The following is a 288,358-nucleotide window of genomic DNA, read 5'->3' as shown; positions in this document are numbered from 1 at the left end:
TAAGCCTCTAAAAGTAGGTAGAATGAAACTTGCAGTTCTTTCCCTGCAGCCAGTATTCTAAGTACAAAAACGTATAGAAAGACACGTTTTGTATAATGGGGGAACCATGCAAAGACATAGCAAGACCAAGCTCTGAGTGCACAGACTTATTGCAAAGGTCAAGTTGTCTTCTTTAAGGACAGGTGGAAAATGGATACTGGTCACCTCAAAAAGTAGATTAACACAGGCTTGTCTAGGTACTCCAACAGGATCTTAGTAAGGGGGTTAAAAAAAATTGTTAGCTGACATATTTATGTCAGAAATTTGTTATATCTGCCATATGAAAGCTTATTCTGACACCTAAATATCCTATCTTTGCTTATGCTGAGAGGTGGAAGCTGATGTCTCTAACTCCCTTCCAACTTTTTTTTTTTACGTGGATGCTTCCTATCATCCTTTGTGCAGAGAGGTTATTGCTGGCTTTATCTAAAATAAACTTCAGGGCAGGCTTACGTTTAGCAACATGGAATGCTAATTTGCTAAGGCTGTGGAGAATGAGCTGTTCTTTTGATATCCTAGATCCCAGTTATTCCACTGGCTCTTATTACATGTAATTTCATCTCAAGTTTTCTATGTGGCTCCTTAGCAGCATGTAAAAACTGTTTGTGTACTTCAGTCCTAGCAGAGATTCTCAGTGTGGAATTCAGAGTTACACTCTGCCTGTCCATTTCCACTTCACCTGACGTTAATAGAAGCATCTTTTTAATATGGCTCAGAACTAAGGATGAACCACCTGGTTCTTGATGCAACTGAGGAAAAGAGCAATTAATCTCCAAGGCCAAAGCAAAGAGTCTGTTCCAGGGTAAGTTACTGATTTGCTCCAGGACCTTTGCTATGACAGTTTATTACTACCAAATTTCTGAGGATCTGTTAATTGGAATTACAAAATTTCTCCTAGTTTGGTTTTTTTTTTTCCAAGTTCTAGTTTTTATAGGCAGAAAATTCAAATCAGTCACATTGTTTCCTCCTGTTCCCAATTGAGCGATAACGATGAGAGCTGAAATAGTTGTTTGTGGGACTGTGACTGAAATTTCAGAACAGTACTGTTTCAAATGTCAGACTTCTTAAATGTTGAAGTAAAGATTTCAAACTTCTTCAACTATGGTACAAAAAGCCCATAATTTTGGAATTGGATATTCTTTGCATTGAAACTGATGTTGTATGACAAAAGTTTCCTGAGGCTTACAGTTTCTAGCACTGGTCTGGATTTAAAACAAACTGTAAATCCCTAATCTCTCCTTGCTAAGACAATTTTTATTTTTTTTAGGTTTACAGAAAGACTGACTGTGTGAGCAACATGAATCCTGTTTGCAGGCTGCAGTTTTCATTGCTGCAATAGGGTAATTTTCTAGTTTATGAAAAAAAGCAGTTTTAGTCCAGTATAGTGGCATATGATCTACTAGCTTTCTCTCTTCCATAAATCAGAAAATTTCTTGCAATCCAAACATTTTCAGTGCTGGAAATTTTTAATGCTTTAAAATATTGAATTGTTTATATTAGGTATTAATTTATTTAGAATATATTTAATTGATTTTTATTCTTCTAGAGGTCTTCTATCTAGTGTTTACAGGCATATTTTGCTAATATGGTTTTATTTAATTGATCTTTTGAGGTATTACGATAAGGATTTTAGTAGCTGTGAATTCTTAAAAACCCTTTTTGGTTGTCAAACAAACGAGAGACCAAATGTTTAAACAGGAGAAGGATGAAGTAATTCCACATTCTTGAGAACGCATATACTGAAAAAAATGCTGAAATTGAAAATATCGAAAGTATCATTGTAACAGTCTTAACACACCAAAAAGTGACTGCAATTTATGGTCTAATCTTGAATGAAATATGATGTCAATAAAAAGGAAATGTCAAATAGTAACAGAAGGAGAGACAAATGTTAAAATCAGGGAAAGAAACTTCTGACAAAAACAGCTGCCATGCAAATTTCTGTTGCCCTAAAGCAGAATGGACTTGTGATAAGAGTGTCAACTTTCAGTGGTACCACCCAAACTGGAACAGATCCTGACAAACTTGCTAGAGATTAGAACTGTCCATAGACTGATTTACTCAAGATAGCAAGGACAATTCGGGAAGACCTGCCAAATTTCAAAGCTGAGCAATCCGTTCACGCCCTGCCTGGAGTGACAAACGGAGCTGTAATTAAGCACCCGGCAATGCTTTCCTCGGATTCCAAAAGGCAGGATTCCAGCTCACCCGAAGGTTTTTAACTTCTCCTTAGTCTACCAAGAACACATCCTACTTTGGCATGAGACCTGAAAAATGACAGGTGTGCTTGCAGGTTCTCTTTTCTTCAGCACGGCCAGATTTTCTGTCTAGAAATCTTTACCTTTTCAAGGCATAGACAGCTTTATTCTGGATGGATATGGATATGTTACTGAGCACAAGGGGCTACAATTCCTCTGGGGGTTCACATGTGCTATCAGAACACAAAAAATACAAATGTGCTTTCTAAGCTTCTTCATGAAGGAATTTTATTTTATTTTATTGATCCCAACAGGTACAACAAACAGTTCTGGATAAAATTACTGGCTTGATCACAACACTGTTTAATTTGCAGAAGTCAAAGTACATCTGACCAGCCTGAGCAACTGAGGCAGCTGCTCACAGAACCACACTGCTGCTGACACCAGGGTCCACTGAAAAAACAGAGAAGGTCTTTTTGCAATGAATGAGTTAAAGAAACTGAACTATCAATTATGTAAGACCATATTATCGCTAACATTTCAAACCACCTGAGGATTTGCACCTCTTTATTTTCATCACAGATGGACCACACACTATCCTGTACAGGTAATTGTTGATGACAGTGTTATGTGGAAAATGACCCCTCATTATCAGTTGTGGGTGCCAAGACCTCATAACTCCTTGCAGGCAGGCAATAAGTAAAATCCTTGTTGGGCTGATTCTATTAGAATAATTTGATTTTAGAGGACACCCCTGCCCCGAGATAAAACAAGGCAAAAAGCTCCCAGAAGTCTACAAGAATTATGAATTAAGATAAGAATGTCCACGGCACTTCATATTTCTAACAGTTAAATATTTAAAGGAGCTGTTATCAAGCTCAAGAAAAGCAAAAACTTGACATGCCAATTTAAGATCTGGAATCTTTAATAATTTGTTTCAAATTTTCTGTAAGATTTGTGAATATCCAAACCTAAGTAATTAATTAGGTTGTTTTTCTGGGATGATAAGAGATTCACAGATTTCAGAGGAGATTCAGAAGCAATTAAAAACATTATTTTTGCATACCTAGGTTAAAAAGAGCATTCTAGTCTTGGAAGTCTTGAATGTAAAATTCCTTTTTTACTCTTAATATCAGAGCAACCAGTATTGTTTGGAACTGAGTTTTGGCAAGAATTTTAACTCATGAAAGCACCTGAATAACAAGCAGCATGTGGTTTTACTCTCTCTTCTGGGATCAGCCTGAAAGAAACTTTTTACCTTCATCTTAACAGCTGATTATTCATTGCCCCTCTCTCTATGGCAGTTACCCATAGCAGCCTCTTGCCTGGGATGGAAATCCCTAAAATCCTAGGAACTTGAAATGAATTAATCCAAATGTCTTCAAGTAATTTGCATGTTGGATTAAAAAGTTGCAATTTGTTTGCTATTCAAATGTAGTTTCTTACCAGAAAATATTTTTGCTTTGAAAATCAAGAGTTTTTTCCCTGATATATTCAAGTAGCCAGTTTTAAGTATTTATATTACAAGACAGGGTTATTTTGCAAATAAATTTAAAAATAGGTTATAAACCCACAGTGAATCTGAGTTATAGAAACATTTTCATAGCAAACTACATATTTTGTATTTTATTTACATTTGTTATTCTAGTCTTCCTAGTAATTTGAGTGTGTTTTTCAGGATCCTGCCTGCAGATTGCAAGAATCAGTAACAAGCTGCACTGTTAACTCAGATCCTGGACACACATCCTTCAATAAGGCGAATATGTTCACAGAAACTCATTGAAGTGAGTATTTTGTTTGTTTTTAGCTTGTTTAGTCTGATAAGAGGCCAGTGTGAAGCAAGCCCTTCAAAGAACTTTGGTGATTCATGTATACTATCTTCTTGGGTTATTTTTTTTTCTGTCCTCATACATTTCTTATTTTCTTCCTATTTAAATTTCTAAAATAATTAAGTGTATACATTTGTCAATACAATATGTTGGAGTTTATTTTTAGTGTAGAATTTGGTTTCTTACTTTAAGTTTTACGAAAAGAAATATCAGAAGTAGAGATTGTTCACTCCTCAATTTGCTTTAGCATCTTCGTATTTTCATTTTTTGAAATAAATTTATTTTGTTGGTCAAAAGACCATTCAAATATAAAATTAAAATTTCTAATTAATGTTATAGATCCTTTGGTGCCAAGTTTTTAATTTTCAAACAGTTGAATATCACAATATAGTTGATGCACTCCCATGTTATCAAATAAATGCTCAAGGTACAGCTTATAATGTTGAAAAATAGAAAAATAAATTGACCTTGATGAAGTGTGTCTTCTTTTGTCTGTTCCCAGGAAAGTTTATTTCAGGTATTTCTACTGCTGAAATGATTAGAGTTAACAGCTTTTTCCCTCCATTTTATTTTACAGGGTCTCTTCATCTTCCTGATATATGGGGTGTACAACACAGAGGTAAGTCTGCTTGGAGTATCTCAAGGCTGACAGAGTGAATGAGAGAAATGACAGGTTTCTTATCTTGATAACTGAGGGACAAAGTTGGCTTTCCATATGAGTGTCCTACTGCCCTTCATGCTTGGACTGGCTTATATGCATCCCAGCTTACCATTAAACACAGACACCCTGAATAAAGGGACAGACTCATTTCTCATAGGCATTGACTAATATTTTACTGCTGCTTTAAGTTTTTTGAATTCCTGGTCTGTCTTTTAACACTTAGCTAAACCTGACAGTCCTAAACTGTTGTAATCTGAAGCACATTTTGAAATTAACTATTACTTTACATGCTATGGAAAGGAAACTGTATTTAAATTACAGAAGGAACAAGTTTTACTTACTCAACAAAATTTTAAAGTACAGAAATGGCATCAAATTCCACTTTTTTGCATCAATCAGATATGTTTAAGATCTGACCGAACCTTTGCACCGGTTAGGGTTATGAAAAGTACTTCCTATTTATAGGCTCATCTCTCATAAAGGAAAATATTTTTGACAGATAAAGCATAAAAATTATAAGGAACTTATCCACCTTGTTCCCTTACTTCCATTATGTTAATGATAAAAACTAGTGTTAATATGTCTAATTCCAAGTTTTTAAGCCAAGGTACCGCTGATGTTTGCATTTTAAAACCTTACAGAAATATAAAAAGCTTTCAAAGTAAATACTCGGGAATTAAGCAGAATTCTAGTTATATTTTATTACCCTCCAAGGAGGGCATGGATTATTAGAAAAATAGTGGAAAAGGTCTCCTGATTAACTGAAATAAGGTGCTATTTCAAAATAACAATTTTATCTCATTTCTAGTATACGGATGAATTATTTCCGCACATGCAGCTCAACCAATGAGCATCATTAGTATGGGTTTCGCTGCAGCAGTGGGCCAAAGAATCCTGTCCTTGGCCCCGGGGAGCTGAGCTGCCGGTGAGGTGTCCCAGCCCGCCGGGGGCGAGGGTTGCACTTAATGCTCCCAGTACTCCCAGTTTGCAGCTGGAAAAGGGTGAGATCCGGGGACCTGCTCCCCAGTGTGTACGTGGGAGGGAGCGTGGGAGCAGCGTGTGTAAAATGTGGCCGACTGATACATCCGACTCGAATATCGGTAGTGTTTCAGGTGTGGGAGTGGAGTGGTTCCATTATCTCCGTGGCGTTACGTGCAACTCATGTCGCCGGTTTGCGATCAAACAGCAACATCCTCGAGCCTTTGTTAAAAACGCTCAGCTGCGGCCCCTCTGCATCTGCCGCTTCTTCACACGGGTCACGAGCGCTGCAGAGCCCGCAGCTGCTGCCCGCGTTCGGAGCTCCGCGCAGCCTGGGACTGGCCCTGCCGCGCGTCGCGGGGCAGCACCTGCGCTCTGATCCCGGGCTGCGCCCGTCCCGCCGCGGGCGGGCGGCGGTGCCCGGTCCCGTTATCCGGGCTATGCCGGCGGCGGAGGCCGTGCCCGTCTCTGCCCGCAGGGATCCCGCGGCTCCCGGAGCGCGCCCCGGCGGTGCCGCCCGGCCTGGCCCGTCCCAGCCCGGCCCGGCCGCCAGCGGCCAGCGCCCACCCCGCGCCCCCCGCGCCGCGCCTGCGCGCCCGCGGCCCGTGCGGCCGAGACTCCCAGCGTGCCGCGCGGCGCGCATGTGCGGCGGGGCGGGCGCTGCTAATTCCATTGTGGAGCGGACGCGGCGATATTTGTAACTGGCGGCGGCGGCGGGAGCCGTAAGTGCAGCCGGGCCGGGGCCGCCGCGGGCGCGGGGCGGGAGGCGGCGATGCGCCCGGGCGGCGGCTGCCGGGCCGCCGAGGGAGCCGCCCGCTGAGCCGGCGCGGTCCGGCGGGCGGGCGGCGGGTCCCGCAGCCCCTCTGGGCCGCGCCTCCTCTCCGGCCCGCCTTCCCGGGGGATGAAACTCGGCAGCGGCTTCCTCGGCGGCGGCGGCGGCGGCAAGAGGGCGGCGGCCATGGAGCCAACGTTCCCCCCCGGCATGGTGATGTTCAACCACCGCCTGCCCCCGGTCACCAGCTTCGCCCGGGCGGCCGCGCCCCCCGCGGCGGCCCAGCACCCCCCGCAGTGCGTGTTACCTCCGGCCGCCGCCGCCGCTTCCTCCACGGCGGCGGGCGAGCCCCCGGCGCCTCCGCCCCCGCAGGACATGACTTTCAAGAAGGAGCCGGCAGGGGCTTTCCCCTCCGCGCCCTCCTCGCAGAGGAGCCCCTGGGGCTTTCTGCAGTCCCTGGTGAGCATCAAGCAAGAGAAACCCAGCGAGCAGGAGGAGGAGGAGCAGCAGCAGCCGCAGCACCATCACCACTATGGGGGGCTTTTCGGGGGAGCGGCGGAGGAGAGACCCCCCGGCCTGGGCAGCAGCGAAGGAACCGGCCAGAGCGTGATCCAGGACCTCAGCCTTCTTCACCACCTGCACCAGCATCCCCACCGAGACCTGCTGCTGACTGGCAGAGGCGAGGGCGCTCCAGGGAGCGCGGGTGAGCCAAAGCACGACGCCCAGGTCAAGAAGGCAAAGAGGCCAAAGCCAGAAACTCAGGGAATCAAAGCCAAGCGGAAGCCAAGTGCTTCATCCAAACCCCCCCTGGTGGGAGATGGGGAAGGTGCTGTCGCGTCCCCCAGCCAGAAACCTCACGTCTGCGAACACTGCAGTGCTGCCTTCAGGAGCTCCTATCACTTGCGCAGGCACGTGCTCATCCACACCGGGGAGAGGCCTTTCCAGTGCAGCCAGTGCAGCATGGGCTTCATCCAGAAGTACTTGCTGCAGAGACATGAGAAGATCCACAGTAGGGAGAAGCCTTTTGGGTGTGACCAGTGTAGTATGAAGTTCATCCAGAAGTACCACATGGAAAGACACAAGAGGACGCATAGTGGAGAAAAGCCATACAAATGTGACACTTGTCAGCAGTATTTTTCAAGGACTGATAGACTGTTAAAGCACAGAAGAACATGTGGTGAAGCCATAGGTAAAGCAGGGGCTGGAATGGAGCCTGGATCTTCGAATAGCATGGGTAGCTTGGCTGCATTGTCTCAGGGAAATACAAGTTCCTCAAGGAGAAAAAGTAAAACAAAAAATACATCCACTGAAAACAAAGGAAACAAGTGTAGCAGCAAAATAGCTGAATCTCAAGTTACAAGTAATGTGGCCATACCAAGTTATGCAGTTGATATTCCTATTGTGTCTTCCAGTGGTGGTCTAATTGGCACAGGCGTAGAAGAACTTCAGAAAAAGGTGCCAAAATTGGTCTTGAAAAAAACGAGCAGAAAACAGGCAGACAAAAATTACATAAATTTTGTATCACCACTGCCAGATATTTTGGGACAAAAACCACTGTCTGGGAAACAGAGTGGCTCTCTAGGCCTAGTAGCCAATACCGGTGTAGAAACTATTGGCCTTCTCCAAAGTACAGGTGGTAAACCGGGTCAAATAAGTAGCAATTACGATGATGCCATGCAGTTTTCAAAGAAAAGAAGATACTTACAAACTGCAAGCAGTAACAGTGCCTTTTCACTTAATGTCGGACACATGACTTCCCAGCAGTCCGTCATCCAGTCTCCAGGTGTTAGCGTTATGGATAACGAAGCTCCTTTATCTCTTATTGATTCAGCATCTTTAAATAATGAAATAAAGTCTTGCCATGACAAGTCTGGTATTCCAGATGAAGTCTTACAGAGCCTTTTGGACCAGTACTCTCACAAATCAGAAGGCCAGAAAGAAGATCCTTTCAGTATAACTGAACAGCGTGTGGACTTGCACACCTCAGGAGAACATTCAGACATGGTTCAGGAAGAAAACTTGAGCCCTAACTCTCAAACAGTTTCAAATGATAAGGCAAGCATGTTGCAAGAATATTCAAAATACCTCCAACAAGCCTTTGAAAGAACAACCAACAGCACTGGTTTTGCTTTTGGACCCAGTTTCCAGTTTGTTAGCTTGTCTTCAACTCTCCATAACCACTCTTTGTTTCCAGACAAACAGATATACACTACATCTCCACTTGAGTGTGGCTTCAGCCAATCCGTTACCTCAGTATTGCCAACTGCATTGCCAAAACCTCCATTTGGGATGTTGCTTGGCTCTCAGCCAGGCTTTTATTTGTCTGCTTTGGAGGCTTCGCATCAACAGTTGACACCTTCTCAAGAGCTGGATGATCTCATCGATCCACAGAAAAACTTAGAGACTTCATCGAACTACCAGTCAACATCTCAGAAACTGACTGGCCAGAAGGAACAGAAAAACTTAGAATCCTCAACGAGCTTTCAGATCCCATCTCAGGAGTTAACCAGCCAGATAGATCCTCAGAAGGACATAGAGCCTAGAGCGACCTACCAGATCGAGAACTTTGCACAAGCGTTTGGTTCTCAGTTCAAGTCGGGCAGCAGGGTGCCAATGACTTTTATCACTAACTCTAATGGAGAAGTGGACCATAGAGTAAGGACTTCAGTGTCAGATTTCTCAGGGTATACAAATATGATGTCTGATGTAAGTGAGCCATGTAGTACACGAGTAAAAACCCCAACTAGCCAGAGTTACAGGTAAGGTCCTGACTGTGACCAGGCTGTGGGGTCTTCTTAATGTAATTTGTTTTACTTTGACAACACTGCCATTGGAATGTTTCTACACGGTTCTTTTAAGAATAATGTAACATGCCCTTTCAATGCAACTTTTCATATTTAGTTTATTTTGTTAGTGTGATTTTTTTAGCTCTGTTTATTATGGTTTTTAATCAAAAATCAATAGTTTTAAAATAGTGTTTTTGTTCAAGTGACAATGTTTAGCAATCAAATTTACATTATGTAGATTGTCAGGGAGTAGCGCAAGAATTTAAAATGCAAAAAATTAACTTTGTTCCTAGGACTAAAGTTTATTCTAATTGCTTTACTCTCAGGAAAGTGTAATGAAGCATGGGAATTCTATGCACTGCTAGTGTATTGGAACTTCCAATTTACAGATGACGACAAATATATCTCAGCTTTTCGAGGAAGGGATCTCTGACATTTCAAATTGCTGTCTCTTATGTCAGCTGATCTGAAAGAATTTTGCTACCTAAATCTTGTTGTTTTTAAAGTACTCCTGTTCTTCCAGGTGACGCTCGTTCCAGGCAGGTGGAGCAAATATTCTCGGGTCTGTACGATGAGCCGTGCACGGTAGCTTTAATCTGAACAGTAATGTCCCCAGAACTTGTGTGTAAGACTGTAATTCCGTAAAGAGATTCTGTTGACACAAACTGTGAGAGCAAAACCTGTGCAGCTGGTTCATGCCATTAAAACCCCAGCTTGAAAGTACAGTCCTAATCCAGATAGGGTTTTGGGATACGTTATTTGTTACACATGGTTCAAAAGAGTCCATCACCTCTCTTGTCCTTTTAGTGTAAAGGGTTCACTCTATTTTATTGTGTTCCTGGTTCCTCTGGACTTGATCTTGGTCATCTACCTGCCCTTCCCCCCTCCGCCCTCCCCCCCCCATTCCCTGTCCCCTTTTCTTTCCCTTTTCCCCTACTCATTCTCTCACCCCAATATAACAGTTAGCATTTAAACAGATTTACATTCCACAAAGTGCATATCTTATGATGTGCTTTCTGATGTCTTATGGCATCAGGTGATGAACAATGAATACCCACCTGTTTTAGAACTCTGTCGAGGTTTCCATGTACAATAAGAAATAATCTACTCCCAATTGTACATAGTAAGGCCCCTATCCTGCATCAGGATCAGCTACCACGAACCCCTGTGCCCAGCAGTGTCCCAGTGGTGTCACTGGAGCTCTTTAGAGAGAGAGGGGCTTGCAGCAGTTCATCATGGCAGGCTTTTAGGGCCCAAGGCTGCAATTCCATCAAAGGATTCTGGTGATGGCATCAACTACAAAAGTAGAACTTGAGTGGCTTGTTAATATCAACAGAACTTTTCTTTGGAATTATTGCCTTACTTTATGTATATTTTGTGGTACATTATTTATTATATGTGAATCCTGATGAATGCCTGTGGAGCCATGGAAACCTGCTAGAAATACTGGTGGCCATTCAAAGCTGCTGAAACGCAGTGGCACTGCTCTAAACCACTTTTTGCAAATGTATTTTTTGATTAGTTTTTTAATGTAATTTTGGTGATGTTAATGATGATGGTTTTTTATGTACTCTTGGTGATGTTTCAGTCTTACGTACTTTTCTGTTGTCAGGAAGGTACCAGTGGTTGTTTGCAGTCTTATTGTGTAATCAGCCTATTACAGGCTTCCATGTATAATAAAGTTATTAACATTGTGCAAGTGTAAAACACTTCTGTTATGAAAGTGGTGTATTATTAAAGGAATTGTTACAAAAATCCTGGGTAATTTCTCCTGTTGTCCCTCACCACTATGAATAGAAACCTGAGCCCACTCGTGATCTCTTTTGCTAGTAAACTTTTTTTTTGCCCTCACTAATCTAGAATTTGTTCTCCTAGAATCTGTGTAACTCCATTAACTTTTTATTTATACTTGATTCTGTATTTCATGGTAATTCAGTTTAAATAAGCAAACGACAACTGTTCTCTAAACACAGAACCTAGCCTGTTATCAGGGATGGAATAGTCCGTAACCACTGTGTTGGCTTTTTTAGTACCTTTTCTTTTGTTTTACAGAGGTTATAATTTACATTCTTTATATTGTGTGTAGTAGAAGTTGCATATGTATTGTTCTGGCTGTTTGCTTTAACTTAATAAAACCCATTATTCACAAAATCATGAAGGTATCACTTCTATTATCCAGTCATGCTTTTGAGAACCTATTAAGGAAACATTAGGAGATTAAATTTTGAGAAGGAATAATATAATTTACTGGAATGCTTTCAGTTTGTTTTCTTTGGTTTCCTTTTGAGTCAAATAGTCTAAATGTGCTATTTTAGAAACCAGGGGGCAAAACTTATCAAATTTCCGTAAGTTAAAATGTTTATACAGCCTCATCTTTTCAAATCTGTGGTTTTAGTTAAAAATATCTAAATTGCATATTGTTAACTTCAAAGACTTTTCATAATTGTTGGAAGTTCAGAATGACAAATATATAATACAGGAATTTAATTCAAGGTAAAGATTGTAGAAAATCCTCTATCTGCTTTTTGGGGGTTTTATTTGGTTGTAATTTCCCCCTCACCCTCCTGTTAACTCCTGCATTATAAGGGAAGTCCTGTATAAATAGTACTACAGCAAAATACTTTAGAAGCATTTTAGGTAATCTGAAGACAGGTTGTGGATTTACTTAGTTTGTATTTTTCTTCAACTTTGCATGTGAATTTGAATCAAGGCAATGGCATGGGTGAGAAAAATCCTTGGCGTGTTGAAAAACAAGCACAAAAACCTTACCAAAAGTAAATATGCTCAGTGTCCAATATTCAGAGCATTGCTAGGAATCATTTAAAAGTATGATGGGAAAATCTGGTGGAATTGTATATGTTCTTTGCTCAGCATTCAAGCATGTTTCTGAATAGAGCAGAACTAAATTTTTTCTACTGTAATACGGAGTTCAAACTTTATTTTAATGAAGGCAGGGGTATGTTCAAATTGCATGGAAATCAGGCTGTGGCTTTACCTGGTACGTATTAGAAAACTACACAGTAAGTAGTAGTTAACCCATATGAACTAAAGCTTTAATTGGGGATATGTCAGTGAGAGAAGGAAAAGGGAAAGCAAAATGGCTCCGGAATTATTTTCCACTTTATTTCAAGGTTTAGTTTGTTACTGTTTTTAAAGGAATTATGGGAGGGGAATGATAACCTGGTTCCTACCACTAACAGGAATGTAAAGAAGGATGGATAGAGATTATGATAGAAAATTGTGCAGAAACTTACACTTCCTCTTAGAGTTGCTCACGTAACATTATTGCCCTGGAACCAAGTGCATTATGGTGCCTTGAGCTGTGATTGCAGCTCTGTGTCCCAAGCCACTGAAAGTGCACGTCTGACCTGCATATGATCTGGAAGTGCTACTAAAATTTGTTGTCGTTCCTGAATTACTTCCATTGGACAGAGACTTGTGGGAGAAATGTTAGAGTAAGAAACTGAAATGAAAGGAGAATGAAAAAAAAGTGAAACCAGAATGGTGTTAAGGGTATTTGCAATTTCAGGTTTATGGACTACTGATGAAGAAAAGCAGCTTGATGCCTCGTGGAGACCTTGAGAAGCTACTGGAAGAATTCAATGTATTCTCTTAGCAGTTTTTTGTTGTTTGAATTGCTTGGCCTCCCTGTCACCCCCAGTGTTACATGCTTGATAACAGTGTATTTGTCTGAGTGACGCTTCTGCTGGTTTTTTTCCCCCACCAACTAGAAATCAGTCTTTTTCATGTGAAGCTGCTGTTGTGGCTGTGGAAATGTTTGTAACACCCAAGAAGATACATGTGAGAATGTGTAAGTTAGCTGCTCCATGCTCTAGTGGTTGAAGGGAATCAGGTCACTTTAAAATCAAAGATCCTGTTTACAGCCCCTGCTGACTACTAGCTTTAAACATTTGAGCTGTAATTTTCCAGTCTCTGTCTGTCTCATGCTCTGTGCACTGTCTTTCTCTGGGAAACTTCTGCAAAAATTGCTCACGTATTTCCTAAAATTAGATGAAGGAAGAAAACTTTCTTGTTCCACTGGTGTTTTCATCATGCTTCTTCAAATCAGAATCATCCTCCCCCAGCTAGGACTTTTGATTATGTTGAATCACTGTTTTTGAAATCTGATAATTAAGTTTTTGAATAATGCTTTTATGTTCAGAGATTTGAAAGTTTGGTAGCTGTATCTCCAGAGATGATCCCTCCAGGACAATGCATCAGGCCCTTTCAATCATTTGGTATGTTAGTCCACGTGGCAGTCTTTTTTCTAATGTGTTGCATATTCTCAGACTGGAATCTTTTCTTGCTGCTTATATAAACTGCAGAGTCTTCGCTTTTAATATTCTTCTCAAGGGATTTTTGTGCAATGTTTTTGTTTGTACAAACACCTAGGAAAGTAAGGTTTACTACTGTGCACATCATTTGAACCACAGGATGTATACCCTGCTTACCAAATGAACAACTCTCATACATGCTGTTATCTATGTTGTTTGAAACTTATTTCTTGAGCAGCCTCATCCTGCAGAGTCCTGCTTCATGCTCTGAGTGTCATCCTGCTTGATGTGGATGCAAACAGCAAGGCAGTGTTGCTTGGAAGAAATTCTCTCTCATCATGTCATCAAGAAATTCATCATTCAAGATGGGGTGAATTGAGGAATCAACAGATGTAGTTCTGGCATTTTTTTAACTTACAATGCTTCATAATCTTTAATGTAAATTTTTGTATATATTGTACTGCTTTGTTTTCATACTGATTCTTTTCAATATTTTGATTTTATTAATTGGATAATGGATTTGGTAATCTTAAACCCAAGGTTCTCCTAAGTAATGGGATGATGCCACACTAGAAAGCTGTCTGTGTACTTGGTGACCTGGCCTGAAATTTGATAAAATATTGTATAGCCAGACTCAAAATGAAGAAAGAATCAAGAACTAATTTAAGAATGTATTTTTTTTATTATTTTAATATACTCTGTCTTACCTGAAATGTATTTTAAATAGTCTCTTATTTAGTGCTACAGTTAGCAAAACATTCTGTGAGCTAATGAGGCATGTAGTGGTCATTATGCAGGATCTGCAACAAGCATCAGATATTCTGTAGTAGCTCATATGCCACCTTTGATGCTAAAACCTGCTTTATGTAAAACTAGGTTATTACCATTCAGAATATTCCTGTGTCTTGTTCAGAAGGAACCTTTACTTTGTGCTGTTGGCAAAAGATTTCATTTTGATTTTTATCTCAAAGGCCAAAAGGCTGGTTGTTTTTTCATCCCAGATTTCTCCTTCCAGTGTGTATTTCTGTGTGTGCACATACTCTGTTCCCACTGGATAGGTCAGAATCTTGGCTGGGACATGACGTATGTGGGTGCTGGCATATGGCCAGAAATTACATTGAAGATGGTGAGGATGGGTCAGGCTGCTTAAAGATTCTGAATACTTTTTTTTTCTGGAAGGGGGACAATACCTCCCAGATGGGAATGTTTTCAGATGGTATTATATTCTGAAATGAGTGGGAATAAAACTGGGCTGAGACCTGTGTAGAGTAGAATTTACAAAGAAATCCATGTGCAATTCGATGAGTGACAAGGTTTAGAATCACTTTAATTTGCTTTCCAGTAATGAGGAAATATACAGATGTGTAATAAAACATCTCGCATGTTTTGCTGAGTTGCTTTAAATTCTAGTGGGTAAAATATGTCACTGGATCTTCTTACCTCTTAAACAAAATGATCTTTAGAATGAAAAATACATTCTCTTAGAAGCTGCTCGGTAATACTGAAAAATGAGACTAATAAGGATTAACTTCTTCAGCTGCAGAGGGCATTCATGTTGTGTTAGCTATCTGCTTGGAATTCGGTCAGGGTGGTGGTAACACATTTACTTGTAGAAGCTCCTGGCCCCATGCTGTCTCCAGGGGCAGAAGGCACTCCCAGAGTCTTGGCAGAGAGGACGTGGCCTGCCTTGTGCAGCTGGGCTCAGGCCAGTGGCTGGGAAGTGGGAGAGACAGTGCAGTGAGCTCTGCTTCTTACAGCACTGAGGGGCTTTTGAAGGCCTGCTATTTCCAAGTATTGCTTCACCTTGTGAAACAAATGCAGAGATTTGTGCCAAAAGTCTACTAGCTCAGATTTGGCCAGAGGGTTGAATAACCCCAGGGGTTATTCAGCAGTAATCAATGGAGATGTGACATTTAAAACTATTTAACCTGTTTAGCTTAAGAATTTGTGAAGGGTAGGTCAAATTATATGATGTTCATGTAATTGGTCCATCAAACCTTATAATTAAACATTTACACTTGGTAATCTTAGTGTAGAGTTAAGTCTGTATGAAATGTGTAGGTGATTTAAAAATTCACTTCCCAAGCTTTCTTAATTAAAACTTCTTTCCAGTCATTTAATAGTAATTTAATATTAGTCTGGGGACATTGGAGTTAAGCTAATTACTCATATTGTGTTCTTGGAACTTGGATTTTTTGAGAGATGGCAATTTTTGTGCAGAAATACTAAATTTGATTATTTATTTTGGAGTTGAGAGACACTTTAGAGTAAAAGTATTTTCATATTTTGTTTTATGTGGTTGTGGAAATTGTACTTCACACATGTTATCTTAAGAGTGGATGGCAAAGGGAATAAGACTGCTGAAATAATTAGTTTTTATAATTTTTAACACCATATTCTGATGCTTACACGTTTTGTTCTTCTCACAATGAAGCTAAATTAAAATCTCTGAGAAAGAGGTCCCTCTAATATAGCATAATGAAGTCTTTAAATGGGTACAGTTGTAGGTCATCATGAATAGGAATGCAGTGACCTTTGTCTTGACAGTGAAGCTGACACAAGCTTCTCAGAGCTGTTCTTTTTTTTATTATTTCTCCGCCAGAAAGGACACAAATAAAACAGAGGATCCCCCTTCTTCCATCAGTGAACAAAATCAAAAGACTAGAAAATGTGTTGTAATTTGTCAGTTTGCAAAATCTAGAAATAACACTGACTTCTTTCTCAATATAGACACTGCTGCAGGAACAATTTGTGGCAAGGAGTTGGGAAAAGAAGGAAAGTCTACTTGACTGGCCGTATGGTTGGTAAAGGGCCTTCTGGTTTCTTAAGGTACTTTCTAATAGCCTGTTTTGATTGTGGGATACAGAGCAGCAAGGCATTCAAAATTATTACTTGTACTACTTACAGTTTTGTATCTAGAAAAATCACAAATCTTCCTGTCATTCATTTTACACCCACTTTTGTGGTACATTGCAGGCTTGCAATGCACTGTGTTGGAATCTAGCAGGGCTTGAATTTCTTGGTGGCCCATGTAAAAAAGCAAAGCATTTTGCAGAAAGGACACAAATGTGGTTGTTCCCTAACGGGGAGACACCGTTGCTCTATCCAACTTCAGCAGAGGCTTGTGAATTGCAGTGCTCAGCAATTTTCTTTAACCACAGAGAACCATCTGTCATTCTTAAATAATGGCACTACTTGCTACTTTAGGACTTTTCTCAAGGCTTCAGCAGTGTTGATCTGAATTGTGCTGCCTCTTGTAGAGGAGAGGCCTGTGTAGCAGAGCAAACTCTAAAGTGTGCAGTCAAGGTAATGAATGGGGATTTGTTCCTTTTGTAAGAAGTTATATCTATAGAACTGCTTCTCTATGATCAGATAATGATTTTATTTATTTTTAGCCAAGGACTAAAATGACATGTTTTTTTGAAGACAAGCTTGTTTACTCAATGATGATGAATGATATTCCCGTAAGGCCACAGCCTGGGTGAGTACCTGGAACAGGTATATTGGGAATGTCCCTCTCTGAGAATATGCTTCATCAAAAGGAAAAAAAGAAAGTAAATAAAAGTTTAGAGTATGCACATGTAATTTCAGAGTTGTGTAAACTAAAAGAGTGGAACAGCAGTTAACATATAATACCATAAGTTTTTAAAACCTATTTCAGGAAAACAATACACTGATGCCATATAAATGGATCTAGTGGACAGTGAGAAGTGACTTTAAATATGACATAAAAATAAAAAGGAATGTGGGACACTATGTTAATAGTTGGCTAGAAATATTTAACTTGTTGTTTTCTGTAAATGAGAATACTTACTCCTAAAGCTTACATAATAAGCTGGAACGTGACCAATTTGATACCAGAACAGCAATGTGCTGTTGTGGCAAAAAAGGAGTTCATCCACAGGGATGATTAAGCACCTGGATTCTCTTTGGTAATAGGAGGGGGCTGAGAGAGCTGGGAGTGTTTAGCCTGGAGAAAACCAGGCTCAGCAGGATCTCATCATTGCCTACCAATACCTAAGGAGAAAGAATGGAGATGAGGAAGCCAGACTCTTGGCAGTTGTACCCCCTGGCAGGACAAGAGGTAATGGACACAAAACACATGGACTTCCACAAGAAAACACTTTTACTGGGAGGGTTGTCAAACAGAGGAGTAAGTTGCCAGAAATGTCATGGAATGTCCACCTGAGGAGATATTTGAAGCCCAACTGCATGTGATTCAGGACAGCCTGCTCTACCTCACCTGGCTTGAGCAGGAGATTTGGGCAAAATGATCTCAAGAGGTCGTTTCCAACATCAATAATTATGTGATTCTCTATAGTTTTGTTTGATTGGTGGTCTGTGCCAAATAGGAACCACAGGTTCCATGCTGAAGGGACAGTGTGTGTCTCTAGGAAGTAGTACAATGGTGTGTCTGAAAGTGCGTTGTTTAATGGAACAAATGGGCTTGGGAATTCAGGATGTTGCTGGGACTCCTGGTAAGAGGTTCAGTGTTTCAGATGTCTAGCTTGGATACTTGAGTCTGCATTAACTTGCAAGCCTTTTCCATGACAAGTCTTCCCTAGACTTTTGTTAAAGATTAAGAAGAAAAGATGGTGAAAGCATTGTGAAATAAAATTTTTGCTGTTTATATTAAATACAATATAAAAGATATAATAGAAAATATACAATAGATAATTTTTTTTGTTCATTTGTTACTTTGTTTTACTAACTTTCCTCCTTTCATTTCTTGTTAGCTGTAGAAGGTTACAAAAAGGAAACATCTAACTGACACTGATTTACCTGATTTGGGAGATGGTATTTGCTTTTTCCCTCTTCTCCCCAAAGTTAGCTGAAATGGCCTGACTTGAAGCTGCTCTTGTTCAGAGCTCATGCAGAGCAAAGCAGGGAGAATGCAGCTTCTGGTTTTGGTTCAGACTTTGACTTGAAATCTTTCTTCTGGAGAAAGGCAGGCACAGAGCATTATCTTATCAGTCTGTTGATAAGTTGTAACAGCATTAGGCTCTTTCAGGCATTGCTGTCAGCTGTTGTTCTGGTCACGGGCTTGGTTGTTGCAAAAGATTGTCTTGACAGGGTGAGACAGCTTTTTTTCCCCTCCTTTTTAAACAGAAAGCAAAAAATGATTAAAAAGGATGGGGATTAAAATGTATGTAGTGAATGGATGACAGCAGGAACATAAGTTTTATATTCCAGATGTTTTTTGAAGCTTAATCAAAGCTGGATATTATGGCGATGTAATTTGGGTCGTCCTGGGTGGGTCTAGTCTGGCTGTTCCTCAGGATCAGGGCAGCAATGCTAAATGGTGCTGCAGTGAATCCTGAGCTTCCATGTGCTGATGGTTGTCAGTTATAATGAGAAGTTTCATAATTTTCACACATCTGCTGTAGATCTAGTTTTAAGTAATGGCTTTTAACAGAGGTCAGAATTTTTTTTACATACTTGCAGTAGGCCTTTCTTTGCTCTACACTTCTTTTGTTTGTTAGACTTGATTTCATCACAGACCTTGGGTTTTATCAGAGGGTGTTGTTTGGACTAACTCAATATTTCCATCCTCAACTTTTCTGGCTTCTATAAACAGTAAGTCTTCGTTGGTTTATGCTTACAGATATGTGTTTTCATGCTTTTAAAACCCTCTTTGTGCATACTCAGTGTACACTTGGGTGTATTTGTCAAATATGCATAATGTAAATGCAGTAAAAACTTCAGTGAAAATCCCTGATTCTCTGAGATGCTGCAAAAGAAAGATGTTATATTTTTTAAAGGGTAGGTACTGGACTAGTGTTCCTCTAAAGTGTTAGAGGATATTATCGTTTTTGACATGGAAAGCCATATTTTTGCTGAATGCTGTGATTATTGATTTTTATGAAACTTCTTGCTCTAATAATGTGGGAAGATAGCCCTTTATTCATGTGGGTCATTACTGTCCTTAGAGGGATTTTCAGAAAATACTTAACTAGCCTCAGGACAGATTTATGGCTTCACGTAATCTTGATTTTCTTCTACAGTTTTTCTGTATATATTTTTCCTTTTTGTGTTTTGTTTTTCTAAGATAGCAGTGAGTAAACAGCCAAAATGCCCCATGGTGGACTTTCTGTTGGTGATCATCCTCTGGTTCAGTGAGTGGATGAAGCCCTTGGATGAGAAGCACCACTGACATTGGAGCTAGAGAGCAGCTGATGATAGTAACTGGTTTCACCCTCCATGGAACAGGACCAGGGGAGAACACACCTTTTGAGTTGTTTTCATGGGCACATGCTGATATCTCAGTAAGGGTGTGTTTGGTAATATTGCTCTTCTGGGTGGACTAGGAAGCAGTAACTCAAGAGGATGGACTCTCATTATCTTGGCCTTGACCCTTGTACCTTCTACCTTGTTCCAGTCCTACTTCTCTTCCTGCACTTAACTCAGTAAGCAAACAGCAGTTGTCTCATTCAGATCTCCCTGTTCTACAAGTCTTTGCCTCTCTCTTAGCTCCTGCTTTGCTATTTCCATCATCCTGTGTGTACCCTCCTTCAGTCCTAATCTTATTTCTGCTCCTGCATTCCTTGCCTGACCAGTTTCTGCATCCTGCTACGTGTTCTGTTCTTCCCTCCTGTTCCAGGTTCTCCAGACTCCTTGTCCTTATGTGTTATTTCCCTTTGTCTGTGCCTAGATTTTATTTCTTTGCATGAGATGCAGAGGATTGATATTTACTTGCCATGTGAATGTCTTGCTGCTCTTGGGATAAAGAGCTGTTGTAACTGGCCTTTACATGAATAGTTTGGTTTTACCCCTCTTGGCAGGCAGGAGGCACGTATTCTAGCAGGAAGAATAGGGCCACCTACAGTTTTTCAGAAATTTATATCATGTGGATGAATTTAGGTAGATTTTCTTGAAAATACATAGCAGTGTACCCCTGTGACACAATGGATACATTCCTATTGAAACTCAGTCATCTTTGGGAGTACCAGAGATTGCATTTTTAAAAATTTTTTAAAAAATTATTTATTTATTGATAATTAAGACAATGTATTTTTTGTTAGCATTCTTCTTGCAATTGAGCGGGGCTTTCTGAATAACTAGTGTATATATTTATTTTCATGTACATGTGTGCACAGAAAGCATCTGCCAGTGTCAAATGTGGTTAATGAAAATGTGATCAGCTTTGCAATCACAAGCTACTGACAACAAGATCTTGAAAGGTTTTGGAGTAAAGTTTTAGAAGGCAAACTATATACTGTTAATTAGAGTAGATCAGTTGAAATAATATTAAAGGCAATGGAGATGGACAGAACTTTTTACAGCTCCCACTGAAGCATCAGGAATTGCATTGCCTTGGGCAAGTAATGTTACCAGATAGAATAGGTAGTTTATCTCTGGCTGCAGGTTCCATATTCCTAGAGAGGAGCTGGTCCTGCAAATTACCCAGTTGTAATGCAATACATTACTCCTTTTGAAGGCTATTTAATTGAATGAACTGCAGTATAAACAAGTTGTATGGTTACATATATGAAAGCTCCAGAAGGATGTGACTTACTCATTCTGTTGCCCTTCCAAACCCCTTTTTTTAAATTTTCAGTGGAGAATTTTAGAAGGATATTTCATTGTAGTAAACATTTAATTTTTCTAAACATCTCTGTGTAAATTAATACCAAATCTTCCATCATTTAAAAAAATAATTGGAGCTTTATTGAGTATATTTAGGAAAGATGCCTTCTTCTTCCAGTAATACCTGCAGCCAGAAATTAGTTTTGGTTTACATGTTAAATTGGTAGTGTTGCTTAAAAGAACCACTCTCCAACTGCAGGGAATACTGAGCAGTAGTTTTGGGAAGTGTAATTGTAACTGCCCAGATAATGAATTAAATGCTTGTACAGTCTTTTCTCACTGAATAAAGAAGATGACATCAATTGCACTTAAAATGTACTTTTTAAACCATTTAAATAAAACTTTCACAGTTATTCTGAGTTGAATCAAATTAGCTTAAGTTGAGGAGTTATCTATTTTGAGCTAAATGGGAATCGCCTTCACATATTGCAGACTGACCACAAGAAAGATGTTACGGTTTTATTTTAAAAGTTTGTCATAAGCTAAAGCAGCACATCACATACAATTGAATGTACACTTTCCAGTCTGTCATAAGCACTGTCTTACTGACTAGTGCAGAGTGTAAGGGTATTGCAAGTAAACTTGGTAGCAAATGGTATTTTTGATTCCACCTTTTTTGTGATGAAAGGAGTAACAGTGTGAGGGATTTAGGCTTTTGCACAGTTAGTGGTCTTGTGTTCTGGGGCTGCATTTTGAATGCTCTAAGGTGGCATTGTTACTGAAAGAAGTCAGTTTGCCTTCTGCAGTCCTTGGCTGCTTGCTCTCTCCAGCAAAAAAAACGCAAAACCCAAAAATAAACCCCCAAAAACCACACACACACACAAGGGCAGCTTATTTTTCGTGTAGATAATACATTTCATCCAATTTTTTGCAGCTCACAAAAATACTTACCCTTGTGCAAGTGTGCAGGGGGCACTGAATAGGACAGAGTTGGTGTTTTTCTGTGACAAACTTGATTTAAATTGATCATCAACATGTTTTTCCATTAGTTTAATTGCTGATTGTTCCTGTTCTTTTGTTATACTCTATCTAGAACTTCAGGTCAGGAGGTCAAGTCTGCTGGCATATTTTCCTGTGCCTTCAGAACGGCGTTGCCTCTGGCCCATGTATTCATCTCCCTGCATGTCATGCTGTTAGTGCTTTCTCTGATGTACTCACTTTAAAAGCACTATTTATGGGTTTAGATACTCCCTCCAAAACATAAACATGAATAATTTAATTTATATATGATATCACTGTAAGTGATATAAACACATGTAATTGTGTACAGTATGCTAGGAAAGAATTATTTCAGTTATAATGCCTGCTATTTCTAACTGATTACACTGTCTTTGCTAAATTCATATAAAAGGGAAGAAACAACAGAGAGCTGCTTTTGCAGTTGACCTTTTGAAAGTTGAGTTTGCTGCTTGATGTATGCACAGATTTTTCACTTCTGACAAGAGGAAATCCTGTGTCGTCCTCATTTATAATGTATAGACCTCTCTTTCCATATTTATATTATTTAAGAATAGTGTGAGTTCTCAGAAATGCTGCCATTCAAGTGCAGAATGATGGTACCCAGCCTTCTGTGTGTACAGTTTGGAATATGGCGAGGATTCTGCTGGCTTAATTACTGTGCTGCTGCTTTTCTGATTAATGACTGAAACCTTGACTTATTGGACGATCAAAGACCATCTGAATTTCATTGTTTCTGAGGACATGCACAGCTTTGACAGGTCAAGAGAAGAAGAAAATCAACTGACTTTTGGCTAAAATTCATTAATTCCTCAATTGCTTCTTTGAATGAATCCAGTCTTCTTGCTCAGAGAATGTCTCTAAGTGTGAGAAACAGGAACTTCCTAATTCTTCAATCATTGAGTTTTATTTAGACACTACACTGGTAAAAGTTATAGAGTCAAAATGTATTGTGGAGCTGGATTCTCCACATATCAGCAGCTTTCTGAATTTCAGCAGAAGCATTTATGTCCGTAGTTAGGACAACTACTTAGCAGTTTAATTGATTTCTTGAAAAAGGGGGATTTCTGAAGGTAATCAGGTCTCTGAAAAATGCATTGATTAAAAATAAATCAATCTCTCAGCTGCATAATTTTATAATCTGGTTGGACTTGTATCTCTAGAAGACTGGTTGTTCTGTGGGGTCTGATGCTGGAAATTAGTTGAATGCATAAGCATTATTGGGTGTCCATTGCTGGAAAGCCTTCTATGGTTTTTGACTTTTAAAAGTGCCTGTACGTTTTTTAGCTCTTAAAGTATAACAAATGCATAAACAGTATCACTGCATCCCAAATCAAACTTACCTGGCTGTATTCTTGCCTCAAAATCAGATTTTGTTTACAATACTATATCAATAAGCTTTTTGAAGTTTTCAGTTTGATTTTTTTTTATCATCTTACGCTAATATAGCACTGCAATATTTAGGATTACAAATACAGCTTTATTTAAAACAAACAACTTTCAGTGAAATTGCATTACCTTTCTACTACTAAACACAGATTTATATGTGAGGACTAGAACACTGGAGGTCTCTGAGTCCAATGTTATAAATGTGAATGTTTCCAGTAGCTAATATTTATGCTTTTTCTTATTTTCTGAAAGGTAATATTACTTGTAAGATACTCATAGTGAAGAGTTGAATATCCTTTTCTTTGTATGAAAGTGTAACAGTCTTCCTCTGACTGATTGTGCAGTCATGACATAGCTGAGGTGAAGATGCAACTTCAAACATTGCAAGATAAATCATTTCCACATTCTTGCTTAAGTGGCTATTTTAGTGTAGAGAAGCACATTTTCTGTTGAGTGCTAATGCCACTGTCTCCTTGACCCAAGGTCTTAACTATTCTGAGCAAAGTAGATTTGGTACTTAGTGTAAGGAAGAGTTTGCAAGTAAAACAGTTGTGCCATGTAGAAATTTTGAAATTTCTGCACCTTGTGGGATTGTCCATTGATAAAAGTATTGATTGAATGAAGTATGCTTTATACAAGGTATTAATAGACATATTCTTCTTTCTTATTTATAGAAACTGGAGTGGGTGGCTGGGATCACAGCTATGTATACGCTTGTGTAAGGGACATCCAAGAAGGGTGTATGTTTCTCAAGTTATTATTTTGGCCAGCTGCTCTGCCCTTGGTTTTAGCAATGAGATCTATTAGCATGAGGCATTTGGCTAAAAGGGGAGGAAGTAGGAGTGTTTAATGTTGCTTAATGGAAACAAGGCTCTAGTTTTATCTTAATTTTGCTGTTTGAGGGCAGTCTGGCAATTAACTTACGAGAAACAAAGCCACCGAACTATTTTTGTAGTCTTAGCAGATAAATCTCTGGAATTTTGTTAACTAACAATGCTGGTTAAGCTTCAGTAGCTTTATTGCCAGTTGGAATATAATGGAGTTAACTACAGACAGCTACACTTAACATGAGCTAAGGCTATGGCCATTTCTGCTTTCAATGTGCTGCCTTTGAGATGTGTTGCTGCTTTTAGTCTGAGTTGCCAGTACTGTGCCATGATGTTCCCAAACCCCTTGGGCAGTGAAGAGCCACTTCTGCCCCTTGATTGTCCCAGCTTGTGGTGTCAAATTTTTCCACAAATACAGAGAGGCCTTGAATATCTGAAAGGCTTTCTAAGTTTCAAAGAGGAAGAACATTTGCAGGAACAGGGAGAAAGTATATGCAATTATTCTGCTATTCTTTTGACTGCTTGTTTTTAGTGGCTGCATAAGACAATTCTAAAATTGAGTGTTTATGTGGGAGTAAAAAGAAGGATGCTCTTGCCTTGGTGCTACCTGGTGATTCTCCAATTGTTTTTCTAACACTGAATTGTCCAGCTGTATTTGCCAGCGTAGAAAGAGCATGGGACAAGGTCTCTGTCTGCTTCATGCTGTTCCTGCCTTTTGCAAGAGTAGTCTTGCATCTCTCAAAGAGATGAGCTATTGTTTGGAAAAGCCTTTTCCTATTTTTATTGTTTCCTCATCTCAAAAAATAGACTGTAAAAGATAGATGGCATTTACCTTTAAATGAATTTTATTGGGTTTAATTCAAGCAGCAACTTCAGTGACTGTTTATCAAATACCGTCACACTTCTTCCTTTTTAAAGGAAATGGAAAAAATGTCTGACACAAAGGCATCTGAAATGAAACACTCAATAATCACAATATACCAAGATCTTACCTACTGGAAATGCTGTGCGTGAGTGCTGAAAATAAAACTCAGACTCATTTAGTCCTGAGCATTTAAAAGTAAATTGTTTGAAACTGAAGAGAATGGATGGAAAATGAGTTTTCCTGGGGAATAAACTTAGGTATTTCAATTTGTGCTTCTTACAATAGATATTTTAGCAGTATGCATAATAAATGTAAAGTTGTTATTTAGTAATGTGAACAATAATGTCAGCAATAATAAGGATGGGTAATGACAGTCCAGCACCATTTTCTGGCTGAGGATACCAAGGGAAAAACTGTTATGACTCCACAGTTGGTAAAGTATTGTATATATATTTTCTCATTCTCACTTCGTTCAAGCTGCCTGTTAATCAACTATTACTATGCTCTTTTATGTCAGTGCATTATAGGGTGGACTAGCAAAGCTACTCATGAAAGATTCAGCTGCATTAAAAGAATTTGCTTAAAAAAGAAATTCCTTACTGGCTTTACAGGACTGCCCAAAGGAGTCAAGCATTTATGGATATAGCAAGTAGCTATATGGTGGAGTATAAGGAACCATAAATTGTAAGTATTGAATATTGAATCCTAAATAGAAGCTGAAAAGTAAAAGCAAGTGTGGTGTATGTTTTGTGTAATAAACATCTTTAAGGATGCAAAGTAGCCATAGAAAAGTCACTCAAGACCTTGCTTCCCTTTCTACTCATCTTCAGCTTCAGGTACACACAAAATTAGATTTTACTGAGTGAGAAAACTCAACACTATTTTTTCCCTTTGGAAACGTATTTAATGACACTTGCCTAGCTGCTTCATATTTCTAGTCTTTCTTTTCCCTCCTTGAAATGGAAAGATTTACACAGCATCTGCAGTTGTATGAAACATGAAAAAACGATTAGGTAATTGTTGGGCACAGTATGCTGAACATATAAAGCTTCATGTGACAGCATAAGGTATTAGCTGCAATTGAAGATAAATGTATATTCACATACTCTGCATACTAATTGGTGAAGTTCTGGTTGAGCTAGTGTCTACCATTTCCTTCCAACCTGAAAATGTTTTCTTTATGGTGGGACTGCAGTGCTGGTTTGCACTTAATTTGATTTTCTATTTTTATTTTTATATTCCTTGATTCTAATTTGAATACATGTAGATAAAACACAGGACATATTTCCATGTTAGCTGGAAGTGCTTTTAGAAGTATCAGATCTTTTTACGGTTCTTTCAATTAAACAGTGAAATACGAGTGAGAATGGGTTGCACTGCAGGATGAGTTTACGGTTCTCAGGTAGCTGCAGGTCAGTTGCACGAAACCTATCTTTGACAAGTCCTTCTGTGCAGGGAAAATGTAATAAAGGAATAACTGATATTTCACAGTGTTTCTGAATATACAAAGTATATTTAGTGTTAATTTACATATCCAAAGTTACAGGCCTTTCATCATAAAGATTTTTCTTTTAAAATTGATATTTCCTTTCACCATTGTTCTGAAAAGGAAGGGGAAAAACAAGTCTTTGAAGTAAGTACCTATAGTTGAAACTAGCGTGGACTGAATTCAATGTAACACAGAAGCAACATCATCTCAAACTGGGAGAGGAGAATACTTAGCTCATTAAGTACTTGGCGGCAGTCAAAATATTTAGTTTGACATTTTTCTTACTATGGCTCTCAAGGCTTTGATCTCCTTGCAGAGAAGACTGAGATTTGCAAGGGGCAAATTAGAGCCTAAATATTTAGTAAACTGTATGGCTTTTTACTTAGAACAATAAAAATATGGAGCATTTATTAACTGGACATTAGCATTAATTATTAATGTGAATAAGAGCATGATTAGAGGTTATTATTTGTCATCTTTTGCATCTAGAAGAACCCCTTAAAAATTGTTTCCATGTTTGTCTTAAACACTACCCTTCTTTTTCCCCATCAGATTTATTGCAGTAGTATGAAATTTGTAGGTTTTCAAATGTGGAATATGGATTTCCTCAGCCTTTTTCTGCCTAGTTTCTTGCCTTCTTGCTTTCTGCTTCCCTCCAGGTACCTTTTTCTTACCCTGAACCATTGTCTGTTAATTGTTCTTGTCTTTGTTTCTCTTCTGGTCCAACTATAACTGTGACCTTTAACACACAAAGAAGGACATTTTCTTCTTTTCCACTATTATAGGCTTATGTACAGGACTGTGATAGTCTTTGCAGAGAAACTACCTCTTCTGTTGTTGGCTTCAACCAACTAGAAGCTCTGTTTTTAAATTCTTATTTAACACTTCTGTGCATGTAACTTTTTTCTCAAAATAGTGCACCTCCCATGTGAAGAAAATGCTTGCTTGCAGGATGCTGCCACTGTTGTTTCTCTTTCACTGTGTTGTAGGGATTTTATACCCTTTAACTTTCTCACTGTGGGAAATGACTTTGCAGTGCATGGTGGAAGGAAGCACTGAGGAGCAGGGTAGCTCTGGCTTTAAAGCCAAGTCAGCTGTGTTGTAGAAGCTAAAAGCAAAAAACAACAGTGAGCTGAAAATAAATTGTCTGGGAGAAATATTTTATCTGTGGTATTTCTGCAACATCACTGAATGACTGAAATAGATGTTTGATAGATGTGTCATGAAAGCAGCCCAACTGCTTTCCTCTTTAGAGAAAGTTCAAATTTTTTTTAATAGACAAAAAACCAAATTAGATGACTTCTGCATGGCTCTAAACACAGATGGGAAAAAATTTCTCATGTTTAAGTGATTCACTAAAAAAATGTATGCTGGTTGACTTCTTGCCCCTAATTGCATCAGTATTTGAAATTTTCTTTTGCATTGCTGCCTGTAGCTTTAATTTACATTAATTTACATAGCCTAATATTTTTAGGATCTGTCTCCTTGGAATGGCTAACCTCTGCTGTGTTGTAGAGGAACATACTCCGTGGAGATATTCAGTAGAAGAATTTTTTTTTGGTTGCCTCAAAATTAATTTTTTATGTGTGTCCTCCTCCTTTTGTGAAGTTAAGGTCAGTTTTATTAAAAATAATTGCGTGATTCATATCTGTGACTCACTGTTTTGCCCAGCCCATGAAACAGAAATAGCAAGGCCTCCACAGGAGTCTGCGTTGGGTTAACATCATCAGTGTGTTAAATAGGAAAAGCTTTAGTATGCAAATATAAACAAGGGCCTTGGAAAATCCTAAGCAGAGGAAAATGGGCTGTTTGTCCGTTTTGTAGTGTTTACTTGCTTTTCCCATTGTGACAACAGATTTTATTTCCTAAAGCTTGTTCAAGCCGCAGTGTCACTGCGTTCAACCCGAAGGGCTCCAGTAACGCCCTTGAGCGCGGGCGAGGGGCCGTGGCGTGAGGCCCGCTCTCATCGCGGGGTACAGGGCCCTTCCCTGGCTGTGAAGCCTTTCTGTCCCTGCGTGTCCCTGCCAGGCAGGGCCGGCTGCGGGCAGGGCCGGCTGCGGGCAGGGGCTCAGCCCAGGGGGTGCCCCCGCCGCCCTCAGAGCCCCCGGCCCGGCCTGGCCCCTGCGCTGCGGGCCGGTCACTCTGCGGGCCGCGCTCCCGCAGCCGAGCTATCGGCGGCCAGCAAGGCGCTGGGAATGCTGTAAATGTTGCAGGATTGTGCTGGCCCTGCCGAACAGCTGCATTGATAGCAGGGCCCTTGTACTGCGAGTGAAGTGCTGAGGGATGAAGACAAGCTGAAGAGTTCAGTATTCCTATTTCTCTTCCTCTTTGCTGACTTTGGGGCTCTGAATACCATATTTCCATTGTGTCTTCTTTCCAAGGATTTTTTTGAGCGAGCATAAAGCCTGGCTCATTCCTTGAAAGTAATCAAATTTAGCCTTCTGCAATTTGAATGAACGTCTTAAGGCAGATTTACAAAAATAGTCAACAGATGTGTGTTCCTGGCCATCAAATGGGAAATCAGTTATGGTTAAGATGTTTGTTGGTTTATTTTTTTTCCTTTTTCTGGTTTGTTGTATGGTTTTTTTTCAGTATGTAAAATAGGATATTGTCCGAGATTGACCTGGAGGGAATTGAAAGTTTCCATGAAGTTATCTTTCAGTATTCTTTTAAGGGAATAATTTTTATTCCTAAAATTCACGTTAGGCAATTCCGCATACTGCACTTTCCTGCCAAGAAACATGATTTCTCAATCGCGCTTGTACCATCTGCTTTTGATTCACATATTCATTGTAATTGAATCCTGCGTTATCGGAGTGACTGTACTTGTTCCCAATCGCTAACAAGGTACATAGCTTGCTGACATCTGCATATGGATGGGTTTGAAACTTGTTGTGTCCTGTAATCATTCCACCTCAAAGAAAAGGCTTGGTGAGGAATGAGCCCTCAGGAGCTACAGACTTGATGGCATTCATGGAGGGGTTGTCAAAATTCCTTTAATAGTTTATTATTCAGTGGAGTCATAGCCCATGGTTTCAGGGTATTGTCTTAAACTGAGTTTTGCAAGTTTTGCTCAAATTTAGAGCATACTGTTATCAAGTCAAGGATTTTTGGAGGGTTTTTTTGTTTTGTTTTGTTTGTTCCATTTTGATCTGACCACTTCAATCATTTCCATCAGCTAGACAGTGCTGTGAGCTATTTGTAGGTTAAGCTGATCATTGTATCCCAACAACAACAGAGTTATTTCCCATATCATGATGATTCTGGATGTTATTCTTTCACTCCAGGGCTTACAGTTCAAGGGGAGAATTTTATTGCAGAAATGATAGCTTCCAGGTATTGCTTTAGAATTGAGTTTGTGGTGACTCAGATGTATTTAAATAATTCAATTTAATTATATGTTTTGTAGAAATGATTACTTAGTTGTAATTTCAACCCTGTTTTTCTTCCTCCTTAACTGAAAGGAATTTTACAGATAATGTTTGATTTTTTAAATTAATAATTATATAATGGTTAGGGTTTGAAGAGACCTTAAACATCATCTACTTCCAACCCTCAATTACTTGTTGAGAATATTCGAAATTTTTGCTCAGGTGACTGGGGAGAAGCTGAACTACTCTAAATGTTACTGTGTTCTGCCCTAGGTAAGGGAGAAGGAAATGTGCTCAGGATCATGCAGAAGTTGTAAAATGAACTGGAATGTTTGAAGAAGTGCAACGGACCTTGTAAATTATTTTCTTGGTACCACTATATGTAAAGGTGAAGGAAAATTAAGAAGAGGAAGCTCATTTAGCAGGGTGCATCTAAGTGTGCTTTCCGCCCTGCTGAGTGAAATACCCTGATAAGCCCAAATTGTCCTTGACGTCCCTCTGCTACTGAGGCTAGGAAACTGTAGCAAGGGAGGTGTGATGTTGCTGCTCATTAATTTTCCAACAAATGAGCTGTTGCAGATAGGTAGGAAGTAACCCAGGATTTGTTTTTGTGTTTATTTTTTTAATCTTTAATAATGGCATTTGAACTTGTTTCTAGTAGTTACAGATGTAACTCACAAATGGTTCAAAAATTATTTTTCTTTTCTTTCTCTGAGAAATATGATCTTCAAGCAAGGAACTTTCCTGTACTTTTTCTTTCATTTTTGGTTTTTCTTCCTTTGAAGATTTGGGCCAGCTATCCATTATTTTGTCCTTCTAAACAATTTACAGTGGTGGTGTAGCTGTGTAATACATGTAAGCTGTGTGCCACAGGTTAAGAACAATTTTATTCTTGTATTAATTAGTTTATAATTTCTACTTATTTCTGTAGAATTTAATTTACAGTAGCTTAAAGTAAATGTATTATCATTTGAAAATAATGCATCCTGCAAAGGTGTTTAATATTGAATATGTATTGCCATGCCTGAAAACTGTTGGAATCCTTTGGGTCAAAACTGCCATTGGTTGCAACAGGAAGGTTTGGGGTTTTTTCAAATCTGGTGGAATTTGGAAGTTTCATTCAGCTTTACTGACTGTTGTAGTGTTAATTTAAAAGGTGTAAATAATAGCACTGAAAGGATTCATTTTAAAAGACCATAAGTTAAATCATATTATTTACTATGAAGTTTTATTACTAGTTGTTTAATCTTGGACAGATGGAAAAAGTGGTGATTGAGTAAGCTGTTTGTCTAGTTTGTTTGATTACTGATTTAGGGAGCTGTCTTCCTTTTGCTGATTGTAGTACTTAACACACATTATGTATTCTACTAGTGTTCTGGAAAGCAAAACTGGAAACAGAGGGTATTGGATCCTTGCAGCTTCTGAGCAGATGATTCTCTAAGTAAACCTGTGGTTAAAACAATTTGAACCAAGCACTGTTTCACTTTTACAGCCAGAAGAATGGTGGCTGTTGTCATGAGCATCACTGAAGAAGAGGTATAATATATGTATGTTTGGGTCCAAAGATTCTAGAGCAGAAAATAGAAGTGGCCTAGAAGCATTTTGTGTGAAGCCTAGTTGGAGTACTGAAACACATTCTTTGTGCTTAATGAGTGTTGACAAAATTTTCTTTTTTAACATTAAACATTGTTTAGAGTAGTATTCAAGAATCATCCTTAACAGTGGTTTTTCTCCCTTTTGGATAGTCAGATGTGAGGTTCACAAAACAGCTGCAAACATGTTATCTTGCATGCCTATTATTACAGCATGTTATTGCTGTGGATATTTATGATTCACACACACAAAGATCAGGGTCTCAGGGTTTTTTTTCTCATCCTTTCCTTTTGCTGTAATATATTTTTAATTAGTTAAGTGTAAATGCAGAGATGATCTGGCAGCCTGTCACAGAGCCATTGCACCTCGCCTTTCCTCCTGGAAGGCTGGCCTCCAAAAGCTTGGTGTCATGTTGTGTGCCTCAGAAAGTCTCTCCATTCTGAACAAGTTGTATTGGCACTTTCTTTTTCAAAAGTGTATATGCTCCTGCATTAAGTTACACTGGCTCTGAAGTTTGGTATTTTGTTAGATTAAGGTTTATTTCTTTCCTTCTTAGTGTCACTGGCAGTTGTGTTTTATGAGACATCGATAAATCAGCTCCCTGTTGTGTTCCCATGCTGCTTCAGGTATGGTTTTGCATTTGTATCAAACTAGTGAGTAGTGAATCTTAGTATGAGCAAGAGTTTATCTGCTTCAGTAAATTGGAGTACTGGTCTCTTCCTGCATGTTCTTCTTAAAATACTCATTTGCTTAATGACTGAAGACAAATGCATTAAAGATACTGTGACCTATGTCTGTAATCATTACATAGAGATGTGATGATGAAGAAAGAATCGGGAAAATTAGGTACTGCTTTAAGAACTTTTTTTTTTTTTGATACTGACACCAGCTTAATTCACTAGTCTAACAGATCTCCTCTGGCTTTTCTTGTCCACAGACTTTGAAAAAGATGATGGCTGTTTTTCATTATTAAATACTATCTTTCCCATGATTAGCAGTGTAGTGGTGACTAGAGGAAAACTGACTGAAGCACAGATTATGTTGTTATGCAGTAATTACTTAAGCCATGCAGTGGTCTTTTTCTATTCCTGTCAGCGATGTAACAGGTTCAGTTAATAGATCCAGTCCCATGTTTGAAAGTGCCTTGCTTAGTACAGACTCTCATGGTGCCTGCCCAGCCTGACTTTGGGGAGACTTGGTTCAGGACTGTTTTCCTTGCCTGTGAATGATGCAGCCCAGTGTATTTTTAGTGCTGCAATGTATTTATGTTCTGAGATTAGCAGCAGCCTCTCCTGGACTGGGCAGTCACACATGGGCAAAGCTAAACCAACTGGGAATGCCTCCACAGAAGATGGTGCTGGTGACTCTTGCTGCTGATATTCTAGAGAGACTCTTAAGGAGTTTTATGTTATCCATCTGATATCTTAATAACATAAAATCATTTAGGTGCAAAACATACGAAAAGTTGTGAGTGCAAGAAACAGTCCCAAAGTACCTTAATCCTTCTATCGATAGCACCACTATTGGGTTACACGGTTTTAATCCCAGAGGAGTTGTTGTCTGACATTAAACTGTCCAAATAGTATTTATATCTGCTGCTGCCCTGCAAGATCACTTAACCCTGCAGAGCAGTTTAAAAGTAGTTAATGACAGACCCAGCATGACTTGCCCCTTATGAATGATCACATAAGTTCGACCTGTGCTGTCATGGTTTATGGAGGAAGGCAGTTTGTCCATAGCCTGCTTCAGCCACAGCAGGTAATTTGAAATGAAATGAGACAGTTTCTACAAGCAGATTGATTTGGGAATCTTGCCTGTTCTTCCCTTTGACCCTTGACAAGTTGACACTACAAAGATTGTGACTTTAAAAAATGATTGGGTGCAAATACATTTAGGTAGATGATTTACTATGTGTTAAAGCAAGGACAGTGCATTTAGAATGGAGCTGTGAGGGAAGGTAATTGTAAACTTTAACAACTCGTGTTTTATGTTTCTGTATCTTATTAATTATCTGAGTAGGTGAATCTTCTGATAACAGGAGACCAAGTACTGTATCTAATAAGCTGTGTATGAGTCCACAGCCTCTGCATACCAGTAGTCAGTATTTTAGTTATGCAGAAATAAATGTATGTGATTTAGAAATGCAACTGGAATGCTTTTTTTGAGCTGCAAGGGTTAAGTCTGAAGATGAACATCTGGATATATAGGTTTCCTAATCCAAAGATGTCTTCATTTTGTTATTCTTCTGTAAATGCAGTCATGCAAATACAAATATTGAAATACCAAGATCCAACATATGATAGATAACTGGCAAATATTGAAATAATGAAAGGATGCCAGAGAGAGAGAAAATAAAAATTATGTGTCTATAAATATTCTGTTTTTGCAAAGCATACACCCTCTTAGTTAAAAAGAATTATGTGGACTTTATAAGACACTAAATGGAGATTTTGAGTGCCTTTTTCTGATTTATGTAATTGGATTTTTCCCAAACTATTATGTGATTAATTACATAATTTGAAAATAAATAGCTAAAATATATTGCTTCTGCCGAATTATCCCACAATGATCCAGGATAGTATGTAAAACACAAGTACAAATATTGCTGAAGTATGTATCATATAAATTTCATTATAATTTAAAATTGAATGTTTAATTAAATAGCAGTCCTAGAAAGCATAAACTAATCTTTGATAAGCCACCTAGCATTAAATGTGCTATGAGTGTGTAGTTATAAATGCATAATACAAAGTAAATGTTTGCAGAGACAAAGTTCATCTCTCTGCAGGTCTTTCTTCTACTGTCTGTTCAAAATGCTTTGTATGAAGCATTGTTTTGAAGACGCTTATAAAAAAATTCTTATTGGTCTGGGTTGAAATTGTTTAATACCTTTTTGACTGTGTCTTTACTGAACAATATTAGAAGTATTTTGCTGAACTGTTTCTTTATGTTGTCCATTGGGTTTAATAGACGTGCCATTTAATAAGCTCTCTACCTGTAAGGATAGACTATTTGACCTTTGTGACCTGCCAGTGGTAGACATAGTATAAGATTGCTTTGTGAAATAAAGCTGTCGGTAACATCAACAAAATAAAAAATGATCGTATTCCAATACTCTCTGCTCAGTACTATGACAGCACTGAAATATGGAATAAAATTGAAAGTAGATTAGTTTTGGGTCCTAAGTCATGTTTTGACAAGATATAAGAGAGGAGAACATATCTTTGAACTTTTAGTTTTAAAGTTTTTTAATGAAAATATTTATCATTTTGTAAGGTTCCTTCTTTCTTTATCACAGCAGGGCTGTATAACCTTAAAACAATCCATTCTCTTATTGTGAGGGATATAAATACTGTACTATCTTTTATATTAAACATCATAAAGGATACATGCACAGTATGAAATTGCTTGACACTTGCAAGTAAAGGACTGTCATGTTAATAAAAAGCTTATTGAAGAGGTTGAAAAATCAGTCATTAATAAGCCACATATTTTTAAACTATGTAAAGCATGTAAATACTCCAGACAAGAAGGCAGGTTTTGCCATATTTTCTTCTCTCTTTTTGAAATACTTAAGGTCTAAAGGAATAGTGTAAATGAAAATTATCAGATTGCCTCTTCTGTACTTATTGTAAACTTTGTATGATTAGAAAAGAAATTAGTACTTTTAGTTGCAGTTATTAATCAAATCAAATGACGAGCTTGCGGGGGGCAATGAGGATGTGACTGTGAATGCTAGAATTTAGGCAACTTGCTTTCAATCTTTTCTGAAGAAGAAAAAAACAAACCAAATGAAGAAACTTTTAAAGAGGGAGTGGGAAAATCCCATCACCAAAATCCACTTTGTACTATAGCTACGTAGTGTGGGAAATGGAAGGGAAGATATATTAAACAGTGAACATAGTCTCTCTGTCTTCGTTTCTGTGCATAGAAATAGAAAAAAAATTAATTTAAACTTCTTAATCTAGGGTTAGCATCATTAGCTCTATCTCATTGTTCATTTTTTTGATACTTTTTTTTTTTTGAAAATGCCTTATGGTTTGGGTATTTGCATTTGTCTCTTCTATTCTTCTAAGTGCTTAATTGTTAGTCTAATACAAATGAAAGTTTCTTATTTTTATTTTTTTTAAAAATACTTTTAAGCTAATGAAGTGGGCTTTTTTGTTTTTTTTTTCCATGGCTAACATTTATTTTTGAAGCCATAGGAATAAAATACCTTTCCTGAATGAAGTCACAGGATTTCTGCAAAGAAACTACTCTCAGCAAATTTGGGTATTCTCTAGGAAAGACAAGATTTTTTTAATGCTAACTCATAAACAAAAATATTAACATAAAATCATGTAGAAAATTCATACAGAATTTCTGTCTTAGCCGGTGCCTCTAAGAGGGCTGCAATGATGTGCTTTTAGCAGAGGTTTATCTTCCTTGGAGCATGATATAACTCCGAAGTTTAGTAAAATAATGTAAACCCATCACAAAGGAATGTTGTCCATCCTCAAACTGTGCCTCAAGTTGTTTGAAATGAAGAGGAGAAAAGCTTGCAGGAAAATCTACCTACTCTGCATTGGACTGTACTAAAGGACAAATGCATTTTACTGTGTTATGACTTTGTGGTATTGCCCTTTCAGATGGTGTGAAAGCAACATAATTGGATTATCCTCCGGCTGCTTAGATGGTTGAGGTGCTCTTTTGCTGAGATCTTTGGTGGAAACTGTTCTTTCTCTCTTTGAGTGAGGCTGATCCCCATTAGTGTTGGTTTCTGTGACTGTAAGTTGTATCCCCTGTAGCAGCATCTTTGCCTTTGCTGTTTTGAGGTCTCAGCGCTTCAGGATCATTTTAATGCCAATGGCCAGCATGGTCCTAGAAAGCAGGGCAGGGGTGGAGAGCATGGAGTATCGGTCACTGGCAAACACCGAGGAGGAGTTTCCTGTGCCCCTTTTTCAGTGGTGAAAAGCTCCTGGAGAGAGTGAACTCCTCATGGCACAGTGAGGTTCTGTTTCCTTGTGTGCCTGGCTGGGGTAGGCAGTAGGATATGGCTATGTTGTGGATTGATTTAGGCCAAAGGAAAACGCTCTCCTGCTTCCCCTGATTTTGCATCAATAGTGTTTCTTGTGGCAGGAGTACTTCTTTTTTCCTTTCAGACTTATATGCATATTTTTAAATGTAGGTTATAATGCTGTTTTTCCTGCTTTCTGGTGCTTCTGCAGAAGCCTGTTGTGTTGGAAGTGGGCTGTAAGTCAGTGAACAGCAGTGATGAAGCACGTGGTTTTGTCTGTAGCTATTCATTTGCTGTTTCACTTCACCATGTGTCTTCTTTATCCTACCCTAATCATTCCTTGCCCAAATTACAGTGATAGAGTTGCACAGAAAATGGGCAAGAGAAAGTGGTGTCTAGCTGCCCATGATTTGCCAGCAGTTCTTTTGGATTTGCACTCCTTGTCTATCTATGCCAGACAGTTTTTTAGTCATTATGTTGCTAACTCCATGAGACGAACCATGTGGAATTACAAATAGACTAATCCTAAATGGCTTTTTATGAATCAGTATTTGTCAGTGCTGAGAACTGTTGTTACAAAGATATCAAAAATCTGAGTTTAAAGTAACAAATTTCTAGAAACCTTTACCCCAATGGATTAAATGGAGACTGAGAACATTGAAACAATAGAGCAGGTTTTCTTACCTTTAAACAGGAAATTTGAAGTTTTATGCCTATTTGACATGGTACGTGTTTCTTAAAACCTCTGACTTGTTTAAAAGCTGCTTAACCATGTATCTTTTAATTTAATTGCTTTGCATCAAAATTCATAAAGATTTAAGCAGAAGCTCCAGATTCTCCATAATTGACCTGAATAATTGGCTTAAAAATGAAGGTGTAAAAAGTAACATCTAAAAGGAGATATTAAACCAAAGGTAGAGGTGAGGATTGGGAAGTAGTAAGAAAGGAGGAATGGGGTAGCACAAGAGACAATGGTGTACCATGCACTGTCTCACAGATCTAGGTCACTCACAGTGCTGCATCTTACATGGACCGTTCTGGGTGATTTTGAAATAAGTGTCAGTATAGTCCAGACAGACTTGTGGAAAACAGCTGTCTGTCACTGTTTTGCTTGGTCCTGGAAGAGAGCCTGAGACTGAATGAAGTATGGGTAGATGCAAATTTTTGAGAATGGACCTGTGAACACTGTATTACAGGGAAGCTGTCAATTAGCCCATTATATCCTTTCTGAAAAGAAACCTTGCCTTTTCAGAATGCTAAGTTGCCTGCAAATCAACACTTGAAAAAGAAGTTATTCCACAGATCATGTAGTGGGCTCTGACACGGATTACTTGGCTCAAGAGTGTTTTGACTAGCATCGTGCAAAATCTTTTCTTGTAAGTTCAAAGTTGCTGCACACTGGCACTAGAAATTTAGCTTAGATTTGCTCTTTTGAACAGACAGGCAGAAGAGTGCAGATTAGAAGTGGTGAACACAGTATAAAATACGTATAAATGCATAGTGTAAAATATATATAAATTACCAGTAATTTCTTTGGACATTCTCCCAATTTTACTATAAAGTACAGTCTTTTAGCAATTGATCGGCCTTTCTTTTCTTTCCCTTCCCACCCCATCAATGATTATTCTTATTGTTTTTTACAAAAGGCATAGTAGATTAATTTACTACTAATTGCTCGTTCTCGAACTTATAACCTTTGTTCAAAATTCCTCAAAAGATTTAAATTGCACAAATAGGACTAACTCGGGACTAAACAAAGGACTTTTGTAAATTTTTTTTTTTATTCCATGATATCCACAGTCGCTGAGGTCCCAAGACATCGTGCCGGGAGCGGTCCCTGCCGGTGTCGCGCTCAGGATCAGGATTTCAAGGCTCGTGGCGTAGGCGCCCGATGGTTTTGCTCCCGCACCGCTCCGAGCGGCCAAGAGGTGGCAGCACCACCTGCGCTGTCCGTGCGCGGGCTCGCGGTGCGGGGCACAAACGGGGGGAAGCCTGTTAAAATGGAGGCTGCGTTTTGTTAACATAGAACTACTTTGTTAGCGTAAAAAATCTATTATGGGAGCTGTGCTTTGCTGCCTGCTCCGCGCTAATGGAGACACAGAAAGTCATGCTAATAATTTGTCGCATGTGGGCTCTATGCATGATATTTCAGTGACTGAGCAAATGTCTGATTGTGTAAACCCAAATATTCTCTTCCCCAGGGCAGGGAGTGGCAGTTGATAACACAAGTCTCAATCAGCTGCGTGAGGCCCCACACACTCTGCGTCTGTGAGCTGCTGCTCCTGTTAGCCAGGGCTGCAGCAGAATCCACACAATCCCTTGCTGGCCGTCTGCTGTTCACTGAAGGTTTTGATTAATAACTTCCAAGGGATGAAAACTGAAAGAATTTGCAATGGTGGTTTGTCTTCAGTTATTCTCATAATTATTTTTATGAGTAGGACGTGCTAAAGAAATGCTCTGCATTTTGACCAGGCCAGATTGCTTTGGAGAGCAACCTTTTTAGCAGCTATTACTGCTGCATGTCACTTTTATGATCCCAGTGAAATAATCTGAAATACAGGTTATTTGTGTTGTACTGAGGTTTTCTTCTTTTTGAAGATATATGTTGTTTGTTTTTTTGTTTGCCATATTGAGTTAAAGTCAATGGTACTGCTTAAAGGCTGCACGTTTTTTCCTTCTTTCTGCCTCTGCCAAGTGCTTTTCCATTCGCTGTTTCTTGACATTGCCTGGTGTTTTTGGAGGAAGAGGACCTGATGTTATTCCCTTCAAAGGCTTCACCAACTGGTTTTCGCCTTTCCATTGGTAACCTGTGATAGGTGAACTGCACCTCATTTTGTGTGTAATTCCATTCTCTCAGGCTCCAGAGTTTGTTTCAGAGTTAAGCTTGCAAATAGAAAGCACATGCTTGAGCTGGTGGAGGTGTGTTAGCAGCCTGTATTGCTCTTTCTTTGTGTTCCTAATATGAACAAATGTTGAAGGGGCTTATAAAATGCCTCCTATTTTCTCCGACACAAGAAAATGGTAATAGACTTGGGTATTGAGAATCACAGGAAGCTCCTTAGCAATGGGAGCCATGCTGCTTTCCCCTGTGGATGAATGAGCTGTTCTCCACTGCAGTTTGAGTCCCAATCGACTTGGGAAGAGAGACGGGAGACCGTAATGATGAATGAAGCTGAGTATCCCAGATGACAGTGTTGTTCACTTATAAACTACTCTAAGTTATTTACTGATTTCCCCCCACCCCCCCCAAGGTTACATTGCTGTACATAACACAGGTCAGATCTGTACAAGAAATACTCTAGTCTAAGGTGTTTCTGGTAGTTCTTTTTTTTTTGCCCTTTCATCTCCTCACACTCTTCTTTCCTCCTCTTCTCCCCTCCTCCTTCTGTTGGAGGAAGAGTTTTGATGATGACAAACCCCATCTATCTGACCAGCACTGGATCTGCCTGTACAGCTCTGTGTTCCTGCAGTGCACTGTGTAGCAATTGTGTGTCAGCTCTAAAACAAAGTTTATGATGTTTTTGAAGACTCTGTTAGTTTCTGCCAATGTTAACCTAGAAACAGCAACAGCAATTCACTACTCTGCGAAGTTAGTTTATGGATCTGGTGGTGCTTGCCAACAGGACTGTAACCCAGAAATGGTGGCATACTGCAGAGTGGAAATCAAAAAGGAGTGAGTCAGATATTCAAGTGATTAAAGAGATGGGCTATTGCATGGCTTTGTCACTGCCACTATGGTCAAGCTTCCCGTGGAACTGCTGTTTCGTGCCACCAGTTAGCAGCCAGGGGAGCTGAGTAAGATACAAATGCAGCAGGAATAATAGTGGTTTCCTTGCCACATCTATTTACCTGGGACTCGTATCTCCCTAATTCTGAAAGGGACTTTTGTTGGATGAATTAAAAAAACAGGCCAAAATACCAATATTATGAAGCCTTGTGATGTATGCCAGCAAGGTTTTTTTCTTGTTTGTATTTTGAATTTTTTTTTTTTTTTTGAGTAATGCTGACTCTGTGTGTTACTTCTGCATTATCCCAGCTGCTGAAAAAACCCCTGAGGAACATGTTGTAATCCTCTCCCTGAATATGTTATTTTTCTTTCTTCCTCATATGGCAACCCCATAATATGTGGGCACTATCAATCATGCATAGGCTTATCTACAGTCCTTTGTGTAGGTAGGGAATACTATAGAATGGCACCTAAAGTACAGGGTCTTTGGGGACTTCTGTGGCATCATATAGGATGGTTGGCCCTGGAGTTTCTGACTGCAAGACCCATGTTCCATAAACCATCTTACTTCTCTAATATATAATAGAGGTAGAGGACTAAAACAAAACCAAAAGAAAGAAACCCCAGATGTGCATCTTGAGTGCTGCAAAAAAGCTCTGGACATTTGCAATTTGAATAAATAACACACAAACAAGATAACGTGCACAGCAGTCTGTGCATGTAACAAAGAGCTGTTCTTCGCGTGAACATGTTTTTATATGGAACTGTAACAGCCTTCAGATATTCCTTTGTGATATTTTGGTATAGTGCTTTCATAAGAAGAAAAGACTTGACCAGTGTGCCATTAATTGTCTGTATTCAGAAGAAATGCAGGTAAGTGTTGCTAGACTTGTTCCAGCTATTTCCGTGCAGGGCAGTTGGATGCAGCATTCTCCCTTGTCTTTTTCTATCTATGGAAGTTGTAAACACCTTTTTTGTAGTTTCTGACACAAAATTCTGTGTTTCATATATATACATTTTTTTTTAAAAATTAACACTGTGTCATGGTAGCATTAGTTCAGCTTCAGATATTTTGTTGCTCAGATTTCTTCTGGATTATCAGGCAAACATTCTCCCATGGGCATTGTGCTGCTGCAGGTGGCATATCCTTGACTTGTTTTGGGGTGTGTGGTAAAATGTTTATCAGCCATTCATTTGTTCTTACCTGTAGTTCAGAGGTTTTAGAGGGAAGGTGGGATGAGTGGGGGCTGTTTTGCACTGCTAGCTTTCTGTAGGTGCCATAGGGTACTGGCTGACCTTCTTTAGGAATCAGTAGAGATGGTGTTTCTTGGATGATTGTTGCTGGTAGCAGGTCACAGTAAGCAATGACCTCATTCCGTCATTGAGACCACTGCTATGTGCTGTGCTGAGAGAGAGCCAATGTCCACTTCAGTGCCTCAAATGTCACGTGGCTGATTTTTTGCCATTTAATTATCACTGTGGATCAAATTCTGTTGTCCTCAGTTAAATAAAACTCCTTTAGTGGATGTTTTTCTTTCCTTAATTTAGCTAGGTAAGATTCTGCTCCAAAACTCTTCCTTGCGCATTTCTCTTGTTGAACTTAGAATTTATGTTACTCATGTTTCTTGGTTCTTCTAGGCTTGGGTCTGAGGTAAATGAAATTAGCAAAATGTAGTATGGAATACTTTAAGGGACTTGTAGAATCCTATTTTGCTGTTTATTTAATAGGTGAAGGTGCAGTGAAAACTTAATCTGCAGAAGGAAATAATAGTCCTTGAGGTGAAAGCAGTGCTCTAAGATTTTGGACATGTTTCATACTTGGTTTTAACTGCAGATGACTTCTATAAGCCAAAAGTCCTTCTGGGCCTCAGCACCTGCAGAATGGGGATGGCAAGGACAGTATCTTCCAAAATGTAGCTAAGGGCAAAAGTAGGAAGAGTGTCACTACTGAAACATATTTACCTAGTGTCATTATTGAAATGTATTTACTTCTCTGCATAAAGTCTGCTTCACCACGTTGTTAAAGAACAGCTTTTTTGCAGTACAGCTGAAGTAAGCGGCTGCTGAGTATCCTGATTCCCTTCATACCTGAGACCTGCTAGTCCCTGCATCAGGGACAGGGAGTAAAGTGTTGTGGGTTTTGAGGGACAAGCTATGTCAGTGCAGCTGTAATTCCTGCTTTTCCTTCCTTTTTCAGGATAGCCCCGTCGTGGGGGTATTTGGTGAGGTTGGAGATGTGGTACTGATTTGTGCCAAGATTCAGTGTGGTGCTGACAATGCTGTATTGCTGTAATTCTTGCGTTGCAAGTTTCCAGGAGAGTAGCAAAGGCTTGTATCTTTGGTGAAGAGGAATCACTGAAGAAACTGTCCTTTCATGTGTGGTAATGAAACTCTTTCCCAGAGGACTATGCCATTTCTCAAATCCTTAATTATGTGACGCTGATAGGGAAGTGATGATTTGGTTAAATTACAGACTGTCTTAACTCTTTCTGAGGGGCTTCATGTCCAGTTTTAGGATTCTTTTGGAAAACAAGTATATGTCTTTGTCAGCTGGTCTGTCCTGCAGGGTTCACACAAACTGCTGCTCTCCTCATGTCCCCAAAACAAGGCTGAGGTCTTCTCTGCAGAGACACTTTGCCTCTCCTTGCTGATGCTCTGGACACATTGACAGCTGCCTTGGAATAGGGCAGAGCCACAAGCCCTTCCTTCAAAACCTCTGTTTCTCTGCTGAGCAATAATTTATTTTATATATATTAAATATTTATAATAAAATGGAACATCTATAATAATATGTATGTAATACCATTGAAATTAAATTTATAAATATACAAGGTCTGTTCTTCATCCTGGACTGAGCGAATGTAATATTGAGGTGGCCCTTTGTATTTCTTCCAAAAATACAACAAAAATAATTATGGAGTTGGCTCAGAAATAAGACTATGTTATTTTTAAGCTATAAAATAGTATTCAGATTCTTTGGACTCTTTGTCAGGGTTTAGAACCTGCATGGTAGACTTAGATTTTTTTTCTATCATGTACTTTATTTTTCAAATTGGAATCTTCTGTAGTCTTTTCTCTCCATGAGCTTGATGTTAAAGTGAAACATGAAATATTCTGCAGCTTGCAGTAATGCTCTGTAGTCTGCTGTAGAAAGCAAGCACCCTATGCGATGCTAAATAAGAATTAGCTGATATTTTTGATGTCTTCTATCTGAATTGTTTACAGGCTCACTCTGGGTCCCAGCCCGCACAAACTTGAACCCACAACCCTATTTATCCTGTAGAAAATTGAATACAAAATAGCCTTTAATTCATGCTTGCTTTTTCCTGGCACAAGGAAATTGTAAGGATTTAAAGCTGGCATAACATTTGACTTAGTAGAAAAAAACTGGGCCAGTGGATACCTGTACAAACACTTTATTAGAAGTATTTTATTTGAAGTAAACTTCTGTATTTGTATGTGAAATAAGATTTTTGGTGGGATGGTTTTTCAAATTTCCTATGACATGGTGTAATGTCATTGGAAATCCTGTAATGTTTATATATTGAATGAATGTGTTGAATGGCTCAAGAAGTAACATATCTTGTTCTGCAGAATATTCATATTAAGTTTGTTACCAGTGTGGTAAAGCTCTCATACCTATAAAAATACTTAAGGTAATGCTTGAAATTGTAGGTGAAGGATGGAATTATATTCTGTAGGATTATAAATGCCATGAAAAGATGTTACAGAAAAATATGCAACTATTTAATGTCTGTTTAATATAGAAGGGGAGAAGCTTTTGAGACAAAGATCTCAAGGCAGCTGCCTTGCTTTTCTGAGTGAGAAGAAAGGAAGCCCCTGGAGGCAGGAATGGGTATGGATTTTGGGGATTTGGGTTTGGGTTTCCTGCTGTTGACCATGTCATTTATTTTGTATGTTTTATTAGAGCAAGCTTTGAAGTTTTTGGTGAGGCCAGAACTTTGGTTAGTAGTGATAGCTTTGAAGTGATGGGGATAAACAGGCCTCTCCTTGAACACAAGTGATGTGACTAGCTTCAGTGGAAGGAAAAAACCCCTTATTTTTGCAATAAAGCATTAACGGCACACATAAATGCCATTAGCTTTGGATTTGGGATACTGATATTCACAGGGCAAAAAAAAACTGATTTGACACCTTAGTGGCCATGTTTGAAAGGTCCTCTCTTTTATCTACCTACATCTGAAAAGATTTTGCCAGGATAATACCCTTTGGCTAGCAGTGATGTCAGTAAGTATTTGCCATTGTAACAGGAGAGTGTGCTCAATATTTAGTTTGCCTCCTTTTGGTTCATCTTTGCTGTGGTCATGCTGGCTGGCCACAGTATTGTACCCTCCTTTTGTTCCCTGACCTGCGTGCAGATGCAGAAGTGACTCTTTGAGACAGAGGACAGAGCAGTACAGCCAGTGCCTCTTTCCAGGAGACCAGCTTCTCAGTCTGGAAATGTCCTTCCTCCTTTGTTCAGTGTACTTCTGAGTGTGCTGGCTGACAAGCAGAAGAGCCATGAGGGCTGTGTGTCTTCCTCTGAATCAAGTCTCAGAAGTGCTTAAGAGGTAATGGTTTGCCAGCACCTGAAATCCCTTGTGTGTTTTGGGGAAGAGCAGGGGATAGGTTACCAGCATAAGTTCTTTTTTTTTCCCCTCTTTCTTGTAGTCTAACTAATCTATCCCTTTCTCAGTGCTGCCAGGAGGAATTGCCTTGACCAGACGAGTGCTGTGTGTCCCTGTTGCAGTAAGTGGCTATAAGGGAGTCGATGGGGTAGGAGTGCCTGTTTACTTTCATCCGATTGTAGAGCTGTGCCACCTTTAAGTCCTGTTGAGGCAGTGCAGACTCCTCCTCTGGTCCATAGCCCCCATAATGCTGTCCAGGAATTCCAAGTGCAAAGGCTTTAATAGCTTTGCAGTAATGTGAGGTACAAATGCAGTGTCTGTTGCATTGCAGAATCCCTGACAGCAATACCCGGGCTGGGAATTGTAATTGAGGTCCTGTAGTGGTAGCAAGTTTCTGGATCGTGTCATGCAGGGGTAATAGACTGATTCTGCAGCCCAAAGGGAGCAAACTTTGGAGGAAGGGGTTCCAGATGGCTGAACATGGTTCATTTGGCTCAGTTTGTTGGAATTGCAGTGAGCAAATGACTGAACTCTAATAAAGCTTTGTGGATACCAGAACAAAGGAGTTGAGGAGAGTGTAAGGTATGACAAGACAATTGAGCCAGGCTACTTAGCTGCTTATAGACCCCAAGAGAATTGCTTATTTTGCTGTGTCTGAAGGTATATCACTTACAAATTTATCAGGTGCTTATGCTTTAAATAAGAAAGTTCAAATATTTTATAGATTTTATCTATGTATATAAAATATACAATTATATAGCATATCTATTTATATATAATTTTTTATATATATTCTTTTTCTGGTGGGGAGCTATTTTAAAGTTTGCAGTTGCAATAGTCTCTATATATGTTTCAGATTTCAGATAATGACTTCATCCCTCAGGTTGAGTGACTGATCTTCATTTTCTCTTTGAAAATGGAGATCAGCTAGGCAATTTAAAATGTGTTACTTTCTTGCAGGTCCTGATTCTTCAATCCTTGTGTGGAACAGTATTTACCTGAATGAATAGTACCATTGTACTAATTTGCAGAAATAATTGCTCTTTGGTTTAGTAAGGGTGACAAAGTTGAGCTTTAATTTGCAACAGCTAAGACATGTGCTAGTGATTTTCTCTTTGCTGCATATAAACAAAGAGTCAGCACAGAAGTATATAGTTTACAGCTTTTCCATGTTGGTATTTTCTGTTTGCTTCTGTGGTATTAAAGGAAAAATCTTAAGACAGCGTTTTTTCATTGTACGAGAATGTTTGTCTAGACTTGTTAAAACAGGAATATATTTCTTGCTTCCTCCTCCTTTAAAGAAGCAAAACATCGATGTCTGAAAAGTTCTGACACTTAAAACTGCTTCTCATCTTGGGAAAAAGAAATGGGAAGAACCAAGTACAGATGTAAAACAAAAAATGTTGATAGAAGCTTAGAAAGAAATAGTGAAGTCAAGGCTTTTCATGGTGATTTTGCAATAACTATACTTGAGCATACACGCCGTGATGTAATCCTACTGCTTTATCATGCCTCTCAGCTGTAGCTGTTCAATGTATTCAGGTCAGTGCAAAACCAGTCACTTCTTCCTCTCCATCTTTCCTGACAATATCAGGTAACAGTATAAAGAAAAAAACCCCCTCCAAACAACACTCCCCCTCCCCCCAAAAAACCCAAACCACAAAGCAAACAAAAATTAATTATTTCACAAGAGTTTCACTTTCCTCTGCCAGCTTACACAATTTTTTCCATTGCCTCTAAGAAGAAGCTTCTGCCTCTGAAGTAATGAGATAGGAGAATGTAGGGGCTTATTTACCTTGGGTAAAACCAGAATAAATTCAAGGAACAGGGTCACCAAGGCTGCAAGAATTCCTATTAACATTTGAATAAATGACAAAGAAAATGAAGTGTCAAACCTTTTAGTCTCATGATGAGTGATGGAGGCTTTTCTTTTTTAGTAGACCAGAAATCCTTATTCTCAATTCCTGGTTTTGTATTTTTGTTGATGAAAGAGTAGGCACTAGTGAGAGAACAACACATTGAACTTTGGGGTTCTTGCTGTTGGGTGCTCAGGACAGAGACACCTAATGATATGTAACTAAAGATGTTGAGTTCTACTTAAAACCACCTGGTCTTTTTTAGTTTTGTTTGGGTTTTTTTTGTTTGTGTGGTTTTTTGTGGGGTTTTTTTTTGAGAAAGGGAGGGAATTTCTGTCATTTTTCTTCTAGTGAAATGCGGTTCTGAGTGAAAATGCTTTGTTTCAGTGGCGCAGTCCCTTTCTAGTCTGGGTCAGTGAAAGCCACCCATGAAAGAAAGGACCCGACGTTTGGAAATCCTCTGCTGTCACAACAAAAAGGTCCTTTCCCCCACAAATTCTGCATACTTATTTTGTAGAGTAAGTCAACCTCAAATAGTTTTTCCGTTGTGAAAGAAAAAATGTAAAATACAAAAGTAACAATCAATGCCCCTTGTTCTATTGTAACATCTGTTAAATATCACCCCTAAGTTTATTTTTTTAAGGAGATGTGTAAAGTAGTGTTACAGCAAGGTATATGTAGGCCTGTTTCTGAAAAATGTTTTATTCGACATTGTGCTTGCCATATCAGCTGTCCTTTATCACTGAGTTTCCTCCAGTCTCTTCCTGTAACTTAGCAACCTGGACAACAACCTCTTTTGATTAGTATTATTTTAATTTTATATAATTTCTTTTTTTTTTTCCTCAAGTTAGATAATTTTGCAAGTGTTAGAGCATTTGGAGAGATTGGAATACAATGCTGTACTTGTGACATCATTGTAATCTGGTCACCTATGTGAAAATGCAGTGCTGCTGAGAGGTGTTAGGTCCCCTGAGACCACAGCAGTTGAGATACTGACAGTTCCCCTGTGTGCCTTGCTCTTCAAATACAGGCAAATGTGACAATGCTCATGTTGGACTTGCATCCCCCATACCAGTCTTGAGGTTACCTGTTGTTAGGATTGGGGAAAAAGGTGCCATTTAGAGCTTGTGCTTTGGGCTCCTCAAGGACAGAGCTTTCTCCCTGGACGCTCTGGGAGCACCCCTGAAGAAAGAAGCATGGAGCAGCTCACAGCATTCTGGATGCCCTGCTAGTAACCATTTGGGTTCCTGCTTGCTTGAGAGAAGGAACCTGATGAACTCTTGCCTGAAGGGACCAGGCAATTTTAGGTGTTTTCCGGTCATTCCAACCACATTATCTAAATATCTCTTAATTCTGCATGCATGTGCAATGCTCTGGCACAATGCATCTCAAGACAGACTGGAGAGAGTGTTCACTTGGGTTGTCTTTTCCAACTGCGGAGAAAACATGGTTTTAATTCTTAGCTCAGGCAAGTTAATATTTCACAACCTTTAAACAGAACTCTTTAAGAGGCATGCATAAAGCTGTATTATTTTAGTGGGCTTTAATATGGGAGGAACTTCAGCAACAGTTCTATTACATGTAATATAACATCACCTTCAGATTGTCCCTTAAGAGGCTTTCAGCTGTACTGCACTGACTTGGTCGTGGGCAGCCTTTTGCCTATGAGAATTCAGGAAAAATGCATGGGGAACACAGAGGGATGGTGAACACTAGGGCTGCAAAAATGAAGCACAGTCCTCTAGCTATGAAAGTATTAAATAAATCTCTGTGGTATTTCTTGTAAGTGGACTTTCTTGTGTATTAAACTGGTTTGTAGGAATAGAGGTATGTTTTCTGCTTCATGTTTGCTCCCTTCCTTCTGCTGAGACAGTAGTGCACCTGCTGTGATGGGAACATTTGTTCAGCTGAACTGAAACCATCAATTCATTTTTGCAGAGGTCACCCAAAATCCATCAGGTGGTAATGACACTCAGTCACTACTGATGTGGGCTGGATGCGAGCCAGTGATCTAGAGGGGAAAGGCAGTCTAACCCATTACCAATCCCCTGGAGCCATTGAGTCCCCCACTTTTTGCTCATCTTTCTGCTTCTACAGTTCTCATAGGTTAATCTTTCTTTTTCTATGTCTAATGTGATAATCTTTCTTCTCTTACATATCTGCTTTTGACTTTCATGACAGTAGGGCTGACAAACATCCTCAACTTATTTCCTTCTGATGCAGAAGATATTAGTCAGTAGTGCAATGGTCAACAGGGGTTATTAAAAAAAGAAAGAAAAAAAACAACAACAAAAAAAACAACAACAACAACAAAAAAACCAAAAACAAAACAAAACAAAAAAAAAAGGGCCAGAGAGAGAAGGGAAAAAAGCCACTAGACAAAGGGAAATCTTTATGTTAGACTTTCACAGTAGGAATAACTACTCAGTGTTTTAAAATTTGTATCTTTGGTAGAGTGTCCTGTAATTCAGGGCAAAATAGGGAAGGAGGGATAGCCACCTCAGCCACTAGAGATGATTATACTGGGAATTTGTGCTTTTAAGGCTCTATAGTGTCCTTAGCAGTGATGTGGAGATGTCTGGAGTCATTTGAGTGTTGAGAACAGTCCCACTGCCCTAGATAGCAGCAGTGGTTTCATCATCTCAGCCTGCTGGGAGTCAGGTACAGTGCTGTGGGTGGGTGGCTGTGCTGCTTCTGATGTTTGGGTTGGTTTGAAAACCTGTGTGTCTATGGGCCAAATGATGAGAATCCAGACGTGGATTCAAAATGGGAACATTGATGAATACTGATGAATATTTGCTGGGACCATGTTTATTTTGAGGGAATAAAACCCATGAATTCTTCCTGATTCTTTTAAATTGTTCCTTCTTACTGCTATACTGTATAAATGCATCCAAATGAGTATTTCTAATAAAAAATTCAAAATTAGCTATAAACTAGTAAGTTGCGTAAGTACATGTTTATTCTGGAACAGGACTTGCAGACATTCTGAGAATACTGCTGGAGTGTACCTAGTTAGGGAGAGAAAATATCCTGTGACAAATTAATAATTTATTAATAATAGTTGCTGTGAATACTTTGGGAGGAGGATATGTGCTGAGGTGATTTTCCCTAACAAACCAGAGTCTATTTTTATGCACTTTTGTCAACCTAAAAAAAGCTTTGTTAGTCGAATTAAGTCTTGTTGCATCACCTCAGATTAAAATGGATCTTTTGCCCTTTATTGTGCGATATTCTGATGAACTGGGAGTTATAATAGGAACATCTCCTCTTGTATCCTGTGCTGTTTTCCTCCCCTCCTCCCCTTCCAAACTGAAGAAACCGGGGCCTACTCTTTCCATTTAGCAGAAATTGTTTTAAATTAGCCTGGAGGTGTGGTTACTCCTGTAATCCAGTGCTTGTAAACATATGATCCTGCCAATAGAACTGCACGGGGTATTTTAAGCTGATACAAAGTGGACCTATGCCAAGAATTTTTTTGTACGAATAATTAAGTCTATTTTTCAATGTCATGCTTTGCTCTATCCTTCAGTTATAAAATAATCCTGAAAATAATCTTGAACCTTCTGTGAGGAAGTAAATTGAAAGTGTTGAAAATTATACTACAGCAAACACAGCAAGCCTCCTTTCCCTGTGTAAGAAGCCTGTTATTGGAAATTTCCTTTAATTTACATATATGAAATCTGAAATTACTGTAAATGAATTGGTGCAAAGCTAATATTGCCACCACTTCCCTTTTGCATTTTATTACACCTTGTATCTTTTCAGGAACAGTTTGCACTTATCAGTGGAGTTTTAAATACTGCCTGAGCGAATAAACAATTCATTTCAGTAAACAATCCCCAGAAATAGATTTTTACCGCAAGTAGTTTGTTTTTAATAACACATGCTGCCTCTTGGAGTTAGATTTCTAAAGGAACTGTAAAATGAATTTCTATCACAGCATCTGACTTCCCTTCTTTGTCAAACTTCTCACAGATGTGTTGGATTCCCTGTAGTTACAGGTCAGCTTCTGTTATTAAAAACGAAATCAAAACAAACCAAAAGAAAAAAAACCAAAAAACAATGGAGTGGGGAGATAGAAAAGGAGTGTACATATACCATATATCAGTCATCTATCCTGAGTATTCAGATGCAAAATTGAAAATGTTGGGTCCAAAGCAATTTTTTTCAAGTAAAAAATGATGACTTCTAGATCTAACACCAATTTCAAATTCTTGAGTGTGGTATGAAGGTTGCACTTAGGAAGTCAGCATTGTGATTCTTTATGGTCCCTTTTTTAGTCAGAGAGTTTTCACTGTCATTTTGAGGTTGTCAGCATTTTTCAAGAATGAATCTAATTTCTGAGGAACTGATTTTGAATCTCTTTTAAAGTAGTGTAAACACAGCAAGATTTGCCTGTGCAAAGCACTGTGGAAGCAGTGACCATACATTCAAATCAGGTTCTGCAGCAGAAAACTCCCCTACAACTTGTACTTTTTACATATGGTGTTTGGAAACACCTTGGTCTGTCATCAATTTTCAGGAAGAAAATTCAGCTGTGAGATTTTTGTGCACCAGAGAAAAAAAATCAATCCCTTGTGGATTCATAGTGCTTGTATATGGGGATTAGGCTAATGCAGATTCACAGGCAAAAATCAATATAGATTTCAGAAATCCCTTCTGCTAACGATGGAACTGATCATGCAGTTCACAGGCTTAATTATGTATCTTCTTTATGAGACAACAGTAATATCTCTTCACATGGGCATACAAGTTGAATTTAACCTTCACCCTATACAAATTTTTTTTTTACTGGAATAGTACAAGTAAAGTGCTAAATATTATTTTCTTGGTCAAAGAGTAATAAAAATGATAGGCCATTATATAATTTGTTCAAAATAACCATACTGTAAGGAATAGATTAACTTCTTTCATCTGTCCACCAAAACATCAAATAGAAAGAGTATTTCCAAAGCAATATTGTCTACAGAAGTTGCAGCATTAGGCAGAGGTTTATGGTAATTAGTGTAGCTATCAAGCAGATTTTATGCTTTTATGGAGTAATATTGCCGAGGCCTTGTAATCTGCGGGTAACAACATTTCTCAAGAATGTTGCTTTTAAAAGCATGCATGTTTCATGTGAAATCTCCCAGCTTGTTCTGAAAGTTATTGAAGAGCTGAAACACAGTGAAACCACTAGTAGTTTTTTTTGCCTAGGGGTTGCAGAATGGTGCTCCAGGGATGGAGTTGTGTGAAGGCACAGAGGATGCAGGGGTGGTTCACACCCCAGTAAAATTTACATTCACCATAAGCATATTGGTGATTGTAACAGGAGGGGCAGTCCTGGGGATTTGTTGCACTGCCTGCCACGCTTCATTTTGAGACATTATAGCCCTGTTGGTGTTAGGCAGATTGCTTTCCCCAAAAAGGGTTTTCCTTCTCTCAGTTTTTCAGAGAGTCATCTATCCTGAGTTTCACTGTGTACACTGTTGCATATCAAATAACATATTAAGCCAGATTTTCTGCCTTCTGACCCCTTTGATCTGTGCCACTTCTCTCTGTCATCCACCCACCACAGTTACAATTACTTCAGCTGGTTCTGCAGTGGTATGGGGTTCTGCATTAAGGTGAAACTCTTCCTGTGGTTTTGAACAAGGAGGATATATTTGAAATCACTGCCTCTTGTGATGCTTACAGAATAAGCTGAGAGTTTTTGTTACCACCTTCTTTGCTTTGATGCACATGGAAAGGATAGAAATAATTTTATTTGGTGCTCCCTGAGGTACAAGTAAGGTTCCCAACAAGCATACCTAAAAGAAAAAATATTTGCCATCTATTAATGACATTTTTGTCACCTTTTAAATTAAAAAAAGTGAAAACAAACACTTGGGATGTGTTGCTGAGTTTGAGATGCATCCATTCTTTGTTGCTTCTAGAATAATGCAGCATATGGTGGTTATTGCTGGCTAAAAGAAGAGGCCCAATTTTAATTCCGACAGTAATCATCTGCTTTTTTTGTGACTTACAAAGGCTGATGAGAAATGGATTTAGAATATGGGATTTGAATTTTATTACCTTGATATTCTCTTAAAAGGGAGCTTTAAATTGTCGCTTCTTTATAGATGTGGGTGTGCTGGAGCTGTAATATTAAGGGCAGCTGGGCACAGCTGGTGTTGGTTAGGATCATCTTGAGGAGACTCCACCGTGTGACTGCAGAACAGAGAGAAATGTATTTTTTTAGGTGTTTAGAGTAGTTGAAATTAATCAATTAGGCCTGAAATTGTAATTTTGAGATGTAATGTATTTATAACATAGAATGTCTGAAAGATATTTTAGTTCATGATTAAGAACTGAAATGAGGAGGGAGACCCTGGAGGTGGTGATAATTAAGCTCAGATGGAAGAAAACTGTCTAGATGGGAGAAATAGAGACCTCTACAACCTTTTCAAAACTGTAGTTTGAGTTTGCCTTGCATCCTGCCAGGAAGTGACTGAAGACTAAGTGTTCAGAGGGAGATTTTGCTGTTTTGTAAGATTTTGTTATTTCCAGTGTTATGCTGAAGTAATAGAGGAGGGGATTGACAAGGAGAATAAAATTCATGGATGGGAACTTCCATGCTCTTTCAAGAATGCTTGGTGTTTTCCAAAAGAATTAAATCTCTTGACCTCATGAATGCTTTCAGATACTTTTCGTATTTCCTTCCTATACATTTCAAACATAAACAAGCCTCTTCTGTACTTGACTTTGCTTCTCCTCTTGGTAATTTTTGCATGGTGAATAGTAAGATTCTCTCTTCACCACCATCACATTTTTCTTGAATAAAATCAATAACAGGTTCCTCAAGGCAAAATCTCCTTGTTCTTTTGAGTTTTTTTTTCTTTTCTCTTTTTTTTTTTTTTTGAATACAAGCAGTATTCTCTCTCTTTTTAAACTTTCATCCTTGGGCTTCCAGGTTTCAGTCAATGTTTTTTTATTGTTCTTCGCACATTTTCCTTAATTTTCACTGTTGCTTGTTCCTGTTCAGTCTTCTCTGCAATAATTCTTCCAAATTCTCATCCTTTCTTCCTGTGTTTCCTCTGTGACTGCCTTCCGCATTTGTTGCTTTGAACTGTATTTTTGTGTTGATGACATCTAAATTTTCTTTGAAATCTTTTTGTGTTTCTCTTGCCTTTTCTTTCCTTGTTCTGGTTACCTCCAGCTCAGTCCCAGTCACTTTTGACTTCCCCAGCTGTGTTTCCATTCTCTGGACATGCTCCAGCCCCTCTATGTCTTTCTTGTCATGAGGGGCCCACATCAGGATTTGAGGCATGGACTCACCAGTGCTGAGAACAGAGGGACAATTACTGTCCTGGTCCTGTTGGCCACACTATTGCTGATACAGGCCAGGATGCCCTTGGCCTTCTTGGCCACCTGGACCATGTCCAGTAGCTCTCATCCCAAGCCATCTACAGTCATGGCCTTGCCTCCAATCCCTTATCTGCTCTAGTAACAGCTCACTTGCTTCAGCTTCTCATGGAGTACAGGGGAGAGAAGAAAGTGAAAACTGCAGCACTTTCCCTGTTTGGCTTCCTTGCATATGGTGAAATATGGAAAGTAGGAGCTTGTGCTCTAAAAAATGTAAAGGGGAAGCAAATCTGTTCTTCCCACAGCCTTGTTGAAAAAAAGAAAGGAAAAGGGGGTGGGAAGAAAGGCAGGGAGACAGCAACAAGTACTTGAGAAGCTCTGCCCAGAGGAGCTTGGTGAGGAGAAGGGTGTGATGGCACCTATCTGCCCAAAGAGGCATTGAGTGCTGCTGTAGCCGGACTTCCACTTCTTCCCAGTCTTGCCTGTATCACTAATGCTGATGGTGTGAGCAATAGCTGTGTGTATTGGAATCAAGCACCACCTCTTGCTTGACAGTCACACCAAGCACAATGTTTTTGGCTGTAGCCTAATGAGAGAAGTGTCTGACTAGAGAAGGTAGTGTGGATCAGAGCCAAGCCCTCTACTATTGGGCAGCTGTTGAGGCAGAGAGATCAGTTCATATTGCTGAGCATGTAGAGTATAACAGGAGCTAAAGCATCCATCTATACAGTCATCTTATAGATAGTTTACAATTAAAAGTTAATTTACTGTTGAAGTCCTGTAAAATGATGCATGCAAAATGCTGATGTATAGATTTGCATTGTGGGATGACAGGCAACACACAAAGTGAGTCACAGCCATCTCATGCTGCCTCTCCCATGCCCATTTTATGTAGCAGTCATGAACGTGGATTAAAAGGAAGCAGTAAAAAATTGAGTAGTAGTTAAAACAGTGTTGAAGGAATTGTTAAACTTGCTTAAGTCTATCTCACTAATATATTTTCTATATATATAGAGAATATATATATAGTATAGTTAAAAATATATATAGTACAGTTAATATATAACTATATATGTTCTATATCCTTCGGGTTTATCTGTTCCCATCTAGTTTATACAATATTTCTATTGCAGTCATAAATAATTTCAGATACTACTTTAGCTGTTTCTAAGCTCAGAGTCAAAGTGGATTTGGCACACAGTGCCTCCGGAAACCTGCTACATACTCTGCAGTATACATTTCTCTTTATATTTACTCAAATAGAAGTGAATATAGTGTTTTCTTCTCAAATTTTTGGTCTGACTCCTGTGACTCTGACTCCAGTAAGTAATGCCAGTAGCATGGGTAGATGGATCTGACAGGGCTGAAAACTAACAGCATGTCAGACGCTTTTCTCCAATGAAGGCTATAGATCAGAGCTAGGAATCTGCTGGAGCTGGAGAGGGTGACAGGGGAATAACATCCCTTTCTCTTCCATCGACAGGGGTAATAACTCCTGGCTCCCTAGGGACAGATTGTAAAAGCCAATAGCCAGAAGCTGTGAAGCAGGGAGGGTAGAAGAATTGAAAATTAAAGAGGGAGTGAAAATTTTGTGTAAGGCTTTAGTGAGATGTTGGAATAAACCATCAAGTGTCATTCTTTTAATTGCCATATTGTTGACAGAGTTTTTGCAATGTTGCATTTTATTAGTTTATAAAGTTAAAATAGACGTAAAATGATTAAGATATACCATTCATGCTTTTATGTGTAGCTAGGCATTGTGTATTCTATGCCGTTATTATTGAAAATATGTGGAAAAAATGTTTTGCAAATATTGCTTTAAAATGAAATAAAAAAGTTCTGTTAATATTACATACATAGACATATTTTGAGCATGGTGATGCTGTACACTGTATAAAAATCTGATCATTAATTTAAATGACTGTGTGATTTATAGGTGCTATCTCCATGTATAAAATTCCATGTTGTTGAATCTTTCATAGTTCACTAGCATTTAAACTTTGGCTGCCTTTGTGTCCAGGAGGAGTGTTCCAGTCCTGATGGATTTTACTAATGTTATGATACCTGCATTATATTGTGAGTCTTTAATTAATTTCTTTGTGGAGCAGTAGCTTTTAACAGGTTGATTACAAACACTTAAAGAAGCAGAACCATAATAAAAAGGCACAGCTCCTGCACTTTAAAGAAATAGAAGTGCTTTAAAGTGGTATTTTTTATATGAGTTGTTCTTGCTTAGTTTTTAAAGTGTGACTGGTGTTTAGTTAAATCTTTTACAGACTCAGTTCACTGAAGGTGACAGAAGTACTCACTTGAGCTCAATGAAAAGTAGACATGACAGTAAATTTTTCAGTCAGAGACAGGAGATCTTGTTATAGGAGTCAGTATGGGGGTCAGGGCAGAGCCTGTTGATGATTGAGGAAAAGAGAAGTAAATTCATTCTGCTTCATGCACTTTGTCAAGTGCCAGTAGCTTACCATTGAGAACTAGTCACCCGTTCTAGTCTTACGGCCCTAGAGGTCACTCATTTGATATAAATCATAGCACTGCATAGGCTCAGCAACCTATTGCCATTTCAGATGAAATAAAAAGAGAGGAATGCTTCATTCTGAATTAAAATGGCTGTGAATATCCCACCACATGTTGCTGTTTAATGCAATATGTGGTTAGATATTGATCTCCAAAATCAAGTCATTAAAATGTGCAGTTTTTGTTTATTGGAATGAAGCAATTAAATGGTTCAGTTATGCCAGACCTTACCTTTTCTGATGAAAACTATTGATTTCTTGCCACAGCTTTATAAGCGACAATGTTTTTGATTACTCTTGACAAACCTCCTTGGAGTGTTAATTAAAATTGTACCAGATGAGCAGGTGTGGGAGATCATTAGATCGCCCGGATCACACACTGTACTTCATATTCTGCAGCCTTGCATAATGAATAGGGCACAAGAGGGGAAAAACAATATCTTCATCAGCAGAATTAGCATCTTCTCTCTCTTTTCTTTTTTAACTAGGTGACATTACATTTTACAGTACATCCATTTATCATTTATTGAACAACTTCTTCTGAATCTGATTAAATTAAATTTCTTTTGAAATATTACATTGGTACAAAAATGCAAAAAATTAAACACTCAAGTAGTTTTTGTGTGAATGCTCATAAACTTTCAATACCCACTGCATTCTTTCAAAAACAAACCGGAAACTTTGACATTTTCTGAGATAAGACATTTTAATAATGTCTGCATTTTTCTTTTGCTTAACTACATGATTGTATAAAATAGCATGAGAACTATTGATTATATTGTTTTCAAAGAGCAAATTATTTCATGATTTATTAATTTACCATAGATTTCTTGTCTGATATAATAGTAATTGTTTGATAATTTTTTTAAACCTTAATATTGTGCTAAGAAAATAAGTGTGTTGTAGTTGTGCTGTACAGTACAAGGATGGCCTTTGCTACTGATTATGAAGCCTGTGCAGGGCTGTTCTTTTGACTAGGCAATGTAAGGGAAAAAAATAGGAGCAAAAAGAACTCAGAAAAGGATGTAATATAATTAAGGATGGGATATTCATTTGGAACAACAGAGGGAAATGGGCAGAATATGTGATCATAAACTTCTTGGCCTATAAATAAATAGTTTCCATTAACATCACAGGTGAGTCCCAGTCATCAGCTAACTGGAAATTTATGTGGTATGCTTGTAGCTCAGGCCAAGTCTTACTGAACTGTCAGTTTGGGACTTAGAGGCTTTAAGCTGAAAAAAAAAAGGGGGATATTAAAGAAAAGAAATACTTCGAATAATACTTGGAAAAAGGCAGTGCTTGAGCACGAGCAGTGTTTGGGATAGGTGTTCTCTGGAAGGGAGCCAGGTAGACATCATATGCCCTTTGACTAAATTGCCTTCTCTGTGCCTATCTTTCTGGAAATGAGATAAAACTTACTGTTTGCAGTTGCAGTTCTTAGTACTGCAGCAGTTATTTAATGTTAATAAAATTATTTGAAGTCTTAGCATAACTGTAAATTCAAATCACAAACGAGATTGGCATTTCTTAATGATTAATTAGCTGTCCATTATGCTTTAGAAAATCTGTCCAAAATGGGAATAATACTGATAACAGGCAATCCTGTGTTAACTGTTCCTATTGCAGAATTATAAAAGCTGGCACATTGCAACAATGGAAGAGAAGGTTCAGAAGTCACCTACACATTGGAAATGTGGGTGTATTGTTGCCTTCTAGCAGAAATCCAGCTGGATGAGTTGAGTTGTCCCATTGATTTAGGTGAGCAATATGAATGAGCTGGATATTACTAACTCCAGCCATAGTGACTCCTTTGCAGTAGTAGAGGTCTATATTTGAATGTTGTAATTCGATCATGTTTTTGAGCTTCAGTGCAGAATGTGTTGCTCACTTATATTTTTGACCTGATTCTCTAAGTCGTGGGTATTTTTGAAGTTATGTAAAGCATTCTTTAAATAATGAATTTACTATGATGACTTCATTCACAGCCATTTTTTCTTTTAGTTACATTTGAAAAGGATGACATTAATTCAAGTGCATATAATTTGCAGGACAATTTTCTGTAGATTTCAAATATAATTTGGAAGTTCTCTCAGTAATCTTTTTAGAAGAAGGTATTTCTATTCCTATTACTGATTTCTTTTGGATTAGACTGAAAGAAAAGGATGTTATTTCCAGAGTGACAGAAATTGCCATGCACATAGTGTTTGCTTGGTAGCTTCAGAGTGGCTAAAACAAGATTCATCCTTGCAGGATGGTTTAACATGGATACCTCTAACAGCCAGTGTTACTTGGTACTCTTTGGAATAGCCTTCAGGAGGCTGTTAAAGCAGAATGGAAACTAGTATGTGCTCTCAGCCCCTGTCAAAGCTGAGGTATATTGTGGAAACCTTGGAGTGTTGCTGCCTCTGTGCTACCTTTTTGGTGGATAAATAGGATGCTGCAGCAGCTTGTAAGAGTCAAACATATAAGAACTAAACTTTGCAGGAAAAAGCCAGTGGCAAAAAAGATGACATAATGAAACAGTAAAATTGAAAGAGAAAGAAGATCACATCCTATGAGCATTTAGGGTGGGTTTTTTCCCCATGTTTTTCAATATGTTTGTGCCTGTTGATTTGAGATTTAAAAAGTAAATAATATTTTAACTGGTGTTCCAAACGTATCACGTGATTTAGTAAATAGTAATACTTCCACAGGTGGAAAACCAGTTCTGCACTATATGATCAGCACCCTAAGAAAAGGCTGAGTGCAACAATTTCAGTTTTTTTACCCCAAATTTGAAAATACTTTTTTTTAATGTGAGTACATCCAAATAAGCTTTCAGAATTTTGCCTTTTTTGCTCTCCAAAAGTATTAGTTGTATAAAACTGAACTGAAGGGGTATTTATGTAAAGATACAGAAGAGTAGTAATAATAATAAATAAATAATAATAATTTCTGCTTTACGTAGTTCCTTTACTTTCAGGAGTTAAAGCATTTCACCATCACAATTTCATTACAATCAGTGATTAAATGTGAAATGGGCAGAGTACTTGAAATACAGTTTTGATTGCCAACTATCCAAAATGTAGGCAGCATATAATGTACTGTATTATTGGATAGGCATGGGAAAATCTCCATGCTTCTAACTGTTGATTTCCTATCTTTTCTTCAGAACAATTACATCAGTGCATTTATAAGTATTTTTTTTCTTTTGTGGCATTCCCATGGCTGTTAGCCACATTACATGTAAAACGAGTGAAACCTGGAATCTCTCAGGATTAGTGGTTCTCTTTCTTCTTTGCTCCATATTGAAAATCGTTCCTGTCAGCTGGTGTTCTCCAAGCTGCCTGGAAGAACTTTGGCATAGTTTTCCTAACCTTTCAAACAGTAAAAGCAAAACCCAGCTTTGATTAAAAAAAAAAAAAAAAAGGCAAAAAAAAGCCAGAGGCCTTTGGCCCCGAGCCATTAAGGATGCAGGCGACTGCTCTGAGGTCTGACGGTGTATTCCACAAAACCCTGCAAAGTTCTCCTCGGGGTCCCTGGAGTGGCTGAGGCACTTTGCTTGTACTTAACATATATCAACTGTCACCCGACGGCAGTCGGTGCTGCACTGAACACAATGGAACATCCAGATGGTCTAAACAAAGCCAGCAAATGTTCACTGCTATTAAAAGCTGTTTACATCAACTTCCAGTATTTCATGTGCTGAAGTTTATATTGTGTCACTACTGGGGTGCTTAGCTCCATCCTCAGTTCGGATCAGGGATTTCTAAACTATTGTTGCTTATATGTTAAAATAACATTCTGAATATGCCTCAAATACATGCCACTGAACTTTTTTTTTTCTTTTAAATAGGAAATTGGTCATTGTATGCAAATCGCATGTTTTCAAATACTGTAATTGATTGTCCCATCTAATTTCCCCTTGCTTTTCCCCCAGTAGCCTCTTTCCAGCACCTCCCCCCAGCACATGCATGTCCCACTCCATGCTGCTCCTCTCGGGTACACAGCTGGTGTGATGCTGGGCTGGGCTGTGTCACTGCCTCAGTACACGGTGCCCCCACTGCTCACTGGCCAACTGATGGAGGTGTTGGTGCATGCTGTGGTTTGCTTTCGTCCCTGAGATACTCTGAGACATCTCCTGCTGTCCTGTTAGTGATGAACACATGTAGGTGACAAATGGACATCTTACACCTCCTTCCTCTGACCCTTGTTCTTGGTGTCTGCTTTACTGGAAGTCCACATCCCTGCCTTCTACTTGCAGAAATAAATTAATTGGTGGGACACAAGCTTAGCTCAGTCTATTGTTTTTCATGAGGCTGCAATAAAATTCTTAGGAAGACTGTTAATGAGGAAATAATTTCAAAACAGTGCTGTATTTTGCAAGTGTAATTTCTGGTTAACTGTATACCATTCTTGAAAAAATGACCAAAAAGTGATTAAAGCACTAAAAATATCCTTTAACTGCAGTGATTTAAAGGATTGAGAGATATAGTATTCTTTCAAATATATGAGTGAAAGATCACATGCAAGCTGTTACCCATCTGTGGAGTATTTGTTTGCAAAATAAAAAACAACTGTTTTTTCAATTAATTTTAAAATGAAACTTTAACTAGCTTTCCCTCCTCCCCCCAAGTACCAGATTGAGGCATTAGAAGAGATCAAATTCAATCCCTAGCCTTTCCAGGTAAGAACTTTTTCTTTGGTTTGCACCCTGTACATCTAACTATTACTGGTCACCATGGTAAAATAATAAAATAGGAAAAAAAAGAAACCTGGAAAACATTTTTAGACCACAAGAATCTAATATTGGCATTGACTGTCTCTTTATAATACCAGTTGTGTTTATCCCAGCATATATCACTCATCTGCATGTTAGTTTTAGCTCTAACTTTCACAAAATGGACAAAAATGTGCTTATTTCTTATGAGAGAGAAATCTCATGACACTTGATAGTTTTTAAATAGAGCTCTGCAGCACCATAACAGGGCTACTGCAAACATGTTCTGAAGGTCTATATGGAGTATGCTAGCAATATTCTTTCTAAGATATTTATATTGTGGAGAAGATTCTTGAAGATGTAAATGTATGAATGAACAATTGAAACTGTCTGAATCTTGCTTGGTGTTTTTAAAATCTTACAAAACAGAGGTACTTCTAATAAAATGTAGTGTTTTACAGAACTATTTTCCTTTCTGACAACAGCATATGACCATAGTGTAAGTAAAAAATACTAAATTTTACTAGTTGTTTTCACTATTAGTTGCAAAGGAGATATGGCAAACAGTGCATTTTCCTGGTGTGTTCTAGCTGATACAAGACCAATTCCTGTTCTCAGCAGCTTTGAACATGAGGTTTCCGGATTCAAATTTGATTTGCAAAACTTTTTCAAGTCAGTTCCATTTCATTCTGAGCTTTATTAAATATTTAACGTTAGGCTATGTATTTGAAAATCTTGTTCGTAGAATTTCCCCCTATATTCCCCAAAGTGTTGCAGAGAACCAGAACAAACTTCCCTGTTTTTCATGTTCTTCTCATTATTTTTTTGTTGCATAGCTAGATCTCCTTTCCATAATCTGTTGTACAAAGACCAAATCCTTGGCTTGGCTAACATCCTTAGGAATAAATTTACTGCTGTTCCTGAATTTCCTTCGAGTTCCGCAACGCTCATGTTGTTTTCGGAGATGAAGGGACTCCTTTACAGACACCATTATCTGGAATGACATGGAAGGGGCCTGATACATGTCTCTTCTATGAAAGGTCTGTAATTCACCTCATTGCCCTGAGTATTTTTGGTTATTTTCCTGTCCTGGTAGGTAAACAGCACTGCTCTGCATGGAGATCAGCTACTGGCATTATGGTGAGCTTTGTGTGGAGGACACATGCTCTGGAAACATCAGGGTAAAGGTTTTGCATAATGAGGTTGCACAATGTTCAATTCTTATGGGTCAGTGCATCAGAAATGTGAAATACATAGAAGAAGTAGTGTTAAACCCTGGTGGTACTGAAGGCATAGCATTTGAGATTTCTTTTCTGGAAAGTGAGGCTAGTTCCTATGTTATGTTGGAACATGACAATAAAAGAACCGAATATTGTTCTGCATTACAAAATGATTAATCTCTGATGTTTCCATCCCAGGGAGCTTATTGCCAAAACTGTAGGAAGTGGATGCATAAGGAAATGTTTTACAATAAAGATGACATCATTAATCTTCAGTATTTCTCTAAGCAAAACCTTTCTTGACCATGCAGAATGATAGAGAAAGAAATATTTTACTAAAATAAAGGAACCCCGAGAGGTATCAGGACAGAACACTCCTACAAAGCCATGGTTTTCATGTTTGACAGGGGTCAAGCTTTGTGCCCGGTGTTGTAGATGAGCCTTTTGGAGCCAGATTGTCAATCCAAGCGCAAGCTGCTCTGTTTCCTGTTTATGCCTGTGCAGAGTTACACATCCTGACTCGCTTGCCTTCAGCTGCAGGTTTTTCCGCACTCCCTAGGAGATTTCTTCCTTAAAATGGTTTGTTATTTATCATTTAAGTAAGCCATTGGAATTTTGTTAATTCCTGTTTTATTTAACACATGCAAAATGGTGTCATTAGCCAAAGGAAGATAATGTTAAGGTAGTAAGAGTTACTGATACTACTAATTAAATGACCTTTGCAAAACAAAATCTGATGAGTCTATGCCTGAATGTAGAGAACTGATGCCAAGTTTACTGCTTCACAGAGGCCTGGCCTATTGTATATCTGACCTGAGGTTATCAGCAATTGAAACCTGGTCTAGTAATTTAAAAATAAGCTTTTTGTATATTACACATTTCCATTTTTCCATCTGTCATAAGATTAATTAAACATGTTTCAGCATAAAGGGATATTCTTAGAAGAGCAGCTTGCTTGGTATGTTTATAAGGGTCCTCCATCGACAGAGATTGTAAGAATTTTTTATTGTTCAGCAGTATAGTTCCTAAGTAGCCATCTTTTTTTTTTTTTTTTTTTTTAATTCCCCCATCCAATAAAATGGACTGAAAACCAAAGATATCTGACAGTTCTTGGTGCTTTGTCCTTTCTTTCTAAATTGTAGCACAATGAGAAATAATTCTGATTATTGCCAGGTTAGGGCTATCAGTTGTTCTGCATTGGCTAAGTCATACTTTTCTTTAAAGTTTTACTAAATTTAATGGCCTTTCTTAATAGGTACCAAAGAGCTTTTGTTAACGGCCTGTATGCCTGGCTTAAAAGCTAAAGAAGGGTAGTTACTGAGGAAGGAGATTGCTAATTAGGCCTTACTTCCAAGCAAATTTGGATGCTATTTGATAAAATGACTGACAATGAACTACATATTCCTCCCTTCACCTCTTTTGTTGCTTTACTCTAATTAGAAATTAGATCTTTAACACATGCTACACTGATTGATATAAAAAGACCATATTGAAGTTGGGAGGGATTTTATTACTTTAACAGTGGACTTTCCCATAAAATAATTGATCTATGGCATGAGCAGAGTGAGTGTGTAATAAAAAGTCATAGTACATTGAACCAGAATAATTGCAAGGAAAAAGAGAGCATTTTGCAGCTTTTCTGGAAATCTGACAGAATTAGGAGGAGCCATATTTTCGCTGTACTCAGTAGGAGCAGAACTGTACATGATCTTCAGCTGGAGTCAGTTGGCCTAGTTTCAAAGTTAATGGTCCTTTTGGCCTTTACACTAGCAAGTAATATAACCTGTGAGATACTGATGAAGACTGGCAAAAATAGCAGCTGTAATGAAAATGAAGAATTTCTTCCTTTGATCACTTATTCCTAGTTTGTGAATAACTCCATTAAACTTAGTAGGACTACCTCTGTTTATTAATATGGTTTCTATTGGTATGGTATCTAAGTACTTCCCAAGAATTAATGGGTTTTAATTTAGTGATACCACTATGAGGCACAAAAGTCTCATTGTTCCCATTTTAGGAGACTGAAACTGAGCAACTTTATGCATTGATTTGTATAACTTAGTGTAAGCCTCTTTGAGACATCTTAATTCCTTGGTTTTCCCACTCCCATCTCTGAGGTGGGCTCAGCCACTCCTCCTAGAAACTTAAGCACCAAAGATTCACACTTGAAATCTTTGTTCTGAACTTTGTGCCCATTCAAAACTCCCCCTCTCCCCACAAAAAGAAAACCCAAGGCAAACAAAAAACCCCATACAAACCATCCCAATCCACAAGCCAGATTTGGAAAAGTCATTACACAAAAAAATCTTTCATATACACAACTGAATGAATTCCTTTTCTCCCAAAGGTCGATTATATTTAATGATAGAGTGGAGCTGAGGTTTAGAAATTTGGTTTTAATAGATGTTAAACTAATCATTAAATGCAATCAGGTTTGTATCCTATGTTGTTGAAGTCAAAAGGGTAGTCAGAGGCTCTTTGCAGACATTCCCTGTTGTCTTGATAAATTTTCTTAAATAACAGCTGATGAGAATATTTATATATTGAATAATGTCAGTATTGTTTGGCTTTTTCTATTTTTATCATCATTTATTGTTTGCTTCTTACATTTTAGATGTACCTGATACATATTGCAGAAAATAGCATTTTAAATGTTTTTCCTCAATTGTCTACCTACCTGTAAGATCATGAAAATACCCTGCAGCATCCAAGTTAACTTTAGAAGGGTTAAGCAGCAATTCCCATGGTGACCATGTTCACATTGTGAGATGCATCAACACACGTGTTTTGTCTATCAATCCAAAAGAATATCCCATTTAGGGCTTTTCCCCATAGTAATCAAGGCTGAAGACAGCAAAACAGCATTCCCTTCAGAGGATGCAGCAACAACATGAACTCAACCTTTGTTAAAGACTAAGCTCTGCTACCAGTTCCTTTTTGCAGTGTATTGTAGTGTGGCTTCAGTTTCCTACAGTGAAGGCAGCCAAGCCAAAAAGTACAAGATGGCAGAATAATGTAACAAAAATGTGCTGCTCTGCATAAAGCTCCTGAGTTTCAGACTTGCTGCTGGTCAAAGCTGGCCTATTGACCCCTGTCCACTCTAGCTGAGTAAACCTGCAGGTCTTTGCTAAGGTATGTTTGCAGCAGGAAAGGTCTTGGGCTCTAATTAAATGCAGAAGGCATGCAAATAGGCTTTCCAGATGTTTTAGTTAATCTAATTAATATAAATCTGAGCCTAATGCCTTCCTTTATTTTGGAGGTGAAAGAAGTGTTGTGAAATACTTGAATCTTTGAAAATGGTATTAAAACATGGTATTTGTTTTTCTCCTTTGTTTTGCACTATTTTTTTTTCCTTTTGCTTATGAAAAAATTCATTTTGCCTCCAAGAAGCATTTTGGCTCCCTTTTTTCTGGAAAAAGGAATTGGCTGACATAAAAGCAAGGAGCCTGTGGATTTGGCAAGAGGATAAACACAAAGATTTCTCTTCAATTTGCAGCAGAATATTGCATTATGAGAAACATGAATAGTAATCTCACTTTCATGCACCTTGGGATGGCTTGCTGGAGACCACTCAATTTTACTTCAAAAACCAACCAAATAAAACCAAGGCAAACAAAAAACAAGGTATGTTCACAGCTTTGTTTTAAAATATCATAGGCGTATTTTTACTAAGGACACAGTTTTGACAGCCTTTTCTTTGTAGAATTCGCATCTACTCTGATCATTTGATAAAGGCTAATTTTTCCAGGTTGCTTTGCTTTTGTTTAGTTTATTTTTTCTGTTCAGAATTCTTAACCTTTTCATACTTTCAGTGTATTTTTAAATTATTGCAAAAATTCCCCTTCCTTCTCCTGTGGCTAAGCAGGAAGCCAGCAGGATACCAATACTGCTTACTCACGGAAATTAAAAACAAAACAATAGGTAAGAAAAATAAAGAAATAGAACAAACAAGAGACACTATCTTTAAAGCTTAATGTGTTGTGCACTGGTTGTTCAATATACTGGAGCTTAAAGTATTGAAACTTTCACAGGAGAGTTTCTGCAGAATTTGGCTCTAAGTTATTTCACTGTCTGCAACTGAAACGTGGAGTTGAACTACTAGTCTGTCTGTGTACCCAAAATCCAGGGAAAAAAGGCAGTAAGTCAGCAATGGTAGCCTTGCAGCCCAGAGTCCAAGTTTAAGGGGTGATATTTTTTGGAGAGACATTCTGTTTATTAGTTTATTTTTGTCATACCCCTGCAGATGCCGGTGTTTATGGGGCTCCCCAGGCAGGCATAGGTGATGGCAGGCTGTCTGGACATGTGTGTTCATCTACCCTCAATGTGTGACGTGTCTCACTCTTGGCAAGTCTTTCCTGAGGTGCTTGGACTCCTTTTCCCGAGCAGAATTGCAGTGTGTGCCAGGAGAGCACTGTTCTTTGACTGAACCAGCCCAAACAAAGGCACAAACATGTCCCCTTAACCTGCTTGTGCTGGTTAAGATTGCCTCAGGGAGAAAGAAGAGGGGGAAGTATGCTGCCATCTTCTTTTCCCTTTCTTTCAATGATGTGGTGATATGACCAAGTTGACTATTTCCCCTTGAATCAAAATATACCTCATTAGGGAGGCTATTTGAAACATCTTCTAATGTAATTACTTAATTTCATTTATGTAACTTGTATCTCATCTCTCCTTCAAAAACATTGATTCCAAATTCTCAGTCTCCTGTTTTTCTCCAAAGTTGCCTATCTTTTATTCTCTTAAATTTTCATTTGTAATTTCATATAATTGGAGACTTGTATCCAATTCAACACCTTCTCTCTAGACTTTGGATAAATAGACTTCTCCATTTGCCACTGACATGTGTGTGAAGAACAGCTCATAACATGATTGAAATCCATTGATTTTTCATAAATTAATATGCTGATACAGGTCAAAAGCATTGCAAAATTTGTTATAAATTCCTGTGGTAATCTGAACAAGACAGTGGGGAGAGCTGGCACCAGAGGAATTTAAATACATGTTGAATTACATGAAGGATAACAAGGACTTGAAACTTTTTGGTTCATCATTTTTAATATTGTGCTTCAGATTATGGGATTTATAACATTGCATGGCTCTCCTTGTTTATGTTTTGTATTTGTTTGCAGGTGATTTGCTCATAACTGCTTTAGTAGGAAACAGATCTCAGAAAAATACTTTAATTGCCTCCCAAAAAAAGGAAAACTCAAATTTACATGTGAGCCCACTTTTCACTGTAATAGTTGACTAGCATTGCATGGATCCATTCAAATAAGGTGAGGTTCCAGTTGTGCTACAATTTTTAATCAAGTCTGGGCAGAACTGTCTGATAAGTCCCCTGAGCTGGTTGCAGTATGAGTTAGGTCATGTTTGAAAATTGCCTGGACAAAATGCAGAGCCAGTGGTACATCAGTTATAGAGGTCTTTTGGGCTTACAGTACAGAAAACACCCATGCAGAAAACCTCAGTAGCTTCTCCAGGAGCTTGGAGATTGCCCGAAGGCCCCATCCCCTTCTCTGTGCTGGTCGGGACCTGTGACCGCAGTGGGGGAAGCCTTGTGTGGCCCATGGCTGCTGCTGAGCTAGTGGCCACAGGCCAGAGTTGTGATCTGACCACTGGCCACATCAGTCTGGTGTGTCATTCCTCAGGACATGAATCTTTCATGAGCAGCAAACCCTTTTTATGGCTTAACTTTGTTCCTTGATTGTGCAGACTGCAGAGGAACAGGATGTTTATTGTATGTACAGTGACCGTTCCCACTGAAGAGGGGCTGCCTTTAGAATGGCACAGCTCCTTTGGGTGAAAGTACCTCCCATACCTTGGAACAGTGGTGTAGGTGTGGGTCCTGAGGACCTCTAGTGTGTGCTGTGTTCCTCCCAAATGCACTAAGAATAGAATTTATTGCAAGTTAAGGCACCACGTTTAATGTAATCCTCAGGTTAGCATGATCAGATGAAGTCTCACAGGATATGGTAAAATTCTTCTCATCATCATCTTCTTATCATCTAGCTGATGTTTTTGTGTCATATGTACCATACAGATGGATTCATGAAAAGGTGTTCAATTTCAAAATCAAATTCACAAAATATAGTTTGTTGAGAACATTAGTAAGCTTAGGCCACAGGTTTTGTGACACGGTGCAAGTATCCTTTTAAGATAAACAAGAATGCCAACTTCCATATAGATCTAACACACTGAAAAATGAGCCATGTGCTCCCTTGCTAGCTGGGCAGTATAAGTGGGGAGAATGCAGTGTGTGAATCCAAAACCCTCTGGAAAGCATTTTTTATAGCTCCAATAAAGTCCTCTAGCTAGTTCAGTGTTTGCTATTGACACCAAAGACACCTGAATATTCCTTAATGTACTGAAATGTCCCAGAGGGTCACTAGTAAGAATTGTGCATTTTCTGGTATGGCACACAGTTTTTAAAGGTTCCTCTCTATTATCATCTTCATTGCTGTCCTACAGATGAAAAACCAGGCAATTTCCTCTTTGCTTTATGCGCTGCCTCAGTGCAATGGCCGTGTTCCAGTGTGATGCACTCAAAGTGTCAAGTATGAACCCGAAACTGGGGGGAGGATTCTGCAGGAGCTATAAATTCCCTCTTTTCCAGAGGTGATTTCTGCACTCACCCTTGGTGTGCAGAACTTATTTCTGCGCTTGGGTTAATGTTTAGGTTTTCTTTATAGGTCATCTTTTATTCTAAAAACTAAATAGAAATTCTTCTGTTCATCTATTAAATTTGTGGGTTCTGTGTACTGTACAATATGTTTAAGGGAGGGGAGATATTCTTTTGTGAATTATGGTTCTTCAAGTGAATTGGTTTTTTTCTCTATAACCTTTCCTGTCAGTGCCTTCAGAAAGGCAGTCCAGCAATCACTTAGGTGTTTATATTTTATAGTTAGTATCTTATAATTAAAATCTGTTTTCGTATAATTTTAATTTATCCAGTGTGTATGTCAGGCTCTAGATCTCTGCACAGTGTCTGTTGCTCGTAAGACACAGTAATTTGTTAGTAGCTCAGCATCTGATCTGTTCCACATTTCCTTCACACAAATGTGTCTTGAGTATGTTGCCATTAGTATTTATTCTGATAGAAAGTATTTATATCAAGATTGGGACCTGTAGATGGTTAACAGGTTTCAAAAGTCAGTGGAGAAGTGATGTTTTAGCCAAGGTGGCTCACCAAGGGAAAAAGATCATCTGAGCTGGGGATGGACCCAGGAAAGGGGTGTGGAGGACAGGACTTGTTTGCCCACTGATGGGTTGATGGCACAGGCAACTGCAGCCACCTGCCTTTGCTCCAGCTCTGCTCTCCGGTGTAGCTGGAAGGGTGGGGTCCTGTAGACCACCTAGTCTTGTGATTTATGCTGAATGCTGGACAAGGTAGGATATAGAAGCAGTTTATTTTCCATTTCTGTTCTGCAATGCCCAAATTACTCTGAAATTTTCCTGAAAGTCACTCAAGCCGGATAAGTTTTGTGTGTTGTGTGTTGTCCTCCTGCCTTAGCAGTAGAGGGCATTTCCCCAGGTGAAATATTTTTTGGGACTTACTGGGAAAAGAGACTGCATAGATGTGAAACTGTTTGTTTGTTTGTTTGTTTCTGTTATATGGCATTTGATTTTAGACATGAAAAAAGTTATTTTTATGAGGCTTTTTCTACTCTTTGAAAATTAAGCACCTTTTTACTGTTTTCTTGGTTACATTTTCTTATGAATCTCTTACTCTGCTAATGTGTGTTATTTTTTTCCTTCTCTGCAAAGACTTGTGACTTTTCAAATGCATGTGAGTAGCATTTACCCCCCTCCCTTCAGTAATGTTATGACTACTTGTGTTTTATGCTTCTGAGGGATTCAGCGCTGTGGGAAAACACAGTGTATGAATGCTATGTAGAAAAGAAATCAAAGAATATTAATGCATTCAAATGAAGGGAAATGAAAATTGAATCCAGACTCTCATTTGCCTGTAAATTATTAGAGTACAAGTATAATTTAATAGAAAGTAACTTAACTGTAGATTAGTAATGCTATACTTTATCCTGTGTGTGAATAGTAAGAAATGTGGTGTGCAGGGAAAACAGTGTTACTTACAGTTTGCATTAGACCATTGGAAGACTGTAATGTAGGGAATCTTAGTGATAAATCCAGAAAAAACAAGTTGGCATTCATAAAATTAGTTTATTTATGTATAAATGGTACCAGAGCTACAGTTAACTCCAAACATTCAGGAAACTGTAAACATGGATTTTTGTCAGAGGCCTCTGAATTATCTTCTTGTCTCCTTTTTGTCTTCTCTGCCCTCCCTGCCATGTTCTGATTGTTTTCCACCTCCCTCCTTGGCAGTTCCTGCTCCCCTTGCATTGTCTCAGGTCTGCTCAGCTGCCCATGAAGGTGGGTGCTAATACCAGCACGTGGCGCTGACTTCCACAAGGCTGGCTGAAGGTGGAGGCATTCTGGGAGCTACTAAGTTGAGGACTGCCAACACCAGCAATGTTGGGCTCTTGCCATTCTCCCAGCACCTTTTTGGCCACATGTAACCTCCGCTGCCCAAAGCAGGGACAAAGGACACCCAGAGAGGCTGCAAGAGATCCCAGCATATGAGCACACACCACACAGGCTGTGGGAATAACCAGGGAGAGCTGTCAAGGAGCAAGGACTCATGTGCCCAAAGCAGCCACCTCTCACAGCAGGAGCTACAGGAGGATGGAGAGCCTGGAGTTTATGGAAAGCAGTAGGTGTGTAGGAATAGGCCATGACTTCTCTAGGGGGAGAAATGTGCTGCCTTGGACATGCCATGGTGTTGAGCAGATGGGGAGAAGGTCCCTGAGGATGGGCTTTGCCTCAGCCATGGGGATGCTCATGGGAACTTCAGCCAAGTGCTTTAAAATTAAATGTATGCTTGTTTCCTGTATGGGAAGAGCTGTGCCCTTAGGAAATGGGCAGTGCTTTGAATGTAGAGGGCTGGTGTCTAAGCTAACTTTTCTGGTGCCAGAAAAGGAGGAGCATGTGGCTGAGGAAAGGGAACGCAGCTGAATGATTTGTATATCTTAGTATTGTTTTCGGTAATAATTGTCTTTGAAGTACTTTAAGTGAAATCAATGAAAAATGTAAGAACAAATAATAGGAGGAAAGATTTACATTTTGGCCATAAACATTTTTGGACTAAGCTTTTAAGCTTTCACCTTAGTATATTAGGCTCTGTAGTCCCAAAGAACAGCTAAGTAGCTGAGCTATCATTAATTTTTATTTCCCTTTTACCATGTAATTGTCAGGGTTTTTCAGGGTTTGGGGCAGTGGTCTGTGAAGTGATGGGTGCCTTTCCTCATGCAACCCCTGTGCAGAATTCCCTTCTACCACCAGGCTTTGAGCCTGGGTGACAGGTGCTCTTGGTTCTGCTCTGCTCTGCTCTCCTGTGACAGTCTCGATGTCTTGCAAGGTCTGTTAGGAGACAGGGAGAAAAACTTTGTTTGTCCCTCAAAACAGAGGCAAGTAAATATCAAAATACCTGAAAGCTTGTAAGAATTTCTCTGAAAGAGGGAGGTTCAGATACACCATTCAGTGTTACTGATGTTTCTAAGAGCCTATCCACCTATCCACACTCTGGGTTCTGCTTTTGTTTATGCTAGAGGAGTGACAGCAACAGAGTCATGTGGGCTGAAGTTTTCCTTTGTGGATGTTGCTCGGGCACAGTTTTTCTGGAAGGTTTTTGAGGAAGGCACTTCCTTCTCTCTTTTCTTCAGTTTATTTTATTTGTGAGGACTTTATTTCTTTTCTCTCTTGTTTTTTTTTTTTACCTTTTCCGCTTGCTTCTCAGATTATAATTCTGTGTTCTCCTTTCTGTCTTTATTTTGCTGCAGGTAATTTGTTTTAAATTTTTGTACTTTCTCTTCTGTTATGTTCCAGTGTGTAGGCTGGTTTTGACCTTTGAACTTTTGCCAAATCTCCCTTCCCAAAACATGCATGCCTTCATAACCTGCCTTAGTTTGTAGATATATAGACTCATTGATCAGACGGGTTTTGGTGTGGTTTTGGCAATCGTGTAAATAAAGAGCAAGAGCAGACCTACATATTCTATGTGAACAGTGAAATGCAACTCGATTATATCAGAGAAATTAAAGAGTGATTTATCTGCACCAACACTGCCTGTATTTCCTGGTGATTGGTGTTACTGTCTGCACTGACTAAAGCCTCATAATCTCATGGAAATAGATGATACAGATGATCAGCTAAATTTTTTTTAAAGGATTTCAAAAGGGGTGGAAGTCCTCTCTTTTTAAGAGGTTTTCTCCCCTGTCTTTCTGTAAATATTCTCTATTAGCATTTTAACACATGGGTCACTAGTATGGTCTATGTTCTATGTCATGAAATGAGTAACTAAAAAGATTAAATTTTCATTCTGTTAAGTTTCTCCATAGGTTGCCAGCAGAGGAGAGAGATTGGTGGGTAGTGCTAGGAGCATAAGTGACATGATGAGTGCACACCTCACCGTTTTGGTGGACTTTTGAATATATCACTGCAATTGGGAGCACGGATTTAAATTAGTGAGGTCTTTTAAAATTTTTTCCACCTCTTTTCTGGCAATACTTTTTTGAGTAAGGTTGTCTGTAAGAAACCTTTCATTTTACAGAGCCTTTGCTGATGGCTTTAAGGAGGAGCTGGTTGTTTACATCATTTGGCTGTGACTGCAGAGGAATGGTACCCCAGCACTGTGTGGGGGGGCTCAGGACAGAATGCAGGTGTGACCAGCACTCCCCTCCTCCCCAGCTATGTGTATCCTGGCACAATGATCCACACTGTGGATTAGGATGTATTAGGTAGTGGACTGTGAAATAGATTCTTAGCTATATCAATATTTATCAGTTATGACATTCTGTCCCTAGCGCACGCTTATTTCTGATAAGTTAAAAAGAAAGGAAGAAACACCTCCCCCCCCACCAAAACAAGGAAAAACCACACCCAAACTCATACAAGTAAGTTGAAAACCCCACAAAACTTCTGTTGAGGCTTTCTGGCTGTTGCTATGTTTTTGGAGTAATCCATTGTCCAGGATACAGCACTGCTGTGATGTATTAGATGAATATATCATAAGAGTGACATAGCTTTGATGATGTATTAATGGAATACATCGTTAAGGTGCCATAGCTCTTCTGATGCATTACTCCAAACATGACCAACTGGTTGTGTTAGCATGCAAGCATGTGTGTGTATGAAGTAGTGTTTCTCTACCTAAAAGTTCATGTGCAAGAAAAGTTAGGAAGACTTGATAGTCAGGGGCTTCTGAAGAGAGGGGTTGAGCTGGGTGGGACCAAAACTGAGGCTGGAGCTGTGTGCGTGCAAAATCTCTATCTGAATGTACAGAAAACACAGGGAAGGAAGAAGAAACTGTCTTTACTGAAGCAATGACAAATTTTCACTCCCTTGAGTACAGTGATATGTGCTGTATTACATGAAAAAGTTCAGCATTTTTCAAGAATGTCTTGACAAGTTTTTTCAGGGTATTTTTTTCAATTCGTTATCATATTTTCTGTGAAAATTTGGTTGAATAGGTTTTATGCAGACATAAAAACTCTTCAGTCTTAGCTGTTATTCATCAGTTTTTTGTTGTAGATGTCAGCTATTTCTGGTTTCAGAAAAGAAAGCAGGGTAAGTTCTGGTAAGCAGTCTTTTAACAAAGTTTGTTTTACCACATTTCCAGACATAGCCACTTTTGGACAAGCTTTGGAGAAGCTTTCTGATGCAAACTGATAAATCCCCCTCACCCTGAACATGATATCAGACTTGAAGGAAAGGTAATTATAAAGCACATTAAATACTGATGATGATACTCACCTCCTTGTTTCCTAACAAAAAGACTTTATGTGTTGTGTGTGTTTGTACTTACAAACTTTCTATCTCTTTCCTTCTTTAAATGCCTTGTATTGTCATGTTGTGGATGTTATTGACTGCATGTATGTCCTTGAATAGACTCTATTTATTGCCTGGTTTTGTTGAAAATCCAGCTCGCAATTGCTCCGGCCTTACAATGATACATATTTATTAAATTTCAATATTGCTGTTTAATCTAATTAATCTCTTGGGGATTTTTTTGCCATTCATAGAGCTGGGTGCAAGATTTGCCCATTATTGATTTTTTTTTTCCCTCTGCCATGTTTAGAAAGAGAAGGATGCAGAGGCAGATGTATAGAAAGGGAAGAGTGGGAACATTTCCAGGGACTGAAAATCAACCTTTCCAGTATAAATTGCTCTTTTATTCTTTATGATGAGAGACATAAAATATCCAGTGAAAAAGTTTCACTTCTCAGGTTTCACTCCCCACAGTATTTGCATAACTGCCCACTTTTTACACCACAGTATCTTGAACCACTAGATGGCATTGGCATTGTTAGTGTGAGTGGGGAGGAGATGGAGCAAACATCCTCCCTTTAATGGCCCCCATCTTCCTTCCTGCCATTCGAGAAGCCCAATCAGACAAGAAAATCCTCAAGTTCCCAGAGTTAGGACCATACCAAGTGCTGCATTTTCAGGTAATCTTCATGGATTGCTGCACAGTCAGTGCAGAAATGACCCAACCTACACAGCAGATTCCTGCTACTGGGTGGTTTTGAACTGACTGTGCGAAGCTGAGACTGCACCTGCAGCAACCCCAGACATAACCTGTGGAAGACACTGTCATGGACTTGCCAGCTACTGTGTGATGATGCATACACAGTGATTAGCAGACTGTATTTTGTCTTGGGTGGGGTCTTGTTTTGTTTGTTTTGGGTTTTTTTGTATTCTGATAATCTCTGCGATAATTACTGCAATGGTTAATGTCTTCTGATCCTGTCACCACTCTTGCCTATAAGTACAGGAAATGATTGTGTTAGTGAGTATTCTAGGCATCTCTCATTAGAAGCAGCAGTTAACTAAGGATGTTAAAAATGATCTGCATATATAGATTTGTATCTTTTTCAGGCCAGCAAAGCACTGTTTTGCAGCATAAAAGCTGTTAATAGAAAGTCGTGTTGCTGTCCTTTAACAGTGCTGATATGATGTTGGCTTTGTGTTACATTTTGTTATAGGCTTATTTATGAAAGCCTAGATGGATAGCTTGAAGAAAATCTTGGGAAATGGGTTGTGAGAAGTAATTTCTCTTTGTTGTTTCTGCTTCAAAGCTTGGTGTGAACTGATCCCAAGTGACTAACTCTGGGATTAGATGGCATCCCTGCGTGATATGGGAACTTGGCATCCCTCAGTGATGCTCAAGACCACCTTTAAAGGTCTATTCTGGCCCAAACCATTCTATGATGATAGAAGTTTAATTCTGTCAACTGAACCTGACTCTTTAGGGATGGCTGTGTAGAAAAGGGCTGTGAAAGCCATTTGTGCTTGGCAATATAACAGGACCCACAGTTCTCTTCTTTCAGAAATGTGCTGTTTAAAATACCCTGGGTAAGTTCCATCTCTTAAATTTGCATTATTTGTGGAATTTATATATCATAAGTATTAAAGGAATTGTTTGAAAAGCAATGCTTCGTTCCTACAATATAGCAGTGTATTTTATACAGGTTGCTGTAATCTCTGATTGGGGAGTCATGTATAACCTAGTATTAGAGGCAATTATTTTAATGACAGCTTAGTGACATGTTACCAGACTTGGAGCAGATGGGTAAATGTATTCCCAGAAAGCTTTTTTGTTCTGTGATCATTATCTAGTTTTTGCTGACTAAAATTAAGACAGGAGGTGGCAAAATAATGAAAATAGTAGAGCCTGAAAAACAGAGGCAAGAAAGCCACGGAACTGTTTCATAAGGGTAGTAGTAGAGAGAAGTATGAAAGCAGTGCTGTCTCTTCCCTGCCATTCCTTTATTAAGCATAAAGCCTTTTCAGCATGTTGCAATAGTAGCTAGGGACTCAGCCCCAGGTCAGGGCTTTGTCATGTTAGTGATTAACATACAGCTTCTTGTGCAATGGATGAAATTAAGGTTTTGGGTTTTTATTAATTAGGGTTGGGAGTTTTTTAACTATCATAGATATAAGTGATATTATTAGAGAGCAGTACCTTTCAGATGCAGACATGCTGTATTTCAACCTGTCTGAAGTTGAAACCAAAATACCCACTGCTAAGGCAAGGTAATAGAAAAACTCACTCATTCTTAACATACTTCCTATGTGTTGCATCAGCCAGAGCTGGAGTGTGAACACACTGTTCTCAGCACTTGAAATACACAGTTTGGAAGGGCTGTAATAGCTGTGCTCTGTGGCTTTACCTTTTAGTAAGTCCTATGCCACCAGTCACATGGTCCTATGGTCCATCCAGTCCTTACAGGTGTGTTTGAAATGCTAAGTGACCCTCTGGAACAGAGGTTCCTATCTGAGGAAGCTGTGAACGTGAAGCACGTAGGGACCCTCCCCAGGAGTTCTGTAGTTTGAGCCCTTGGCAGAGTCAAAGAAGAGGGGAGACTTATTCTTACCCATTGCTGTTACTAGGATGTCCAAAGTAGAATTTTTTTAGGGATATGTTTCCAGATTTGTCTCCTTTCTTCAGGGAAACTTGGAATTTGTGTTCCAGGACCCTGTCTCCTCTTCTACAGATGGATTTAGTTACTACATTGTTGACACATTTGCTTCAATATTGTAAAATAATCCATTACTTTTCACTCTGGTTTCACAGGCTTAATGCTTCTAAAATGTTTACTGTGTGGTAACTTCCTCCCAGCTGGGCACAGTCCTGCTCTGCTTGCTGTCCTGACCAGCTCTGGCAAGGGACAGTCAGGCAGTCTCCTGAATGGACATTTCAAAGCAGAGGAGGGGGGGCAGGGAGAAGAGTCAGATGGCCTCTGGGACTGCTGCCTTGGAGATGTACCTGTAGTAATGAAGCACAAACTTCTAGGAACTTTTAGAGGATATTGTCTTGCTTTTGGAAATGGAACATTTCAATGCATTTGTCTAGCTGCACTGCAAGGTTGCGATGGATTTTGAGAGTGAATTCTTAACAATCAGTGAAACTCTTAGAACTTTTATCATAGTAGTATGATGTGGGGTCCCAGGAAGTGTTGTAGCATAATTTATTGATGTCAGTGCTGGTTGTGCATGCGAGTATGATCTTCCTGAAAATGTCTTGACTTATTGTGTGCATTACTAGAAACTGCCATGTGTATCTTTTTGAAAAGAGAGGCTGGTTTTGGAAATCAAAATAGATTTTCTATCTACTAGCTTCACAAGAAGTTTCTTGTAACTATAACCACTGACCCAATGAGCCAAGTCCCCCCATCAACTGTTTCACTTAATGATGTCTTTTATTACAGTTCAGCAGCCCAGTTGAGTGAGTAGCTGCATGATGAGCAGCTCAGCAGTAAAACTTTTTGCACATCAGGTGCTGCGAACATGTTCTCCCATGGCTTGCGTAGGCATTTTTTAGTGTGGATTAGAAGAAATTACACAGTGGCAAAACAAATCAGGAGAATCAGTAGCCATCAACCTACAAGTAATGGTCAAAAATCAGGGTGGTTGAGAGAGGTTTTACAGTGTGTTGATACCACCAAGGATGTCTCTGCAGCCAGAACTTCAACAACAAATACAGAATGAGACCCATTCCTAACCCAATTTTTTTTTGTTTTTACTTTTTTTTTTTAACAACCCCATGCAATCCTCCCTCCTAGCTCTTTCTTGGAGAAAAGTGCACTCGTGTGGATTAGCTTGTGGAATTTACAGTTTGCAGTGTGTCAGGGAGCAGAAACCAAATAAACTCTGTTACGTGAATGGGCTCTGGAAATAAACTTCTGTATAAAAAAGTGAATTCACTGCCCTGAGTCATTCTCAGCTTCTTTGTTTGCTCTAATTGGTTTGCTCTAATTAATTACATTGTTTGCACTTCTGTGGTGGTTTTGCATGGCTTCTCATAAAGCCTTGCCTTTTATCTTTTCCACTCTTACTGATATGTGCAGCAGGTGTGCTAACTACCTTTTAGTGTCTTGGCTGTAAAAAGAGAAAGATTTCCATCAGCAGTGTCTTGGTGGTTATACCCATTCTACACAAGCCATGTAGGTGCTGCTTGTAAACAGCCTGGGCTGGGGCACAGAGATCCTTTTGTAGTTCCTGAGGTGGATAGTGACTAAGGAATGAGGCATGGCAATGGTCTGAAACGCAATGTTTTTATTTCTGGGGAAGTTCACATCCTTAAGATCAATTTTGGAACACAACCTCAGTTTCTTGGAAAAGGCCCTGCTTAGTTTTACGTTAATAAAAGATGTGTATTTGGCTTGATGTCAGAAACAGGAATTCAGAGACTTTGAAAAACCTTTGAAGACTGTTACAGCTGTAATTGGTGTGTTTTGTCTTGGGTGGAGAATTTGAAAGGTTTATTTCGAGAATATACACTCTTAAGGGCAGGAACTGTTACTCATCTGTGTTTGGAAAGCAGCACCAACACAGTCTGGATAACAATGATACTACAGAAGGTTGAAAGAACAATTAAAGAGTGGAAATAATGACCTATGGGAGGAACACTTAACTTAGCACGCTGACAACTGCACATCGTGTGTTTGGGGAAATCCGAGGGGAGAGAGAGAGCAAGAGAGTTGTCAGAGACTAATACTCTCAGAAGAAATATGATGAAATCTCTGTTTACATTTCATAGAAATTATATCAAATAACTTGAAGAAAAATCCTTTCAAACGGAAAGAGGGATTTTGTCCTCATTTGTGTTTTCTCCCAGGAGAGCTTGCCTCGTTTTTTGGTTCTTTCTCTTTTCTTTCTGAGTACCTTGGGACAGAGGGAGTCTGTCAATAAAACACCCTCTCCAAAGTCACACTTTATTTGTGAATGCCAGGAGATGCATACAAAAACTGTCAGGTAAATCCAGTTTCCCAAGGCTGCTTTTCCAGAGTAGCTCGGGTGCTCTCAAGCCAGCCAGTGTCCCTTCAGGGTGGACACACCAGAACATATCACCTTCTGACACCACTACTTAGCAGCTATTTTTTGTGTTTGCTGCAGGTTTTAAATGTTACTGTGACAGTCGTGTTTCTGGAAGAATGCAGGATGTTGGTCAGCCTTGGCTGGGTTGTACAGGTGGGAGGATCAAGGCAACGCATCCTGGGGATTTTCAGGGATTACAGGCAAGTTTGTGGCTGAAGAGAATTATGAATTCCTGGCTTGTGTGCTCTGGATCTCCAGAAAACAACTCTCATACAAGCTGAGCTACAGACCTGAGCCTCAAATACCTCATGATTGACAGACCTATTGAAACAGAACTCATTAAATTATAAAAATATTTATTATTATATATAACTTTTAAAAGGGAGAGGATTTTTGCTAATTTATCCATCTTCTGTAACATGTCAGTTATGTCTGTATATACACTTTTTTCTAAAATAGTTCTTTAAACTATAAACACATTATCATTTTCTTCCTGGCTACACTGGGTTCTATTATATTACAGCTTTCATGAGAAAGCATTAAAACAAAGCAGAACAACTACAAAGTTACTACCAGGAAGAAAACAGGGTTTTTCTTGTGTTCTGGCCTTGATTTTATCACCCTAAAGTGATCATTTCCTTTCTGGAGCTTTTTTCTTGTTTTGCATATATTATTTCTGTGTGTAGTTGGTTGCATGAAATCAAGCTCCTAACAGTGCCAAAATGTAAATTAAAAAAATTTGGTGAGGAGTAAAGCTAACAGCATCAGTAAAGCGATCCTTTAATAAATGAATTATAGTCTAAATATCTGAAAATACCTTTTATTAAAATTCTGTTATTCTCTTCACAACTCCCACAGGCAATAAACAAACAATGTTTCTGTGTTATTAATTACTTCCAAGTATATAGATGGGGAAACATAGTTCTAGAGCAACAGATAATCTCCCTAAATCTCCCTGCTCTCTGTGTTTCCAGGCTGGCAGCTGCTGACACTGATGTGTTGTGCTGTCACACGGGGAGCAGTCGGGCTGTGCAGTGTTTGCTTCCAGCGAGTGGCCCCGTTGTCTCCTTGGAGTTGCTGCTCCATCCTGAACAAAACATTACCAAGACACCATTGATGCTGCTCTCTGGATGTTGTCAGGATTCTGGCACACCAGGTGAGGTACCAGCCAGTTTTTCTGACAACAAGGAAAGGTGTCTTAAGTGTGTCACTACAGAAAGTACAGTGGGTTTTCTTTTTTATTTATTTTTTTTCTCCGCCAGATGCCCAAGGGGCAAAGTTGTGTCAAAGTTTGATAAATAATAATTAAAAGCCCCCAAAACCAAAAACCCAAACAAAACCAAAAATCCACAGCAAAAAAGCAAAATTTTGTTTTCTTTCCTCTTTTTGCCAATGGCTGTTTTCTTGGTTATGTTGAGTATTGCTAAGTGTGTTGTTGGTGAAAAAAAAGGCTGTCTTCAAATAATTTAATCCTAGCCCAGATGCTACTGCTTTGTTTAGATTCATCTATTAATATTTCTATGCAGTTCTTTAACAAAAATTCTGGGATGTTTCCTCTTTTCTCTCTGAAAACAATGTTTGGTGAGAACTGTTGATTATTTAGGTCTGTGGAACTGGTCATTGTAAGCCAAGACACAGAGGGCTGACTGGTGACCTTGTCTTGCTTTTGGCTGGGGTTTCTTCAGCTTGGTGTGACCAGGTCCAGCAGTCACTTTCCTGTTTTGACATTTGTGGTCACTTTGCTGCTTCAGACATGTAGACAATATTATGTCCTTGATTTTTCCCACTCCCCAACATATAAAAAACTCTCCTGAAAATCCTGATGTGTTGGTAAAGTTGACTTACAAGTTTTGGTTTTGATACAAAGGAAAATTATAGTAGAAATGGGGTGGAGGGAACCTAAGTGGTACAAAAGGAGTGGAAAGGCAACAGAAGGGTCCTGTGAAGAGTGAGGGCTCTCACTGGGAGGGCATGGGGAACATCAGCTGGTTTTTCAGTAACACAAGTGACCAGAGGAGGGACACTGACAGAAAGAAAACAAAAATTGTGAGATGTGTCCCAGCCCCACCTTCTCAGGTTCAGCACCACTGCACTTCAGTGTCTGAGGTTCTGCACACAAAAGCATGCAGGACTTGGGGGGAGGTTGCAACTGCAAATCCAGGTATTGTGGGACTCATAGGAAAGTGGTCTTAGGAAGAGTAGGACATTGCTGTGGAATACTTCAACTGAATTTGTGAAGTGAAAAAACAATTTGACACAGTTTGTAGTGTTTGATTGTGTTTTTTGACAGAGCTGTAGTGTTTGATTTTAAATAAAAGCATACTCCAATAATAAGCTTCTATTTTCACAGCATGAGTTAAATAAATTGATTAAATATATTCAATCAATTATTCCATTCATGATTTTATCTGAAATTTATATACAATGAAAAATAAAACAAAGTTTATTAAATGAAAATTAAAACCAATATTGCTTACTGTGGCAGGTCCCTAAAATACATACATGGTAATTTATTCAGGCCTTGTTAATACTTCAAAGCAATGATAATAATACAGCATATTTTATTTGCTTTTTTTCTTTTCGATTAAAAGTGAATTAAGATTAAATATTTATGAACCATAAATATCCTTGCGTCTCCTCCATGTCCATGTGCTTTCTTTTTATTTTACTTTTGGAGCTATTCCTCTTCCATTGTCTCTTTTGCTTTCTACTATAGTTTTTGGACTGATCATAATAGACATTTACAATACTCTGTATTTCTTACTGTTGAGTTCAAACACAAGCATTCCGACAGACCTGTTAATGTACAGTTGTAGTGTGCTGCCTTGGTATGGGAAGCAGAGCTCTCTGCAGACCTTCCCTTCTTTGATCAAGATGAAGTTGTAAAGAGCAGGAGAGCTGTCGTGATGCAGTGCAAGGTGTAAACACCAGGCTATTGATTTGACATGCCTGCCTCACTTCTCTGCTACTCTGCACCAACACTCTTCTGCTTATGCGAGTGGGGGGACACCACTGTGAAACAGGAATCGAGCTGCGCGTATGACTAAGCTTGGTGTCCCCCAGGGAGCTGTGCCTCGTATAATATTTGATATAGGAACAGAAGTACTGGATGTTTGAGCATGCTTTAGGAATTCCCAGAGGTGGCATGTGGGGTGTATGCACACGTCTGTAGGCACGCCAGCAGCTACTGAATGGCCGTCAGCGTTTTCTGTTGTACAAACAGTAGCTTGTTTGGGGTCCTTCCCACAAACACGCTTTATTCCCTCTGCTTCAGAGCCCTGTTTTGCTCTATAATTGCAACTGACAGCCTGGATTGGTGGTATCCAGCAAATGTTCAGCAGCATCAGTTGCAGGGTGATTGATGTGAACACTGGACAGGGAGGCTCTTGCTCTGTGAAGGTTTTGGTCTGCAGCAGCCTGATAAGCAGTCAGTGTTACTGGAGGCATTCTGACATGCTCTATCTCAGTCTGAGAGGCATTTCACCCATTTACACCCTGACCCCGAACACAGGGAGGGCACGATGTGAATGGACACAATTGTGACTCCAGTGCTGTTTGTTTCAGCTTTTGTTTTATTAGCAACTAATGGTAAACCCTGCAGTCCTTACTGAGGCAGGGCAGCAGCGATCTAGGCCTCCATGAATACAGACAGCATCAGGAGCCTGTGCTCCTCCACCACCTTGCTTTACCTCACATATGAATTATCCCCTGGGGCATGCACAGGACATTCACAGCACTTAATGTAGGTCTTAGAGAAGTCACAGTGAATGGGAAATTGTTCAGGACCTTCCTGGGGCAATGGTGAAAACTGGCCTAGTATTGCAAGTCCAAGCTTGCATGCCAGACTTCAAAACTGTCAGTAAAATGGAGGGCATTTTGTTACATACTGGGGTAAACCCAAAGGTTTGCAAAGAATGTTTGATGCAGAGAGTCTGCATCTTGTCCCACCAGTGTGTGCCAGACCAGACTGTATCTATTAAGTAGCTTCTATAGCTGCCTTCCGCTGAGACGCACTGGCATCAGAGTAGACATCGGCTCTATACTCCGTCTGAGCGTCAGGTCCCCTTTTACCTTTATCATTTAGGAAAGGTTTTTCTGTTGACAAGTTGCCCTTAGTAAATGAATCTTTTTTCTACACTCAAGTGCAACTGAATTTACTTGACTGTCACAGAAGTATTTGGGCTCATGCCAGCATCATCGGGTAACACAGCTCTAGGATCTGCCCCTAAAAATTTATCTGCAACCTTCTTGGTTTGCTGTTAGTTTAATGCTGTTTGTCTGCCATCCCAAATTCCAGCAGATGCAACTATATAGATTTTCCCTGGAAAAAAACAACTCTGTCAGAGAAGGTAGAAATATTGTTAAAACTCTTGTGATGTATTTAGACTATGGGCTTCAATGTAGGGGTTAATAGAGTGTTATTCAGTATTCCAGGAAATTGTCAAGATCACCAAATATCTTACTGACTTGACCTGTGTTACACTGAACTCACTCTTTCCATGTTTCCAATAAAAACATACAGCAGATTGTTCCAGAAGCAGTGTCAAACTCAGTTAAAAATAAATCCCCTCATACTTTAGGCATGTAATTTGTATACTAAATATATCTCACCAAAATATATCTCTTGTAAGGAAAACTATCTAACATATATCAACCCTGAAATCTCCCCTGGGTCTTCTGCAAAACCATGGGTTTCAGTTATGATTCCTGAAGGTTAAAATAATCCTTCCTCATTTGTAAGCCACCTAATCCTCTGTGTTTTACTCTGCTTCTTTGCAACACTAAACCAGCTTTGTTTCATTGAAGTGCAGGATTTGTAAATAACTAATTATAGCCCTGTTTTTTTCCCTTGAAGCATTCACATTTGGCACCTGAGAGAACAAGCCCGTTTCAGCTAGCAGACAGTTCAGGGGAAGCACTGGACTTGGTCTCAAAACAGTAGGGTACAGCTGACGAGCTCTCTTGGACCACTTCACCCCCTGCTCTCAGAACAGCAATCAGATGAGCCAGAGGGCAACTTTAGGAAAATATTTTTCTCTAGTAGCAGTAACATCTGTCTCCTTGGCAGCCTGCACTGGCAGTTGTGTTGGAAGCTGTGGGTTTGCCCCTGGCCCTGCCATGTATTTACATTGCTGAGAGGTTATCCTGAGCTCTGCTGGATCCTGTTACCTGATTTTCTTTTGTTCTGTCATTTTTCCTCCCTGATGCTTTGGCTGTTTAACTCTTTATGTACATGTAAAGTGAAAATTACATGTGCAGTATGAGATCAGAGGTATTAATTTGAAAGTATTAAGTGGTAAATCTCTTTCTGATTTAGAGAGTCAGGTTTTCTGATCTGTTTTAGCTGTATTTATTTGGCTTCAGCCTAGGCAATTTCATCATTGCTGTCTGAGCTTTTGAAGGTGCTGTTCTCTACACTTCTGTCTTCTGCTCATATCAAACTCTTTTTGGTGCTCATATTTCTCCTGCATTTTACTCTCCCCTCCTCTTCTGAGTAACTGATTTTTTGACTGATGCTTCATTTCAGTGGAATGATGATATTATAAAGACAATTATAAAGTATTCAGCACGGGCATATCAATATTTATTGAAATACTGAAAAAAAAAATTCCACTGGTGATGAGAAACTCTTGGCAAGAACTGACATGACAATATGTATTTCATTGATACAGTAAGAGAACTTCAACTTCAACAAGTAACTCACTGCACATTCTAAGAGTTGCATGGATTTAAATCCAAGGCAGCTGCAGAACATCTGTAATACAAATAATCAGACTTTACAGATTGTCTGTTTACAAACACAGAACAACTATAATAAACCAGCCAAAGCCAAACCTTTTGAATTTTAGTCTGCTTTTACTAATATATCCTGTAATCAATAAGGCAGTCAGAAGAAAATGCTTGGTTACAAAGTAGTTAACAATTAACATGAGCGGTGGTGTTTTGTGATTTGGTTTTTTTTGTTCGTGTACTTTGGGCAATATGATGAGATTCTTGGAACCCCGGGCAAATATATGTTACATTATCTGAAGCCATTTCCATTAACGTAAATTGTTCCTTTCTTCTACATTCTTATTTTTATCCTTCTGTCCTGTATGTGGATAATGGTGCTCTGAATAGTTAGCAAAATGTTTTTCATCTTTTTTTCTCAATATTCAGTGAGATTCACTGTAGCATTTCAACAGGAAAAAAAAAAGAAAATACAGAATGCAAACACTTGAATTAATGCTTTGCTTTTCTTTCAGAAAGGAGAGAATGACCACACTTATCTTGTTCGTGTATTTCACAGCCACCGTCAGTCAGCACCCACACTTTACTGTTAATTTTGTTTGTTTGAGGGAGAACACTGGTATTTAAATAATGCTTCCATCTGCCCTGCATGCTGAGGGGGCTGTGCTGGTGGGCTGTAGGACAGTACGTGTGTGCTGTGGTACAAGGCAGGCATGTAGCAGTTGCAGACGCTTGGCTTTGCTGTGTTGGTACCCTATGCATGGACAGAATATTAGAGCTGATTAATACAGGCAATTAAAACAGTGTGCTTTGTACTAATGCAGATGTAATAGCTGATGTCTTTGGTATACAATGTATGAATGATTGGACAAAAGTGAGAGAAATGCACCTTTTCAAGTTCACATGAAACAGAAAAAGTTATAACTCACATAATTTACAATAGATTTAAATAAACTACATTTAGGATTATGAAGATTTACAGACATTTAATCAAGTGAATGATTTTAATTTGTAAAGACCCTTCTGTGTCCCTGAACTATGTTCCACTAACTTGAAGACATGCTACAGTAAACACATATATTTGGCTTCTTCATTCTGGCTATATCTTATATAAAGATGAAACCAAAGAACAATAAATTAGCATCATAATTGTCTACAGTGAAAACTATCATATACAATATAAATAAACTATTCAAAAGCCAGCAATCTTCATGAAAAAAATTAAAGTATTAGGATTTTATACAGTTTCTACAAGTGATTGTGCAGCCAATAATCTCAAAAATTAAAGTCAAAATGAAATACCCCTATTGATTTTAGTGTCTCACGACATACAGTAATTAAGTACTGGTAAAATAATTACCAATTTAAAAGAAATAATAAGGAAATCACTGCTCTGCAATTTTATCACAGTTTTTTCCCCACAGGACCTAAATAATGTAAACACTATGTTTTTGTTAATGTTAGAGATTAATACTTTATTTTGAAATGTATGTTGATCTACACCTGCACAGTTACCTTTAAGGGTAATGAAATAAGGCAAGACTTATAACTGTGGCACTACATGTTAATACTGATATCTCATTTGGACAGAGAGAGAAGTGTTTGTTCTTTTCTAATATTTGTTCTGCAGCAGACTTTGGCCTACATAGACACAGCAGTATCACTCTTCTTTCTTTGTGTAAAATATGTGTATTACCTAACTTTAAGACCAGAAAGTTTCATTAGATCTCGGATGTTTGAGTTGAAATTTAGTTTCCAAATTACTGGCAATTTTAAAGACGATTTCTTAATCGCTCCATGGCATCATCAGGTCGTACAATTCACTTGTCACTTCTTTTATCACAAAATTCCTTTAAAAAAAATTATTTTTGTTTTTTTAACATCAGTATTTGGTGCCCTAATTTCTGTTTTCTTGTCAAAGATGTGTTGTTTGGGATGGCTAAAATATCTCCATTTCCTTTATTTGGAAGCAGCCACGAAGATATAGTGGAGCCATCTTTTAGTGCTGTCGTGGTTGAGTTTGCAGTTGAATTGGCTAATTTACTTTGGAATATTTCCATAGCTACTTAACAGCTATCTGATAAGAGCAGTAGAAGAGGAATACTGCCTGGTAGAACAACATGAACACATGACAAAACAAACTTCAGAACACAGTTAAGAATGCCAAGCTAACTGGATAACAGACTCTTCCTAGGAGCGGTTTGCAGGCCCCAGAGACCGACAGTCAGAGCCAGTCTCTGAGGGTTTGGTGGCCACAGCACACAGCGCGTGGCCTAGGCCAGCTCTCTCTTACAGCTTGTTGAATGGATGCCACATCATTTAGCACAGAAGTAAGTGTTGGGTCCTTGTAAGGATGACAGAAGATGCTAGAGATGCAGTTTTGCATCTGTTGTAACTGTTTTACGAGTCCTCTATGCAGTGAAGGAATTTAGTGCACTCAAATTCCCCACCATCTTAGCTCAATAGCACAGATCAGTTTTTTTTCACCTAGGTTTCTTCATATTGGCAATCAGCAGAGTTAAATATACAAGGATCATTCTGTCCTTTTTCATGTTGACATTGGTGATGGTATCCACTTGGTAAGTTCACTCCAGTATAAAGTCCTATATAGATTCCTTTGGGGATGTGTAGCATATGATTCACAGTTTGCAGTACAAATACCCTGATACATCACTTATTTACTATTAGTATTTGATTATTATACCATTTTGCAAAGTCTTAAAACCACATTTTAATTAGTGTTGCTTGGAGCAGTTCAGAATAATTTTTTTCCTTGAAAGCAGAAGCTCTAATGGGTATAATTTATGCTCTCTTTGCATGCAGCATCTCAATGAGAAGGTTATTACACGGCACATCCCCGTTCAGGTGTTTGTAATAGAGGTATTCTTCGGCCTGCATACTGATGGCCCGGATTTCTGGTAGTCGCAGGAGGAGCTGCCCAAATTTGTCTGTTTGCTGGGGGTAATTACACATTGTGTAGTCCAGCAGAGCAGCATTCACTTGTTCCTGAACACCTTCCACAAGCTGGAAGTTCTCGAGATTTTTGACATCTGAATGATAACAAAAAAAAAAAAAGGTAATAATTCAGTTGCATTTTAATTCCTGTTTATGAAGGCAGTGTTTCACTAAATGGATGTATTTTTTTTGCCTCCTGACAAAAGCATACTTTACAAGCTGCTGAATATTCAGTGAACCCTTTTGCCAACTTTCCTGGGAAAACGATCACAAAAGAGCTTTAGTAGAGTGTCTTGTTGAAATTCTGCATATACCTCAAATCAATTAGACACCAATGGAGTCTGAGCAAGGTCAGCTCTTTTCATAGCTAACAAAAAGAAAGGTTGAGGATTCCTAAAGTAGAAGACCATAATATATTGCTAGCAAATGAGTCCCAAGAGGAAGCCCTATCTTTAACCTACTATGTTACACAATTCATATAATTCTGTATTAATTTTTCTGACCCAAGGTGAAATCTGTGTCCAGGGTATGATGTAGTTAATTCTAATAAAAAGTGACAGCGTTCTTGTTTCTGTTTGACATTTTCTAAATGATTCTGAAAGCCTTTGACTTGTCTAGCCTATGTTAATGAACCATCTGGTACACTCCAGTGACTGCCAAAATAATATTCCCTACTAGAAACTCTCTAAAATATATATTTCACTGACTAATGATCTTTATAAAATGAAATCATTGTCCTTTGGGTGGAATACTAGATAAGAATGGTGCCCTTTAACCTGCATATGGTTTCTGAAATCCAACACTGATTTTTTTTTTTCTGGTATTGGACAACGGGGCATTTACATCAGCACAGCAGGTACAGTTTGTTCACTCTGCCTCTGTTTGATTATCTTCTGTTCCTATACAGCAAGTTCAAGCTCTGGAAATGCTGGTCAGAGATAAATGCCAGTATATTATCTCCTCATTGTTTGCTCCCCTGTGTAAAAGTCACTCAGATAGAATTGTCTTTTAACATGTCTGGTGAATGTAGAAGTTATTCTAAAGCTTGCAAATTAGAGTGGTGCTCTAATGCAGGAAGAGGGAACTGATCAAAGTGCACTTGCTGGGAGATCTTATTTTGGTTGGTGTTTGATCATTTTTACCATCAGTAGAGTACTGTAGGACTTTCTTGTAAGGCTAAAGCATGGTGCTATTGGGCATAACTATACTGCTAATTCACTTTGTATAGACAGATCTGTTCATCTATGGATATTCTCGGAGCACAGGAGATGGAGAATTTGGCAGAATTTGGTTCATTGTAAATGCCAGCCTTTGATTGTGGGGAAATGAGTGTTTTCCTTTGCAAAACAGGAACACACATTGGTCACCCGATCCATCAGGAGCTTGGGAGGCTGTGTAAATTGGGTCTCACTGCACCTTCTCCTATAAGTGCTTTAAACAGAGCAAATACTGGTTCCTGCACATAACTTCGTGCTGGAACATGAGGGAAGTGGCTGGAGGAGGCAAACATTGTCTTTAGAACAAGAGGATAGGAAAGATGCCAAGGGTCCCGGTGGCAGCCGGCGGCAGCACGCACAGCCTCCAGAACCCAAGGCTTTGAGCAAGAGTCCCTCTGGAATGTGCTGGCTGCCAGCTGCATGCCGGGTTCCCTCCTGCATGAGCCGGGGCAAGTGTTTCCTGCTGTGGTTGTTATTGCCTGCCTCTTTCCTGTCCCAGTTTCACTGTGGAAATGAAGCAAGCGACTCCTGAATTTGTGCTGCTTGTTTGGGAACTGGGGACGTAACATGCACCAGGATTTTGGTAGCTGATTTAAGGAACTTGCCAGTAATACTTAAATTATGGTGTCTGTCCAGCAAGAATCATCTGAACTTTACATTATCCCGAGTGAAGAAGACAGGAAACTTCAAAGCTGCTATGCCTGGTCCCTTAGCTATTCAAACTCATTTATCCAAAGTCTTTTTGCCCGTGTCTCTGGAGATCTTTGGATAATCATGTTTTCATGTATTACACTGGACATTTTCTCACACAAAATATAGCTGTTTATTATTTTATGTACCTACACAAAACTCCCAAGGTATTTTGTAGCTAGTGTAACCTGGTTTAGAAATTGGGTGTTCTAAGCATCTTTTTATAAAGTTAAGAAAGAAACAGTATCAACTATCACAATTAATTTAAATAGGTTGTTTCAGATGCAAAATATAATCATGAATGAACTGCTAGAACACAAAAACTCCCGCAGAAAACAGGGACTGTGCTGGAGATTAAACTGTTAAACAGCAAGGTAAAATGTATGATGAATACAGAATCAGTATTTGGAACTTTTTTCCCTCTGTAAAAATAACTTTAAAAGTCAGGAAGTTTTAGAAACTGTTCACTGATTCAACCCCCTTTAAATTCAAAGGGCATCTTTCTGTTGCTGTCTGTTTGAGCCGTACTGTGTATGAAATTGTGCTGGCTTCCTGGAAAACCAGGGTCATTGTTATTTTTACCCTCTGTTCAAATGTTGTTGCATGGATTATATATTTATTGAAAAATCACAAGATAAAATTTTACAGAGATTAAGAAACAAAATCTAAGAATTGCAAATCTTTAATTTTTTTTACAAAAGTGGCAAATTTAATATATTTTTTAGAGATACCTTCTGTTTTTAGCTGTATTGATACCATACTCCAAGTCAAGAGGAGGCATAATATTTTATCTGTATTACTCCCAAACACAGGATCAGTGGCTTCTGGCAGTGGGTGTACCAGCACAGTGTGAGGTGTTCCTATATACCCGTCAGCTATATGGCCTCAAGGAGTCCCATGGGAGTTGCAGAACTACAGGGGAAGGTCTGTGCTGTTTTCTCATCTCAGTGGACAGTTCCTTCAATACTCACATGTGGTAACATAAGCACTGAAGTCAAGACGTACAAACAAGTCTAATTGATACTAGCAGTAAATAAAAAGTAGTTCTGGGCTCCTATGCCACATTCAGCCTGAGGAAATACTTTTAATGTCTTTCTTCTAAACAAATTCTTGCTATTTGTGGTGAGGCTCAGTGCTTGTAAACAAGATGTTATTAGTTAACCAGTGAAAATGTGTAGATTTTTCCTGACTTTCTGTACTGAAATAGAGACAGTCCAAGTAATTACAGTTTAGGACACCACTACACAATTCTTTTGTGTGTAGATCCCTCCAGGACTGCAACTGCAATCGTAAGGACATAGAGGCAACCTGATCTGGGGTCAGTCTCCATGAAGTGACCAAGATCTCTGGATATGACTTTATCTCGTATACATTAGCAGTGAATGTTGCAGTAAAGCAAATGAGACAGTCTGAACAGAGAGAAGTCAAAGAATATGTGCTGAGAGCACTGTGTAAAGCTCCACTGTCATCTCTCAAGCTCTCCTATGGTATTTTGTACATCATCAGAAATAGGTTTGCTGAACCCACAGTTGCAATAAAAATTATGTTGTTCTTTTTGAGAGAAAATCATGAACTCTAGCTCTGATAAAAATGAGTAATAACAAAGGAAACCATGTGAATATTAAGTTATTTCCAGTAACTTCAAGTTATGCAGGTAGAACAAGAAATGGTACACAGTTTTTGCTGGTGGTACTTAGTGTTAGCTGGTAGTGATCCAAATGAGATTAAACAGTAACTTTGGGGTTTAAGTAGATGGTTTTCCTGTGGTTTGAGTTTGGTTTTGTGCTCACTATTTATTATGTAACTCTGGCTAAACAGATTTAGTTTTTACAAGTGTTTCCTTTGACTGCTAAGGAGTTAACTTGATGAGACATCAAGCCATGTTGGTGTAACTGCTGAAGGCAGTTGTGTACAATGAGCGTGAAATCTGCTACTGATGTGTACAGCACGTCCCTTATGCTTCCACATAATTCCACATTCCTGTTATTTTTTTTTAAACCGGAATGTCTCTTACCAATCTTTACATCGGTTAGTAACAATTTAAAGTACACATGTTTGAGCTTAATGCAAGAAATCATTTTCTGAAGTTTAGATGCTTGTAAATTAAATGAGTAGGAGTAGGTCCCCCCTCCCACCCACACACCCTTTAAATCCTAGCAGCTAGAAAAAGTGTTTTGTGTTGCTACAGTAAGTATCAGTCTCTTAGCTCTTCTACTTTATTCACTCAGGGACTAATTACCAACTTTTTACATGAAACAGCCTTACTGTGAGCTCACAGTGGGGCGCGCATCTTTTTCTATCCTTATTGAAAAGTAAACCCTTAGGTCTTCTGGAATATATTATATGTTTTACAAGAAATAGCAATTGCTTTTCTGTCAAACAAAGAATTTTTGTTCTCTGTAGCTTACTTTTGACGATTAAGACAAAAACAGTATTATAGTGTGTCAGGATCTGCTCTGCAGTCACAGTAAAAATCTGCCAGTATTCCCAGATATCCCCCCATTTTGATTATTTTCTACATCTGCCATAAGTCTGTGCATTAAGCTGAAACTGCATACAACATTCAGCCCAAGGAGAACACTTTTGCATATTTTCCCCCAAAATGGGTCTGGTCTTTAGAGGGGAAAAATATTTAGGTTTCAGAGAGATTTTCTCCCTCTCATATTCCAAACATGAAATACAGAAAATTTGGGGGTGTACTAATCTATTGAGAGTTTCCTTTCATCTGGGAATTTTGAAAAGAAAAATGAAACAGAATGAGAGATTTAACTTTGAAAAACAGTAACTCCTTAGGAGCACAAAATATTTCCTGGAGAAAGCTGGTTAAATGTTACTGCTCATATACTCTATTTGATACTGTTTCTACATGAAGCAATGAAGAGGTGTGAACACAGCTCAGGTGCCTCTGTTTTGCACCATTGCAAGGATGAAATAAGATTTTGGGACTCTCCATGGGAAAGAGGATTTCTCCCTTTCACAAGCCTGCTTCCAGTCTTATGGATACTCCAGGCACTAGGGCTTGTTACCCACCCAGGCCTGAGCTTCCTCACCCTGAAGGTGCTGATGAGCCTCATCATTTAAGGACTTTATTGAAACCCAGTGGCTCTAACCCTTTGTAGCTCTTTGGAACAACTGATTAGCTCGTGGATAAACGGTGATATCTTCCAAACTCTGCTGAGGGTGATTTTGGCCAGGATGGCCTTCAGACTTGCCCTCTGAGAGGTTTGCCTGTTCTTTCAAGCCATGCTGCATGGCTTAAGAAGCAGCATTGCCTCTGCCTAGAAACGTTCTCTTTTATCGGGGAAAGCGACAGTGTGCCTCCTCACATGGCTGGGGTTCTCATCAGGGGCTTTAGTGTGAGGCCAATTCCCATTTGAGCTTGAAGATGGAATATGTTACTTCTGATGAAGGTTTTTACCCCAGAGTAGTTCAAAGAAGGGGAATTAACCAGGACTGAGGTGATGTTACCGAACCTTCCTCTATTTAAACATTTTTACTATATTTTTCCTACTTTCTGCTAGCCTTGCAAAATCTGTGTGTTACAGGACTGAAAACACATGTAGATTTTTGACATGTGCTAAAATTTTTTTTAAAGGCAAGTATAGTAATGGTTGATAAAATGCCAGTCTCTGAAAATTACCCACAATTCTCCTTCATTGAAACTAAGGGCAACAGCAGCAGTTCCATATAGCACATCTGTTATGAAGGCAGATGCATGCCATTCTATAGTTAAGCCTTCTTGACAGACAAAATGCTATAATGAAGGAAGATTTATGGTAAAGATAAGCTCCTTACTGCAAAATTCCCCTCAATTTTATTACAGCAGGACTCTGCTGAGTATTACTAACTTGGAAGTCATGGGAAACAATTCTTGATAGATGTTTGTTAATCAGTGATAAGCTGCATATATTTAGCACTTTCCAAGCCTTGAAAAACCTCAAGACTATGAGAACAAAAACACTTTTTTTAAGACTCCCAAGTCCAAACTGAATGTGTAGAAAACTTTTCCTGTCTTTAGGATTCTTTTTTGGCAGTGGCTAAGCTATCTGTAACAGTGCAACAGTCGATTGCTATTTATTAGAGTCATAAAGTAATTTTCATTTTCAGTTGAATGTAACATCTGATAAAGGGCACATTATTTTGAAAATCTTTATTAAATTCTTCTATAGCAGAGCATTTCGTTCATGCCCAAGTGTTGGGCAAAACTGTGTATCTTTTTAAAGTGAGAATAAGATGCTTACGAGAACAAGCTGTAATTCTTAGTCTGGATCCTATTCCACTCCCTCAGTTTTCAATCTTGATGGACTTTTGGTTTCTTTCAGAACAACTTAGACTCAACTAAAACGTTTTCATATTGCTTTATAGTGGTAGACTTCTTTCTGATACTATTTAAAATATTGAAGCCTGTTTTCTGTTCTAAAAAGATTGTAAAATGATGGATTCTTACTGAGAAGTTCCTGGTGTCCATTAAGAACCATGCTTATTGATGTTGTGAGTAATTTTATAATTTCTTTTGCCACTGTTAGCTCTGCAATGGGAAGAGAGACATGGGGAAATAAGGGGAATTCCTCTCCCTGTGCGACTGTGGAAGTAGGTTACTACTTTTCAATTGTTTCTTTTCTTACACTCCCAGTAAAGACAAATGGCAAAGCTTAATTTGATTTCTTGAATCTTTATGACTGGTGTAATTATGGAGCCATCACTCAGGAAAATAAAACTGCTTGACTTTCAGCAGCTCAGGCTGAATTTACTCTCTTGGAAGTTAAACAAACAAACAAAATCTCCACTCACTTCTTGTCCCAACACCGCAGGAACCAACATCCTTATTACATGCAAATGAGGCATATGTGATATGGTGGTCATTGAAACACAATAAAATGAGATCCTGCTAGGCCTCTGATGGAAGAGTTGCTCACAGGTCCTGTCCCAAAGTCCACAGCCAGGTACACCCTTAAATACAAAGTCCAGCATTTCTCACTGAAACTCGCGAGGGAAAAATGCGCCCAGCCCCACAGCCAGGGGTGTGGAGAGCCAGTGGGGATGAAACTATGGCCCAGCCCAGAAGATGCTGGGACAGTCCCATGGACAGACCACAGTCCCAAGCAGTGGTTCCACTGCTGGCACTTCATCTTGGCCATGCTTAAAGTCCACTACCACCTCACTATCTTTCACTTTCTAAAGCTCCCTCCCTGCCTGCAGTTCTGTCCCAGCCTGGCTCCTGCCTTGTAGGTCAGCAGTGAAACGTGTTGCTTGTCTCTTGCTCATCTGGGACTGAGGGCAGCCCGTCTATTGCCCAAAGGTTCATTCTGCAGGTATTTTAATCCATGCTTAAGCATTCACTGATGGGATTATGTTGCACACAAAAGAGTAGCTGCTTCTTTCTTTGAAGACATGACAGAGGAACAGGAGTTTGGAGAGCAGTTGCTCTGTTGTGTCTTCAAGGAAAATCCCCAAACAACTGGGATCTCTCACCATGCCAATGGGTGGTCTCTGCTATTGCTTGCTACAGGCTGTTCTCAGTGAAAGTGTCCTTCAGGTTGAAGCTCTGCTGGTGCACTGAAAAAATTAACCCTATGTGATTTAGCCCAAATTTACTGCCTGCCTTTGTAGACTAGTGGAAAGGGAACCTGCCTGGGCTAACAAGGCTTTCTGGTGCCTGCTTCCAGGCTTGTTTGTGTATTTGACCCAGTGACTGCTTAAGGTAAATGACAGATCAATCCTAGATAAAATGTCTCCATCTAAGTCTCTCTTTTCCAGGAAAAAAAAATGTAACCACTATCTTCTGAAGGAATATTCATATTTGTATGCCAGCACACGATGGTAAACTAGGGCAGAAATGATTTAGTGAAGGTCTCACAGATAAACTGAGAAAGAGAGTCAAAACTAATTTTTTTCTGAACTCCTCACCTCATCCCAGGGTCATATTATATGTTTGGCCTAGAAATGTTTGTCTTTGAATATTCAGTTAGAATGAGTGTAGATAACAACACTATTGTGCTAATTATCATGCTATCAGCAAGATTTTATATATATATATATATATTTATATGCTTACATGCAGGCAAATCTACAGCCAAAGCAGTAGTATCACAGTATCACATTTCATAAAAAATGAGACTTAATGTAAATTTATTGAACCAAAGAGTTTCCCCAGTTAATTTCTGCAACATCATTTTAATCTTCAATAGCACACAGGGTTGTTGGTATTTTAAGGGAATTGTCTGTCAATGCCTACAATTTGTAGGGTGTGAATAGTTTAAGATGTCATAAATATTTATGAAGTTCCTGGGAATGGTGATAGGGACATCATACAAAGTCCTTGAAGTTACGAACTGAGGCAGAAAGGGTGTTATATGCAAATTGCAAAAATAGTGTGGTATAGTTTTAAGAGGAGCAAAAAAAAAAAATCTATTATTTAGATGAGAAGAAGCTGAATATTTGGAAAATAAGGAATGAAAATTTTTGAGAGATTTGCTTTTACCTAGAAAAATTTTTCTTTGCTTTTGCCTAGACATTTGTAACTTTTCTGAATATTTGGCTTTATTGCTCTCAGGAGAAGCCTGCACATTATCTATCCTTTCCCTTTCTATCACTCTCTTGATACTCAAGTACTGTTTAAAGTAGGAATAACAGAACAGATTAATCTCAGAGGTATTTCTACCGCTGCCACTGGAACTAGAACAAGGGGTGATATAGTCCAAAAAGAAGAAATAGAAATATTTTCTGGAAAAATATAGAATATAAATTTCTACTGAGGTTAAAACACAGAAATGCAGCTGCCACTGAAACCCTTTTGAGTAGCAGGCTCTATCCTTTTATAAAGCCCATCTGTCTCTGCAGAGTATAAAAAATGCATGATCATAAAAAGCAGTACTCCTTAGGGGAAAAATCTCTCTGTACTAATCTTGTAGTCACTTCACAAAACAGTTTTTAATCCCAAATTTGCATTTGATTTTCAGTCAGGAACTTTGTGGTTTTTGCAAAGTTTTCTTATTCCATTAGAATTAGATATGAGGTACAGTTTGTTCAGGTGGCAAGTCCAGACTATGAATAAACCAATGTTATCATATGAAAGAGAATTAAACAGGCAGATCCAAGTGGGGATATATTAAGCCAAATTTAAGCTCCAGTAGTTGAATTTAGCCTGTACTAGATGTCTGGTTTGCCTCAGGATATATTCAGCTTTCCAGCTAATCGACTGAGGAAAACTGCCTCAGGTATGATAAAATTTACAAGAGAGCTCAGTCGAATAGCTCTTGTTATAAATACTAGCTTAAAGGCATTCTTCTGGTCTTTGGGATCAGAACTGTATTTGCATTTAATTATTATACTTCAAACTTTTTTGAACTTGGTTAAAAATATTAGACCAGCCAGTTAGGCTTATATCGTTATAGTGCTTTCCAGATAATGGTAGAACTTCATACCACTTTTTTATTTCTGGGTGAATGCTGTTTGGTTTTATTCTTTTGTTTAGATCCAAAGTCCCACAGGAGAAAAAAATTATTATAATATATTCTCATTGAGAGAAGGAGAGATAGTTAAGCAAAGGTGTTTTAGTGATGTGCTAATCTAAGAGGTACAGCACTTTACTATGATTTTCTGTCAACATAATTGACAAATAATTCAGTTTTAAGCCTCTTGCACTATTTTCAGACAAGGCTTAGTGTGAGAACTAATTGTCTTTTAGTCATTGATTTCAAAAACCTGTTTTTCCCCTTTTCTGAGACTTTTCAAGACATGGTTTTACCAGTTCTGCCTGCCAATATTTGCACTAACAAAGTTTGGAGTTCTTTTTCACTGAACCACGGTGTATCAGTAGAAGCTGATTCTAGTTTAGAAAGAACATGAAAAAGGTAAGCACTTCTGTATGAGAAGTGAAAATCAGTAACAGAACTATTTTCTGACATAATTGTGCTGAAATAGCATAAAATGAAGTGCTTTCATTTAATTGCTTAGTCCTGAAAGCACTGCAGTAGAAACAAATACATGATGCCTGCTATGGAAAGGCTTGAATTTTACTATTATTAAGAGGTGGACTCTACTTTGGGCAGTTACAGTTATTTTCTATGTAAATATACCTGCAGACACCTCACGATGGTACACTGAAGCTGCTGCTGTTTCAACACCCTATCAAATTAGCACTGACAAAGACACATGCTGGCTTAGATGAAAAGAGCCAACAAGTCTGATCCCATTATGCACAGGCGTGTAGCAGTCACCTGATCACTACCACACCTGACTGTAGGAGGCCATGAATTTGCTTAAATTTGCAAAGGAGTATTCCCAGTATTACCTTCATGGACCATAAACACAACTAAGGCAGATAATGTTCTGCTGCATTATTTCAGAGCATATTGTTTCTGACTTTGTGTATTGATCTGAGAGGAAGTTGCAAATTTCACTTTTCACTGTCCCAGATGTCTGAGCTTAGTTGTGGAAATGGTTTGGCATATGGAATGACACAAGCCTGCAAGTGTCAGTGGTGCCTGTAGGAAACACTGGAGAGGAACCCAGTGTGTGTCAAAAGAGCCTTTGGACTGTTTTCCCAAAGACCTGAATGTGTTCTTCATCCTTATTCCTTAAACTTTTAAACATATAGATACAAAAGCTAAAGAAAAGCCCACCTGAAAGTCCCTCTGGCAACATGGTTACTCATCAATCAAACAGATAGGGTAGGGAAGTGAGGAATAGAGGAAATACTCTTACACCTGCATTTCAAACGTGCAGCTTGTAGGAGAGAGTTTTATTTTTCAGCTACCTCTGATTTCTTGATGGGAAGTCCTGGTCAGAAAGGATTGGACACTCTCAGTAAGGTACTGCCTCAGCACATTTTTAACATTTCAATTGCTCAGTAAGAAACAGCAGCAGGAAAACTCCAGATTTGTGCTTACTGCTCAGCTCAGACTGAAATGTTTTGGTCAGGTATGGGTAAGGTGCGTCCATAGACAACACAGTTCATAGGCTTAACAGGAGGAGCATGAATTACAGGGCTCCAGATCCCCACTAGCCAAGAAATTGTTCTTTCCTGTAGCCTTGGAGCCACAGCAGACAGTGGGATATGCATTTGGCAGGATACAATTCATGTACATGTACACATGTGCATGTACACATGTGCATCCTCATGCTTTAGTTTCATGGAAATCCACAGGCTTTCAAATCTAAGGTATTAAGCATCAACCACTGCATTTACAGCTGTAAATCACCACATTCCCAAAACACCCAAGTAACACTAACTCCTGCAGCAGAGCTGCCCACCCGCCCTGCAGGGACTCCTGCCCAATTGCTGGGGAAATGACCTGAAACACTAAATGGCCCGGGCTTGTTCAAGGCAATGCACTCACATGCTTACTGTTCTTGCCTTTCTTCATTTACATTCACTAATTGGAAGTTAATTTACTCCCAGAGGCAAATAAATATTTTTAAACCAAAAATTACGCTATTTTTTCCAAACCTTGTGTTGAAAAGCGACTCAGTGCTTTTCCTAGTGCACAGTCCTAGGAGCACCTCTGAGTGTGTGGTAACACCGTGCTGCCTCTTTCAACTCTATCCCATTTGTGTTTAACACAGAGATTATTGGTCTGTTCACCAGTCAGCTTGCTTTGACTGATAAGGTAGACTAGTTCAACAAAGATTAACACAGTTCTTACCACTTCTGTCCAACCAAGCCTAATAAGCTCACAGTTAAACACAGCCCAGCAATTTATATTGGTATTAATTTCCTCTGTCAGCCTTAGATTAAAAAAAATACATAGATAACAGTACAGCGAGTATAAATCAAACCTGACACCGGAAAAAAATCACATACTGGAAAACTTGACATAGAATCCGGTGGTGTCAAAAATCCTAGATATTTGTTGTTTCCAATTCAGACATTCTTCATTTAGACCAAAATAACAGACATCCGTAGTGTACCTTACTGCTGGTGACTATTTAAGAGCTAGGTGCTCTCACAGCATGGTACTCTTTATGTGCACAGTAATGAAAGTTCACTATTGATTTTTCTGTAGCTGCTTGTAACTATTATAGTTGATACATCAATAGAAAAGGAAAGCACAATGTTTCACAGGAGGCAGAAAATCAGAGAATACATGATGCTGTGACAGTAAATCATGGCATAATCTCAAGAATTGATAGATGGCTACTGCTAACTTGAAACCCATGGCTTTCTCTGAAAAGACTAACCTATAATCGTCCAATATGTTCTAACAGACTGACTGCCCATAATAGTGGTAAAGGACACAACACAATGTTTCATCTCCAGAATAATGGTTTCCACAAACCAGGTTGTAGTGGTGGAATTTGTTTTGTGTTACTGCAAAGAAAGGAGAAAGAGTGGTGGGAATGCCATTTAGACTAATAGTCACAGGTTGTAGGAAAAAGACATTTTTTTTCAGAAAAGAGCACAGAAGGGTTTTGTTTAAAAAATAAAAGAGGAAGAGAAGTTGTTATTAATTTTTAACTTGCAAAAGTCTGCAGTTAGTTGAAAAGGAAATGCAAAAGAGCTGATTATTCTTGAGATCAAAATATTGGAGGTGTTTTGTCAAGAAAGGCAAACGCAGAGAAAATACGTTTACTGTAGCTGTTTCCAGTTCCCTGGCATCCTGAAAGGGAGCCAAAGGCACGTAAGTAATGAAAACTCTTTTAAGTGTCTGCTTCTCTCTGCTGCATTTTTGAGGGGCACAATAATCTCTGAATTTTACAGCATGCCTCGTGATTTTTTAACAGGAAAGTTCTTAATTGCTTTGTTCCCTCTTTACTCCCTGGCTCATCTCTGGTAGCTTAAGCTATGATTTTAATTAATTGTGAGGGTCTTTTTTTCCTGTCTCAAAACAGAAAGGGAGGAAGTACTGCTAGTAAGAAGTGGCCAGCTGGAGCACCAGTGTGGATGACACTGCTCCCACAGTAACCTCTCAGCAATGATCCTCTCTGGAGGATATTTTCATTGTGTAGCATTGTTTTCCAGCACTTCTTTCGGGCATGTGAATTTGATACCTGCCCTTTTCAACCTTGCTGGTGACTCCATTCTCTAAAGACAAATGTGTCCCAAACAGGATAGTCCTAGACAAGAGGAAAGAACTTTCAACCAGGCTTGAAGGACATTTGTCCGGTTTAGGCTGTAGGTTTTTCCCACAGTGAAAGACTGGATAGTGTCATCTATCTTGTTCCAAGCAGTCTGCTGATCTCTATTACAGTTTTTGGTGTTGGGGAGGAAAGATGCTGTTGTAGTGTCCTTCCCCATTCTGATGTTGAAATCTTTCTCTTTACTGAGATGAGACTTTCCTTCACTTAACAAGCAGAGGTATTATGTAATACAATACACATCAAACCCTCCCAATATTGAAGTTGATATTAAATGTAGGATTTTCCTTATTAATCTTTCAATAACCTTATAAAGAAGACTCTTAAACTGCCCTTAGGATGATGGCCATGTGTGAATCAAATTTTTGCAAGCCACATGGGCTGTTTCAGTTTGTCCCATGCTAAATGGCTCTGCACAGGACCAGAGCAATACTAGGAACTCCTGCTCTGAGAGATTCATCCAATCTTGGTAGCAGCTTTGCCAGAACCTAAGGAATTTTACTTTTCATCCCCCACCCCTTTCCTGCCAGCAGAAGTCATTTGGGACACGCTCCAAGCCGTGAGCTTGGGAAGGAGTGTTTCTGCACAGTCCCCTTCTGTCTCTCAGTTCAAGATTCCAGCTGTGTTCAAGGCTGGGCCATAAAGTTTGTTTCTCGATTTTCCTTCATTGTTTCATTCCTGTTTGCTTTTGTTTCCTCCCTTTCCACCTCTGGCTTGGCTTTGATCACAGTTCCATGGTTTCTCTTTCCTTCCTGGCCTTTCCCACTTATTTTCTTGACTCCTATCTCAAGCCCTCCAGTCTCTCTCTGTTCCTCTGATCCACACCACTGCTGTCCCTTGTTTTCATCAATCACTCCTGGTTTCTGATCTGTGCAGATATCCTCTTCTATGCCACTCTTCTCTCATTACTCTTGCGGATCCTTTTTATCACCTGTGATTTCTTTTCATTGTTCCTTTACAGAATTTCACCTCTCTATTTTAATTCCTTCAGAGACAGCCATTGCTTTTGTTTCTCTTTCAATGTTCAATCTTGCAAAGCAGCAGAGGGGTAAGAGAGAGAAGGAAAATTGCCATAGTCTACAGTGCATCTCCAGTAAATGGCCAACACTTACCCATATATAAACTTTCAGGTAAGAGCATCTGCAATGTGTTTTTTTCACTAGAAATACATGAGGCAGTTTTCAGTCTATATATTCTGGTTTTTAAAGTATTTAGTAAGTTATCTGTTACTGCAAAGTTAATTTAGTCATTATACTCCTTTATCAAGTTCTTCATTCAGTGAAACATTTAAGAATATGTTAAAATTAAGACTATAGGGTAGTATTAGTGGCTCCGAGATTTAGGATATTCATTCACTTCACTGTATTTTAATATATAACCATGTATTCCTAAGTTATGCTGGGTACTTGACTAACAAAAGTAGTCACTGATGTTAAAGATTTCTGCCAACAGCAGCTAAAAAGATTCTATATAATACTGTATTTCCTTTGTTACCTATATAATACATTCAACTTGCAACTTACACATGTAAAAATGTTAAGAAATTGTAAAAGTATTCCAAAAGTAGAGACACCTATAAATGTGGGTTATGTGCAGGTAATTTTTCCCCCTTACAGAAGGTGTTTAAAAGCCAGCCTTCCTAGTAGCTTACAAACATATTAGGGGAAAAGTGCAGAGCACACTGATTGGGTTATTCTGAAATCCCCAGTCTCCACACAAAGGCAACAGTACAGAATTCAAATATTGCTTGATACCCATGTTTCTAATTACTTGCAAGATTTGTGTCTAACAAATATATGACCTAATTTTCTCTCAAGCATCTAATCCTGTTGTTATTTCAAAACCTTGTTAAATATGCATTTTAGAATAAAATGACATGAAAAGAAAAAGTACTTGCTGAAGATGGTTAATCTTATTTCCATGGCTTGCAGCTGTCAGACAACATAACCAAGTAATGATCAGATTGAATCAAATTCATGCCTCAAATAATGCCATTGTACTCAACAGTTACATGAGGTATGAATTTGCAGCATTCATTGCATTTAATGAAATAAAATCAGGACAAATCAACAGCAATTATTAACTTTCCTCTATAATTTAGTGCAGTTTATTCAAAAAACTCAATCAGCCTTGAAACAGAAGGCTTTCTCTGGGATTCCTGAAAGAATTTTATCATTCACTAGTCCTACACAAAGGGCTGAGATGAATGATTAAAATTTTATTTGTTAAAAAATATTGGTTTAATTCTGAATTGTTCCTCATAACCTCAACATTTGTATTTTATTCCTTTTACATTACGTGCTTTTTCCCCCAAACCCAACTGATTGTAGATTTCATTAAGACAGATACCTGTAAGATAGACACTGTCCTACTTTCTTTCATGCTGCCTGCACGTGTGTGCAACCTGCATAGGAGGATGGACACAAAACCTGTCAGCTCACTGAAAAAGTGTTCTCAGGAGCATTGTTTATCAAAGTCATCACTCCATATATCATTTAGCATCTATAAGACATTTAAGGACTGACTTTTAATTGTTTGGCTTTGCTATGGGTTTTGACAGCTAAGCGAAATGAATATGTTTTTTGTTTTGTTTCTCCATAATGAAATAAAAGCCAGGGCAAAAGAAAATCCACTTTTTCCTGCATATGCTAAATGCACTTCTAAAATAGTCCTTCAAATGATGAATTGTCAAATTTTTTTGCAAAGTTTTAGGCCCTGAAAATACAGCAAGGAGCTACTTTCGTGCTAAGTGATTTATAAAGGAAAGGATCAAATTTTCTCAAAATTCAATCAAGATATTTCAAATCAGATTCCTTTAAAAACTGTGTTTGTTATGAAATCTGTAGGGATTTCAAACAGTGTTGTTCCCATCTGCCTCTACATAGTATCTTTAATACTCTGGATTTCACCACTATTTACAAAGATAGATAACTATTGTTTTTGTTTACCAGATTGCATAGTTGAGATATCATTTTAGAGACTTCAAAGTAATGGAATGAGAAGCAGAATTGGAGACAAAAGGGTTGATTTCTCTGTTGAGCAATGCTGCATCCATGAAAGGAGAACATCCCTCATGAGATTATTCTGAAATGAGGTTTTGTTCATATTCATTTGCTTTACTTTCCCAGAGGGTTAGAGTAGAAATGTGGAATAGCTCTTCTAGTGGCAGAGTGGAGTAGCCTGGCTGCCTCGCTTGAGATCCTGAGAAGAGTTAAATGTTCCAGGAGCAGACTGGCTGTTTAACTGTTCTGCTGGCCCTCATCATCTCTAGTAAGAAATGGATCCCTAGTTCCCAAGGCAATATGGAACACAGAGCAGTGAGGGGCTATAAAAAACTGCTGGTAACTGTTCACATTAAAAGTTATCAAATTTGGATTTTTCAAATGCAGAAATACTTGTAAAATTTGAAATTAGAAGGCATGATAAATTTCAACTTCTTGACAATTTAGGGACAAGAAAGGACCCCTATAATTATTGTTGCCTCTTTCAGTCTTCTGCTGAATGCAAGCCATAAGTTTCCATCCAGCACTTGGGCATCAAGTCTGTAACTTTTGACTGAGCTCTATCATAATAATTTAGAGAAACATCGTCTTGACTTCAGATTTAAAGAAGCAGAGCTTTCATTATATTCAGAGATGAGATCTTCCAAAAGACAGTGATCCTCACCTTTAAATTAGTGTTATTTCTAATGTAGTTTATCCCAAACTGATATTACAGAGCTAATTCTGCAAATGTGTTCCCCCTGACTTCCATGGGATGTGCACAGGGGACGGTGTTTAGTTGATTAAATTTTTAACAAATACCACGTTGCTTCAGCATATTACATCTCAGGGGCCACAGCATTTCATGCTTTGGCCTCAGCAAATGGTGCTGCCAAGGTACTCTTCCTATCTCATTGCTTCCCTGTCTTGGCAGTTTTTCTTTGCCCTGCTACATTCACTTCCAAGCCTTGTGCCAGTCCTTGCCTTACCTATCATCAGTCATTCAGTGTCACAAGGTTGTCTCCTGCCCTGGACTTTCCCAGAATGCCATCTCCATTTCCCATCCACCACCTTTCCAGACCAAGTCCTTTTCCACTTTCTCCTTTCTGCCTCTCACTCTTAATGTGCCAGATCTATTTATCCACCTTCTTCATATTCCCTTGCAAAACTTTTTGTTGTGACATCTGAGGGAAGCCTGGACTGGGTGCGCTGGGACTGTGCCTGTGATCCCTCCACATTATCTGCCAGTCGACACCTGTTCATCAGCACATATGGGGATTGTATACTTTAAATGAGCATTTAAAAATGTCATCTGCTGTTAAGGATTCCTCATCAGAAAATTAAGAAATTTCCTATTGATAAGTTTGTCACAGTGAAAGGATCATCCTAGCTAGATGTCTCATTCTCCATTCTTTGGGTGCACTCCCAGGCACTCTGCAGATGAGAAAGTAATTTCAAAAAGTCTATTTGAAATACTGCAAAAAACCAATCAAGGATCCAAGGGAGCATTTTTTTTTTGTCAGAAATTAGTATGTGAAAAAAGGTACTTAAATAAATCTTGATTTTATCTATTAGTCAGCCGTCAGCTAATAATAAATTATATTTAGTTCCTTCCTTGTTATAAATACATATTGATTAGTTTTAAACTCTGAACTTCAGAATGAGTTATATCTGGTCATTGCTAAACTGCTCTCGTCACTAAGAAAAATATCCCCAACACCTATTATACTGCACTTAATTAAGACAAGCATCAGCTTTATGTACCTTTATTTGCTTCTGCCAAGTCTCTCTGGTATAAATATTGAGCAGTCACATCTCTTGAATACTAATCGATCCTTCCTGAATTCCAAATGATTATATAAAGTTTAGGAGGTGTTTCTTTGGCAGTGTTAGCCTCCAGTGCATTCTCTGGTTGGACATTAGGGTTGAGACAGCCTGAATCTGACAAGTTTGCAGTAAGTATTTTTCTAAATTCAGATGTAAGGTGGGGAAGCCTGAAAGCCATGCCAGAATGCTGTACAGAACCCCTCAACTGCTGCTTTACTGGTGTTTATCTGGTGCAATTGTACAGGTATCCTTGGGTAACAGAATGGATCAATCTAAGAAAACTGCCAATGGGTTTAATAACACCACCTCATAATAACAGCCCAACTATACACGTGTGTTATAAATAAAGCATATATTAAACCACCTATAAAAATAGTTGTATATTTACAAAGTCACCAAAGTAAAAACAGTGAGAGTGATCACTTTGAAGATGGCATTAAACCCTAACTACTGTTTGTTCCTGTGAGTGAGAAGTGGACACATTTGTAATGACAAGTCCATGCCTGGATAAGTTCTCCATTAGTGGCTTGCGTTGACTTGCCAAGGAAAAGCGTCATGTAATACTTCTCACTTCAAACCCACAGCACCTACTTCATCTTTATCTGCAATCAAAATCTACATGCAAAATTTCCTAGGTAATGTCTTTGTATCTGTAGTACACTTAGTTATCTATAATCCTGCATAAATTGGCTCTTGTCTAATTTTCTGGTCTTCTTTCCCATTTTCCTTTTGGTGTGATAAAACCTCCTGCCTCACTAATTCCTTCATTTCATTCTGATATTATATTTGTTTGTGTGCTCTTAAGTATTATAATTACTACAAAAGTTTAGTTAACATTCCCTGTTATATTACCTCCAGTTGATGCTTATAGTCTTATTTTTCTATCTGCATACATGATATCCCTCATTAAACCCTCAGCAAAAGCTATAGAAGTGAAAGTATTTACAGCCTTGTGTTTCACCATAGTTTGCTGCTGCATTTTTAAATCTTTTCTGTGTATTTAGGTTGCAAGTTCCCTGAGGCAGAGATTCTGCTGGTCTGTAAATCTAATAGAATAATGACTAGAACTATGATGTTACATGAAGTACACTAAAAAGTGCAATAGCTTTTTTTTTTCAGCTGCAGATTGCTGTGTAAGTGCAGTGATGTGAGTTACTGGCACCAGGTGAAGTGGAGCACAGGCAGGCTTTGTGCTCTGCTCCAAGTGCATGTTTGAAGGAAACTCCTTCCAGTCTTGTGAGTGCTGGGGGTAGAGTCTGCCTTGAATATGCTGAATTTCAGCCTGTTTCATCTGCATTAGGATCTTAAGAGGCTCATTTCTTTTCCATATGTGCAAATGGTGGGACCTAGGACTTCAAATACCTCCTCCCGTTTCAGCTAAAGCAAGACTAAAAGCAAGGAAAGATTAATTTTCTAATATTCCTCTTAACTTGCAAATATTCCTCTCATTTTAACAGAAATGAGAACAGTGTTGCAGATCTAGATGGATTTATGCTGAATTTTCTGCTTAAATAAGACAGTGGTTTGTTCAAAAACTGAGTTCTTTTTGTTAGGGTTTTTTTCTGTCACTTAAACAAGAGCCCATTGTTTGATGTCCACCACAATTAAATGTTTATTATTTTTACTGGACCCTCTTGTTTCATGTTAAGTGGGATGTGAGATCAATAGTGGCTCTGCAATTATTTGTCCATTGATAAAACCTTCATTTCTCAAATGAAGTACATTTATCTGTGTCCTGACAGTGATAAGGGAGCAGAACCAGTCAGCTGCTGCCTAGTCCAGCATTTAACTCCAGAGCTCGACAAGTGCCTGGACATGGCTCAAATGATGTCTAACTTTTTCCTATTGGCATTTCACTTTACAAACTGCTCTGATGGGAGTTTGAAAAATCATCCTTGCTGAGTTCACATAATAAAAACTAGCAGGACAAATGGGAAGTTTTCATAAAGAGAAAACAAAGGCTGATTTCAGGTTAAGTGACTGTTTTGTAAAGCTACTGGATGGTAAAATGAAGATGACAGTAAATATCCCATTTAAGGCACTCATTTAGTTCTTCAAGCATAATTTAAATTTAGTCATTTATCAAATGTAATTGCTGCAAATATGATCTGAACTTTGTTCTGTGATAGGAAGCAAATTCTGACTTCAGTAAAAACAGTGGGAAATTTTTCCTGGCTTTAATAAGGTCAAAATTGCATCTCCCAGTGGATAATCTGAGTCTATTTCAGCCCCAGAATTAGAGAATTCAACAGCCATTGTGGAGGAGTTTGTTGTTCGGTTTTATTTCTAATTCTGATCTATGACAACAAGAGAAGGGAGTTTCCAAACTAATGTCAAATGTGGTAACGAAAATTCAGAGGTTGATAAACTGACACATTTGCTTTTTCTATATATAATGTATCTTGATTCAAGCCAGCAGTTATTAAAGAAAAATCATTTGTATTTAGTTTTTGGCCTGCTTTTTGATGATGTGTACTGTGGGCTGTACTGGTTACATGCTATAGAAAAATTAGGTGTATTTTTACTCTGGGATTAGGGTAAAGAATTCACATTACCCTCAATCTAGCCAACTTTTAGAAAGCTAGAGATGTTTATTATATTTGGTGGTAAATCTGATAAACAGTTACAGAACTGTGTGATCAGCATCTTTCTCAGATGTTCTCATTCCATGTGTTGGACATGAGTTCATCGAGCAGTGTTAAAAGTAGGTTTAACACTCAAGTCAGTCAAAGATTTCTTTATTCTTTCCCGTTTTTGCAATTTGTGCCTGGCCACTAACTTTCCATCAACTGTGTGATTACAGTTGCTGTGTTATTGTATCCGTGTTGGTTCTTCGTTGGAGGAAACCTGTCAAATGCAACTGAGAAGCCAAGAAATCCATACTCACATATCTCTTGAGCTACTGGGGTTTTTTTTATCTACCTATCTTTAGATTGGAAAAAAAATTGGCTGACATACCTGAGTTAAATTGTGGTTTGACATATTGATTATCTTCCCTCCCTTAGGTGGTATTAAGAGGAGAATATCTCTATATGTGAAATCAGAGAAATGATGCCCCAGAAAACAGACATGTTTTGGGGTTTGCAAATATATTGTAAATATCAGTCAAAGAAGGGTTGGCAAGGATAACTGCAATGAAAGACTTTTGTTTACAGAGAGGTAAGAACTACCTACCTGTAAAAACATTTGCTTTTTACAACTGAGAGAGGGAATTGAAAAATTATGTAACTCTCCATATATAACTATTCTATAGCTAACGAGACATGACACTCAAGAGAGTATTTACCAAACTATTCTGACATATTGAATAATTGCTGAGTCAACTGTACCATAATGTAGTTGGCAGTGCTGCTCAGAGGGTACCAGACGGAGCAGGTGGCCCCTGGAGAAAGGAGCCGAGCTGCTGTGCCTGGGGTCCCACTCACTGAGCTGGGGCTGTGCAGTTTGACTGCAGGAGGAGTTGTGCACTGCCAGCCACAACAGCCACAGTTAATATGCATCTGGCTAAGCCTCAGCAGCATCTTTAATGCTGCCAAAAATCAAAAGAATTTTCCTGTATAAACCCTAAGGAACTCCTCATGAGTAGATAACAAACAATTACCTCTTTCATTTAAGATCTAGCAAGCAAAACTGGTGTGATTTAATTCTATTTTGAAAAATTATCCTAAGTGCTTTGGGTTTTGATTATGGTTTTACTGTTAGTTTACTAAGATAATCACTTCTGAAATGTTAGGAAAAAAGGCAGAGACCAAGTTCTTTGCCCTAAAGGAGATGGATGTCTTGTGGAGAGACAGACAGGACAATACAGCCATGAATAACAAACGGCTTTACAAGGCAGTCTCATATCTATACAGCTATAAAAAAACAAACAGCTTCTTCTCAATAAATTAATTCTGTGGATTATTGACTTCATATTACCTTTGAGAGGCTTTATATTAGACATCTGTTTTTTAATCAAGCACTGGACTAAAGAACAATAGTAAAAGGTTTTGTTGGTTTGGTTAACACTCATACGAATATCCTCAGAAATGTAAAAAGGGTGTACCTTGAAGCACTTTTTATTCCATTAAACATTACAGGGCCAGGTTGTCAACAGCTGAGATTTTTGAAATATTTTTTTTTTTATTAAGCAATGTATTATTGGCATTAAGACCAGTTTTCTGCTGAGATGCCTGAGATGTAGATATGTGCAAAATGCACCTAGATACTTAGGTACAATATTGCTCCCAGTTATTTATGTAGAATTTGATGCTTAGCTATTTCTGACAGCCCTGCTCAATGCCTACCAGCATCGTTAGACACTTCAACGTCTTCTAAACCTGACGTGCTCTTAGGCTGTGAGGTGTCTTATTAATTTCAGCTACATGATTCATTCATTCTTTTGGGCACAAACTTAAGTGCTTAGCTGGAAAGGGTGTCTGTGTTTTTCATTTCAATCTTGTCATCATTCTTGTTAAATATTTGCCTCTGTCCTGTGGGTCAAGTGGTAACATGTTTACATTTTACTCTTTGCAGAATAACATCTAGATCTGACTATTAGCAAATGGAGTTCTGCAGTAGGCTAAATAATGAACTAATCGATTTCAAAGGTGTCGAACCTGTCTTAGCTACATCACTTTTATATGCGAGTCATGTTCCTATTAGCAACAAAATCAGCTCTTTTTATAGTAGCATAAATGAGAGAAAAACTGGGTAACCTGGCTTGGTACATACTGGCAGGTTATTCCTGCCAAGAAGGTGAGCACAGTACCTGGCAGAGTTAGAAGAGCTAGAGAATGATTCCTAAATCAGTGCAAAGTACTAGAACAGCTGATGAAAATCATTAAATAAAAAGCCACCTAAATGGGAGAATTTTCTGAATGTACTTCACTTATTCAGCTAATTTAAAATGTTTCTGAACTGACCTGAATTCTCTAAATATTTTGTCAGAAGAAAGCTACAGGCTCTATTTGTGCCACTGTATAATGACTGAAAAACCTACTTATTAGGAATTAGGAAATATGAATTCTTGTTATCCATCAGATTAATTCATAAAACATAATTTCTGCAACAGATGGTTTGCTTTTGCTCCTCTGAATCTAAGATGTTCAAGCAATGAAGCCCTGAATACAAAGTGTTAATAGGTACCAAGGAAATCCATCATCTCTTCCTGGGGTTCAAAACGGACATACCTCGGAACGATCAATTCTGTTAGCATCATTCTAATTTGTAAAATAATTCTTTTATATCTTCTGCATGTTCTGTGTCCTGTACCTCTGAAGTATTGGTCTTTTATGTTCCCTGCATTTAAAGGGACCTCTATCTAAAATTTTCTCAAGCAGGTTCAAATTCCATAACACCTAGGAGGGACATATTTAAGTAATTGAGGTCTACAGTGTGATCAAAACTGTCACTTTTAGTATACTTGCAACTGTATTACAATAATTTATTTTTAGAATTTTATTGCTCTACAGATTTTTTTAAAAACTGAAAATTAAAGGAAAGCAATACTAAATGTCACCACTGCTGATACCTATTTCATTGTTGTCCTTGGCTCATCTGTTCACCCTCTTTATAGACAAAAACACCTTTTCAGTAAAACAGGAGGTTTTGCTATGGGGGTATGGCTGGGTCTGACCTTATTTATGTTTCTAAGTCTCTCCTTTCAACTGTCTGCCAAAAAAAAAATTCACTTGGGCAAAGTTCATTTAGACCAGCTTTACAACAAAGTGCAAACCTGAAACAGAGGACAGGCAGAAAAAATCTCTTCCCATGAAGTCAATAGGAATCCATCTCCCTAAGATCTTTTTTATTCTTGGCACCAGTGATTTTTCTTGACTGACTTATTGGAGGGCACTGGTTTAACTAATTTGTCTTGCATAGGTATCTTTCCCATTCTGTCCTCTCCACTAGTACTACACAATCTTCCCTTTAAAGGTTATTTCCTAGCCAGATCTGTCCTAAAGCTATTATCATTAATTTGCACTTTAGGAGTTCCTTTCACTTTTTAAAAACTATGAGATACATTCCTGATTTATGAGTTACAATGTGACAGCCATCATATGCAAAGAAGATTGTTTATACTTACCACAGATGCCTTTCAATAAGAGGGAAATTTCAACCATATCCCCTCTCCATCTGCTTTACATAACTGTATTCAATATCATAGAAGAACATGGCAATCTGTACTTTCCACTGTTCTCTAGGATGTCTAATAGAATTTTATTCCCGTTCTGGAAAATTCAGTAATCACATACCAAAATACAGAAGGTTTATAATACTGCATTAAATTCCATAGGTTTTAGGAGTCATTTCCATTGAAATGCACTTTTAATCCTCATACATAATTTCCCCGCAACTGATAATTAAAAATTATTCTCAGATTACTGTGAATCTCTTTAAACATATTTCAAAATCATGTGTTTCAAGAAAATTGAAGAAAAGCATAATATTTTCAGTGGTTTTAGAAAAAACAATAATTATGAAGATTAGCATGTACCTACCTAAACTAAACAGCACCAGGAATTTGAGACAGACAAATTCTCGTAGGTCAAACTGCAGGGAACGAAGCTTTGCTACCAGGTCTTGTGCATGGCTCATAAGATTGTTGAGGGTGGCTCCAGCTTGGGATGCTATTACGGAATAATCCACCTGTAAAAGAGAATTGTATTCCTATCTGGTTGTCACCCCCACACTTTAGGATGTTTCAAACAATAATATACAACCAGGATACTCCTGGATATAGAAATGATTCTCAATTTAATGATGTTACCAAGTCAAGATGATTTTATATATAAACCAATTTTAACCCAATGGTATATATTGAAAATAACATTAAACCATATATCTTAATGGTACGTGACATCACTGTGAGTGCTGGTTTGTCTGTATTAGCTTTTTAAAGAAGCTTTAAATATGAGAGCTGCTTATGACACTGGTAGCTGTCCACATCTCAGTCTGTTTTATTCATTTGGTATCTCCTGTTCTCATTGTAATCATATGATCCTGCAAAGAACGACTGATGGAGTGAGCTTCGTGCCTACCCTGACTGTATTGCTCCAGAGGCACACCACAATATTCATGGGAAACAGTCCTGTGTCCATAACTTGGCCAGAAACATCTATTCAAGCCCAGAAATGTCGGTGTATTCCCACAGGAAACAGAGGTATTGTTTGGGTGGTTTCTGTTCTCCTCAGCTACACAAAATCCCTGTATTTGTTGGAGCTGCTTGGAACTCACTTGTTCTGGCAAGGGCTGCCCTGCAGGGGAAGGAGGGGTGGCAGGTGTGTGGCAGCCCAGCTGCCCTCGCATTGTCCCCAGCAGTGACTGCAGCACACAGAGCTCCTTCCCCTGGGGAGGGAAACCAGCGGGGCTGCTCTGCAGCCTGCTGCCCTTGTCATGCTGCCCCTTGTTCTCGGGGCAGGCTGACCTGCCTCGGACCTTTCCTTGCATACAGAGATCCAACGGAGAGCTGCACTTAACAGACTTATTAAAAAGGGAATAGCCACAAGCACAGGATACTTAAAGCCTGTTACTTCTGACTCATCCTTGGGCAGTCCTTGAACCTCAGGCACCCTCCCCAAGCCCAGCATGCTGAAGCTGTTCTGGCTGATGCCAGTCCCATTGCGGGGTTGTTTCCATGCAGGTGGCTGTGCCAGCCCCTGCCCCTCTGAAGGTGTGCCCGCTTTGTCACGGGATGGTGACCAGCGGAGAAGGGTACCACAGCCTGCGGGAACGCTGTGATGGGAAGGTGAAGGGAGGGGCTGGGGTGGGCTGGCTCCAGGGCAGGGCAATGGCTTGGCATGGAGCAGGGTGGAACTGCTGTATCAGAACTGCGGTGACCTGAGCAACAGCCTCAGCTGAAATGCTCAGCCCACTTTTCACCAGAGTGCCCCACATCCCCTGCAAGTGCCACTGTCCCATGGAAATGGCCTGGTGTGCTTCTTGCTCCCCTCAAGGACCACTCCTGGCCAACTGGCTGAGACCTAAATGGGTCAGTGACACATTTTTAAAATGCCTTTTCTAGCCTGGGTGCTCTAATATTGCCAAGACCTTTCTCTTTTAGGAGTTTCAGAAGGATAGGAAAATTGCTAATCATGCTTCATCTAAGTGAAGTCTGGCTGTAAATCAAGACTAAGCACAATGGTAAGTGCTTACTTTGGGTAGGTGATTTGTTTAATGGTATCAGTGCTCTTAGCTCATCTCTAAGGTTTCCCATAATAAAGTAGTTAATAAAGAATGGACAGGTATCACCACAGGAAACACACCAATACTGCAAAATTTTGTTTTTCCAGGCCCTTATTCCTCGAAATCTGGGATTTAAAGAAAAAAAAAAATGCTAAGGAACATGTATTTTGATTTTTTTTAATTTTAAAACTATTGAATTGATTTTGCTCAAGTATAAACAGCAGTAAAACAAGAAAAAAACCCCTTGAAATACTTTTAACCTGACAAAATTTCAGCAAGGAAAGATAGAAAGATGACTAAAAGAAACTAAAATGCACTTTTCTGGTAATGACCTTAATATAATCAATAAGTTACTGACTCTTATTACGAGATTTCATTTATACATACTCTTGTTGCTCCCAAGAAACTGTCTGGACACAGCTGCACAAAAAACATGAAGTTACACTTTTTGCATGGAGGTTAAGAATAACAACACTTTGCAGCATTGGAGCAGTTAGAGTTGAGCTCATGTTTCAATTAAATCAATGGATTATGCTGAAGCATCCTGTGAGGCAGGTTTTATTGCTCTCTCTCACACCTGGGGAAACTTGAAGTAGTGACATTAAGTTGCTTACTCAGGGCTGAAGAAATCTGTGACAAAACTAGGATCTGATCTTTGGAAACCCCAGCCAATCCATCTTTCAAAAACTACTTTCTAGTTAATCTCTTATTTACTCTTTCTATAGATGCATTTATGCATATTTCTTTATGTATATATACTTATATAAATAATAAGAGAAAATAAAGTAACATAGCTCAAATAATTTTTACTCAAAGATCAGTTTAATGTAGTGACATGATTCAACTACTTTGTGTTGAGAAACTGGTCACATATAAATATGAAATTTTATAACTTAATTTCCCTTTTGTAATTGTTAAGACGAGAGAAAAAAGCTCAAAATCCCTTACTGGGCTTCCAATTTGTGGGGAAAATATGCTACTGACTTCATAATAAGAAGTTAAGATGTCTGAATGTCAAGAATATCAGTGGCCTTAGTGCAGTGATTATGCCATAATGGAAAAACCCAGTAGATGCCTGGATCTCCCAGCATCCCTCTACTGGAGAGCTCTCAGGCGACCTGCTCCTCTTTCAGGTGCATTTAATATTTGCAGCACCAGCAAATTTGTCTGGGAGGCAAGTCCTCATCTGCCACTCACCAGGAACAGGCTGTATTAAATTTTTATATTTATTGACATTTCATTACCATAATTGACTGCAGTTGGTTCTCTAGTAGAAGGCACAGGGCTGCCTCCTAAGCAGGAGAATTGGTCCCTTGAGTAGGATTTGCAATTAAAAACAACGCAGAATGGATTTTTTTTTTAATTGTGTAAATATGATGAGTTGAATTTTCAGCTTTAACTAGAGAATAGTAGGTGTGCAGAAGGCTTTTTTCAAGAGTGAGCAAAATTATGAGTCAGTGGAAAGACGACCCCCAAAGGTGTCAATCAGTTTACACAAAAGCAACTGTGCATGAAAAAGCCTCAGTTAATGTCTATTCTGAAAAAGTGGTCACATTAAAGACTACTCTGTTCTGCTTGCTTGGTCCTTTATGCAGAAGTTCATACTAAAATGTGTATTAATTCTTTTACCTTCCAATTCATGATTAAAAGCGCTTCTAAAAGACAAAGATTAAACCAGCTTGGTTTTTGTGCAAAATGCTTAATTGCATACTGAAGTCTTAGCATTTACTTTCTATTGTACATTTTACTTCATATTGTATATTGATTTCGTTTGGTAAAATCAAATCCACAACTAAAATTATTCTTGCATCCCAATTGATACTACTATATTTCCCATTGATTTTGATGGTGAAGATGTTGTCTGGCATTTTTTAAAACAGCAGCTTTGTCAAAGATTCCACATAACCTAATTTGGAAGTAAAACGATGGGCTAAAGTTACGGCTGCAGAAGTGTGAATTCCTCCTGTACCCTGGGCTAAATAAATGCTGTGGCCGATGGCCAAAAATAAAGGGACCACCTGTGCTTTTTTGTTTTGCAAATGGTGTTTCATGGTAGTTAATGATTTTTGAAGACAAATCCCTGATTTTACTGGGCTCAGATAGTAATTTTTCTGGTGAAATCAGGTGATGGCTTCTGGTATCAACTCTTCTCTATGCTCACAAAACAGTCTAACACTTAATCATGGAATTAAGTTCCTTTTTTTCTTCTAAAATTAAGCAGTGTTTGATTTCTAGACTATGACTGTGGTATCACGGGGAAATATTGTGCGGAACTGCACCAATCCTTTCAATGCTTCAGCAGGCTTGAAATAGCCTCCATAATATGATTAGAGTGATTTTACTTGTTGATGGCTGTTGCCAGGTACTGACTATCCCTGAATGCTATTCCTTTCAGCCAGACAGGAATTGCACAAGTAAGGAATAAAGTCTCTGCTGTGGCTCTATTCAGTACCTGTATAATCTAGCAGACAAAGGCAGTTCAAGTTAATAAAAGACTGATTTCATATTGAATTTAGTAAATTAGACTACGGTGTATTTGGGGTATGAAGGCAGGGGCAGTGGATGCCCAGCTGCAGCAAAGGGAGCATCCTGCTCTTCCTGCTCTCCGGGGTATAGCACCTCTGGCTGCTGGGGAGCTGCTTGCCAACACTCCCTCCTTGGCTACAAACAGCACTGAAAGCTCGCGGTGGCCCACAGGGACCTGCCCTGGGTCTTTGAGTCCTGACCCTGCTCGAGTGGATGCTCTGTGAGTGGATGAGTCTCATCTCAGAGGCGTGCATTCAGTATGTAGCAAACAAGTTAATTTACCATTGCAACCTTTCCTCTGTTTCCTGAAATATATATTTCAGTGGAAATATATAATATATATTTCAGTGGAAACTGCAGTGGTTATTAAATTCTTTTTGAGCTTTTCATATAATTCTTGCATTAATAACAGTATTTCTGTTACGTTTCTAAGCAAATAAACATGGAAAACATTTTGAAGAGGTGCCTATGTACAAAAATTGAGGAGGTTTCAGCATGGACAAAACCCACAGATATGCTTGTATCTGCTGGTTATCAGGTTTGGATATATTAATTAAAATTGTATTGACTTATGCAGCATAAGATGCTTGTCATTTTAATGTGAGACACAATAATAGAAGATAATGAATTAGGTTGCCAGTGGCCCTTTCCCCTAGGATGATGTTATGGTGCTTGATAATTAACTATAATATGCAAATAGTAACACTCCAAAGTACTTCAGAGTATGATAGAATCCATTTCTTTACCGAAGTGTTATTATGTACTTTTGTGGGTTTTTTATATAGAGATGAGGTGATACGAAATCACTGCTGAGTTTGATATTCAGTAACTTCATCAGAAGACAGAGCATCACTAGAAATATTTTTTTGTGAGTATCTGGGTAACATCTCACTAGGCTGTGCTAACTCAAACTGCTTCATGAGGAGCTTTGAACCATTTAAGTTCATTCTCCCTTATTACCCTCTTACCTTACACAAATTTCTGCTGTACTGTTTAAATCCTTTCCCACCAATGACTGCAGAGGAGTCAAGACTGGACTTTGGATCCCATCACTATCACTACTCCAACAGGCAGGTGGGACAGACTGATGTTCTTTCTTCAGCTTGAGTCTCTGAATAACGTGTCTTTCATGCTGGGCAAGCTTAAAATCAGCTATGGGATTTTACGTGAGTTTATGTTGACAAGTTAGTTCACTAGCATGGGACTGGTTTGGAGGACTAACAGGCTTGAAGAAATGCTGCCAGACTCCAGGCAAATAACTTTTGTTTTCTTTATGGGAGCCATGTGTAGGAAATACAAAAGAAATGTGTTTCCCATGAACACAACAGAGTTAGCGTGTGGGAAATGGAAGAATTCTGGTGTGCAAGGATTCATGTTGGGTGCTCTTTCCATAAAATTTTACTGGAATTGGAATTTTAGACTTTAAAGCATAGTGCTATGATTGTTTCATGGCAACACAGCAAAGCACATGTAAATTGGGATCAGGTTGTTCACAGGTATGTTCATAGCTACTTGAAAAGCTCAAAATATGTAACAAATATTTGGACAAACCTGAATTCAGGGCACTTCATGGTTATAACTGAATTTTGATGTGTTTTACCCAGTTTAACTGAGCACGTCTAGTTCATCCCCAAGGAGCAGCCAGCATAATATCTTCATAAGGCATGAGGCACTTTGAACAACTAGCACCTTACTTTCCTTTAGGCAGAAACCACTAGAGTAAGGAACTGTGCAAGAAAGCAAATACTGTACTAAACAGCAAAATAATGATTGCTTGACCTCATTTGTATCCACCTTGAATCAAATCCTGTGTTTTTTTGCTGATGTAAGGACTTCTAGATTTGGCCCTAAAATGCAAATACCTCTTTTGTGCCCACTACAACTATGAAATCTCACTGACTACAACACACATCTAATGGGAAAAAGATATTTACTAATTTCCAAAAACATAAGAAGTAATAGGTTTCCACTAGATATCCATGAGCTTTCTATACCTATGACCTGTGTATGTCCTTTGCAGTCAGTCCTCTAACACTCTTGTTCTTTCTGTACATCAGTGGTACTTCTGCAAGGGTGATCTTTCTTGGCAACACCATCAAGATCTCGTGCTCTTTCTCTGGTGCTATGCTTTAGAATACAAATCTGGGTGTAAAGATGCATTTGCATGATGACTTGAACTAAATCAATAGTTTCAATAATCTCAAAAAAAATCTGAGATTTAGACACATTTTTGGATGGCCTTTTTAACTGGAAAGGCTTTGGCCAAGCTCAGCAGAGGGAATATTTGGCAACAGTGAGTACCATGTAGGTATGAACAAAAGGAGCAGATTTTGTCTGGGCAGATGAGGCTACAATTCACATATTGTGCATTGAATGTTGCAGGAAAATACACTAACAACGATATTCTGTGCAGAGCTTTAGTATCTACCTTATGTGTGCTGGCTCTTGGAAGCTGGCAGTCTATTGCTGTTGTAGAAGATACAAGAGGAAAGTGCTCAAGTTGGAGGAATTAAAATTCTATAATTAGAAACGGTCTGTTAAAATTACATGCCACATGGCAAGCCTACAAAACTCAGCATGTGGAGAGCGTATTGGCAATGATTTACAATTAACCACCACATTGCAAATCACTCCTTAGCTGTTTTCTATTATGAAATTTTGAGAGTTGTAAAATGCGTTTGTGCTACTTTATTTCCTTTTGAAATGATAATTGCAACTGCTGAGGGGCAGTACTTAGTGCAGAAAATGAAGTGTGCAGCACAGGGAGGAACTTGTTTCTGAGGAACTGCTGAGGAATTGTAATGATGTGAAAAAAGTGCTTTCTTGAAACACACAGACACAAAAGAGCTTAATTTATGAAACCCCAAATAAGTAACAAAATAAAACACAGTCTCTTTTTGTACAAGGGCCAAAGCTTACTGCTTTGTTGCTGACTGCACTTTTTCCCCATCAAAGTGGAAACAGTGGATTGACTCTGGGTAAAACTCATGAACCAGTGGCTTGAGGGAAATGCAGATATATGGAAATGTGATAGGAGTGCCCTAAAGTAATGGGTTTTGAACCAGTGTGTTTGAAAATTACCAAGTGTTCTAACTGCTAGCCCATTTTATATACCTAGTACAGAACTGACAGTGGTATGGCCCTGGGGACCTGGATAAAGTTTGGCTTTTGTGTCTGAGGAACAGAGGCTGCGCAGTCTAAGTGGAAACAGCAGGTATGTTCTAATTAAGTGGTGGTAAATTCCCCCCTTACAGCTTCCACCTTGATGGTGATTGTAAAAAGGACTGTGTTTAGGAGTAGCTTTTATGGAGGGATATATTAAGGAAAGTGAGGAGTGAAGCTTCTCAGGTCTTAAATATGCTAACTTGTGACAATAATCTTGATCTCTCAGGTAATAAAGTTGGCAGTCTAGCTCAGGCCCTCAATTTAAAGTTATTATCTTTGAAAGCCAGATGATTGACTGTAATTTCACTCATAGTGCTTTGTTGGTAGCAGAAATAAAAATGTCTACAGCACTTTTCATCAGAAGTGTCAGAGTGTTTTTCACACCTTAATCAACTAATTTTTATGAAATGGTGGCATGGTTTTTCCCTGTCTCTTCTGTGGGAACTGAAAGGATCAGGACAGCAATGAGAAAGTATGCAGGAATGCTGCAGTAGCAAAGACTCATAATGCTCAGGTCTAGAAGTGTGGCTTCCCAGAATTATTTTAGAGTTTTTACAGAGGATACAGACACAGTCCTTTCATAAATACATTTGAACAGATGTTGTGTCTAAGAATGCAACAGTCTGAGTCAATGCTTCCAAGTAGGTCCATCTTGACACTTAGGGAAAGAGACAGTTGTATTGGATCAACTCATCTGAAAAAGTAAATCACTGCTGAGCAAGGATGTGAAAAGGCAGCGTACAGCAGCTGAAGCCAGGAATGGCTCAGGACAAGTAATGTGGAAGTACGATCCATGTCCACGTCCACTGGCATGGAGTGATAATGTTAAAAAAGCTTTCAGCTGTGGTTGAAACTTGCAAGGGATGTCGAATTGCTAGTCTGGAATAAACCAGGAAAACGTGGGAATGGGAATGCTGCTGGGTTCAGATGGTGATTTTGTGGCAGCCAGCACAGACCAGGCTGAGGTTCTCAGTGCCACCTTTGCCTCAGTCTTTCCTAACAAGATCTCCTGGGCTCTGTGCGTTGCATCAGGGCTCAAGGAGGAGGAGAGTGATGAGCATGGGGTGTAAGTTGGAAAAAAATATAAAGGGTTCATAGGAGAACTAAGGAAGAACTTTCTCCCCATAGAACTTGTCAGGCAGTGGTACTGGCTGTGCACAGATGTTTAGCAGTTTCCGTCCTTGGATTTTTTCAAAGCCCAACTGGACAAAACCCTGAGAAACCTGCTTTGAGCAGAGGGTTGGACTGGTGACTCCTTAAAATTCCTTCCAGCTTGGATTATGCTGTGATTTTAAGATTTGTGGCTCTGGCAATTCTAGATATTTTAAAACTTCTGCTTAGCTCACCCAGCCTTGTCCATCTAAGTAAAAAATGTTCTTCAAGGAATGATTTTTATCCATGAAAATCATATAAATAGATGCTGTTTTAAAGTAAATGCTTTTGATGGAGAAATTGCATACAAGTCATGTACTGGCACCACTGCAACACCTTGACTACCAGCAGCCTTTCTGTGAGACGTGTGCCATGCACAGCATGGCGGGGGCAAGCGCCCGCTCCTGGAAGCCAATCGGGCTTTTCTCTGGGGATCCAGTGGCCAGGGCTGAGTGAAATCGGGACAAAACAGGGCCATTATGGGCAGATTTCAGAAACAGCAGCCAGAGACTCTGTAATTCAGGTTTAGTGTCTCCCTGTTTCTGCATGTAGGTTCTGCAGCTGTTAGCGATTGTGAAATGGGAAAAAGGACTGACTGTAGAGTTTTTGTTGCTGTTGTAGTGATATGGCTCCTCCTCTCAGCCTAAGTGCAAAGAGGAAGGTAAAGAGGGTGATGGGAGACTCTGGGGGTGATTGCACCAACTTCAGTTACAAACTTCAGCATAGGAAAGGAAAAATTTGGTTTAAAGAAGGATGTGTTAAAACTAGTTTACAAGCATGGACAAAAATGGATGCAGTCATTCCAACATAGCCAGGTTTTAACCTAGTTGGAGACTGCCTGGAAATACACAGCTTCCCAATCCAGCTGCTGATTTGCAAGCAGTACTTTTAATAAGCATCCTGCTACCTGTTGTCCAACAGTGAAGAAACGCTCTGTTTTGCCTTGAGATCATGTGCAGCTGGGGTTTTTATTTTCAAGAAAAGCTAAAAGTGGCTAATGAGGTAAAAATTATTACTATGGCAAAATGGGGACAATGGCTAGAATTTAAGGGTAGTTAGATGTCTCTAATGATTTCAGCGGGACTTAGGCACTCAGTGCCTTTAAAACAGTGCTAATCACATAACAAAGGAGACACTAATTTATCAGTTCTCTCAGGAACAGAAACCTGTCAATATACTTATACCTTTATAAACACAGGAGCAAGCAAGCATCCTGTGTGGTAAATTAAATAATAGCCAGTAAAATTGTTTGTCTTTTGCAGCGGATGAAATGGAAAGGGAATCAGTCATTTTCTCATTAGCACCAATCTAAATCAAGAGTAATGCAACTAAACTAACTTTTGCTAATATAATTAGGGAATACAGCAAGATCTGAGGTAGGTTAGTGACTTTCCATGAAGTGCAGGAGTTAGTTCCATAGCTAGAATTTGAGTTTTCCAAATTCTTTCTTGAACAAGTCAATAATTTCTCTTTTCTACTGTAGACCCCTTAATTCTAAATGCCAACAGAAGAATCAGAGTCCTTCTGATTCTTATGAACACTTGTTCTTAGTCTTAAGAAATGGCTGCAGCTTTAAAATTATAGCTAAAGCTGTAAGCAGATTCCACAACATGCAGACACAAACGGTGTAGCACAGGAAAAGGAGCTCTTTCCCATGTGTGTATAAATTGAGGCACTTCAGTTTGCAGCGACTTAAATACCAAAGAGCCATCATTTGTTTTCACTTCAAGTCAGAAACATAATGTACAGGCACACTTTGCTTTTCTTTGATACTCTCATTTTTTTTTTTTCTGTTAAAGCAGAATATCAATCTGAGGAATAAGGTTCTTGTTTTACTGTCAAGTTTGTTGTGCTTTGGAAAGCATGAAGAAAAAACTTTCTATTTCTTTTGTGTTTTCTCACAGTTTTCTTAGTATTTGCTACATTAGAGCTCTTGCATTTTGGGAGATCCTTGTATGTGACACATGAAGAAAATTAACCCCTGGATAGCTGTGCAGAAACTGCAGGGTGCATACCCTGAGACAGTTTCTGAGACAATACCTGCTTTTATAGCCTATGGACAGAATCATTTTCCTGGTATTAGATGTCTCAGCTGCCCAGTTTCTCATACATGTGCATATGTCCCTAAAAGCAGGGTATTTCTGAGGTAGTAAGCAGCAGCTTCTATAAATTTCTGGCCCAGCTTGGGCTTTTTTTCAGTAAATCACAATTCTGAAGGGAAGAAAAGCTATACTTGCTTAAACCTAAAGCATTAGGTTTGAGAGTGTTGTTGTCAGAACCCATTTTAGCCCTAAGGAAATATTACTTCTTGAGAAACACTTCTCATCTGCTATTTTTCAATTACTGAAGTATTTGAAAAGCAAAGTGCTTATGATTATATCTGCTTTTTTAGGTTTATCTGTAATCAGCAGACTAGAAACAGAGTGCACAAGTGATTTTACCTACAGCATTTGTGGCGGACCTCTGAGAACACAGGAGTGCTTCTGACCTAGTTAAACTCTGCTATTTTGAAAACTATTCTAGAAACAAGACATGACTGTTTCTCTCAGACCACATACTCACCTGTTGCCCGGTAACCAGAAGGATGGAGCCTTCTTTCCCATGTACCACTTGCCGGTAAATGTGATCTAGAATTAAGAGTTCGCTCCAGCAGTTCTGAAGCAGCTTCATTTGGTCATCAACCTGTAAAGAAAACACAAATATTGGTGACATCACTCTGGGGGTAAGTCTGACATCTCACTATGGAGACAGTTCTCCTTCACACAGCTGGCTGACATCAGGAGGACAGAGATGCTGTCTAGAATTTTTCATCCCCAGAATTGCTGTCTGCAGTTGAATAAACAGAATGCTGCTGTAGCCTTTATCTGTAAAATGTATAGAATATTTACTCCTGATTAGATTCCAGGAAAACATAACTATGTCATTGTTACGCAAAGTAGTAATAATTGTGTATTTATGGCAACGGGATTTCATTTTTGCCCAAAACAAGAAGAGCAGGAAATAATGCTGATGTGAACTTTCTCATCCTCCCCACCTTTGAACCTCAGCTTCTGGAAATAATAAGGAATCTGCAGATTCATAAGTGTTATTGCTGCAACAGGCCCAAGTCAGAGACAGGTCCCTTGCAAATTAAAAAGTGCAAGATACAGAGCAAGGCTGATTCGGTATTAAAGATCTCTTCCTCTGCCCACATGTATTTGACATTTTGACCAAGTGATTTGTTGGCTCAGGAGTGGACAGTAAATTACCACATTGATGCACTTGGGCCAGGTTCAAATTAATTATTTGAAAAAGAGATTTGAAATGTACAATTTCTATTACTCTTGCTTTTTACGTGAAACTGTTCTTTGATAATTTTCTTCTCTGAACAAGAAATGCTGAAAAAATCACAAAAATCAAAGAAATCATGCTAACATTATAATGTCATCCAAATTACCGTTTCACACAAAGCTATCACAGCTTACATCTGAAGAAAACAAACTTTGAGAGAGTTTAAACCTTCAGCATCCTTGTAATAACACCTAATACCTGAACAAGAGGTCAAGCATTTGAATGTACTATAAATGACTACATATTTCCAGTGTAAGCCAGCTGTCTCAGCCACAGGCTTTTGAAAACAAACTACACTTTACAGGTCTGGCTTTCTGAAGATCCCAACAGCAGCTACTCCACAATCAAAGCTTACCTCCCAAGCATTACCCTGTCATTAGTGAGCCAGTGCTGTGAGAACAGTGTGAGATGGCAAAATCACAGAAAATTGTTTTGCACATAGTCTGTTCCTGCTGTTTTACAAGACTCACAAAACTAGCCCAGCGAACATCTGCTAGTGGTTCACAGAATCTACTGCTCTGTATTCACTGTAATTTAACCAGTGAAAGCCCATAAAATGGATAGCATAAACAGCTCTGTGCACATCCCAAACACCATGTTGCCTGCAGAAGACTATTAGATCCAGCTGCTTTTGCCATTTTAAGAAAGACGGTGGGGCAGTAGATGCCTCCCAGTTTGCACTAGGAAGAAAGACACATGACTTTAATGAGGATTGTGTATTACTAAAAGGTAGGACAAATGACCAGTTCCAGCCTTCTTCTGAAAGACATGTAGATGAGGAAAAGCACTTAGATTGAAAAAAACATTGAACAAAAACAGTAGTGCACCACTTCTTATGTTAGAATGTGCTGGAAAAGTTTATGATGTGTGTAAGTGCAGCCAGAACACAAACACCTTTGTGGTTCCCTGGCATGTTGGTAAATGAGTTGCAGAAGCATATTATCTGTCAAAATGAGAAAATCAGCTTTTGACCAAAACGATTATGTGCCTTAAACTGAATGTGCCTGAAACTGATCCTGAAGGCAAAGAGACTGAAGTTTGGTTCTGAAGAGGAAGGTCCTTTGCAGGAAAATCCTCTTGTGGACTTCAGTCTTCTGACTCCAAAGCCAGAGCAGGCTTCTCTGCCATTAACAGCATAAGCAGGAGAAAAGGTAGCATTCTGTCACCAAGATATTTAAGTCCAGTCTGGGACTAGTCATAATCAACAACATTTTCAATTGTGGTACACAATGAATTAAAACAAGCTCACAAGCTTGTGCTAATGGCTAAATTTTGAGGGTTTTTTCTGTTTGTGGAGATCTTTAGGAGTACTGTCAATGTTTTAACACCAATAAGAAAAAAGTTCCCATTGTCTGAACTACTAGGAATGCTTATAAATAAAAGTTAAGCATCATATGGCAAACACCTGCCTGCTGCAAGAACACTCCCCAAATCTGCAGCTGCTCCCTGCCATAACAGAACACTGACACAAGGATAATATAACCTAGGTCTTACCTAACCAAGATGTCAAATGAGATGCCCATTTGACAGCTATCAAGCCTCAAGCAAAAGCGTGAGTGAATACTGTGCCCAGATGGTTAAATTTAGGTCCTCTCTGGCCAGTGGCATTGAGATGAAGACTCACCAGTGGGGACAGCATAACTGGAAATTGTTGCTGAAGAAATGGCTTTTAAATAAAGATGTGGAAGGAGGTAATGAAAGGTGTGTGACTCAAAAGAAATAGGAGATCATTTCCAGCAGGCAGGGCGGCATGAAAGAGGAATAATGTTACAAGTATGAAATGAGTAAAACATCACACATGTAAAACTGCTCTTAAGTGACAAGGGAAGCAAATGGAGTTCTTAGGAGGTGGCTTTCAAGGAAGGGAATGGGGAGGCAGTGTGATGAGAGAAGAAGGTGAGGAGGATGAGATGCAGGCTTAAAGGGTTTGTGTGACTGCAAGTGATGCTGCTGGGGCAGAGAAGGAGCAAGTACTTTGTGTTAGAGAAGCAGAGGATGGCGGTTGACAACAGCACAGGTGTGGTATTCATCTGCTCAATGAACTTGATTCTGTTAGGTGTCTGAATACAGGTTTGAACACAGGATTCTTTGATGGTGTGTCTGAGTTCCTACACTGCCAGCTGGAATTACAAGGTGACTTTAAAGAATTTTTTTCTGAGTTTTCCTCTAACAAGGATTGGAAAACAGGCATGTGTGAGAATACATTTAGATGCATCTATTAGTTTGCATAATTTATCTTGCCAGTATAATGCAAGCCAGATAGAGTATTTCCAGGAATAGAGGAAATGGATTCTCAGTTTGAAGAGTAAAGGTCTAACCCTGAGCACTGTGGTGACACACTATCTCTTGGCAGGAGAAAAAGATGGGAATGGGAGTGTCACATCTGCCTGCTAAACCCTGGCCTCCCCTCAGCTGGGCTCTGAGCTTTTGATATGGGATTCAGTAGGAGTTTGTAAGGCTCACTGAGGCCTCTATTGACACTGAAATACACAATCACACCTTATCAATTGTAGTTAAAGGGAGGACTTATCTCAGAAATGCTGGTTACTCATCTGAAAAACTATTTGTGCTGATGTTATAGATGAGGAAAGCTAGTGTGACACAAGAGTAGTATTGTTGTAGAGTGTATGCTTCCCACAGCACAGAACGTTAATCATTATAAACTTTTGTTTTCTCTGAAGAACAACACTGAAATTGCCAAACAGTAAAATGAAGAATAATGTGTATGCTTTGCTGAAATTCACCTCAATCTTATCAAAACAACACTGTGTCTTTCTTTTAGGAAAGTGTTTCAAAATATTTCGCATACTGTAACGAACAACTGCAGATTTATTACAATTTTTCTTCTGAAAAGGTATTTTCAGCCTGACACTTGATTAATTACCTGTTAAAAATTTCAGGGTCATGGGTTTTTTGTGTTGCTCTAAGTTAAATATTTTCCTTATAATTATTGCTGCACATTCAGTTAAACAATGCACTCACCTTTTACCCAGTTTACACCTCCTTTTCTCAGAAGCTGGAGAATCCTTTTTCATCCCTGTTCTTTTACATCCACTTGCCACTGTAGCTTTGGGCTTTTCTGCTACTAAAAATTTAAAAGGGTATCTAATGATTTTTAAAAAACACGATAATTGAAATTTATGTGATAAAACTGTGCTGGATTCAGCTCAATTATTTTTACTTATGCTTCTAAGAGGGAATGCAAATATGGAATAACATGAAGCATTCATCTTGTAGTGCCACTTTTAAATTCTACGGCCATTGAATAGCCATTTCCTAGTGAATATGAAGTGATTAAACATCTGTCTGAACTGTTCAGCCTGAAGCATACAGGTTCAAGGGATGGTTGAACTTTCTTTCAAATGCAGTTAGGAGATCACTCACAAGTCATTGCAGACATATAGTTTGAGTTGTTACTCCATTTTCTTATGCTATCGTGATGCAAATCACCCCAAATCAAAGTTTTATAAGGCAAGTGCACTCCAGAGGCTATTTTTTACTCCTGAATGCATGCATGGTTTCCAAATCATTATATAGGTAGCGAAGGATTTGGACTCTCCAGATGGGTTGCTGCTAACAGTGGGAAACCTCCTGTGCAAGGTTGCTGTCAAAAAGCAGCACATAACAGCCAATGTGGTTTTAGAAGTGAATGCACATAACTTTCAGAATCAGTGAATGCCCTAATAAAATGTGATTACTACCTATAACCTCAGTAATAAAATGCTACAAAGTTCAAGAAGAAATGATTTAATATTAACTATGATTGTTCCAGCTCTTTACTAGAAACCTGTGTGTTATAAAAATTTCTAGGTGAAGGCAGGGAGCGATCTTTACAAGTCTGTGTTTGCTTAAATGACTGTCCTGTTACCATCTAGCTCTAGCGTGAAGGAAGTATAAATCCGTCCAAGTTTGGTAGCTCTTTACATTTGTCTTGATTTAAAAATGAAAAGAAATACAGAAATACTTCAGTGTGTGCCTTTTCCTGCTCTGTTACAGCGTGTACAGAGGCTGTTACACAAGTGCAGTTGTACTTGGAATGTGCCTCTGTATGTGTGCATAACTCTTTCTTCACTAACTTCTGAATCTACTAGTCAGAGCCAGAATATTTCAACAGAAAGTTTTTCTATCCAAGATATTAAGTTCCTATATGCTTTGTGTGAATCAGTGCCCAGATAGAGGAAGGTAACTGCTGAATGCCATGCTGAAACAAAGGTTCACGTGCTCACCCTTTATTCAACAGCAGGGAACTGAGAAAGAGGAGGAGAGAAGGACTGAAATGCTTCATTAACTCCCTGCTTCTGAAACCATTAGTATTTGCAATATCAAACCACTTTGGAATTTTTTAAAGGACATAGACAAGGAATTCATAGCACAAAGCAGCATTTGAAAAGTCCCACACTTTTTTTACTCTTCCAAAATGTGGAGGGGTGAATGTGTGGTGCCCGTGCTCTGAAAGGTGTGCAGTGGTTCTTGCTTAGGAAATGCAGGCAGGGAGAGCAGTGGCTTTGCCACAGCTTCTCCACTCACATGCCCCTGGACAGCTCCGTGTGCGATCAGTGGGAAACAGGGGATCAAAGCAGCACTGACCAGCCATTTCCCAGGTTCAGTCCTGATCTTCCAGAGAGTCAAAATACTTTAATAAAAAGCAGCCTTGAGCATCAGTTCACACTCATCCTGTTTTCTTGCAGGAGCAGAACACAAAGTGCCTGTGAGTCTGGGGGCCTCAGATTCCTGAAGGAGTAAGGGCAGGCAGCACATGGTGATCCTAGTAAAGAACTAGATCTCTCTTATGGATCTTTGGACTCCATTTAGAAAGTATTCCCATCTATTAAGGAGAAGGTAAATGACCAATCTCATTTCTACAAACATCAGACGAAAGGGCTGTTACAATAAACTTTCTGTGTCTATATATCTATTATATAGTGCATCAAATGTGACACATAGCACTCCTATTTCTTCTCCTTATCCTCACATTTATCTCTGTACAAACTGCATGAAAATGACTTCGTATTTCACAGTCAGCATTATTTCTGATGAATTATAAATGTGTTTTTCTTAGGTTCTTTTTGGGTAGTTGTGGTTTGTGTTTTTTATTTTATTTAACTGAAAATAAGAGAAGTATTTCTTTTTAGTCCCAATTTTGCTTACAATGCAGTGTTTCTTGCCTCTCAAAGTGAATAGAAAGATAAGGAAAGGGGAAAATTAATTATTCTTGGCATCTGTTTCACAGAGTGAAGGAGGCGCCTTCTTTAGCACTGGACCCATAGAATTTACCTTCAAAATCCTACTCCTGTGAGTATTTCTACAGATGTTAGTACAGCCTAAGCTTATGCATAGTTGGGTGTAGAATTTTAAAAGGATTAGATACCGCTATGTAGTTTATGTAGCAATGTTGGTACTAGAGCTGTGTTGATCCCTTGAATTTCTCTGGAAATACACCTGTTTTTTCTGATGTCAACAAACTAACAGCAAAATTGTGTTGGGCCATATTTTTAACTGTTAACTTGTGTGAATACAAGTCCTTTGACTTGCAATAAAATCAGAATTAGGCCCACCTGATTCATTGTTAGCCTTGTGGGTCTGATCTGCTTTTTAGTCTGCACAATGATGTCCCTTGGAGAATCAGAAACCAAGACTGAGTACAGTAAACTTTATGGTACTGATGGTGAATTTATTCTTAATATATTCAGTCAGCAGTCTCAGTCTATTGTAGAGCAGCCTGTGATTAAAGTCTCTGTGGTCTTTTCCAAGTCACACATATTTTAGCATTATCTGAAAGGATTTCTAATATATAATATTCCTTTCCTGTTTGGTGATTAATTGGATAAATTATGATTTCATTTTTCTTACTGTATTGTTCTAGCTGAAACTTATTCTAAGAGTCTACAGGTAAACTTTACCTCCTATATTAGTTCTCATTTGTAAAATTTCTTTGATATCAGCAACATCAAATCTCAACAGAGATCAATACAACATATGGGGTAGATTTTTAATATTAAAGATGAAGTTCTAGTATGAACTAAAGTTATTTTTGACAAAATAAATACTCTATTAAAACTCAATCAAGTAGGCATCATATGGAAAATATTTTTACCTTGTGACACAAGACACATACTGATTTCAGAAAGCAATCTTTAATATGGTAACAGGCAAGCAGAGTAATTGCTCAACACACTTAGGGTCCCATTCTTTCAAGTGCTGCATGCCCCAGAACACTGTTTTTTGCATGAGTTTTTAACAAGAGTTATTTAATCAGCTCTCGTTTAAATTACACTGTGTGGTTACTCTTCTGTTTAACAGGGTTAGTGTTTATTTCCAATCGAGCTGTTAAGTGGGTGTGGAGTATGGGAAAAGGGCAAGCCATAAGAGAAGTATAATCTTACTCTCTTTTAACAGGTGACACCTACAAATGTTGGTTTTTGTACACAGTGTGGGACTGTATTCACAATTACACTGATGGGAATATGCAAATAATCTTCTGAAGTCATGACTAAAAAAAAGTTGCTTCAACGTTAGAGCAGTGTAAATGAGGGCAGAACAATTTTGCAGGTGAGTATTAGTGACAGGGTTGGACACTGACTAACAACACAAAGAGTCTAATACATTAAATGTTTCATACCATTTGTAGTTATCAGCATATCAGTAGTTTTTTATTTTAAATTTTCTTTATCTTTTGATTGCACGGCACTGCAATCTTTTTCATGAATTAAAATATATTGGTTTATATTTTACTTTTCATAGTCCTCTTCAAACTTTTGACAGATGTCCAAATATGTAAAGGCAAGTATATCTTTCTTCCCATATTTGAATCAGGGAAACATAAGGATCTAAAGTCTTCAGACTGAGAGCTGGACACAGAGTAACCTGTAATACACCTTTGGCAATAGAGGCTGGAGATACTGTGGAACACTGCACTTGTCATACAAATGTATTCCACTGTGTTTTCCTTTGATTTGTAGTAGAACAGCCAGAAAAAGCCACAGCTAAAGCAGTAAGAAATCATGAGAAACAGTATCTTCAGTCAAGACGTGAAAGGAGACGGTATACTGATGAAGAAAAAATACAGAAATGTTGTCTTACATCCTAAGGGCTGCAGCAGTAATAGTAAGTCACTGGGGCAGAGATTAAATGAGAAAGAAGACCCAATGCTAACAGAGAAAATGAAAGAAAAATCAGCCTTATGAATGGGGGTTGTCATGTATTAAACCAGTATCCATCTGACTTGATAGAAAAAATTGCTTAAAAACACCACCAAAGGAAGCTGAAGTCGTACAAGAAGGTTGTGGAGGTGTAGTGATGCATGATCCAACAAGGTACATGGGAATGATCCCAAACACTTACTACTTCTCTTTTTATCTTAAAAGCATTGCAGGAGGCTCTCAGCATACAGCTACTACCATCTAGCTAAATCCTTTCAACTAGGAACATCGTCTTCAAAAAAATTACCTCCTTTCCCGACAGAGCCAAGTGTGAAAGAGCAGAAGACCCATGCTATTAAAAATCACAGGAAGTCCTGATTGAATGAATGTTTAAGGAACAGGCAAGTGTGTATTAAAATGGTTTTTTCCATTCATCCTTTCATTTGGCTTTGTTTCATTTATTCCTCCTTCCTGTTTCCTGTAGTCTAATTTGGAAATCTCTGAAGTATCACTAAAATAAGATTGTCACAACTCTGCCCAGGTCCCATATTGTCATTAGCACTGCAATTAGGATTAATATTAATTTTTTAAAAAATCTTTGAAGATACTGGTTTTATTTGGGTTATTTGGTATGTTGATGAGAGGAACTTTTGCAGTACTGAACACAGAATCAGTAGGAACCTTACAGGCAAAAATGACCGTGGACTGTGACACAAATCAGTCAGCCTCTGATTTTCTCTTCTGTCACAGCTGGGCACAGGTATCCAAATTGTGAGTCTCTAAACTGGGTTCCTACATGTCTGCATGCAATAGAAGATTAGCTGTGTGTTTAGGAAAAATGGAGAGAGTATGTGCATCTAATTTATTGGGTTTTTCTTAGCTCATTTGTGAATGACAGCAGGGATGATGAACAACAAAATCAGGCTTCTCTAATTACTTCCCGTTCACCCATGAGTGCACCACACACCACAACTGCAGGAGCTAAGTTTCAATCAGACTGGGAGAGGCTTGGTCAATGGGCAAGAGCTTGCAATAAAATGGCAACATTTTCTTCAAAAATAATTTTTTGCATTGCTTATGTTCAGGTGTCTGGCAATCTACTATTAATCTAGGTCTAAGTACCAGTTACTTTGATTTGTAATTAGGTTTAATATGAATTTTATTATTGAAGATTTGACATGACTAAAAGATTACTGTAACACCCAAATGTAAGAAGTTTTGTTGTTTAATCCCAGATTTATCCCAGTTTTACCAAAGTAGAGTGCATGATGTCTCTGCCTCTAATAAGTTTTTCTGAGTTGTATTAGAACTTTTTAAAGTATGGCTACTTAAGTCTCTATCAGGGCAATTTTCCTGGTACATAGAAGAGCTTGAACGATTTAAAAGTATAAATGGATGCAAGATTATACAAATATTCAGCATCATGTCACTGACAGGTAATGGATTGAATTCTCTCTTTGGCTAATCTGCCTGAGGGTCTGTTTCTTTTAGAGTGTAAGGTCTTTAGGGAAGGGACTGACTGTTACTGTCTTTAGGCAGTATCTGTTTATGTTACCATAAATCAAACAGCAGAAAAGGGTTGCTTGACTGCATGGAGCATACATGGACACTTCTCTGTAAATAAAATTATCAGTCTTTCAATCTAAACTGCCAGCCTGCAAAATAAACCCAGAATGTTCAGTTAAATAATACAACAAGATATTTTTAGTGAAACTTACTGTCTCCTTACATAAATATAACCATCAGCTTAACAATAGCACAAGAATATTTTGCTCAGTAATTTTTGCACTGTGGCATAATCATATAACCTGACATCCTATGTAACCATGAAATACCAATAGCAATAGTTAAGGCATTATACAGTATCCTGAGCTTGGATGGTGTACAAGAAATTCTTACATTATGAATGTCTTCGAGACTGATTCTACAACTCATATGCAGACAGAAATACAAAAATGCCTGGGTTTCGACAAAAGGCTTCAAGGAGCCGGTCCTTACTTTTATGGCTTTGTATCTGTAAAGGCTGTGATACTGCATACGTTTTTTAAGTACATCCTAACATAAGCCAACTTCTAAATTCAGCCTCGTCCAACAGCTCCTTTTGTATTTCCTCTTGCATGAACATGCACTACACCAAAATCTAATATACTGTATCAAATATATGCATTTTGCAAATATATGACTATTTGATAAATGGAGTCGAATGTGGGGGTTTTTTTGGTTACTTTTAGCAAATGAAGAATGTGCATAGTTTAGTTTTTAGCTCACATGTTGCATGCAAATTGCCTCTTTCTACAGTGCAATGTGCATATGAAGTTCTCTGAGATGTCTGAACTAGATTCACTCTGTAAGTACTTATCCAGAATATGCAATTAAAATGTAATTCATTTCTAGATACCATCAATAATCTGTCATTGCATAAGGGGAATGGACTAGGTGACCCATGAAGTCTATTCCTACCCTCATATCTATTATGATTACCTTATATTAGTAAAATTGCTTTTTAAGGTCACTTATATGTCATGGTTCCCTTTACACAAATATTTGGTACATTTGGCCATTTATGTGTATTTTTTTCAGCTCTGTTGAGAATGGATTCAGTACAGGCAGAGCATCAAATGAAGGAAAAACATGATATTTTGTTGTAAATAATTCATAAAACAATGTTATGACCCTTATTCCCCGTGAGGCGCCCAGATAATGAGCCACCCAAATGAAGCAGTGAAAACATGCACTTCCCCTACCATGGATGTGCCCCTGACAGACTCCTCAGGGTCACAAACCCATCAATCTCTTTTCACACTTGAGCTAATCAATTCAAAGAGGGAAGTGCCAATGAGCTATTAGATCAATATGGTGAAGTATGGAGATTGATCTTATCCCAGAGTGACTACATTAACAGACTCGTCAGTGTGACCTCTGCCCTGCGGCGCACATTATACAGGATTGCAAGTCTGAGATCTGAATGAAGACCTCAGGTCATTGCTTTTAATAATCTGCTTTGCTGAAAGAATTAAAAGTAAATATGTAAAGAGATGACTAATGAAAATATGAAGTGCTTTCTGCTCCTCTAGTCTTGGAATGCTTGCAGAAATCACGCCAGCTTTTCACAGCAGCCGACAGCATCGACTGTCTCACACAGGCACCTGCTCAGCCGTGCCGGGCTGTTGGCATTTGAGAGAACAGTTTAATGCAGCCATTGAGAGTGTGCTCTCCTGCCACAGAAATTAATAAATGAAACCAAATACAAAATGATAAGAAGTACTAGCTGTGTCAAAATCACTTAAAGTCTTGGCTGAACTGCCAGACTGAGAGCTGTACTGCAGTCCTGGTGGTCTGAATTATTTAGCTGGTGTAAGAAGGATGGCAGGAGCTGCCACTGCTGTGGAAGTTGCTCAGAGTGCTGCCATGCACTGCCAAGAGTGTTCCTTCACCAAGCAAAATGTTCCCAATACTTGCAATAACTCAAGGTCCAACCCTGGGAGTCAGTCTGTTTTCAGTTAGGCCAGAGGCCAGTGACTTTGGGGAGAATTGATCTGATCAGAGGAGCCTGGTTCACAGAATTTACGAGCAATGCGTGTGTACATTTTATAATCCTCTGCTGTCCCTCAATCAACCTGTGCTGGTAAATGTCCCCAGCTGTACAGGAAGTCTGTACATGAAGTGACCACATGTAATATTATAAGCAACCATTTCAGGCATCTAATTTTAAAGACTCATTCTTTTCATATATAATTTCAGAGATGCTGAAAAAAGTACACTTTGTTGTCTCAGAGCATGATATTAATATTGTTAATATTTTTAAACTCTGAATAATTTCTCTGCAATGAAACATTTATGTATACAACACACTTTTAATACTGTATTTTTATTATACTGAACATTTTTATTGTTCATTGTATAATTGAATCAATGAATTAGGAAGAGGTTACTAAAAAAGGATTAATGCATTTTTAATGAAACTGAATGATATAACCTCTGTTAGTCACTGAGAATAATGGCAGATCTATCAGGTTTATACAGATAAGAGCTCTGTGAGTTTATCTGAAAGCCCACATAATGTCCCTCTTTTAGCTGTAACCTAGAAAAACAGCCCTAGCAATCCTATTCAGGATTTTAATTCATTGTTTATGTATACGATCTCTCTTCCGCCTTGTGATCGGATCACCTCTCTAATGATGCAAATATGAATCTCTTTAGCAGACACATCTATTTCCAGTTGTAAAACACTTACTGAAAACAATGCTCTTTCAAAGCCTAAATGGAAGAACCAAGCAATGCAATACCACTGGGAAATGTTTCTGAACTCAGGGTAATAGGGAAACCAGTGAGAACTCTGCATGTTAATAGTGAGAGCGGGAACATTTCAATGCTTGCACAGCTCAAAACCTTAATTAGCACACCAGCCTAAATTATAAATACTTTTCAGGTAGAAGCTACTATGCTGAAAGATAACCCAGTAAAAAATCCTTGTATTGGTATAACACTGACTGAAATGTTAGCACTGTACAAATGTCGTATAGAAAACTGTAACAGCAGTTGCAAACTTGGTTCTGAATCCTACAGAGATACTGTGATCTTTGTAGCCTAGCATTTAATTTTTGATTACTTTGCAAGGATATAAAAACAGATAACAGAAGGTTATACTAGCACAAGATATACTGGGGAGAAGGGACTTTATAATGACACCCTTGGAAATATGTTTGCGTATTTTCAATTGAAGGTATGTTACCAAACTTTAAGAGAATGATTCTAGTGTTTTTCCTACCTTCCAATAGAAACTGAGAGTATGCAGAACATGTGTGGCACACAAGATGCTGCAGTATTGCTCAAGAACTTCTGTGAATTCTACGAGACCACGTAATTCATAGTGGTGAACCACAGTTAAATAAATCTCACCACCAAAATGGGCATACTTTTTTTCTACCACTATATTGTGGTTTTTACATCATGCCCTTTCCAAACAAACTAAAAAGCCATTCTATAATAGAAGTGCTTTAGATCTAAAATGGGTTAAAAATCCTGATAGTATATTTGTATCTTTCCACTTATAAAGCCAGGAACTTAATACACATCCAACAGTACAGGTCTCAGAAGGACTTTGATTCAGGAAAGCACTTGTCTTGACCTCACTGATGGGAAGCTGATGCTTATATATTTTCACTAAAATGAGGGTGATTCTCCTGAACAGGGACAAGGGTAAACTTAGAGCATATACAGAACTAAAATACCTTTTCCATAAATAATAATAATACTACCTTTTTAAAATTCAGTGCCTCATACTCAACAAGCGCTAAAAGTAAATGCTGCCTCCCAATGGAAATGTAAAGTTTGTTTCCCAATAAAATAAACCACAGAATTTCTAGTCCATTTTTTTAAACATACTTCTGGTAAGAAAATAACAATTTTCAGTCTGGATTTCACAATCAAATGTTTTGGTTTATGAATGTCATACCAGTGGGCTCAAAATGTACTTCTGGAGTAAGGTGGATGTCTTTTCTCTTTAAAAACAACCACTTGAAAACTGCTTAGAAATACGAGGAAGCAGAACTGGAATAGTGGTAGAGTTCAAACAAGGTCATGAAGTTCATGAGAAATATAATTTATCTTATGATTCTGCAATTTACTCTACAGCTCCACAACTCATAATTGCAGTATCACTCTCACACATGTGCTATCAACAGATGCATCTGTCTGGTTACAGAATCTGTAGCTGCATTAGGGATATCTGCTAGTGGCATCTATTTAGATGCTTGTTACGTATCTGAGTGCAAATAAGTAATGCACATTATTTTATAGTCAGTGAGACACGTCACTAACTTGTTTGTAACACAGGGATGGATTTAAAAAAAAAGCACTCAAATTTCTACTGTAAGCAAGAGCTTATAGGCAGAGAACATTGCTGAAAACTTTCAGAACAAAAAAATAATCTTCTGGGAAAGTTACAATAGATTCAAAATACATGTCTAGAATCTGAATGCTTCCTCAGCCTTGACAGAATAAATAATAAATGCTTTCTAGGTAACTACTGCAGCTCTTTTGGTAACATATATATAAATAAATTAAAAATGTCTGTCGATTGACAAGTGTTTTGTGGGCTTATACTGGAAAGCCAATAGCTAATTATGAAAGCCTGACTTGACTAATCAATTATTCAGATGAACATTAGGTGCCTATTATATGCGTAAACATGGGAATTATATTTCCCCTAAGTAACTTTCTAAAATAACAAACCCAAAACATGCAAATTTGAAACAGACAGAAATGGCACTATTATGCCCTTATTGCACATGCAGAACTCCCACTGAATTATTCAGGGAACAGTGAATCGGGAGCCTAGGTCTTCTTACTCTGAGCAGCACAGCACAGCAATACCAGCACATGCCATGTAGTATTTGCTATGCATGTAATATTGATTTAGCTCGTTCTTGCTGGTCATGTTTCAAATTCATTTCATGTTTAGGAGATAGGGAAAAGGAGTATCTCTGGATTGATATTTGCAATATATTTTTATGCCTGTTGAACACAAGATTATCTGATAAATTAATAAGACCGTGTCTTTTGAGTGCAGGAAGAATAAGCCTTTGAAAATGAGCACAAGTGAGGTAATGAACTGTGTTTTGAAAACGTTTATACTTGCTACATTGCCCACTTCCTGTATGTAAAGACTGGGAGAGTGCTTGCATTATAGAACGAATTCACTTAGGTTTCTTTAAGGCAAAAACCACAACAAAGTAATGCATAATTGTCCTTTGCATTAGAAAAGACCATGCACTTAAACAGCATACAGCAACAGGGAAACCAGAAATAGATGTGACCAGACACCTGCTGACAAACAGTGACAAATCCCACTGACACTGCAGTGACCCCCAGTTAGTCAAGATTTAATTAAGGAGTATAATTAAGTCAGTGGAACAGAACACTAATGAGTGGTGTTTTTTTATATGGGTAATTACACATAAGAATACAAAGTAAGCTAGACCCCTACATATATCATTAAAATGAGGAGTATAGAATGACAACCAGGGCTTAAATATTTTTGGTTTTTCTCTGCAATAACGCGGGTTGAAACACCCCATCTTGTCAAACATCTGTAACATGCTAACAAATGCTCCTGGCCCAGCCCTGCACGTGTCTAAGCATGTTGGTAACATGACCTTGGTGGCACAATGCGCATCACTACGGCTACGCACTCACGGGTCTGCCAGGCTCTGTCTGTCACTGTGTTTGCCTGTGTTTGTACTGTGCAGGGATCACTTGGACTCCTCTTCTAACAAATGACATTCTGTTGCTATTCTCTTACAAGTATCACAGCCTCTGGATTTAATTTATCATGAGTCTTGATTACAAGGAAGACATAGCTTACACATTGTTCCTATGATTATCTGCACGTTGGGCACAATATAACTTTACAATCAAATGACAGAGATTTCTTACAGCAGATCTGGATCCAGTTCTCTGGAATTTATTTTGGTAATCTTCAGGCAGTCGAATGAAATAGCTGAAATATCTTTGACTACATAATATTTGCTTATATTTGCTTATATTTCAACAGAAAAGTATTGTAAGGTAGATTTACTAGACCAACATTTTCAACTGGGGTGGAAAACATCATCATGAATAATGATGACAATGGTAGGGGAAAAACAACTTTCCTACAAGTGTTGAAGATTTAAAAGAATGCCTGTGTAGTTTGGGGCCAGCCCTCTGCTGGGATTACTCTATCTACTCCCAGCTGGTAGCCTGCAGTTCATGACAGCCTTTTATCCGTTATCAAAGCAACAAGTGGAAAAGCAGATCCTCCTGCCTGCTAACACTCTGTTCAGTTCTCTCTGTAGAATTTCTGCTTCTAAATCTTTCCTTTTAACAAGTCCTCAGATTTCCTTCCTATGGCTGCAGGAGACACTAAATATCTCTCAAGTTTTTAGCTCACTTGTCTAACTTAAACTCTGCAGAACACTGAAGGAAGAAAGAATAATTGCACTGTACCAGCACATTTTCTTACAGGAACTGACTGAAATGCAGAATGAGCCCAATCTTGCTCATACTGGAGTGCTGAGAGTTTGGCAACTGAGTTCAGTGACAGCAAAAGAAGAACGTAATTACTCAACAACATGGTACCAATATAATGCTTTTACAGCTTACATCAGTACTGTGTTACTGTTGCAAAAACAAAGCAAACAAACTGCACTGAAACTTATGACATATATCCTGCACTTACTTGGCTTTTTTAGTAGCATAGGAAACATAAAAAAGGTAGAACTAGGAGATATTAAAGTATAATTAATGCAAATTCTTTCAAGCAAAATCTATCCACTGAAACAGAAGTTATTTGTTATAAAAACAAATCTAAATTAATAAATTTTATATAGTAAAAATATACATCCCACTTTCCTTAAATCATGCTGTCCTGGAGTAATATGTCTTAGAAACACAATCCTGTAACAGTAACTACAATCAGGTAAAAATCAAGAGAATTTGACAAGCTGTTATGTAGGCTACATTAAACAAAAATATATGTTAAGATTTTGGGGTTTTTTGTTAAACACTTTGGCTTTTAAACAGATTTTCCCACAATTTATGACAGTTGTGCAATGACAGAAGATGCCATGGGAATGCATCGTGGCAATGAATCTGGGACTTGCTCCCTCTCTGAACCAAGGCCTTTGCCACCAGGCTCCTCCGTGCATGCCAAGGTGCCCCTTTGAGCTGGTCACAAGAGATGGGGCAGGGCCAGGTCCTGCCAGCACCGTGCCCTGCCCGCAGCGCAGTCCTGTCGCACTGAGCAGAACTGCCTCTGGGGCCTCTGGTGCTTTGCTGAGATGTGGGCAGTAACGTCACATTTTCATGAGGTGCCTGAGGTAAATGTTCCAGAGAAGGACACACAAATTTCAAGATATGGAGTTACTATCTTAATTTTTTTCCCCATAAGCTGACGCACGTGCAAAAACCCTAACAGAACTGTAATACAATAAACCAATGGAGGTCATTAAAATTATGCAAATTATTTTCCCATTTTTATCTTTCTGAGGGCATGTGCCAGTATAAAATATGGGGTCAGCAGGAGTGACTTCTGCCTGGGCTGCAGACACGAGTGCATAATGGGTCCCTGACATCTTCTTCTGCCCCATTTTTGTCCCCGCAAGGCTGCCCCTGCCCAGCCGTGTATGAATGAACAGAAGTGCCTTTCATCCCCCACTTGCCTGGTGCTTCAAAAGGAACTACGAAAATAGCAGCAACAAAAATCCAGCCGCCTGCCAAAAGGCCCGCACACGTCCCATTCTCACAGGCATGCGAAAGGTTGGAGAGCTCAGCAAAATTTTTATGTACGGGAGCAGGCCCAAGGAAAACTCACGCGCCATAACCAATTGTGGACAGAGGATCATCTATCAGCAGACAAATGCAGGAACTCCAGAATGTCTCTCCTCAAATGAAATAATATATCTTTGAAAGCCAATGCCCGTTTTAGGCCTGAGGCCCATATATCAAGCCTGAGAGGCTTGTGGATACGCTCCAGGGCCATTAACCTTCCACCTGTTTCCCCTTGTCCTTCAGGATGAGACCCTGCCCTTGATTTTACTCCCTTCCCCTGTTCATCTTCCGACAGAGTGTAAATGTAAAGCAGAGGGCCTGCGAAATAATTCAAAGGCAATGGACCAGGGACATGGTTACAAATCTCTGCCACTGGCACTGTGACTTATGCAGGCAGTTTGTCACACATGAGCCAGGTGACCTCTGTGACATAACAGAGAAAAATATCGCCCGAGATCAAAAGATGAGATTCAGAGCACTCTAAGTAACTGGTGTACACAGCCGCACTATGCGGCGGCCAAGGGATTCCTCTCTTCCCAATGCTGCTCGCTCCACTCGCTAGCAGGCAAGACATACTCCTGCTAATTTCAGTAAACTCTTTTTCTCTTGTCTCTTTGGAAATCTTTCCTGTAACCTGAACATCAATATTTTTCTCCTTCTGAAGCCCCTCTTTTTCAAAAAGGATAATTAAATTGACAAGGAGAGACAGCAAAGTGTCATTCAGTAGGTAAAAATTAACACATAAAAAGCAGCATGATTGAAAATGGTGGATTAGTCACTTTTGCAAATTGGGTCTATTTTAATCAAGTAATTTTTGAAATTATAGGTAGTACTAAAACTTTGTATGAGCACATGACATCTCTAGCATTGCAGTAAGAAGTCTTCAAAGTCTAAAACATTTATTGGGATTCAACTGCCACAATAGTAAAAATGAGAGTAGAGAATCAGAAACAGAATAACAGTCATTTGAAATAAACCAAAGCAGATTGATTTTTTAAAAAAAATCTTGAATTCATTTTTCAAGCTGTGTGCCACATAGGAAGTTTCCCAGCTGTTTTGTACATTCAGGACTCTGCTGGGTGCAGACAAAAGAATAAGGCCTAATGCCTGTGTGTTTCTCTTTCACTCCCTGTAACCTAATGGTATGTCTGGTATGGACATTTAATTTTGTCTATTTCATAAATTAAAGAAAACCCTCAACTGTCACAGTATCCCTGGCATGATGATGAAATGAGAAATACCACTGTAGCTAGATCAGCCTAAATCCCATTCTAATCCTAAATCACTTTGTCACTTCCAACATCTAGTTGATGAAAAACTCAGTTTGACCCATGAATGTATATAAAAATACACTTACACAGACACACACAGAGAAATTCAGCACATTGATTACAAGTGTGCTAAATGTTACCTTATCAGCTATTTCATCCTGCTTCATCTCATGCCGACTTGGAAAATTTTGCAGCATTCAGGCTCTTACTCAAAATCACCTTGTGTTCCACTATTGAAATATATCTAAATTCACTAAATCTAAAAGCATAAAAAAAGTTGGACAATGGATGGGTCTTGAGGCTAAATCATGTAGCAGTTACAAAGAAATGCACAGCTGAAAATCATTTCATGTTTCCCATTGACTAAAACCTGACGTGCAGCAGTAAACCACTCTGTTGCAGAATGCTGCAACAGTAAACACAGTAAATGCAAAATTAGTATTACAAAAAGATTACTGTGAAGTGTTACCACATGCATTTGTAAAAGTAAGAAAGCTGTTTGATTTTATAGTGCTAAAATATTTTGCTCTTGTTTGGGCCATATGACTAAACACACATTTTTCCTCTTTTTAATATCTCGAAAGAAAGTCTGTCAGAGATACAAGAGTCAGCAATTATGGGTCATTTTTGTCACCAGTTTCACTGAACTCCAAGTCAAATCCCAGATGTCTTCATTTTTGAAGAGACCTGGTGTTACTTCTTCATGTAAAATATAGGTGTTATAACCAAGTTTTCTGGCAGTCAGATCTTTAGCTCTTTTACACTCCTACTGCATACATAATTTGTATTTAGGCTGGGTTTCACTTAGGCTTTCTGCATTTTTTAAAATATATTTGATGTATCCCTGAAAAAATTAGTATTTAATTTAAAAAGCACCTAACCCAATCCATTGCCTTTTATAGTAAGCATGATCTAGTGCATCTCCTTTTGTAATATTAATGAAATCTGGAAATCAAGGCTAGGCATCATATGCTACCATCATATGCTAATAGAGGGTTTTGCTCATTTGAGTGTTTGATCAGTTTTGAATGCCCGAATGGCCTATTAGAATTTCCAAGACATAAACTACTTTAAAATGTTATTATATGTATAAAAATACTATTATATGTATATAATAAATTTTAATTTTCATGGATACACACTCTGATGCGCATGAAATAATTTGTCTCAGTTACCTCCTGCCATGTGATTTTTGTGTAAATAGCTACTGAGCAAATATTTTATAAAATTGAAGGTTAAATTACCCTGATCCTAAAGAAGAGAATTTGACTCTAGGTTATAATATAGCAGAATGTCTTGTCTTGAGGAAAAAAGCCTTAAATTAATTGGTTGACATAATACACAGATGCAACAAGCCCAGTTAATAGTATTTTTGAGTGCATGTGCCTCCCTGGCATTTAAAACAAAATAAAGCAAGGAGTATGTAACATTAACAGTAATTTAACAAATAATAATAATTTGGGGCATGAATCATTCCTTACATTCCTTTCCAGCTACAGACAATTTCTGTTGGGAAAAGTGCCATATAGTATCGACAGTGACAACAAATTGTATTGTCCAGTGAACATCTGTTTCCGACTCCCACACTGATACTGCAGGTTGGCTACTTCTGATTTAGTCTTCACAGGCTGCCCAACCACAGAGGAACTGGAAATTACTGGTACATTCAACTTTTATTATTGGAACACAGGAAAACTTTATCATCATGCTGGGAAGTTCTGTGTCTTTTGAAATATTGGAAGCAGGATTACGTGAGCACAGAAAGCCACATGCGACAGTTCTTATGAAGGAGAAAAGTGTCTGTCCATACACATGGGTATGAAAGTCTGAGATTAAAATCTCAAAATGGAACAGTATTTCTGTTTTCAAGATGTGATGTTTGATGATGAGTGGGTGGTGGGGAGTGTTTATTCTTAACAAAACCAGCAGCATTGCAAAAAATGACCGGATTCTCCCAGTCTTGCTCAAAATGTAGCATTGTGTCCATATAGAAAATATCCGAAAATCAAAGCAGTGTCTATAAGGCAGAGCAGACTGAGGTTCAGTTTGAGTTGCAGGCTCTAGCCCTAGAGAATTGAGCTAACTCATATTTACTGCACCAAGTTACTATGATAGCCACTTAGACAGTAAGGCTGTGTTAACTAGCTGAAATTACTACTGTTAAAAAAATCAAAGACATTACTAAGCAATTTTTTCAAAACTAAGGGGAGTTTGTTAGAATGATAAATGTCTTTTTTTTTTCCTCATAGTTATGCCACCATTGTTAGAAAAATGTTAAGTTTCACTTTGGCTGGGAAAAAGAAGAAATGAAGATACATTTTTGATAGGCACCATGTACCAGTTTGATAAAGCTCCAACTCCTGGTCTGTAAACTCTTTTACAGAGAAAGAAGGAGAGCAAGAAACTCCACTGAACTCCTGTTAACACTAATTACAGTTGCCAGCATGCAGCAGAATCAAAGGCAAAACATGTGGAGCTCCCATTGAAGTCAAGAAGAGAAGGGTATGACTTAAAGGAGAGGCATGCAAATTAAAAATAAATGTGGTTCAACGTTACCAAATGAGCTACTCATGTAAATACTTGCTTTGAGGTCTAACCCTTCCTACTGGGAACACTCTCCCTGAAAGTTCATTCCTAGTCAGGAGACAGCATTGTCCTTGACCACACTTGCCAAATGAGAACCTATGTTGTGAATGATGGGTCCAAACCAGTGTAAACCAATTGCCATGTGTTTCTGTCTACTTAAAGTTACTACTATTGTTGCTGTTGTTAATATTCTTGTTGTTTATTCACTGTAATATAAACAAGGACCATTATTTTCCAAGTCCTGCATCAGAAAGGCAGTGCTATTCCTTACAGCAATTTTGGATTTCTCAAAGACTTGAAAGTCTAGGTAGAATCTTAGCAATATGGTAAATATTCCAAATCGTGTTAGGACAATCTAGGTCTCGGCCGCAGATGCAGAAAATTACCTGTTCTTGTTTTTCGTGAGTATGATATGTACTAATCCAAACAATACTCCAGTAGTATTTGTTTGTGAGCAGCTTGCTTTCGATCTCCTGCTCTTTCTTCTCTCCATATGTAGATAGAAGGTGCATCAGTGACTGTGGAGTTGTTGAAAAAGAAACTGAAACTATTTGATGCTATAGTGACCCGGGTATGAGCTACACATTACTGTTGGCTTCCAGTTGCACACCAGATGGTTCACACCACCACCTAATTTAGTCTCATGTCTCCCAGCAGCCAGTCTACTACATCCCTGCCATCTCCCACAATTCTAGGGACAGGGTTGTTATGCCCTAAAACCACTGCACAGGCAAATGGGAGCAGAAACAGAAACTTCGGGCAACTGTCACCTGTTATTCTTTCTACATGTTTTTGCTGTTACCTGAAGGAAAGATAATACTTAGGATTAAATATCTTTGTGGTTTTATTGGGGTTTTTACTGAGCTCCAAAAATACTGATATGATGACTGCTGGCCTGTATGACCCACACCATGAACCTTTTTCTAAAATATCTCCAACTTTTCCAAAAAACATGCACGAAGATTTCGAGGGCTTGTCACTGAAACCACCGACCGATTGAAGGAAAAGGTCACAAATAATTGCAGTTACTGCTGCTTATGTAGTGGCCGTGGCACTAGCACAATTCCCAAGAACAAGAAAGGAAAAGAAGAGAAAATAGATAACAAACAGGGCATTTAGAAGTAATATGTAGCAAATGAAACTTAAATGCTTGACAGGCCGCTTTACAGAAGAAAACAGAAAAATGGCAAATGCTATGAGTGAAAATAGAAATACAGTATGCAAGATCTTAACTTCTTATTTGGACAAAATTCTCACTGGTTACAGTAAAGCTTTTCCTGATACGCAGTACAAGACTGGGTCCGTAAGCACAGCCTAACTTACCCTGAAAAATACTATATACAAGACTGATTTGTTCAGCTCTCTATTTAGGAGAGCAAACTGTTATAGGTACATATTTATGTCCTTGTGCAGTGAATTCTGGCCATAGTGTGGGGCTGAGGAAGGTTCCCATCACTGTTAGTCTTTTCTGCCCATACCTTGAAGAGGGAAGAAGCAGATTAGCATGACTAGACAGCCCTGTCTCTGCCTCCCCTGAAGTGCTGGATCATCCCTGAGACTAATCAGTTGCCTAAGGGATGCAGAAAGCTGCTTCTTGAGTGGAGAGGGATTATGACTCAGCACCACCAGTCTGCACATTACTCAGGACAAACCGAGAGACCGCAGTAAGTATTCCCCAATAAATACCAGAAGGTATCCAGATGAAAAAAAGAGATGGTGTTAACTGTAACACCAGAATAAAGATACAATTCTTTGTCACATTCAGTGTCACTTAGTCAGGGTGATGTTTCCTGTACTCCGCGAACACGCCAGTAAAAGAATTTCCTTGGCATAGAGACAACATGGAAATGTCCTTTTAAAATCAGTTAATACCAACAGAACTCATGAGCTAGCTGGAACCATTTCCTATGCTATGGAAAGAACACTCAAATAAGGTTAACCAAGACATTTCACCCTCCCAGCCTCCCCCCTCCCCATCTATTTCTGGATGTCTTCTTTTGTTCACCCTTTGCTAATTATAGTGGCCTTGCTTAGGTGATATTTATAGTCTTAAAAGAGTTGCATGACTTTTAGAACACTTTATTCATGTATATTTCCTGTGTTTATTGTTGCCTTAACTAATTTTTAAAATTAATTTTACTTGATCCAAGATTTTATTTAGCAACAAATATCAAAGTAACTTTTCTTTCAACAAATGCGAGCTGTATTTAGATGTAAAAAGTGTTTTTCTATTTCTGAATTTCTGAAAACAGATTTTAGTTTCTTTCCTTCTCCAAGTGATGAGTATGACAGAAAGCTCCAGAATCAAACAAAATGAAATTTCTTTTTTCACTGCAGTATGGTTACTTGGTATTTTATTTTACTAATTTATCCTTTTTTTTTTTGTCAGTAATGGTTGCTTTAATGAGTGGGATGTTTCCAAGACACAGTGTTAAATATTTTTTTCCCCAGACTACCTTGATGTTTTCCTAACCAGCTATAACTCAACTTCCACAGGTTACAGAAATGGAGAAAAGACACTGAGAATGTCTACATAAAATTACATCTTCACTTTCCCACCTGCACCGTGTTTTGTCACTTTCTTAGTTTTCCTTCATTCCTTCTTAAATCTGCCCTTTTGGTTCTTGCAGTGGCACTGAAAATGTGCCTGTAGTAATGCCAGTAGCAACAAATTCCAGTCCCTATTTCAAAATAGCAAATAAAGAACATTTGAAGGAAAACTTTGATGCATGCCTTTCAACTGTATTGAAAGCAGCTGGATTTGGGGAAATGTTAGAGCAAACCCGGTGGTTTAGCTTTCAGCAGAAAGGCTTCTCCTTCCCTGGATGCTGCCCCGCAGTCGGACGCGGTCAGGCGGAGGTAAGGGCGGCAGCTCTGCGGAGAGCCCCTGGCACCCGCGGCTCCCGATCGGCGCCCGTTCCCTGTCCCTGTGACACACAGGAGCCCTGGCTGGGCTGGCGAAGGGCACTCAGCCACTCGAAGGGAGGGAAGCGATCGGCCCCTTCCCGGGGAGCGCCGCTGGAGCCCCTCAGCCCCTCGAGTCCGGAGGCCGGAGCTGGGCACGGCCCGCGCCACACGCCCTGCCCTGCCCTGCCCTGCCCTGCCCGCGCTGCAGCGGCGCCTCGGGCTGCCAGCCCCGACCCCTTCACACGGCCCAGAGTCAGCCTCAGGTCAAGAGCAGGAACGTGCGAGAGCAGCAGAGCCGTGGCCCGAGTTAGCCGCTTTTTTTCGGCTTTTCTCCCGTGTTATTTGCGGATGCCTGCGCGGGACACAGCCCCTCGCCTCACTTGTCAGCCCCAACACCCCTCATGGCCCCACCTGGGCCTCACCCACGGCGCCATTCAAGCTCCAGCCAAGGACCAGCCCTCCCTGGGCTCCCGCGCTGCCGGTACGTGCCCTCGTCTCGTCCCTTCCGATCCTGCCGTGTCCTTGGGGCTCCCAAGGCTCTCTGTAAGGGACAGGTGGAGTGGGATAGTCCTGTGGGGGGGATGGCAGCCCCTGCCCCTCAGTCAGACTGAGGCAATGGGGCTGCCGTGCCCAGCAGTTTCTGTGGCACGTGGATAGCAAATGTTTCAAATCCGTTTTATAGTGGGCCAAGATGATGTGTTGTGATTTAGCCAACATTAGCTCTGAATAAAACTGTGCTGGAATGGGAAATACTTAAGTCCTTCAGTATGTTCCTGTGCTCAGATAGCTATATAAGGTGCCTAGCCTGTTCTGAGTGATCTTGCGATATGCAGCCCAGTTTGAAAACTCTCAGATTTAGGCCTTCTCTCCAATAATGTGTCTGATGACTGAGTGTTGTGGAAAACATATTTGTGGTGCTACGAGAGGCAGCACCAATAACACTCATGGTGAGGAACTACACAGTTGCTCACTCTCCTAGGTATGTTTTGTTCAGATGCTGTGCTTCTACAAGGTTCTTTCATATGGCTGTATAGAAGAACATCCTTTTGCATGATACAGCTTCAGCAGGGCTTAACAGGAAGTCTGTAAGCGACTTATGTATGGCTGGGATTTCATCTTTACTGTAGATGATCCTAAAGGCTACAGGTTAAACGAAGAACATCCTTAAATCTGACCAGAATTGATAAATTTATAGAGGCAAACTTCCACTGTAACTGGGAGCCGTCCCATAGAACAGAAATATGATACAGGTAGTGCTAGATCTGAATGATACAGGTACTGTACAAAACCTCTGCATTGGAATGAAACAAGTTCTCTTCCTGCAGTAAGAACTACAGCCTGGTTATACGAAATGTCATAATTTGCAGATGGAAAAATGGCTCTTTTTGGGGTTTTTTGAGCAAAAGCTTGCAAAAAATGGAGATATTTGCAAGTGAAGAGCTGTCATTCTAACAATAAAAATGTGACTTTATTAAGTGAAATCAGGCAATAGATCTGATTCTTCCAAGAGACTGGAATAGTTTAATTTTTAATGTGTAAACCTCTCCATCATTTGGCAAAAAGGTCGGGCCTTCACAGCAGAAAATAACAGCTAAAAATTGTCTGAAAATACAATAGACTGTCAACATGGCTGAGCATTCCCTGTTCAGTTTCTTAGTACAGCAGTTATTGTTGGACTTAACTTTAACGTCACTTTGGACTACACACAGCATGCAAGTTCTAAGGAGCACTGGTTTTTCATCTTGTCCTACAGCACCATGATACACATTTGCTAACACACCCAGATAATCTTTCTATGTCACTGCTGGCAATTGTCAAACTTAAATTGGAACCTTACACTTTGAAGGAAAACAATGAAACTATAATGTCAAACTTCTGTTTCGTGTAACCAATACCTCAAACTCGGATAAACTCAGTGTCTGCTTCAGGACTTGTAGCAGAAGTGGCTGTAGCTGTGTAATTCCTTGTGTCCATACATCAGGCTGTCATATCTCTACTTACGGGCTGGCAGCTTTTGCAATTGTTGCTTGCTCAAATTTTCTCTAGTAAGTAACAAAACTTTCTTACTGCACCATGGCTATTCATGGCAACCTGGGTAGCTTTGCTGGTGAACTGCTGGGGGATAGGTGCCCTCAAGTGCAGAAGCTGTAGTTCTTCCAAACCCACCTACCTGGAACATGGTTCTTAGTCACAGCATGATGCTTAGTGGGGTATTAGATAGCAAATTACTAAATCCAGGGAGACTAAACTCAGTCTCCTGCTATCAGGGGTGATAACATTCTACAGCAGAGTGAAACTGAAGTACCAGTTCTGACATGGAAGGGTATAAGAGAATGTAATCTTTCCCTTTATGCTTAATAAACATGCCAGCACCGAACAAACTATTTAGAAAGGCTGCAAAATCCCATGCCCACATGCTGAAATGCAGTGTTTAATCACAGCCTTTGTTCAGAGAAGAGACAGAAGATCATCATGAAGCTTATTCTAGCAATGTGTTCCTCTACATTTTTAAATGATTGAGGAGTAATTTTCTTAGATCCAGATACACTGAGGCCAGACTAAAAATCAGCAGTTACACATGACAACATATTAACTAACCTGAGTACTGATCTCAGGGGTAGTCCTGCACCTCAGTTTCTGGCAGCTTCCCTGATTGAAAGGACACTGCAGAAATTTTATTTCATCAGCTATGTGAGTTTCATTTCCTGTCCTGATAAACACACACTACAAAGTCCAAAAGCACTTTAAGTTATCAAATTGCACTTGATTACTTAAGCCTAAATAATATATCAACCTTTCATCATCCTAAGAAAAATTTTAAGGCATTTCACTGCTGATTTTTTTCTCAAAAAACAAAACCCCAGCAAAACCCAAAACTATTTTTTGCCATTCAGTGCTAATTCCATTTAATAATTGGATTTCTGTACTGTTATTCTTTATTTTCTATGCATTTCTTGATAGTCAACTACATGTAGACTGAAATTTCAAATGAAAGCTGATATATAGAGTATTACATTACTACATCTATCTAAATAGATTTCACAGAAGGAATTAAGAGCCTCCAGGAGTTCTGTTAATCCTATTCACATTAAGTTTGCACTCACAGAAATAAGTTGAAACTCTGATAAATATAGTTGCACTTCTGGGGAATATGTAACACAAAGCTAGGCTTTTGCTTGTTTATGAACTGCCAAAATATCTGTGATGCCACGTACAGTGCAAGTTCTACAGACAGGGTCCTTTTGAGTTATGTGATTAAACCACCATTTCTTTGAAGGCCATGGCTAATGTAAGCATGAGCAATTTATACTTACAGCAAGAAATCTGGCTTGGAACTGATACAGTGTGACATCAACCAATGGCCCAAATTTGCAAACTCAGTGAATAATTGTAGGATGAGCTTCTTTACCATGAAGTACACTGGCTCTTCCTGCAATCATTCACTACATGGTTTGTGCTCACATAGTACTTTGACCTATGACATCCTCACTGAAATAGGCAAATAAGGCAGGCTAGTATTTTTTGTGAGTCACCATTCTTTCAGTGCCTTTTTTTTAACTATTAACATTTAGTTGATTTTCTGATCCTCACCCAGGAGAAAGTATCCTGATGACTGTTCTAAAATGCAGGTCCTGTGCTTCTCCTGCCCCAGGCAGAGACTGCTTTCTTTTAAGGATTCAGGAATACTTAGCTCTGGAAGCAGTCTTTGAATTTTTCCTGATGTGGGCTGATGAGGAAAGACCAGTCCAGAAAAGCTGTCTGAATCCTTCCTTGGGGTCAGGCAGCCTTTGGACTCTAGAAACTCTTGCAATATTTTCTTTTTAGCTTTGTACAAAGACCTTTCACCTGACTAAGACAGCTGGCGACAAATCTAGCATCCCCAGGGCATTCCTGAGTTTTCTTAGCTGAGGATAAGATAGATATATCTTACTTTTATATTTACTGGGCTTTCAACAACTCCAGAATAGCAAACAAAGGCCTACTTTACTACTACTATTACTATTACTATTACTATTACTATTACTTATTACTACCATCCTGAGTCTATTGGGACCCTACCTCTATTTTATTTCATCTGTGTATAAAGAACCAAACAGAAACATATCTCATTATGAATAAAAAAGTAATACATAATGTCAATCCCCAGAATTTATGACTTAATTACTACTTACAAAGTATTCTGACTTCACAAGACATATAGGGATGTTTGAGATTTTAGCAGGTGTTAAATTCAAATTTACTCGATTGCAATTGACTGTTTTGGATCTTACTCTGACATTATTATTAATCCTGACTAGTTGGCTTCTTTAACTTTTCCATTAGTTTCTGATATCCTACATGAAGGTGAGAGTATCTGCTCCTCAGCAAGTGTGAACATTACATACTCAAATCCATAAACAGGTCATATTCAAATGCAGTGCATGCTGTGGGTAGTTCTACCCAGTCAGTATTTTTCACTTTTACATTGTTAAATGTGTAACATATTCCAAAAGAGAATGAATGAAAATTTGTAGAGCAACAAGTGAGAAGATTGTGATAAGTTTAAGCTGGTAAAAGCTTCAGAAAATAAAGTTTTAAAACAGATTTGTTTTCATTTGATATCTCTTTAAAAAAAAACAAATCTGCAGCCAAAAGGAAAGAAAAAGGAAAACTTAAAAGCTGTAGCTTGGTGGTGGGTTTTTGTTATTATCTCTAGGGTAAATGTGGCCTAAACCACTGACAGACTGGGACAGTATTTTTTATCATATCCTCCTCCTGAATTCTGCTAACTGCAAATCTCTACATTTGGCAGAAAGGAAAATGATTGCTCCTTTATATTAACTGAAGAGACAAGAGTTTAAGGAAAAATTTAGAATGAAGTGAAAAGATACAGTAAATAATTGCAAACATGCTGCCTGGTAACTCATACCCAGTTGTGCAAGGCATTGCTCATCATGACAAAGTCAAAATGAATTTCATACAAACCACATTTATACTTTTTTACTGTTTACTTATTACTGTTTAATTATTTGAGTAGTTTAAAATTTTAGTCCCGGAGGTCTGCTAATGCACCTGTCTTATTTGAAAGACAGCTAAATATTCACTTGTTTAGACAAGTAGGAATAATAGTAAAATATCTTTTTGAGCAAATACATACTTCTCAGCTGTGAATAGATAGGGAACAAAGTTAACTGTTCTGAAAATCTAATTGCATCTTTATCACAATTGCCTCCCCTTCCTTCTGCATTTACAATCTGTCATATCCTTAGGTGGCTTTTTTTTTTACCCTTTCCCACAGGTATTCATGTCCTGTGGAGCAATCTGAAATACCTGCCTTTGCTACCTTGATCAGAAGAACCTGAAATCATGGATGGATAGAAGAGAGCTGTATTCAGGAAAGGTTTGGAAATCTTTTGTTTAATATTGTTACTGTCCTCTCAACTGAAAAGAGAGATGTTGTTACCCAGTTCTGTTAAAAAAGTAGGGTCTGATCTCAACAAGCTTTTGAAATTGAAAAGCTTAAAATTCTTAGCATCGTGTATAATCTGGTCCCTAAACTTTGGATGTGGATGGATTTCGAAGTGAGTTGTTATTGTTTTGGAATGCTGTGCAATTTTGTTTATCTTGTCCAGTTAAAAAAAATAATCTGGATATGCCAGAAGGTATGAAACTGTCTGACCTCAAAGCTTCCAAGATGCAAAGGGTACAAACATTAAGGTGAAAGCAATGCTTTCTACAAATGTGTGAAAATCAGTTCATGAGCCAAAGGCTCTACGTAGTAAATTTTTAGCATATATGTATTTCCAGAAGGCTGTGTGTACATAGTAATACATCCAGCACCAGGAGAAGTTGGTCAGAATTTTCATAAAAAAGTTCTGCATCTTTTGTGTCCATACTAGTAAACATAGCTTGGTTGAAGAATATAATCCAGGCTGAGGTTGGAGGTGAAGACCATCTCTTAAACTGTTCCCAGTGTAGCATGTTGAATGCTTATAAAATTTCTCACTTTAATAATAAATGGAATTTTAGGGCAAATCGTAACTTAAAAATTTTAGCACTGAAAGGTATATGAAAGACAGTCATTTTTAACACTGTTACTCTAGACTAAAGTACTCCCCAGTGTATGGGTAGAAAGATCTGGTCTCACATATTTACAATAGAGTCTATTGGAAATATAACATGTTCACAGTTTCAATTGTTAAATTATTTAAATTATTTAAAGCTATAGCATGGCTTATAGCTGACTACAAAATTGTATACAACTGAGATAGCAAACATATGGCAGTCTTTTCCTTACTTTAATGCATTTTGATTTTCCTCTCTGAGTAAACTTCGTCTCTTCTTTCTCTTTGAATAGACTGAGTTTTCAATGATTCCTGCAATCATTCTCACGAAAAACTGGAGAGAAGCTGGAATTGTATATGCAGCATATACAGCTTGCTTTTCTTATAATCAGGCTTTATTTCATGTGTCCATGTCCTTATGGTCATGACAGACATACTGTTGTGGCAAGCTTTCTGAGTGCAGCTTTTCAATGGATCTCCCTTTTGTGCTCTTAATTCCTGTAGATTCAATTCTCAATGAAATCCTACAGTAATTGTTACATTTGGAAGCTGAGTTATTTTCCCGTTGTTTGAAAGTAGTCAGAAATTACGGGAGGTCACAAAACTTTACAGATTTCAGTAGCAAATACTTATGGCAAAAACAGCTTTCTGTAGTAAACAGACACAGTAACTAGCAATGTAGCAGGGAAATTCAGATGTGAGTTGAGTTCATCATCCTGAGGGGTTTTTTGAGACTAAAGATTATTCTTTCCAGAGCTAATTTCTGTATCAAGACAGTGGTTAAAAACTGTAGTTCATAACTATTGTCTGATCTCAAATTTGTGGCTTAAAATTTCTGACTTGAAATTTCAGACCTGATCATAACAGACCACAAAGCTGCTTTAACAGCAAGTCTGAGAAATGCAAATGGGGGAATTACGCACAGAAAGCTGTGCATGAGGATTTCCTGGGTGTGCCAACAAAATTAACAGCCTAGAGGTCATTGTAGCAGCCTAGACTAAAGGAATCCCCCATGTATCAGTAGTGATGAGAACCAAAAGGAGTCCATTAGGTATCTACTTCCTCCTTGCTTTCTGTTCCGTCCATATCCTGCTTAGGTTTCAGCCTGCACAGTTAATTAGACACACGGGAATGAATAAAACAATATCCCATTGAGAAATGGAATATTCCAAATATGGGCTTATATAAAGTGTGAATGGAGATGGACAGAAATAGCATTCCCCCATATGTTAAGTAAGGTAATGAAATAATTACATAAATGAATGTGGAATGGTGTAACAGGTGTGCTTACAGCCCTGAATACAAGCCAGACAGTGAGCGATGCTGACAGGGAAGGAGTAGAATTTATGTGAGGCCCTATGGATGTTAACAACAGTTGTGATAAATACTGAAGTACAGAAAAGATGAACTGAATATTGGATCTCTTTGCTACAGCTAATTACAGGCTCAGGTGGAAGTCAGCAGCAAGTTTCTCCTTGTAATAGTCCGCCTACTTCAAGCCAAATAAATAAGGAATGAGATGCTTGGGGGGGAGAAAACAAAACCCGTGCTTTCCTGCTTGAAGTACAAGATTGTAAGAAAAAGGTTTTTTTTCTTGACTGAATGATAATGTAATGTAAGATCGTTACCTACCTTAAGTTCTCTAAAGAAGATGCTACTCCTAGCCCACTCAACAATGGAGAAGAGCGTTTGGTCAGCCATTTTACACATAAGCCCGAATGTGTTGAGCTTCTCGTGTTTGCTTCTGTTGGCTTGCTCTTGCTGCAGATATGCCATGATTTTAGCTTGGACTTGCGGCTCATCTGGCTCACATTTCAGGAGTTCCAATATCAGATGTGGGATACTTGCTGGTGAGCTTGTTTGATAACTATCCATGTATGAGTAGCCCATTATTGACTCTGGTGAGCTAGTGTAAGGGTCAGGGTACTCGGACTTGATAGCACGGCTTGGAAAATGGCCATAGGTTTGGTAGCCTTGCAAACTGCCATGGGGAGGCATTGTCATGCTGATCGGAGAGGTCACAAAGGGACTCCTGTCATAGTCTGTAGGAGGCAAGGCAGTATGGTTCAGAGGTAGGCCTTTAGAAGCTGAATGGATGTTCTGAATTGCAGAGGATATTGTCAGGTCAGTTGGCATTGCTTGGATCACCTGAGTCATGGCTTCCAGTTTCAGTCCATTTGCTCGGATAAGGGCTTTCTTCTGCTGCTTCAATGCCCTGTCTCTCTTGTACATTGGTCCAAACTTGTTTCGACCACCACGCATTCGGTCAGCTCGCACAGCTGTCAGGGGAGAGGTCATAAATCATTATTAACACTTGGAATCAACATTCTTTAATCAAACATGTATTAGGAAAGAGCAGAAATGTAAAAACATAACTCTTCTTTTTTTTTTTTTCCAAATTCAGAGTTGCACTTTTATTCCTAAAGAAAAGGATTTATTTTGACTTAACAAATGTCACTTTTTTCTGGTGATTTAAATGTCACATGCATATATTACTAACAAAGAAGGACTTCTCTGTACATTGATTAGGACACAGGGACAAACACAATGGATGGCTACAGGAATTTCACACCTGCTATGGGATCATGTGGAAATCTCAATGTACATTTGGGTTTATATCAAGCTACTATGTCATTAAGAAACAAGGGCTGAAGTCCAGAATTTGTCTGAGACGTATCCAGCAGACCACATTGTCTCATTATAATCATTCCATTACTGCCTTCCACCGCAGCAAAACATCTGAAATGTAAATTGTGAAATGTTCAGTAGTCACAAAGGAGAATACATTTCTCTTGGCAAAAAGGGAGCATTTCCTTTTGATGATTCTGTTCAGGTTGGTGTAAAACTTTGAGATTTCTAGTAAGCTGAACAGCTCTATGGAAATGTTTAGCTGCAGTTGGAATGTGCAGAGAGAAAGCTGTCAGCTTGCTGCCTTCCACATGGAAGATAGAAGTGAAACAGAAACTATTGACACTGTTCTGGCTTATAATATCTCTGGAATTAGAAATAATTAAAACAAATCCTACTCAACAGCTGCCTTGGGAGTCATACTGGTGGTCTCTGTCACAGCAGTGTCTGTCACCGTGGGATATATGTAATGGACTAGTGAGGAGCTTTCACCAAGCCCACCTTGCCCAATGGCAATTTGATTGAAAGAGGAACCTTTGACAGCCTGGTGACATGTTGAGACTGCTGAGATAGCTGGAGGTTAAGTTCTTGAGCTTTTTATCTTAGGGATTAGTAGGACATTAAAAATTTATTATGAATGCTAGATACGCATCATATTGTACCTTATTGTAAGGACTTTAACGTTTAATGATTTTTTTTGGTCCATGGTAATTTATGAAGCAGACTTTTAAGGCTATATATATCACTATCAGGGAAATACACATATAATGTCACAAGTATTTACAATTAGGAGAGCACATGTTCTCCAAATTTTCTAAACAAGGGAAAAGAAGTTGTATGGATGTGTATATAAGGAAGCTAAAGTACATTTTCTGCAGTACCTTTAAAACTCCAGGTGCTTTGCTTGAATTTGTAGGAAAAATGAGCTGCCAGTATTGCTGCTGAATGTTGACTTTAAACAAAATGCACAAAATTAATTACATCACTAGTAAATGTAATTAATTTTAAATCTCTATACACAGTATCCTCACAGGTACTTTGCAATTAAAAACTATGAGCCAAATTGGATTACCAAGTGCTTTTGTATAACTCCTACTTAAATTTAAGGTGAACTTTATGTAATCACGGAAGACTAAATTTGGTCTTGTATCGTCAGCAAGTGAGAGGAGTTAAAAGTAGGAGTAGACAAATGTATTTTATGCTTCTTCTTAATGCCAACAATGACAAAAGGATTCCACATGTCCTGTAATTGTACTATTTGAATTTAGAAGCACATGCGGTGATTCAGGATGTTTGGTGCCGTGTGTCAGTGCTAGCTCTGTCTTGTGGGCAAATACAACAGTATGGAATCAATCAAACTGCAGGAGGCTGATTTTTCTGTTTGTTTCAGTTATATCAACAGCTTTCCTTTGCCAGAGCCTGGTGTCTGGGTCTTATCCTTTCTGGTTCCCTTCATGGCTTATGGTTTTCCTCCTTGGCCTGATTTTTCCCGGTTAAGCATCTAGGGTGAATGTCATTTCAGTACAATTGTAACAAGAAGGAATTTAGGAGCTTGTCCTTGGTCAAGGGAAAATGTCATCTGCTGTGAAATCTGAATTTTAATATTTTATATATCAAAGTTAGAATGAACTATGTATGATTCACTAATTCAAGTTGATGGTATTTTTGCATTCGGTTATCTCAAAGGGCATTGTACACTTTTCATTGTTCTCTGTAGATGAGAAAGTGAAATGAAGTCAAAAAGTGTACTTCAAAATGCCTTATTCTCTTTCAGTTGCAATAGCCTTGCAGGTGTATCATCACAAAAATATAGGACACAACTTTAGAGATTATTTGGTTCCTTAATCTCAAAGGCAAGTCAGTGTGAGAAAAACCCTTATTTCATCTGTTTCTTTTGTTCTGCCTTGTTGTCAGAAGAATATATGTAAAAACCCCCAAACAACCCAACCCTAGATAAAATACAAATAAAATCAGATCTCTCTTCATACCAAATGTAATAATTATTTTTTCTAATCTGGACACTTGTTACATATTTTATGTTTGATCTAAATTAAGTCTTTTTAAAAAGATGCAAAGTTATTCAATCTACATCCATGAAGTCACAAACTAAAAGCCTGAAATATCAAACTATATACTTATATGACAAAATGGATTATGGTTTTGACTGGTTGCTAAATGGTAGTGATCTACCATTTACTTATTAGATTTTTTTTTATAAAGCAACAAATTCACTGAGCATACAAAGTAACCTTTTATTATAATTTCAAAGCCATAAATATATAACTTTTATATAAATATAAAATACAATGCAGTAACATCTTATCCTATTATTTTATAATATAGTTGAAGATACCAGCAAGACTATGGCTCTTACCTTCCAATTTCATTCCAACACTTAGACATTTTTGAAATCGACAGTAAGGACATCGTTTTCGCTGTGTTTTGTCAATCTGGCAATTCTGATTTTCTATACATGTGTACCTTTTGTTATTCTGGACTGTTCTCTTAAAGAATCCCTGTATGACAGACACAAAAATTAGCCTGTTTTGCTTGAACGTGTGTTTCAGCATTTTATGGAAATCACTGTAATACAATTTTCAGATGTCATTCGAGCACTTACAAAGTTACATAGTTTATTTTAAATTAGTCAGCTGAGCCCAGGAGAAAGCCACCAGAATCCAGAGGAAGTTTTCTTGTGTTCGTGCTGTGTTTTATAGACTTAATGCCAAAGCTTGGTAAGACTTTAAGAAGGCTGTAGCCTTCTGTGCTTCTAACACTGCTGGCGAAATAGTGACACTGACCGGTTCCTATCGTATCCTTTAATCATTGCAGAATTATTAAAGTCTTCCTTTTAAAGTAGTTTTACATGAAATAAGTAGGAACACTGTTGCAAAGATAAGAGAAGTACAGAGTACCTCTGGCTATTCTACATCCCAGTGGGGCATGTTGGAGGCACAGTAAGTGCTTGTCATTCACTTCTCATTGATTATTTTTTTAGTGAAAATATAGTGGGCTAAGTTAATTTTTCCATGCAACTAAATGTTTTAAATTGCATTGTTCTAGCAAAGGAGTTTCGCTTACAGTGCACTGCTTAAATAACTGTAAAAAACCTTTAAAAATTTTTACATGAAAAATCTGACCTGTCATAAATTCACCATTATTTAAACCTTATAGAAAAATAGACCGACACAGGTATGTTCACTTTTCTATATGTTAAATGGTTACTGGACTTTGTGTGTCAAGTGAGCTCTGACAGTTACAGTTTGCATGAAAAAAGTGCATGGTCATTATAATCACAGAAATTTACATTGCAATATTGAAGGATGAAAATAAAAATCTTAAGAAAGCTGCATTAGATTTTGGAAAGCTGATCTGCATTGAGGATAATCTTCCTACTTTATCCTCCAGAAAAAGAAATACTCTGAAAATATACAAATCAACTAAAACCAGTATTTAGGACAGTTAGGAGTGAAAGTTGTTCTAGAACTACATCACAACAGCAAAATACTTAAAAGCAATGACAAAACTACAATGCAAACCAGTCCAAGTTGTTTCCATTTGTGCAGATGTCTCTCTCAAAGAGACTTTTAAGTCCTAAAGCTTTTTGGTGGTTAATTATTTTATGTGAATGTATTAAGAAACATATCAGAAATTACCCAAATTATTATACATCTGGTTTATTTAATTATCCTTTTTTTTTCTGTCTATATTTGAAACATTTTTGCTGTGCATGTGTTTTTATGGAGTAATTAGTACAGAACCTTGCAGCTTTCACAGGTGAGAAGTCCATAATGGTACCCAGACACTTTGTCTCCACAGACTGGACACAGCTCTTCAAGGTCTTCATCATAAGAGTAATTCACCATTTTAAACTGAGACACTGGGGGAAAGGAGAAATAGCACATTCAATTAGAATTTACATTACTAATTCAAATATTCTGCAACTTTTCTCATCTAAAGAAAAAGCTTACTTAAACAAGGACACCACTGAAAAGAGAGAGAAAAAAGTTTTATTTTAAAAACAAATTGCATGGAGACATGCAACTTTCCATCATCAGCAAGTCTGCATGGTACTTAACAAGTGTAACAAAACGCATCAGCTTCTAAGTTTTATGTTCTAAATATTTATACTTAAAGAGTGCCTTTAGCCTAGTCCTTACTTTATGGAATCACAAACTGAAAAAATTCATTTAAATCCGAAAAGGATCAGGAGCAAGCTTTAAAGAAGCAGAACGAAACTTGTATATTGTAAACTTGTATATTTCACTTGTATATTGAAAGTAATTATTTTCCCTTAAAGTTTTCTTTCAACATCAGCCCGTAAATTTTTACCTCGACTAAACCTGTATCTCACAGTGCACTTTTGCACTGCATGAAATCCAAGGTAGTTGCTCACAAAACCAGTTTAAAACGGCCTCTCCCGCGCCTCCCAAGCCCGTCGTCTCGGGGTGACCACCACCCCTGCGGGCCGGGGCGAGCGCTGCGTGCCGGCACCCCCGGCTGCCGCAGCCAGCGGGTCCGCGGCCACGGGGGAGGCGCTTTTTAGCTGTCCACGTGTCGGCAGAGCGACAGCGAGCCGGGACCGCCGTGCTCGGGGGATGCGGCCAGGGTCTGCCCGGCCGGCAGACCCCGCGTCCCCGCTGCCGGGGGCTGGCGTGAAACCTGCACGCAGGGGCCGCCTGAAGTTTCCGCTGCTGGGGGAAACGCAGGGAGGAGCCGGCCGTCAAGAGGGAACGGGGGGCTAAAATATGCGGAATGAAAGCACGGAGCACGGTTACTCGAGCCGGGGTCCCCTCGCAAGGAGCCCAGTCAGCCGCTCCGATTATTCCTAAGAGGAAACTCAGCTGCACAATCCAGGGCCGGTTTCCTTCCCCTTCCCTGCGGCTAAACCTCCGACCTGCTCGGCGAGCACCGTGGCAGCGGAGGACTCTTGAACACAGCAAGAGGCTCTGGGCATCGCCCTTGGACTGCTTAGGATGTCGCCTCTTTGTCTTTAACTCCGCGGCTGCCACAGTTCGGGGGCACCGGGGCGGTCAGACTCCGCCCGAAGCCCCCGGCCCGGCTGTCCGGCTTGCCAAGGCAAGGGGCTGCGCCCCGGCGTTCGAGGGAGCTCGGGGGCACTGTCCCACCGTCACACTGCCGGCAAACGTTTCCTGAGCCACCTCGGCACGCCTGGGGATCTCCGCCTGTCAGCGGCGTGGGGCGGACACGGGGCGGCCGCAGGCGGAGGAGGAGGAGGGTCCGGCCCTCCCCTCTGCTCCCGCGGTCGCGGCTCCAGGGTCCGACGCTGCGACGAAGTTCCCCTCCCCGTAGGAAAAACCAAGTGGGAAATCAGGGCTTTTCCAAGCGCCGTGCGGTAGCACGGGAGCCTCCTCCGCGGGAGAGGAAAGGGGCGGTCGGGTCGCCCCCACTACCTCCGAGGCCCCCAGCCCACTCTGCCCCTACTTCCCAGCAGGCTCCCGAGAGGAGAGGGGATCATTTCTCAAGAGCAGCCGGGACGGGAGTTTCTGCCCCGGGAGAGTCGTGCAGGACGGGGCGGGCAGTGCCCGCATACCGGGCTGCCGGCTCCAAAGCAGGGAGCCAACCCTCGGCGGGGTCTGCGCCGGCTCCCTCGGCGCACCACTCCGGCCCCGAGCAGGGCACCGGGGATAGTCCGGTTCCGCCACCCCACATAGACATTTCCAGCGCCATCCCAGCTCGGGCATCCCTCTGCCTTCCTGGGTACCCCGCAAGGGCGCAAATCCGCCACGGACTCCGGAGCTCTCTCCTGCGAAGTTTCGCGACACCGCCGCTGCCACCTGCACGGTACCTGTGGGCGCCGCACCCGCGGGACAGAGCCCTCGGGTCCCGTTCCGGGACGGTGTGTGACACACGGGGTGCTCGCCAGAACTTTCACGCATAACTCCCCGTGCCATAAACTTCGAGGCAGTTTTGCGCGGAACGGAAATTAGACCGAGATCCCCTGGATCTGCAGCGGGGCCGGGCAGTGTCCGACGGGACGTCTGCACCTCAGGGAAGGCTCCCGCCGGCTAGATGCTTGACGGCTCCTCGGCCCCGTTTGCACCTTCTGAGCAGGGCCTTGTCGTCGGCCCTGGCGCCTCGGCCCCCCGGTGCCCGCTCGAGTCACCCTGAAAGCTGGCCCGCGAAGGCAGGGGCTCGGCGGGGCGCGGAGCGGGCGGTGACGGGGCAGCTCACGAACAACTGCCGCAAACTTTTTTGGCAGGACGAAAGGGCGCTTTGCCGAGGGAAACCCGAGCGTGCGCGGAGGGGGAGCGCCGTGCGCCTCCCCCCTTACCTTGCATGTTTTCCGGCATCTGCCCCTGTTCCCCATTCGACCGGGCGAGTCCCAGGGCCTCCGTTTCCACTTTGGGTAGCATGACAAGGCGGCTGCGGGCCGGGCTGGGGGCTCCGTGTCCGTCCGCGACACCAGCACCTGGACACGGCAGCACAGATTTAGCTGGAGCAAGGGACGCTCGGCGGCTGCTGCCTCTTCCCCCTCTTCCTGTTCTTCCCTCCCTCTGCTCCACGCCAGCCCTTGCCCAGCTGCGGCGGGAGCACCGAGCGGCCCCGGCCGCCGGGAAGCACCGCCGGGTGCCCGCGGCTAGGGGAGCCGCGGAGCGGTAGTCGGGCTGCAGGCGGCGGGGGGCGGACGAGAGAGAAGGAGGAGGAGGAGGAAGACCGGGGGTGCCGGGGAGGAAGGAAGAACCCCGGGAGCCCGCAGCAGCTCCGCCCGGGGCTCAGTACGGCGGCAGCCCGGCGCCCCGATCCATGCGGAGCAGCACAGTGCACAGGAGCACTCTGCCGCCGCTGGTGCTGCTGGACAGGGTTCCCACCCCCGTCCCCCTCCTCCCTTCCTCCCTCCTCCTCCTCCCCCTCCCTCTCCTCCTCCCCCTTTTCCCCTCGGTACAAGTGCGGAGGTGCCAAGTCGGGACCTCTAGCCCCGGGCCCGCGGGGAGGCGCTCCCGGAGCCCGGGGGGTGCAGGGAGCGAGGTCTCCGGCGACCGCGACTGCAGCCAATAAGGCAGAGGCGGGATGAGCAACACCCCCCGCGCACACACACACACAGAGCACACACCGTGGCCCAGTGAAGTCACCCCCTACCCGGTTCTTAAACGGGGCTGCGGTGTGAGGGTCTGGGCTGCTGCTTCCCCTCCCTTCCCCAGCGGAGCCCGACGGGCCACCAGCCTCGCCGAGCTGGGCTACGCCTGCTCTGCCTTCAGCGGCCGTGCCTCTTTGCCAGTGGGCAGCCACACTCAATCTATCTTGGGGCCGGAGGGGCAATGCCTTCGCCCGGCCAGCGGCGGCTGCGGAGACCCCGGCCCTCGCCTTCCTTCTTGAGCGGGTGGGGTGAACAGCGGAAACCCCAGCCCTTGCGGGCACGTTGCCGCCGCCCAGCCCTGGGGTCTGATACAAGCAAGCGGGAACCGCGTTGGAGCTCGCTGTACCTATTCAGGCTTTTCGGGTGTCCCTTCTCTAAGCTTCTTGCGAAGTCGGCCAGTGTCAGCCGCATCGTTTGCACAAAAGCCAAAGCCCTGGCAGAGGCATCTCTTGAGCCCTTTCCCCCGATTCACAGTGCAGCAATCGGCACTCGTTTGCAAGTTGTCCCAAAGAACTCGTTTCTCGCAAGCGGGTGCCTCAGCGGCGAGAGCGTTGCGGGGGCTCCGGGGGAGACTGAGTGCCGACCGCCCGGCGAGCCGGGCCGGAGGTCTGCTTGCCCTCGTTGACCTTTCCGCCCCTCTCTCGCCGGGACGGTCCGGGGCGTTCCGCCCCGTTCCTAACTGCGCCGCATAGGTTTGATGGTGTGGGATGAACGATATTTGCACCTTGGAAAGCATCCGAGCCCCTCATCCAAGCGCTCTCTTGCCCGTACTCCTCTGACTCTTTAATCTGTATACAGTGCTGTATATATTAAGAGCTGAAAATGTTTGGCGATGAAAATTGCTTCCGATGGAAAGTGGGGCGCGGGTGTCTCCAGCGCGGAGTATGGCATTTCCCATCGTCTGGGAGAGAGATAGTAAAAACTGGCGGTTGTAACTTATTCAGTAGTGTTGATGATCGCAGGGTGAACCCGCGCTGGGACAAGCATTCCACACGCAGAGAGCGGACTCGGCTGTGCTCTTAACTTTTTGCATCCAGTAGCTGGGAGACCTTTGCTAATTCAACGCAGATTCTGAGCCAACCCAAGACCAGCACCACCGGACTAGAAAAAGTCTTTTCTCCCTTCCCTGTGCAGCGTTTGATAATTAGGGGATGGATCCAACGTTCAGAGAGGCTCGGACCTCTCTGTCGCCTTCCATTCTCACCTTTCGCCATTCCCCCTCAGACAGAAGCGCGAGCGGGCGAACGATACCAACGCGTTATTTCTCAAGTTATAATTTCACAGTTTAACAGGACGTCTGCGAATAAGTTTTAGGACAGCAATATGGTGAGCTGCAGGAGCGAACAGCTCGATGGCTAAGACGAGGTGGCTGAAAACCATCTAGAGAGAATGACTCCGTTTCTAGCCAGAAACAAGTCGGGCTGAGACCCTGTCTCGGCCCTTGGGAAGTTATTCCCAGGAGCATTAGTTACAAACAGTCCCTGTCAGGTGTCACCGTGTAGCATCGCCCTGCGCTGAGCCCGGGCGGTTCAACGCTGGCGGCGACAACGGAGCAGCGCCGGCTCCGCTCGCTCCCCCGGGCGCCCGCCGTGAGGGCTGGGGGTCGGGGGTCTCCGGGCCGGGGCCCTCCGGCCTTCCGAGCCTGCAGCCGGGCCGCCTGGGCCCGACGGGCGGCCAGAGCACGCCGGGGGCGGCTCGCAGAGGAGCGGCGCCTCCTCGCAGCCCTTCCCCGCAGGAGAGGAGTTGTCAGAGCACAGCCCCAGGTGCATTTACAGCAGAACATCGGGACACCTGCGGACCTGGGTCCTGCAGCCCGCTGGGGACAGCCGGTCCCCTCCCTCCCGCTCGCCTCCGGGTGGGTCACGCCGCTTGGCGACGCCCCGACGGGGCGCTCCGTGCTGCCACTCCCGTTACTGCTGCTCCGGGAGGGCAGCCGCGTTTGGGAAAAAGCCGGGAAAGGAAACGCCGCATCCGGACAGGGCAGGCGAAACCAGCTTGAGTGCTGCCGGGGTCAGGCGGGCTGCGGCCCCCACGGGCACGGCGGCCAAGTGTCCCCGCAGTCTGGTGGCCCGCGCAGGGCCGGCTCTCCCTGGACAACACTCCCCCGCGGGTACGGCCCTAGCACCGCTCCCTGGGCTCTTCCCTCCTACTCGGGGGCTTAATGTCATTCTGCCTGGGAAGTGTCTGGAGTGAGCTCCAACCGTACATGGCAAAGTCACTCTGCGAGCTATTGCTGTGGATGAAAATACTTTGGAGTGGTTATTGCACATCCACATTTCTCCGAAGTAACAGTTTAGGGCAGTACATATTATAAATGATACCTGGTCCCTTGTGGCTACATTTAATTTAACATGGAGTTCTAGCTCTCACGATTGCCTTGAGCAACCTTAATTACCCTTTCTTCTAATCTCTTCTCCATTCCTTACCAAGTTCTCCAAACTTTTTTTTTTTTTTTTTAAATGCGATTTCTCTCCTGAGTTTCCCTGCCTTGTTCTGACTTTGCCTGAAGGTCTTGATTGACGCGTGTAATTATAATTATAAAAGATGATGGCTCGGGGAGCCTCCAGCAGCCTTGATTAGTACAAGGAACAAGACCTGGAATACTTTATACTTCCCTATTTAAATGTATGTACATTTACATTAAAAAAACCCCACTCTCTAATGTTAAATAATCTGAAGCTTTTCCACCTCTTTGTTTCCAAGGTAGAGGCTTCAGTGTGATATTTCAAGGCAAGCTCCGATTGCTTACAGCTTCCAAGAGGCCACAGAACCTGAGCAAATTTCAAAGTCTTTTTCCCTAAGCAGAGACATTTCCAGCTTGGAGGGGTCTGCTCGATGAGAGACAAATAACATGCTCTCCTCGAGCTTTGTGTCGGGAGGTGTCCTCGAGAATATTTGATTTACCTTCTGTGCAAAGTAGCGAAGGTGAACGCTTGTGGGGTGGGTTGAGGGGGGAGGGGGGTAGATGTTCAAGAAAAACGTCCCAGGAGCAAATGAAATAAATAAATAAGTGGAGGACTGAAACTCTTCTGCTTGGAAGTCTAAATCCGAAACCGATCAAAAAGACTTAAAGGGAAGTATTTAAGGAGAGAAATCCGCATCCTATCTTCCTTTCTCTCCCGCTGAACATTCCCGTTTGCCGCCAGCTCAGAGCCGCTCTGAGCCGTCACTCAGTGAAGACAGTGACTTCAGCCAGGCTCGGGGAAGGAGTCAGCACCACGCATCCTGTCCCCGGCACAGCGACGCAGCCTCGGGCACGGGCTGTCACTGCCACTGGCACGCAGTGGCGCAGCAGCGGGCACAGAGGGGCGCGGCCCCGGCAAGTTCCCCGGAGAAGGCAGTGTGCGGCAGTGCGGCAGGCACGGGATCCCTGAGCAGCTGGGAAAGTTCAGAACGCGAGTTTGCTGCTCCGCCTCACACACCTCTCACGCCCAACTTTACGAGACCGTTTACACCAGGAAAACCACGGCCAAGATAGCTCCTCTCCTCTCCTCTCCTCTCCTCTCCTCTCCTCTCCTCTCCTCTCCTCTCCTCTCCTCTCCTCTCCTCTCCTCTCCTCTCCTCTCCTCTCCTCTCCTCTCCTCTCCTCTCCTCTCCTCTCCTCTCCTCTCCTCTCCTCTCCTCTCCTCTCCTCTCCTCTCCTCTCCTCTCCTCTCCTCTCCTCTCCTCTCCTCTCCTCTCCTCTCCTCTCCTCTCCTCTCCTCTCCTCTCCTCTCCTCTCCTCTCCCTTTCATCTCATGCCTTCCCCTTGGTCCTTGTCATAATCAGATCACCCCTATAGTATGAAGGGCAGAGTACCTCGGAACCTTCCAAACCCTGTAGCCAGTCTCCTCTCATCATTTTGCTGAGGCAATATTGTATTTAGCTCCTAGGGATTCATTAAATGGAGGTTGCTAGTGCCTCCAAATCAGGCTTTAGGAAACAAACTGTCCCCTCTAGGAAAAAAAAAAACAAACCAAAACCAAACAAACAACCCAGAACAAAAATCCCTAACTTACAAAATTAACCCACCCCAAACACAAAAATACACTTCCACCCACTTTTTCTTCTTCTTCTTTTTTTGTTTGTTTGTTTTGTTTTGTTTTTGATCCACTGTCAGCAAAACAGAGTGGATGCCTCAGACTGAAATACTGTTGTAGTAAAACGCACGCCACAGAGGATTACGACTGTGCCTCTTGCCTTTTTTTTATGCAGCTAATCATTCACTGTTATTTTACGGAGACGTCGTTCCGCTCTGGTCCGGCATAGAGAGCCATTTCCAAACGGTCAATTATTGACCGAGAAGCTATTTTCCAAGCCTGGCCAAGCTCCTTCTGCCCGCCGGAATGCACTGCTGCGTTATGAACACCTGGCAGCAGCGCGATGCAGAATGACAGGAGACTCCGGAGAGAGGAGTGAGCAGGGCCAAGTGAGTGGTAAAGCATCGCTCTGATTGCCTTTCTTTTATTGCTAAGTGAGTCATCAGTGAGGTGTCGTAACACTTCATCGCGTCCCGCCGCCGTCTGCCCCGTCCCGCCCGGGTCGGGGCGCAGGGCCCCGCCGTGCCCCCATGAGCATCGCCTGCTCGGGGCGCGTTCCCTCCCGCGGGCCGCCCGCACTTGTGTGGGCAGGGACGGCCGGGCAGTTCTTGCTGCGAGGCAGCTTTCCGACCGGCATTCTGCTGAACTAATGGGAAGGCGTGGAAGGGCTGAGGCATCCCCGGGCGCCCTTGGGGACGCGGTGAGCCGTGCCCAGAGCTGGCGGCAGGGCTTCCCTGGATCGATCCGATCAGCAGCGAACTGCACTCTATTCCACGCGACACTTAAAGATCCAGTTTTGCAAGCAGGCACTCTGCTAGAAATTCCACACCCACCCCCTCCCCCCGCCAAATTACATGAATTCTGTAGGGAAAACGCCTTCTAGTCCCGCACAGCCTGGACCTGTTGCCGCTCACGGTGCGACGGGGAAACGCGCTCGCTGTGATCGTTGCTGTCTGCCGCGGGGGCGGCGGCTTCCCCGCAACCGGAGGCGGGGAGGAGAATCCAGCAGCGGGGCTCCTTTCCGCGGCCGCCCGCCCGGGAGCAGAGCCGCTGCCCCGCGGCGGCTGAGGGACTCCCCGGACCATCCCGACGCTCCCTCCCGCTGCCATCCCATCGCCTCTTCCCAGCAATAATAATTACTTTTCTGATGAAGCTCTTTTTTTTTCTATCTGTGCTGCCCTTTTGGAGCCGAGTGTGGAACCTCTAGTTAAAAAGCTAGACCTTAGTCTGGAAATAGAACTCCAAATATATTTGTATATACAGCAAGGCTCCTGTCAGGGCTGAGCACTGGTCTCTGTATCATAAGAGATAATTGATTTCTATCCTGCACAGACAGGCTTAAAAATGAAATTTCTTTTGCTGAGGCAACTGACCTTGATCTGCTGGTGGGAAAAAAAGATGGTTTAGGTCTGCTTCTTCCCTCCCCCTCCCCCCATGTTTCAAAGCTTGGAAAACTTTATTTAAAAATAATTTTACAGCTGATCTTTATAATGAAAAAAGTTTAAGTTCATTCATATCTATCTGTCTCAAGATTTATCCACACATAATGTAAAATCATAAACTATGAGAAGATAAAATAGGCATAGTTTATACTGAGAAATCTTGATAAGGATTGTGTACACATGCATGTCTGTTCATTGTACATAAGAAGGTATTAATATATATTAAGGTTGCATATCTATGTAATATATGTAATGTACTCATGTAATATGTGAGTAAACTCTAGACATTAATAATGATCTGTCATGAGAAGTTTTAATGGGTTTGCCTACAAGACAGACAAGCACACAACCCCTCCTGCAGACAAGTCTTCCTTTTCACTCTATATATCTAAGACAAGTTTGAGCATGGACAAGTAGCTTGAGGCGTTTTGTCACTAGTGGAGATCTCCCTCAGAAGACCCCAGGCATCATTGTTACTTTGCCTCATGTATTTTGGTATTTAAAGCCAGACTAACAGAAAAAATTGGATGCAAATGTAAATACTGCCCCTTTTGTGGATAGCTCATTTGCAGTATAAGCACAGGGAAAATGGGAAGAAAATTGATAAAAGTAAAGACTAACAGCAAAGTCCACTGATGTAAAAAAATAACCTATGGCATGTCTTACAGTCCTCACACAGCTCTAACCGTTCACTTCTGTGGAAGCTTTGCCTGCAGAATTGCTGGCCAAAATCCTAATCCAGACTTTTAAAGGTAGTATGTGCTGTCTTTGTTAGTCATATGAAAATGCCACTACTCCTATTACTACTAAACATAAAAACCAACTTTGCTAAACTCATGAGCCCTAATTATAATACTGTTAACTGCCTGAGGACATACATTAAAATTAAGATGGCAGTAGGTATTCTACAAGCTGATAAATTTCACAGTTGGAAACTACAAGTAGATTATTTTTCCTCTTATATAACCATTTTTTAAAATTAATGAAACAGTTATTTCTGTTAAATAATCATAACTAATACTTATGAAAATTGCATAGTGTCCCTGATTACACTAAGACAAGAGGCTGATTACAGGAAAAATAAAACTAGTCAAGTATCTTTGTATTGCTTCAGAATCTGGTAGAAGAAAAAAATCATGGCACTTCCATAAAAACATTTATAAGTCCATATGTTGTTTGTCATCTGGAAGGTAGGATGTACTACTAAGATTTTGTGAATTCTAGCTGCCTCTTTGATCATATGACTATAAAACAAAAGCAGGTGTCAACAACCGGTAGTGCCCACTCAAACTCCAGCTCCAGCCTGGTTGTGTTTGCTCTCCAAGGGAGGGATCCACTGCCATTTATATCAGTGGAGTCTGATTTGCATTCATGGGAGCTGGAAGATGCCCTCCTTGCTGGGAGGAAGCTGTGACATGTTTATAACAAAAACTAACTTATGGCCAGAGGGGTGAATGAATGCACAGGGTGCATCCTGCGAAGCTCCCTGACAAGCGCAACTCTCAGCCTGTGTGGTGGGAAGCAGCAAGTGTCCCTGGCCTGAGGGGCTGGTGGGCTGTGGGTGCAGAGGCTGTGACAGCCTCTCACAAACCCACCTGCTCTGCCATGGTTAGAAAGGAAAAAGAGAAGGAGATGCCAGGAGGGACTGGACAAAAGCGAAAGGCTAGGGATAGGATTTACTCTTATGAGCACATGACCCTACTGCTGATTGTACTTATACCCTGGGAGGACAGCTTTAGCTTTTTCTCCTAGAGAATTACTCTCCAGTGCAAATAAAAACAGAATCTGGCTCCTTCCTATTTGGTTCCCCCAGCTCCAAGCAGAGGCCCTCAGATTGGTGCTGGTTACATTTAACCCTTACAGGTACATGGTGGTTAGTTTACAAGGCTGAGTTAGGTGAGCTTTTCAGGGATGCTACCATGGGTTCTGGCTGAGCAGTGTCATGCAAAGACAGAATCCTCCCCCTGACTCAGACCACACAGGATTTTGGAAAGTTTCACAAGATTTAGACCTATTTTTTTCTGGACCATGCTTTGTGAATCTGTCCTGGTATATTTGTGACACAGCACATGTATAAGTGGTATGGTGACAAGAGTCTCTACTACTCCCACCAATCTGTTTTCTCATATCCACATGATTTTGGGAACCAAGACCTGTCAGTCTTCTGGAAACCATGAAAATGGCACTTAATTGGTCTAAATATCACAGGTGAGTGTCTTATTTCCCCTTCTCCTAGGGTTGTATCCTTTCACCTTAAGAAACCTTATCTGAGTGACCACTCTTCAGAAAACTGAGATGTATGATTATTTTACTATCCTGCAGGAAAGGGAACCAGAGGGTCCCTCCCTAGCAACCAGAAAGAGCAACAGTTAAACCAAGGCCTGGCAGGGAAGCTGGACTTGCCACCTTTTCCACGTATTTCAGGGGGCAGAGCTGTGCAGAGGAGCACCCCACACCTGTAGGGAATCACAGGGGCTCTGAGGGGACATCTGATTGAAACACAGTTGGGTCCAAGGTGGGAGCCCTTCCCTGGGAGAAGCAGCAGATCCACCCAGAAGATAAAGATCATCTATGCTTGAGGTTATTTCCTGCAGCTGTTGCTGCACCCTCCATCCCCACGGTCCCAAAGCTTCCCTTGATGGCAAGGTGCCCACATCACACCCAGCATCAGGGTGAACTCCTCGCCTGCCATGTGATGACGCACTTTGGGGCAAGTGGAGGAAAGCGTGCCCTGATTCTGCATGTGGGCCAAAGATCTGTTCTTTCATCCCTGCCAGGAACTGCTGTGCTGAGGCACAACCTTGCAAAACCCTGGTCTGTGGAACCTGCAGTGCTGCTGGGCTGGCTTGTGAAGCACCTTCTGCTCCATGAAGGAGAGGTTTTCCTCAGTAAGCCTTCTCCAGCCCTGCTTGGCCCCAGTCTCAGCCTGGGCACACTCTGACGGGATAGGGGATGCTCTTGCCCTGGCAAAGGAAAGACACCTTGCTCCAGGAGTGTGGTGAGAGACAGAATGGCCTGAGACAGGAAATGTGTGGAGAAGGGCAGGGAGGTGGTGAGGACATGCAGCCCCTGGGGCAGGGCCACAGCCACCACAGCCTGGGAGAGCTGGCTGTGCAATGCCCCTCGTGCCTGTAAGCCAGAGCAACCTGTGCCTGATGGCTTTCTGACAGGGAGCGGGTGCTGTTTCCATATGCTACTGAATGTATTCACTTCTTTGCTGCTTTGAAGTCTTAACTGACTTTTATTATCCAGCCCACCCCTACTGAATGACATATCTTAATTTTTAGCTGTAAGAAAGAATCTGCATTTGACAGAAACTACAGTATTACTGAAAAGACACAAAACCATTCCTGAGGTTTTCTTCAACATGAATGACCAGGCCAGAAGCAATTTAAATCTAGTTTTTGAAAACGTTTCTACATGCACATGCACAATTTCACAGTTATTATCAATTGTAATAGATAAAGATACTGTTAATTATCCAATTATAGAGATTTGATAATTGCATTATCTCTAGAGAAAAATGTTATTCTATGGATCATCATCTGTTTTCTTATATTTTTACATGGTATCATAAAATTCTCTCTCATCTAAATATATGTGCAAATTAATCATGGGCTTGCCCAATTGTAGTTCTTTTTTCAGTTTGGACACCCACAAATCTAATACATTTATGCAGAATCTTCCAAACAATTAGAAAACTGTTACTTACCACCTGATGTAAGTCCATGTTTAACAGATTCCTGTATGATGGCTGTGTGAGAACCAGAAGACATTATTAGGTGTAAATATACCGTACCCTTGGGTACAAGGGGTACAGCATTGAGTACAGGAGAGGTGCAGCCTGTAAACTTTTCTGGCCTTGAGACTCAGGCTATAATAGCCTTCAGTGAAAGTCGGTGTGATGAACAACAACAAAAAAATATCCAAGAATTCAGAAAGTAACAAGCATGTCTTTGAGTGGACTCTGTACTTTTTCCAGCATTAGTGACCTGCTGTAAACCATGTATCCCATTTCATGATAGTCTCTAATCAGAAGAATTGGAACTTGTGATAGGTTTGGCACCATCACGTGATTTAGTACAGCTTGATAAGAGACCCTGTTATAAAGTGACAGCAAAAGAGATAAGAACTGTTGGCAGATAATGGCAGAGAAATGATTAACCTAGAGTGGAGAGGTGCTATGAAGCCCAGAGAGGGGAAGGTTGTAAAGTTGTGGGGTCATAAGATCATTCTGAGTGGATGAAAAGCCATACCAACATGAGCATAGTGTCTATAAACTCAGACTTGTGACCTGTCTTCTTGATGTCATCACCTCTTTGCACAGTGGACAGCAAGCATGGTTGTTTTGGTTTCTGTAAACACTTTTTGGATGGCAAAACAATCAAGCATTAATTCCTTAAGGGAGGCTTCTGAATGCGCTGGAGATTCTACACTCTGACTAACAGCACCAGCAAATCTCTGCTGATAGTTTGTCAGACAAAACCATTTTATTGCCCCAGTCCTCAGGCTGGAGAGTTGCTCTGTGTTGTAGCCATTTAGTTGAAAGCATATACTACTTTCTCACTAAAGAGCTTTACAACATGGTTAAACATTGATATCCCAGGATTATGATACGTAGAGAGTATTGCACTCATCTCTAAGGCTGTGAGGCACAAAACCTACTCACAACATGTCAAAAGGCTGTCAAGTGTTTGGCTCTAAATAATTTTTACAAAAGTGGGCAGCTGTGCTGGGTGATGTTTCAGCTCAGCTGTGAGGGGGTCACGTTCTGCTTTCACCCCGTCCAGAGGAAAGTCAGGCGCGCACCAGCTCCCAGCCTGAGCACAGTGTGCCTCTTGCACTGCAGTGCCACCGACAGCCTCTGCAGCTCTAGCCCAACAGATTAAGTCTGCATACACTTTGTGAGATCAGACTCAGGCCTGAATAATCAGATGATATTTTATATTTCAAGTCTCTTGAAAAATAGAGTGAAGCTATTCCACTGTGGGCTAGATCTGAAGCCTCTTGAAGTCAGCGGGAGTTTTTTCTCTTTAAACTTGCAGAGGGCTGTAAAGCAGCACATGTCTTTTTATAAACTTTGTCACGATGGTTAGATTTTGGTAATACAGTGGCAAACAGATTAGTTCCTGCACAAACTGAACTGCTTCTCTTGGCTAGGATGAGAGCTTAAGAGCTGGTCTGAAAATGGAGCTGGTGTGGCAAACCAAGCATCAACTGGGCCTTACAGCCAGGAACCCTGAATTATCACTTGGTCTGCGCAGTACTGCCCTCCTCTAGAGCCCCTGTTAGTAAGGAGGACAGTCCATAGAGGGAAGGTCCAATTTTCCAAAGCAAGGATGACTGGCTGTAGGAGGGAAGGTCTGATTTCCCAAATTCTTATCTTCATATTTATCACTGCAAAAAAATTATTACAAATCTGGTTAATCAGGTACTGTGAGTATTTTTTAAGGGTCACTGATATTTTTTATCTGTTTAGACGAAGTGAAAGCTGGAAGCCAGCTTTTATGACAGGTTTCATATAAACCTAAGTAATTGGACTCAGTGTCTCTTTTAATTCATTTGGCCATCAAACAGATTTTCAATTCTATTCATAAAAAGTGGAAAGAAACATTCATTCCATCAGAAAAGGCATGTCTTTGGGGACTGAGGATAAAATAAATGAGAAATGCTGCAAATGATACTGTGGTTAGAAACTTTCCATTGTATCATCAGAGACATTGCTGGAGCACTGTTGGCCCATCTTCAAGAGCTTCTACAAAGGAATCTGCCGTGTGTGGAGGAGAGAGATATTAAATCATAGGAAATATAAAGAAACTTCATGCTTTTGGCTTCAAACACCGTAATTCCTTTCCTTTTTTGCATCAGTATCAAATGTCAGGGTCACTGAAAAATGTTCTATTTTTCGCTTTCTGATACTTTGTCTCCATGGACAGAGGAATGTATGCCAGGTGCATAAGCAGACAGACTTTCTTTGCCTTTTTTTATACCTAGTCCAGTAGGGGAAAAGAAACTCCTAGGGAAACTCCAGGACAACCTATATCAGCCTGCAGTCCAGCAGCTCAATGTGTTTAGCAGTGATCCATTTGGAGTCCAAGTGAAACAAATCCATAAGGGTGTGCAGAATGAGGCATACAAGTTGTGCCACTGAAGTACTTGAGTTCATGGCTGATTACTTTGCTTGATCAGGAATTTGGAACTGTAACTTTTCACGTGTAAGTCCCTGGTAAGGCAGCCACTGACCTCACTCAGAACAGCTTTTTCTAATTGTGGTTGAAGCATCATAGACTCATCTTGAATTTCTCTGTTTTTCACTATTCCCCCCCGCCTCTCTTTCCTTCCCCTGTTTTCATCCTTAGAAAGGGAGACAAGTTAATTTTGTTGTTTCAAACATGATTTTCTGTCTCAGGTCTTTCAGGAAGATAATTCATTGATGAACTGGTAGTTTATTTTTTGTTTAGCCAATTCTTGTGTGATGAAATTGTCCCTTGTTTGTCCCTCTGACAAATGTCCCTCAAAGAAACTGTTCCTGATTTCAAAAGCTTGGCAACAGTCCCTCCTTTGACTCTTGCACATCAAATTATTTTGCAACCATTTACCACAAAAATGGAGTCAAAAGGAGTTTCTCCTCTCGTGGCATTTCCACAGGTGGCATTTCATTTGAGTATATAAGAATATTAAGAAATAAGCCCCAGAAATGGACTGAAATAAAAAATGACATTTTCAAAGAGTTTTAATCCCTGACTTGTATATATTGGTGTAAATTTAGTAAGCTCAGTCATGATTTTGTAATTTTCCTGTAACATTTTAGATATTTTTATCTGAATTCAGTATGTTCCTTGTAATTTTTCTATGCCATCTCGATGTATTGTTGTTTTTATTATCCATACAACTCAGAAAAGGTGTGTGCTTGGCACAGTGCACATCAAATGAGGCACATGATCCTCATTCTGTGGAAAGTTCAGGGCAAACATGGCACTGAACCTGGCACAATGCCCTTCGGGCATGAGCTCTCTGGTCCTGAGAGTAGTCCAGTTGGTTTCAGCTAGAGCTTTGCTTAGGTTTCCTTAGAGATTTGCAAGCTCTGTTCTTTGATCTAGGCATCACTCTTTTAAAACTTTTCTCTATTTTAGTCATTCCAATGTTCCTCCTGATCTATTACAGACATTTAAAATTCTTTTTGGGTGCTTCAATGTATTTTCTCCACCTTCATGAATTTTATTTCACATGTGCAAAACCAAGTGATTAAAATACACTTTTTTCCCTTTTCCCCAGTGATTCTGTAAAAGAAATTGGAAGAATCTGATATATCTGATGATCTTTACCTTTTGGATTTTTTAGTGATTACAGTACTGAAATTGAAGATTTGTTTTATTAAGCATTTTCCATCAGTTGATCCTTAAATCCTTTTTTGTCTTATGGTATGACTGCACTATTAAATTTTCTTTCTAGTTTTGGTTTTTTACTTGTTTTTATTTTACACATTATGTTTATCATCTCAGTAGAATGCAATGGCACTAAAATACATTTCAGTGTATGCTACTCCTTCACACAGGATTTTCAGCATATTGGAAAGGAACTCTGGAGAGCAGAAGTGTAGTTCCTTCTTTATGGGTGTCAAAATATGAACTGTTTTCCTTGATTACATTTATCAGAATATAGTAGTCCCTCATGTTTCTGTTGTCTGTTTAGATGAATACAATTTAATATAAACCATATTTGGAGATGAGTAATGAACTGTAGGATTTATGAAATTGCTTCCTGAGACTTTTCCTTAATAATTACTTACAAAAATTATTTCAGTAAATATTTCTGCTGATATATTAATGTCTAGAGGAGGAGGTAAGTGCAGAAATTTTTAAACACTTTTTTTTCAGGTTAAATGAGCAACCAGGTAACCTTCAGGACTGCTTAGAAGGAAAACTCAGTTCTGTGCATATGGAAGCATATAGTTGTGGATCACAAAATTCTCTTTTAGCCTTAACTAAAGGAATAGCATGAGCTTTGGTGGGACCCAGATTTAGTGCTAGCTCTCTGCACCGAAGAGATAAAACTTTTTCATGGTGTAAGGAGTTTCATCTGCTGGTCTATCTGTGTAAGTAGCTTCAATTTAAATTTCTTGTACACCTCTTCTTTTTTTCCACTGATCTATCTTATTGGTGCACAAAGAGAATGTTATTAAATAGTTATGGACTTTTCCAAAGCTTATCTAGGAGATATTTACTGGTAATAGGAGCAGAGTGTTTGACTTTGTGAGAAAAGAACAGATTTCAGTGAAACAGGCAGGGGGAAATTACTTGCGCATATGTAGCAGTAACAGGTGTTGTGAACTCATCCATCATCTCACACAGCATTCAGGAACAGGCAACAATTTTTTCGTAGAACACTGTTAAAAAAAAATCAGGCATTTATTACTTTGAAAGGAGGAGAGGAGAAAGAGGTGCGGGAGTCTTAAAGTGAATCTTAAGTGGAGCTTAAAACCTTCTGGACTTGGTATCTACATTATACATTTTTTTAAGATACATACATAGGATGCAGGGATGACTGTTTCCATCACTGTCCCCCCATCAAAAAACCTTCCAAAATCTTAGCTTGAGGCAGGATGGAAATACTGAGTCTTTCCTCAGGGAACTAATTTTTGAAAGATCCTGAGTGCTCTGACGAGTTTCTGATTAATTTCTACTCCCTAAGGAAGCTGCATGTGTGCTACACCACACAGACTGGCTCTGCTCAAGACCATGGAGTAAGTGCAAGCTGAATGCTAATGAAAGGTGAAAGACTGGCAGAAGAAAGCAGTTCAGAGTGGTATTTCATGTCTAAGCAGAGGGGGTCTCCTTGCTGAAACTCATTTATTGCACCAGGAATAGAAGGATGTTGGGAGGCTGATGAACTGCAGAACTACATGGAACACACTCTTGATGGGCCACATTCCATCCAGAGGGAGGAGAAATCAAGGCTTAGTGCTCAAGTGGCTGGTCAGCTCTGGTGTAGAGGAGCACTCCCACTTCCTTCTATCTTCCCAGTGAGCACATGCAGAATTTGTTCCAATTTCCAAGCTGACTTTCATCAGGAAGGACACTGGGCAGGAGAGAAAAGTAGGGTAAAGGGCACTTGGAAATAAGGATTTCTGATCATTTTATTAATAACTGTGAGAAATGTAGCACCTGGCAGGAAAGATAAGTGGATTTTCCTAAGCTCTGTTATAGGCAGGTAAATATTGTTCTGCTTTATAGCACTAATAATTAAACAGAACACTAGTCTGTCTCTTGGCAATTTAAAACTTAAGGTGGATGGTTTCTGGAGGCATGTGCTGAAATCTGAACAAAAACGACTTTACATGTAAACTCCATAATAAAAGACTGTATATATTCTGTCCAGTGGATGTATTTCAGGAGCATATATAGCACTGAAATAACACACTTTTTTCATTGTCTTCCAAGTCATCTAGACACCACTCTTGGTAAATACTTCAGTTCTTAAAAAACAGACCAAGTAGACTTAAGATCTGAGAAATACTAATTTCTTCAAGAACATAGTCTCTCTAGTGCAGTTATATGAATAATAGATTAGTAGAATTAATTAATATTTCTGTGTCTTTTATACAATGTGCCCACAGTTTGTTAGTATACTTATTTCATGTGCTTAGATTGCAGTAAAAAAAATGCAGATGGCCTTGGAGTTAGAGTACCTATAATTCTGGGGAAAGCAGTAGCACCTGGGACTCCTGAGAAGTCCTGACTTTCAGGAACCAGCTTTTCATTAGACTGCTAATGCATTTGCAATGGCATGCAAATCTTGTTTATATAATGCCTAAACTAAGTTTTTTGTCTCAGAGTAGGGCTTCTGGGCACTTCTACCTCACAAGGAAATATGAAGGGATGTTCAGGTACCCTTACTAACCGCAAACTCACGTTATCCTCATCCTAAAATTGTTACTCTTTCCTATGGTCACCCCTGCCCACAATCCAGTTAGACTGACATGCTTTTCAGTGGCCCAGACACCAGTATGTACAGCTAAAATGGAGAACTGCTCATGACCTCTGGAAAATACTGTCTTACAAAGATGTGTATGCACATAAGAGATCTTCACTAAAACAATGGTAGGGTGATAAAAAAGGGAAGTTTTTGTCTGGAACCCAGGCCACTAGCAGGCTTTAATGGCCCTGATCACTTTCACCTGGGTCCATAGTGGGCCTTAATGGCCTTGGTCACGTTCACCTGGGTCCCCACTCACAGCTCCCACCCACTGGGCCACCTGCTCACTTAAACTCTAGCTGGGAACACACCCTCTTCCCTGAGCTGTACTAGATGGGGACATATTCTCAAGATTTTTCTTTGGAGTTTCTGGCTTGACTTCAGACCTCAGCTGCTTTTATTGCTTCTGTACGATGACCACAGGAGCGTCAATAGGACTTGGTGCTACTCTGCTTGGCTGGCTCGTTTGCTGTGGGACTGTGCTCGGTTGGTGAGTGCCCTACCCAGTCTTTGTTCTTGCTACATTTAGCTTCCATTTTGCCTCCTCTTAGGGTGCAACTAGCTCTTGCTTTCCCCTGAAGGCTTTTGTCAGTGCTCTCCTCATCTCTTCCTATGAACTGGTAATAACTACTTGGCTACTTCTGTAATGAAGAACAGGCACTTTTTGGGGACTTGCAGTGCTTTTCAGTTAGAATGTGGAGGTTTTCCAGAGAGCAGTCTGATTGTCTTAGGCTTCTTCCTATAGCTGTACATGTTTTTTTTTTTTTTTTTTTTTTTTTTAAATTTTCTTTTATAAGTGGGAAGGATTTTGCTCATATAGCTAACAATGAGGGGCAGTTAAGAAGACCATGCTCTTTCCCTTTGGTGAGGCCTAGACAGGACACTTACTGACCTACACAAGATGTTGCCTATGAAAAGCTTGCACTAACTCCAAGCCAGATGGTTGCTGTGTGGATGCATAGCTTTTCCTAGCTGCTCACTAGTGTCCCAAGAGGGGACAGAGCACTTGATGAGGTGAGCAGCTAGGGCCAGGACATAGTGCAGTTTGATCTTGGTTTTGAAAAGCAACCTCTGTGCCTTGTTTTACCATTAACCCACTGCCATGTCTGACACTCGGGCATCAATTGATGGGAGATAGTGGCCGAACAATAGCTATTGATTTTTCATTTCATATTAACGGCATGGCAAGCTCTGAGTCTGATAGTGAGGGTAGGATGCTAGTGTAGACATTCCTGTTTGGCTGTGAAAGAAGTCTCCTTGCCTTCCCTGGACCCTTACCTTGTATATCAACAAACTGTAGAGAATTCTCTCATTAAGGTATCAAACTGTACAATATGTATATGTTTCTGATGGTCTTTTGGCTTGGAGCAAGCATCCGTTAAGCTTAAAATAAATAAATTTTTATCAATTTTTTTTAACCAAAGCACACTGAGGCAGATGGCAAACTGAATAACAGAAGAGGGATGGAATGGAGTGGAAGTTATTTCTGATTCAAGATTAGTGCTTAGGCAAGTACAGAGACACACTGTCTTCATTTGGTGGAGAGTTCAACAAGCTGTGTGGTTTTCTTTATAAAAAGGAATAATGACCTAGAATCCTTTTCTAACTTATCCTGGTAAGAACTGTTTTAGTCAAGTCACTGGCACTATAGTTGTATAAAATGTTGAGAAGAGATAAGATATTGTTTTGAAATTTCAAAAGTTTGGAAAATTTTTGTGATTTTGCAACAGAGCCTAGGATTTTGGCAACAAGTTAAGTGGAATGCTTATATCATTTCTCCTATAGTATCAGCAGATTTAAGAAACTAGCAGAATTCAAGTTATATAGTTTTAGCTAACAATGTTTCCACAGCATGAATAAAAGCACATGTTGTTACTTCAAGCACAAACATTTTAATCTTTTGGTTTTTGTTCTGTTGCTGTTTGATTTTATTCCCCCTCCCTTTTGGCTGTAGATGTCATTTTTCTTTCTTTGCCTGGCCTGTCACTGTCTATGCCTGTGGACAGCTTTGCTCTGGCTGCTGCTTCCCATATATGTCTGAAATCTTATCTTGGTACCTTCTTATATACAAATGCTGAGGATGTTTCTAGGTTAGGCTTTTTTGCTGCTTGCAGTAACAGCACTGCTGCTGTTGCTGGAAATGATTATATAGAAAAGGGTGCAGTAAATAGTCTGCACATGCAACACTGAAATAGCAGGCAGGACTAGCAGTCTAAGGCTGTACTCTTGCACTGTAGTCTGGAAAAGTAAGGATTGCTTTTAACCTTTGAATTTAAAGTATATTCCTTCACCTTCTGTGATAGTGTTTTCCTTAATTGCAGTATGGCATTTAGTTCTGTAGTGTTTTATTCTGCTGGAAAGCTGAAACCCACAATGTTTCAGTTTCCAAGTCCCTCTGACTACTGTGGATGCTTGGGGGTATTGGGACCCCATTCCTGGTCTGGGCTGTTCGAGCAGAACAGTTTGTGAAGCTACAGCCTGAGTGGTTTTGCAATGTAGAAAGGTCCTGTTCTGTTTTAGAAAAACATCAACAATAAGAAACAACAACTTTTGGTTGGTAAAAACCCCAAACTCCACAACAATGCTAGAAAGCTTTAGCTCTGGAGCTTTATAATAGAGTCTTGCAGGATTTGAAACTAATACTGATCCTATTGCAAAAGGTTGTTGAGAAAGGCTTCAGCTCAGACAATCATGTCAGTATGTCTAATGGTCTCATACATGGGAGGTAACTGTTGAGAACTTCAAATTGAACACACACCATACCTGAAAGTGGTGCATTGGCCTGAGAGCTATGAAAACAACTATGATCCCACTTAAGTATGCTGCAGTTTGAGCAACCTGTGTAAAATCTAAGCATCCTAGAATTACTACAGCTATGTTTTTTGATTCTGCCAAACCATCTTGGAGGTAAGCTGATTAGAAAATGCAAGTTACACATGTTAAAATGAAACCTCCAAGAAAATGAAGTCTTCCATACAAGACCTCAGCATACACAGGGAAACTCTGAGACCTGGTGGAGTTTCACAGGTTGGACCTTAAGGCCTGCAGCTTTCTGCTTGTGGAAGGTAAAAACAGCCATCCTTAAAGCAAACAGACCCAAGTGGCTGGTAGTGAAGGAGGTGATCCTCACTTTTTATCTTCTTAGATTTCATTGCTCACAATGTTGAAAGCTGTCTGCAGTGTATGGTACTTTGTGCTTCTCCTTAAGCCTCAAGTGCTTTTGTACCATTGTTCTGAGAAGCCATTAGAGAATTTTGAATCACTGTGGTGATATGATTCAGTCCTAGAATCATTCCACAAAGACCCTATTGTCCTACCATGTTACTGAAGTGTTGTAAAGGAGAGCTTGCTCCTGGTAGTTTTGGAATGGTTTATCATGTTTCAAGCATGCCACCCAAGACAAGGATCCTTACTAAAGCATATAACTTAGAGATGAAACCTCCTCGGTACCCTCCCCACACAGTGTGCACATGCCTTTGGAAAAGGCACCACTAGTACACTCTGCATGTCTTCACAGCCAAGTGTCTCCTTTCCAGGGCTGTCCACCTGCTTCATAAGTGGGTACATGTATTCACTAATAAGGAACTGTGTTTTGTTAAATGGTTTTATTAGGGCTTAATGGTCTTTGGAATTTAACACCAGTTTTACAAAAGTGTGGTGTTAAATTAGGGCTGTAGTGAATTGTTGTCATCCCAGCTATCCTAATTGGAAGTATTACTGTGGAATTGTACTGATTTATCAACATTTACCAAATGTTTTAGCAACATCATCAGCTTTAGTTATATCCATCCTCAGACTGCATTTAAACAGGACAGTTGTTATAACAGAAGGGGAAATTCACTGACATATAACACAGTTCTTCATAATCGGACCAACATTTTAGAGGCGAATAGAATTGGTCTAGCTAACTTAGTTTCTGCTGGATTTATAAGTGTCTTATTTCCCTATTTTAAATGGAATAGAATGTTAGCTGAAATCCAGCAGATATCTACTTAGGGTGAAGTGGTGGTGGGTGGGAGAAGACAAAGCCCTTTCCTTCTTCCCTTAGAAATCTGAACATCAGCAAGGCACAAGTGCCTCGTGTTTCCTGGATGACTGGGCAGAGATCCCTTGAGTACCTAAGGAAGCAGTTGTAGTCCTACCATGTCACATGTGTTTTTACAGGCAATTGCATCACATTCTCTGGACTCTTACATTTCTTAGTCTCAGCTTTCTGTGGACTTTTTTTCACCTTGCATTACTTTATTTCTCCTTTATTATAATTACCAAATGAATTCAATCAAGTCTTTATTGATGGTCAGGAAAGACAATAGTGTGAGGCAATGGTGTTTTCATTAATATAAACAATTTCTATACAAAAAGGATTCAGCCCCGTTAATAGGGAGGAACTATTCTGTAGCAGGGTTTCCTGTGCATCTGTGCTAAAGTGGAGCACATCTCATCCCACTGAGGGAAGTGCAACATACGAAGCTATTAGAGAGAACCTATCATATGGAATAGAAAAGACGTCTGGATGAATGCATAAAAATCCCTTTATCATGCTGGAATTTGTGTTGAAGCAAACTATTTTATAAACTGGGCTGCCCTACCAGCATCAACACAATGAGAAGACAGTAGTTTGTTGATCTGTCTTTATTATGTAGTGTATATATAAAATGCTGTGGCGTTAATTTAAAAAGTGCCAAAAGGGCGTTTTTAATTGTGTGACATGATTTGATTTAATGGAAAACCTCCCAGATGAGACATACATAATAGTCTATAAAAGCCACAAGATTGTTAAATACTTCTGGTGAACTTTAAGCAGTGTTTTAAAATTCAAATTCAACAGGATGCTTTTATCTCATAAAATATTTGTAACATTATGCCTGAGACGTGCCACTTTAATGTCATACTATTGTGACATGTCCCTTCTCTGTCTACAGGACAGTGCAACATCAGTTAATCACTCCACAGGTAGCATGATTCAAAACAGTTTTATTAAAGGCAGTATTGAGCTATGGTGAGTCACACTTCCTGAAGATCTAGTCCAAGGTTCATAAAGTACATTGAAATAAGGGATAGCAGGTATCACGAGAATGCAAGGTATTCTATCAGTGAGATAAATGGAAGAAAATTGTCTTCAATTTTTAACAATGGAAAACACAGAAGTCTGAAAGAAAATACTGTGTACACTATCACTTCAATATGCAATGGCTTCTGTTTGTCTGGTATCAGTTCTATAATTTGTTATATGCAGTAAATTATCCTGCCTAAATTTAATCTGATTCTTTCACCCCAGATTAACAATGGACAAACTGGTCCTCTTGGAGTTACAGTTGCTAGATTTTGGACATGAACAGAGGTTTTAAAAATCCTTTTGCCTCAGTATAATCATTAGAAGTATTTCAGTTGAAAAGTGAGAAAATGTTTGAAATGCTATTTGTGCTTTCCAAATACTTGGTTGAAAAAGCTGGCTTTTTCATGCTTGGTTTTTCTGGGTGTAATAAACCTCATTCTGTAGATTGGATTGATCCCTCTACATGCTCTAATCATTGACAAGAGGGAGGCATCTCAGTGACAGATGTGGGGAGTTCTGTCTGTCTTGAAACTTGGCTATTCTCTTTGCTTTTGTTCCAGGAAAGTACCTGGGTATTTAATTTGGGAACCTTGGCTAGGGGTCTTGGGACCCAAATCAGGAATGGTGTCTATTTAAACTGGCAGAGAGTGAATGACTGATGCTGAGCATAAGTACTCCATGTTGTGAAACTTTAAGGTGCCACTAGTTTTGAAAAAGTACTTAGTGTCAGTATTGCTGAAATGCTGACTTTTTGAGGCATAGAGCTCTGTCCTTTTGAATATTCTTGAATAAAGCATAAGGTAATCCCTCTTGCAGGCATTATGCATGTGCATCCCATGGTGAAAAATGTGTGTCCTTGGGTCTGGTGGGACAAATTCTTCCCTTGGTTACCTGAGAGAAAAAGCAGAGTAAAGTCATAGCTATTGCTGCTTGCTCCAGTGCTCGGTGATGCAAATGGGGGCTGAATTCATTCCACTGCCTATATCTGTTATTTTGCATAGAAGTGTTGAAACATACTCACATTTGCAAGAATGTGTCTGTGTATTTTACATTTCCAATTTTAATTTTTGAGCCATGTGTGAGAGACTCCAGGGAACAGTGTGTACTGTCAGCAGAAGTTATCTTTTTGATGAATCAGGCACATTGTTTGTAACCCTGCATTTGATAGACATGTTGTAATAAGGTCCTGAACTGCTTACTGTGTCTTTATGTACCTTCCCCCTCAGCAGTTGTAACTATTGTGCTGCTTGACCTATATTAATGGTACTACAAACAACAAGTTTAACCATTAACTTGTGGGCCCTGTTTAAATGGATTTTGCCAAGAGATGAGAACTGAAGATTTAAGGAGGTAAAAATCAAAAAAAGGGCTATGCAATGTGGTGTTTTTTTAGTGCTTACTGATCTGATATTCAGGATGGGAAGGAGATCAAAGGAATAAAGGCTAAAATATTATGATGGTCTGAATGACTAGTGCCATTCAAGGTATGGAAAAGCCTTTCTTAGATGTTTTATTTATTAAATAATTTGTGAATTTATCTGTGTGGTTATTCCAATGAGGTTTGCTTGCTGTATTTTCTGTCTATATGCACTGGAGCAAGAAGAGGCTGAGACGGTTACACTGAAGAGGGGTAAGTATTGCCTGCTTGTGCTGCCTGGGAAAAGGAGAACTGGCTCTCGTGTAATGTGTGAGGAGACAGTGAAAGCTAGAAAGAGTCCAAGTGAAAGGAGCCAGTGTCAGAATAATGCTTTAGGTATAGAAAGAACTGAGCAATTTTGCTTGATATATGTGGACTGCATCTCAGGAGCTTAAGTTCTCTGTGCAGAACTTGAATTTTAGACCATTAAATGAAAGCCAAAACTTTGATTTCAGATATGTATGACTGCATCAACTCAGGAATAAGCAACTGTAACAGCTGATCTATGTAAGTGCCTTGTGTGTGCACAAAGCCAACAGCAGACCTGTGGTGGTTCAATATCTGGTGTGATTTGATCCTTCATGCAAAAGTGATTGTGTTTCTAAGTTTACTGACATCAGTGATCTTTGACTGAAGTCTTTAAAGGGTAGGCATGCAGAAGTTAAATTGGGGGAATGAGGGGGTGGGAAGCACTGTGCTCTGGGATGTCCTGCCAAAAGCTCAGTTTTCCCTGATAAAGATGCCTCATCATATGCAGGCAGGCATTTAAATGTGTTACTGTTTCCATTGGGTGGTTATGTCTCTCTCTGCTGGGATTTCACCATCCTGCTCCACAGGGCATGCGCAGGTGTCTTGTGCAATCCTGGTGATTGACAGTGGCAGAAATATGTGCTTTAGCTAAAAGTAGCAGCTGATATTCATAGGTGCAAATGTCTGTGGCTTGTTGTCTGCACCTGAGCTGCTGTTAGGCATTGTTACAGCTGTGGAACAAGCATTAGGTAACCCTGTGCTAACAGGCAAAACAGAATCTGAGTGAAAAATCCCTCACATTGATTTGAGGCTGTTGTAGAAATGCAGAATTGCTTGTTTTACTTAAGGTGCACCAAAACAGGTAGTTAGAAACATGCTCTGGAAATGCATGGTATTTGTGTATATGGTCCTTACTTCAATTTAGTCCAAGCAAGGTGAGTGGAAATGTACCTGCCTTGCCACTGATGTAGTTTTTTGATTGAAACAGGTAAGCTGAGACAAATCCTTGTCAACCCTGACCACTAAGAGTTGTTAACTGACATTGTTTGGCCTTGATTTGAAGATTGCAAACAGCTTGGTAAATGTGTAATTCAATCACTAATAACTTCATAATAGGAAGGGAAGGAGTGAACAAGACTGTCAAACGTTTTGTGATGTGTAAGACAAGTTAGGGAAGGAAGCCCATGATTTTAACTGCCAGACTTCTCTAACCAGGGACTTCCTTGTCTTTTTTGGATTCCTGAAGACAAAGAGGCACAAAGTCACCCTTACAAGGAAGTGATCTCAAAGTCAAAGGGAAAAATACCAGAAATATTGGGGAAAATTTACTATGAGCAAACAAAAATGCAACTGTGCCGAGAGAATTTTTCTTGCCTCTAGGTTTCTGCAGTTGCACTTTTCTCTGAAGCCAGTATTTCCCAAGGTTTCTGTATAAACTGGTAAAAGCATGTATATATGTGGTTTCTGAGGGTTATTTCTGCTTGCAATAATTATTCCTAAAATTCCTGCAGGAATAAATTTAGCTGAGGGAAAACCTGTTTTCAAGTTTTTCCATATGTTTAGTGGCATTAATTTCTTTAATCTGGATTAGCAGACACAGTTTTGCTTCACCCAGAGCAAAGGTAGGAGCAGGGCAGGCCCCTATGGCTACTCTTGACTTTTTTTTTTGGTCTATCTATCCCTTCAGCACAGAAAGGGCCATATTCAGAATGAGGTCACAGCACGGTGATTTTGTTCTGAACATTAACTTTTGTTCTAGCAGCTGTGCTGGCTGGCACCCATGCAAGGAAATTTAGCATTTCCCACTGTATTGGTACAACAGTATGATTTTTATTTTGCTCTGAGTCTAATGGGCATGTTCCGGCTTGTAATCATGAGAGGGCCTGGCAGATGAGCTTTTGAGATGCTTGTGAACAACTCTGGTGAGAAGCTCCCTCCAGTTTTGTGTGTTTAAACTAGCTTGCAAGTCTTGAGCTTTTTCTCCTGATGACTCCAGGTGGGAAGGTTTGTTTACTTTCCAGTTTAAAGCACCTTGTATAGATTCACATGTTACCTTGATGGGAAGGAAGGGGAAAAACCTAAAGTTTAATAAACTGGTTGTTTTTTGCCAGTTCTCAGGTATGAGTGGAAAAAAGAGCAATTTAGTCACAGAATGTGACCCGTACAAATACAGGCAAGACATCTTAAATTAAAGCAGCAGTTTTAACCTTGTCTTGTTATAGCTTGCAAAACAATTGTCTGCCAAGAAGAGTATTCTGTGACCTAGTGACAATAAACTGATACAACAGTGTCACATAGTTCAGTTACTTTTTGCTCATTTAGTCAGTCTCTCTACCTTGTAGTAAGTCAGTCCCTCTGTCCTTCAGCAGCTGTCATGGTAAGAGTGCATCTTTTAATATCATGATATTTCTGTGCTAAAAGTTTAGTGTGAGATGCTTGAGAGAATTTTGTCTTGGAGCTATAAACCTTATCTCAGTAAATAGAATAAAGCTGGCTAATGATCACCAACTCTTTCAGGGGATAGGCTTGAAAAGGTAGTAATTTCTTTTGACAACGCAAAAAGCTTCATAGAGAAAATATCAGTAAAGATAAGCAGCCTTTTTCAGGCTATGTTTTCCTGTAAAGAGTACAGGTATGGTTTATGTAGCTCGCTTGATGGCTACATCTGGTTTTGAGAATTTGTATCTCCAGCCATACTCTCACACAGAACTTACGCTGGAAGTCAGTGGAAGGTTTGCATGTCTTAGGACTGTGTGATTTTAAATTTTATTTATATATATATATATATTTGTTTTTTAATTGAAGACATCTCAGAGATTAACTCATTAGAACCATCAGAGGGAAATGGAAATAACTTGTTTGATTATGTGGCTCTTCTGAAATGGAGGGTTGCCAGCTGGAGGCAGCCATATGTATGTACAAGACTGCAGCTGGGAGGGCAATCAAAATTCCTTAAAAGCAACTGGATGGTGCTTGCATTTATTGCAAATTGTGTAAGGTAGAGCTCAGGAGCAGGAAAATATGCTGTGGAATGGCAAAAAAGGATCCTGTTTGCAAACGTCTTCGTTTAAAGTAAGTAGTAGTACAAAGTGAGAATTATATTGGAATCTCATGGGACAGCTTGGGATCCCCATGTGCATGTTAAGCACAGTTAGATAGAAAAAGCCATACAGGACCACAGTGTCTCAATTTGTACCCAAAAGACTGAGGTATAATGTTAGTTATCCAGTGAAAGTTGGGGCTTTCTCTAGCTCTGTGTATTTGGACTTCTAATGACATTTGGATTGACACACAGAAGGAGGAGAGGTCTTTTAGCCCAAAAAGCTTTTATTTCTCAGTCTCACCAAATTGCTTTAGCTCTGGACTTCTCCGTGCTTGCTTTCCTCTTTTATCACTTGCTCTGTCAGAGTATCTTTTTATATAAGTTTCAGCTATGCCATTCATTCCAGTGACCTTATTTGGAGTTATTCCAAAGGATGCACCTGTTTCTAAATGAAATAGTTCTGCTTCATTTCTTTCCTCGTGCTCGTATCTGTTACCTTATGAACTCGGCAGTACTACACACAGGTTATCAAAAGCTGTTCTATTAATTTATGCATTAACCAGCACGATATGTTTACACTGTGCATGTTTAATGGCACATTTTTACAAACTTTACACAGTATAAGGACAGCAGCTTAGTAGAGTATATTGTTATGAGGTGAAAACCAGAACTAATCAGGGTTTGAAACTGTGCAAAATGAGACATTTAGATAGACCAGCTTTGGGAGTTTACAGACTATGAAATGTACCCTGTGCGGAGTGTTTCCCCCTGTCTCTATGTGGGAAAACACCTTGAGCTCAGTGGGAGCTTTACCAGCGTGAGAACTGTAGGGCTGAAGCTCAGTTGCAGCCCTATAGAATTTTACCTGTGCCAAATGATGTATTTTGGAATGATTTGAACCTCTTTATAACTGTTGATATTTGAAGAATGTTTTGGTGTTGGAGCAAGCACCTCTACCAACATCAAAATAAAGGGGTGCTGAAAGCAGATGATGACTCTTACATGATTGAATATTACAAACCTCTGAGAAATATTATTAAACTGTTCTTGATAGCAGATTCATGAGGAGGTTCATACAAGAATGATGCATTTATTTGCAAGCTGCATCAGGAAATAGAAATGTATGTCTGCCTTTGGTGTCCTCCTTGTTGGTTTCGGTTGCACAGAACTGGCATCCAAACCAATCCCTCCCAGTTCTGGTAGCTGTTAGTATTTAAGGTGGATATTAGTATTTTCTCTGAGGTTTTTGTTATCCTAGGACACACAGGTAAAAGCAAGGGCTATATTGCTGTAGATTTTGGATAGTCTAGGTACAAAGTGATTAAGTAATTTACCAAGACCATGTGAGATGGGAAGCTGTCAGTTCTTTTGATTATAGTCCTGTGTTTTCATCTTCATGACAAAGGACACACTGCTTTGTAGCTGAGCTCTTTCTTTGCCTTTTAAATAAGATTCTTGCAAGACAGCATAATTTTTGTCACAAGCATTGGTTTTTGTCACAGCTTGTCTACCTGGTACCAGGAACACATGATTCAAACCTCCTAGTTTTGGCCATACACTGGCTTGCTTCCTGGCTGTTCCTGTATCCCTGTAAAATATATGCCCCCATAATATTCAAGTTGAAAGACTTTGAGAGTAAAGGTAAGGAATTAAATGCTTATTTATATAAAAGTGTGTTGGATACACTCTACACGGAGGACTTTGGTGGGTTTTGCATTAGAGTAGTGTGGATCCTCAATGTCTCTTATATATTGGCAAATATAAATTTGTTGGTAGGCTCTGGTCAGGTGTCTCTGGTCCAGGGCTGCTCGTGGCTCTGTCCTTGAGTTGCCAGCTATGGTAACTGTCTTCCAGTGCAGTGTTCCTTAGCATGTAGTGTGGGAAGCAGGCATCAAACTTCGTGCAGTTCTGCTTTAGTACTCTTTTCTTTCCTTATTCTAGTAAAATTGAGTTTTTCATTCAGGTAACTGCAGCTGGGCCAAGGTTTTGGGGACTGAGCATTTGGGATTTTCTCATATTCAAAAGAGGTCTTAGTTTCTTTGACATTGCATGGAACTAGCATTCTGAGACCCTTGTGTTATCCAAACCCATTGGAAAGAAGTCTTCCTGGTGACACAGGAGAACTAGAAAGACAAATTTTACTGATAATAATCCAGAGTTTCCACAGTGGTCCAGATATTTGGGATGTGATAGAAATGCCTTTTAAGCTCACTTGTTTTTTGGCAAATACTGTTTCACTACATCCACCCAAAAGTCTCTCATTCAGTCAGGCTAGCTACTCTTTCATGACCCTTACTTCAAAAAAAAAAAAAGGTGGTATCTCTTATTATGGAAGACTTACTTTTAATAATGTTTTAAATATTTTATTCTTTGGGGAGTAGCCTGGACATGTGGTGTATAATGAAATGAGCCAAATGGCTCTTCACAACAGCTGTGGTAAATGTAGCAGTGATTTTGCTGCTTTGAAAACAGGAAAAAACCTTGTGTTGCATCATTCTGGCTGGGAAGTGCTCAAAGTTATTGTGACAGGACTGTATTTTGAGCAATTGTTGGTGATTTGTTTTTTAGCACACAAAGAAAGTAATAAATCTGTCACCCTGAAAAATCAGGCTGTGACCTAAAGGAAGGAGAAAATTGTGGCTTTAGGTAAAAAAGAGTGACCTGTCTATGAGGGTCATTTATCATTATAACAAAATTGCTGGTGCTCTCTTAGCTGACCAGGAAGAAAGGCTGTGGTAAGCAGAATTGAGGGATGCAAGCATCCGAATATTTTTAACTGATCAATATTTTCAGGATTTACAAGCAGCCAAAAACCTGTCAGCATGCAGAGTAAGTTCACTGTGTGTCTGTTCTAAGAAAGAAAACAAGGGAGAAAGAATTTTTTTTGGCCATTAAAAATTAAATACATTTTAGATTTAGCACCAATAGTTCAATTCACAACTGTATCTTAGCAGAGAAGCCCTTAGCAGCCTGTACGTCTTGTACAGTGATACAGAAAATATGTATGAAACTTTACTCCCAAGAAGGTTGAAAGCAATAAAAAATGTAAATTTAGGGTGGGGTTAGCAGCACTAAGTGTCTCAGAACTCACTTGGGATATGTGGTTTCGTTGTTTGAGTGTTAACAGGACCAAAGTGGTTTTGGTTAAAGAAAGAAACAATCCCCAGTCTTTCATTCTTGGCTCACCCTCATTTATTCTGCATTATCCTATATGTAAATAGATTTGCATGTATCATTATTATTAAAAAAAAAAGGCAAGCTTAGTGCCACAACTGAGGTTGGTAGAGACTGGATCCATTGCAAAGGATATGTTCAATGAGTTCAAGTGAAATTGCATGGAATAACAGCTGAACATGTTTTGAAATACAAGATTGACAAGAAGAATTCTTTTTGTGATTTTTCTTCGGTATCAAACCTATCTCAAAATTTAAAATACTTCTGGTTAACTTTGGAAAATATTTTCCTACTGTTCCATCTTTCCTAGTTGTGAATTTTCACTTTAATCTGTTTTTATAGAGTTCACAAAGGCATAATGAGAGTGCAGGGAGAAAAACCCAATGCAATTTCTTGTACAGTAATTTTCCTGCCAATTGCTAATTTCCACTGATTGCCTTAGTGCAGGAGTGTCTTATCAGACCAGAACATCCAATGCTAAAAACCAATTCTAACATGTTTAGAAAAGCATTCATGATTCAGGCTATCACCTATCGTTTGGCATTACCAGTACTATACTGTATTAGGAATGCTTAACAAACCTATTTTAATACAATTTATGAGGACATTTTAGTGTATCAAGGCTGGTGAAGTACACTTTACACGCATTATGAAGGCATTAAGATAAAAATCACGTAGAAGGTAAAATAGGAATTTAAAATATGAACTTTTTTTAAATGCACATTGGTAATACTGCTTTTACTGTGACTTTGCTAAGGAAATTACTTTAGCATAATTATTTTTTAAATACAAATTCCACTGATTGATTCAGAGTTGACTACATGGCAGTGCCAAACTCTGGTGTAATTCTGCACCAAAGTGCCTTGTCAGGTCTTACCACTGTGGAGGACCAGTCTGGACTATAAGCACTTAACTGAAGTTTTCATGCTCTACAAAGATTAGGCTCTTTTTTTCAACTTCCACCTCACGAAGTGAGCAAAATTACCCTGGAAGAAAGGTTTCCTAAACTTGTAGTGAGGTAGCAACATTTTTATCTCAGTTTTTACCAAGAACGTTGGAAGTGATTTTTATGCTGATGATATGATTTTTTTCCCCCCCCACTTATAATTTTAAAAGAAACTGAAAAATCTCTGTTGCCAGCGTATTTCAAATATATTTTATTCAAATTTGGCTTGAAAATTTAGTACAATATTTTGTGAATGTGTGCTCAGACATGCTTTTTATTGTTATTTATATATATACACACATGTATATATGTTATTGACTGAGGTAAAATATCCAGAAAAGCCTTTGCCTATTATTTTTGTTTACTATATTATATATTCTGGTTTGGTGTTTTTGCTTCCATTAAGCCTATATTTACAAGGTCATGTAGTGATAGGACAAGAGTGAATGAGAGCATGCACAACTTTGATGTACAATCCAGGTTCAGAACTATTTGGACCTTAAATTATTATGAAGTGTGTGGATAATCCTTTCTTTCCATTATATAGAGGTTGACATTATTAGCTATCTGTGAAACTTCCAGTCAGAGACTTTTACTTAAGCAGATAAAATGAGGATGCATCAAACATTCTGATTTCCTAATGTCCTGTTAGTACAGAAACCATCTAATGATGTCTGTAACACCCCTGTTATTTTGCTCCTCTTTATTAATCAAATTCTAAATTGTGATGCATTTTCCTTGCATCTTTTTTTTTGTCCCTGATAGGAGTCACAGCTGTTGCTAGTGAGTTCCTTTTTATCCTATTACTTTTGAAGAACTTCCTGGTTCAAATGTGAAGTGTTATTAGGACAAAGGTGGCAGGTTTTGTCTAGCCAAATTTTCTTGCTATTTTTAGGAACAAATGTGCTTGTACTGGGTACAATATATTGGCACTTAGATGAGGCTGGGGCAAGCAGCTAATCAATCATATCTGGATAGTAGACATCAGTGATATTGCTTTGCAAGGTTTACCTTCTTTGATTTATACTGGGAGATTGTTTTTTATGGGACTTTTAGAATATTTGTCACTGAATAATGTTTTCACAACCAAGCCACAAACACAAAGCCAATATTTCTTTTAAAGCTGTTGATCACGAGTTTGATTAAATTTGTTCATATTTTGAGAGCATTCAGACTGAATGCCATCAAGTGCGATGAACAGAAGATGCTTCTAAAGCAATAGTGGTGCTTGGCCCGAATTGCTATTGACCATCACCTTGTAGAGTCATTTACAACATCAGGATGTGAAAATACAACTAAGTCAAAATGACAGCACTTAACAGGCAGCCTGTGCTCCCCTTTTGTTGCTCTAAAGCTCTGCAGTAACAAGCACAATGGAGTCCTGAGCCATTGTCCATTATGCGTCAAGAAATATTCAGCTAAAACTCTGACCTGTTTCATTGATTCTGAAGGGTTTAAAAACTTTACTGTAACTCAATACAAAGAAATAGCAGCTATTACTATGTTTATGAGCACCTTTTATTTCATCTTGTTTTGGGTCCTGCCCAGTACAGGAAAGAATGGATTGAACTGGGGTGAGTTCAGTGGAGGCCACCAAGCTCCCCATGGGCAGAAGCAGTGGCCCTGTGAAGAAAGGCTTAACATCCAGGACTTGCTCAGCCTGGAGAGAAGGGAGGATGGGAGCAGGGAGAAACCCAACAGCAGAAGGTGGACCCAGGTTTTCACTGAAGTACATGGCAAGAAAACAAAAGACTGGTCATAAACTGAATCTGAAGGTTTGGTATGGGGAAAAAGAAGTCACTATGAGCATAATGAAGCAGTGGAACAAGTGCAATCAGTCATGGAGGTTTTCTGGAACTGGAAAAGCCCTGAGAAACCTGCTCTGGATTCAGTGCTGAAGCTGCTTTGAGTTGGAGGCTGGACAGAGATGCTCTGAGATTCCTTCTAGTTGGAATGATTTAGTGTTTTTATTTTTTCCTCACAGGATTAAGTGTTGAGACTTTTGGAGTGGTCCAGGGGATCTGGATCCTCCAGAGGACTTTTCAGATGTATGTAAAAGGGTTTGAAGCCTAACTGGGCTGTCTTTCCAGAGGTGAATGGGTATGCACCCTTGGGAATCTGTTCTTATCTCTATCTTCCTTTATCTGAAAGGTTTTAGTGACTTTTTCTGAATTTATTGAAATATACACAGAGCAAGTACTCCACCATGTGATGGCAGTGTAGAACATTAAGTCAGCAGTGAGGCAATTGCAGTGAAAGCTATCAAAATCTGCTGGTTAGGTGATTAGGGAAAAATGTATTTGGGAACTAGGGAGATGTGGTCAAGTTCTCTAAATACACTCAGACTGGCTACACTGATAAGATAAAACTAAGACATTACAAGTGAAGCAGTGGAGACTTAGGCTGAATCTTACAGTCAAAATTAAATACTGTTTTAACTGTATCCTTGAGGGAAATTACAATGTAAAAGAATGAGAACTGCATGTTCCTCAATGCTATGCAGAGGAGGCATCACAATGAACCAATCTTATCTCCCTGTTTGTAAACTAGTGTTTTGTCTTTAATCTACCAGCAGACAAACTATTCTGATGCCCTCCTCTTGTTCCCTATGGTTGCTCTGATCCTCATGTACTCAGCTTGATACAGCTCCAAAGCATCCTTCTTAACCGAGACATTCTTATTAGAAGCCAACATATTTCTGATATCTTGTTAAGAAAGACTGATAATATCCAGCAAAATAGGTTGCAGTTTTACAATGCCTGGCTCTGGTCAAACACATTTGCAGCAGAGTATGGCTAACCAGGGTAGAAGAGAGGAAGAGCATCCTCATTCCCCAAAGACGAGTCTATCAGAAATGCCACATGCTTCCTCTTCAAAACATTTGCCTTCTAACACATGAACTAGCATTTCCTCCTGCTGTCTCAGCCTGTGTATCCCTGGGCTTAGGACTCCAAAGTACAAGAGCTATATTGGGATAGGGCTTTCTAAATAAGGTAGTCCTATGTTGTGAAAATTCTTGTTCTAATTTTCCATCTTCCCCTCATTTTTTTGTTATGCTACATGGTTGGAAGGTTAGGCAGAAAGTAACTAGAGGTGTCTTATTTTTGGGCTATGTAAATAAATGTAATAATTATTCCAAAATAAAGGACAGCAAGGAGCAATGCTGGCAGTACTACCTCTATTATTTGAATTTCAATAGTTCTGCACTTGGATGTGACACAAATACAACGATCACCAAAAGGATGTGGAGAGATTTGCTGTGTGGGTCATTGGTATGATGGGGATGTGCCTATTCAGAATGGCAGCAAAATTTTAACCAGAATAGTATGGCAAACCTCAGGTATCTAGCTAAAGGGATAAGTCTTTCAAGAACAGATGTGTTTCCAACCTTGCTTCCTAGCACATGTTATTCTTGCTGAAGGCTTGGATTTCACCATTCAGATCACTTGTTCCTTCTTGCATCTCTTTAGCTGTGACTGCTGCTAATTAATGCGGTTTATTTTCCTTCAATGGAAGTCTGTAGTTTATGGATTACTTTTGCTGTCACAGCTTGTAGCATCTCTGGTTTGAGAGGACACAAGCAGAAGTGGCTTGGTGATAATCTAGTGTTTTTCAGCTGCACATTGATTTTGGACCATGTTGCGGAGCGTATACAGGTGACTGTGGTGGGCTGGGGCAAAGCAAATGAACAGAAAATGTATCTCAACACATGAGCACCCACTGAGCCCAAGCAGGGCTCACTATTTCAAAAACAGTATTAACAGGAATTTCTTGTGACAATACACTTTTGAAAATACACTTTTTATGTAGTTGTTACCGTGAACTCTGAGTCAGGTATTTTTGTGTCACCCTGCCTTTATGGCTTGGTTAGTACTATAGTGAGCCATATAATGTCAATGACCTGGCAAATTATTAGTGAAATACACTTTATATGGTCCACTATCAAGTGTGTGATTTTTGTGTTTAAATAATCTCCCTCTTTATTGAGGTGTGTGTGCAAATAGCATCCCTATAACATTTTTAAGGGTTTTGTTTTAACAGAGGTTTATGAGCAGTCAGGTCTCAACTTAGACAGAAGTAGCTATTCAGAAGTTGTGACAGGTGTGCAATATAGCGTATGTTTGCAATTGAAGCTGTAATTGTTCTTAAGCCATCCTAGAGCTTTATAAACAAAAAGACAGGTTTCCATCACAGATAGTTTGCTGTACTGCTATTCTACTTCGCAGAAAACACTTTTCAGTAGATCAGAACCAGCTTTTTCATGCTAACTCATCTTAAAGAACTATTAACTAAATTACCTACATAAAATAATTTACAGCTTAACACCATTCCCTATACTAAGGAGCAAGTATTCCTCAGAGGAAAGGATATTAAACCTTACTACAAAACTTCCAATGTCATTGTTGCTGGTGCCATGACACTGGTATAAATGTGATGGCATTGAGTTTATCTCGAAAAAGCATTGCAGTGGGGTACAAATGCTGCTGAATGTTCTGGTTGTTGTTTGTTTGTTTTTTTTTTTTTGGTTTGTTTTTTTTTTGGTTTGTTTTTTTTTTGGTTTGTTTTTTTTTGCTTGTTTTTTTTTTTTTTTTTTTTTTTTTTTTTTTTTTTTTGTTTGTGGCACTTACATGCTAAATATCTCATTATTGGAGTGACATGATGTTGAGCATCTTTAGGAGCCATAGTCTGTTGCACAAAACTTTGGATTCATAGAACTGTTGACTGGGTTTTTATGCACTGTAGAGTTACAACCTATGTAAATGCACAAAGCAGAAGCCTGGATTTGTACCAGTAAAAAGTTAAGAATGAGCTCTAAACAGGCATGTAAAAATGAACTAGGCATTGCTTCTGTCTGTGAGAACTCTCTGACTGTTGTAGAGGAAAGCAGTGATACAGACAGTAATAAATGTAGTATGAGAGCGGTGTTAATTTAAGGCATTTGCTATAATGATTTTTTTTTTAAGGAAATACTTTCAACTCTTCTAGCATCTGTAAAGACCACATTGCACTTGAATGCTTGCTTGCTACTCTGGGTGCGACTAAAAGAGAAACTTTATCAATAAAAACCTGTCGCCCTGCAACTTTCAGCCTTAGGAAATTAAAAAATTTTCATATCAAATAATATAAATATATCGGGTAAGCTTTAAGGTAGGCTTAAGACTCATTAATGAATAGATGAAGATTTTAATTTGTAAACTACATTGTTGGGAATTACCATTTATTCAAAATGTGGAGGAAATATCAGTTATGGCTGAACTAAGTAAGAAAAATAACTTTGCTTCATTGTTGTTTATGCTAAGCTGAGTATAACAGGAGCAGTTATCATACTGAGTCCCCGCGTTACTGTCATGTCACTTTCTCTGGTGTAATAGGGTGTGAAGTGCTCCAATGATTTGTCTAGGATGGTAAAGTGACCCTATGGCACAGGCAAAAACCCCCTCAAGTACTGGTCCCTGATCCTGTGACCTATTCCCAGAAACATTTCTGCTGTAGTCTCAATAAGGAAATAAAATGCCTTTATGAAACATGGAAGATGTACAGTCTTTTGACAACATATGTAAAGACGAAAAAAACTGTCATTGCCAGGCAGTGTCTCTCCTATATCCATTTTTAGCCTCAGTTCCAAGTTCATTTTGGCACAAGTCTGTTAGCTGATGCTGATAGCAGTTAGCTCACTTTGGATATTTGTGGAAAAGTTTTTAGACAGGGACAGCCTTCTATCCAGACTGGACAATCCAGAGCAATTTATGGAGAGGGAATGGTGACTGACACAAAAGTGATGCGATCCCCCAGCACACAATCTGTGGTGCAAACTTCTGGACCAAACTGAACATAATAATATGGGATTGACTAACCCTGGTGTGGTGTCTGAGCTCTGTCACAGATCTGGAGCCAGCCTTTAAGATAACATTTAAGATAGATCTCTAGCACTTAAGATAACAGACCATATCGAGGTAATGAAGTCTTTAGTGTTGGCTTACAAAGATAACTGTAACAAACTGCCACATAAGAAGAGTGTGAAATTAAATTAATCTGTGTAAATATACTTATTCATATGTATTTGTGTGTATTAATGCACAGAATATTTGAAACAGCTTGTTGGGGGTTGGTGGTGGTTGTTTTTGTTTGTGGGATTTTTTTGGCAATATGAGGATTAGAGAATTTGGCAAGGGAGAGAAAAGACACTCTAGAGGAACTGCTAGGAAAAAGAAGTCAGAGTATCCTAGGCAGTCTGCTTGTCATGGAGCATTGTCCTGCTTGGCTTTTCCATGCATACTCCTTCCTTGTTGAATACCAACTTGAAAAAGACAGATCTGAGAGTACACATATGTGTGAGGTTAGATGCCAGCTGCATACCAGACACTTAAGACATAAAAGAAAACTCCTGACTCAGACAATGCTTTTAAAGCTGCTGAGATAAGAAACTGAAATTCCTAAAGTGCAGGATGTCCTGCTGCAGGAGGGGCATTGAGAAGGAAGTGGAAGGAAGCTGGACAATCCCAAAGAGAACCATTCATGCAAACTTATTTTCAAGACCAAATCCAAAACCCAGCCATGCAAGTAAACTTATATAAGAGAAATGATGGCAGCAAACAAACTCTGTCACCTGTTGTCTTAAAGGGATGTGGCCAGTGTTGGCAGTTTTAATGAAGGAGCTGAACTTGTTCTTAGATGTTCGATAAGTTACAATAAAATGAAGGTATGTGATTTAGCTCCCCAAACTGATAGAAAAACAGTAGATCTCTTCCCATACATTTTAATAAGGCTTACTATAGTTGGTAAATATGCAATAACTTTAGCTATACAAAAAACAGTCTATATAAAGAAGCTTAGGATCTGTTCCTAATTCCTCTTTAACCCATTCAGTAAGTTTTTGAAAGTTTTTGCTTTAGGTAAAGTCTTAGCATTCAGGAATTTTTTTTACTTATTATTAAGTTGTTTACTTGTTTCACTTTTCCTAATTGTCTTATAGCCGTGGAACTTCTCAAAAAGAATTTTATTAACAAAATTTTGTGCTAAATACAGACACTAAATCCAAATGCCTAACAGTAATTGCAGAAATCCTGCAGCTTCTTGCTCTTGGTAGTTATTTTTTCAGAGAAAAGAGGTTTGGAATTGATTAAAGGATCCATCCAATAAAATTGAATGACTTCATTTAGTTGGGTAGAGATTTTTGCAAGAAATAGGAAAGAACACACACCTGACAACAGAAAACAGTATCAGAAAACTGCAGTTTGATGTGGAACACAGAACCAATTTGTTTTCATTCATTAAGATACATACAAAAATGTGAGAGAATATTTTTTAGGGGTTTTTTTCATTTTGATTAATATTCATACACTTTAAGTGTTCTCCCCTGTTACATTTTTAATTATGTTGGAGAAATGTGCAATGTCGATTTTTCCTTCTCAGATGAAGTGCAATATTATGGAAATATATTAAACTAAAGAAAAAAATAATCCTGGAACGTTCCCACTGGCATCCACCAATGTGGTTCTCAAATATCAAATGGATGTACATGACAATTAGCTCAGGCTTTGCCCTAGACAAGCACGGAACAGGATGCCAAAGTTCCTATCCTATGATGCAATAAATTCTTTTTTATTAGCAGAGCTTCAGTTTTCAGTTAAAAACAACCTAAACTTGCACTATGTACTTTATTCTCTACGATGTGATTCGGTGCTCCTTCATGGAGCAACTGATACAACTCTTCACAGCAATTCCTTGCAAGAGAACTCTTAGCAAAAACTGACTGGAAATTCAAATACTTTGAGTGCAGTTAAGATTGATTTCTACTTGCAAGAAAATATTTCAAACTATCTTATTGCTGGTTACATTTTTTCCTATGTATTCTATACGCACTGAAAAGTAATATAATCTGTGGAACATCAATCATTCAATAGACCCTGCTTCTTCAGAGAATGCTACTTCTCTTAGATTTTTCCATGCAACTGCACTTAAGGCAGATAATAGTGTTTAATGCATTTGCTCATTAAGCCAAAAGTAGCAATAATTTTGCAGCTGTAGTCCCTCAACCTATGGAATATTCTACCATGTTTTGAAAAGTGTAATGCACATCTGTGGCATACAAAGGCATATTCTTGAAGTAGATAAATGTTTTGGAGGATTAGGACGCTTGCCCTAATGAGGTTAAATGTCAAATCATTGCCCATTAGGGGCAAAATGAAGTATGGGTGCTCTTACAAAATTGAACTGTCTGTGTCAGAAATTATTAGGGTTTAATTAGACCTGACACAAGAGAGACAAGATTTGATGGCATAACTTGGATTCTGCTAAGGCTCTGTTTTGTTGGTACTGTAAAAGAGTTTGTTAATGATCACAAAATTTCCAAGTCATTCCCATTTTGGAAACATATGTATTTAGTGTGTTTATACTACAAAAAGCAGTTACACATGGTTTCCCTGATTTGCCTTGAGGTTACTGAAGATGAGAATTCAGCCTTAAACTCTGATGGCTCTTCAAAATGTGCTTACATACTGTTTACATGAGCATGCTATATCTCATTTTAGTATGATTCTTGGAGAATGTTTTCTCAGTTCAACTTCACTAAAACCCATGGCTTTTCATCCCTTAAATACCATCTCTTTATTCAGAAATGTGTCCTAATTGGGTTGTCCTGGCATCAGTTTGGGGGTAATACTTACTTAACAAAGAAGTCTAGCTTTAGCTTTTTTATACTTTTTCCTGTGGCTACTTTAGTCATGTGATATGGTTTCTAATAGGAAATATTACCTGTATCAATGTCTTTGTAGTGACTGATAATGCAAAATACCTAAGTTTGTGCTGAACATTAAAAGTCACAAGAAGTCCTAAGTACAGGGAGCCCATGTTTTAAATTCAAAACAATTAAAGTCAATCAAACACTGTGCCAGTGTAATGCCTTGGCACTATTGTTTTGGCACGACTCCAGCTTCAGCATGTTTTCTTGCCCTGTGGTCTTTATTTGGATGAAAGACTAATTTTGTCTGACAGCTCATAGGGGCAGGGTTTTCCAGTCCTCCATGAAAGAGCTGAATGCCTCCACTGATGAGTAAAAATGCAAAGGTGTTGGTAGCGTGGAACTACCTGACAGTGGTACATGCTGAAAAACCTTGTCTGCATATTCTGTCTATCCCATGTGAGCTCTGAAGGAGAAAAAGCCATTTTCTTTACAAGACAGACTGGTTATTTTTCCTGTAGGGCCAGTAAATCACCACAGGACTGATGGCTTTCTTTACTTCTGTTTCAGATCAGCTTCCTTTTTACCTCTCATCAGGCCAGTGTCAGGGGAGACTGCACATCACAGACTGATGTGTGTCATTGCTTGGTCAGGTCTCTGTTCTACCTCCTGCAGATTTCAGATGCCAAGCACAACAGCATGCTTTCCTTCACTATTGCTGGGGGGTTGTGACCTCCCTCTCTTCATGAGAATGAGCAGCTGATACAGGAGTTGTTGGCTATTGGATCAGTATTCAGTCTGGACCAGTCCTCTCTCACAGGCTGCAGTCAACACCTGCTGCTCCCCAAAGGAGTGCAGGAAACTCTACCTTGGCTAGGTACTGGTTTCTTCCCCTTAAGGTAAAGATTTTTCCTGAGGGCCACAGGAGATTTGCATATGCTGCTGGCCAAGAGGGTGACTCCTACCATCAATCACATAAGAATATCTGTACTCTGGTGTGCTAGAGATGAAAAATATATACTGACATTACAGCACTAGTGTGCAGCAGGAGAAGCTAGGAATTATTTTACTGCCCAAGGGCAGCTGAGCATTGCAAAGAGTCATTACTGAGCCATACCAATATTTTCTCAACTGAATAAGAACCCTGGGAGCATCATCAGGATTATAATGATTTTCTAAAGTTATACAATACTTTTTTTGGGGGAGAGGAGAGGGGAAAGCACATGGAGAAACAGAACTCAGGCTTGCTGGGTGTAGGTGTTTCTTGCAGGCCTGCCAGCTGGTTTCTGCAAGTGCTCTCATGTAACACTGCTGGACAAAACCACTTTTACATGGACAAGTCCCAGTTATTTTAAACCTCAAAGTATTGCCAGCTCTTTTCTGCATGTCTTTGGATAAGTTAATAAATGTATCTATTACTCTGGTTTATTCAGTTCAAGAGTTTTGCTCTAATTTTGTTCTTCGCTAGCTCAGCTTCACGCCCATGTGCCTGAACTTGGCAGCCAAGCTGTGCAGTGTTGGAGGCATTTTATAAATTGACCAATAAGGCAGAAGCAATAATAAAAATGATTGAAAGAATGAGAATGGGAGAGCTTTTTTCCTGGAAACAACGAGCTCAAATGTGAGATTAGTACAGAAACATGTACTTTTGTACTTTTCTCTGCTGGAAGCTACATGTTTGGGGATCAGCTTGCACACATGCAGGCTGTACAGCTGTGGGGAGCCTTACTGCAGCCTTGGTTGAATTTACTTGGGAGGCACAGGGCATTTCAGAGCATGGTAGGAGATGAAAAGTTGTCCTGCCTCTGTAAGCACCGTATAACTTCTGCTGTTTAATCTGTACCGGTGAAACCCTTTGTAAGGTAAAACAACTCAAGTTACAGACCTGAGGGGAATTCAATCAACTAATGAAATCTTGTAAGTACTTCCTTTTAAGCAGCTATTTTTTTTTTCCTGAAATAAACCACTGAACCCATTTTACATCACTTTGTTTTCTGAGGCGTTTGTATTGGAGAGAGAATTTTAAAAGGAAAATCAACGTGAGCTTTGGCTCTAAATTTAATGAATACTTGCTTTCATTCCAACCTCTTGTAATTGCTATTACCTGATAATTTTGTTTTATATTTGTACTTGCTGATGTGTTCAAAAGTAGATGCTTATGCTGCCACCTGCATACAATAATCAGCTTGTGCAACCTCAGGGATGAGCTCTGCTGGTGGCATAAGCAGCAGTACTTCAACCAGGACATGTGCTGACACATAATCTCCTATACCTTGATAGAAGTATATCTAAGGCATCATAGGCACTGAGAGACACATAAAGCATGGGCCAAAATTTGATTGGAAATCACCCCTGCTTGGGAGAACTCATGAATTAGAAAGTTAGGCCAAGAGTGAGGTGGGAAATAGAGTCAAACGCTTTGAATTTCTGATGCAGCAGAAGAGCAACACAGGCTGCCTGACACCAGTGTAGTGCCACTTAGGTCTTCTGCTGCCTCCTCGAGCTGGGCTGGGTGCTGGCCTAGATCCCTTGCACTTTACAGTCACCTGGCAGCAAAAAGGGAATGTTTTCCTTCAGGACAGAGAATTCTGCCTCAGCTGCAGAATAAGCAGCTTCCAGCAGGTCAGGTAACATATTAAGGCTTCAGGGTGGTGTGTATGAGAAGCAGAAGAGAACCTATGTTTAATGAAAGACCACTGCGGGTCCTGTGTGAATGATTGCTAGATAAGGAAAAACACAGTCCAGGGAACACCATAATGTTGCTAGAAGCTATGCAGTGCAGCACAGTACATGGCCATAAATTTCATATGAAGGTTATAACAGTTTTATCCTCAACAATTACACACTGAATGACTCTGAAAATGACAGTGGGCCCATCTGACATGTCTTCATAATAAAATATTTTAAAAAAGGAGAAAATTGGAATGAGAAAAATAAGGACAATATTTGTATTTTTGCCTTCTCCTGGAGTATCAGAGAGCTATATGCAAGGGTGCTCTATAAAGTCATATAGGGGACAATGAGGGGGAGAAGTGAGAATTGTATTTCTCATGGCCACACGCACAAAGGCAGAGACTGGCACTTCTGTCTAAGCTCTGTGCCAAGAGAAGCAGAATACAGCACCAAAATCTGGAGACTAAGACTCTCCCTTACCTGGGTATTCTGGAATGCCATTCTTCCTGCACAGTCTGTGCAGGGGCATTTCAATAGCTGGCATGTTTCTGATGTGGACTGTCACTTTTCTGTTCTGCTTCCTGTCCCCTACCCTTCAGGGTCTCCCCTTCAGGCTCTCCTTCAGCATTCCAAGGTTCTGGGTACCAGCTGCTCCAGGATCAGAAGAGTCTCTCCTAGGTAAAGCCAGTAGCTTTAGCAGCATCTGTCAGGATTCAGGTTTCTATTCTTTCCCTTGTTCTCTCCTGACGTCACTTATTAATGGGAACCTCTTCTTCAGAATGCATTTTTCCTTTTTCTTTCCTATTCTTAGTAAATTGTTTAATCTGTATTTTTCATTAATTCAATGCATCAGAAAAAATCCTGAATCAATTTTGACTTGGGAATCTAGTGGAATCAGTTAAGAATGTTTTTAATTTGAATACATAAGCATTTTATTTATAGATCACATTTACTAACATCAACAAAACTATATTTGTGGTGTGCCAAGAGCTGGAGTTGTTATACTGAATAATATTCCCAGGCAACCTGATGACTGAGTAGTGCTCTGGCGATAGACAGTATACTACAACACTGTGGAAAATACTGATGTTAAAAGTTGGTGCAGTTTTACTGTAAATATTGTTGAGAAAATAAAAGAAGCTGCAATCTGGCTTTAGTGGAAGTGAATTAACTGGCAGTATCTTCACTGTCAGTTTGTCAATTTTACACCAAAGTCTAATCTGGTTCTATAAGAACAATCTTGACACAAAGATACTGTAGTAGGAAACTGCAAACAATGACTTCTCCTTAAGTTCTTTTATCCCTTAAACTTTTACCAGGGGTGATTTGGCCAGGTTTCATGTAGCGTAGTTAAACTTCCTTCTTTGGTATTGCACTTTTTTTTTTTTCCTTTTCCCTTTTAAACACGTGTTTTTCTCTCCCTCTCATACTAGCAGATGGTCTCCAGTTATATGCAGGAGCTTCTATTCCCTGGGTTGCTATGCAACAAAATGCATCCTATCTGCATCCTTTCTGCACTGTATCCCGTTTCCGTTCAACAACTCAAAATAACCAGCTTAGTGCTTCAACATGCTGCTTCCTCTTTTCTGCGGAGTTGAATATCTATCAAGTATCTTCCTGGGCTTCCTATCTCTTCCTGTTACAGCCTTGAAAAAAATGTGTTTGCCCTGAATTGATTTTCCTCATCACTTCCTATTTACATCAGTCCACTTAGTGCTAAGGCAGGCAAAACATACATAAATGAGTCATGCAGCTGCTAGCCCATAAAAAAAATAGTGTCAGCCAATTGTGTGGTGTTTGAAAGCAAGATTCTTCATTGTTGTCAGGTGTGGGGTTCCTGTTTGTCCTTTTTATCGTGGCTTTGTTTCCCTACTGATACCAGAAAGTTGAAAACAAACTTTTTCTTACTTTTTTTTTTTTTCTGCTGGACTGGTGAAAAGGAAAATATTAATCTCCAGCACAGCAAGGGAGAAGATGTGACAGAAGCAGTAGCATGGTTTTCCCTGGCTGATAATGAGGCAAACTTTTTGATGTGGTTCATTTTGTGTTACTGGATATTGACCACTATGGGTGCAATTGCAAGTGTTATGAGGTACTTGTTTAGTTTTCACTGCTGCTAATGCTAAGTTCTAAACCTTCTACACTACTTTTTAATGCTCATTAGGCAAGAACAATTACTTTGCGTTCCTAATTCTTTATAGATGAAATTAATTCCCATTTTGATCATACCTTGGCTTTCTCCATAGCAGGGAATGTAAGCTTTTTGTTGCTTGCTCTGTAGATAATACAGTAGGTTAAAGGACACAGAGGCTTCTTTTGCGTAACTTGAGCAGTCTAAAGTTGGGCATGTGGTCTGTCCTCAACAGCTACACTCCCTCCCTAGTCAATGGAGAAAGAGGCACCTTCAGTAAATGAATTACAGTAATTCAGTCATTCACTAAGATAGGTGGGATGAATCATTGAGACACAGGATTTTTGTCTCTTTAGCAACTGCCAAAAGAATTTGGCTGATAGCTTGGGTAAAATGCCTGATTCTCAGATTGCTTAAGTGAATCTGGATGTTAGCAGTCTGTTTTTGCATAATTACAAAGTATTTTTCTGTTTCTCAAAAATAATTTCCATTTGTTGGTATCCAATGCCATCATTTCCTGGTATAAATAATTTGATCCATGTTTTGGAGAGAAGAGGAAAAATGAGTAATAAAACTACAAATATGAGTGACCACTCAGCTAGTTTGGTTTTTTATAATTGTTCTTCAGAGGTAATGTATGTAATTAAGTATCTGGGCTTTTTTGTAGCCTGAGCTCAGCCTATGTAACACAAAATCCAGTCTTAACATTTCTGAAGCCTAAAAACTTCTTGTTGCCAATAGCAGTGCCCATGCTCAGATAAGGACTAGGTTAAGTTTCAGCGCCTGGCTCTTTCCAGCTTGCAGTTGAAATAAGCTTTTGATGAGACATTATTCAAGGCAGAGTTAGATGATGCTGATCCAGAGCGCTGTTTTAAATTATGCAGGACAATTTTCTACATTGCTGGAAAGCAGACTTTCAACCACCATTACCTTTCTGAAGGAATCTGACAAGTTCTTTATTAGATACCATTACTTTTCTACAGATCAGGTGGACTTTGGAAGTCTATGCTTCCTGTATGGTTACTGACTTTTTATTTTATTTATTTTTCCTAGAGCCATCCATCAGTCATTCTGGTTTTGACTCACTGGCATGACCCTCCTCCAGGAGCTGGAGGTGCAGGACAAGGCTTGTACTTCTGGGCCTGCTGGGCTTCTGCTGTCCTCACTGCCAGTGCCTCTCCCAGCCCTCTGGCAATGGTTCTTGGCTTTCATCTTCTCTCCCACAGCCCAGAAAAGGCTTTGGCAGGGTCAGGCCAGTGCAGAAAGGCAGATTTACTCAGCCTGTGAGGGCTGACTCTGCGCTGCCTCTCTCCTTGGTGCCTTCTTGGCTGGCACCAGGAGCACGAAGCAGAGACCCAAAGCATTTCAGGTGGAGATACAGCATTTGCAGTACAGCATTTCTTGGGACTGGGCATCCTCTGCTCACTCTCTTTCTTGCTCTGTAGAGCCCAATAAAACCTGAGCACTGGCAGAGGATGTCTTGGGAGCAGCTTTTCCTTCAGGAAGCTCAAACCCCCATGCCACTTCCTTATTCTGTGTGGTGGCAGCCTGTGCATGGGTTTATCCCTGTCAGAGCCCGGTCTCAGGGCTTCTCCTTTTCCTCCACCTCCCCAATATGCTGTGAAGTTGAGGATTCCCACTTTTGCTGCTCGCCCTCTACCCTGCACCGGCATCTTGGTTTAGAGGCTCCCACTCTGCTCAGGAACAACACAACTGACTCTGGCCACCATGTTTTAGTTCTGCTCATTCTGAGAGAAAATAGATGGATTTCCACTTGCTACTGAAATAACAGCAGGTAATAAATAATATATTTATTTTTACAGTACCAGTTTCAAAATGACATTATTAATACAATGAAATTAATACACAGAGGAATTTTTTCCACATTGGATCTTCAGAAAACTTTTACATTCATGCAGAAAGAGAATGGGTGCTGTAGTTCAGCAAGGTATGGGAGCTGTTGGATGTTATCTGAAGGGCTCTGTGTGTGGAAAGGCAGCCTTGGGTGTTCATGCTTTGCTCTAGCTTTAACGTCTTGGAAGCTGTGCATTCAAAGTATAAGCGATGAAGGAGGGCGGTTATAGAGAGGCTGGCAGGGATCATCCTTTTAAGTAATATGAGCATTTTCTAATATCATGAGAAAGGAGAGGAGTTAAATTCAGGAGGGGTGAGGGAATTCTACCCAGTAGGAGCTTTCACAGCAAAGGGTAAGATGGGTTTTTCTCTGAGAGCTGATGGAAGGATCCCTCTGGACACATGGTGTCTCTTAATGAGACAGGTTGTGAACTGGAATTTGGATTATAGCCCACAAAATTTAGGAAGAAAAAAAGGCAATGCTAACCTATGCTTTGTTCCTTCATTCTTATTAGTACCCCTACAGCCAAACATCTCTCATGTCCCAGGATGTGTGCACGTGGGGTCATTTGAAAGCTTATGCCCCACGTTCAATATATGGCAAACACAGGCAGCGGCAGATGTGCTACAACTGGTGTTGCTTATTTTATCCCCGTGCATTATAATGTGCGCTGTTGCTTAAAGTCCATATTAAGATTTCTGGACTAAGGGCTTACTTTTGCTGGCATGGGGTATGTATAAATCACAGCACAACTTATTCTTTTTGTAGATCTTGCTGTGGTGCTGGTGGATTTCCTTATAATAAAGCAAATGTCACCATAACCACAGAATGATAGGAAATGCTAGCTGTGGCCAAGTTATTTCACAAGAAGGTTTTTATTATGAAAATGGTATTTCCTCTTAAATGAACTCAATGCTTATTGCTTCCCAGTATATAATTTAGAGTAATGTATGAGAAAAATATATTCTCAAGACGTTATTGCTAATTAGGAGATATGGAGAATACATGCATTGGATTATGACTTGGTAAATTTATCTTTAAAAAGGAGCTCTGTTCCCTGTTGATGTCTCTTAGAAATATGCAAGAAAGACACAGAAAAACCAGCACAGACTAACACATCTTCAGTTCTTTTAAAGCAATAGAAGTCCGGGTTTCATGGAGTTAAAAAGTTTGCTTGCAATCTTCCCTAGGAACATGATGCAATTCATTCCTATTTGAACTTTAGATTTAGCAGGTACTTCTCCTGAGTGTTGGCATGGGTTTTTTTAGTTGTATTTGAGATACGTTTAGTACCTTTTAAAAGAAATTCTGTCACTCATGGGATGGGGAAGGTCTTTTTTAGCTCTGCCTCATAGCAATATAATGATGGAGTCAGAGGAACAGATGAAGTTTGTATTTTGTATGATAAAAAGCTAAAGAAAACTGTTAGGAAAAATCACCACTGGGCCAAATCTTTGTACTGTCTTTGTTTCATCATCCATAACAAACAGGTACTCCTGGAAGAAATTGTCTTCGTGATGATTTTTGTTTGTTTTAAAAACTCAACAGGGCTACTCCCTAGGAATTAGAGGCCAGTCAGTGGGAGGTCAGAGTGGAAAGCAGAGGCGCAAAGCTGCAACTCCTCTAACAAGAGATGAAATTATGTCCATGTGTTTCTCTAATAAGCAATTTGCATTAATCGCTTTCTGGTAGCCTTGCTAGTGTGTGTCCATGGAGGGATGTTCTTTCCCAAGCATTGATTGCCATTGTGCATGTGAGTTACTTTCAACATATTTTCTGATCATATTCAATATGCACACAGAAAGGGTTGCAAGAGGAATATTGCAAATGAGATTTTAATAAAATTACAATTATAGCAAAATGTTTCAATACCAGCTCTATCTTTATTATTAACACAGTAATAGAAGAGAGGCAAGCACAGTAATTAACCGATCAATCAATTCCAGTGTTATGCAGATTTTCTGCAAAGAAAAAGAGACAGTTCTGTTCACACACCATGGACTGATTCTTTGCTTGAAAAATAAGATTTTTGCTTCCTTTTTTCTTCATGTAGTCTAGTCATTATGACCCATGTAAGGAAGTCTGGGAATTCATACTGAATTTACAATATGACTGTCTGAAATCAATAATATGTCAATAAACAACATTTGTTATATGTAAGCAAGCTATGACCATATTGATAGGGATAGACTAAGTTCTAGCTTTCTCTACTGGAATCTGTATCTGAAATTCATGATGACAGTGAGCCTCATTTAAAAAATAATTAAGAAATTGCGCTCTCATGCCTACCCAGAGAGAGGGGAGCATTGTGCTGCAGGTTTGGATTTCATATGTAAGTAATGTGTTATGGCAAGTGCCCTTATAGGCTGATCTGCTCCTGGCAGTAGTGGAGCTGCATCCTTCATCCCATTCAGGTTACTGTCACTTCAAGACTGGGAATTAAGCTGCCTGTAGCTGTGTTGGCAGGTGGAATCAAGCTAATCAGCCCAGTGTCAGGGTCCAGGCAAGGCCATTGTGGCCTCTGAAAGCTGTAAAGGAGCTTCAAACTCTAGGTAGGGGTAATGTACACAGTATATCCTGTAGTATGATACCTTCATAGCATCATTTATGTCCTTGAATATAATTGTTTTAATTAAATATAATTGTTTTGATAGTCTATCTTTGATTAAAAGTGGTTAGTCCCATTGCTGGAGTCATTCCTTTTTTAAAGCAGACTCAGTAACTAAACTGAACAAATGGAGAAACAGTTTGGTTATATAAGTATATTACCTCTGAGCCCAAAGTGGTCATCCTCAGTATGTTAAGTTTAAAAATATTTCCAATCCTAACTCTGTAGAAGGTGCTCACAAGGGACAAATAGCTTAATATTGACATAGCCTTAAATATATTGAAAATACATAAATCAGAATAATGAGATTCATAAATATGTTAATATTAATGGGGAAACCTTTAGGGAAATGTAGTGTAAAATCAAAGGAAAAGATGAACTTGAGATGTAAGAAATGATTCTAGTTAAATGAATAAAAAATTGGATATTTTGTTCCTCAAGTCAGAGAAAGACATTACATCCTTTTGAAATGGTGCTTATGTCTTTAATACTGTCATAAACAGACCGCAAAAAACATTAGGGAAAAAAACCTAAAGGTTTCTGTAAAAGCCTGATAATAAATTAAAGCACTGGAATGATTTGTTTTTCGCATCATGGAAGGAGGAAAGCACCATGAAGCCCTTCTTTCAAAAATTCTCTCTAGAATCGATTGACTAATTCTACACTGAATTTCAAGGCTATAAAACTTTATTAGCAAGAAGAATATGTATATTGTTATTCATTTGTTCACACTGCAATGGTTAAGGTCCTGTCAGCATTTCCATTAAAAACCCCTATAATTTAACAGGAAACTTCAACTCACATAAAAATACGTTCAGGATGCATTTGACAAAAGGGGTACTCTAACCAGATTCTCAAAATTAGTTCTATTTAGATGATAGCTTGAAAAGAAGTGAGTCATGTTCTTAGAGGTACATAGTCTCATACTTTCTGCAAAGTACCACCAATGTCAGCAGCTGCTGAACCAGTGCTCTTTATCTCCCTCTTCCCTGGCTGACCCCCACTGTCCATCTGCTGTTGCACAAGGAAGCCCATACCTTCTGTCTTGCTTCCAGTTACTGTGCCAGGTTTGACTTCTCTGCATTATTTACATTTGTTGGGCTGTGTGATTTTTGTCTTGAAAATTCTTCCATGGAGCTTTGACACTGTCCAGGGCATGGGACACATTCTATATGCAAAGATCCTGTGTTGTCTGGACTGAGATTCTGATGAAGGCTTCTAGGGCAGCTGCACTGTCTGTGGATGAGGACCCAGTTCTGCCCCAGGTCAGGGAGCTGAGAGTGATGCACAGATTGCTGAGCTTAAAGCCCAAAGTGGTGCTGGGCTGGCCCAGCCTGATGTCCCCATTTCAGGGGTCCTGGGGCTGAACCCATCTTAAACCCTACACTAAACTCAGCAACTGCACTGGTGCAGAGGGGTATCTTCCCAGTCCCTTCCTCAAGCAGTTTGAATGTGAATAACCACATCCTCTGCAAAAAGCTGAAATTTGTGTCTTAAGATCAGTGCATCTTGATATGGCAAGATATGTGTTACTGCCAATGACTTAAACAGATGTTTGTTGTACATGTGCCTGAGAAAGAATATAACTCAGGAGTGTTCAGACAGAGTTTGTTAGCAAAGTAAACTTTGACTGTTGAAACTACCACACCTTCATGCTTTAAGCACAGTGTAGGGGCATCACACCTCTAGGATGTCAGACAAACCCAGGTTCTGCACTGATCACTGGTGAGCTGGGCTTGTCAGGGTGGGAAACAAGATAGTTTAGATGCTTTTGTTTTCTAACTATATCAAAATCTTCATTGAATGGCTCAAAAATCTGTTTGATTAAGGTTGCAGAAAATCATGGGGCTTTCTGAGCAGTAATGAAGTTTGTAAAAATTTTCAGATTCTCTACTGCTTAGCTGCGCTGTCTGCTGTGTAACAGTGGAAGTCAGACTGTAAAATACTGTTTGCTCCATTTCTTTAAAGTTCCATCAAAGATTGCTCTCATTCATGTGTAGCTGACTACTGTACATCAGCAGTGTTTTCAAATCTCAAATCAATATCCTGGATGTTTCCAGAGAAATTAATTAGTCTCACTGAGGAGTTACTTTCCTAGTTTGGAAAAAGCCCCCTTTGCTCCTGTTGGTATTGACTACACAGTCAACTGGATAGACACAATGTTTACCCTCCTAAGAGGTCAATTTAACTGCTCCAGGCAATACAGTAAATGTAAGAACACACTTTTCTGCTGTTTGGTTTGGAGGCATTGACCACACACAGACTCTTGGTTGAGTAAAATTGTTTCAGGCTATTGTTTCACTGCCCATTTTTATGAATACCTATCCTTGATTCCAATATGATTCTTAAATTAGTAATTTTCTGTTTAGGGATGGTCGCTTCCCTAACAGCAGTGTATATATATATAAATCTTTATTTATTTCAAGGGAAGCAGACAGACCTTATCAAAAGGAAGCTGTAGAATTAAATAAGACATGTAAATACTGAAATTATGAAATCCTACAAAGTGCATTAGAAAATAATTTTTCCAACAAAACACAAGCTCATTAATATAATTTGCATATATTTCCACAACAGTACTTATATGTTTATAGTATCTTCCAGTGTAGGAGTGATGCAATATTTGCCATGGAATCAGAGCTGCCCTTCACATTTTTACATAAGGTATTTCTGCAGGAATGTGCTGCCTTCCCCATGTAACTTAGAGATATCCATTTTTAAAACTACATGAAAAGTATATTTGAGCTGTTTATGCTTACATGGTGCAGATTTTTATGAGAAATTGATGACTTCATTGTAGACTTTGGATAAGTGTTGCAGTGCTCCCAGAGCTTCAGACCTCCCACCCCTTGTTCTCAAGTAAAAATTTTGGAAACTGGAAAATTTCATTTTGGTATTTCCTAATGAAATGGTTTTATTTTATTTATTTTGTTTTCCATTTTCTATCACTGAACATTTTCCTAAGAAATACCTAGGAAACCCCACAAACAAAAATCCCAGCAAGCTTAAGTGGCCTGAAAATGAAAGGATGTTTTTTTGGGCTGCCTTGCACTGGCTTTTAACCATTGGTCTTAAGGTCTCCAGTTTATAATGTTAGCATGTCATCAGGAAATTAAACCAGTAGTTAAATTCTCCCCTTATCTAAAACATCCTAGCTCAGTTAAAGTTTACTTCCTAAGAGATAATGTGAACTGTAGGACCACTGAACTCTTTGTTTCAGCAAATATTTCAATATTTTGTGTGTCTCAGGAGCCAGTGAGATTGTCCTTTAGCTTACTGTTTTGGGCACATAGTGAGCAGATAGGAGACATGGATCAAGGGCCCCTTGAGCAGAAGAGGAATTCAAACACCATTTTCTGTGGGGAGGTGCTCTCAGAGAGGGACTGCTTTCTTTTCACTTTTTGTTGTAGTCCTCAGTAATTTGGAGGTGAAACTGTAACTTTGGAAATAACTGAATAGGTTTTTGCTGAAAACCACATTTGATGAATGTTTTATTTGCTGAAAAATCCATCAACTCTGTGTGAATAATTATGGATTTAAGTAAATTCTCTCTAGAGAGTGTACCAGATCATTTTAGAGTACATAAAGTTAGAAACCCAGAAAATGTTCTGCAGTCAGCTTCCTGTACGTATGTTAAAAGTGGGAAGCCCTGTTGGGTTTTCCTTCCTATGACAGCTTGCCCATAACTCTTTAATCAGTTTTCCATAGCTGAAAAGTGTTGCTGGCTTTGTTTATTACAGAGAACTGTGGTCTGTGTTTTCTTCTTGGTATACCCAACATGAATCATGGTTTATAAACATCCTGTTGGTATTGGTCGAATAACTGGGGACTTAATGACTTTGATCTTTTCAAGTAACTCACATATAAGGCACAATGTCGGTATTCTTCAAAGTGTTAACATGAAAAAAAAAACCCCAAAAATTCCTCATACAGGAAAAAAACCCTTCCATGAGTGTAGGATGTACACTGAAACGTGTAGTGTTTCTAAGAATATATCTTAAACTCCCTAACATATTTTGATCCAAGGAATACAACAACTGATTTGATTTCTTTCTGCTGTTTTATAAGAATATATTCAGGAATTTGTTTCAAGAGCTGTGAGAAGGGTGGGCTATTCTGTAATCCTGACTTTTTAATTATTTTTCTTTGTTTTCTTCTGCTATTTTAAAAAATATCCTAAATACACACTGCCTAACATCAGTGATAGAAATGGTTATATACATGGTAATATAATTATCCTTTAGCAAAGTCCCATTTCTTCTTGGGTCTAAGGATGGCAAACAGTGCTTCATGTAAAAACAGTTTTAAAATGACATAATTTATGATGCAAGTATTCTGAAAATAGAGCCTTTGTGAACCAGTCAAGTGTTATGAAACAGTTTTTAGAAACATCATTTACAAGGTGGGGTTTTTTGTTTGGTTTTTTTTTGGTTTTGTTGGTTTTTTTTTTTTTTTCCCAAACTTGACAGTCCTTTAAAGATGACCCTGTGGAGTACAATAGATGGGACAAACAGTGAGAGACACTTTTCAGATTGCTGTTGAATAACATCTAAAGCTTCGTGGTGGCCCCTTTGATGTGAACCCAAGGGGACTGACCACCTGTGTTGCTTTGTGCAGTGATGATTTGTTAATCAGGAAAACAAGAAATACAATATGGCCTCAAGTAAACCTTTAAGGAATCATAGATTAAATTTAGGGTTTTTATCGTGATCTTTATAGCAGTCTTTATACAAAATAAGTAATTTTACCAATGCTATTAACTGCTTAATCCAGTGGGTTTGCATCTAGACTTCCAAGACCATAGTTTTTTCATTTTTAGATGTATTTTCCATATATCTCCTACATTAAACTGAATAAAACAGGTTAGGATTTTAAAAGGTCAATCAATGTATATGACCATTTCCTTTTTTACAGCTTTACAGACGTGAAGTTCACTCAGGGGTTTTTGCTTCACAAGTCATTACAGATTATTGAATATATTTCTGGAGTAGCCACTACTAAAGCAAAATCTCCTGTGGCCTGATTTGTTCCCTAAGAATAAACAAAAGAACTAACCATTATTATTTTACAGACATTTAGAAAGATGAAGTAACCTGGTATTTTATAAGATAATAAATGCTGATGTCTACACTCTTGTTTCCATGGATTTCAATACTTATCAATGAAGCAGTGACAGATATTTTTCAATTTTTATATTGGCTGTAAATCAACCATTCTGCAGTCATCTGAAGTAGTAGTAAATACCACCTCTTTATAATTTCCTGAACATAAAAATTATATCTATTTCTTCAATTAGGAAGTTAATGTCAAGAGGATATATTAAAGCTTGAATTTCAGAAATAAAGTGCTGGACTGGTGAGCATCACAGTATTTAAGATACTTGCCAGTCATTTTTTCCTTTTCAGAGAGGAATTGCAAAGGGAAAAAAGAGGGATTGTTATAGATAAGCCTACAGAATACTGTCTTCTAGAATGTGTAATTTTCTTTCTCTACAGAGAGTTCCAAAAAATCGGTAATATAGGGTTTTCTTCAACAATGGCATTTTAGCTTGTTGTATTTTTTTGTAGAACACATATCTGAAGGAAGACTCATCATACATGTTTAGATGTATTTATGAGAGAGAAAATTGCTAGGGAATACTTAAAATACTAATATTCTTGGCTGAAGGGCTGAGTGATTGAGAAATGCCAGTTTGGTTCAGGCAAGGACACAGAGTTCAGTTCATGTCTCTAACATTGGTATAAAGGAGGTCTAAGTCCACAAGGTTACGCTGATTTGAGTGTTAGGGGGAATGCATTAGTGTCCTCCGGGCTTGTTTTACAGGTGGCTAAGCCCACCTGGTGAATTTAAGTTTCAAATGGCTTACAGACCTTCCTCCTTATTCAGGACCTGAAATCAAATCTATCTTTTAGGATGTAGGCTATTAAGGGACAAGGCCAAGAGGTTCTGTTCCGTGGTGTGCTGAACATCTGATGAAAGAGAATGTCCTAAAAATTCCTCCAACTTTTGAGTCCTCAATACAGGGGCTGGGAGAAGCTTGGGGCTGTAGCTGTTCTAGGCTGGCTCTAGGCCCCCAGCTTTCAGTTCATGTCCAGAGTGCTTTTAGCTCACACGTGGGAGTGCACGTTGTGGCACTTTTCAATCCAGACCCTGGAGCATTCAGAAACACAGGCACGGGCAAAGGTGGGAGCACATGCCAATCAAACCTGTGCGTTTGGGTAAAGGAGCTGCCTCCTTCCAGAGTGGCAACCTGCTTAAGAGGTGGGGTAGAATAAAGTGACATAAGCCCAGAAGTAGAACTATAATAAAATCACATGGGCAAAGTTCTCCTACTACTTTGTGCCGCAAGTTTTATTAGTAGTGCTCATTCTTTTTCCAAAGCGTGCCCTTGTGATACAACTCCATGTTAAGGATATTCTACTGTCATCCAGATAAATGTGTTCCTACCTAAATGCTACTGCAAGCTCACGATTTCCACTTAGGATTTGTTTAGTTCTGTTTAGTAACTCTTTTCTCTTTTCAAGAGAAGTGTTGCTGTTTTTGCCTTGTTTACTTTAAATCCACCGTTGGGATTAGTTTGGTTATTTACTCTTAATAATGGAAATAAGTCAAAGGGGAAATGCTTTTCACACTGAGCAGGCACCATGTTCTCCTGGAATGAGCATTCTTTTCCTTTGTTTTTGAAACAATCTTTTGATTTCTTTGGTTTTCCTTTCATGATGTTTAGGGGAAAAGGAAACTGCTGTTGAATACGGGATGCCTGGGATTTCTGTTTTACATTAGACTTTTTTAAATATTTGAACTCTGCTTTGTGACAGAACAAATTAGAGCTGAAGCTGCAGGGTGGGTAAGGAGTTTCAAGGTTTCCTTATTTGATTTTCAGGGGTCTATATTTACCCTACTCCATTTTATCCTGTGAAGTACCCTTTCTGCTCCTACTAAACAGTCTTTTTATTTGTAGCAGGCTTCTAAACTCAGTTACCTGCACAGCAGCTGCCAACCTTCTCTACTGCTATGTCATAAGAAATCCAACCAAACAACAAAACCCTAATAAAAATAGCAGATTTCTTCTGCTATGTGCTTTGACAGACAGATGAAAATTTCCCATACGCGCTGTTTCATTTTTGTTTATTCTCTCTGCCTATCTCAAAGCACAATTTTTTGTAGCTTGCTTTCAGCTTTAAGAAAAGCAAAACCTTAAAGCAGTGTGTTTTCCTTTCCTTAGTAAGAAGCCGTTGAATTAGAGACCTGCATGTTGCAGTTTTGTTCAGTGGGGCTCATACAGTGCTGGCACTGCAAATTGGTGCCTTCCCAGAGTCCTAGCAAGGCTCCATCTAGAAACCAGTACTTGGTTCAGATGCTTGTGACAAGGGGATGTGTAATCTCCTTGCTTCTGTATTGGGTTTATTTGCTGCGTGATGGAAACTTGAGGGAGATTCACTTGCTCAGTAAAAAGGAAAGTGAGATGAAACTCATTTCCTAACATATTTTATCTATGCCAGCAGTTTGGTAGTTCTTATATACAGTAAGCAATAAAACTAGTTAAAAGATCATTAAATAACTCCCATGAAGTTATAACAATGCAATAAAAAATCTAACCAACACAGAGCACCTTGCATCATGGAGCCCTTTAATCAGTTTTTTTCCTGGGCTGGGTTCAGACCAGTGACCATAAATCTACGAGCTATCCAATCTCCAGCACTGCGTTTCCTCTTTTGCTCTGAGATCCTGGGCCACCATGGAAGGAGAAATCTGAAATCTTGCTGTAGTCACTGTGGTGTGCCAAGCAGCTGTTCAAAGCTAGAGAAATTGCTTTGAACAAGGCAGAGAGAAGTTCTGATTTTAAACTTCTATATTAAAGTGGTAATGAAATGTATTTTTGTACATAGCTTTGAAAATCCCTACTGTGGAATCATGCTCTATCAAGGGTCATTTTAATAACATTGATTGTTAAAAGACACAGCTCCCAGTGTAAAACCAGAACTCATTAGAATTCAGGATAGAGCTGATTACGGAGGAATGCGTAAAACTGAATATTAAGAAGATTAAGGAGAGCTGGATATCAGTGCTATATTCCAAAGGGAAATCCACCATGTACTTACTGTCCCAATCAGTGGTACCCAAAGGCAATGTGTACCTCTGTGCATGTACCCTATTGGAGAGGGAACTCTGAGTTTGGCCAAGGGTAACTATAAATATTAAAACTTTTATTATCAATGTTTGATAGAAACATAAAAAATTTATAGTTGTATACAAATTCTTTCTTTAGCAGAGGAAACACATGAGATTTTGTACTGCCACTGTTAAGTCACTCTTTCAGACAAAATCTAATTATTTCTCCCCGAATTTCTTTCTTTAACAGAGGTGGCATCATCCGAAAGAAGTAAGAGAAAATGAATAGCTGAAGCCCTGTATATAGCTAAATAGCAGATTGTGTATCAAGGTCATTCAGATAGGCTGCTGTGCTATGTATTGTTTCTTTTTCTTTTTTTTCTTTTTTAGTTTCCAATCCCCTGGTCTCTCTGCCTCCTTTTGCTATTCAGTATGTGTTTGTCACAGACTCTCTCTTGTTTAGAAACAAATGCGTTCAGACATCTTTGGTACTTAGAAAAGCAGTCTCAAATTATAGCAATCATTAGCATAACAGGAATACATAGGAGTTATCCAGCATGTGGAAAAAAACCTATGAAGCCTTCAATGCACTCTGTAACTGTATGAGAGGGAAATTAGAGATATCTACCCAATTGTGAATTTCCATGCCCCTATAACATGCAAACAGAATTACTTTCCACATTGTTGAGAAAATTCATTAAGCATATGTAGAATCTGAAGAATCTTGTCTTGTAGTGGGAAGCTGTATGAAATGTAGCAACACTTACGTGTTTAAAATATGATTATCAGAATTGAAACATAGAATTAACCAATCTTATACCATTTATGATAATGGAACAATAAATGTAAACTTCCTGAAAAATACAATGTGCAAAGAAACTAATTTAGAAACTAACAGACAGAAGTGGCACTAATATCATTCTAGAAATATATTTTATAGTTCTGTTGTGAAGTGTACAAAAAATCAGGACATATGGGGTTTCTACATTTTACTGTTTTTGTTTTCTACCTTCTCAGCTGGTGTCTTTTAAGTGACAGAGAGACAGTAGTTACTGGGACCCTTTCCCCCTCCCAGCATCACCTCAGTAAGGCCCCAGCTTAGCTGTACCTCTGTGTGATACTCTGCAATAAATAGCCAGTAATCAGCTCTTTAATTTGTCTTGGGTCCTTTGCAAGACTAGTAACATTATTGTTGCAGAAGCACTTGAAAAATACATAGGGAGGATAAAAAAACCCCCAAAACAACAGAAACCAGCCATTTAAAATAGTCTCCGAGGCTACCTATCTTCCCATGTATTGTTACTACCATGCTGCCATGGCCCGACTGCAGTTATTTTCCCTGTGGAAAATAATGTGAATCCTTTTGGCTTTCATGCAAACTACACTGTGTGGCCAACAGAGTGTGAATTTTCCTATATTTTGAGCAAAAATGCAATATGTTTATGGTGACACTGCTATTGCACTAAGTTACAAGATTCACTTCAGTTACATTGCTATAAGTTTATTTAATTTAGATTAACAAAACCCATCATAGTATTAAGATAATCAAAACTGTGTAAATAACAGAAGCTTCTTTTGAATAAATAAATCTATTTTTGAATAGACAAAGAGTATAATACATTTTGCTGTAGTCTAGGACAAAATGCCGTGTATAAGAGTTTCAATAACTGTCCATGGACAGTCTTTGCTGTAAATGAATGTTTTTGAATAACACCAGTAATCTGAAGGTAATGAAAGCAGTTTATGCAAGGTGCAATAAACAGCCATTGTTGTGTCTACAGAACATTACTTTATGCTACTGTGAAGATGATGTCTTTTTAGTCTTCTATCTGTTTTGAAAAAAAAATAAAATTCAGAGGCCACTAGTCTGAAAGAAACAAGGACAAGATAATAACTAGAGATGCAATTAATCCCTGTGCTTTGGAATAGGACAAATTGTTACAACAATCACAGAGAAAGCTGTACAGAGGTTACAGGGAGGCAAGTTAATGCAATGCTTAAAAAAAGGGAACAAAGAGTGTTAGACCTAAATTACAAGAGCAAAGAAATGAAAATACTGCTTAATAAGAAACAAATGTTGCATGCTGTGTATTAACAGTGGAATGCTTGCAGAAAATATGGAAAAGTCTTTGTTTACTCAACCCTGACTCATGGGCAAAGGTTTACATAAACTGGGCTTCTCTCCTGATCACAAGTATGTGGGAAGTCCTACGGGGATGGGTAGTCAATAGAGGGCTTCTCACTCACTTGAAATCAGACAAATGTTTGGATTCAGTCACTCAGGGTAAAAACTTGGTTGCATAATTGTCAGCAAAAAGCTCCTATTTTATCACTGGGGCCAAAATCTCACTAATGCAGCAGGCTCCAGCTTTGTTGCCAGCACTAGTTTCTAAAGGAGCAGTGGAGTGCTGGCAGCCAGGATCCATGGCCGGATCCTAGCCCTGCTCCCGTATGGCAGCACACGTTGCTGTGGGGCTTCCCAAGCTGCTTCTGGGGCTCTCTTTCACTCACTGACAGGAATGAGCTTTTGTCTTATGTGCAAAGGAGGAAATGTGAGCAATAAAAGTCCTCCTTAATGAATATAGAGAGCAGATCCTGCTTTCAGTCATGCCCTTTCAACCTCACTGAAGTCGAGGCCATCTTGACTCATCAGGACTCTTTCAAGCCTGCATCACCTCCAGAAATCCAGAGAGCTTTTGGGATGTTAAGGACCAGGACCAAGAAACCAGAGGTTTATATAGTGGGACATCAGAGTGGGGAAGAGAAAATGCACCTAGAAAGGACCACAATGGGTCATATAAACCCTTATTACAGTCTATAGCAATTTAATGAAAGTAAGTCAGAATAAATAAATACTTGAGGTAGAACCAAGAGGCAGCTGACCCAGTCAGTTGACCTATTGCATCACTAAATTACCCTCCTCAAGGGGAAGGGATAAAAGTTCCATGGGTTTGGTTTTTTTTTTTCCTGCTTTAAAAAAAGTTTTAATAATTCAAAGAAATGCCTAATGTTGGTAAATTTACATGGTAAGTACTTGATGGATTGAATTAATTCCCTTCTTTGTGTGCTGACATCCTTCTCGCTGCATAGGGAGATTCTACAGATGTAGAGAAATGCTGCACAGGATGGGATGTTTTTTTTATGGCATTTCCGTGTGCTTTAAATCTCTGAAGAATTTTCTGTGTGTGTGCTTTATATTGAGTCATTAAGTACATTAAGTAAAAACAAGCTTATTCACAAACCAGCTTTGATCTAGGCTTCCTGTGATTTATCTCGGCTGCCTATAGCATGCACTGAAATTCTACCTGATTGTTATTAGCTCCCCAAATATTTATATCACTCTAGATAATCAATGCTTATCACAGCCAATACAGACGTTACAAGTTCCTCAAAGAACGGCACTGTCAGCATAATAGCATTTTAATTATTGCAGCATATGTTCTCAAATAAGTCTTTTCTTTCCAGTATCAATTTAAACTATACACATCTTATTAATAGGTGATGTTAAAAATATTGTACATGTAAATTACAGCTTTTCCCACTAAGTGTAAGAAGCAATAATGCAATGTCTTGGAGGTATAAATGTTCACTTAATTTAAATCATGTTGCTAGCGCTGTTTTCTGTTTTCATTCCCTTGCGTTCGCACTCTCTACAGGATGTTTTTCATTCAACTGCTGTGTAAAACAAATTTGCTTGTGGGGGTTTGGTGATATAAAGCATCTGACTGGCACCAGTGCATTAGCTATTCTACATGTAGCTGAAAACATAAATTCAATATTTGGAGAAGTAGAGATAGCAGCATCTACTGGTTTAGAAGACTCAGATGACATGTTTTTGGTTATCAAGTGTGCTGCAAGTTCACGGGGAAGTTCCATGGAGAACACGCTGAGCCCTTCTGTCCCTCAGCTTCCCAACTTTATGTAGCCTCTTACTCCCTGCACCATTTTGAAGTTCTCCAAAAAGAAGTGCAATGCTTCTTTCTTTTATAAAAAGAAGTTTCAGAGAAAATTGTATTATTAACTTTGTAAGGGAGACTAAACGTTCATCTGTCTCCTAACAGAATCTAGTCTAGAAACCCCACAAAAATACTTCTGTAGGCAGCACAGTCATGCTTTGAAAAGGGAAATCACTCTTTATCTCTTTATAAAAGTACTTGCTGCTCATGCAAGTTATTAAGGACTCAGTTCTGAATCAGAATTCTGATTCTGTCTTCTGGATAGACACAAATCAGAAGATAGATATACAAATTGTTGTGAGGATTTTTCATGCTTTAGCTACCTAAAACTTTGACTCTCTCCTCTCTCCTAAAAACACATTGCTTTTATTACTGTTCTCATGCCACGAATCTGTAATTTTTTGTCTCTGATATATACAGAATATACAGACACATACATATATGCCCCCAATGCCGATCTACAAAAGTTTGCTGAAATTCTTGGTACTTTCAACTCACAATGAGTACAATAATCAAAGCTTTTCCTGAAAATACCTGTTCCTAATGTCACTGGATTAGTTCAAAATTTCAGCTTCTGTTCAAAATGCAGGCTTTCTGGAACCTCAAACCACCTAGTAAATCTGAACCTTTCAGGACTGACTTAAAAAGCTAAAACGTAACAGTAGTAAGCTATCCGTCTATTTAGAAGGAGAGAATAATTTTGATAAACACTTATTTTAAAGTTTATAATCCATCCAAACAAATCTGCTGCTGCTGTTTCTTTTGCAGGCTTACACACTTGCCATTTTACAAATCATGCAATGTAATCATTGTGGGTCTCCAAAGCCTCTGTTTCTAGTCATGCTATCTGTGCTGAAGACATGTTTCTTCTGCTGGAAAATGATATATTGTATGTCATCTTTATTGTTATTTACTAGAATCATAGAATCATTTAGATTAGAAAAGACCTTTTAGATCATTGGGTTCAACCATAAATGAAGAATTTGGATGAGTGTGGTGGGTTTTTTTGAAGGAAAACTTTGCTTTTCTGGTTTTATTTATTAATATTTTTTTATTTTCCAGATTCAAAATGATGGCTCGAGCTCACTTATTGGTGCCATAAGATCACTGATCACCATCACAAGTTTGCAAACTAAAAAGCAGGGTAAAATCAAGTTGATTTAATTCAGAATTGAATGTAAACTCTTGTTCCTAAAAAACCAATTGCACGTATGTGGGTAATTTTCAATGCAGTGGATAAACTTTCATAATTCATTTGATTCCTTTCATAATTCATTTGATTGTTTCTGTACAACAGCTTTGCTGGTGGACTCTGACAAATGTGATACTCATGCTGTGTGAATGTCTCATATATGTACAAACTGTACCAATTCAAGGTAACAACCAGTGGGAATAAAGCACTACCTGCTGACCTGTAAATGTAAACAGAAAAGAAAATGGAAAGAAAAAAGGACCATGTTGGTGATGCAAATTACATTTTAGGATTAAGGAAATAGTCACTGGAAATAGTTGCTGTTGAGCAGACTCCTCTGTTTTCTATTAGAAGTGTATGAATTGTTTCCTTTACACTGTTGAAATATAGAGAAAGGGTTTTAATGCAGACAGTTAAATTCATGGTGACAACCCTTGTGGTGTACTTGGCATCTGTATCCTTGTGGGCTGGTCTGTTGCATTGATCTCTGAGGACAAAAATATCAGGAGATTGATTCAGTGCCACTGAACTTGTATGCACTAGAAGGGCAGTAGATTTAAAGTTTTCCTTCAGCATAGGTTGGTTGTCTTCAAGTAAAGTTTCAGGTCACTTCTGGGGCATCATTGCAGGTAAATGTGCACTGTGTTTATTAGTCTCTGGTAGATAAGAAGGTTTCAGTTTTAATGATTGCAAGATCAAATATTTGACAAAAAGTGAAAAGCAAAGACCGGAGGTATATATTCTAGAGTGAAAGAGGGAGGAGAATAATGAGTTTGAGAAGAATAAAACACAGATTTGTTAGTGGAAAAGAATGCTACAAAGGTCTCTGTGTGAATCTTTGGTTCCTGGAGTTTCTGCCAATTCCTTTTATTACTATTTCAAGTAACCAGGTACATATGGCATGTTTGTAAGTAAAGCAGTCAATGAAGTTAGTTACACCTCTGCATTTATTACCCTACCCCTGAGTATTATTAACTTTTACATTCCCCATAAAATATAATTTATCACTTAAATAATTTGCTTTGTGTCAGGGTTCAGTGTGCTCCAGTGCTTTCCTGCTCATTAAATGAGATATTTTTACTTAATGAGCCCAGAATGTCCTTTGCATTTAACATTAGAGTTGATTTCAAACACTCCATTTTTCTAACACATTTGTATGTAATTTCAGAATGTGGACTTCATTCCATAGTCTTACTCTGAAGAAAAAAGAGCTACAAAGAATAATGACCCATGACTTCTGGAGAGGAACACGGTAAGTATGGGTGAATATTTTAAAAAACCCCTATTATCTACCTGCATTTTGCATTCTTTCAACTGGTTTGAAAGTCTGAGTTACTATTTGAGCCTGATGCTGCAGTTATTACATACATAATACTCCATTAGGAAAGCATTTTCAGAAGGGACTGCAAGATATGGATTTCCATGAAATTAACAGTATTTAAAAATAACCCCACCCTTAGATGTGTGTGCGTGATACCCTGATTCATGTAGCATCTAGTCTTTCAAATATACACAGTTCACATATAAAATAAATATCCACAGGATAAATAAACATCATAGAACTCTAGCAATATACCCCTAATGGGAATCTGGCTCATCTCTTTGCAATTGCAAATAATCACTTTGCAATTATTTAATAAAATCTGAGTAGAGAAACCCTCTGTGCAGTAAATCATTTGCTCATAATAATCACTGGAACCAAAAACCAGCCCAAACCTCTGAGCTATCTCAGCAATTCCAGGATAAACACTGTGCTGCTACACTTTAAATGGAATTTTGCCACCAGCTAGATCTCAAGGAGTCAGTGAGTAGTGTATGATGGATTCACAAGTGGGTGTTCATTTGAGTCCATTATAATGAATGTGGCCATCTGTGCATCAGCTGTACACCACTGACATGCAGGGTGCAAGTCTGATCAGTCAGGTTCTCAGGATCCATGGCAATGTGCATGGTGTGAAACACTCAATAAAGGATAGTAAAGCAGAAAATTAATCCCATTAAAATGTTAATATTGTAATATAGAATTTTTTTTTCTTCTGAGTGACAAAAGAATAACTCGGGAAATAAGCAAACATACATTTATATTCAACTGAACTTACAACTTTTTTTCAGAGTATATTTGGCCATCATTAAATGTCATATGCACGTTCTCCCATGGTTGCCTTGTCTCACCTGATTAAGAGCTTGGGCCTCTCTTTCTGTTTGCTCCTCTGGACCAGTTTCCTTGGCTGACCTCCTTTTCCTACAAGGCATGTGCAGCCATGTAAGTGTGTGGCAGCTGGATGTGGTGGAAGTGTATATTGTGGGAATGCCATGGTTACCACGGCACACGGTGGGCAAAGGAGCACGAGCAGGAGGTAGCAGTGGGCAGGCAGTCTGTGCCTTGGTGTAGCAGCCCTCTTCAATACACCATCATGATTACCAGGGGAAATCTCAAAATTCTCATCAGACTGGCAGAATCAGCTTATTTAAAAAAAAGTTTTTTAGAATAGTGAAATAATGTTTCACGAGACTGGGTCATGCCTTGTAGGTCAAGGAGAAAAAGAACATTTCCCTGACTGGGGCAGTAGAAGTTAACAGTAGCGTGATTACTCGTGCAAGTGTATGAAATGTGAGAGCTTCATCTTTGCCATAGAGGGAGGGAAAAACAAATGAAAAATTGGAATCAATGTTGATTGTAATTTAGTGAGGGGCGAACACACCCAGGTTGTTTATTAACATCATCTCATCATTGAAAAGGCTACTAAGTAACATAATTGCTCTGATACAGACTGGGGAAACAATGTCATCAACTGTAAGGGAATCTGTACTCTTCTCTTGCTGTTACTCATCAGAGAGTGCACCACCACCAATAAATCAATTTATTTTGGTTTTCCTTACAATCCTTCATCATTTTGTCCATTTGAGCTGCAGACAGTTAAGGCTGGCACATTCAAGCTGAATGCTTTTTTTTTTTTTTTTTTTTTGTATTTTTCACTGTAAAACTTAAAGGAAAAATGCTGGGGTTTTTTTTGGTTTGTTTTGTGCTTTATTTTGTTTTTGTTCCTCCCTGTTCCCCCCTGAAAAAAAATTTAGGCTATAATTTGCTCTGGGGAAATACTGAATTATTATTTTAGATACTGAAATTTGTAATATTGTAGCATATTTATATGACCTGGTGGAATCTCAAATGATAAGAGACTTTTGTTTTCCTTCTGATTCTATAATAGCAATAGACCTGCCCTTCATTTCTTCATTTCATTACAGTTTTAAGGATAGGTTTGAGATATTTTAAATTTTGTTTGAATTACTTTTCTAGATAATAATTATCACTGAATGTTGTGTTTCAAATTCTAATGTCAAAGAATATCTAAAATATCTAGCCAAAATAATTAATTTTTAAAATCAGTTTTTATCTTCTGCACTGTGAATGTTTAGTTGCTCTGGATGAATAATAGTTTGGTTTTTATATCATATAAATCCTGGGGATGTCTCAATGTGTGCAGAAAGGAAAATGTGATACACCTACTTGAGAAATTTCTATGATGGGTCAAGAAGTCTTTTGGGAGAGGAGGTTGCTGAGTTAGAGTCAAGACTGGACCTACTGGAGCTTTCTCCCCTTTATCCTGTACTACTCCTAGAAACACACACGTTTTTAGAAAATTCAGGTAGATTATAGAGGAGCCACGCCTATAATATCCCCTTCATTCCTGTGACTGGCAGTTTGCATTTTATTAGTATGTGCACATCTGATCTTGGCATGGGTATTAGGAAATAATTCTTTTCATCAGGGCACTGCCAGGGCTGGGTTTTGGTTGCTGTTGTTTTAGCTGATGGTGTGATCCTAAGCCTGGGCAAGAGCACAGTTTGTTGCGGAAAGTCTCTGGCAAACACTCACATGGGAGGTATTGCAGAACTGCTCACTGGCACTAATGAAAAGGGACTGACAGGTGCCTGCAGCCCAGCTGAAGGGTGTTCATATCAGGCACCTTGAGAAAGTGAGGAGCACAGCAAACTAAGGTCATACCCTGATTTTTCTCTGACATTTGAGACCCTTGTTTTGGACTAGAAATGGTTGAAGAGGGAATAAATATCAGATGGATGATACAAGTGTCATTTAAGGGATAGTACATTGCGCCACTGGGCTTGTATCAAAGGGTCCAGTATATGTATCTTTTGGTAACAAATTTTACTTAGCTTTGTTTTTTTAATTAACTATTTGCAATTGAGAAATAATCTATGCAGTTTCAAGAGAGGGTGAGATAATGGTGCTTATCAGATTCCTTCTGGGAATGGCAGTAAGTATTTTATAGCTAGTTTCAGTTAACATAAACTTTCTCTGAATCAGATGCATAACTTTTTACACATGTAGACTAAGGCCAAAGGTTCTCTTCACTCTTTGAAAGCACTGATACTAAATTTTTTATTAGTACCCATGATAAATAATGCACTTGACTTCAGTTTTGACAGTACTATTGTGAGAAACTATGACACATTTCTTTCAGAAGTACCTAAATAGCCAACTTTAATGCTGAAGAAAAGTTTATCTTTGTTTTAAATGGATTCTTTGATCAGTTTAAGTTACCTCCTGATGGCTGCAGCCTTTCTTGCATCAGTGGTCTCTGTGTTGCTGCCATCATGTTGTTTGTGTGTTTATGGCTGGCTTTCAAGTTATCATTTCTTTGTGTCTCTGTGTGGTTTGGTTTCACAAAGGGATCCTGGATCTAATATTGCCACTGCCATCCACTTTGCCAATATATGTGTATACTTGCAGGTGTCCAGAAACTCTTGCAGAAAAATGTAAATTGCTGTTCTTAAACCTAAACACACAGATTTTCATAGTTCATACTATTGGCCACTGTGCCTGAGTTCTGAGTTATTTGGGCACTCTCCTGCTTTTATAGCTCAGATTCTTCACACTTTTCTATTTGAGTCTTGTAATGCTTTGACTTCTCTGCTATGTTTGGGATGCTCCCATATTGTTTTCAATTTGGCTGCAGTAGCTTCGCTGGCTTGCAAAATCCCAGGCTTTATTTTAGATCTTTGATATACTCTTTCCCAGTGTTTTATACAAAATCCAGAACACCATCCAGCTTTCTATCAGGAAACTAACCCTTCCCTTCAGATTGTGAGGTTCATTGTAGTTCAGATCAGTTAAAGGCTTCTCTGTGTTTTCTCTCTCTTTTTTTACTGCTTGCTTGAAATTGAATTTATTGGATCCTTTTACATGGAAGTATTTTACATGTAAGCTGATTCAAACCTCCTAAACTCCTAGTCTTAAATGAACTTCAAATAGTTGTTGAAAGTTGTGAGTGATACAGGCCAGGTTTTCTAAGCATCCTGTGTTCCTGGGAAACTGAACTACAGTAAGAAATGCTAAACAGTACAGAACTTTCACCAGAACTTCTGAATTTTCTTAACTGTTGTCTGAAAATTGTAATTTGAAGAAAACAAACCCCTGTAAATGAAACTCATTCTGATGTTCATGAATCTAAGTTTGCCAGCCTGTGAGAGTCTCCTTCTTTTACTTGTTTAAGCACACAGTGATTCCGTGAGGAAAATGGGCTTGAATCTCATTAGACATCGTCCTGTATTAATGGAACAGGTTCACTCATATTTTATTCATTAAATTATATTTGTCAATATTTTTTTCTATTTTAAGCTCTTACTGTAAAAGAGAGCATTATCACCTCAAAGTATTTGTTTCCTAGAGTGAATGCCAATACTATCCAGTCACACCATATTCTCCTAATTATGCTGAGGGTTTCTTTCCTAACAGCATTTATTTTCGGGTGTCAACAATACTTCAGTTAAATGTAGTGTAAAGTGCACTTATTTAGCAAACTTGTCCTTCAGAAAAGAGTTTTTTTGTCTTTAAAAAACCACTAGATTGTTTCTTTCTGTCAGTGCATGATACAATAGAAAACTTAAATCAATAATGCTTCTTATTCTTATGCAATTGATGCATAACATCCTTCTTCACACAGAGGTTTAATGTGTTGTAAATTAATTATCTGGAATGCGTAGAGGGTCAATGGACCTTGGTATGACTGGGATGTAATGTTAAAGTGTTCCATTTCCTTCCAGCCCTGCTCAGTTCTCTTGTCGACTCCTCTCTGTGTCAGCTATGCCATCTTCTGCGCTTTGGTCCCTTAAGTGTTGTTAATGCCCCTTGAGGGCTTGATCGATAGGAAAAATTTGCTTTACCATAAATTTGTCCAACAATTTTCTTTCTTCTGAAGATGGAGTATCTTTCTTAACTGTACTTGCATAATGCTTCTTAGTAAACTATTCTTACTCTTACAGAAGTTTAAAATAATAGCCATATTTTAAATCAAATTTAAATGAAGTTGTGGAGATTCTGCATAAACAAATGCAGATGTAATTTTTGGCTTGTAGGTCCTAAAATGAATCAAGTATGCTTCAAGTGTCTGTTAGGAAGAGTTTTGCTTTACTGTATCTACACATCAAACCACATAGATGAATAAAATTGTTACTAACTGTGAAGAAATGCTGAGGGAGAGATTCTCAACCATGAAGAGTGCAATTAAAACATGCATTCACTGGGTTTAAAGTAGCCAATTTCCTTTAAAAATCAGAGAGGCCACTCTATTTCTTTTTTCGAAGCCTGCTTGGCTATTAGTTGCTAGGGTAACAAGATCCAAGATAGTGAATAAGCCCTGTCCAGGCAGCACAGTGTTATGGGTGTCTCAGATGAATGCAAAGAAATGCTGGTAGGAACATTCAATTATGGGTTAGTTTAATTTTTATTTATCCGTCTTTTTACTACAAGGATGGTCAAAATCTGTATGCATTTGTAATTAAAATGGTGCTGGTATGTTTTAATTGTCTGAGTAACAGATGACACTAAACTATTAAAGCAGAAAATACTTCAAATCTCAATGAAAAAAAGGAAAGAGATGCTACTTAAAACTCCCGGCATGTTGGTGGGATCAATTTAATGTCCTGTGCTGTGTCAATGTCACTTTCATAAACTTTTGCTGAAGTGCTTTTCCTACTGTATGTTGAATGATGTTGTCAGGACTGAGTCGGGGGTACGGTGGTCTACTTTACTTCCCTTGATGAAAAGGTCACTGCCACTTGTAAATCTGTTTTACTCCCTGCACAGTTGTTAGTGTCAAAGTCTGTCAGCTCTGTGGGATGTTAAAATTATACAACTGTGGTAGGAACAAGGAACACAAATTCCCAAGTGGTACATCCCAAGAAAAAGTCTCTGATCTTTGTGTAAAAGTTCTGTGGAAAGTTTTTCATTCAGGATTTTCAGCTCACTTTGGCTTGATTGCAGAAATAAACAAAATTTCTGTTTCATTCCTCCCATCTGGTGGGCCCTCCCCACCAATAGCTCATCATAGGGCCACATATGTCCGTAGCTCATGGTTGCAAGTGAAAAAGTCTCTGCTTTATTTTTTTAAGGCTGCAAGGGCTTCAGTTAAAGCACAATTAAAACCTGGCCTGTGTTGTGTTATGTGATTATGTTTTGACAAATCATCACAATAGATCAGCTTCACAATTATTCATAAGTTATTTGGAAAATACAAGGAATAAACAAGAAGTAAAACAACTGGCCAATTTAGGGGAGGACACCTGACCTCCAAACCAAGCTTCCAACCAATTTAAGAAATGGAAATGATAAAAACCTCCAAAAACGTAAACTCTCTTTCCCTTTTTCATAGCATCATCTGAACTGTTCTGTGCCTATGCAAAGACAATTTTTTACTCAGCACTTTTCCCATGTGAGTTGTCATACTTTGCTAGTGAACTGCAGCAAACGCAGTGGGAGCAAAACCAGCTGGAGTGCCAAGAGTGGCCATGTCCTCTGAGCTTGATTGATTACGACATGGAGTTTTCGAAGTTTTATGCTCTGGCTGTGCAGGAGATGGACACAAAGTTCTTTGCATGTGAAGTATGGCCAAAGCTTTTAGGTGGTCAATTTCCTGCTTAATCCAAAGGCCTCTGCTAAGACAGAGGCAAGCTTTTCACACTGTGAGGTATTTCCATATGACCTTGCAACTAAATTGATTTTTGAACTGAGTGGAGTAGTTTGCTGCTGAGGAGACAGAATGGGACCTGAAAGGGGCAAACACTGAATCTTTTTGGCTTGACTTTCAGTCAAGGTAACTCACTGGGGTCCTGAAGGTGATGCAAGTAAACATCTGCCAAGTGAATCTTTGTGTCAAGGCAGCCATTGTGGGCAAACTGGGGTAGGCAGCAATGGGTAAACGTATATCAGTGTGCCAAGTAAGCATCAGCATGACAGGGAAGAGGACACACTATGATCCTGATTTCCTTTTGACTTAATTTTGACTGGAAAATTCTCTTTATGTGCCACTGAATCTGATCTAGAAGCTGTCTCAGGGCACTCCTTTCAGTGATAAGAAAGAAGAATCTTTCATATGAAGTTTTTCTTACTGTCTGTTAAATATTTGAATGATAGGTAAGCAAATGATAAAGAAAAGCAAAATCCCTGAAGTTTTAATTGCTCTGAGGAAAAATTCACTGCCATCTCTATCAATCACTAACTTGGTTTTATAGATATCTTTCAAAATGTCATCCAATTTGCCTTTAAGATCACAAACACTTTTGCTTAATCCTCCTTCCCTGCCTACTGAGACAATTGCAGCATAAAAATTCACCTTTTCCCTTTATCAGATTCATTTCTACTGTTTGAAATTGCTAAAATCCAAATGGCAGATATTTGTACTTGCATAATTAGAAAGCTGAATAGATGCCTGTTGTATCAGTGCTTGTGTTTGCTGAAGACTCACAATGTTAGAGGGTATGTCTGAGGAATGTAAACAAACATCCACCTTATCAGGACTTTTACCACTGAGAAATAGAAAATAACATTTTTTTCCTACCCTCTGGCCTCCATTATCCCTCCAGTTCACCAGACTTAGCTCAATCTTTTTGTGGTTTCTAATTTTCATCTTCTCTTGGCACAGGCAAATGAAGTACAATTAAAAATTCTTGGAATGATTCTTATAATCAGGAAGAGTGGTTCGACACTCTCAGGTCTGTACACGCTCATGTAATGGGTATCTGGTATGTAGCTGCTTTTTCACTCTGAAATAAAATAATGTGCACATGCTAATGTATCTGCATACATCTTGGGGATGTTTTTATTCTTTATAAAAAAAGACTTTTAAAAACTGATTATTTATATTTCAAAACAAAAATCAGATATCTATTTGTGATATAAATAATCAGATTTATTCTGGACCAGTCTTCTACATATTTTTCCAGGCAAAAGGAATTAGAGCTCAGAGCAAAGACTGCCAGGATTTTGAGGGCTTTGGAAAAGTTACTTACTGATCAAGCCTACTGAGTGAATATCTGAGATGATTTACAGCCAAAAACGTTTAAGGCCTTGTGTGGCACTTTCAGCCTTTCTGGGGAAAAAGGTTGCCTAATTGTACAAAGATTTAGTAGAAAAGATTTAACCTTTCCCTTAGTAAATTAATTTGAAATACTGAATTTTAAAGTGGTTATAAAGCATTGTGGTCCTTGTGATAAAAGAGGCAATACTTAGGTACTCCTTATCTTTCGGGTCTCCTTTAGCCATTGGGAACTTCATAAAGATGATCTAAAATGGGCTTGTCAGACACCTGCAGACGAGTATCTCCCAGGTATTACTGAGCCTTGTGCTTACACCTAACCATTGCCTTTCTTCAAATTTTCAGTCATATTCTTACTTCTTCCTTTCATGGCAGACAAAATTACACCTCTTTGGACTTCCGAAATGTGTGTCTTCTACATGTCAACCTGCAGAGGTTTCGCTATTTTCTCAGTCTGACATTATTATGCATCCTCTCTCTTTTGCTGTATTTTTTTATTAAAAATTTCAACATTTTTTTTTTAAGTGCACTGAAACACCTTTTCACATTCATCACAGTTTTCCAGATCTCCCATCTGCTTGCACAGTCTGTGATGTCCAAGTCACAGCCTCTTCTCTTTTCTTGGTATTCCAAGTAGACACTTTGTCCTTGTAATTTGTGTCAAAACTTGCCTGGAAACTTTCCTTTCCCTCTTGGCTTACCAGGCACTATTTTGGGATATTCTATCAGATGGACTACCAGACACTACCACTTTGTTTTGTAGGTACAGTGACATGCTGACAGGGCCCAGAGCACAGTACGAAGAGGTAGTTCTGTAGGTCCCAGCTGTGTACAGATGAAGGATGTCTCTTGTTTTGGACTCTCTTCTGATCTTGGGGAAAGACTTCCCTTTTTTCTTGTTTATCTTGGTCTAGTCTCCAGAATGAATGTTGCCTTAGCAGAGTTGAACTATTCTCAACATCTCTTCATCTAATTGTTAATTTTTTTCTGAGAATGAAGTAGTTTGATATACATGAGGTGACCCAGGCCAGGTATGAAGTGCTTTGCCCCAGCACATGAGTTCATGTGAAGGTTCCTTGTGTGAATTCTTACAGCAGCAGCCCAAAGAACCCCTTATTTGTATGACCAAGACTAAAGGGCTAGATGGACAAATGCAAATTTGCAGTAAGTTTTGCAATATCTGATACGAAGCATCAATATGTTGGTGTTAGGCTAGAGGGCTGCAGGCTTTTTTTGAGAGAAACAGATGTGTGAGATGTGCGTCACGTTACCAGTGGTAACATGGACAGCACTTTTGAAAAACCTTCAGCTCAAGAATGTGGCTCAAGCAGAGGTTTAAACTGAAGCCCCTCATCAGATGAGATGGGAAATTGTATTTAGGAAGAAGTGAATAAATACCCATGACAAATCTTCAGCTGCTCTAGTTCATAATGGAAGTTCATTCCCATAATGGAAGATCGTTCATAAATGATCATTACCCCAAACAGGCTCTCAGTGGCAATAATAATTTAGGCTGGGAGCAAGAACAATTATGTTGATCAAACTATACTAAAGGAGGATGTTTATAAAGATTATCAATTTATGATGAACTTTCAGCTCTGAAAAAAAAGTTTATACTGATACTTAAATTTGCAGAAGCATAAAGTCTTTAAAAAACCCAAAAAATCACTAAAACCTGTAACACTTTAACCAGCCTCATTGAATTGCTTTTCTGCAGAAATTTTGAAGCAAAAACAATTAAGAAGAGCTGTTGTATGCATAAGTGCTAAGTATGTGAAACATTCCCAGCTACTGCCACATGACAACAATCCTGTCCCTGGGGTCAGGATTTTCACTGGTAATTTCAGTGAGGAATCTCTGGGACAGTGAACCTGCTGGGGGAAAACTGGTGACCTGCCACTCCTAAGCCAGGATATACTGTCCTCCTATACATGTTCATTCAAAAATCTGTGCAACAAATCCACCTAAACTGTCTTTACTGATAAAATACAGAGCAGAATAATTTTATAATCTGCTTCTTTTCATATTTCTAATTGCTTCAACATTTTCATTGTTTCAACTGGAAGCATTGTATGTGCTCCACAGGTGCAGTGGCATTCTGCATTATTTATGCCTAATGTTTGATGTCTTATTTTTAAGGCAAAAAATCAGTGCCATGCAAGTAAAACCCTTTTTTTGGGCCAAAAGAAGAAGAAAGCCCTCCATCATTTCCATACACTCACCCTCCATGTGCAGTTATGATCTGGGTTGCCCTTGTTGTTGGTTAACGTGTGAATAACAACCTGCATTTCCCACCTGCGATCAGGTTTTACTGCAGGAATAAAGCAAGGTCGAAATAATACCTAATGTTTAGACAGCATGCTGGTAGTCTCCCTGTCAGCAGACTATTCTTAAATAATAGTAACAAATTAGCATTAAAAGCTCTCCACAACAAGATGTGCTAAAATCATACTGGATGCTCAGTGACCTGTGCAAAGAAAATGTAATATGCTGCTTTCTAGTGCTCTCAGCCTCAGCCGCTGTAGTGTCAATTATGTCACTATAGCTTTTCAGAGGTGGAACCAATATGACTCAAGAAAATAACAAAACAAGAAAAAGAGGGGAAAAAAAAAGGCAAAAATAAACTCTGGATGCAAGATGAGCGAGTGTTGCAAGCAGAGAATGTTTAGCTACAGTGCTGAGTTTGAAGGGGTTGCCTTCTTAACACAATGGGACCCAGCTTCCTGATGTGTTCTCTGAAGTGCCTCATTGCAGAGCAGTAATGTTATATCTTAATAAGCATAACGCTGTGAACTGAGGCATATTTTTAAGTCAGACACATGGGAGAGAAACATATCAGAGCAGAGCTGTGTTATTTTTAATGGAGCATGTGTTTGTCTTGTAAGTGTGTCAGAAGAAAAGGAACAGGTCTCGGGTTTCTTCTCACCATGTCTAACGTAGGATGGGCACTCCAACTGCCTCTCTAACTGACATCAGTGGTCTTTGATGTTGCAAATGACACTGGATGGTCTGGACTACACTTGTACCTCACATTCAATGACATTGAATACATATTACATATATCAGTGTTCATTGAAGCTCTTCTTCGGCTCTTCTTTGAAAACCACAAAGACCAAGGTACCTTTCACTATACGAACAAGATTGTCATAAGAGACTGTTCTTTTCCCAGCTTTGCATGAGTGTGTCGTACAGATGAGGGGGGACATGATCTGCATGAAAACATTTCCGTTTACATTCAACTGACAAACAGATCTTGTAGTGTGGAATTGATAGCTGCCATGTGCACTGTACTGCAGCCCATGCCACGCACCTCTCATTCTTAACATCAAAACCAATAGTAGAGTAAAAATGTTTGCAATGAAATTCCTAAGGACATTTTAAATTTCAATTAATATTGAGAATGGGTTTTTTAATAAGTCTTGGGTCAAGATGCATCATAAATCTATTTTCCACAGAGCACAGAAAATATATACTCATCCTGTCTTTGTGAAATGACTGGATCTAGTCTTACATCCAGCAGCCAGCTGAGGCTGCTTGTCTATTATAGTCTCTTCCACCATTCCTGACAAATGAACAAATAACTAGATGCCCTGGGAAACATTTTAAATAGAACTGTCTCCTGAAAAAGCAGTTACTGACAGAGACAGGTTCGATCCAGATCAAGGGAACCTGCTGTGGAGTAGAGAAGGTCAATACTGGTCACTGGCATTTTTATTTCTGATTTTTTTTTTTAAACTAAGCATAGGTAAAGATTATGATGAATAAAGTAAAGCAGAAAACAAGCAATCTATGAACTGAAGTGCATCCTCCTCTTATTAAACCTTATTGTGCTCTTAAAGCAGTAGCAGAAGCTGTTGCTATGAACTCTATCATACAAGAAGCTTTCAAAACAGCATTTTAAAACTATGTATTAGCTAGAAACCACTTTGCCCACAAATTCTGAAAGAGCTGAAAGTAGCTTTTGAAAAGGAGCCAATGTATTTCATGGCAGAAGAAATTAAATGCTATTTTTTACTTTTGAAGTATTTGATCAAAATCCAGTACTGAATATAGTGTCTTAAATTAATTCTGTTTAGAGTGCTTCTCTGCTGGTTACAACCTGGATCCTATAGCACTAACTTCCTCCCTCTCTTGTTGTGTTCTTTGGTGTATGCACGAGGATTCCGTGTTTCCAATGCCAGCTGGAGGTGCTAAGGTCATGTTCTTACCTTTGGAAACAAAGCATGGGTTTGTGGGAGCTGGACAGATCAAAACCATGATTGTTTTTATTTATTCTGTTTGAATAGCATCATTGGCTCTGACTTTGCTTAGCTGTGAAAATGGCTATTAAGAGAAAAGTCACCAAGACCAAATCAGCCCAGCAACAGCAAACTATAAAACAGAATTTGACAGGTTTTAGGAAGGAAGGCTAGCATTATAGCCCCAATATTCTTGATAGCCTTTGGCTAAGTTCAGGAATTTAGTCTTCAATATAATCAATCCTCTATAATCCACAAGTATTAAATTCATAGTTAGAATGTTGTTTTCTCCTTCCCAAACCTTTCATTTAACAAGAAGATCAGTAAGATGAAAGGCAGTTGTTACTGAGAACGGCCTTAGGGAAAGCAAAAAGAGCAAATCTGGAAAACAGATTCATATTTTTCTGGAAATGGGTAGTATTCATAAAACATTTAACAAGTTCAAGGTCAACTTGTTCTCCTTCTGTATACTATTCGTAACAGGCATTTGACAACTCAGTGTCAGTCAATCTAGTAGCCGAACTGAATATATTGGGCCATCCAGTTTAAATAAAAACTAAATCTTCATTGTGAAATGAACACAACAAATCCAAGAAGTGCAAAAGGCTTTCCTGTTTCTGAAATTTCAAATAAAATCAACAAATACAGTTACAAAGGAGAGGAAATAGGTCTATTTTTGATAAATAAGCAGATGTATGCATAAATGGCTAGAGATTATGGTCCTTCACACCGCAGTGGTGTTGTCTTCTCATCCTGAGCATTCCACAGATTTTTTTTGTCAGTATACTATGCAAAATTACCTAACATCAATATGATATTCATATTTTGCAGTTGCAATTACTCTGAACTTCTCTTTTCAGTCCCTATACAAGACCACCTTGGAGTTTATTCCCAGCATTGACTATTTCTCAATATGCTCGGGGATACAGTAAACGGTATCCCCTTGTGGCTCGTGTCCTACTGGAAAGTGAGGAGATTACACTCGTTGGATTGGAATAATGACATTTTCACCTGACTTCAAAACCTGGTGAAAATAGTAGCTCAGGGAGACACAGAGACATATATTTTGGAAATCCCAGGGATATTGAGTTTTGTATCTGTGCAAATTCTGAGGTTGGGTCCATTTTTAATTCTAATATTTTTCTTTTTAGTTACTGTCATCATGGATCTTAGAGAACTTATCCTTTGTCCATTCCAAAAAAATGGATAAACACGACTTATATCTATCTTTTGAAACAAATTCTTCTAACTAAAAGTTAATCTTATGTAGTGTATGTTGAAGACAGATGGTCCTAAACAACAAGCTTATACCTTTCCTCCACTACTTCCAAATGGCACAGCTATTTCTAACAGTGAAAGTGCATCATACCACCAATTGCCTTTTCTCTTTCAGCAAGACATACAATGAAAATCAGCTAGCAATTGTTTTGTGGGTGGGTTTGCAGATTAAAGATCAACTATAAATTGAGATGAGTATCAAGTTCGCAATATACTTTGTTCCTTTTTGGAAACCACTACCTGGTTTTGTTTTTGAAGCTGCCACAGGTTTTCAACAGGATTCTTACTCTAAGCACTCCGTATCTTTCATCAGCCAGCACCCACTGAATGACTACCAGGGATGTCAGTGTCAAATTCCTCTGCAGACGTCCAGCTGGATGTTGTACAGGGATTTAGCTGAAAGGGCTTGCTGCAGGAATGATGTTACTAAGCAGTTCCACCTTCCCCACTCTGCATCTTTCAAATATCAGCTATAAATATTTTTAATATGCTCATTATTTAAAATTTTAGACCTCCTGCCTAATTTTGTCAGGTGTTTTAGGCGGCTTTCTCGCTACAATTATAATGTATGTCTGCAGTCCAGGAAGACAGCTGAAAGCACAATGACTCTGGCTCTATATTTGGAAACATCTGCTGTTTCATTTCCATGATGCACAATGATGTGCAGCTCTGAGAGGAGGAACAAGTCTGGAAGAGGAGACATTAGTTTATGGTTAAATATTTTGATACTGAAATTGGGATTCCCTCTTATCTAATTCTCTGGTAATATTCCTCCTTTGAGTAAAGGATGCTGAAATAGTTTCTTAATGGTCCTGTGACTGTTTGCTGTGAAATAAATCCCAGCCCTAGCGAGGCAGCCCTTTCAGGTATCAGCAATTGGCTTCCTCCACATCATTTTGTCGTTCTTGAGAGAGAAGCATAGAGGCAATAAAGTGTGATATGGAGTGAAAACAACTAAATTGACTTAGGAGGGGCTTTGGTTTGAGGAGTCTCTAGATTTAAGGTGAGTTGTTGAGGATCTGGGAGAAGATTTGCTTTACTCTAAGTTCTATAAAGCAGTTGTGCCAAAACTCCATCATATAAAAGCCTAGTTGCATGTTCAGGAGAAGTTCCCTTTGAGTTGAGAAAATCTGGCAAAATTCTATGCATTATAGTGGTTTATTATTTTTTAATAGTCTGTCAGATAATTTGAGGAGAACAAAGCTGTGTGAATAATCATAGCAATGCTTTATGGGGGGCTAAGACAAATTGTAACACTTGGTGCTAGGGATAGTTTTGACTCTTATTCTCAACTGACCTAAAAAAGGGCCCTTCCATAGGTATTTCCATGGTGATCAGCTGTTGATCACTGTTGGATCCAGGACACGGATCTGAGGTCTGACCCAGTGCCATTACACCTATGGACATTTCTTCCAGATAAAAGGCTGGAGTTAAACCTTGTATGGCATCAGAATCAGGCCACATGTTTTTTTTCTTCTCAATAATGGTTATCAATGGAAAATTTAAATTAGAGCCAGGAGAGAGCATGGGGCTCAGGAGACCTGAGATAACACATCTGGGAAATGCTGTTTGGTATTCTTTGAGGTCAATTCAGTATCTTCTGAGCCTGTCTGTCTACAATAAGACTGTTAAGTGTATTGACAGAAATTTCAGAGAATGCTGAAAAATTTTATTTTTGAGAAGCCTTCATACAAATTGTATTTAAAATTCCCTTGTGTATTCATTATGTAGGAACTTTGTTATATGTTTTCTTCTAGAGCAATATAATTCTATTGGCCAGGAATTCCCAGCTTTAAAAGACTGGGCCATGAAGAGCTGCCTTATTTCTACAGAGAGAACAGGCTCTTTTTTTCCCCTCTTAAGTTTAGAACTTGGTGGAGTCTTTCTTCAGCAAAACTAAGAAGGTGCACATTTTGGTCTGGCAGATTCAATTTGATTTGTCAAATTTTCTGAATCTTTGTGATCAAAGCTACAAAGATCAAGCTATTCCATCACTTGAACTGAAAGTAATACAATAAAGTTTAATACAGCAACAATATTTTGCCCTAAACGTTATGTTAAGGCTGTCTATCAATAATTCAGCTCTTACATAAAATATTCTTCCAAATAAGATATTGAATGTCAAGAGCAAATGATTTTGTGGATATATTTTCAAAGAATATCAGTCTCTCTGTTTATGCCAATGAAGAGTGAAAGAAACCTGAGGGTGAGAAATAGAACAAGACAAGGTTTAGTGAAATATGTGGACTTGGAAGGAAAAATTATGAACATTTGGAGCAGTGGACCTATAGCATGGAATGTGTTTTAATAATTCTATTGCTTTCTTTTTTGCTAATGTTTTAAACCAACTTCCAACAGATAAAAAGTGACAAAATAAACTTTCATGGAAAAATATCCTCAAGAATGCAAGAAACGTAAAATAAGTGCGACATATAACGATGAAATGGGCTGTTCTAAAGTAAGGCTCCTAACCTGAGAGCTAAAAGTGGAAAAAAAAAAAAAAAGAATTATTACTTAAATCTCATTTAGGATATACAAAAGAATCAATATCTTGGGGAAAAAAAAAAAAAATCTATGAATTTGCCCTGAGGTGAAATACGAAGGTGATGGGAAAAGCTTCCATTGTAAGATGACTATATTATTCCCCGGCATTTCATAAAAGAATATTCCATGATATTTTCTCTTTACAGGTTGTTTCATGTTTGCTTGCATTATTCAGAAACATTTTGCATCTTCTCTTCCTAAATTGGCTAAAGAGGCATTGTCCAGCCATCTGTAAAGGCAGGACTGACTGCTTATACCACTGATTTGTAAGAGGTATGTTTGGTTTTGGAACGGTAAAAGTTTTGTCCCAAAAATTGCAGCATTGCCATCCCACACTTCAATAAAATATATCGAAAGTATCTAGAAATCATGAGAATGACTTCAAAGCTATGAGTTTGCAGCTCAGTGAGCACATTTGGTATGCCTGGCCTTCCTGGCTTTGTCGGTTTAGAAGTGACTTCCTAGATTTTTCTCACAATCATGAATAGAGTATTTTTTAAAAAGTGGATGATTTTACAGCCATGTGACTCTAGGAACTGATGCTTAAGTATGCCACAAGAAATTCAGATACTATGGTAACTAGTTCTAAGTGTACTGTTTGCTCACATGATTTTAAATGCCACCCTGAAGAAGAAGGTTAAAAACACCTAAATTCTTCTTGCCAAGGCTGCTTTTGTTTCTTAGAGAGATCAGCTGTGTCAGAATGAAATCTTCCCTCAGGCCATTTTTTTTATTAACAGCCAGATCACTTTAACTGCTACTTCTGGCAGTAAAATTTTTCATATCTGCATAAGAAACAATGAAGTTAAAGCCTCCTGGAGAAGAAGCTGCCAAAATCATGCTCTTGTCCTTCGGGATTGTTTCAGTGGGGTTCTGCCACAGGTGTTTCTTCAGGTGGGGAAATGGAAATTTATCCTGTGTCCTGAAAGCCACTACTGATAATATGTCTTTTTATCCACACTCATTTGTCTCTCTAGAGATCACCAGCACTATTACTGATAACACAACTTTATATTGCTTTAGGCAGCTTGTCAGCTTTTTGATCTTAACAATTATGAATGAAGGTTTTTATGTGGGCAGGAGACAAAAGGGAATATCACCTGAAAGTTTCTGAAAAGGGAGAATTATGGGACTACCCCACAAGTGAGAGGTAATATGTGGTCTCCAAGGGCCCCATCAAACTTTCCTGAGGAACAGCCACAGACCAAATAATCCCAGCACCGGATTGTTTCTCCAAAGGGAAATAATCGGTGTGACAATGAAAATGTGCCGGCCAAATGTACCATTGAGTACAGATGAGCCCGCTTCTTATTCCAAATAATAATGGTATGTTTTCAGATTTATGGTGTTGCTCCTTTTCTTCTTCTGCTCCATCACTTTACTCTTCCCCTCTCCTCCCCTGATGGCAGATAATATATAACCCATAAGATGTATTGGTGTGGGTATGATGCTGAGATGGGATTTTTGTTTCTTCATTCTTTTAGTAAGGGAAGCTGAACAGACACATATAGATGGATGGGTGAAGTGAAGTAGAATATTACTGAATAATCTTCAACCTTGAATGAGGAAAATGAGATACAGTATGCCTAATGTTTCATTGACATCCATGAAAAGAGACATGAAAACATCCAAAGCTCTCTCAGCAGAGGAAAGTTAAGGGGACCACATGCCGTACCACAGCTCCAGTGAGAACGGTGACCCTGGCAGGACAACAAGGATCCCATCCATGCACCTCTCCTGGTGTGGTCACAGGGAGAGGCTGTGCTTGGTGCATCAAGAACAAAATCCTGTTTGGTGAGTACTTACTGCAGTGCTTTCTTCTTATTTCTGTGCAAGAGGTAATATAGGACTCCATGTTTCTTAATTTCTGTAGTAATTTCATGATTATGTTTCCAAAAGAAAGGACGCCTTCTTATTTTCGTAATTAACAGGAAATACATGTTATACATTAAATGTGACACAAGAGAGATGAATTATGCAGTAAATTCTGTGTGTGCTGATCAGCACAAAGCCCAAGGCACATTCAGCAGAGTTGCTGTGAAGATCTGTAATGAGTTTCAAGTACATCATTTCCTGATGGAGGGTAAGAAAACATCCATCAATGCTAATTTTCCCACAGTTTCTAGCTTTTTATGAATACTTTACAGCTTACAAAAAAGATGAATTTCTAAAGTGCAACTTGAGGAAACTCTCTTAGTAATTAGAGAGTATTCCTAGCCAAAACTAATGAGGTCTGAACCTTAAACATGGGGATGGTTCAAAGTTGACAGCCCCAGCCTCTAATTTCTTCAAAAAGGTTAAATTAATTCCTTAAATCTGAACATGGATATTTTTTTTCTAGTTGAACCCCAAACCAGGATTATCATTGTGACTTCAAAAATGCAGAATTTGGATGTTGAGCTCATTCCTGATTCTGTACTAGTGTTGTACAGGATTAAGTGGTCTGAAAAAGCAAACTCCAATGAGATTGGGGCATCTTTACACCAAGCTCAAGGACTCTGTGAAGTGATGCTGACTTTATAGTGGAGCATATGACCATACATACAGCTCTTTTCTCTTCAGCCTCTGTCAAGATGTTGCAACAAAGATGTCCTGACATTTTAGGAGGGAGAAAATGGATTTTAGATACTGGCAAGGAGGGAGGGGCCACTTTTCTGATTAGGCAGTGGTCCATTTTATATTGAGAACTATCTACTTGATTGCAGGCTTCAAAGAACCCATATATAATATCTGGGAATATATTTCCAGCTGGTGTATGTTTTTTATTTAGTGAGATTAAGCATTAAATATATTTCATGGTTAATTAATAATATGCATTTCTATGTAGTATCAAAACAAATATAAATATATTAAATATAAAAAAAATTGTAACGGCTATACCAAGGTGCTTAACACCTTAAAACTCTGGTGATTTTAGAGAATTTAAAGGTTATCAGGTTAAGAGTTGTGAAGAGCTTTTAAAGAGAAGTTCTAAACTGATATGTGAGGAGGGTAAAACTTCTTATTAAAACTCACCCTCACTGGGAGCATCAGGTTGTTATTTTACTGCATGTGTTTCCTGCTTATGTCCCTCAGTTACGTTAAATGAAAGCTCTCTCAGAGGAGATCACTAATCTTATTCAATTAGAAGTTAAGGTTTTTTCCTGAGACAGAGACAGAATTTAAAATCAATGTTCAGGTTTCTTAATACAGACTACTTTCCAGCACCTGTCACTTGAACGAGAAGGCTTTTCTATATCCAGAGTAGATTTTATTTGATGAATCCCAGAATCAAAAGCCATAACCTACTGAACAGCCTGAGGGCTGGAGTCTGAACAGCAACAAACAAAATAATTTCAGATATATGAGAATAAATTGAAGCCTTGCTTAGAGAATTTAGACTTGAATTCTGCAAGACAATTCTCACTCTTCAGTTTTACATCCATTCCAAAGCAGAGCTTGTTTCAGTCATGTTTTTGTTAGCATTTACACTCATGGGAACAGGTTTCTTTCACAAAGGAAGAACTGTACCTTTCATGAGGTGCAGCTTCTCATGACCAACAATACTGCAGAGACACATTCATCCTCTCTGAAACATTTCAGCTGTTTGGACAAGGCAGAAACAATTCCATGGGACTGCAAGACTAAGTTATGAAAAGCAAACACTCACTCTGGATTACTCTGGCTTCTACAAAGAAATTAAGTAACGAATTTTTTTCACCCTAATTCACCAGTGATCACTGTGACTATTCAGACGAAGCAGGATAGGTTCTTTCATATGCTGTTATTAGCAAGAAAGGCTAATTATTCTTGCTTAAGGTAGGCAAAACCAAGTTGTTGAGTTCTGGTACTAATAAAAAACTATTTTGTGATCCAATAAGGGACTGGACTAGAACACTGAATACCATTCACTTATCTTTGAAGCAAACAGAACTTTTGTAGTGTAATACTACACTCGTTTCCCTGCTTAGTAGTTAGCATGTCAAGTGTTCACACTGGACCTTAAAATGAGTTAGAAAGCTCAGGAGTATATCAACATTTACAGCATAAAACTGTCTTCTCTTTGATCATTCAAGCTTTCCATCACTCTAGGTGGTCCTAACTAATAAGGAACTGTGATCCTCTTCACTACTTGATTCCAGTAGCCACACAACAGACCACATGCAGTTAGTGCTTGCCATTAGTGTTTCAGTCAAATACCAACACTTATCTACAGATTTATGCTCCTTTTAATTACATATTTATAAATCATGTCACTATATGTATGGGGAATAAAAATGTCTCTTTTAAGGATTTGAACATTCTGCATCTTTTTCTTTGGGATTTTTTTTTCCCTCAAAGCAAAAACCTGTGCAAGTTATTTAATGTATCTAATATGTGTTATTTAGCAGGGGCACTGCTCTAAGTGCTCCATAAACGTGTACTATGAAAAATAGAACTCTCTAATTTTCTCCAGATATTTATATGAAGTTCTTTGTATAAGAATCTGGTTTACAAATCTGACATAGCTGTGCGATGCCCAAAATGTCATCATTCGATCCCATCTCTATGCTTCAGCAGCCCTCGTCTGCCTGGTTATGGATGGTGAGCACTAACAGCTCTACTCATTTTTTGTGCTGAGAACTCTGAAAAACACACCTGCAGAGGGGGAGGTGGCACTCAGAATTAAATACATGCTTCTGGTAACATTCTTCTCCCAGGCAGCTATTCCATAATGAGTTTAGTATGATTTTGAGTCTTATGTGTTCTGTCTCAGTAAAGGAGAAGCTGTGGCCATAGGATAAGAGTCCCGTTGAGCAGATACCCAGGTGTGGAACAAAGATGTATGTATGTGCCGTTTAGGTTTTAGGGTTTAATGACAAATTAGAAGGGCTGATAATGAAATTCTTATGTTGAAAATGCCTTATGAAAGGAGTTAAAAGCAACTTTAACCAGGCAAATCCTCCTCAAATATCTATCCTGTATACATATAAAAAACCTGCTAAATTTGAGATTATTGAGAACGAAGAAGTTGCTGAAGGGAAACTTTGTTTTATAACTGATCTCTATGAAACCTTAAGCTCCGTCTTGCTTTGATTAGATGTTCTTTGGCTGATCTCATGATCTTAGAAAATACATGTTTGTGATTAGGTCAGGTATGTAAGTTAAAGCAAGCCCTTTTGATGCATAAATAATTCTTATTTTAGAGGTTTATGATAGTAACCCCCTCTCCCAAATCTTATGCAGGCAGGAATTTGTCACGATCGCCCCAGGATATAAATGGTTTGCATCTTATGGGTAAAGAATGGTCATTGGTTCCTGCTGTAGTGTCTACAGCACCTGAGGTTGAGCCTTGCTCCCGACCCAGTTATTGCTTTGGGATACCTGGTTAGGCTGGATTATCCGACTGTGGGTTTTTCTGGTGTCCTGACTGTCTCAGGCAGAGTGTCAGCAATCTGAAGCACTGAGCGCTTCTTTTAAGGGCTAGTCAGCTGAAAAACAAACATTAAAAAAATGTAATCTTTTTAGTTTAATTGCCATAATTCAGTCCCATAATTCCACACATTCCTTAGAGTTTGGGTTAAACCCCTCTGGCAGTTATATGCTAGTGAAGCACACAGATTTGAGATTCATTTTCTTCCATTTTAATACAGAAGTGTAAATTTTGAATAATTGTGAAAGATATGAACTTAAAGAGGGAAGATGTCTGCTCTAAGAGAGGAAAGACACAATGGATTTGCTCTGAACTGCCTGGGATCATTTAAAACCAATGAATTAAAAATCAGATGGTCGGTGAGGGCTATAATTTACACTACAGAGGTGATAAAGCCTTTTGTGTTCCTATTTGCAAAGAAACCATTAAGCTACAGTGATTTTTGATTTTTTTTCTTCCCACCAGGGAGAAATGTGAAACTCAATTTTACCCCCGATTGGTAAGGTGCTAATTTGTCTGACAAGTTGTTGGAATCTCAGCATGTTTGAGGTATCCTTGATGTATCAACACCTTCATGCTGAATGAAGGATGCCTTTAATGTGTAAATGTTTAGTACATATCCTATATCTCATTAGCCAAGAACAATACAAACCACACACAGGCAAGAAGGGTCAGAAGCAAGCTCCAGTCAAAGAGAAAAATCTTTTATGTTCTAATTAAATGAGCAAACATTTGGAATACATCTTTTTTGCAAATAGTTTATCAAAAAATACACTTGAAATTCACAGCCTCACTTGAGTTCTAAAGCCCTGGTGAGTCTAATATCAAATTATATTAGATTTGAGTCCAAGTGCCATATAACACTGATGTCTCCAAGTTCTTCTTACTGCATGCAATACCACAAACTATAAAGAATAGTAGAAGAAAAGCAGTTGTTTATAAACCCACAAAGGTATCCTTCTCCAAACTGCCCCTGTTAGTCTAAACCTTTGTAAATTCTATGTAACTTTAGATATTTATCTTCATTGACTCTGTTGTGGAAATGACAAATTTTCTAGGGAGAGCTGCAGGATGCTGGTGGGGTGGAGCAAGTTCTTTGCTGGATGTCTTCTAATTGGACTCACCTGATTGTGGGACAAGAAAAGCGATGGCTCTGGATGAGGATGCGGAGGATGTGTTCACACACTCTCAAATGGTTTTCCACCCTGGCTCTTCTTCAGGGAGAGCCTCTTGTTCTCTCTACACCAAAGCATAAGGTAGACATGGGCTCACAGGGTGAAACACAGAACTGCTCCATTTGGAGACCTTGGAGATGGACAGCTGTCCTGCCCAGCCTTTGCTGTGGCCCTTGCCAGCACTGCCTTCCCTGCAGGCCATGTAGGCACACTGGTGTGCTGCAAACTTCTGGCTGGCTGTGTTCTGACACTGCACACGAGAGATTAGAGAAGCTCTTTTCACTACTATTTATCCACATTATATTACATCAGTCTCACGTTTGTCTGTTCAGTTGTAATTGAGCCCTGGTCCTGTGCATGGGTTCATTCCTTCTTTCTGCTTTTGTTTTCCAGAGGTTGATTTCTTTGAACTGCTGAAACCTGATGACTTGCAATCAAGTGATTGTCTGTGAAACAATAAGGTCAGCAGTGCGAAGATTCAGGTTTTCTGCCTCTAAATGCAGACTGCTGTGCTGGGCCACTGAGGTGAGTCTGACTGAAGCTCATTGCCTGAATGAAGAATGGAGTGGGAGGAAAGGGATTAAAAGTACCTGGAGACATGTAGAGCTGTTAATACAGTGTCTGTCCACTTTGATAGCTGGGGGAAATACGCTGCATAAACTTACAATAGATGTGACTGACAAATGTCAGTTTCTTGTTAAACGTTAAAGCCCTGATGGACCCTGAGGCTGGAATTCTAAGCCCCATATGCTGCCATGCAACCTTGCAAAAAGATCAAGAACATTTACAAGCCCAGTCATAAGATCAGTTTTTCCAATGAAGGTATAGTAGGAGTTTAGGGGATTTTTGTGGGTTTTTTGTATTGGTGTAGTTTTACAAATACCAAGAATATTATATTTATTTTTATCTGGGGAAATATAAATTCACAAGACTTGCATGAATTACAGCAGTGTTACAGGGTGACATGCTTTGATATGAAATGCACGTTTGGATTCAGTTCCTGATAGGTACGAAATCGAGGCTTCTCAGCTGGATCTCAAAATATGGATTGTGCAGCAGCTCTAAACAATTTGGGTGACTTCTGTGCAGATGGACACATTATATGGACTATACAGAAACTGGCACCACATCTACCCTTCAGTCTAACCTGTCCTAAGTGGATCGATGGTGGCTAATATATGCATTTAATTTGGTTTCCATGAGTAAAGCAGGACCTTACAGAGGCTCAATTGCACCCAAGTTTATGTTGCACTCCCAAAAGAAAACAAATGCAAGGGTGAGGCATTTAATTGGTGAAATGATGCAAAGGGAGGTATTTCCCCCAGATTTTGACAAACTGGCCTAAGTATGATCCCAAAGAACACTGAGGTATTCAGATATCACACAGACAGTTACATAAACATGTGTCTGCTGTTCTCTGACGAAATAACAGAGAATAATATATCTGTGAATATGTTTACACACACACAAAAAAAGAGATTTGTCCAATACGCTGGTAGGGCTGGGCTAACAGTACCCCACTGAGAGTAGCAATGAGTGTCTGGGTCAGTGGGTGAGTGCAGAGCTGTGTGGGAATGGCTTTATGGGGCCAGCTCATAGCACCGTGGAGTCTGGGTTAGAAGGCAGGGTGAGCTATTCATAGTCAAGAACTTGCACAGAGCAATTAGCCCTCAGAGAAAAGAGAAAATGCTTTTTGACTAAAAGATTGAAGCTTCTTTTGTGCTTTGAGGCTATCATCTCATGACCAGTTTGTCTGAAATTACTGCTAGAGTGATTACGAGAGTGTTGTGGCAAGGATTCCAAGTTCACAAGACAAACCCCACACAAACCAGCCACAGCAGCTGGGTGTTCTATGTCTGACTGGCTGGCTGGTGAAAGCTCTTGGATTAGTCAGCTTGTGTAAATACTCGTGATCATGAAGTTGCTGTAGGCTTTACAGAACTTCACTGTGTTGGTCTCAAATTCATGCATCTACTACTAAAACAATTTTCTAAGTACTGTTAAATATTTTCCTTGTATTAGTGTCTCAAATAAGACAAGCTGCAAGAATTAGCCAGTGATGACAAGGCTCAATTTCTGCCTGAAATTAAATTAGCTGGCATAAATTTGATAAAACCCTATTGTAATGAGGATTTTTGTTGAGAGTGACCAAAACATGTTACAGGAAGGAACACAACAAATAAGTAAATATAGAAAGAAAAGGCTAGGAAGATAGAGCAGCTATGTCAACATATTTTGTATGGACAGTTTGACTTTCTTGCTGTATTAATTTACTTTGTCACACAGTTTCATGTCACAGTAGAAATAATCTTAACAGGAACAAAATTCTGTCACTGACATAAAACAACAGCAATGCAATTCACATGTTTAACTTCAATTTAGGTACCTGTACTAAAAACAGCAGGAGTTGGAGGAACTTGAATAGACTTGCAGATTGTTCTGTTCAAACACAGTTTTTCAACTCTAGAGATAAAGCTCTGGTTTTGTTAAGGTAATGATCACAGAGCACTTGTCTAAACCTTTTCCTAATTGATAGAAGTAAATATTCATCTCAGATCTGAATCCAACCCTCAGACGCCTACATATTTCTTGGTGCAGATATTGAAAAAATTGCAGGACTGCATGTGCAGAATTGGGAAATCAGACCTGGGTCCTTGGATTTGCTCCTGGGCCATAAGCATATGCAAAGCAAAGCACTGCTGGTTTCCTCTGGCTCATTTCTAGTTTTGGGATTCTAGTAGTCGATGCTAAATGCAAACCCCTCAGTGCTGATCCCTCCTACATTTCCATTTGCAGCTGCACATTCTGAATGCTGTGAAAGCAGATCTCAGAACACAGTGTGATCTGCAAACATATACATGATAGATGAGCCACAGGAACTGTTCAGGTTTGGAATGGGTATCACAGCTCACAAAAAAGCTGTATTTTGAAATGAACATGTGAAGATGTATGAAAAGATAAATGAGTCCCTTGGCTTTTGTGAAGCATTTTGCCCCCAATACCGAAATGTCACTGCCTAAACAAAGTCACAAAATTTATTGTCCCTATCTCTCATTAAGGGTGGTTGCCTGCATAATATTGGGATCAGCCGTAGCTAAGACAAAAATCACACTTATCCCAGATCCATATTCTACCCTAGTGCTGCTGGGAAGGTCTGACAAAGTCTCTCCTTGTTTCTGGGCATTTTACATTGAAGCATCAATGGTGCAATTTCAGGTAACAATTGTTTGCAGTGCTGAAAATGCTGCCAATGAGAACTGGATGGGCTTTCTAGCTGCTCCAGCTGTTTTCCCTGTCAGGTTCCCGGCAGCCTCATGGGGTGCACTGGGATGTTCCTGTGGCACAGAGTGCATGGTAGTGCTGGGACTCTGAGCAACACTGCAGAAGCATGGCTCTGCTCCTGGATATGTCTCCTCAGCTCCTTGCTCTTCCCAGACAGCAGACACTGGATTACAAATCTCTTCCATCTCTAGACTCCTTTTCCTTTCCTATTAAAAATATATGCACATGTATGTATTTCACGTAAACTTTCACAAACTATAATCCTTATTACTGTTATATTTTCCTACCTGAAGGAAACTTACTCATGGTTAACTAAATCTTCAGGCAATTTGGAGCACTGCAATTCACTGACTCAGCAACATAGTCAAGGCTATACCCCCTGGGTGGTTTTTTTTTCCCCACAAAAGTTCCCAGGGTGCAGAGGGTCATTTTCAAGGCTCATATCTATCTAAGGCATTTGAAGGTTAAGCCCAAGTGGTCTGTGGAACTGCTTCAAACTCTGAAATCAAATTCTTCTAAAACTGGTATCTCCTGGTAAGGAAACAATCTGCTGGATGTGGATATAACTGATATCTGAATGAGTGGCCTGTTTCTCTAGGGTTTGTCCTTGGGAGCAAGCAGGGTGGCTTTTGTACTCCTGGACAGTGGGACTAGGACACAACCTTCTTACTAGAGAAACCAGTAAAAGATGCCCCAAATTTCCCCTTGACATAAAATAAGGCTTCCTGGCAACTGAGGCAGAGCCTAACACGTGTTGAACAGATCCACTGGTGATTTTAATTCACTTCAAACTGAAACTTCATGTGTGTGAACAGCACTCAAAGTACAGGATTTTGTTTAGTTTTTCTAAGGGGAAACCTGGACAGAACTGAGGAGATAAACCAGAACTTGACCACTTGGCACTGATGCCATATTTACAAGGTGATAGCTTTTCCTTAGGCACATAAATGAAATAAGGGACAGCTAGCATCTACCACCCAGAGCTCCACATGACACTTGTGGACAAGCTTCTTTCAAAGCTCTAAGATTTCAGAACATTTTAAAAAAATTTGCCAGTGGCCTATAAAGACCAAAAGGGAGCTGGGCAAGAGCTGAGCCTGTGAGCAGCATACAGACCCTCCCTTCTCACTCCTCTCTTTCTGTTCTGGTCCCCCCCGGCACAGAGGCACTGCTCTGGTTTCTCAGGGACAGCATTTGGTTGTTAAATTCATTTCTCACAGGGGCCTATCCCTCTTTTCCAGTCTACTTCAAAATGACAGGCAGAACCAAAATCCCATTCGATTAAATGCAAGTAAAAAAGGGAGATGAACTCCTAGCAAACAAACAAAAACAGTTTGAAATTTTGACTTGAAAAGCACGGCAGTATTTTACCAGCAAGGACTGAATTCATTAAGGCTGCCTATTTGTGCTACCATTAAGAGTTTTTCACTGCTACTGTTCAAAAACATTTTTAGAGCCAGCTGGTTTACTACTTTGAAATAGCTCTACCCAGGAGTGAATCTTTGTATTTATTTTCAAAACAATCAATTCTTCCATGTGTAAGACTTCATGCAAGTCCAGTCTTTAAAGACAAAAAATACTAAGCTTCCTTATTCTAGACCACTTTCCTCTTCTATTCATCATCTCCTCCCACATTTTCTTTTCTTATTTGTTGTCCAGCAGCAGTTCCTATGGTCATGTGCTGGGGTGACATGCACATGCATGCTCTTGTGCACACACATGAATAGGCTCAAAAAATACAGATCGGGACCTTTTAACTCTCCTATATATTCTCAACTATTTTTCTTTCTCCATGTCTTATCTTTTCTCTTTCCCTTCCTTTTTATCTGCCCACCTTCTCGTCTAGTATTTTGTAATGCTGTTCAATGCCTTGATATTCTGAATCCAGGGTTAGCTGCAGTCCTCAGCTGCTCTCATTGCCAGGGCATCTTGACACTGAGCACTGTCACTGCTTTTTATGGTGCCGGAGCCACAGGCAGAAGCCTGTGACCTCCATGATGTTACCCTTAAACCATTCTGACCCAAATAGCTCCAAGTTTAGGCTGCTATTGAAGCCTATTGGCAACTGAGACCTAATCTAAAAGACCATTAAGAACATACTGGATATTGGAGATGGAGTAAAAAGCATGCTTTTGTTCTGAAAAGTGGGGATCCCACCAGAGCAGGCTGCTGTGGAAACACAAATTCGGATGGGCTCAACCACCTCAGCACCTCTGAGAGGTATTTAAGCCAGTTTTTTGTGACTTTGGCACAAGGGTATTATACAGCTACGTGGGTTAATGATGTGAACAGACAGGAAGCAAGAAACATTAATGCTGTGTCAACAGTGTAGTTCCCATCACTTCCTTGGCAAAGTCCTGTGCACGCTGACAATCTGACAAACACATCCAGCTCAGGGGAAGGCTCCTGTCCTAAATGCTTCTGTAGCTTTCAGATATGCTGGTTTACAGTTGCAGTCTCTAAGCTGAAGCAAGGTGCAAAAACATTGAAGAAATAGTTTAGTGGGATTAAAATAAAGAACAGAAGTAAAATAAATGTGGAAAACCTAAACGTGGATGGGGATGTCATCACAGCCCGAGGCAGAGGGTGTCACAGCCTCCCTCTTCTGAGTAGGGCATATGAGAGACTTTGGTAAGTGGCCATACACGTGGGTGGCAAAGGTTCAAGTCAAAAGGTTTGGGGATGTTTCAGGGTGGTTGTGTGATAGCAGGTAATGTTTTCAAGTGAAGATAACGACAGCACAGTAAATTCTGAGGGAATGGTTCTCCCCTGCCTGTAGAGCAGAGGGTACAAGGAGCAGTCCGACTGTTGGCAGCCTCTGGAAGCCGCGCAGCAGGAGGACATCGCGAAGCGGGAAGCAGAGGGTTGATTGTTTTTCCCGAAGCGCTCCCGGCCCAGCGAACCGCGGGGCCTGCGGGCCATGGCACCGCCTCGGCCGCCACCTCGCGGCCAGCGCCGGAACTGCGGCCGGCAGCGGCAATGACGGCCCGTGGCAACAGAACCACAGCTGGGCACGAGGGTCCGGAAAACACCCCGTACTGCGGCTCATCTTCATTTTAACAGTGAGCTCAATCTCGTTTTAACTTCATTTTAACAATGTAGGATCATTGCTTATGCTGTTAATAGGCCAGGATACTTTGGCACCGTGTAGCAAGACAAAGTTAAAGCATTATTTATTAATCTCTTTTATCAGTCATTCCTCTTGTACCAACCTGAGAAAGTGAGAGCAGGGACCCTGTGTGCATTTCTAAGGCTTTATCACTTCAAAATGCAAATGGAAAAACAATTCAAATAACAAACTATGCTGCTTCTCAATTATTAAACTGCTGCTGTCAGTCAGTATAATTCCCACCAGCTAACAATAAAAATGTTTTGACATCCGATCTCATACACACTTCAATGATAGTTACCTAACACGAATTTTCTATTATGGAAACATTTCTTTCTCTACTCTCCTAGAATCATGAAAATGTTGACGCGATACAAGTCCTGTTATAAAGGGTACCCTGTCAGGGACAGCAGTCACCAGAGCAGCTCTGTAAATTGCATTGTACAGAACAGTCATGTACAATACAACTGTTATATTTCATAATAAAAACTAGCTTATCACCAGCGACAGGAGGCTTTAGTTTCTTACAAAATACCATTGGACCAGACAGTGCTTGTAGTTGGAAATTTAGTGTCTCCTAGTTTTTTGGCTAGTTAAGCTTTGTTCAGGCTGTACCCTGAGAAAAAAAGGAGAAGGTTTTCTTTGGGTAATTACAGAGCTAATGGGTGCCCAGCTTGTGCCTAGCTCCACAGACCTTAACAGCATCCAGCACAAACAGAGTCTGACAACTCCTCCGTTCCCAGCTCCAGTGACTGCAACTGCAACCACAGAAGCCTTGAGTCACTTGAGCTGCATTTGCAAAGCAGCTGGACTGTGCAGAGGAGCTCTGCTGATCCAGGCTCTCCATCACACTTCTGCTTGCAAAAGGCAGGCAGTGATGTGGTTTCATCTCTGCATGGAAGGGATCTGTAAATGATTTGGAGGTTCAGAGTTCAGGGGTGGTTTGGAAAAACACCCGCCGGGGCTGCAATGCCCGCAGGGGAGCCGTCTGTTTTGGTAGGGTATCTCTGGATATTTCTGGCATTTCACCTCCTGACTGAAGTCAGGAAAACTTAGAGAAGGAAAGAATATGAAAAAATACACCCAGATGCTTCTGAACATGGAAACCAGTTTTCTAATATTTAGTCAAAGGCAGAAGGCAGTTCTTATTTCACCCAGCCTCTTTGAATTAGAAAAAACAGTGCAGTTTCCTTTCCAATATTAGATAAGCTGCGCAAGAATCAGAGCCATGACTAATTCTCGTTCATTAGATGTGTGCAACATAAATAACTACTTGTTTCACTACTGACTAATCACAGTGAGATGCCTCCAGCCCTGCCACATGCATCCAGATCTGCTTCCACAGTGCCTCCTTCGAATAAATCTGTATCGTTATTCTGCAGACTTGTGCCTATGAGAGGAAATGGGAAAGGCTGTGTGCCACGGGTATCCCCCTCTGCCTCTGCAGCTCTGGCTCCTGGGGATTTAAGAAGAGAAGGTGAGCTCCAGGGGGAAGATACAGCCACTAGTTCTGTTACTGGCATATTTCTTGTCCGAGGTACAATTCCCACATGGTTTTCCTAAGCCATCACATTGCAGATATTTCTGGGGAGTTCTGTAATTTGCCTCAGAAGTATACACAAACATTCCTTAATGCATGACTTTAATGCTGTCTGCCTGCTTCCAGGATTTTCACTGGGTCACTGCACTGGTGCTGATGCATTCCCTGGGGCTGCACACACGTTGCCATGCAGCCAAGGGCAGGGGAAACCTTGCCATTTCAGTTTGAGTTGATTACAGGTTTTTTGACTGAAACATGCTTTTTCTTATTTTTAAAGAAAACACTGAGTCACGAGAACTTAAACTTACTTTTTAAATGGATTGTTTTTGAGGGGAAAGTTTCCCAGATGTGGTGATCTTTCTGTATATAGCAAAAAAAGGAATTATTCCATGATAGGGGTATTTGCGTGTGGGTGCCCTGTAGCCAGCAAAGTGCAATGAGTTGTGAAATAGCAGTCACTGAGCCTGAGAGGGAATCAAGCAGGGCAAGGATTTGAAACTACTTTGCAGACTAGTTTCTAAGTCTTTCGGTTGTGGTCTCAGTATGCTCTGCTAATCCATTTTGTAGAGCTAATTATAATTTCAATGGGTCAGGAAGAAAACATTCTAAGCCAACATTTAGAGCAGCTGGGTGAGATAGGACCAGTCACACATCCAAGCCAGCCAGTGGAATGACCTATACACAGGTATCTCCCATGCAATGAGCCAATGCAATGATGCTACTCTCTGTTCAGCATGACATGGAGGCAAACTCAAATGCCTCAACTCTTTGTTGTGATGCAGCCTTCCTTGTTCCGGTCCCCCCCAATGTAACACAGATTAATAGTCTTAAAAATGGGGATACCTCTTTATAGTCTCATTTTCCCCACCTCCATCTTTCTTGCTTTTAAATACTCTTGTGCGTGCCACAGTTGCCTTGAAAGGACTAATTTTGTTTAATTTCAAAACTGAAGCTGGTGAGAACCGAAGGTGCCCTGAAAGTAATTGTATTCACAGAAAGTGGTGCTGTGGGGGAAAGTGCAGGACCTGAGTGCTCAAAATACCATCAGCTACGTCATGAAAAGAGATGTGCTCTGCAGCTCCTTTCTGTGTGTGGGGAACAGCCTCAAGATCAGGGTCTACTCTGAACAGCTCAACAAAGGTTTTTGTCCTGTTCTTCCACTTCCTACCTTTCCTTTCAGAAGGGAACCTAGTTGGGGTTGTTTTTGTTCCTCTCCCCACTTGGTTTCCTGGTAGAAAACCCTCTGAAGTTAGTCTACAGAAATTCTGACTTGTTTAAAAAAACCCCAAACACCAAAAAGCCCAAACTGTCCTAATTTTCTCTATTTAAACCATATGTTGAACTATAACCATGTAAGTAGGAGGAAAACAAAAACATATTTCACTGGGTTCTAGGAAAGCTCTGAATGGATGGCATTTTTATCAAGGTTCTATATGCCCTGTCCAAACACCAAAAAATTGTTCTGTGCATCAGATTTAAAGTGAGCCATTGTATTACGGGTCCAGAGGTGACCTCATCAATGGTAGTGTGCACAGCTTGTAGCCCCTGCCTCAGGATTCAAGGCTGATGCTGACATGAGGTTTTGAGTGGTGGAGAACAGTTGGAAGGTTTCAAGATTCAGAAGTGTGATGGGCTATTTCTGGTGCATTTTAAAGCTGCACAGGATAAGCTCTTGAGATTCAGGTAGCAGCAATACAAAATGCTCCTATGTTTTCTCATACGCTCAAAATGAATGTGAGTTTTGCACCCTAGTCTTCCTCTTGGGTTTGGGGCTGTCATTGTCCCCAAAAGGACCATTTGCAGTTGTACCTGTCTTTTGTTAATTAGGTTGGGTTCAAGATTGTATTTGATTTTAATTCAAATCTAGCCTCACATACTGCAATTTTGACTTTTTCTAATAAAAAAATTACAGATAATGTAACACAGAACCAGGAAGAAAAGGTCTAGTTTGTAGAAACAAAGTTTCCTGATGCCAGAGAAGCAAGGGAGTCTGACAAGCTAAGTTGTGGTGTTCATTCTTGCTCAGCTACAGTGAAGACAGGTTAATATTAATTAATTAATATTAATTAAAGGATAAGTTACTCAGTGAACAAATGTCTTGTTTTCTCTGTGACTCCACCTCTTTCGGGCATCCTGCCCTGTCCCCACCCCTTACACTTGTCTGCATGTCTTAATGGCAGTATTCATGCAGCTGGTAATTTATGTGTCTGAGAGAGATTTACACAGAGCCTTCCCTTCAGTTATTAAAAAAATTCGAGATAGAAGTATGTGTGTGGTTTGTCAGGTTCCAAATTTCAACTTAAAAATCATAAACATCGTAAAGGCAGAGGTTGAATGAGAGAAATTTAAAAAGAGTAATTTCAACTAAGGGTTAGTTCTTAGGTCCTCACTTTACACCCAGTTACAAAAGTTTGTCTTTAAAATAAATAACAATGCCTATTGTAACATAAGCACAAAGTAATTTGGCTACGACTGGGGGACTTTGGTGTTCTGCTCTGGAAGACAGACGGAGCTGATCCTGTTACTGAAATTTCCTTGATTCTCTTGGTGTCTGGTGTCATAAACACGAATTGTTAATTTCATATTACTCATAACAGGCACACTGGGAATGTTTGCAGAGTTTATAGGGGATCAGTTACAAATGTGATTATACCAGCCATTCCTCAGGACTGACACCAGTTTGAAATTAGAAGCTGACAGGCCTCACCTGCTCCTGAGTTCACTGACAGGTCACCTTCTTGTCATTTTGCCTGTCCCCCCATCAAAATGACATCTGTGTTCATAAAGGGACAGCGAGGGACTCGAAGTTGTTAGAATTGTTGAAGAATAAGAATAAAGTGTCATCTACTCCAATAATGTAGTGCTCAACTTTGGCCTTTCAGACAGCTTGATGCTTGCAGCCCCTGACAATGTTTCCAGCTACAAGAATAGCTGGATCTGAGGGTCAGCAGTTGTTCTCTCTTCTCCTCATGGATGTGAGGCATTCAGCTCAGCCCAAGCCACAGGGCATAGGCAACCCCAGAGAAAAGCAAAGAGCTTGTAAAGTGCCTTTACTTTTCTTCATATAAGATAGATAATACATGTAGGTAAATAGACATTCCTTACAGAGGCTACTGTTACATATCCATATTTTTAAACAAGCAACGTGAAAAACAAAAGGAAAATATTGTTCAACAAACAAGTGGGAAAAAAAAAAAGGAAATTTTTTCAATTTGTTGAAAACCTATTCCTTCATAATAGAATATTTTTCACATTCACTCAATTTAATGGAATGGAGCTAGGTCAGTCCAATTCCAGTGTCCTTAAATTTCTCAAAAGTAGGAAAATAGACTGCATCTTCAAATACAGACTTTGGGATTACTTCTTATTTCTGTCATAAATAAATGGAAATATCAGATCCCAACAGTGTCAGACTTGGCTGGTTAAAGATTGGGGCTCTCTTGGATTTCAAGTGTACTAAATAATTATTTAATGTATGTGTGCCAGCCATGGAACAGTGGTACAGCTGTCTTCTTAAGGCTTGGGCTTTTTCCAGGAAGTGGAGGAAGTGTAGGTGTATGTAATCCCACTGAAGTTGCCTGGCACATTGTGTGCAGAGAGGAAGGTCTCTGACCTGTGGGATGTTACAAGCTCACGTAAGAGAGGCTGCTGGGAAAAGAGCACAAACATACCCCTATGAGAGGGTAGGCAGGGATAAAAAAGATGTTGAATTACACTTTGCCAAATGAAGGGCTCAGAGGAGCCAAGGGAAATCTTTTTGTTTTCCCCTCCCTAAACTAGACCTTTGGTTTTGGCCTTTTATTTGGGGCTAGCAGAGTTGTAAGGACATTCAGTTATCATAGCTGCCATCATTCTCTGAAATCTGTCCTTGCCTTTATTTGCTGGTCCAAGAAATATAATAGTATTGGCATTTTATCCATATTAACTAAACATTAGATTCCTCGTGGTGCAAACAAGCATGACTTCAGGAAAGCAATGCTGATTCAGGCCACCCGAGTGTCTGATTCTTACTATAACAGGGACCATGCCACAAGAAAGTGAACAGAAGCAAACATTTGTTATAGAAACTCATGTCACCAACCTAGGCTCCCCCCCAGCATTCAGCAGGGAGAAAAATATAGCTAAGGTAGATTTACAGAAGCCACCACTTTCCTTTTAATGATTTGGATATTGATCATTTTTAATCTTCTTCTCAGAACAACCAGGAGATCTATTACAGCTTGAGCCAGCCATGAAAAGCAGGTCCGTTCTTTAACCTGCCCCAATTCACTTGGACATATTTTATATCTCCAGGGATTCAGCCACGAAGTCCATTAGAGCATCAGATGCAGTGAGGTCAAATCAATTGTCCATACTGCAGACAAGGTAACCATCATTTACTGTAATTCTCCCCCGTCATGGTAGAGGAGAGGAAAGGTTAAAAGCTGTATTACCATGAGGCTGTCTCATCTATCTTTCAGTATATTGGTAATACCTAAACATTGCTTAAAGAACTGAATGTACAATCTTAAATCTGTGCTAAACTGGATTTAATGGTTAGATTGCCAAATCAACAAATTTGTTAATGATTTTTTTTTAGGTAGGAGCAGACAAAAGAGCACTTTAAAACAAAATGCAAAACCCTTTAAATATATTGTCACATCTGACACAACACATCCAACGGTATATGGAGTGTTCATCTCAGGATGCCCTGAATGACTGATATTTAGCCTTCCTCATATGTAGATATATTTACCTATGAAATAATTTGCTGTCACCCCTTTAAGCTGGAGACGGTACGGCAGACCAAAAACAAAAGAGGAAGTAAATTCAGGATGTATATTTTGCACTGTAAATCAAATCCTTATGTGTTTGCACTCCAGGATGGGCAATAATAATTGACTGAAGCAATCACTGCTGTGGGAAAACAAACGTGCTGGCCGTGTCGCATCTGAAGGTCAGGCTTGATGACACAGTAAGCACCTGAACTCTCACTGACTCCCGGGGAGCGGCGGGTGCCAGCGCCTCCCGGAGCCCTCCTGACGGGGACAGATTTACGTGGCCGCTGAGGCTGGGATGAGGATGCTTCCTGCTCCCACCTCCCGCTGCTGGCTCTGCGGAGTCATTTATTTCCATTACGGTGCCATGGCATCTCTGACTCCTGTGCTCCGTGCGGTAACTGCAGGAAAGCGGAGAGAAAAATGCGGTTCTGTGCCAGACCACGTGTTCCTCCTCCTTGGAACAATTGCACCGTGGCCCTGACTAATGTCACAGAGGCTGCTGTGCACATTGGAGACATATGCCCACCCCTGTCCTCCTACCTGTGAGAGCTTGAGCACCGTGGCCAGGGCCTTATAAGAATCCTCTGTTGAAGTGGAAAGCCACAATGAAGCTCAGATTTATTCTCTTGCCTGTTTGCCTTTTCTAGGTTAATCTTTTCTCTTTCCCTGGATTTCTTTAATCCTGCGATTTTTTTTTTTTTTTCAGTGAAGGAGCTCTTAAAATTTTCCATATTTCAGAAATCTTTTCACAGCTGTAGAAATGAGTAAATTTATTTTTGTCTTTCAGAAGCTGAGTTGCTGAGCAAACATACCCATGTATATGAAATAGAGCTGAAGTAGTAAGAAGGTGCTTAAGCACTGTTATTCTGGTATATGTACATTAAATGTATTTCTGTGGCTGGCATACATTCATGATATTCTTCACGGGAGAAAATGTGATGAACATAGTAGGAGAGTAAGAGTTGGTGTATGTTGCAAATTATTAAATATTTTTATTACAAAGCCTATTTTTAAGATTTTAGTAAGGTTTTAAGTCCCCACACAGTAAATTCCAACTTCAGATAATGTGGGTAACAGTATTCAGTAACTATAAAAAGAAACTAAGCAAAAGTTTTGTGTGTGCTGAAGGAAAGATAAATGTGCTTTAGATTAGGTGTTACATACCATTCACTTAACTGCTTTTCCTCTTCTGCTCCTTTCTTTTATGGTTTACCTTAACACAAAGTGTGTGTGGGTCTTATTCCTGAGTTTATGTTACACTATCACCTCTGAATTCATCCCTCTGAATGTCTCTTCCCAGATCCTCTGCTAATGCTCACAACAGTGCAGATTGGAGTTGTCGCTCAATAGAAGTAATGCTGCTCTTAAAAAAATTAAGCACTAAAACAGGTAACGTTTTTTCCTTTTAATATAGAAATTCAGAAATAAATAATGGGAATGTAAATCTAAGAAGAAATAAATTGATCTAAGTCTGGAAAGAAATGAAAGATAGGAAATTTGCTTTACTTTGTAATAGCTCAAAATTAGGGCTGCATGCCGCTTGCATGATCTGTTGGCTTCCTTGTTCTGGAGCACTCCCAGGTAACTCTCAGCTGAGTAGTCCCCTCTCTGCTGGCACATATTCTGCAATGCTAATTCAGAGAAGGGTCCACTGGATTATTTAACTGAAGCCAGATCTCAAAAAGATCAGACAGGCTTTGCTGTTCTTTGGCTTCAATGGATAACACAGCCCTGACTGAAAGAGCACTGAACTTAATAGAAAGGCTTTGGATCTGGAAAAATGCTTACTGAAATCAATGAAAGAAAGAGCTTTAACTCTAGCAGTTAACACTTCATCCTGGCCCTTTTCTCAGTAGATACAAACACTGGCTCTGCAATGCCCAGTCATGTTTCTCAGATCAATACGACAAACTAAGGGCTGTGTATTTACTATCCGCTCTGTTATCATCACACATCAGATCAGACTTTTGAAAAGTAACTGTTTGATTTTACAATAATTCCACCCCGTGTAGCAAACAAGTGTATTTTAAAGGAAATCTGTTTTACTAGGAAAATCACTAAGGAATCCCTCAAGAGTTATATATAGCTCTTAGTTGACAGACTTCCTTAAAGAACTCCTTTTTCTATGTCTACAGTAATTAAATTAAAAATTGCCCTTTTAGTATTTGATCTTGCCATGTTGCATGTAGTTTAATTTTCTCCAAATGCTAAAGAGATTGTGACAGTTATGGGGAAGTGGTTAGGTCTTGTGAACATGAGAGAGGGTCCAAGTCTCTGAATTTGCCATAAGGTAATATAGTCAAGAGACCTTTCTGGTTCTCCTGGTCACTCTGTGGGAGTGGAGGAATTGCCTGCTTGTTGCATCAGTAGTCAGTGCCCTGGAAGTGGAGCTAGTGGCATGACAGCTGTGGAGGTACAGAGAATATCAGTGTGGGGCTTTGGGGATGGAATTCTCCTTTAAGTAACCAAAAAAGGTGGTTCTGAATTAAAAAAAAAAAAAAAAGGTGACATTAGGCAGAACTGCTCTGGGAGCAGCAGGAAGCAAGCAAAACAGGAGTGTATTTGTGAGCCAGTGTCACCAGGGCGGAGCCTGGCTGTGGCACAGCATGACTGCTTTGTAGCCAAGATGAAACACAAAAACTCTAGTAGAAGGTTAGTAATACAATATTTTCTTTTGGGAAGTAACCCCTTCTGTTAAAATTGAAATATTTATTCATGAGTAGCATCTTACATCTGTATAAAAATGTTTCCTACCGTGCTATAGGCTACCAGAGAAGACTGTATGGCCCCTTTTTTTTAATAGAGTGAAGATCAGTAACTGTAGATTGCCTGGTGTTTCTTGGCATCCACAGATAAAGCAAAACTAACTTGAAAAGCTTTGGGGTTTCTCTTCACATAAATATGCATTTTTAGTGATTGATTTTTGCCATGTGCTGAATCTCCTCCTACTTTTTCCAGTTTACAATATATTATTCTCCAATACATCACTGTGAAGTCTCATTTATCACAGTTTATCCAGCAGTATTTTCTATTTGAATCTCTTGACTTAGGTGCTCTCTTATGTCCAAGCTGGGCGAATCACAGAAGAAAATTGGGGCCCTCATGCTTTCATGAGGCTATTTAATACTTCTGAGCCTGAAATAACAGATGAAAAATATGAAAAATTCAAATTGGATACATAGTTTTAATTTCTGCAGATTTCTTGATGTTCACAACTTGAAAAAGGCCACGGTGTTTGTGACCAGATGGAAAACAACCAGCTTAAAACAGAATCACACATACAAATCAAACCAAAGTGATTAATTAAGCCTTTTGGTATTTGTTTTGGAATTGATTTTGGGCTGAAATTTGTTGTAAAAGTTTTTCAAAGACTAAGGTACAGCAGCCAGTGAGGGAAGTTCTTGCTTTACTCAGATCCATCTGCCTTGCCTACAGATCTGTTATTAACTGCCTTAAGTGATGATTATTTGTCCAAACCAAAAAAACTATGTGAAAATGTATTGAAATGAAACATTACCCTGAAAGAGCTCCTGTTTTTCTACAAGTTCAGTTTGAACCAATTTGCCAGATCAATTCAAGGACAATATTTACCAAGATTTTGGAAAACAAAAAAGTGGTAGAAATATTTCCATCTATTAGAAGCAAAACCCTACATGATATTGTCCTCAAAGTCCTAATTTCCAGTCCTGAGTGAAAATCTGCATGAGAAGTTGGCTTTTAGAAAAGCAAATTTAGCTAATTAATTTTCGTTACTGAAGCTGAGGAAAATGCAAGCTATGTGACAAGGAAAAGTTACATTATTGGAACAGGAAACATTTATGTGAAAAAAAAAGAAAAAGGTAAAACATAGGAAAACCCAAGGAAATTAGATGGTTTTTAAATATATTTTTTAACCATGCAAGATATCCCTTTCAGCACAGCATGGGATATAGCATTAATCTTATTTGTCTGTGATCTAAAATACTATTTCCTCATAAGTCAGGACTTTGCTACATTACCTCATTTTAACCCACAGAAGCCAAACTGCTGATTTTTTGGAGACTGTTAGCAATAAATTCTTTTCTATGACAATTAGTTCATTACTAATCTTGACCATGTCTCCAATGAACTAACGAAGAACTTTAATATTGAAAAGCACCTCATAAATTATTTACAATAAGCCAGAAGAAATATTAAACATTTGTAAATAAGACTTCTCTTTGCAGGATTTGTCTCTTTTAGTTTTTCTTCCTGAGCCTTTGCTACAATTATCTTTAAATCTCCATGAAAGAAGCCAAAGAAGTAGGAAATCAGGTTTGTAGTAATATTAGTCATCTTATTAATGGATATTCTATAGCTTATCCTTTTTTTCCACTTCCTCTTACCTGGTCCTTTCATAACTCAGTCAGACAGGCTCTTAAATACCCTTTGATTGGAGCCAGTGGGTCTTACAAATGTAATTTATGCAGGAGTTGATGATTTAAATGGAAAAACCCCAAAGTCTTGTGCTTTTAAAAAATGTAAATCTGTCTGGATCTCATTAAGGAAGCTTCTTGACTACAGGAGAAACTCTCGTCTTTTTTCTTTTTTTTTTTTTTTTTGAAAGCCATACATTTATTAATGAGATTCAGCTCTTCATTTAAAAAAACCCCAAAATACAACCAAACTTTGGAATCATGGTTTTATCTGTTGGTTTTTGTCCAGTGGCCTCAGCCAAAACCTTGCCAGTGGTGACATGCAGGATGCTGTCAGCAGGGAGATGCCATGATGACCTCTCTGTCAAGACAGAGCAACAGTGCAAACAATGCATAACACAGGAATTCCAGGGATCAGTGCATTTATCTTAACCCTGACTCTGAGAAACTTCTAGAAATCTTAAAAAACACCCCAAGCACCAATGGTTAAAAATGGAAGCTGCATATAAATCCTTGTTACTTTTCTGGTACTTTGTTTTTCCATTCTGACTGTACGGAAATTAAAACGTGACAACTTTGCCTCAGCCATAATATGTAAGAAAACCTAGGAGAATGAGGGGTGAAACCAGCCTGCCTCCATTTGTGAACAGCTGAGGCTGGCTGATGGCAAACAGCTTGTGTGTTAATTCGTGAATAAAGCCCTCCTGATGCAGGCTGACAAGTTATTAGTGGGGTTGTAACTTGAGAAGAGATAAGGTTTCTCTGATCTACTCCCTGCATAAATTTCTGCAGTTATTCTGTGAAGGTCCTAAACACAAACTTGTATTGGTGGCTAATTTTCATTTTTCCAAAAGAGAGTGCCAGTGTCTGTGTGAAAGATTCTATATGAGGGACAGGCTTATTTTTTATAATTTTGTGAACCCCACCAGTGTCTACTCCTTTTCTTTCAAATTTGGGATAAGGATATCAGATAATCTGGTAGTCCTTTTTGCCTTATCCTGCTTTGTCTTGCAAAGATTATGCTGATGTGCTTGAGGTGCTCCTGTTGATATTTCAGATCTCTCAATACATCACTGACTGCACCACATAGTGGTGGTGAACATACCTGACACCTCCTCTGGAAGGAGACAGATTTTCTTTTAAGGAGTTTTACTATTTTAATGGAGAGAATTACTGGGAAACTTTTTTAACCTGAAGGCTCTAAAGAGATTCAAGCCAGATTCTATTTGCTTCCCCAGCTTGCTGTGTTGAATGTATTATAACTGCATGAGAAGTGTTCAGAAAGAGTGCCTAGTTCACCATAATAACATAAAACTTAGCTCACCAGTTCTGATTCACAGACCTGCTGGTTTGGAAATAAAAAAATGAACAATATCTTATTTTTAAGCCAAGTATGCAAATTAGATAAGGTGCCTTGTCTCTGCTTCTAGTCTTCTTGAGTACGTGTGGGAGAGGATGACAAGAAGACAAAGACATCTACAAAGAGAAATTGAACATTTCCTTGAGACCAAAATAGAAATCATTCATTTCTAGTATGCATTTTTCAGTGGCTTAGTTGATGCCATATTTACTGCACACAAATCTGGATGCACCCCTGTGGCTGACTGTGATCAGATGTTTTATGAAAAAAGCAGGACTTTATTTTCCCCCCAGAGGTTCTCTGCTGATATCCCTACTGTGCCCAGCACTTTGCCTTCCAGCACTGTGGTTGTATCCTGCTGGAATGTTTCTCTGGGGGTCACTGGGAGATGGTGAGAGAGTGGGGGACTAGGATGAGCCTTAAAATTAAGCTATGCCTCCTCTCTTTTCCTTTTTTCCTCACTTGATGATATCAGCTTCTGGTTTTAAAATGATGACACATTTTAGGGCAGTATTTAAAACCCCTGAAGTAAAATTCCTATATAGTTCTACTAGTACTATGTTTAAAGAGATACAAAGTCATGAACAGAAGAGTTCCTCTATCTCCATCTCTTATTTGCTCTTATTTTCATCCTAAGCACCCAAATTATTGGAGGACAATACATTAATCAGACATCTCACAAGCCAGAATTCTATGTAGCTTGATCACTTTTAGGGTAAAATTTAGCTAGACTGCCTAAAAAATGCTTATTGGTCTCCATGGATTTGTGCTGAATTTATTTAATACAAAGCATAATATAAAAAGCCCTCTCTGCAGTTAATTAGCCTCCAGGTTATTGCAGGCCCCAAGGCATTGTATTTGAGTTGTCATTGCTACTTGCAAAGATCAGCAGTATTTAATTCTTGTATTACACAAAGTAGATTCCCTATGCTTATCTGGCTAGTGTTAATTCATTGTTTCCAGACTCTATTTTCATTTTTAATTTTCTTGGCTATTAAAGATGGTGCTAAAGATGAGGAACTTTGCTGAAATCAGATGTGTTACACTGAGACGGTAGCAGTTTAAATTATAGCAGAACTAAACTTGAAGGTTCCTCCAGAACTATGCTATTGTAACTGGGGGCAAGATTTGTTCCTGCTACATGATAAAACTAAACCAAATGGGGTTCATTCAGACTCCTTTGGGATCTGGTAGATCTAATCTTATTAATTATTCCTGTTTTCTGAGGAGAAAACATCAGGTTTCCTTCATTTGATAATTCTGTTTTCTCAGAAAACATTTACACATGTTCCAATACTCAGCTAGCCCTGGCAGGAACTCTTTAGTGGTTAGAGAAGTGGCAGAAGGTTAAATCATCTGACTTTGATGTGATGTTGATTGTTTACCCTTCGTGTACAGTAATAGCTTAAAAAAATGAAGCAAAGTGGCTGTATTCATTACTGGCCAAACACGGCTGACAAGTTAAGGAATATGTGACTCCCTTCAGCTGAGACCAAAGTGCTTCATTTATAATGGAGATTACAGTAAGAACCAAATGAAGTTGTCTGAGGGAAAATGATGTCTCCTGAGCCTTTCTTCTGGTTTGGCCACAAGTTAATAACACGACCAGCACTTAACAACAAAATGCAGGACTGTATTATTATCTTTTAGCAAATGCCAGTCATGGGCAATCCAAACAGGTCAATTACTAGCAAATCTCCAAAGATCTCCTGAAACCTCAGAAGAGTTAGAGATGCCAAGAAAATGTCTAGATGCACAGAGACACAGGAACAGAAATAGGGCACAAACCAATTTGCAGAAATGGAACTTAACCCTTAGAGGGAAGAACCCAGCCTGCTACATACTCATTTCCATGTCATTAAATATTTATAGAGAGACATGCATGTAATGTGAGTCTACATTATGGAGAACACACAAACTGAATCTGTGCTGTTTCAGTTGTTTAACCTATTTTTTTCAATCTTTCTGTATCTTGCAGGTATAATGGGCAAATGTGGGTCTTTCTGCCACTGACATGTTAGACATTTGGAAATGAATGTGTTCTCTTGAATAATTCTAAATCAGCACACACAAAACAGCGTGTAGAGGCCGGTGACAACCTATTCTTCAGCTCAACAGCATGTCTACCACTTATTAATATTAATGAAACCTGCACACAAGCATGTGGGGATAATTGACCCCATTAAATTCCATTTACTCATGAGCTACTTTGTAAGGTTTGCCCCTTAGTTATTGCAGTTTTTATCAAGTATATAAGTTTGAACAGCATGTATGCCAACAAAAGACTATTTCAAAAGTAGTTTTGTGGAAAAAAAAAAGCAAACCAAGAAACAAACCCAGAAAAAAAAAGGAAAGGGGAAAAAAAACCAAGAAAAAAGAAGTACCATATTGTTTTCATGCAAACTTTTAATAGCTAATGAAAACATTATCTTGCTTTAAACCTTTATTGGGACAGGACATCAATTCCTTTAGGAGAGAAAGGCATCAGCCAGTGTCTATTTTTTGGGGGATCTCGAGTTTTTTTTCATTTGCAGGACTTTGTACTGAGCTGGGCAGACATGGGAAGGGTGAGAGGTGTTTCAAACAGTAACATAGTGGGAGATCTGGATCCATTCAAGGCCAGGCTGGACAGGGCTCTGAGCAGCCTGACATAATTGAAAATGTCCCTTTAGGGTACCTTCCAACACAACCATTCTGTCATTTTATGATTTAATTTTTATTTTTTCTTTTAAATTCTGGGAATTTTGCCTTAACTGAGTTTTCTTTCATGCTCTTTCTATTATTTTTCTGAGAAAGAAGTAAAGCAAGATAGTCAATCTGGCCAAGAGTAGCTGATCATCTGATCTTTTCTTTAAAAGAATTAGCCCATGATATGCAATTGGTTTTGCAAAGTTATGTACAGCCATAATCTAACACCCCTAGACACACAAAAAAATACTTGTGTTAAAAGTTGCATTAGTTTTGGTGTAGCTACTGTTTCGTAGTAGATATTATTAAAAATAATTTCCTTGACAGTAATTTTATAGTTTCTTGGTAATGATCTTAAACAAACCTCTTGGAAAAAATCTCATCATGAGATCAAATCTTGCACAGCAGGAGCACTCAGACAACATGAGTTATTGTATACCTTGTACTTTGTATCCAGAAATAAGCATTTTTACAAACTTAGCACACCTTCAAAATCCCCTTGCTCAGGGCTGCACTTGAAAAAAGGTCCAGAATCACATTTGGTGTCCCCAGACCTGACCTGGGTGTACACAAGATCCAGTGTCTCCACCGGCTTCAGGCTGACATGCTGCTCATTGCACCAGAGCAGAATGAATAATCTCCAGACATGAGTTACTGGCACAATTAAGGCAAGAGCACAGCTGACTGACATAGTGAACAAAAGACCTTTGGCAAAGCTTCCAGTGCAAAAGCATAGAGAGGAAATTCACTCTTGGCACTGAGCACTCGCGAGTACAAGCAGGACGAACTGCTGATTAACAAGCTCAGACTCTCAGACTGAATTCCAAAGGATGAACAATGGCAATAACATTCTGTTATGTCTCTCTACAGCATGCAAGCAATCTATCATTAAGTTATAATCCATAGGCAACTCCAGCAGTACATTTTCACAGTCTAATTGATACATATGAGGTTTGGCTTGCAGCTTTCAAAATAAGTCAGAAGTACAGAGAATTCTGTTCCATCCAACAAGAAAAGCAAAGCTCTGTAATATTAGTTATGGGTGCAGTAGATCTTGGTGACTCTAACACAGCTGGGTCTCTCAATAAGGTAGGCAGGACACAGTCGTGCCTTGGAGGGTGCACACTGAACTGGGCTGTTGGGGTTTCCTCATAAAAATGAACATGCCGATCCCTCCATGGGGCTCTAGCAGGTTTGGGGGCATGAGTGTCTTCTACAACAATCAGGTCAACCCCTCTCTGAGGGACATATTTTTCCCCACATTAATTTGGTTCTTTTCATAGCTTCTACCAGTTTGTTTGCTGCAGCACTTCTGGTTTACTGGTCCGTAGGTAAAGGTCTGAGCCTTTCTCACATATTTTCATCTTGTTTTTCCTTGCCTGTGGTACTGAGGTCAGTGCAAATAATTGATTCCACTGAGCCATTACTGGGAATTTCATATTTGAGGGAATCCCCTCTGTTCCAAGTGTAATATTTTTTTGACACTGTGACCTGATGCAGTCCTGGAGACACTTTTGGTCTCATATAGGAACCTCGCTGTTCTCCCTTACTGATTATTGAGGCAAATAACATATTCAGGTTTCCTGCAATGGCTTTCTTGTCCAGAACTGCTCCTTTTACACCTCTGTCATGTGTTGGCACCATCAGTTCACCAATTACCCTCTAGGCTAAGTGAATGCAGTTATTAGGTTTGTGTGTTTAGCAAGTCACTCTTCAGAAATGTTGTGGGCCTATTTACAGTGGTTTCAGTCAAGTCTACTTTTCTCCATAGAACAGGACCTACCTTTTGAAGGACGGCTTTTTTCTCCTGATAACTGTATCCTCTGCCCTTTAAACATGGTAACTACTTTTGATATTTGAAGAGACTACTTAATGGTATACATTTACACTCGACCTTTAAGCAGACTCCACATGGATTGTGCTAGCTGCACTTTTTTTTTATTTATGTCATGGATTAGCAAGCATAGTCCTGGAAGTGATGTTCTTGCAAAGGGGTGCTTACAGCTTCCTCTGTGACCTAGCAGAACCTATCAGCTGGCCAGTTTTGACAATTCTTTGAGCCACTTAAAATTGTGACTGTCTCTGTGATCCACACTTAAGAATAGACACACCCCAGGCAGAGCTCTGTCTCGTTTCCAGTGCTGGGACAGGTGGCTGCAGGCCCCATGTGGGGGCCAGTGGGCGCGGCCCAGGCCCTGCTCAGGCCAGGCCAGGCCAGGCCATCCTGGAGCCGATGGGCCCTGTTCCACCTGCGGAACCCCCCCCCAGCCCTGCTGTGGGCAGCCGGAGCAGCTCGGCTCCCCCTCTCCAGGGCGGCCAAGATTCAGCTGAAGCTGCACCGCTGTCCGGCAGAGGTCATGTGTCCAACAGCAATACTCTTAATCCCAGGTGAGATTAACCCTTTTAGTGCTGTGGAGAGCTGAAAACCTGAGGGAAGAGAAAGAGGAGATGCTTAAAGCTGAAATTCAGTTGTGAAGCTATGATGTATCAGAGTACCCGTTGTAATTTCATGAAGGCATGGGGGGGTGGAGCGTTTAACTTGTACTTGAGAGCAAAAGCACCTGCACTGAGATAGGCAGATGCTGAAGCAGCTGTAATTTAATGAGAAGTTTGAACAGGGAGAGATGGAAGCGATGAGGACTTTTGCTCCAAATGGGAAAGGAGAAGACCTCAGTTCCTAGAGATGAAGATGAGGAGGACCCTTTGCTCCCAGGGAAAGAGGAGGGCCTCTGTTCTTAGAGATGAAATGCTCCCAGAGATGGGTGAAGAGAACTTTTGTTTCTGAATGGCTCAACCTTAAAATTGTACCCCGGTAATTTCAAGAGTGGACCCTCAAAAGCAGTTGTGGGAAAAGCTGCAAGTCATGGGAAGGGACTCACATGCGAGCAGAGAACCAACCTGGGCGGCTGTCTCGTTGTGATAATGTTTTCATAGCATGGGCAAGAGAGACTCCTCTTCCTACATGGACTGAACAAGGTTATTATGGAAGTGATAAACAGACTGAACATCTCAAGGGTTGTCTTTTTACGCTGTCAGTGGGAGAAGGGAGAAAGGTGGGGGGAGGAGAAGAGTTCTGAAGGTGTGGTATGATTTTTTTTTTCTTCTTTTAGTTCTGTTAATAAACTTCTTTATATTCTTTCAAGTTTGGTGCCTGCTTTGCATTTCTCCTAATTCTTATCTCACAGAAGGTAAATAGTAATGAGTATTTTGGACCAAACCACTACACTTTCCCATTTTAAGGTAAATTGCTGCAAAGCCTGATTTATCCTTCTGTGAGGAGTTGAATTTGAGAACAACGTCAGGACATAGTTTTTTTCCTTACACTTAGAAAGTTGTCAGCTTAGTTCTGCTGAATGTATGTGACCAGTACTGGTACTGGCATTCAGGTATGTCAGTCAGTGTCTTACCTCAGCTCTCACTCCTCAGGTGAGCTCTTGGAGCATCTCTGCAAAGCTAAATGGTTGGTACACAAGGCAGTAAATGGCACACAATGCTATCCTATCCTCTGGCAGCTGTGACAGAACCCTCTGAGGGACAGCCCATGGTCAGGCAGGTGCTGTGCACATATGAACAGTCTCTGGCTGAAGAAGATGCAGACAAAAAAATTACCTTGAGTTCCCAACTTTTCAAGTCCTGGGAGAAACAGAGTAATTTAGTCCTTTAGTAAAACACACTGTGCCAGGAGAGGTTTTCTGAACTTCATGCTTTTATATCACACTTGACCTGTTAGTTGAGTAACACAGTATGACATTATCTGATTTCTCCAGTGCTTACAGCAAAAGGACATCATAATAAAAGCATTCACATTCTCCTATACAACTTCAGATTTTGCTAGACTGTTATATTTCTAATAATGAAAAACATGGCTTATTTCAGATGATAAAGTAGCCATAAATAAAGAGCTCACAGAAGCAGGCTGACAAATAAACTTTTAATGTTGGGTAGGTATGGGAATGTAGTTTGTGGTGACAGCACATTGTTCAGAAGAGCAGGTCATATGCTGCTTCCTATTATACCAGTGTCAACCCAGAGAATTTCCATTGTCTATATTTCAACCAGTTCAACTAAGATAAAGATCTCTGCACAGGATTTCATAGCCTTTTTGCCATTGTATAGTATTATTAAAAAAAGAAAGTACTGTAGGGGTCAAATTACTTTCAATATTGTTTGTGATAATAAAGGCACTACAAATGGTTTTGTTTCATCCATTAATCATAATAAAAACATAAAAAAGGCTGAAATAGATTTCAGTAAGGTATCAAGCTCTTCTCTTGCAATGTTTTGAAATTTAGGCATGTACTACAAGGCAATGCCTGTCACTGTGTGGCTGGAAACCAGACGCTTCAGGGTAGATATTACCATTTTAGGTTGCACAATGATAAGACAAGGATCAAGTTCTCTGTCCTTCGACTACTTGTAGTAAAAATAAACAAAGATGAAATAATTGAAAGTACAATAGAGAGGATGGTTCAGAGGGACGAGTGAAAATTCAAAAAGTGCCATGTGCACGTATCCAAGAACAACAAGAAGGAAATGGGAAGCTGTATGCAGGGCAGGACTGGCAGAATGCACACAGACAGGTCTAAGCCCAGACTGGTTCCCAGCCTCTTCCCCAGCTAATCTCTGGACCTAAGTAACAGGGACAGATGTGCTGGGAGGCCTCGCAGCGCTGGCAGTGGGGCGCTGCTTGCCTGGGCTGGCTGCACTCAGCAGTCCTTGCCAGGGCTGTGATCCTGGGTGCTGTCCTCAACCGAAGGGGAAAAGGAAGTGTTAAAAGTGCCACAGGTTGGAGAGGCACAGCAGGTGTTGCTTTAGCCTGGGAGTGATGCTCCAGCCAGCCAGAGCAGGGAAACTGAACTGAAGGCTCATAGAGACAGTGACAAAAGTAGGGCAGCATCCATGGGCAAAGCCTGAGCAGCTTAACTCACACTAATGGAAAAACGGATTTGAGTCACTAAAATCTGCTACATCGAACTAAGATGAAAATATAACTCTTAAGTATGTATTTCTGGGCTGTAAGAGTGCTGGAAGAGAGGAGAAATAATACCTACCATACTCCTGTTCTGGAGGATTTGTTTTTTACCCTTCTATTTTTTAATAACACAGAAGAGATGTTGTTTTAAGTCTAAACATTTACATTTTTTTGTATGTAAACTCAAGAAAAATTTGAAATCTGGTTGCAGGTTCAAACACTTTTCACACATACATACACATACTAAGCCCTTGCTCCCATATATCTCCAGATATCTGTTTCATTGTGTGCCCTCACAGAAAACAACAGCAAATAGCTACAGAGAAAAAAACCTTGTTATTTTCAAAAAAAATTAAATATAGTCTCTTTCTAAGAGATCAATATAAAACAGATATTGCATAACTCATGAATAATCAAATGCTGTATGTGGTAGATTCTATTCAGATTTGTAGCAATGTAAAAGAAAACCCTGAAAATTTTGCTGTTTTTCTATTCCTAAGTATCACAGAAGAATCTGCCATTTTTCTGTAATGGAACAGCATGGAGTAATATGAATAATTTGAATTTCAGGAGCTTGTTTCTATCTGAGCAGTCTCGTTTCACAACCAAGGCAGATGAGCTCTACCATCCTCACTGGAATGGGAGCCGTGTAGGTTCATTCTCATTTTATGGATGACATTATTGAAGAAGAAACATGGTGACTTGCCTTGTGCAATGCAGAATATTGTCTAAGGAAGAAATGGCCCTCAGGTCTGTGGCCATCTAGTTGCATACATTAACCTCTAGGCTTTCCAGCACATACAAAAATTAATTTCCTGACTATTCAATTCTTTTCGTTATTCAGTCCCAGGATAACAGTAATACTTCTGAAGATATTAGCATTATTTATATTAGATGGGAGGTAGTATTTTAAGCCAATTCATGGTTAATTTCCTCTGAGGCAAATTCTGCCTGTTTTCCAATACTCAGTTTATGCTGCCATCAGTAGCACTTCCATGGGTAGACCTGTCTGGACTGGCAGAGTGATGAGGGCCAGGGAATGGGAAAACCCACAGGTTTACCTGCTCACTTCAGGAAATGAAGGTACACCCAATCCTTTGCCCCTTCTTCTGGCCAGCCTTGAAAGCTCATCTGAGTATAAGCACCGCACTAAAAGACATTTATTTCTTCTGCTGCATTTGAGCTGTGGCAAAGCTGGAGGAAACTGTCATATTATCCTTGGGAAAAATTAAGGATCTCCTGGGAAATGCAGAATTTTCTTATTCTAGTCTACCTTTCTCAACCCCTGCCTAAAAAGAAAAAAGTAATGGTTTTTTTTTTTTTTTAATACATTGACAAAAGAGTTGTACTGAAATGCAGATAAGCCTTTTTTCTGAGCAGACAGTTGACCCCGAGCTACACGCAGTCCATGGCAAAGAGGTACCCAAGAACACGTTTCATTCTCTTTCCCTTCTCATTCTGGCACAGCATGGAATTCAGTGATACAAATGCTAGAGCCAAATTGCAGTGGTTGTGACAGCTGTGGGGGAAGGGTGCTCGGCGCTGTGGTTGAATTCCTCACATATTCCCATGGGGAAAGGGTGCCTTGCAAGCACACAGATGGCTCCTACAGAAGGTCACCAGAAATGTTCATGCATACCCTACTTATTTCTGCACTGTATTAATTGATTCAAACTGCTGCTGAGCCTCTCTCTCCCCTTCTTAATAAAATTTTTATCATGTTTTTAAATCTTTGCCAATTTCAATGTGGCTAATTTAACTTCACACAAAAAAGTGTGGGAGCAGCAGTCTTGGTTCCCCTGGATAAACACTGGACTATGTGCTTTGTGTTCGACTATGTCAGCTGTGAGCACTCCAAGTACCAAGTCCTGCCAGGCAAGACATAAATCTTTTGTCAATGAAAGGGGCACATTATCTGCTTCTCAGCTGTTTCTTTCCTAAACAGCTACCTGATGTATGAGATAAATATTCAATATGGTTATTCAAAAGAAAGAAAAAGTAAAGCCAGAACACGTTTTCTTATGTATTGAACATTTATGAGAAATCATAGAGACTGGGGACCAGTCCTCATAGCCTATGTCAGGTCAGTCTAGAAATGCAGTAGTGCAGGGAAAGGATTTTTAAAGGGGTAAAGAATTTAATAACACTTTGTCTGTAATATAATTTGTACCTTCTGAGCCAGTCCCTTGCAGTGAAACTCCTGAGACAACTGGCTGCAGCTTTCCTGCATTAACCAAGCTGTAACAGGGTCAGTCTAAGTGTGGTATTATGAAGAGTGTTATGTTGAACTGGGAACTTTATTCTCAGTCAATATCTTCTTGTTCCCAGGTATCTTCATACTGAAAAGTGTGAAGAAATTAAACTGATGACTAGCCAAAAGGCAACAGATAAAAGGTTAATGGACTTATTATCTCTCCACAAATCCAGTTAATCTCTTTTCCATTTTCAACATCTGTAGATGTTGAATTTGAATTTTGGTATTGTTGATACCATTTCAAGGTGACCTCAGCCTTGTGTGGGTAAGCTGATATGGCTACCGAGTACTGTTGGCCTTGCACTATCCCAAACCCCAAAACAACCTCAGCACAGAGCCCCATCTTTCTCTGAAATTCCACTGTTCCTCACATAACTACTCCTTAACCACCTGGGAATTCCTCACAGCACCATATATACATTTGTGTCACCTTGTGATCTGTCACGTCCAGCAATTTCTGATGCCATATTCAGGAGCTTCTCAGGCCATGTCCTGTGAGGTGTGTCCCATCCCCTGCCCGCAGCCCCGGCACTCAGCAGCACAGCCACAGCCTGGGAGAGAAACATGCATTCTGCCAGGTCTAAAATAGAGCAACCATGGTATGCAAAAGGTGCAAATAAAAACATTTCTGGATTGATGTGTTACCACTTTTCCATGCTGCTTAGTTCCTCATCACTTATGGAATGAGTTACTGAAAGAAGAGGATGCACCATCTGGTCCCAGACAAAGGCAGTGCCTTGAATAAACTAAGAGCTCGAAAGGGATAGAAAGATGTTTGTGACAGCCTAAGGAACTGGAGGCCACTGCAGGAAGCTGCCCCAGTGGACGATGGGTTCAGATCTGATAAAACAAAACTTTGAGTTGAGAAATGTATAGTTTAGGAGAAAGGTCTTTAAATGAAGAGGAACAGAAAACTAAATAAAACCACAATGATCATTGGAACTGTAGATAAGATTATTTAGATTAGATTTGAATAGGTCCTCAGAGGAAAATAAAAACATTTTGGTGTAAAAAATATCAGCTACAATAGCAAAGTGGATAGTCCTGGAAGTGCATGGGCCTTTTTATGTGCAATTTTGGAAAACCAAGCTATGCATATATGATTTGTTGCATTTTTTTTCTAGAAGGTTTTATCCCAATTTTATGATTTTAGGATTAATAAACATTATCCAAGTCAAGTATAAAATGAGCAGCACCTCATTCAGCACATTCAGTGGAATTTCCACTGTATATATCATTTTCTTCTGGGAGCATGGGTATAGCAATGATTAGAAAACAATATGACAGGAAACTCTTGATGTTAAACATTTGAGTTATATATTACAGATTGTCTCAAATTCTGTGAATTTCCAGATTTAAATCTTGTCAAAGATTTTCTGAAACTTTTGGCACATTTTCTCCAAAATACATACAAGAAAGACAGAAGATTCATGGAGGACTCTGGCCTTCTGTTACTGTTTAAGCACTGATGCTTAAGGTTTAAATTTACAGGGAACAAATCATTCTACATCAAAACTAAGGTGTTGCATGTTTATTTACAGATCAAGCTCTAGTAGTAATGTGTATTTGTCATGGAAACTGATTTGAGTTTAATTCTAGTCTCTCTTTTGCACCAGGAAAATGTGAGTTTCATTTTACTTGTCTCTGTTTTCAATTATAATTTGACAAAAGAAATAACCGTGTTACCTATTTGATTTGCCAGAACTTTATCCCAGCACCACCTGTTGAGCCCTCGGCACTTGAATTCTGACATATAGCAGAGAACAAAATTATGCAGTTGGCATTCTAACCAGCAAGGATGCCAACAAAAGCATAATATAGCCTTTGTACTCAAAGCACAACAAAATACATATTAAGCTACCAACTGCAAAGGTTTAAGCAAGCCACATTTAATTATACATGAACATGTCTTTCCAACGAATAGCTCAGTAGAAAAAATGCTATGGAAGTTAGAAAGAACCCTTTTTGTTTGCTTTAGTAAATATTGCAAGCTTAAAATAAATAAAGTTTCACAATACCGTATAGATTTACATCAGAGATGGCAAGAGGACAGCCAGCTGGTTTATTCAAATAGATGGGTTCAACACTATCAGCTTCCCACTTTAAACAAAACACCCCACGTTCATTTCTGGCAGGGGATCTGATCTGGTGCAGCCCAGGTCTCCCAGGAAGATGGAAGAAGAGGCTCCCAGCACTCGTCTGGATCCAGACCTCTCCTTTGCAAGTAACTTGGACCAAAACAGAAGGCATCAACTGTGTCTTTGATGCATGTTTCTGAAAGCAGAACTTTACCACAAAAATACTCACAAGTGCTTTCTTGGCTCTCCTGGCCTGAGCTCTGCACAGAAGAGGGATGGAGGTTGAAGGAGGTAGAACAGGTCAGGAGAGATGAGGAAAAACCTCTGCTCCCCAGTTTTGCAGAGGTCTGCACAGGGGCTGTGAACTCACAGGGGATTGGCACACTGGGAAGGGCTGCCAGTGGCTCTAGCAGTGATGCTTCCAGAATTTGTTAAAAGATATGACTCAAATCACTGCACACTTTTTAAGGGACTCCTTTAAAATATTGGTGATAGTGACAATTCTCAGATTCTTATCCTCCCCCCAATAAGCCTACGAGGGATTTAACTGGTAAAAAACCAAGTAATTTTGTAAACAAGGGAACAAACCAGTTGTAAATCTCAGAGTAACTGAAAGATTTTACTTACTGTGCTAACTTTTGAATCCTGAGCTACTTTAATCCCTTCCACAGTGGGCTCATGCAAACTTAAATGGAGGAGGCACCTCTTGGCACCTGTTAGATCCCCCCAGATAAACAAAGTTCTGTCATCTGATTCTTGTAAGGTACTATATGCAACCCATAAAGTGCAGTGAGAATGTCCTCTGACAGAAAGTGGAACATTTCCTATTGTGTTCAGAAAAGTGGAGAATATTTTTGCATGTGGATTGCTTTCTTACCAATGCATTGCGGCAATCAGCATTCAGCAGAACTTGCAGAATCTCTGTCTCTGGAGTGTTCCAGTGGACTGGACACAGCACAAGCAACCTGAAATAATAAGACCTGCATTGAGAAGGGGATTGGATGATCTACAGAAGTTTCTTTCAGCCTAAATTATCTATGATTTGAAAATGGACCTAAAGAAATCAGAATAGTTTCCCTTACTGTTACTAAATTTTACTGAAATGCAATTTTTTGTCTTATTTTTTACAAGATTGGGATTATATATTTAAATATAGTAATATTATATCTATATATTTATATTAATTATGTATTTATAATAGCTTCTAAAACATATATTCTTGTAATCTGGTATGTAAATGTACTTTGATTATTTAATTTTTACTTCAAGGATTGGTTAAATAGAAGCACATCCGTAAATGGTCCCGTAAGTATATTGGGTGCCTGTGGTGTAATTCCAATCAGTTGACAAGAGTGCTTGCCTAAAAACTCTAAAATGGTGGCTTGAAACTTACCCCAATATCCTTAATTTTTCCGTGCTGAAAATGTAACCTGACAATTGTTAATGAGAAAACCTTTCCTTCAAATTTGTAATAGAAACTGCAAAACACTTGCTAAGAGACAGGCCACATTCAGGAAAGCCAAATCTAGTTGATCTCTCCTTCTCAATTGCAAATATCCTTTGTGGTAACCACATTTCATTCAGGAGAATAAGGCTAAAGGACACATATGACAGATAGTTTGGCATCATCCACTTCTGGATTTCTCAGATGTCTAACAGCCAGGAATATGTTCCATCCTTTTAATTTCTTTCAGATAGCTGATTTTTGTAGTATTTACTCTAAATGAAAGCTTCAGATGGAGTATCTGGATAGTGTTTGAAAAGGGCATCAAAGAACTCTCCTGTAATAGAATCCAGCATTGCCTAATTTCTCCCTTGTTCAGAACAGCTACAAATGCTTAAATTGCAATGTGGATGGAGATTTGAGTTTTTAAAATCATGAACTACTTAGAAAACTCACTCCAGAAATGCACTGTGTGGTTTACTGCCTTCCACAATCTCTCTAACATTCCTGGGACTTTGCTGCTTGGCAATAGCCTTGCAAAGACACTGGAAACACTGGAACACTTCCTTGCCCGTCAGACACACAGGAGAGCTGCAGGTGGATCGATGAGCAGGCTGAGCTTGACAAGTGGCTTTTTCACCCTTGACTGCTGTTGGGAATTTAATGAACCCACCCTGAATATTTGAGGCAAGTGTTACAGCTTGACATGGAAGTTCTTGCATGTGAAATGGATATGAAAATGATGAAGCTCTACAGGTGAATTATAATGAGCTGTACAAAAGGCAGCACCTTTTCAGGCCATTTTTAAAGTCTGCTATGAGTAACCCAAATGTCTCAAATACTGGTTAGCTCCTTTATCACTCAACAGGTAACTTCTATTGTGCCTTGTATCATCATATAAAGTGGGATTCACTATTGAATTTAGTTCCACTTAATTCTGGACCATTTGGGAAGCGTTAATGGTTCTGGAATTAAATGTCAAGGGTTCTTACATCAGTTTAGTGGTTTGTGTCTGCAAGGAAATGCCCTCACTTTGCATCATATGTCTCTTATTTGAGTATTCTGATAGTGCACACATACACACACACACACGTCCTTCAGCAGAAACCACTGACCCTAGGGATCCTTTCACTTTAAGTTGAGGTTACCTGTCACTGAAGTTGACTGAGGTCAGCTGGCTTAAAATGACTGATCTATAACCCACACTTCCTGAAGAGATAATTTAAATCCAAAGAGAGAGTCTCATAAATTTCCAGGGAGATCTTAGTATCATAAAAATAGACTTGACACCACTCCAAAGTTTAGCCTCTGCCTTGACAAAGAGGAATCAAAGTCAGCTCTGGTGCAGATCCTTCACAGGAGATACTTCCCAAAGTGCTCCTCAGCAGTCTGTGCCTTCCTTATCTTTTGGCAACTTGTCACTTGTCCCTCTGCCAGCTTTCACTGATAGTGAGATATTGCAGCTGATGAAGGTGGGAGAGAAAAAGAACTTCTGCTTCTCTGTATCTCCTCCTTTACATCATTATTTGTGCAGATACTTCTGTAGAACTATGCTCAGGGTGATTGATGCAGGGCACAGACAAGTATTTGTATAGGAAAATCCTACCACATTGAATAGAATTCTATAGAAACAGCTCTAGGAGCTTATTGGATTTGTAGAATGAATCTTGGTATATTTTTTTGAATTACCTACACATTAAAGATCTACACCAACAGCAACATTTGCTATTACATTCTATGGAGTTTTTGCTGGAACTTCTCCTATTCTGCCTCCTGCCCGTCATAATCACATTGTTCCTGCTGCAACCTGAGCCCTCCACTGCTCTAGAAACTGGTTGAGATTGACCCAGTACTGCTTCCCAACACAAAGTGATTTCCTGTCTCAAATGACTAAACTGCTGCATTGAGCAGAGAAGGACTCTAATTTCACTGTCACCCTCTGAGCTGGCAAGATGATTCATCCGTTTGTTTATGTGCCGAAGGCTGCCTGTGAGGAGCAGGCTTTGGGAAGGGGCACGAAAACAGGTGATGATTTCATTTGGCAGCACCTAATACTGCTGCTTTCATTGGCACCCACCCACGTAGGCAGCTATGCAGACCAGGCAGCTTAACAAACAGTCATGAAATTATTACCATAAACTGTCTTCAAAGAATTGTCTCAATTCCTGATTGTCTTAAGACATATAAACACATTTTACCACAGTGATATTGCCTATTACAAAGGGATATCCAATTCACAAGGGACTTCTTCCTTTATATGGCAGTAAAAACAAAACCACTATGGCTCTTGCCAAACTTATTCAAAGTTTACATGGATTTGGTTTGATGAATGTGGTGGAAACTTATATCCAATATTTTGGGTACTGGCCCATACACCTCCTTACATCTCAGCAGTGCTTCTTTCAGGTTTTAAAACAGATTTCTAAATTCAGTTTTGTTTTATTTGGATTATAATGTTTAAAAAATAGACCACATGAAATAATACATAATTTTAGCTCTGTAAAACATGGCTCTTCCTGATGCTTTTTTTTTTTTTTTTTTCTAATTGGAAACAATAGTTAGTGATTTGTGCTCTGCTTTTCTTGGATGATGCTGTTCTAAGGTTATCTGTTGCCTCTAAGGGCAATTGCTCCTCACATGCCATTGAAATAAATCATCTTGTGATGAAGCTGGAGAGGACATGATGCTATAGTGAAGGTAACTGGTAAAGCAGCAAAAACCCGGGGGCTTGTCCTGTCTCACTACCAACTTCATTAAATTTCTGTGGGCTGGGTAGTTGAGTGAAATCAATAGGGTATTCTGATGGACTTTTTAATGGACTATGAGTGTTATTGACAAAAAACTATTTAGTAATGGAGAGGCTCCCCCTTCCCCTCAAGTTTCAGCATTATACAGAAGGAGAAGGAAACATAACTTGTTTAAAAATCCTAAACCAATATCTTGGAATATTTTATAACTTTGAATGGGTGTAAACTAGTAAAACTTCAGCTTTCTTACATGTTGTTGGAAAGAATAGAACCAGAAATACCTTGTCAGAAGGAAAGTTTGCTTGCTTGGTTGTCTTTGGCACTCCTAGTGTTTAAATGTGGGGTGTTCCAGGATTGTCGATATGTACAGGACTCTTAACAGGAGTTATAAGAAGAGATCAATAGTTCTTCCTACAGCAGGCCATCAGGCACATAACTTACTGAAATGGAAGGCTCAGTGCTTTTGACCTCCCTCCTACCTCAACAAATAAATCTGGGGCTAGGGCAAGCATATCACGGGTCTTAGGCTTGGGGCCTTCTGGAAATCCCTCCATTAAGCAGAGCCCCTTGAGGGAAGAATTAATTTGTTTAACAAGGTTGGGCACCGTGTTCACATATGAAGCATGAGGATACCTCTGATAATAGATGGTTGCATTCCCAGAGGATTTGGGCTCTGCTCTGCTCCCTGGGGTAGATGTTTGCTACCCCTGTGGGTAAAATCTGACCGGGAAAGAGAAGTAGGTGTCTTAAGAGATGGTCTAAAACTCAAGAGAATTAACCTCCGATGGGGAAATCTTCCCTCCTGGAGTACCCCTTCCTTCTGATGATCATTTGGAGGAGACGCCGCTGCCCAGCAGCACAATGGCAAATGTGCTGCAGCTTTAGTCCGGGAATTCAGCCGTCTCCCGCCTCCGCTGTGACGCCACGGCTTCGGCCAAAGCCGCGCTTCCCCAGCTCTGCGCCGGTACGGGCGAGCACACGCCCACACGCCTTGGCCGAGCTTTTGCTTCACTTCGGACACAAACCTGCGGCCCGCACTGGCCCGGCACCTGCGGCCCGCACTGGCCCGGTACCTGCGGCCCGCCTTGGCCCGGCACCTGCGGCCCGCACTGGCCCGGCACCTGCGGCCCGCACTGGCCCGGTACCTGCGGCCCGCACTGGCCCGGCACCTGAGGCACAGCGCGGGTCCCGTCCCGCCGCGAGAGCGGAGCCAGGAGCGGCGCGGCCGGTAGGGGGCGCTGCCTGCCCGGCTCGGCCCCCTCAGGAAGCGGTCGCTGCCCGCGCCCGTGAACAGCCGGGAATGGGGAATGGCTGCATCCGCCTCTCGCATCCTGCATGGACTAAGGAGAGACACGAGCACCTGGAGGTTAATTCCCGATGAAGAAAAAAGATATTGAAGCAATAAAGTTTAGAAGGATCCTGAACTACAATTCCTATAAGATATTTAAAAAGACCTGTCCTGGGAGGATTTTCATTATTGGTCTTTGCGCAAAATGAACTGCCATTCTTGGATTTCTTACAGTTCGTGATTGGACATGGACTGTCCAAAAAAAGCACTAAATTCAAATTTTTTTTCCCCTCAGATTTTCTTTTCTCCTTCAGCTCAGAACTTTTATTTTTTTTGCCTTCAGGGACATGCTGAACTTCCCATTCCCCCCTTTCCGCCCAAATCCCTTATTCCTTGTTTTCTACAGTGTTTTTGTTGGTTTTGGGGGAAAGGGAGATTGAAGAGGGAGGGACCTTTTCTTTGGAGCTGGACACACAGACTTTTTCTCCTAGTTCGGTTATTAAGAGTTGTGAAAAATCCCTTCAGCCCACAACATCTCCCAGTCTCCTGATTTAGCAGACCCTGGGGGTCCTGGGTGCCTTCGCCACCTCCCAGGCCGGCACTGCCCTGTGCCCTGCAGGGAGGATGCCCAGCCCTGCCAGCATCCCCACTCGTGTCTCACCGAGCTCCCTGTGACAAGGGACACCCTCTGCCTGTGTGTCACCAGAGGCCTGGGATGCGAGTGGCACAGGATAGACGTCTCCTTTCCACTTTTTGGACTGTGTACAAAGCTTGAAACCTAGCACAGGTATTTCTGAAATCTATTCCTTAAATATCTTAAATGAAGAGAGGAAAATAAATTTGGCTTTGACCTGGTATTTTTTCATCCGTGGATGTGTTTTTCACAGTGCTTTCCCAGTGTTGCTCTGAACTTCGTTTCATAAATACCTACATCAAAAAACCCCACAGATACCTCTGGGTACATTTATAATATTTCTCTATTCTTTGATTCCTTAATGTGAAATAAACGGAATCAACAATTTAGGTTTACCTATCTATGCTTAAAAAATAATGAAATAGGACAGCTTATGGCTTTTCTCCTCTGGATGGCAGTAACTCCTGCTTAAACAGTCATGACCTGTGACTGCAATATCCTGCAGCAAGGGATTTCCTTTCCTTTGTCAGTGTGCTATCCAAAAGAAACATTTAATTTCATTCCTTCTATGTTTTTTCAAATCTAAATTTGAAAGCTAAGTAAGCTTTCAAAGAAGGAATCTGTTTAATGTAAAAATCTACTTGCACAGGTCCTATGTATAAAACCAGAACAGGAATCAGAAGAAAGGAATTGGTGCTGTGCATTAATATTTACTTGTATCCAACTACCTGTTTCATAAAATTTGCCCAATGATGTTGAGAAAATCAAATTCCTTGACATTAAACAATGAAGCAATACCAAAGATACAGAAATGTCCTGTCCTGAGAGTGTACCAGAACATCTGCCACTTTAAAATAGTCTCAGTGTAACAGAGCATGTCTGGATTTCTTGACTGTTCATTACAACGTGAAATTTGGCAAGACAGAAAATACATCTAGTAAAGGTGATTTCCAAACACCCACTGTGCATTTATGTAAGTTAAACAAGAGGTATGAGCAGGAATTAAGCCTTTCTCCCTTCACATCTGAGCAAGTAACACTTTCAGTAACAGAGCTGGACTTACATGTAGGACTCATGTCTCCTCACCAGCCAGGACTAACTCTATTGCCTTGTTTTACTGCTGGTGCAAATGAGGCAGTTCAGAGCAGCAACTTTCAAAGATTAGTGCCTGCATTTATACAAGCGAATCTGCACTTCCTACTGATTCTGGCCAGCTGAGGCCCGTCTTTCAGAGCCAGAGCAACCAGCCTGATTTCTGGGGTGCTGTGAGGGCAATGCTGCCCCCCAGCTCTTGGCTCAGCAGCAGCATATGGAACTTCTGTTTCCTTATATATATATTATTCTATCAGACAAGAAGTTACTGATTTTAGTTGTGCATTCAGTTCCTGGTCTATAGACTGAGATGGCCAATGGGCCTGTGGTTTTTAGTAAAGGTGTTTTTCTACCAAGAGATTAGTGCTACCAATTCCTTTGAAACCTTGTTGTTTTCAAATGGAGAAAAACCCCTTGGCTCCTAGAATTAAGGAAAACGTTTCTGCCCACATATTTTTCAGTAGAAAAAACCAAAGGTGGCAAGTTTACGCTAATTTCTCCAGAATGAAGACACTGTTTATATTTTCCCTCTAAATTGATAATGCTCAGGAAAACAACTTACTTAGACAGCCCTATTTCTACAACTATTGTCCTGATCTTGAACAGCACAGTAAGGTGCTGCCCATTTTCTTGTCCTGCCTACATCTGACTGAAGGAAGCAAAACAGTTCTGCAGTACACAAGCCAATCCCATAAATGGTCCTACTCAAGCATCGGAAGCCCTCTGTGGTGACAGAAACATCAGTCCAGCACTGGAAACTAAGTGCTTTGGGAAGACATGGTGTCTCCTGAGTTTCTTCAACAGACAGGGAAGCAAATTTTGTTACTGCTCTTCTGGAAAAAGGGTGGCACCTACCTGGTGACATGAATCCAGCTCCACAGTGCAGAGGGAAATGGAATCACAGACATACTGTTTGTCTGTCTGCATACATTCCGTACATGTGTTCGGACAGCTTTGTGCAGGTAATTTTCTTGAGCGGTGTAACAGAGATGCTCAAGAAGTTTACAAGACTGAAGGTATAAGTGGGAGATAAACTTCAAATTACTCCAAGCTACTGTTCTGGCCTCTTTTTTTGGAATGTAAGGAAACCTGAAAAATAATAAAGTGGACGCAGCTTGAAAGTTGATTTTACAATTTGCTGCAAAGCTAAACTTTCAGCCTTTCAAAAGACAAGTAAAAGTAGATAAATTGTATTGCACTGGTTTTACTGCAAGTCCACACCTTTGAGATCCCCTGATTTGCTGAAAAATTTTCTCTGAAGACTTCATTAAGTTCTGGCCCTGACACCAATTTGTCAGCAAAAGATTAGGCGTGTTGAGAAGCCAACCCAAGAGGTTCCTCCTTAGCACATTTGTGAAGGCCTGTTGCTGCTCATGCTGACTTCTGAGCTCAGGGGTAAAAGAAACAGAAACAAGAGGGCACTCCCCACCCACCAAACAAGTAGAGAGAAAATACGTGGCTGGTGGCATGCAGTTCTTTTCTGTCCTGTTAAACACTGCTCTCTCCCACTGCAGTGCCTGAGTTTGCCTCTCTTCACCATGGTAGTAGGACAGGCATTGTAAAAAATATTCAAATGGATTAAATGGTCAGCTGCAGATTTATTCTTACTGTGTAATTTTCTAAGTATAAGCTTTGTCCACAATTTGGGAGGAATGCTTCTGCCATGCAGCAGTGGCCTACCAAATACCTCTCTCAGCCCTGTGAGCAATTTGAGCAGCATTCTGCATGGTCTCTTTTCTGAAAAAGATGTAATTCATAAACCTCCCCCTTTCCCTTAGCTCCAAAAATGTCTGTACCAGTTTCCTAGATGGTGATATGTACACATGGCATAGTAGAAATACAGACAAAAAACACATGCAGCACTCCATATGTTTCAAAAAACCCTATTCTTCGTCTCCCTGATATATCAAAATGGAGTCTGATGGAAAACCAAGATGCTTTCCTGTGTGCTGCTGGGGCTCACTATGACAGCTGAAGTCAGGAGAGGAGAAGGCATGCAAGAACATTTCTGGCTGAGTTCCAAAATACAGAGATTTCAAGTTTATTGTGAGGACAGAAGAGCACTGTGCACTTGTATTTCTAGCTGTTGGCATTTCAACTATACCCAGCTAGTCAGAAGGATTGGTTATAGCTAGAGCTCAGTTTGAAAGGCGATTTCAAACAGATTAAAAATTCCTATTCATTACAAGCTTCTAAATTAAGTGAAACTCACTGAAAGATTGGTTTCTTTCTGAATCGTGAATAATTCTTTATACTGTGATCAGAGTATAAGGTTATTTTGGACTCTTCATTTAGAAACATATGTATGGGATTTATGCTAGCACTCCTAATGTCCAGAATTACAGAACTACCAACACTTTGTCAAGAAAAACACTCACTCTGGACTTTTTAAAAATAAAAAAAATTTAAAAATCTGTTTGGGACAGCATCCCTGTCTCAGACTTGAGACATCTTGCAACTGTAAGAGCACAAATGTAAATGCAAGATGACCTGCACTGTGTGCAAGGAATGTGAAGTTTTTCTAAATGCCTATTTCCCTGAACTAATTAGCACGTGCAGCCTTACAACAAGGCTTTTTTGCTTTCTCATGCAAATGCAGTAGCAGGAGTGGACCTTACAGCACAGCCCTGGAAATGAGAGCAGGGTTGCCCTTTTGGGTCCCTTCTAGAACTTGCTTTCTGTATGTGCTGCATGAAGCTCCTGCAGTGTTACACAAATGGACAGCACAAATAAACTCCAGCATAGTTACCTCTGCTTTCAGGTTTGATTTACCTGAGCAAGGTCTCCTTGGCTTGTCTTTCCGTGTAGCATCAACTGCTGCTTCGACCTGCAGGAAACCAAAGGGAGAAAGTTTTCTGCGTGGGCTATATACACTTGTTTTCAAAAGAACTGTTGTATAAAACCCCCTATGCTTTCTGTGTTGCTGGAGTT

The 288,358-nt window shown here is 39.5% G+C and overlaps 2 protein-coding genes and 3 long non-coding RNA genes across 13 annotated transcripts in view; 3 read left to right on the top strand and 2 right to left on the bottom strand.

Moving 5' to 3' along the window:
* The first annotated feature begins 6,519 nt into the window (after nucleotides 1-6,519).
* Nucleotides 6,520-11,432, top strand: ZNF281 (zinc finger protein 281). Its single transcript, XM_032118342.1, has one exon. The coding sequence runs from the start codon at nucleotides 6,607-6,609 to the stop codon at nucleotides 9,238-9,240; it is 2,634 nt and encodes an 877-aa protein (XP_031974233.1). The 5' UTR covers nucleotides 6,520-6,606; the 3' UTR covers nucleotides 9,241-11,432.
* Nucleotides 11,433-85,046: 73,614 nt separating this feature from the next.
* Nucleotides 85,047-172,748, bottom strand: NR5A2 (nuclear receptor subfamily 5 group A member 2). Of its 3 annotated transcripts, none has more exons than XM_032118138.1 (8): nucleotides 172,469-172,747; nucleotides 162,492-162,629; nucleotides 159,958-160,076; nucleotides 158,571-158,712; nucleotides 155,201-155,847; nucleotides 123,542-123,661; nucleotides 112,453-112,600; nucleotides 85,047-88,271 (listed from the first exon to the last, which is right to left on the bottom strand). In XM_032118138.1, the coding sequence occupies exons 1-8, from the start codon at nucleotides 172,530-172,532 to the stop codon at nucleotides 88,024-88,026; spliced, it is 1,626 nt and encodes a 541-aa protein (XP_031974029.1). In that variant the 5' UTR covers nucleotides 172,533-172,747; the 3' UTR covers nucleotides 85,047-88,023. The 3 variants fall into 3 exon arrangements, with proteins under 3 accessions (XP_031974029.1, XP_031974031.1, XP_031974030.1); XM_032118140.1 differs by lacking the exon at nucleotides 172,469-172,747 and adding an exon at nucleotides 163,104-163,122 and having other exon boundaries at nucleotides 88,024-88,271; XM_032118139.1 differs by lacking the exon at nucleotides 162,492-162,629 and having other exon boundaries at nucleotides 88,024-88,271; nucleotides 172,469-172,748.
* Nucleotides 130,342-132,472, top strand: LOC116448112. The gene is made up of 3 exons (XR_004241810.1): nucleotides 130,342-130,858; nucleotides 131,269-131,413; nucleotides 131,674-132,472. It is a non-coding gene; the product is annotated as an uncharacterized LOC116448112 (long non-coding RNA).
* A 12,397-nt stretch (nucleotides 172,749-185,145) lies between the features above and the next one.
* On the top strand, nucleotides 185,146-270,916 carry LOC116448293. Of its 7 annotated transcripts, none has more exons than XR_004241871.1 (10): nucleotides 185,146-185,271; nucleotides 224,992-225,075; nucleotides 241,365-241,491; nucleotides 242,703-243,012; nucleotides 248,179-248,310; nucleotides 255,559-255,653; nucleotides 260,010-260,081; nucleotides 260,579-260,652; nucleotides 261,777-261,865; nucleotides 268,209-270,916. It is a non-coding gene; the product is annotated as an uncharacterized LOC116448293 (long non-coding RNA). The 7 variants fall into 7 exon arrangements; XR_004241872.1 differs by lacking the exon at nucleotides 185,146-185,271 and adding an exon at nucleotides 223,689-223,775; XR_004241875.1 differs by lacking the exon at nucleotides 255,559-255,653.
* A 6,032-nt stretch (nucleotides 270,917-276,948) lies between these two features.
* LOC116448401 overlaps nucleotides 276,949-288,358 on the bottom strand; it is a 25,708-nt gene continuing 14,298 nt past the window's right edge. Inside the window, exons 6-8 of the long non-coding RNA XR_004241928.1 lie at nucleotides 288,200-288,254; nucleotides 286,283-286,516; nucleotides 276,949-279,187 (exon numbers count right to left, since the gene is read on the bottom strand). This is a non-coding gene — a long non-coding RNA (uncharacterized LOC116448401). The remainder of the gene's footprint in view (nucleotides 279,188-286,282; nucleotides 286,517-288,199; nucleotides 288,255-288,358) is intronic.

The sequence above is a fragment of the Corvus moneduloides genome, chromosome 9 (genome assembly GCF_009650955.1).
Source record: "Corvus moneduloides isolate bCorMon1 chromosome 9, bCorMon1.pri, whole genome shotgun sequence".
Taxonomy (NCBI): Eukaryota; Metazoa; Chordata; class Aves; order Passeriformes; family Corvidae; genus Corvus; species Corvus moneduloides.
This window is presented reverse-complemented; position numbering and strand designations above follow the sequence as displayed.

What these genes read in the sequence shown, in the direction of transcription:
- ZNF281 (XM_032118342.1), top strand. Translation starts at nt 6,607, where the DNA reads ATGAAACTCGGCAGCGGCTTCCTCGGCGGCGGCGGCGGCGGCAAGAGG.
- NR5A2 (XM_032118138.1), bottom strand. Translation starts at nt 172,532, where the DNA reads ATGTCTTCTGGTTCTCACACAGCCATCATACAGGAATCTGTTAAACAT. An exon ending in ACATGGACTTACATCAGGTG is followed by an intron (nt 162,630 to 172,468) that starts GTAAGTAACAGT and finishes TGCCGTGTCCAG; the next exon opens with GTGCTGGTGTCGCGGACGGA. An exon ending in TCTTCTTTAGAGAACTTAAG is followed by an intron (nt 123,662 to 155,200) that starts GTAGGTAACGAT and finishes TTTTCTTTACAG; the next exon opens with GTTGATGACCAAATGAAGCT.